Genomic DNA, 288,358 nt, shown 5'->3' with positions numbered 1-288,358 from the left:
ACGACAACATCTTCCAGGGAATGAGACCCAATCAGGTAGTCGTGGGATTCGTAAAATCGACGGGAGTCACTGGTGATTATGAGGAAAACCCCTGGTTCTTCCAGGGCTATGACGTCACGAACATCGCGCTATACGTAGACAGGAATTGCGTGGGTGGTAATCCATTCAAACCGAAATATGGAACGGACACTCAAACCATTTCGGTTCTGAGGAGCATGCTCCAGTCGACAGGAAAGTGGCTAGACGATGGTGGATCCAACATCCAGAGAGACGACATCAATCAGGGCTACGCGCTATACACCTTCGACCTGGAACCTAAGTTCAGAGGAAGTCAATATCTGACGTTGCTAAAGCAGGGTAACGTCAGACTGGAAGTGACTTTCGGTACTGCCTTGACAGACACCGTTTCCTGCCTTTTATATGCGGAATTTCAAAATTGTTTCGAGGTCAACGCTGCGAGGGACATTCTGATACCATGAATACACAGGAGCTGAAGTGTGCAATCGAATGTGATTCAGAAATGAGACGTAAGGTGCGCGGAGTGTTTGCTAGAGATGATATAACGAGACCGACGTACTTTCCGAGTGGATGTATTGTAAACACGGATACTAGCAACCTTCCTGGACAGCATTGGGTGGCATTCTTCTACGAATCTGCAAAACAATCGGAGTTCTTTGATAGTTACGGACATTCTGCCAAGTACTTCGGTTTTCACGCTCATGATCATAACAGGAAACGCTTACAGAGTGCTAGTTCTGACACCTGCGGACAATATTGTCTGTATTATCTATCAAAAAGATGTAGAGGTATGTCAATGGAGTTGATTCTTAAGGATTTCGGGGATAATCTCGAGGAAAACGATATATTTGTACAGAACTATATATAGGTAGTGCTTATCGGTATTGTTTTAACAAAATTAATGGTCAACAAACTTGTTGTGCAGAAACTAATAATCAATAAATATATCTAGAGAGATTCTGTTTGTTTCTTCATTTACGAGTTGATCATGGATTGGTATATACGCGAAAGTCTCGTCAAATTTCAGTCACCCTGTAGGATCATGGTAGCTGGACCATCGGGTAGTGGAAAGACGAGGTTAACTATGAAGATTCTAGAACATGCCAACGGTATGTTCAGCGAATCCGTTAAACGAATAATCGTCTGTTATGACACCTGGCAACCAATGTTTCAGGAGATGCAGAACAAGATAGATATCACGTTTCATAAGGGGTTACCAAACGAGGAACAGTTTGATGAATGGAGCTCTACGGAAGGGCATAAGATTCTAGTTGTTGATAATTGTATGAGTCAGGGTGTGAATTCTTCGGATTTGGAAAAAATGTTTTGTGTAAAATCTCATCACTTGAACTTTACCGTCATCTTCCTAGTACAGAACCTGTATTACAGATCAAAGGCTATGAGGACTTTGAGTCTAAACACGTCTTACTTCGTTCTCTTCAAGAACTATAGAGATCAATTACAATTAGAAACACTAGGAAGACAGATGTTTCCAGGTCAGCTGTCGTATTTCAGAAGTTCGTTCAAAGCAGCAACATCTGAGTCCTTTGGTTATCTAGTAGCAGACGTATCTTCCGTCAGACCTACGGCTAATGTTGAAGGTGCTCTCATTGACCTTCCACCATTACGAACAAAGGTATTGTTTGGTGAGGACACAATTTTGTACTTTCCGAAATGAGACATTTCGTCGATTTCTGGTTATCCGCTTCGAATGAACAAAGGAAAGTTGATACTATCGACTTTAACGAAGGAACAGCTACGGTTTATCACCGAAGTTATATATAACACAATCACCAGAAACATTCCTATTACAGCGGAAGACAAGAAGAAGCTATCAAGGTATAAACGCGGCATATCGACTGTGTTAAGTAAAAAACATTACACGGAGAGAGCGTCGTCGAAGAATAACCAGTGCGATCAGAATATTACCGATCTTTTTCAAGCATTACATAAAATGGCACGAGAAATGATATTGGTTCCGGTGTTAAAATACCAAGAACTCGTAAAGAAAGGGAAAGGTACGAAGGACGAAGAAATTGAAGAAAACGAATTGAGAACATTAGACAAAGGGGCTGATCCGCGTGACGATACAAAAGACGAAACAGGCGGGGCAGAGATAAAGGATCATGTAGTTAAAGACAAGGCGAGTGATGTTGTGATAGATAAACGAACCAATAAGGATCCTGTAGTTAACGACATGATGGGGGAGGTTGTGATAGATGAAGGAACCAATAAGAATCCGTTGAGAAGGAGTAGGGCGTGTTAAGAAGAAGTCACAGAAGGGTGGGAAACTTTTTGTGAAATCGACACCGAACCAATTCATGCGGAAATTACATACCAAACGTGAATGGCATTCGTTCAACGTATAGCTGGTGAAGCGAAAACGTATTTGATTGGTTGAGTGTACGAACAGAGCTGTGTAGATAATATTACAACATCTAAAGCAGTGAAGCGGAAACCTATCTGATAAACATACACAATACCTATGTTATGGATCGTGGTCGTATTTCATCAATGTAAGGAAGCAGACTGTCCTCACAGCTAACTTCTCCTCTCATCATGGCGGACATATCCGATCTCCTAAACAAAATCGCTCAGGGAGACGAACGTGCTAAAGAAACGCTAACAGAACTAAAAAGGAAATTGGATACAGTCGACATATCATCCAGCTCTATCAAAAAGGTGAAGACTGGCATTAGAGATGAAGACGTATCCTATCATTGCGAAGTGTGTGAAAAGAAATTCAATACGTTAAACCAGCTTAAACGTCATACACAGTGTCATTATATACAGAAAAAATGCGACATGTGCGAGAAGGTATTTAACAGTCAAACAAATTTAGTAAAACATGTGACTGACATACATAAAAGGAATATCGAATATAAGTGTGAAACCTGTGGTAAATCATTCAGCAACGGAAGTAATTTAAAAAGACACGTAAAAAAACATGCATGAAGAAAAGGGAACACTTTATACGTGCTGCCTGTGTCAAAAGGCATTCGGTAGAAAAGACAATTTAAAAGTGCACATGAGAAACTGTGTGGATAAATCATCCCTTCATAAGCAACCAAGTGGTGTAACGTCGTCAGCTGTACGGTCTGATCCATCAACAGGGCCTTCTGATGATTTGAGACATACAGATGTGAAACCTTCAGACAGAGAGATAACTGAGACGTTTTCACAACCAGAGAGTGGTGTGCTATCTTCACCACCCAAGTCCTCGATTATTTCAGGAGGATCTCACAGTGACCGGCAACAGCTTAACGACACGACAGTTGATAATCGACAGCATCCTCGCATCGGGAACATCCGACCCTCGGATAGGGGCTGATGTGATACACAGAGAAAACAGTAGGGACGGGTACAAACTTAAACACAAATTCGCAGACGAAAGTAGTCAAAACGGAAGTGCTCGTGTAAGGGAGATTTACCCCAACTTTGAGGATAACCTAGACATATTGACATTTTTCGCCAACACGAAGGAAGAGATAATAGAACATTTAATTGATGTATGCAAACAATTGAATGGAATTAAGTGGTATATGAATGTGCGTGTGATTCTTGAAAAAGAAGATAAAGAAGGTAATGTAAGTCAGACCATGCCTCACTTTTTAAGTAGGGCGTATGTACAAATGGCGAATGAAAGTGACTTAGAACACAATGTAAACGAAGCTTTTCAAAAAATGTACGCCTCTTTCGAAGAATTTATTCGAAAGGGATCAGGTTGGGTTTTGAAAAGGGTAGTAAAATTAGAGGTTCGCTTGGCAAATTATTCGCCTATTGGTGGTTCTTCCTACATTCCAACCCCGTCTACGTTTAGTAATAGTAGAAGCCTAACAAACGTTCAAAACAATGACGAGTTTTGCTTCAAGTGGTCTATACTAGCTTCTCTCCACCCTGTATCCTACTTACCTGAACGTGTATCGAATTACATACAGTACGAAAACGATCTCGACATGACCGGTATGACCTACCCCATTCCCATCTCGCAAGTATCTAAATTCGAGAAACTAAATCCAATCAGCGTTAACGTATTCGGATGCGAAGGCCGAGACATATTTCCCATGCATGTAACGCAGATGCGTGAAACTCGACACCATGTAAATCTTCTATTCTTGCGAGAAGATGAAAAATCACATTACTGTCTCATTCGCGATCTAAACTCCTTCTTGTCCAGAACAAAGAAAGTCAGAAACAAAACATATTTCTGTCAATACTGTCTTCAAGGTTTCACGCGAGAGGATTTGTTAGATAAACACGTAGAAAATTGTGCGCGGCACGATCCTCAATGTATAGAATTTCCGGAAAATGACATGTTAAAATTCGAAGACTTTCGAAAGCAGCTGAAGGCACCCTTCGTTCTGTTTTGCGATTTCGAGGCGTTCGTACAACCCATGGACTCGTGTGAAAATGATCCGAGTATATCGAGCACAACGAAAACTGCTCAATTCGAACCATGTAGTTTTGGATATCAACGCGTATGTATAGACGATAAATATACAAAGCCTCCGGTTATTTACAGAGGTCAGGACGTAACTAGAACGTTTTTAGAATATTTATTGGACGAGGCAGAAGAAATCAAAGAAATATTAGGTATTGTGGAACCGATGATCATGCGTCCAAAAGACGAACGAGATTTCAAAACAAGTTCGCGGTGTCATATACATTGTGTGGAAAGTGTTTCACAAAAGAGTGCAAGAAGGTCCGCGATCACTGTCATATCACAGGATTCTATCAAGGTGCAGCTCATGAATCCTGTAACCTGAATTATAAATACCCATCATACATTCCATGCGTATTTCACAATTTACGCGGGTATGACAGTCACCTGATCTGTCAGAGCGTTGGTCTATTTCAGGATCATGATATCCAATGCATACAGAATAACACAGAAAAATACATTTCGTTTTCTCTTGGCCCCTTACGTTTCATCGATTCATTTCAATTCATGTCACAGAGTCTTGAAACATTAACGAAAAACTTTGCTAAGAATGGTTTTTCTCATTTCAAACACTTTTCTGAAGAATTTTCTGTGTCGGAGACTACACTGTTGCTTCGCAAGGGTGTATACCCATATGAATACTTAGATTGTGCGGAAAAATTTACAGAAACGCAACTCCCGTCTAAAGAGTGCTTTTACAGCAGTCTAACCAAGAGTCACATTTCGGAGGAAAGACTACGTACACGCACAAAAGGTGTGGAAGGAAATGAAAATAAACAACCTCGGCGAATATCAAGACCTTTATCTGAAAACCGACGTATTGCTGCTTGCAGACGTCTTCGAGAATTTCAGAGCAATGTGTTTGGGCTATTACGGTCTAGATGCGGCGCATTTCTTTACCGCTCCCGGTCTCGCTTGGAGTTCAGCGTTACGTATGACGAGAGTTAGTCTTGATCTGATCAAAGATCCGGATATGTACCTTTTCTTTGAAGCAGGAATCCGTGGTGGTGTCTCGATGATATCGAATAAATACGCGGAAGCAAACAACCCTCGTCTGTCAGACACATACAACCCACTTAAACCAACGTCGTACATCATGTACACCGATTGTAATAATCTCTATGGTAAAGCAGTGTCTGAACCTCTACCTGCAGGCGGTTTTAGGTAGGTGGACGACGTCACAAACATCAACGTCATGAAAGTTGAGGATAATGACGCGCATTGGTTTTCTATTAGAGGTGGACTTGGAATACTCCATCCTCATTACACGACTCTCATAGCGATTACCCGCTCGCGCCGATTAAAAAAAACCGTTCGCGCCGATGAATTGTCGCCCGCGAGTCGACGACTTTGGAGAGAACTCCACCCCGATTCTCATGTCGATGGGAAGTTGTGATGGGGTCACCACTGAGAAACTGATACCAACTCTTGAAGACAGGGTGAAATACGTTTGTCATTATCGAAATCTTAAACAATATTTGAAATTGTGGATGAAACTCGTCAAGATTCATAGAATACTGCAATTCGAACAGACTCCGTGGCTCAAGAAATACATAGATTTTAACAGTGAGAAACGGAAACATGCAAAAAACGATTTCGAGAAAGATTTCTTTAAACTGATGAACAATGCCGTATTTGGCAAGACAATGGAAAACGTTAGGAAACGTGTTGACATCAAACTAACCCACAATGAGATCAAATTCAAAAAGTAAGTACGTAGCGCGACCTTCCTTTAAGAGATTCACCATCTTTGATGAAAATCTAACTGCAGTCGAAAATCAGAAGGTCAAACTGACATTGAACAAACCTGTTAACGTTGGACAAGCGATTTTAGACCTGTCTAAAGTTGTCATGTATGATTTCTATTATGGTTACTTGAAAGAGACATATGGCAATGACCTTACTCTCCTGATGACGGATACCGACAGTCTCCTCTACCACGTGGCATGTGATGACGTGTATTCAGACATATATCGAGACAGACACAAATTCGATCTAAGCAATTATCCCTCTGAAAGCCCCTATTTCGATCAAACGTGTAAGAAAGTACCAGGCTTTTTTTAAGGATGAATGTGGTGGAAATGTGCTTTGTCAGTTCGTAGGACTTAAGCCAAAATGTACAGTTACAAATATGCAGTAGATGAAATCGGTGATACTACATTTCGTGAGAAACAGATCGCCAAAGGTATAAAGAAGGCAACGATAAAACGTGACCTACGTCACGAAATGTACAAAGAATGTCTTTTTAAAAACAGTCAAAGCTTTTGTCAGATGGCTACGATTCGTAGTGATAAACATCAGCTTTACGTGTATTGCATCAACAAAGCCGGGCTTTGTGCCTTTGACGACAAAAGATTTGTTCTCGACAATGGTGTCGCAACTTTAGCATTTGGCCATTACAGTATACAGTAGACATTGTTTTGAATGTTAGGGTTTTATCAAGTTAATTGTTATGCGCATGTATTGTATAGCAGAATGTTGTTGATCGATGTACTCTATTTATAACTGTTTTCTAAATTCGCTTGTAGCTATCTTATGTTCATCATTTATGTATGTAACGACTATTTCAAAAATAAATTAATATCTTATGTTTGGATGGTTGTTTTCTTGTTATTGCTGAAATTGCTATCCGCAGCCATATTAACACCAAGATTTATTAAAGGTTACGGTCAAGGGTCATGGAGCAAGTTTGCAAAAAATTTTTTTTTTTTTGGCGATTTACAGGGCGACTTCTAAATCTATCCTATATATTTATACTAAGATCAGCATTACTGACAGGGACGCTGCAATGTGAATGCATGTCTGTCTGTAGATGTAAAGGATCTTCTGTTTCAAACTTGATAGTGTTAACCAACATGGCATTGGGATAATGTTGATTAAAAGTTAAAGGTCACTCGATCATGAAACAAACTCGGCAAACCTTATCTGTCCTTGATAATCTAGGATCAATATCAGGACAACTTCTAACGCTATCCTATATATTTAATCCAAGACGACTTCCAAGATCAGGGTGACTTATACCCGGATCAGGACGACTTTCAGGACGACTTCCAACGTTATCCTATATATTATATTAAGATCCAAGACTTTCAGGACGACTTCCAACGTTATCCAACGTTTATCCTAGACGATAACTTATTTATACCAAGATCAGGACGACTTTCAGGACGACTTCCAACTTTATCCTATATATTTATACCAAGATCAGGACGAGATCAGGACGACTTCTAACACCCTTAATATATAACTACTTCAGAGTTTCTAGAATTAAAATAATTGTGACAAATTCAGAATCTAATCAACAACTATGAATCTACAGTTTAAATGGGTAGAAGTTGGATTTATTTTGATTGTCTGTTTAATTTATTATCAGGCATGTGACCTACATTTTTGCGATCGGTCCTTTGAACAGTGTATGATGCTCACGAGCAGGCCATATGCCCGATACTAAATTTTTGCTCTATTCTATAAGCCAGTGCTTACAGGTTCCTCAATCGGTTGACACAATAAAATGTAATTTCTAATGCCCATTTTTAACGTCTATGGACGATTTCACATATTTCCCAATGCTTTGCAATCGCCAGGTTCTATGTAGCAAATGTATACGTATTATACATTTGACAGGATTAAAACTATTTCGCGCACCTTGCCGTTTAGAAAACTATATTCCATACATACATAGTTAAACGTTTTATGAAGAATTTAATTTGTTTATGTTTATCATGATATCCTTGCTTTTATTATGCCCATCAATATATCCTTTTTAATCAAAATATTTTGCCGATCAAAATATCTCTTGGGCGACGATTTGCTAACACTGAAAATCTTACTCCCTGCAAGGTTCATCACTTTATGCGTTCGAAAAAGAATTTCATCCTTAAACTACATATCACTAGCTAAGAAAAATGTTTTTACTGGGAAAATGCGGACTTGAACTATCCATTGATGAGACATAACCAGTACGTGGTTTACCGTACGCAGTTAATTTGCAACGCAATTAATTTGCTTTTATAACTTCTAATAAACGTCCTTATTTATAAATTAAATTGTATGATAATATATATTGATACATTTTACTTTATGTGTATCTATTCAAATAAACATTACAGTACGAATGATTTCCAGTAATTAACGGCAATTTTATGTTGCAATAAATATTATGTTTCTGATCGCAATAAATATTTCTATCTGTCAAAGTCCATATAGACTTCAGAATAAATACATATTTTCTCATATCTCTGTGGCACATCATCTAGTCTGTCTGTGGTCTGGATGTAGTGGACATTTTACCTGGACACGATGTCCACCTGTAGTGGACACCGTGTTCACACGTAGTGCACTCCATGTCTACCTGTAGTCTAAATCTTGTGCACTCCGTGTCTACCTGTAGTCTAAACCTCGTGCACTCCGTGTCTACCTGTAGTCTAAACCTCGTGCACTCCGTGTCCACTCGTAGTTCACACCGTGTGCACAATGTGTAACCTTTAGTCTACTACCAACTGTATTCCGGGACCGTGAAATGTAATATTGGTCACCTCAGCCCAAGCACAGGGGCACGCAAATTATTCATTATGTAAAATAATTCCTATGTACGTCATGTCCACATGACTGAAAATTATATATTATGTAAATATCGGTTAGCTTGTAATTAATAATAATAATAATATACTTTAATTAATAATCGAAAACACTTTGAGTCAGAGACTCTTCATAATTCGACATAAAAATATACAATATTTACAACATGGAATATATCATAGACAATACATATTACAGCGTTGCATGTATTATTATAATGGATATCACAGTCAGATTATCACAGAAAATAGTAAAAATTAAAAAGGCACTCATAAAGCTCATGGTGCATAAATATATGGAAAAATAATAAAAACACATCTTAATGAATTAGTGTCTAATATACATATATGCCAATATGACAAAAGAATAAATATTGACAGAATATATGCTATTATAGCATTATTAAAATTGATTTTGTTTGATTAAATTAACGATAGTTTATTAAGACGATAAAAGAACAAAGTGCTGGGTTTACTAAAAATAGGTATTATGAAGCAAATGAAACAGTGATTATTGGGATACATGTAGGAAGTGTTTTTTGCATTCGTATTTGAATTTGGAGAGTTTTGTATTTTTAGAAACACTTTCTGGTAGACCATTCCATAGTGATGGTCCACTATACCTAAATGAGCTCTTAATTTTTTTCTGTTTTAAATCTAGGTAATAAGTATTTCCCTGAAGTGGCTGATCTAGTCTTCTTTTCATGAATATAGGATACTAAATTGTTACAATCTAAATAATTAGGACATAATTTGTTAATAACTTTAAACATAAGAATACACTCATTATATTTTACTCTTTTGCTAAAAGGTAGCCATTTTAATTTACAAAGAAGTTCCTCACCTGATACGGTATAATCTTCGTCTAAATTAATACGAAGTATTCTCTTTTGCATTCGTTCAAGTTTGCTTATGTATAGCTGGCTACAATGGCCCCAAACATTTGAACAATAATCAAGGTAAGGTAAAATGAAACAATTAAAAAACGTAATTCTAGATGAAATTGGTAAAAATTTCTTTATACGACATAATTGATGAATTTTAAAATTGACCTTTTTTTATAACATCTTGGGCATGTTTATCCCAAGTAAGGGTATCATCAATGCAAACACCAAGTAATTTTTCATGTTTGACATTTTCTAACTTACTGTTGTTGTCAGATACATCACATAATATATTAATCTCATTTGAAATCCTTTGTTTTTTTTGTTTACTTCCTATTAACATAACTTTTGTTTTTTCAGTGTTAATGACCATTTTGTTAGTTTCACACCAACTTTTAACATTTACGAAGTCAGATTGTAGACAAGACTCAATAACATCAGTTTTTCTTGTCTGCTACTTGCATGGATGTGTCATCAGCATACATAAAAACTTCACATTGTTTTACAATGGAGAGGCATATCGTTTACATATAATAAAAACATCAGGGGACCAATAATCGAACCCTGTGGTACGCCAGTTAAAATTTCACATGGGTCTCTAAGCGATGATTTAAAACATACAGTCTGAAAACGATTGGACAGGTACGAAGTAAAAAACTTTCTAAAATCAATATACATAACACCAATGAGGTTTCCTTTATCAATTTCCTCGTACCATCTATTGGATAATGCTGTAAGAGCAGTTGGACATGAATGTTTACTCCTAAATCCAGAATGGTTTTCAATAATAAGGTTGAATTTAGTTAAAAAATCATAGAAGGTAGAGTGCACATGTTTTTCTAAAAATCTTTGATAATAATGGCAGGATTGAAATAGGTCTATAGTTGGTAACACTACTTTTTTCACCCTTTTTGTAGATAGGATTGACTTTAGCATGTTTAAGTTGATCGGAAAATACATTTTGACTTATACACATGTTTAACAATGAGGTAATAGGTTCAGCAATGACAGTAGCTGATATTTTTAAATATTTGGCGGATATACCATCTAGTCCTGTAGCTTTAGTACAGTCAATACTGGACAGAAACTTGGAAACAAAAGATAATGAGATTTCTGGTATATCGTATACAGTGTCTAAAGGTAGGTGTCTAGATACAAAAGCTTTTATAGTACTTAGACTATCAGGTAAATGTTTTGATTCATTATCAGAGATATACTCTTTGACAATATTGGTAAAAAAAATGTTAAAGTTATCTGCAATTTCTTCATCAATTTGTATGTCATTTGAGGTAATAAAATCAGGTTTAGTTTCCGGTTTATTTGGAACTAATTTTTTAAAATATTTCCAATATTTGTTAGGCTCTTTTTTACAGGCATCTAGGACATTTCTGAAAAAATCACTTTTGGCTTTTTTGGTTAAAGAAGTAACTTTGTTTCTCCATTTACGATACAAATCAAGATTGTTCATGTTCTTATGATTGTCTCTGATTTTCATGGATGTGCTTATGTCCTCATTCCACCATTCTGGAATGGATTTGTATTTTACTCTCTTCTCTTTGAGAGGAGCATGTTTGTCAAGCACTTCAGTAAAAGTCGTAGTCCAGGAATCAAATGCAAGGTTAACATCATCATTTATATCCTGCGGGGAGGCTTGAAAGGCAGACTCTAAGTCGAAACAGAAATTTTTCTTCATTAAAAGTTTTAGTACATCTATACTTAATGGTGTTTATACCTGTTTGTTTCACATTTCCATGATACTTTTTTGACGGCAAATACAGGTTTATGGTCACTTATGTTAACGTTAGAAGTATCACAACAGGTAAAATCCCTGGGAGTATTGGTCCATATATGGTCTATACATGTAGAAGTATTGTTAGTTACTCTCGTAGGTACTGTAACTACATTGTAGAGGCCAACACTTTCCATATCAACACTTAACTTCCGGTTTTCTGGGGATGCGATGAACAAATCAACATTAATAAATAAATAATTTTAAAATAATTTTTTGTTTGTTTGTTTGTTTGATTAATTAACGTCCTATTAACAGCTATGGTCATGTAAGGACGGCCTCCCATGTATGCGGTGTGTTGCGTGTATGTTGTGCGAAGTGCGTGTTTCGGGAGACTGCGGTATATTCATGTTGTGTCTTCTTGTATAGTGGAACTTTTGCCCTTTTTATATAGTGCTATATCACTGGAGCATGCCGCCGAAGACACCAAGCAACACACCCCACCCGGTCACATTATACTGACAACGGGCGAACCAGTCGTCCCACTCCCTGTATGCTGAACGCTAAGCAGGAGCAGAAACTACCACTTTTATAGACTTTGGTGTGTCTCGGCCAGGGGACAGAACCCAGAGCCTTCCTCACAGGGGCGAACGCTTAACTCAAGGCCAAAAGTGAGGCGGTGCCAAGGGAGGCATTAGGAAAGATAAAGTCAGTTAGGAAGAATAGAAAAGATAAGATCCTAAATTTAGTCGCCTTTTACGATCATGCAATAGGACAGCAGGTAGAATTCTAACGCCCTACCTGCAGGGCCACCCCATTAGAATAACATCAACGGATTCGGCTGCAGCCTGTTCTACATTGGCCACCAGAAGTTCATTCCAGTCACTTCTGAAAGTCGGTGGTTTGTAGAATGAACTAACCATCTGCGGTCTGGTGTTGGTTAGACAGATCTCTATCCAACATATTTCAAGGCCGCTATGATTTAGACCAGGTCTTTCTTTGTATTTTATGTCTTCTCTGATGAAGAATCCTACTCCACCACCACTTCTATTAGCCTGATCACGCCGAATCAAATCATATCCTGGAATACTATAGCTACTACTGCAGTGGTTACTATTTAACCAAGTCTCACATAATCCAACAACACTTGGTTTTGACTGTAAAATTTGATATGAAATTTCTTCAAAGTGTTTTGGAAGACTTCTCACATTCCAGGTTATAAACGAAAGTCCCTTTGGTAAATTGCTCGGTAGAAGATTGGATACCTCCTAATATTGAGTACAAGGCTCCCTTGTACAATTATCACAAAACCAGGAGAGCAAGAGTTTTGAGTTGTCGTTCAGTATAGTATGACCAGTATTGGTAAGGCATTGACTGTGCCAAGACTGAAGACATCCAACACAATAGACTTCAATACTTTCAAAATTCACAGGTAAATCACACAATGGACAGTGTGTGGAGTTTATCCATTCAACTGTGGGTCCTGGGTTCAGTTCTATGTCACTGGACAGGAGCAGTAGAAGGACAAATACATACTGATGAGTTCTGCAAGGATTGCAACTAAATTTGGCCAGAAACTTCCTTAGTGGAAGGGGATAAGATTTTGCATAAATGGTGACCCTGACCCCCCTGGGGCAGGAGGGGCGGGCCCAATAGGGGAAATAGAGGTAAATCCTAAAAATCGCTACTTGTTCTAGAGTTCTGCATGGATTGTAACCAAATTTTGGCCAGAAACATCCTTGGATGTGTAACCAGAATTTGGCCAGTATAAATTTTGGCTTTGACCCCCTGGAGCAGAAAAAGTGGGGCCCAATAGGGCAATTAGAGGTAAATATTCAAATTCCTTCAGAAAAGAAACAATGAACTTATATTCAGAACATTACATGGCATTACAAACCAGGTGTGAGCGATACAGGCCCTCTGGGCTCTCTTGTTCAAGATGGCGGCTGTGGCGGCCATCTTGGATTTCAGATCAACCCGAAAAATACCAACACTTTGTCGGGACCATGTCAGGATCATTTCATGCAAGTTTCAGCCAAATTGCATAGGCAGAACTTCAAAATGTTTTTTTCAAGATGGCGGCTGTGGCGGCCATCTTGGATTTTGGATTGACCCGAAAAATAACACTTTGTCGGGACCATGTCAGGATCATTTCATGCATGTTTCAGCTTAATCGCACTTGTAGAAGTTGGGAAGAAGTTCAAAATGTGTTTTCAAGATGGCGGATGTGGCGGCCATCTTGGATTGTGGATCGACCCGAAAAATAACAAACACTTCGTCGGGACCATGTCAGGATCGTTTCATGCAAGTTTCAGCTAAATCGCACCTGTAGAACTTGAGGAGAAGTTCAAAATGTGTTTTCAAGATGGCGGCTGTAGCGGCCATATTGGATTTCCGATCGGCCCGAAAAAATAACAACACTTTGTCGGGACCTTGTCAGGATCATTTCATGCAAGTTTCAGCTAAATCGCATTGGTGGAACTTGAGAAGAAGTTCAAAATGTGTCTTAAAGATGGCGGCTATGGTTGCCATCTTGGATTTCGGATCGACCAAAAAATAACAACACTTGGTTGGGACCATGTCATGATCATTTCATGTAAGTTTCAGCTAAATCGCACTGGTAGTAGCGATGCTCAACCAAAGGGCAGGTAACTCGTTCCGAAACGCTTGAAAACACGTACCCTAAATAATGGGTTTACTATCCGGAAGATTTATGTGTCCTAACTGTTCTTTACAAACGCAAAAGTGACACCAATCTGTTCATTCGGAATCCTTGTGGTTTAACCTCACTTTATATGTTAGAAATGGCAGAGGGGTAAGATACGGCAATTTATTGAAAAATTGAAATACTATTACTTCCTTGAATTCAGCCGAGTCAAATGCCCTTACTGTTCTAGTTGTAATATTTAACCATTTCTGTATTTTTTAGTATATAATAATACATTTGACAATCCCGGGAAACATACGAAAATGTATATTTTTTCGAGATGGGGTCAATGACAGTAGGCCCGCTTAATTCCAAAATGGCGGCCTTTCGAAGTGTCAAGAGCTCGTTCAAACACCAGGCACACATAATTTCTATTTTCTCGACAGTTTTATATGGAAACCGTCCGTTTGAGTTTACAAATACATAAATCTAAGTTATTTCAACACTATTTTAACAAATTTAACGTTTACCATAGCATTTTTTTTAACCAGAGAAACCCCTTTTCGAAGCAGTGCCAGAGCCAGAGCAGGGGTTAATGAAGTACATGTAAATGAAAAAGTGCTGGACGTAAACAAATAGTTATAAAGTAATTTCTTTTCAGAAAATTTGCAACAACAACAACCCTTTTGAAAGAGTGTATATGGGGGAATGTAAAACAAGGGAAGGGGTTATAGTTGTCCATTTAGATTGTTGTTTTGTATATTTTTAGGCCTAATAAAAAAAAAACTGTGTTTCCATTAACTTGCAAAAAAAGAGGGTCGGTAGGAACGTAAAACAACACGAAGGTAAATGATTTTAGAAAGCAGGTGATTAGTTTTCCTGGTTATTTTATCTGTATGGATGTCCCTAAAACCACTATGTTTTATATACATGTACTTTGTGCAATTTATGCTTTTAATACCAACATTGCTTTCCTTTTGATTGATATGAAAGACAGCCAAGTATTACATACATTGTTGTTATAGCATTCAGCAATGAAATATCTTATAAAAAGTCTCCAAATGTATGATTCATGTAAACAGAAATGATTATGGATTATGGTTATATTATGCCTGGTAGGAATCCATTTTCACAAGACCTATTTGAGAGCGACAGTGATGTCACACTCCCACCAAGCCCTTGCCCTGCAACTTCATCGGATGTTATAAACATAAGTTCCTCGCCGGCTGCTTTGGAGTAGAACATTGCAAAAAATGAAAGAATGATCTGCTTTATAGTAGAACATTGCAGTTGGCATATATATATGCAAAAAGTAATAGCAAAATCCTATTTAACTTCCGAGGATGAGCGAGGTACATGTTTTTTTTCAAATTTAACAAAAAAGCAGTTTTGGGGGTTGGATTTTCGTTTTTTCAAAAATGTATAAAAAATTCGTTTTTCATCCAATTTTCAATCTGTTTGCTGTGTTGTGATCAGAAAGACAAGGCAAACAATATTAGATACAGTTTGACTGCATAAAGTCATAAAAAAAATATGGTTGAGCATTGCTACTGGTAGAACTGAGAAGAAGTTCAAAATGTGAAATGTTAACGCACGGCGGACGGCGGGTCAGATGACCTTAAAATCCCATAAGGGGTCATATTCAGGTGACCTTTGTAGATGGCCAATCAAATTGCTACTGGCAAAATATTAACAGTGAATTTCAGGGGACTAAATAGTTTGAAAATCTGTCCAAAATTATTTCCGTGTACGTAGTCATCTCGCCCAAATAGCACAATAAAGCTAATCGTATTTGTATGTTGGGGCGAAATGGCGGTGTCAATTGACAGAGCAACGTGCAGAAAATGCATTTGATCTAAATTACACGCGGTATAAAGGTCATCCGAACATGACCCTTAATCGGATTTTCTCATATCCTCTATTGAACGGAGTGGTTATAAGGATCTGTATTTCAATCAGATTGGTGAAACTCGTCTCAGTCATTCTAGATAATAATATTTTTCCCGGACAGCCAAGACACAAAAGTAGTATATCTGGTTGTGTGTTGAATTAATCTCCTGTATAAGGACACTAGATGTTAAGTAATATATATATATTTTCAGCCCACCATCTGTTGATGGTGGGCTATTCAAATCGCTTTTCGTCCGTCGTCCGTCCGTCCTTCCGTCCGTTAACAATTCGTGTTACCGCTATTTTTCAGAAAGTACTGAAGGGATGTTTCTCAAATTTCATATGTAGGTTTTCCTAGGGCCCTAGTTGTGCATATTGTATTTTGGGACCAATCGGTCAATAAAATGGCCGCAAGGCAGCCATCTTGGATTTAAATAGGTAAAGTTTGTTACCGCTATTTCTCAGAATGTACTGAAGGGATCTTTATCAAATTTCACATGTACGTTCCCCTAGGGGCCTAGTTGTGCATATTGCATTTTGGGACCAATCGGTTAACAAGATGGCCGACAGGCCGCCATCTTGGATTTTGATAGTTTAAAGTTTGTTACCGTTATTTCTCAGACAGTACCAAAATAATTCTTCTCAAATTTCAGATACAGGTTCCCCTAGAGTTCTAGTTGTGCACATTGTATTTTGGGACCAATCGGTCAATAAAATGGCCGCCAGGCAGCCATCTTGGATTTTGATAGGTAAAGTTTGTTACCGCTATTTCTCAGAATGTACTGAAGGGATCTTTCTCAAATTTCACATGTGCGTTCCCCTAGGGGCCTAGTTGTGCATATTGCATTTTGGGACCAATCGGTTAACAAGATGGCCGACAGGCCGCCATCTTGAATTTTGATAGTTTAAAGTTTGTTACCGTTATTTCTCAGACAGTACCGAAAGAATTCTTCTCAAATTTCAGGTACAGGTTCCCCTAGAGCTCTAGTTGTGCATATTGCATTTTGGGACCAGTCGGTCAACAAAATGGCCGCCAGGCAGCCATCTTGGATTTTGATAGTTTAAAGTTTGTTACCGTTATTTCTCAGACAGTACCGAAAGAATTCTTCTCAAATTTCAGGTACAGGTTCCCCTAGAGCTCTAGTTGTGCATATTGCATTTTGGGACCAATCGGTCAACAAAATGGCCGCCAGGCAGCCATCTTGGATTTTGATAGTTAAAGTTTGTTACCGCTATTTCTCAGAATGTACTGAAGGAATCTTTCTCAAATTTCACATGTACGTTCCCCTAGGGGCCTAGTTGTGCATATTGCATTTTGGGACCAATCGGTTAACAAGATGGCCGACAGGCCGCCATCTTGGATTTTGATAGTTTAAAGTTTGTTACCGTTATTTCTCAGACAGTACCGAAAGAATGCTTCTCACATTTCAGGTACTGGTTCTCCTTGGGCTCTAGTTGTGCATATTGCATTTTGGGACCGATCGGTGAACAAGATGGCCGACAGGCCGCCATCTTGGATTTTGACAATTGAAGTTTGTTACAGCTTTGTTTGTTTGTTTGATTGATTAACGTCCTATTAACAGCTATGGTCATGTAAGGACGGCCTCCCATGTATGCTGTGTGTTGCGTGTATGTTGTGAGAGTTGCGTGTTTTGGGAGACTGCGGTATATTCATGTAATGTCTTCTTGTATAGTGGAACTGTTGCCCTTTTTATAGTGCTATATCACTGAAGCATGCCGCCAAAGACACCAAGCAACACACCCCACCCTGTCACATTATACTGACAACGGGCGAACCAGTCGTCCCACTCCAGGTATGCTGAGCGCTAAGCAGGAGCAGAAACTACCACAGCTATTTCTCAGAAAGCACTGAAGGGATCTGTCTCAAATTTGCATGTGCAGGTTCCCCTAGGGGTCTTGTTATGCATACTGCATTTTCGGACCGATCGGTGAACAAGATGGCCGACAGCACGCCATCTTGGATTTTGATAGTTGAAGCTTGTTACCACTATTTCTTAGAAAGTACTGAAGGGATCTGTCTCAAATTTCATGTGCAGGTTCCCCTAGGTTCCTGGTTATGCATATTGCATTTTGGGACCAATCTGTTAACAAGATGGCCGACAGGCCGCCATCTTGGATTTTGATAGTTTAAAGTTTGTTACCGTTATTTCTCAGACAGTACCGAAAGAATTCTTCTCAAATTTCAGGTACAGGTTCCCCTAGAGCTCTAGTTGTGCATATTGCATTTTGGGACCAATCGGTCAACAAAATGGCCGCCAGGCAGCCATCTTGGATTTTGATAGTTAAAGTTTGTTACCGCTATTTCTCAGAATGTACTGAAGGGATCTTTCTCAAATTTCACATGTACGTTCCCCTAGGGGCCTAGTTGTGCATATTGCATGTTGGGACCAATCGGGTAACAAGATGGCCGACAGGCCACCATCTTGGATTTGATAGTTTAAAGTTTGTTACCGTTATTTCTCAGACAGTACCGAAAGAATTCTTGTCAAATTTCAGGTACAGGTTCCCCTAGGGCTCTAGTTGTGCATATTGCATTTTGGGACCGATCGGTGAACAAGATGGCCGACAGGCCGCCATCTTGGATTTTGACAATTGAAGTTTGTTACAGCTATGTCTAAGAATGTACTGAAGGGATCTAGCTGTCTCAAATTGTATGTGCAGGTTCTTCTAGGGATCTAGTTGTGCACATTGCATTTTAGGACCGATAGGTGATCAAGATGGCCGACAGGTAGCCATCTTGGATTTTAATAAATGAAGTTTGTTACTGTTATATATCTCAGAAAGTAGTCAAAGGATCTTTCTCAAATTTCATGTGTAGTAATAATATGTAGTAAAAGCTTGAAAAGCAGAGAAAAGATCCCTCTTTCCTTTGTCAAACAAAGATCGTTCATAGGTGGGCGCCAAGATCCCGCTGGGATCTCTTGTTAGGTCATGCATCGTGTGTTCGTAAACAATTTACATTTTCGACTTCTTCAAAACAACTGATGCAAATTCATTGAAATTTAACACAAATCTTCTAAGGTCATTCAAAATTTGGAATTACATAGCCCCATCCCCCCAGGCGGCTGTGGGAGGGGCCAAAAGGGGTAAAATTAACTAAAAGGACTAGATATGGTAATGGCTTTTTTGGCCCCTGAATCTATCAAATATCAAATTAAGTATTTAGAAATTAAGCTGCTTTTGTTTGTTTGTTTGATTATTTAACGTCCTATTAACAGCTATGGTCATGTAAGAACGGCCTCCCATGCATGCAGTGTGTTGCGTGTATGTTGTGTGAGTTGCGTGTTTTGGGAGACTGTGGTATGTTCGTGTGGTGTCTTGTATACTGGAACTGTTACCCTTTTTAGGTCATCTGACCTATAGTCGTCATGTTTCGTCCGTCGTCGTCCGCCGTGCGTTAACTTTTCACATTTTGAACTTCTTCTCAAGTTCTACCAGTGCAATTTAGCTGAAACTTGCCTGAAATGATCTTGACATGGTCCCGACTAAGTGTTCTTATTTTTCGGGTCGATCCGAAATTCAAGATGGCCGCCACAACCGCCATCTTGAAAACACATTTTGAACTTCTTCTCAAGGTCTACCGGTGCAATTTGGCTGAAACTTGCATGAAATGATCCTAACATGGTCCCGACAAAGTGTTGTTATTTTTCGGGTCGATCCGAAATCCAAGATGGCACCCACAGTCGCCATCTTGAAAACACATTTTGAACTTCTTCTCAAGTTCTACAGGTGCGATTTGGCTGAAACTTGCATGAAATGATCCTGACATGGTCCCGACAAAGTGTTGTTATTTTTCGGGTCAATCCAAAATCAAAGATGGCCGCCACAACCGCCATTTTGAGAACACATTTTGAACTTCTTCTCAAGTTCTACCGGTGCGATTTGGCTGAAACTTGCATGAAATGATCCTAACATGGTCCCAACAAAGTGTTGTTATTTTGCGGGTCGATCCGAAATCCACGATGGCCCCCACAGTCGCCATCTTGAAAACACATTTCGAACTTCTTCTCAATTTCTACATGTGCGATTAGGCTGAAACTTGCATGAAATGATCCTGACATTGTCCCGACAAAGTGTTGTTACATCTCTGGTTGATCCCAAATCGAAGATGGCTACCATGACACTATATCTAATTAATTTCCTATATGATTATTGCCAAGGTAGTCACGTGACCGTTAATGCCCTTGGGCCTCTTGTTATAGTGCTATAACACTGAGGCATACTGCCGAAGACACCAACCGCCTTCTTGGAAACCTTGGAACTAAGGGCACGGCATGACCAGCAGATTGATAATACATGGCCCCTATTACCAGTCGTCTAACCGGAGTCTGAAGCCAAAGTGGTGTGTAGCAGTAAAAAAGGAAGAAAAAAGAGCAGGACCTATTCAACCACCAGGACCTTCTTCCCCCGGGTACGAGATACAACCTACGGCAAACAGGTTGGCTCATGTTGGAGCTACTGTGAATCACTGTACATCACACCCCCAAAAGTGGTGCGCATCCGCAAAAGACCAGTGCACCCAGTCTCGAGACGTGGAGACCTCATAAAATCATTGACCCACTTCCAGGGCCAGTATATTAGTGTTTTGGCCCTGCAGGTAGGGCGTTAGAATTGTACCTGCTGCCCCTATTGCATGATCGTAAAAGGCGACTAAATTTAGGATCTTATCTTTTCTCTTCTTCCTAACTGACTTTATCCTTCCTAATGCCTCCCTTGGCACCGCCTTCTCACTTTTGGCCTTGAGTTGAGCGTTCGCCCCTGTGAGGAAGGCTCTGGGTTCTGTCCCCTGGCCGAGACACACCAAAGTCTATAAAAGTGGTAGTATCTGCTCCTGCTTAGCGCTCAGCGAAAAAGGAGTGGGACGACTGGTTCGCCCGTTGTCAGTATAATGCGACCGGGTGGGGTGTGTTGCTTGGTGTCTTCGGCGGCATGCTCCAGTGATATAGCACTGTAAAAAGGGCAAAAGTTCCACTATACAAGAAGACACAACATGAATATACCGCAGTCTCCCAAAACACGCACCTCGCACAACATACACGCATCACACTGCATACATGGGAGGCCGTCCTTACATGACCATAGCTGTTAATAGGACGTTAATTAATCAAACAAACAAACAAACAAAATATTAGTGTTTATATGTCTTTGTTGCTACGCCGCTTGAGGCGTAGCAGTTAGAATCGGATGCAAATCACGCCATCTTGCAGGATAGCCATGTAGCAAGAACGCTTGAATCAGATGAATGTTCGGTGTGTTACAAGCACTGCATGTTGAAGGCATATTGAAACGAATTAATGAAATAAATTTTAATCTGTCCGGATTCGGACGCCATCTTCCTGATAAAGCATATGGTCACATGTGCACTTGCATCCGTTAATTAGATTTCGGTGTAGAACAAGCATTCGTGGTAAAAGGATTTTCTAGAAATTAATCGGGCATTTTAATTAAATCTGGTTCCATTTACAGATGGAACAAGTATATCTGTAGTAGTATACCATGTTCGAGACATTACTTTTATATTTCTTATTTAATCCTGATCACCATCGTTAACACCAACAATAATAATCAGACATAATATGAATTTAAGGCAAAGCCTCAGAAGAGCGCAGCTACAGTGCCGTGCCAAAAGTATTCGGTCACAATGGCAGCGTGTTAACGTCGTGTCAATAACATCGCTGAAAATGGCCTTGGCATTCATTGTAAACGTCACTGATGATGACGTGCGTTATTTTTAGGTTTGCGTATGACGTCATGTTATGTCACACAATTTTTTGTTGTCGTCTGCTTTCTGTTTTTTCCCGTGGACGTGTATTGCCAAGATGGACTGAAAAGGAAAAGAACTATCAATGGGCGTTAAAAATATGATCGTAGGGATGTGAAAATAGTAGGCTTATTGACCTTTTTGGCCCCGTGTCTAAGGCCCCAGGGAGTCAGCCCTATACTTTGCCATACCGTTTAATTTTAAATCCCCATCCTATAAGGATGTTACTATTGCATTATGAGTGCTCTTCCATGCTGAGTTGAAGAGAAGAAGTCGTTCATATGATAACAGCAAAAATTGCTCCCTTTCAACCCCGCCCCTCAGCCACCGGGGGATCAGTCCCATCATTTGTACAATTTTGAATCCCCACCCTATAAGGATGCTACCATTGCATTATGAATGCTCTCCCATGCTTAGTTGCAGAGAAGAAGTCGTTTAAATGGAAATAGCCAAAATTAATCCCTTTTGACCCCGCCCCTCAGCCCACGGGGGGTAAGTCCTATCATTTGTACAATTTTGAATCCTTGCCCTATAAGGATTTCACCATTGCATTAAGAGCGTAATGCCATGTTTAGTTGCAGAGAAAAAGTTGTTTATATGGATATAGCCAAATTGACCCACCCTTTTGACCCCACTTCTCAGGCCCCCGGGGGATCAGCCCCATCATTTGCACAATTTTGAATCCCCACCTTATAAGGATGCTACCATTGCATTATGAGCCTAATCCCATGTTTAGTTACAGCGAAGAAGTCGTTTATATTGAAATAGCCAAATTGACACCTTTTGACCCCGCCCCTCAGGCCCCTAGGGGGTCAGCCCCATCATTTGTACAATTTTGAATCCCCACCCTATAAGGATGCTACAATTGCATTATGGATGCTCTTCCATGCTTAGTTTCAGAGAAGAAGTCGTTTATATGGAAATAGCCAAATTGACCCCTTTTGACCCACCCCCTCAGGCCCCCAGGGGGTCAGCCCCATCATTTGCACAATTTTGAATTATCACCCTATAAGGATGCTACCATTGCATTTTGGGTGCTATCCCATGCTTAGTTTAAGAGAAGAAGTCGTTTAAATGGAAATAGCCAAATTGACCCCTTTTGGCCCCGCCCCTCAGGCCCCTGGGGGGTCAGCCCCATCATTTGTACAATTTTCAGTTAGTAGTCCATAAGGATGCTACCAGTCAAATTTTGTTGAAATCCGACCAGTGGTTATGGAGAAGAAGTCGATTGTTGATGGACCGACGGACGACAGACGACGGACGACGGACGCCACGGTATGGCATAAGCTCACCTTTGTCCTTCGGACTAGGTGAGCTAACAATAGGAGGGATTCCCTTACTGATGTTACCATTAAATACAATGAGCAAAGTAATGTTCGACTTCTAAAAGAACACTTCAGCGACATCTAAGCCAACATGGGTATACCAGGTGTGTTTCTAGGAAGAAACTTGTCGTGAAGCAGAGTAACCGAACTAAGAGACTTGCTTGGTGTAGAGAAAAGCGGGGATGGACAATATATAATTGGAAGCGAGTTATTTTCTCAGATGAAAGCAAAATAGTTATTGGACAGGACCACAGAGTTTATATATGGAGAAAGCGAGGTGAAGGATGGCGACCGGATCTTGTGCAGCCGCGTAATACCCAAAACAAACTCGAGGCTATGATTTGGGGGTGCATTTGTTGGAACGGTGTGGGGACATTAGCTCGAGTGGAAGGAAATATTAATGCTGCAAAATATCAGGAGGTTTTGGAGGAAAATCTTTGGCCAGTTCTTGCCAGACATTTTCCTACTGGTGGCTATTTTTTCCAAGACGACAATGCCCCAGTTCACCGTGCGAGGTCCACCCAAGACTACATCGCCCAGAACGGAATTAATGGAATGAGTTGGCCCGCTCAATCACCAGATTTAAACATAATTGAAAATCTTTGGTTATTAATAAAAAGAAAACTTCAGTCTCGAGTAGCAGCTGTGAAATCAGCAAATGACTTGTTCTCCGAGATTCAGAGGATTTGGACGGAGATCACATCTTGCTAGATTCAAAGCTTGTACAACACGATCCCTAAACGAATTTTAAACGTAATCAGAATGAAAGGACATCTTACAAAATACTGAAGGTAAGTGTGTAATACCGTTGCAATCAACTGTTTAGTATATAAGTAAAATTAATTTGGAATTCGTTTCGTTTTTACCGTCATGTAAACACGCCGCCATTGTGACCGAATACTTTTGGCATGGTACTGTACATGTGAAAGATTATAACATCATAACTTTATATTGTCCATATTTTTCTACGAGATTAAAGGCCCACTACCTTTCCGAAGCAAAATTTAAAGGTTTCTTAAAAACATTAATAACATAAGAAAATATATATTGATGGCCTAAGATCTGGTAACAACACCAAACATATGCAAGATTTCCTGCGTAATAATGATAAATGTGGAGATTCTTTTCGCTGTTTTGCTATCTGGCGCAGTAATAGCCAAGTACTGCGCGGTATTTAGGACGACGGCGGGAAACATAAGACGACCCGCGTTATGAAAATTAACATTTTATTTATTTTAATCAAAATTTTCCGAAGATGATGATGAGTGTAGTATTAAAGATGAGTTAATAACTTTTGCTACTCTACAAAATTATCGATCTCGTTTTACATTCCCATTTTAAAAGTTAAAAACCGTTCTGGAAAGGTTATGGGCCTTTAACAATAAAATATTTCGCTGACATGCAAATACTATCGATAGATAGAAAGAATTCAAAACAATCCAAATGGAATAGTTTAATATACTTAATCTCGTTTTTATCAGATGTAGAGATAACTTGGCAATATGCCATGCTATCAAAAATACGCGCGAATCTGTGCCGTCATCTTTGGCGTCAGGTTTAGTGACGTCACTGCTGACGGTGCCGTGCGCTTGAGACCATACACAGTATATATTGGACCAGTACATTTATTGCGTTGTTATTGTATACATAATGTATGTGTAAATTAAAACTACTTACAGTAATTTTAAAGCGTATACTGATAACACATTACAGAAATTTCAAATCTCGTCGTGTTGATAACGAGAATTAAAACATGGCTGCCTACATGGAGGCGCGAGACTTTTCCCGCGGGACACAATTTCAAAGTCCAAGGGGTACTGGAGTGTATTGGAATCTATATGCTCACACACGTGTTATGGTTACATGTAGTAGAGCTTAGCTCTATGCGGCCTTCGGCCGCGCAGAGAGCTGCGCTCTTATTATTAACGGGACACGGAACATATTTAAATGCGGAATCACAGTACATACTAAAAGCGGAATGAAAACGGACCATAGAAAAACAGAAACATATTAGATTAAGTTCAATATTTTCTTTGCCTTTTCTCTGAGCTGAGCAATATCTGCATAAAACCCTTTTTAATTTGTTGGAGCAAAAGTATTATTAAAACTGTTCGTCTGTACTAGACCTGGCTACCTTGCACTTACACAAGCTCACAAATTATAAAATGCTTTTCAACAGAACAATTAAAATTGCTAAACAATATCATCATATCATTGTTTAATTTCCATATTCTGTCCAATCAAAGGGTTAAGCTTCCGCGTAGCCCACCTAGCTTTTTTGAGGAGCTAATACTTCTTTCATTATAAACAAACTCAGGACCCTATTGCATGATCGTAAAAGGCGACTAAATTTAGGATCTTATCTTTTCTTTCTAATTGACTTTATCTTTCCTAATGGCTTGAGTTGAGCGTTCTGTCCCCTGGTCGAGACACACCAAAATCTATGAAAGTAGTAAGTTTCTGCTTCTGCTTAGCGCTCAGCATACAGGGAGTGGGACGACTGCCCTTTTTTATAGTGCTATATCACTGAAGCATGCCGCCGAAGACATCAAGTAACACACCCACCCGACATTTACTGGTGTGTCTCGGCGCAAGCAGGAGCAGAAACACCACTTTTATAGACCCTCGGCCAGGTGACATAACCCAGGGCTTCCTCACAGAGGTAAACGCTCAACTCAAGGCCAAAAGATAGACGGTGCCAAGGGAGGCATTAGGAAAGAAAAAGTCAGTTAGGAAGAAGAGAAAGGAAAAGATCCTAAATTTAGCCGCCTTTTACAATCATGCAATAAAGGCAGCAGGTACAATCCTAACGCTCTACCTGCAGGGCTAAGAAGACACAACACGAACATACCGCAGTCTCCCAAAACACGAACCTCGCACTTCCCACACGCGACACACTGCATATATGGGAGGCAGTCCTTACATGACCCTGGCTGTTAATAGGACGTTAAAATAATCAAACAATTAAAGCCTAAAAGAGATTTACAGCAAAAACTATCTAAATATATCTAAACATATTGTTACATCGGCGACCATGGAGAAGACTAAAATACTAATATTTTGTTACAAACAACACAAAAATGGTTGATTGGCGTACATAAAAACTTTTAATACATTAACAATGTCTAAAACAATAGAAAATAATATAACATCTGGGTTTTTTTCTATCATCATATTTTTTCATGGTCGCCATTTGCATCCCTTGGAAACACGCAAATACAACTTTTTTACAACAATTATAGAATTCGGAGTAAAAGGCTATTATTTGTATTTGAAACGTTGAAACTTATTTTTTTGAAAACGTTTTTGTCTTTCGGATACCTTAAAGTTAAAGCAAAGTAAAATATATTGCTAGCTCCGGTTACAGCTTCTGTTGCATAGCTTTGAATCTGTATAGAATAATGTTTCAGGTAAACTTAACGATGACGTTTGTATCAAACAAGAGTACTGTATAAAATGTAAAGTTTATATCATATTAAAACATTATGCTTCCGACAGGCTGTTCAACTTGCGGTATTTTCAGGAAAATTTAACATAATGATATTGTTAGCATTGCAAGGTTTGTACAATCAGGTTCGAAGGTATGATCAGATTTCTGAAAGTGTAATCCAAACAGTTCAAATCTTGTATATACACAGTCCACTGTGACAATCATCATCACCTCTATAGTTACATTGAATATTGCATACACAAAGAGCCGTGCAAGGTAGTGCGGACTTCCTTTTCACCCCTGTAACCCTTCTTGCAGCTACAGTGTTGTTCTTTACAGAATAAATAAGCCTCTGGTTGTGAAATCCAGAATGGTTGGCAGACTCTATTCGAATTACGTCTCCATCCAAAATTTTCAGGTTTGGGTGTAGGTGGTCTCGGTTCAAGAAATTTTGCCCATAGGACATCACACTGGAGAGTTGCACGCTTAGTAAGCTGTATTAGAGCATGTTTTGTCACAGGAATCGACTCTATATTTCTACCTTTAGTTGATCTATTTGGTCATACATGCCAACAACGAACCGTTAAAGCTATGTTGGGAGTGTCCATCATCGCAGTGAATGCTTCCGTCACGTCGACGTCAACCATCCATGTGTTCCAAGCCGTCTACTTCCCATTTTCTCCAAAAGAAGACACATTTTACAGCTGGTAAAAGCATGGAATGCAGGAAGTTGAACCGAGTGGCTAAGCAAGATCATGCACAGGTATATATCAAAAGGTTCTTCCTGTGCCAAAAGCAATCCAAAGGTCGTCTAGTTCGGGTTTTTGGTATCAGATTCTTGTATTTATGGTTCCAGTAAGGATGTGTCAATCAGAGCAGTTTTGTTTTACAGTGGTCACGTATTCCTTTCCATCATCTATGGACAAATCCATGATTTTCCTTTCCGTCATATATGGACAAATCCATAAGTTTGTTCAATAAGAATTCAAATGTTCGGACTTGTTGTCGTCTACTCTCAAAAAGCATGACCAGCTTCTACACTTCGACGAATTACTTCACCACATTTGTTCCTGGTACTTCTTTTCAGACTACCTTCATGGTAGACGTCCCGCACTACATCGACCCTGTTACACTTACCGAGCTGACGTTCTTTATAATGTAGGAACATACACTTCGCGTAGTCATCAAACGTGTTTGCGACACCCGGACGCAACATATTGACAACAAATGCTCTATCTAGTATCACAGTGTCAATACATTCTGGGCACTTGTCAGCTTGTCCATACACGTCGTCAATAAGTTTGACTTCGTTCACTGGAGTATGCCCCAACGATGGTGGGTATCCATTGTTCGTTCTCATGAGCAAAAATCTCACTTCCTCGTGTTTGACATAAGATAGGCAGTCGTGGAAATAATGCACAGTCGCTCTTGACAGACGATATATGGGATTTGTCTTTGAATACTGATTGCTGTCTTGGTGTTCGAAGTAAAGGCAAAGAGTTTAGCTTTACCGTTTCAAAAATTGATACTTTTCGATCGATCAATCTGTCTTTCACAGCAGTGTTGTATTGATCGCCCTCTATTTTCTTGATCGTTTTGATTGTTTCCTTCACCGAGGTAGAAGCTTTATCTTTTATATCTAGAACATCTACATCTTGACTCTAGTCCTGGAAAGGATTCCCAAGATCATCGATTACACTGCTAAGAGACTTCACATCAGACACGAATGATTTCTGAAATCTAGGTTTCTGCATGTGCTGAGAGTCATCCTCACTTTTGTCACCGAGAGATGGGATACCGTTTTCAAAATATTTCATCATTTTCGCCATTTCAGGGTCTGTCACCATCCATCTGCGAAGCGCAACATAGTTCTTCAGTAAACCGACTGCACGTCCTTCAGTTTTGATCAAATCATTATTTTGCTCATGTGCGTGATTGATGGCTTTTCTGGAAAACTTTCTTTTTGTTTTTTTAACAACAAAGTTCCCGGATCTAACGTCTGGGTTAGTGTTCGAAACGGTACTCATATTGCGTACATGATCTTGGAGCCAACGGGCATAGTGGTAATGGTCGAGAGCGAATAACCATGGAATCAATGTTGTCGAGACATCTAGATGTAGTTCCAAATTTCCTTCTCGGATTGATTTCACAAATAGCAACACTGTCACTTCAAGTTGGAATGTTAACAGCCAGTAGTGGAATTGAGGCATTACATCTTCCATTTGTTGACATCAGTCATTAAATGCGATCGATTGTTCTTCATCAACACAACATAATTGTCATCAGCAGAGGTTAAGAAGTGCATGTAAGGCGCAGGCGGTGAATTGGTGAGTTCTCCTTGTTTTTGTCACATGGCAGACCTTCAGGAAGGAATCGGCTGTTCCGGAAGAAGCAATATCCGCATGCCATAGAGCCGAGGTCCACCCAGAACCTTCCAGCCAATCCTCCAGTAGTCTATTGTCATCATGCAACGTCGTCGTCGTGCGCCGTGCGTAAACTTTTCATTCAAACGACTTCTTCTCAATAACCGGAAGGCCCTATTTGGCCTGTATGTTGCTGGGATGGAAGGCTACAAAGTTTGTTTACATAAATGACCTTCACCTTCATTCAAGGTCACAGGGGTCAAATAGGCTAAAATACTTTAAACAACTTCTTCTCAAGAACCAGAAGGCCCAGGGTACTGATATTGATGCATGTGGGATGAAGGGCTACCAAGTTTGTTCAAATGAATGACCTTGACCTTCATTCAAGGTCACAGAGGTCAAATAGGCTAAAATCTTTAAACGACTATGTTGTATTGTACTTATAGTCAGATGACCGTTAAGGCCCATGGGCCTCTTGTTCTTTTTTTGTCCAGTTTTGTTGGAACTAATTGATATTTTTTGAGTAATTGTTCATGAATAATAATGCATTTATATGTTGCAAAGAAAATGTATGTTATTAGTGTGAGCGTAAGACGTGATGACGTGGATAATATAAGCGAAATGCACAAAGATGAATATTTACAGTTTGCACCATTTTTAAAGGGATTTTTTACATGTATGTCCGCCATCTTGGACATAAAAGTATGTCCAAACCAAGTTTCATTCTTTTATCGCAAAATGCAGAATTCTTCTTGAAATATGGGATTTGATCTCCTACTATAAGTAAAAATATTGAAGTAAAAAAGGGAAAAGTTCACCTAGCGGCCATCTTGTTGACCAATCTGTCCCAAAATACGATATGCACAACTATGTCCCTATGTGAGCCTACATATTAAATTTGAAAGATTCATTTAGTACTTTCTGAGAAATAGTGGTAACAACTTTTAAACTACCAAAATAGAAGATGGCGGCCGGTCGACCATCTTGTTGACCGATTGGTCCGAAACTGCATTATGCACAACTAGGTTCACCTAGTTATGAAATTTGAGAATCCCAGCAGTACTTTCTGAGAAATAGTGGTAACAAAATTAAACTATCAAAATCCAAAATGGCTGTCTGGCGGCTATCTTGTTGACCGATCTGTTCCAAAATGCAATATGCACAACTAAGGCCCTAGGGAAACCTATATATCAAATTTGAGAAAGATCCCTTTAGTATTTTCTGAGATATAGCGATAACAATAATTGTTTGCGGAAGTGCGGACGGACGACGGAACACAGACGAAAAGCGATTTGATGAATACACCACAATCTGATGATACATGTAGTGGGCTAAACATAGAAGTCTTAATGTTTGACATATTTTCTAATTGAGACTATAATTTTTTGAAAATCACAAAAACCCTTTGATTAATGTTGAAACGAGACTTCAACGAGACTGAAACCTCATCAGAGCAAATCCTACATTGTAAATTACCTGGACCGCTATTTGGATGTGAAACCAGTCAAACACAACCTAGCCTTGAAACTCCTTTGTTTACACTGTCACATTATACAATTCAATCAATTCAATTCAATTGTTTTATTAAAGTGTCAAACATCTTACAACCTACATGTAAAAACATTTCATAAAAGTAATACTACATCAAATGTAAGACATGTCCAGCCAATGATGGCTTACTTAGACACTATATATATACAAGTAATTACATAAAACGGAATAGTCTAAAATGTTACATACTAAAAGATAACAAGGTAAGGCTGTCCCATGCTATTAAAAATGGTTAGTATATAGCCACGTTATTTTACAGGATATAAAATTTACAAAAAGTTACTTCTCCTCCTCCACATTGCATAAAGTTGATTTGATAGTAGATTTGGAGGAGAATTATCAATAAGGTATTTAAATTGGTTAAGATTGTCCATAATATTAAAATCAACATATTTCTGAGCATCAGCTAAAAGAGGCCATCGTAAATCATTATAAAACTCACATTGTGTTAAAAAATGGATTTCGTCCTCAACCTCGTTTGATAAACAAAGTTTAAAAATCCTATCGTTTACTGGCACTATCGGCCTGGTATGCCGACCCTTTTCGATTTCCAAAGAAAGTGATCCACATCTTAAATTACATAATAGGCCCCTCCTTTCTCTATATCTAACACATTTTACATAGTCACTTGTTGTTGGCTCATATTTAAATGTTCTATAAAGTCGTAGTTTGTTACCATTAACATTTCCTTTGTCGTTCCACAATTGAATTTGCCAACTATCGGCATCCGTGTTATATAATCTTTCTTTAATTTTCCCCATCTTCCACGGAACCGAGTTCTGTGTTGTAAATACATCCATTAAGTTATTCTTCACTATTAAATCATGTACACGTGAATCCCACGAATTACGAAGACATCTGGACCATTTATGGATTTTACTAACCGTTCTATCACTATCCGTATTTGTAATTTTCAAATAAAGTCTTAAAACTTCAACTGACTGTTTAGTAGTAGTGGATGTCCAGCCCATGTCGCCTCTAGTGGCCAAGTTACTGGAGTGTTGTGATGCTCCAAGGAAATATCGACAAGCTTTGTTTTGAAGTACAGTTACTTCTCTGTATGAATTGATGCCCCATAGTCCACTCGCGAAGTAAGTTATTGGTTCCACTATAGAGTTGAAAAGTTTTGAATAAATCGAGTGTGTCATACCTCCCGCGTGACTAAACTTTGCGTAAAGGGCATAAAGGGCCCTACTCGCTGACTTACACAGTTCGCGTACCGCGTGATGTAGATCTAGATGTTCCTGGAACCATAAACCTAAATATTTGTATTTAGAACAAATGTCAATGTTGGCATCACCGCATCTGAATTTGAATTGTGTTAGTGGCGAAGCGGGGTTACGAAAATGAACTACGTTGGTTTTGTCTTTGTTGATATATAATTTCCATTTACTACACCATTCCGACAGTTTGTCGAGCATCTTTTGCATTAAAGTTTCATTCGGAGCTATAATGGCTATGTCGTCTGCATACAGAAGTATTGAAACTATCGTGTCGTCTATATGAACACCACAACTAAGCGAATTTATGTCCTTTGCCAAGTCATTGATGAAGATAGAGAAAAAGTGTCGGAGAGGCTTTACAGCCTTGTTTAAGTCCATTTAAAACCTCGAATGGTTCTGTAAACTTCCTGTTAACCTTCACCCTGCTAACATTATTTACATAAAGGGATTGGATTGCTCGTAGAAATGTTCCGTCTATTCCAAGATGTTTTAGTTTTAACCATAACAGATCTCTATTAATACTATCGAAAGCCTTTTTCATATCCACGAAACAGACGAATGTTGATTGTTTCCGTATTTTACGATTGTTGAGTATGTTATAAAGGGCATATTGGTGATCAAGACAGCTGCGATGTTTCCTAAAACCGTTTTGCTCGTCGACAAGGATATTGTTCACTTCCAGCCAGTCATATAACCGCTGATTTAGTATATCCGCGTATATCTTACATGGAATAGATAGGAGCGAAATTCCTCTGTAACTGAGTGGGTCCATTGGATCTTTCCCGGCTTTTAATATAGGAGTTATAATACTCTCACCCCATATGTCCGGAACTAAACCTGACCGGAACGCATTACATATTATCCTGTGAAGTATGTCGATACAGGCTGGATTTCTTAGTACAGCGCTTTGAATATCGTCCATACCTGCAGCCTTGTTGAGTTTAGCTCTGTATACAGAGTCCTCAACTTCCTTAAAAGTAATAGGGTTGTTTAAAGCTGAAGTGTCTGTATCCAGCACTGGGCCCAGCGACTGACGAAGATAATCCACAGAATATGTTACGTGCGAGTCTGACGATACATTGTACAGATCTTTATACACGTCATGCCATTCTCTAAGAATCTGTTCATCGTCCGTGATGACATTACCGTCGGCGTCTAAAACTTTGTGGGGAACAGATTTTTGACGATCATTGGAGATTCCCAGTTGACCGATTTTTTTCCAGAAATCTTTGGGCGAATTTTTGCTTAGATCTGATAGTTCCTGTTGCTTAAACATCTGAAAGCGACGTTTTTCGCGCCGTAGCGCCCGGTCAAATGTTTTCCTGTCGTTTATATATGTTGCGCGAAGTTGTTTTCTTAGACGATTTGAACACGTTTTATTGTTGAGCCATTCGCGTTCACTATCACACCTTATCTGCCATAGTCTCTTTAAATCACTGTTCCAATATGGTTTTCTTTTGGTTAGCATGTTGTTGCCTTTCCTGTGACGATTTGATTGCACTTTAGGAAGTTTGTTTTCGTTTTGTATACAACACTAGGAGGATCTCCTTTGTCTTGTCGTTTACACAGGGACATGTATATTTATCAATTTAAAAAATCACATTGGTCAAAGGCCGTCCTACGCTTGGCTGTATCTCCATTTGCCCACTTTTTATAATCTGATAATTAGCAGAATGTTGTGACAAGGATTATAGTCTATTCCTGAGAAGTTAACTTGTGTTTTACCTGTGAATTTCACCTGTGTTACGTACTGTACTTATTCCATAAGGGTATATCATTTATGTATAACATGTACATGTATGGGAATAATATTACATGGAAAAATCTTTTAATTAGTTACTCTTTTTGTGATGTCAGTTATGTTCTTGATTTTTTATATTAATGATATACATACAATAATAATATATAATGTATTAATAAATGATTAACACATCAAACGTAAAATCAATATTTGGTCCTAACTTCAAAAAATTTACAATTCCTTTCTCTATTTTTGACAAACATATATATATGTACATATAAACACATAAATGATAACTATAGTTGCTAGTTGTAATTCAATCAAAATATACCTACGTGTACTTGGATAACAAGCTACATGTATTGAGGTACATACACGTATAAACTTTAGTGGCATATACAGTATAACAAAATCCACATTCAATATATTTACAAAAATAGTTTATGGTAATAATGATGTAATCATGCAGTTTATGTTTACCTCTTTTAATTAGAAATCACCTTTGTGACAATTCTACTGAAATATTTATACTACAATGTATCGTCATTTTTAGGAATCCTGTGTGTTGAGCCAATTTGCCGACAAAAATCTTACTTTTACGTTCATAATTTGACATGTTCGAACTATCCGAAATATGATCAATTATAAAAAAAAATCAGTGTTCGAACTATCACCAGCTAAAAGTTATCTCTATAACATTCACATTCTCTCAAACAATTTGCAATCTGCAGTCTATATTCTATAGAAATGCTTAGGTTTTTATAGTGTGATAAGAGGGATGCGCTTTATACATGATAAAATTACTTGTCAAATTATGCAAATTCAAATGCAAATGTAAGTTTTGCGGGTTACACTTTCGCTTTTACAGTGTAACATTTAAAACAAAAGATATCTCAATAAATCCAAAATATAACATATTGACTAAAAAGTATATCTGATTTATTATACTTAGTACTTATATCAGCTATGATATTTAGCGACCATCTGGATTTTTCCAAAAATATCATCCTTGATGAAAAATGGTTTTATTTTCTCAATGACTAACATACAAATATATATATACAGTATGTTTGACTTTCTTGTCACTGCGGAATGGAATTTCGAGACATCTGCACAGTTTGATATATAAGATATATAACTGTATATCATATAGTTAATTAGGTACAAGTACAAATGTATATACATTTGTATCTACATGTACATGTATATTGTTACATGTATCATCCTATAGAATTAAATAATATCTTGTGACATACGCTGTATTCTCTATATCGATCTGTAGCTATATAAGTGCACATGCCAATATTACTAAATATCAATTTTTTAACTACATATGTAATTCTTGAAATTGCAACAGTTTGTAAAAACATTCTGACACTTAATTCTCCTAAAACTTGGATGAAATTTTGTTCTTTAAAGATGCTCCACCGCTGACAGAGCATAAATGATATTCATCACTTTAACAATAATTGGTGTTTAATCATGTATATATGTGTCTAATTAACACAAAAAATAATACAAAATAATTTATTTTGCATTTGGTGCATGCGCAATCCGTACTTCATTCCATATAGAATATAGTGCCACGGAATTTTTTCGGGATGCAATTAATTATTTTTTGTAATTTTAACTTATAGTAAAATTCGAAGCTCAAACTTTCCAGAGGTGGTAATGGTGTAAAGTAAGTAACTTGTGTAACTGAAGAAAAATATTAAATCGTCTGCTGCTGTTTTTTATAGTGAAAAAATACCATTTGTCAGCGGTGGAGCATCTTTAATCCACCTTTCCAATGGTGAAATTTATAAAGATGTAATATAAAATATTATTTATATTTGTCTGTCAAAACGCACAAAATATTATATACATGTAGTACTGCATCCTCGATACTCCAGGGCTTCCGATCACTTACGAGATCGTAAGTGATCGGAACCCCTGGAGTATCGAGGATGGTAGTACTGTATTGTATACATATATATTGATATCTCTCTATCTATTTCCCCACTTTTGACAAACTAGAGGCAGCTCAGGTAAACGAACACAGGTAAGCACAGGTAAAAATTATTATGGAACTGACTATAATTGGTTTTCCATTGTTCTCCTATACCAACACTTTTCTTTGTTCTCTAAAAAGTGGGCAAATGGAGAACACACCCTACGCTTATAACCTTGAACCAGATTTCTGTGTGGGGCGGGTAGAGTTCTTTACGTTTTATAAACTATTAATGGTCTAGGTGTAAGAACGTCAGACAAACCGAAAATTATACAAAATTGATGAACTAGAGTTATACTTGGTATGTCTCATGGGAACACACAAGTTGTTACATTAATTTGCTTTTTTGTAATCGTTTTTCTAGTCGATGTAAATCTTTTATGAACAATGATCGATACACGGTTGTTAAATTCTGTGATGATGGGTATATCTGCATGCTGGAAACACCCACTGGTAGCCCTGTTCTGTTAATTTTCGTTCTTAAACTGTTATTTTAACCATATTCGTGATTTGTTAAATATTTATGTTGGTTATATCTGTTTTACTGTTATTATCAAAATTTTAGTTATCTTTAACTAAAAGCATGTTATTATTTTCTAGCACACGTTATATTTTTGCTGCTGTGTTATCTCTATCTTTGCATGCGTTTGTATTTTTTAAATGATGTTAGATTTAGTGGCTGATGTTATTATTTATTTTGCATTGTTATTCATTTCATTTATAATAAAATGGCTTTAAATGCTTGTTGATATACAAATGTCGGGTTGTTTCTGGTGATGCTGGCGTTGTTACTGTAATTGTCCGGCATGGTGTCTTTGTTGTGGTTCAATGATGATGGAGACCAACATTGTGTCGACGTTTTATTTTCTTGGTGCATTTTACAATATGCAGGCAATATACATTGTACATTATATCAGGAGCCCAAAATGGGGCCACACACAAGGTGTGTGCTCCTCTATGTTTCTCCCTCTCTCTTCTACAATAAGTGGTCAGCTCTATTTATACATAACAACGAGAGCATGGGGATCAGTATTTGGCCATGATATCCAACACCTGAAACATCTGATACATGGATAGCTACTGCATAACATAAGTAACACGCTGAACCAATTAATACTGACCAGTTTCACAATTAGCATTACATATAAGATGTTCAGGCACCACATACCATTACACAACAACGAGAAACGTATACCTATAACCCAGACTATTATGTACAGACCTGGCCAGCTATCGCATGACACACACAGTATATATACGTTTAGACCTGGGACACACACGAATAGCTGTAAGTCTATATCAGTATCTTATGAAATAAAACTTATTATATTATATTACGTCCCCTTGTTAGTAATTATTTAAAATTAGTTATAATTTGAAATAATAATAATAAATTTAAAATAAAACTTATTATATTCCGCTTTGTTTCTGAAATACAATCTAAATTGATACAAGACATAAACATTATCATATGAAGAAATTATATAAAGCTTGATAATTATAGATTATGTACTTAATAATTATAAATGATGTACAATGTAAATCAACTTGAAGAACGTACAAGAACTGATTCTATATTTGTAGCTAGAGTTTGTGTAAGCAAAATACAAAAACAATTACAGGACTTCGACATATTCATGATAATTATGCTGTTATTAAAATAAAGATGAAAATGAAAGCAAATGAATAGCGCTAGGTCAACGTCATATCGTTTCAAAACACTAGCACGATGCCTCGTCTTTAATTAGACTAAGACTGGTAAACAATTAATGTAATGATACAATTCACAGGAAGTTCTTTGTTGTTGTGCAAGTAATAAATGTAGCAAAGTTGTGTAAATAACGCAAGAGGAACATATTTCAACTTATGTGAACCCAGCATAAAACTGCATTGGGCATTCCCCAAATTATTCTAATTTAATGTGTTTGTATATCTTACATTATGTTTAAGTGAATATGAATATCATGTGTATTAATGTCACAATATAAAATGTTAAAAGAATTTCCATATGAAAAATTGTAGTACAACAGCATAACCATGGATAAGTCACAGAGTATATAAAAATTTAACAATAAATTGTTACATTGCTTTAAGAAAATCTGTACTATTAATAAAGTGGAAAAATATTCTCTAATTAATCATTGGTATTTATATTACAGTGTGTAGCTACATTAGAACATAATATGTTTCTTGTTAGTTATCAGTTATAAATGTACATGATGCAATATAATTAATTGAATAATTTGACCTGGGCACAGTGTTTTGTATATCTGCTAAACGTTAGTTGATAAATCAATTATAAAATGACCAATATATAGAAATTACCAAGTGCATGGTTACAAATGTATTGTGAATGATATTTAAGTATTAACCAACCAGTAAAAATGAAAATGCTATAAAAAAGTAATTGTACATTTGCTCAGAGTAACAACATATGTAAAACAGAATTTTGTTGTATTGTATTTCAAATATCTTAGACTAATAGTAATTTTTAAGAATGTTTAAATATCATGATTTTGTAAAATAAAGGATGATAGAGTTCATTAGCATAGAAATTTCATTTAGTTCATAAATCCAAAAAGGATTAAAAAAAAAAAGATTAACCTGAACTAGTACTGTTCAAACTTGTGCTATATAAAAATGGAGTTAATGAAAAGAAAAAAAATGCTTGTGCTGACGTAATGCCGTCTTAACAATCAAGCCGTGAAATCTTGCACTCCAATCAGGCTAAGATCTTATAATCAATAAAATGAAATGAAAATCATCTTACAAAGAAAGTTCCATGTTGTGTATTTGTGTGTGCATGTAAACGTTGAGAGAAACATAAAAAAACTTGTTTGTGCCCGGCATTAAACTGCATCGGGTATTCCTCCCAACGTGAAATAATATACATAAACGTAAATATGTCATTAAAATCGAGAAAATGGGCCTTAATGAGATAGCTCACCACCCTATTGTTCTCAGACATACTGGAAGTTCCAATTACTTTTAAAACTGCATGTTAGACCATGTCAGCAGAACATTTCCAGACGTTTAAATATATGTTTTATATTATGAAATTGTATTTGTGTAAATAAAAAATAGTTTAAAACAAAAAGTATGTTAAGGAACCTTCTCTGAGAATGATGAAAATGAAGAGCACAAGTCATGAACATATCAATATAATTAGTTTAACATAATATAACTTTAGCAAAAATCTAAGTTCAGGAAAAAAATGATATTACAAAAATTATAAATTACAGAATTATTGTAATAACAACTTGGTGAAGTAAAATAAAGGAGTGTATAGTAAACATACAGAATTTAGAATAGTATGTATTACACTACATTATTAGATGAATATTTGCTAAGAACAACTATCATCCTTTTGCGTGTGTGTACAAATAATAAACTTAGTTTTACATTGTTTTTAAAATCTGTAGTAAAAAGTAACGTTAAATTGAGATCTTATAAGAATTAGACGAAGCACAAATTAAGAATTAAGAAAAGATGTAAATATAGATTTAGAAAAAAAAATTAGAAAAAAAATAAACATGATACATTACCGAACACTAAATTCCAATATCTCAAAACACTGATCAGTGTGCAAAATTTTTTTAAGAAATCACAATTATTATACAGAGTTCATTTTCTTTCTTCTTTCTTCGTTCTTCTGTCTTCTTACTGGTTGGTGTATGGTGGTTGTGGTCATTAGCGTTGGTTCCTTGAAGATTCTTATTGTAAGTGTGTTCTGTGTTCTTGTGGCACTGATGATCGTAGAATGGAATGGAATATGGCTGCTGGTCGAAAACTTGTTGTTGATGTGTTGTTTGTAGCTGGTGATCATTTAGTGGAGTAGCTCCGCGAAGTGTCCAATGGTCTGGTATTCATAAAGTGGTGCCCTTCTGCTTAACCCAGGTCCCATCGCACGTCACAGCGCCAGTATAATAAAATGGTTTTTGAATCTTGTTTTGTAAAGTTGTATTATTTAGCTGTTGTATAGGTGGCCATCAGGTATATGTAGTCTTCGTTTGTTGGGTCCGTACAACGTTGAGAATTGTCGTTGAAATGATGATTGACTCTGATGTTTTTGTCGACATTTTATTCTTTAGTACTTCATACGTTACATAGAGTCATTGTTGATATATGTGGCCCAAAATGGGACCACACACAAGGTGTGTGCTCGTCTGTGTTTCTCCCTCTCTCCTCTACAATAAGTGGTCAGCTCTATTTATACATAACAACGAGAGCATGGGGATCAGTATTTGGCCATGATATCCAACACCTGAAACATCTGATACATGGATAGCTACTGCATAACATAAGTAACACGCTGAACCAATTAATACTGACCAGTTTCACAATTAGCATTACATATAAGATGTTCAGGCACCACATACCATTACACAACAACGAGAAACGTATACCTATAACCCAGACTATTATGTACAGACCTGGCCAGCTTAGTTTAGACCTGGGACACACACGAATAGCTGTAAGTCTATATCAGTATCTTATGAAATAAAACTTATTATATTATACATTTCACGTGTTAGTGTCAGCAATGATTGTTAATGATTTTGTTTCCCATGTTATTGCCAGAATGTTACGTGATTTTTATGTGAAACTTTGATAGCATCAACAGAACATGTGATTATTTACGTGACCACGTTACGAGTATCGTTGGAAACGTTATTTTTTTGAAAGCGTTATTTTTTTTCGTGGAAATACCACTGCCTATTGTTCTCATTGACCCCCTACGGCGACAGCGCAGTGAGCCGGCGGGCGAGCTTCGCTAGTGTGTTGACCACTCACCCATAACGAGAGCACGGCTCCCAATATATAGTCGACTGGCGGTATCGCTGTCACTGTATCGCTACCGTATCGCATGTGCTGTGCAACTGAACATGGAATATATATAGTTTTCAGTTACTATATTTACAGTTCTTTTTCTCCAATGTTTGCATTCACTGTATAAATTTATTGAAAATTCCTTACATATTAGGGTTGTGTTGGAATTGGCAAGGACGTTTAAATCCTTGGAATCGGTCATAGTTTAACTACACTGTACAAAGATTTGATGTTTTTTTTTAACATATTGTGTTTTTCAAGTTTATTGATTATTACGTTATAAATATAATATATAGATATGTTTCTGATAACGTACGTAATCTGTTTTGATTAACGAAATTGTGTACATTTCTTGAATGGCTGATTTATATATATCACAACATTATTTGAGGCATATTTTGGAACAAGTGCTATATATTCAAAATGAACATTACAAAATCTACTATACCGATGGTAATTCTATATATGTCGTATCGTACAGGGAAGACACAAATAAATATCAAATGCACGTCCCTTGAATACAGTTACAATACGCATGATGCAAACTGACATGCATTTATTTAATTAAATACACTGTGTTGTATGTTTTGTCTACGTTATGAAAAGTGAAATATATATTCAAGTTCATGCTAAAATCACTGTCAAAACAAACTCCATTGTATCCGACTTGCTACCGCGCAGGGACATGTAACATGCGCAGCGACCCGTGAAAATTGCCCGCGGGTCAAGCAGTCGTGGATCTTTTATTTTCGTCAAGTATTATTATCTACGCTAGAAGGCCGTTACCATTAATTTGTATGTACTGTTTGGAATCGGCTTGTTAACTTAAGCCATTAACTTTTAACTTCAACAAAGATTTTTTGAAAAATGGTACCATGACATATACTTATCTAAATTTAATAGTATGATATATGAACATTTATCGTATAATCCAAAAAGTAACCACATACAGTGTTCAAATGAAAATTGAAATTACTCGTATACAGGCATTAAAAATAGATATGATATCTTGTATCTTTTTAAAAATATACTAAGTGATATTTAAATAAGTATATTTAGTGTGATAATGTTGTAACCCTTCTTGTATGACTATATACATGTACATTAAGATTCGAAACGGTGAAAATACATGCTTAGAATTGTTACTAATACCTTAGAAATTACTGGAGATTGCTATATGCCACGATTCCGTAATTACAGTCTAGACTGGAATAATTTTTAAGTTTAAACCTTTAGTTGAACTAGTTCTTAGAACCTTTTTTGTTTCCGAATAAGTCACCTTCCATTTTTGTTTTACCTGCGTACGACATATATATATGTGTATGTAATATGTATTCCTAGGTATGATCAGGTATATTTTATTTCCATTTGCTTTTACATCTTCATTTTAAAAATGGAGGTGACAATAAAAAAACCTAGAGCATAGATGTACGGGGTTTCCATAATTAAAATCACAATCCAATTAACGGATGTCCTAACCTGATTGACAGTAGGACAATAGCAAATACCCGATATAGTCCACCGAATAGCAAATTGCCCGCGGCCAGGTAATTGTGTACAGGTAAATAACATCCTGGTCAAGGTATTACATAACCAGCAAACCAAAGGCATGGCTAATTATATATCTATAATGTCGGTGTATCTACTCGTATATCGATTTAAAATTGAAAGCGACCGCACGGTCTGAAAAATAGTTTGTTTTGCTTAAAATCTCAATATTTAGATCTTTTATAATATCAAAAGTAAATTCTTTCTACCACATGTTGAAACGTTTTACGGTATTGTAATAAATGTATCTCGATTTATTCGGTTAGCAACACACAACACAATGTTTGTAATGATAAATCATCGGTGTGTACGTATGTCAAGCATCATATCCTTGATGTTTTAATCAAGGATTTCTTCAATTGTTGCGTAAAATTTCATTCTACAGTCACAAACTTTGCAATTCACAATGTATCAAAGATACAGACTACAGGAAAATATTATTTAATTAAAGCGTATTCGTTGCTGAACTCCTCAACAAAAAATAGGAAACTTTTATTTCTGTGTGGATTTTCTTTCATAATTACACAAAGATACCTGCTATTAGAGCATAAATTAGAGTATTTGAAACATCGAATTTCACTCTTTTAGTTATGTATGTTCGGGACAAAGTTGTTGTACGATTAACTTCACTCAAAAGTAATCATAAAAAATCTTTGATCGGCATTTCCTGTGACCGTCGATGTAAGTGTGATAGCACATCAGTTAAAGTACAGCTATAAGCCATGGACTATTGTGACGTCACACGGTTTAGGGCTAGAAAATATGCATAATCGGGCGGTCAGAAAATTTGATCTCGATATCGGCGGTTTACAGGTTATTCCGGTAGCGCGCGGCACGGAGAGGTTTCTACACGGTCTAATAAAGCCATTTCCAGCATAAACTGAAATTATCATTTTTGACTGCACAAATCCTTTAAAGTATTTGAAACATCGAATTTCATTCTTTTAGTTATTTATATTAGAGCCAACGTTATTGTACGATTAACTTCACTCAAAAGTAATCATAAAAAAAATCTTTGATCGGTTTTTCCTGTGACCGTCGATGTAAGTGATAGCACATCAGTTATAGTACAGCTATAAGCCACGGACTATTATGACTTCACACGGTCTAGAGCTAGATATATACTCCACCACCGACAAAACATAAACCATATACTCCACCACTGACAAAACATAAACCATATACTCCACCACCGACAAAACATAAACCATATACTCCACCACCGACAAAAACATAAACCATATACTCCACTACCGACAAAACATAAACCATATACATCATTTCAACAATAGTTGGGCTTTTAACGTGTGTATGTTTGTCTAATTAACACAAAAAATAATATAAAATAGTTTATCTTGTTTTTAGTGCATTCATTCTATATAGGATATAGTACCGTGGATTTTTAGTTGGGATGTAATCAATTTTTTTTTATTTTTAAGTAAAATTAGAAGCTCAAAGTTTTCAATGGTGGTAATGGTGTAAAGTAAGTAAGTTTTGTAACTGAAGAAAAATATTTAATCATTGACCCCCTACGGTGACAGCGCAGTGAGCCGGCGGGCGAGCTTCGCTAGTGTGTTGACCACTCACCCATAACGAGAGCACGACTCCCAATATATAGTCGACTGGCGGTATCGCTGTCACTGTATCGCTACCGTATCGCATGTGCTGTGCAACTGAGCATGGAATATATATAGTTTTCAGCAAGGATTTATAAGTGAGAAGGATTCGTGTCTGTCTCTTTACATTACTAAACACCACGCGAGACGCCTATGAACCGGGAATAAAAACCGTTTTTCTCAACAAATACTTGTCTTATCGAGTCAAACGAAACACCATTGTAGAGTTTATTAAATTTCACGACGTTTATAACTTGCTTTAAAGACGGAATATTTAGGGGATATGTCTTAAATTTTCGTTAAAGAAAATGACAGCCCATGAAATGACAGCACCGCTTCAGAAAGTAAGACGATAACCCTCGCACCCGCAAGCTACATCAAAGGCTGCGCCGGCGGATATCAAAGGAAAATCAGTCGTCGCCCAACGTCACGGTCAGTGCACAAACACAAAAGCGCCTGCCTCGGCCTTCCCCAAAACCCAGTGTGACTTATCCTTCTCATATACGTCCTTGTTTTCAGTTACTATATTTACAGTTCTAGCTAAGTCTCTGCGAAAAAATCCTGTATAAATAGACCCTTAGTACTAGTTACTATATGTTACATCCGTATTCTTAGGTTAGTAAATTTCCTAATTCTTAGGTTAGTAAACGTCCAAATTTGTCAAGCTAACCAGACACTTCTAGTTGTGTTCAAGTACCTAACACAAATGCGGTCACTCCACGAGTTAGCTTTGGACCATATCAAATTGATATGTTGCATCATCAAGGTCACTATGTCATCGCAAAATATCAGCTCTAAAACAGTATGATACTAATCTTCATGGTCGTGTTAGAAGTCCCCCTTCAAAATTATGAAGATAGACGACTAAGCCCACAGAAAAAAAAAACAACCCCCAGGTCATTAAAGGGCCGCTTGTTACTGAAGTCGGGTCGGAATAAAATGAATTGAAAAAAAATGTCAATTCAAGATTCAGCGAGAGAAGTGATGACAAGGGGCTGAGTCAAGTAATACCAATCAAGGTACGCTTCTTATGTGATTGGGTAATAGTATTCATGACATAGCCCATGAGGCACGGTGACATTTTTCATAAAGCATAATGTTCATTTTTCAGACAATGTTAAACATTATAGCCAGTCAGGTTAGAGCCCTAGCGTGTTTATCGGAGGACACCACAGTGTCCGACCAGTTGAAATCTGGCTGTTTTCCGATGTTTCTGGATACCTAGTGACATTTATACGGCATGATATATATTGTATCATATACCAAATTAAAGATAAATTATCTGGCTGTCGATTGAGAGTATTTCTATTATTATATCCTATACGGTTGGATAATAATCATACTTTTTCTAAAATTGGGTAGTGTTATATGGCCGGCCGAGTTATAGACCTTGACCCAGTATTATACTTATACTTATATTAGAAACGAACACCTGTGGATGTACATGCTCAATCAATAGTTTTTCAAATTTTTTCAAAAACTTACATATATTTGTCAGAACAGTAATGTTACATATAGTAAACAGGCCTTTCATTTTGATAACACTATGGTTTCTATAATAGTAACTTGGTATATACATTTCTCGTAAACGTTTCACCATTTCATTACTGCATTGAAACAAGTAATGATATTCGTTTCCAATATCAGTAAAACATAGATTACAAGTTCTATTTACTTCAGGGGTCCCAGTCCATCTTCCAGTTTCTATAGGTAAGTGCATGTTCGAGGTTCTGAATTTTATGATGATTTGTCTATCTATTGGCTTTAGTTTCACAAGATTCTTTTCAAATTCAAAATTACTTTTAAAAATAGAATAAGTACGACCTCTTGATGAATTCTCTATGTCATTAAACCATTTTTGTACAAATTGATCTTGTAATCTTTGTTTTACGATAGATTTTAAATATTCTCTATTATATGTACATACATTCTGGAAGTCCCATATATAATTCAAACCAGTTTCTTCAAAAATATTTTTAACATTATGCATCCATTTGAATTCCATGATATTATTTGTTTGCAAGTTTAACATCAACTTATATATATTACTTGAAAGATTATCAGTAGTAATCAATTTGTGCCAGAACATAATAATTCTGTTTTTAACCTCTATGTAGTGAGGGAATCTCCCTAATTCACCATATACCATGTAATTACACGTACTTTTCCTAACGCCGAGTATACGTTTACAAAACTGTAAATGAAGCTTTTCTATAGCTGTAATATTTTCGTGGCCCCATACTTCTACTGAGTACATCAATATTGGTAAAACAAGGGAATCATATACTTTTAACTGGAGATCAATAGGAAGAGGGATGTTTCTTATTTTCTTGTAACCAGCAAACATAGCCTTTCTTGACTGTTCCAACAGTTTCAATTTCGTTTTCTGAAAACTCCCATTATAATTCATCAATATTCCTAAATAAGAAAACGAATCTACAATTTCAATCTCTTTGTTAAATAATGTGAAATGAGGACGGGTTCGAGACTTCCTCTTTGAAAAAATAACAATTTTTGTCTTATTTGTGTTTACTTCAAGTTTCCAATTTTCACAATAAATTTCAAATTTATTTAAGGCTGACTGTAGATCGTTAGCTGATTCAGCCATTATAACTGTATCATCTGCATAAAGAATTACAAATAGTTTTATATACATTCCAATAGTATTACCTAAATCTTTTATATTCTTCAAACAATTGACACCATGCTCTTCAAAAAAACTTTCAATATCATTAAGAAAAATAGCAAATAAGAAGGGTGACAAATTTTCTCCTTGCTTTACACCGACGTTGCAAGTAAACATATCAGATACATCATTTCCATTTTTGACACAGGATTTTGTATTTTCATATAGATTAATTATTGCTTTAAACATTTTCCCAGTTATATTGCTTCTTTGAACTTTTTGCCATAAACCGAGTCTCCAAACTGAATCAAAAGCTTTTCTAAAATCAACAAACGAACAGAACAGTTTTTTACCAAGTGAGAAATAGATAGAAGTTAGAACATGTAGAATAAAAATATTATCAGTTGTAGAATGGTTTTTCCTGAATCCTGTCTGGGCAGAAGTTATCAAGTTGATTTCATCAGCCATTTTGTTTAGTCTACAATTTGATTTGGATGTAAAAACTTTACCGAGACAAGAAACAAGACTTATTGCTCTATAATTATCTAAATTGTTAGGATCCCCTTTACGTTTTATATACAGGTTTTATAACCCCTACTTTCCATGAGCTTGGAATGAAGCCCGTATCAAATATGATATTAAATATCTTACAATATAATGGCATAAGAATTTCTGCGGTGGATTTTAAGTATTCATTTAGAATTCCATCATGACCTGGAGCCTTATTATTACTTAAACCAGCAATAGAACAAGTTATTTCATCCTCAGTAATTTCATTATTTAATAAATCATCAAATACCCCATCAACAATTTCGCCATCAAAGCTATTATTAGAGTTATCTCCCTTGTTTAAATTTTTGAAATAATCATACAAATCTTCTATGGATTTATCAATAATATTTTGTTTACTAGTTCCGTCAATTTTATTGAGGATATTCCAAAATGTTCTGGGCTCTGATCTGGATACGTTTCGTAATTCCCTTTCCATTTTTTCTTTGTGAATTCTATAAAATTTATTCAGAGTTTTTCTGTATTCTTTACAAGTATTCTTAAGGGTAGTCTTGTTTGTAGAAATTTTATCTTGATTATAACATCTTTTAGCCTGGTGAAATAAAATTCTTTTAAGATGACATTCATTAGTGAACCAAGGTTTATTTCTTTTTTTACATCTAAATGAATGGTGGGATCTTTTCTTTTCGCCAAAAATATGCTTCGCCGAATTTTTGAATAATATACCTAAATCATTTACAACATTGTCCATTTCAGAAGCGGTGACTAGCTCATTCGGCTTAACTACTAACCTGTCCAATTTTCCCATGATATCTTGAAGACTACCAAACGCATCTTCTTCGATATGGTTAACATAAGCCATTAATTTTTCATTATTCCATTTTATATAATTATTTGCTGAAGTGTTCTCTATATCTTCTCTGTTTGTTCTAGCTATATCCATTTTTTTTGAGACGCAAAATTCAAGTCTACAGTGAACATCCGAAAATAAGGGGTCAAAATCAAATACTTCGAAGTTAGATATGTGCTTGAAACAATCAGATGAAAGTAGTAGATAGTCAATCACGCTAGTTTCGTTACATGTAACTTTTCCAATAAATCTGTCTTTCCCAATCCGACCATTAGCAATGAATATATTATTATTTTTACAAAACTCTAGAAGTTTATATCCAAAACTATTAATTCTTCCTTTACACTGACTTGTTCGCCGTAACGAAATACCAGCATCACTTAGATTTTGTAGATCATAAAAGTATTTATAGAGTTCATCATTAGAATTGATATCTAAAACATCAATAAGAGTATCATCAGGCTGTATATAATCATTATTACATTGTGTTTTGGCATTAAAGTCACCAACAAAAGCAAATTTACAATTACCGTCAGCAATATCAATCATTTCGTTTTCAATTTCTTCAAAACAATCGGCTGATGAATATTTCGAGTTTTCAGGAGGAATGTAAACACAACCTAAAAGTATATCAAAATCCTTATTAGTTAATGTTTTAGGCAATCTCATCCACTGTATAAAATCAGATGGAGTTTGGTGGAATTGTAAATGAGTTTTCAGCTCTTCTTTATATATAATAAGAATGCCACCCGATTTTCTTTTCACCTCTTTAGACCTGTTTTTACAGAAATATTCATAGCCATGTGGTAAATCTAATACATCAAAGCAAAAGATGTAATGTCGTCCACGTGTTCTCACAGCATGTCATCACTCAACTACTGTACTAAACGATACTGAGTTAACGGAGCAGTGGTTTTAAAAGTAGTATGCAGTTTTGACAAAAACAATAATGTATTCATGCACTTCATGCAGCAGATTTTGGACCTAGAAGATATGACGAATATGGACTCACACAATTTTTTTTACCGTGTAAGGAATTTTAGCACGCATGAAGATATGTATGGATTGTATCGATTGATCTACAAAAAAAAGTACAGCTAAACGACCCATGTCATCTGTTTTAATTATTCTCATTAATTTGATGTGTTTTGTCGATGTACATGAAACACTAAATGCTTTTGAAACCACTTTTTACCTGATTGTTTATAATCGGCCCGCAGGTTGAATCATTTAGATTGATCAAAGATCGTATTAAACTTGAAATAAAAAAAAATGAACAAATGAACTTTGTATATCAAGGATGTATGAAAAGGACCCCATTCAATCTGAGGACCTCAGTTATGGAACACCAGTGCAAACCCAGTAATAATATATATTATTTTATACTCGGCCGTTATGTCTTTTGGTCAAACTCACTTTACAAATTTCTTTACTATTCATAAAATCCACCGACTTATTGCGTTACGTGTTATATTGTATCGTGTGCATATACATATTTTTAGCGCGAATTGCCTGGTTAATTGTATATATATATATATAATATATAAAAAAATAAAAATCGATTTCTCACAAAAATGTTATTTAGCAAGAGGGATATTTAATCCAATCTATCACTAAAATTTCTCTTTTAACCTCATGTTTACGGACCATGGACAAAGGTTGGCGATTAACCGCCAGCGGCAACCCTCTAAATCACACGCGTGGCCATTCCAACGAACCCATAACAAAAATTGGCGAAGTCGTACCCAGAAAGTTACCTGAGAACTAATACGGTTGCGTGTAAATCGCCGCGGGGTTCTAGCGTGACCAAGACAACGGGGTCATACCTCACGAAAACACGTGGAAAGCCCACCTGTCGTGCTTTTGATTCACAGACTTGCCTAACCAGTGTACGCGTACTCTAATATGTAATTAATCCATGTCACTGCAACACAGAAGATAGTTTCAAATTTAAAAGATTTCATTATAGTCTCCCAGACCAAGGATTTATAAGTGAGAAGGATTCGTGTCTGTCTCTTTACACTACTAAACACCACGCGAGACGCTTATGAACCGGGAATAAAAACCGTTTTTCTCAACAAATACTTGTCTTATCGAGTCAAACGAAACACCAATGTAAAGTAAATTAAATTTCACAACGTTTATAACTTGCTTTAAAGACGGAAGATTTAGAAGAAATGTCTTAAACTATCGTTAAAAAAATACGACCGCTCATGAAATGGCAGCACGCTTCAGAAAGTAAGACGGTAACCCTCGCACCCCCATGCTACATCAAAGGCTGCGGCGGCGGATATCAAAGGAAATCAGTCGTCGCCCAACGTCACGGTCAGTGCACAAACACAAAAGCGCCTGCGCTGTCTTTGCCTAAAACTCAGTGTGACTTATCCTTCTCATATACGTCCTTGCCCAGACACATTAAAATGTGTTACATGGATGATATAAGTTACAATTTTTTTAACTGCACGTGGCAGGATGGACAATATATATTATTACCAATTACTAAAATATGGAAAATTAATTTGGAAATTAATACTTATACCGTACTACTATCATAGCTTTTATTCACATCTACAAAAATACCATCATTTTTCTAATGAATAGAGACACCTTCTTCAATAATTGGATATTACAAATACCTATAAGGCCACCCATCTTTATGAAGACTGGGATTACTATAATAATACTGTGGGATATATTTAATACGTATATTTTTTTATTTCTTCGTGTTTACATACAAAAAGATAGTGAAATTCATCCCCGATATTCTCATTGCATAAATGGCATATCCTTTCACGTTTCTCAACATTACGCCATCTTCCAGTCTCAATTGGAATTTTTAAATTTGATGTACGAAATTTAGTTATGTATACTCTATTCATTTCCAATAATTTTATAAGATAATTTTCAAATCCAAATTCTTTTTTATATATTAGATAAGTTTGCCCTCTTGAGGAATTTTCCACATCTGAGAACCGTTTTTGTATAAACTGATCTTGAAGGCGCTGTTTCATAAAACTTTTATAAAAACTGTTAATCATTTGTATTTCATTGAGGAAGATATTTGACTGACCAGATTCATCAAAAATATTTTTAATGAAAGATATCCATTTAAATGTGTATATTCCTTCGAAATGTAACTTCGAGATTAGTTTATAAAGTATACTACTTAATTTATTTTCATTTTGTATAAGTCTATTCCAAAAACACAGCATTCTCAGTTTGATATTTATTCAGGTGAGTTCGATGAATGGCGCTGTGTACAGGTAAACAACATCCTGGTCCAGGCATTACATTGTTCCATCAAACCAAAGGCATGGCTAATTATATATCTATATCGGAGTATCTACTCGTATATCGATTAAAAATTGAAAGCGACCGCACGGTCTGAAAAAATAGTTTGTTGTGTTTAATATCTCAATATTTAGATATTTTATAATATCAAAAATAAATTTTTTCTATCATATGTTGAAACGTTTTACGGTATTGTAATAAATGTATCACAATTTATTCGGTTAGCAACACACAACACAATGTTTGTAATGATCAATCATCGGTGTGTACGTACGTCTATACTTTAATCAAGGATTTCTTAAATTGTTAGGTAAAATTACATTTTACAGTCACACACTTTGTAATTCACAATGTATCAAAGATACAGACTACAGGAAAATATTATCTAATTAAAGCTTATTCGAATTCGTTGCTGAACTCCTCGACAAAAAATCCGAAACTTCTATTACTGTGTAGATTTTCTTTCATAATTACAAGAAGATACCTGCTATTAGAGCATAAATTAGAGTATTTGAAACACCGAATTTCACTCTTTCAGTTATTTACATTCGGGCCAAAGTTATTGCGCGAAAGTAATCATAAAAAAATCGTTGATCGGCTTTTCCTGTAACCGTCGATATAGAATCTAAGTGATAACACATCAGTTATAGAACGGGTATAAGCCACGGACTATATATATATGACGTCACACGGTTTAGAGCTAGAAAATATGCATAATCGGGCGGTCCTCGATATCGACGGCTTACATATGCAGCTACAGGTTATTCCGGTCGCGCGCGGCACCAAGACGTTTCTACACGTGCTTATAAAGCCATAGACTGAAATTATGATTTTTGACTGCACAAATCCTTAACAAACTTTTGGTTGGACTACAATTTCAAATTGTTTTATTTTCAATAAAATGTAGAATTTAAAAACCAATAGGTTATAATTCCACTATTAAATTACTGGTAATTTTTTTAACTCAGTGAGCCTAAAAATAGATTTAGATATACAGCAAAAATTATCTTAATATCTAAACGTGTTTTCACACCGGCGAGTTAAGTAAAAATATTGAAATCCAACAGGTGAAAGTTCACCTCTTAACAAAGTGTAAGAAATGGACATTTTCAAAATGGCCGCCAAATTGGTCATTTCTTAAAAAAAAATAAACAACATGTTTCAAGCTTACAAGTGTACTAAGTCAGTACGAATTGTCTCCCTTCTTTTGTTGTAATGTCTTCTCCTCGTAAAATAAAAAAAAATGTACTCCTTTATTGATGATAAGTTACAAAAGTATTCGTATATACACGCATTATAGTTTTAATGCAGGACCTATTATATATCTGCGAAGTTTCAAAGAGTGTTCCGAAAACGCATGTTGAGGTATTCCGCTTGATTTTGTAAATCCGTAATTTATACTTACCATGTGCCTGGCAACTCATAATTTACAAATGGCCGATTTCCTGTTCGTGGAGGTTTGTTGTCATTCGTCAGAACACAATCTGACGCTCTGACGCTTCGCCTCGACATGTAGACTGACCAGTGATATTATACGGTCATGGTTATATCATAACGTAAGTGATTTGTGTTCAGTGCCCCTAACCCCGGGGCCCAGAGATAAACGGACACCTGTTGTTTTGAAGTTGAAGTGTTTGCAGTTTGGAGGATTCTGATGCTTTTGTAGACCAACTATATCCAAGCAAAATGTCGACAGTGGCTACGACTCCGACTGTGACATCGGGGACTGGGAAATATGATAGCAAGTCTCCAGAACAATTCAAGTCAAAATCCCCTGACAAACCAGAACGGTAAGAATTTGATATGAGTAAGCTAATAATAGCCAAATATATACATAATGTTGTCCTACATATGTATACATTGTAGGCCTACAACAAGCTGCTTTTATTTGACTGCAGCATTGATTTATTTTTGTATTCAATAATTATATAATGATGATGAATATAAGGCCTATATGTTTATAATCATATACAAAAGTGTAAAATTTCTGATTTGCTTGAATTATCAAATATTATTTTAAGATAAATTGAATCTATTTAATTAATTATTCACATGTAAATATATTGATGGAATTAAAACTACAGCATTTCCAGTAAAGAATCGACGTCACTTGTAACTGTTGGGCCATTTAGGCCCAAACGTCAACCACTGGAAAGTATAATCACAACTACATCGTCCAAAGGGTGAGAGTGTATACTGTATAATGTTACTGGCATAAGTGTGATAATAATGGTGATTGGGGTGGGTGTAGACTGGTTCCCTCCACAATTGTCACCCTTGGGTCAATGGGTGTGACATGCCGTCAGAAAATTTATCGGTTCTGCAAGAAAACCCAAAACCTATGTATGTACTTTGCATTCATACTTTTATAAGCAAACTACACAATCATAAAATGAGTCATACATGCAGTTATAAGTGATTTTGAAAAACAGAAGCTTGATTTCTTTCTGTATATCAATTTTTAAAATCTTTGTCACTACAAACTACCACAAACTTTTGGAGGGACCTAGTATTGGGTAAATGCTCATTGCGGGGGTTGTTGGTTGGTTTCGGGGGAAATGCAAGAATTTTATGATAATATGTGTCAATGTAATTTGTGTACAGACGGATGATTTGAAATGGTTTTCTCACCACTCACTCATTTTCAGATGGACTTTGGTCACATATTTAACCAACCAAACATGTTTCCAATTTACAAAATGACCCATAATTGTTATAACAACAGGCTGACATTGATATTATTACCGTATTCAACCCAATAAGCGCCTAGGGCGCTTGGAAAATTAAAAAAAAAAGAAAAGGTGCTAATAAGACGAAATTATTGCAAATCTTTACAGTTGAGTGTAGTTTTGGTCTTTATTTATGCCTGGACAATTGAAATTGAGGCCTCAAAAAGGGGGATGGGCTCTTATAGGGACATGGGCGCTTATTGAGTCGAATACGGTATATATATCCCATATGATTATTGATAATGTACTATAAAATTAATTCTTGTTTGGCCAATAATTATCAGAAAATAAACAGTATAATGTACTGTATGTAAGCATCAATCCATAAACAAATCACACAGCATATTGTTGATATTGATTAAAAAGTAATGTACAGTGTAATGCTTAATGATTTTCCCTAAATAAAAAGTAATGTACAGTGTAATGCTTAATGATTTTCCCTAAAATTCCATTAGAAATGTCAACTGTAACTGAAAATGTTCTAGCATTAAAACAATTTTGCTTGAGTTCAAATATTTCTATGTTCTTAATCCTGTGTAACACATATATATGCACAGAATCATGACACAAAGGACGTCCTTTCGAACTGACTGCTTATACATATACATATCGTATAGACTGTTCTTTGGAAATTCACGCCAACTCCCTGTGTACTATTATAATATAGGTTGTTGGCTGGAAATTCATGCAAGTCCCTGTTCCTACCTGATATGTTTCTGTAATTCAATAAATGACTTAATCAAGTTGATCCCAGAAACACTTGTTACATAATTAACTGACCTGTTGTACATTATAAAAGTATAAATGAAACATCCATCAGACTTTGATTTGAATGTTAATACCAGGTAGATGTTCAGATACAGTGTGATTTGTTTTATGTGCATTAGATTTGTGAGGGTTGTGTCTGTGCATGGTGATGGTCATAATTGTCCTATATATACAGCTGCAGATTACTAGTGGTTAAAAGGATTTGCTTTGGTGGCAAGATGGAAATGCATGTTCTTGGAGTTTACATACATAGTTAGTGGATTTCAGGTGTAGTAAAACACATCTGCAAACCAAGAATGTATGAATTTGTACAAAGTAAAGCACAATTGTACCTGCATGTTGTGTGTATAGAGAGAGAAACAAAACTTAAGTTGACATTTATTTAACTTTGGGAATATTTAGTTTCATCAATTTGAAAGTTAAAAGGCTATAACTGAATTGCACAAAGAATGACTATCTAGTCGGTTTTTGACGGAATCTCATGGATAAGGAGATTAATTAAGGGACTAAATTAATTCTACTTGCTATTTACTCTAATTAAGGGACTAAATTAATTCTACTTGCTATCTACTCTAACTAACTTGACCACTTTAATGATCGGCAGATGTACCCATGTGAGTACCTATAGGGGTTTTATAATATAATAATTTAACTTTATATTTATGCAAAACGTGTTTAGATAAACTAATAATTATATTTGTAAAATCGATTAGCCAGAGAGAAAAATGCCAATAAACCAGAGGTCCCTCTGCTGTCAGATAAAACCATTAATATGTACAAACTTGAAAGAAAATAATTAGTCAAATCTATTGGTCTTCCCATATTACAAAATTATCTACCCTTACATATCAATATTGATTGCAAAGAAAGTCATGTGTTTGCACATCCTTGATATGCCATGGATTACTATCACTGTTGTTATATGCACCCACGGACTATTCATCATACTAAAACTGAACTCATTTTTGGGAAGAAAAAACTGACCAATCTGAGGTTGATTATCTAGAGAGCAATTAATTCAAAGCCATACAGTCAACAACAGAAGTGTGCCATTATTTGCTTCTTTTGATGTACATTAAAATGAGTTAATGCTTCACCTGTTGTCACACACAGAACTTCAGTTTTGCTAATGACAAGGGATTGGTATAACATCAGTGATTGTAACTCCTGGAGTATCAAGGAAAACAATGCAACTTTCTAATAATGATGGCCAATCAATGTGCAAGGGCAGATAACTCTGTAATGTGTAAAGACAGACTACTGTATAGTATAGAATCATTGTGTTTATATCTTTTTTTGTCAGAAAACAAGTAATGGACAAATTGGAGAACAGATTAACGATGAAAGATCTCAACAAACTACAGCGAGTGTTCATGGTAAGTCTTCCTGATGTATTCCTGAATCATGTAAACTCAAATACAACCTGGGAATGAATTGTAAAATTGCTATGATGGTTAAAGCATGGAATGTTTTTGAGTGTCGTGTCATATTCCCGATATAAATATATAAGACTTCAGAATGTGTCTTGAGATGGAGAAAAAAAGTTAATTTTGATGTAATCGAGTGTGAATGTTATAATATGTAGTATGTATTACTGATTTAAACAAATGACTGTATGTAAGTTTAAAAGAGCCCAACATTTATGTTACGGCACTACAAGAATCGCCTTCCATTCTATATTGTATAGACTGAGGGAGATGGATATGACAATAAGCTATATATTTATATCTTGTCATTTAAAGACTAAGGTAGATGGATATGACAATAAGCTATATATTTATATCTTGTCTGTAGACTGAGTAAGATGGATATGACAAGAAGCTATATATTTATATCTTGTTTATAGACTGAGGGAGATGGATATGACAATAAGCTATATATTTATATCTTGTTTGTAGACTGAGGGAGATGGATATGACAATAAGCTATATATTTATATCTTGTTTATAGACTGAGGGATATGGATATGACAATAAGCTATATATTTATATCTTGTTTGTAGACTGAGGGAGATGGATATGACACTAAGCTATATATTTATATCTTGTTTATAGACTGAGGGAGATGGATATGACAATAAGCTATATATTTATATCTTGTTTATAGACTGAGGGAGATGGATATGACAATAAGCTATATATTTATATCTTGTTTATAGACTGAGGGATATGGATTTGACAATAAGCTTTATATTTATATCTTGTTTATAGACTGAAGGAGGTTGATATGAGTCAATAAGCTATATATTTATATCTTGTTTATAGACTAAGGGAGAGGGATATGACAATAAGCTATATATTTATATCTTGTCATTTATAGACTCAGGTAGATGGTTGTGACAATAAGCTATATATTTATATCTTGTTTGTAGACTAAGGGAGATGGATATGACAAGAAGCTATATATTTATATCTTGTTTATAGACTGAGGGATATGGATATGACAATAAGCTATATATTTATATCTTGTTTATAGACTGAGGGAGATGGATTTGACAATAAGCTTTATATTTATATCTTGTTTATAGACTGAAGGAGGTTGATATGACAATAAGCTATATATTTATATCTTGTTTATAAACTGAGGGATATGGATATGACAATAAGCTATATATTTATATCTTGTTTATAGACTGAGGGAGATGGATATGACAATAGACAATAAGCTATATATTTATATCTTGTTTATAGACTAAGGGAAAGGGATATGACAATAAGCTATATATTTATATCTTGTTTATAGACTGAGGGAGATGGATATGACAATAAGCTATATATTTATATCTTGTTTATAGACTGAGGGAGATGGATATGACAATAAGCTATATATTTATATCTTGTTTGTAGACTGAGGGAGATGGATATGACAATAAGCTATATATTTATATCTTGTTTATAGACTGAGGGAGATGGATATGACAATAAGCTATATATTTATATCTTGTTTGTAGACTGAGGGAGATGGATATGACAATAAGCTATATATTTATATCTTGTTTATAGACTGAGGGAGATGGATTTGACAATAAGCTATATATTTATATCTTGTTTATAGACTGAGGGAGATGGATATGACAATAAGCTATATATTTATATCTTGTTTATAGACTAAGGGAAAGGGATATGGCAATAAGCTATATATTTATATCTTGTTTATAAACTGAGGGATATGGATATGACAATAAGCTATATATTTATATCTTGTTTGTAGACTGAGGGAGATGGATATGACAATAAGCTATATATTTATATCTTGTCATTTATAGACTCAGGTAGATGGATATGACAATAAGCTATATATTTATATCTTGTTTATAGACTGAGGGAGATGGATATGACAATAAGCTATATATTTATATCTTGTTTGTAGACTGAGGGAGATGGATATGACATTAAGCTATATATTGATATCTTGTTTATAGACTGAAGGAGGTTGATATGACAATAAGCTATATATTTATATCTTGTTTGTAGACTGAGGGATATGGATATGACAATAAGCTATATATTGATATCTTGTTTATAGACTGAAGGAGGTTGATATGACAATAAGCTATATATTTATATCTTGTTTTTAGACTGAGGGATATGGATATGACATTAAGCTATATATTTATATCTTGTTTATAGACTGAGGGAGATGGATATGACAATAAGCTATATATTTATATCTTGTTTTTAGACTGAGGGAGATGGATTTGACAATAAGCTATATATTTATATCTTGTTTGTAGACTGAGGGATATGGATATGACAATAAGCTATATATTTATATCTTGTTTTTAGACTGAGGGAGATGGATATGACAATAAGCTATATATTTATATCTTGTTTGTAGACTGAGGGATATGGATATGACAATAAGCTATATATTTATATCTTGTTTTTAGACTGAGGGAGATGGATTTGACAATAAGTTATATATTTATATCTTGTTTGTAGACTGAGGGAGATGGATATGACAATAAGCTATATATTTAAATCTTTTTTGTAGACTGAAGGAGGTTGATATGACAATAAGCTATACATTTATATCTTTTTTATAGACTGAGGGATATGGATATGACAATAAGCTATACATTTATATCTTTTTTATAGACTGAGGGATATGGATCTGACAATAAGCTATATATTTATATCTTTTTTATAGACTAAGGGATATGGATATGACAATAAGCTATATATTTATATCTTGTTTATAGACTAAGGGATATGGATATGACAATAAGCTATATATTTATATCGTGTTTATAGACTGAGGGAGAGGGATATGACAATAAGCTATATATTTATATCTTATCATTTATAGACTCAGGTAGATGGATATGACAATAAGCTATATATTTATATCTTGTTTGTAGACTGAGGGAGATGGATATGACAATAAGCTATATATTGATATCTTGTTTATAGACTGAAGGAGGTTGATATGACAATAAGCTATATATTTATATCTTGTTTGTAGACTGAGGGATATGGATATGACAATACGCTATATATTTATATCTTGTTTATAGACTGAGGGAAATGGATATGACAATAAGCTATATATTTATATCTTGTTTGTAGACTGAGGGAGATGGATATGACAATAAGCTATATATCTATATAGTTTGTCTTGTTTGTAGACTGAGGGATATGGATTTGACAATAAGCTTTATATTTATATCTTGTTTATAGACTGAGGGAAATGGATTTGACAATAAGCTATATATTTATATCTTGTTTATAGACTGAGGGAAATGGATTTGACAATAAGCTATATATTTATGTCTTGTTTTGTTTATAGACTGAGGGAGATGAATATGACAATACGCTTTATATTTATATCTTGTTTATAGACTGAGGGAGATGGATATGACAATAAGCTTGCTCTGTATCGTGACCAGTTCTGTGAAGCTTTGTCTATCTTACTAGAGAAGGGCACCAGGGAGGAGGTAAAACATCATTAGATAAAGTCACTGTACTCTATACGTCATAAGATAAAGTCACTGTATTCTTTACATCATCAGATAAAGTCATTGTATTCTTAACAGAAAAAGTTACTGGCACATAAAAAAAATCTATGTTTTTTTCTTGATTAACTTGAATATGCATTACATTTGTATTTTTATTGATTTGAAATTTAAAAGAAATTGTTAAGAATTTTTCCTTTTTGAATCTGTTGAACAAATGGGATGTCCTTGAACTCTGTTTGACATTTGGTCTTGTTTTTAATAATAATGTCTTTTTAACATTTGGCTTTTACAGTATGGAGAATTATTTGACAAGATTGACGTGGCCCGAGAAGGAAGTGTTGATTGGGATAAGTTTGCATCTCACATGTTGCTAGAGTTTTATGAAAAAGATGATCGTGTCAAATCGACACAGGTTCCACAGTGGAAGGATCTGAAATCATTACCAAGGTATTTACCTCATACTGAACTAAAAGAAATCAGTTTATCTTAAATAATTGTAATTATTAAATCAAATAATCAATTGATGCATATTACAGAGTTACCTTGTTTGCAGTAGGTATCAATTGTGACCTCATCATTTTGGAAGCAAAATTCAAGCTGTTTTCTCTGAAAAGGATGTCACAATCATTAACTACCTGCAAGGGCAGATAACTCTGTAAAAGACAGAATATGCATGGCTAGTGACATGAAAATCAAGTTCCATGATTATCAATATGTTTTTGATTCAATCTGTTTTCAGAGCTACAAATGGTAGTGAATTAAAAAAAAAATTAACATCTAGGCCAAGAAAACCATTTTGGAAAAAATTGAAACTACTTGACCTAATAAATGTAGAATGTTTGAGTAAATGAGATGCATGCAATCATACTTCTGATTTATAAGTAAGGAAAATTACTTCTGACACTTCTAAATATTTGTATAATCTTACAGTCCTCACAAAGATGTTATACAGAAAGTGGTCTTCCTGAAAAACACAAACAAATACGTCGCTGTCAGTAAGGTAGGTTGGTTATAAAGTTTCCTGAAAAACACAAACAAATACGTCGCTGTCAGTAAGGTAGGTTGGTTATAAAGTTTCCTGAAAAACACAAACAAATACGTCGCTGTCAGTAAGGTAGGTTGGTTATAAAGTTTCCTGAAAAACACAAACAAATACGTCGCTGTCAGTAAGGTAGGTTGGTTATAAAGTTTCCTGAAAAACACAAACAAATACGTCGCTGTCAGTAAGGTAGGTTATCATGTTGTAACTATAACAGTAAAAGACCACAGGTAAGTCTATAACCAGATCTTCTACATAATGTTTATATATGTAACAGGGTGTAGCATTTACAATAAATTTAATACCTGCCTCTGCCAGGGATCGAACTCGGGACCTCTGGATTACTAGTCTGACGCTCAACCGATCAAGCTAAAGACAAGTTCTCTCTAGCCGAGCTATATATTGCGGCTAGTATTGACCAGGGTTACATACTCCCCCTCTAGGAATCAACTCGTCCTCGAGTTTCCAGGGGTCACAATTTAACAATTCCTTCGCAGGTATCGTGAAGTATCATTCCCGAGTCCCTACATGGGCGCCAATGTAACAGGGTGCAGGATTTACAATGAATTTTATACCTGCCTCTGCCAGGGATCGAACTCGGGACCTCTGGATTACTAGTCTGACGCTTAACCGATCAAGCTAAAGAGAAGTTCTCTCTAGCTGAGCTATATGTTGCGGCTAGTATTGACCAGGGTTACATATAAAAACTAAGTTCTCCCCTAAGTGTGTACAGGCTGGTCACAAAAATAATTACAAGCTAGGCTCATTGTCTATCTAATGAGTGCAAAAACAAAATGGGGATTTATAGAGACTTCTATGGGAAAAATAAATCACGAATGATATTTACCAAATGTTTCCATAGTCTTCATCAATCAGCAATTTTGAAACCTTCAAAATTGATCGATGTCCTAGCTGCCTTTCAGATTTGCTATTTTTAGAACTGATACATGTATTCAATGTAATTAATGATGTGATAATTATTGTCATACACAGGAAGGTACGATATCTATCTGGCCACAAGACCTAAAGCAGTCAAGGTCATTCAAGACGGGAACGGACACCTGTAAAGGTCGCGACCTCTGGATCACACATTTCTGTGCCTTACAGAACATCAACAAACTGGCCCTGGCTTTTACCAGTAAAGAGATTTGTAAGTACATTCAGGTCTTCAGTCAAGCCACTTCTACATCCAGGTGCTGTAAAATTGTAATTTGTAACTATACACCTGTACTAGTTAAAGAGATATATAAGTACATCTGCAAATAATTGTTAATCTAACTCATTCATCCCTGAAATTTCATAATGGACTAATCTAGCCTTTGATTTAGTAGAGCCTAAATGTGTCTTGGGGGGGTGATATAGTAAAAGAGATTTGTATGCGTATCTCGATCAACTAACTTATAATCACTAACTGCTTATATGGGTAGGGATTGCATATTATGTCATTAGGTCTTGTGTAAAAGTTGTCAAAAAAATATGTCACTCACTCATGTATGTGACATATTGCAATCAATACTGAAGCTATTTCAATCAATACTGAAGCTACCCACAAGTAACGGACTTTGTATGTGACCTATTGCAATCAATACTGAAGCTACCCACAAGTAACGGACTTTGTATGTGACATATTGCAATCAATACTGAAGCTACCCACAAGTAACGGACTTTGTATGTGACATATTTCAATCAATACTGAAGCTACCCACAAGTAACGGACTTTGTATGTGACATATTTCAATCAATACTGAAGCTACCCACAAGTAACGGACTTTGTATGTGACATATTTCAATCAATACTGAAGCTACCCACAAGTAACGGACTTTGTATGTGACATATTTCAATCAATACTGAAGCTACCCACAAGTAACGGACTTTGTATGTGACATATTTCAATCAATACTGAAGCTACCCACAAGTAACGGACTTTGTATGTGACATATTTCAATCAATACTGAAGCTACCCACAAGTAACGGACTTTGTATGTGACATATTTCAATCAATACTGAAGCTACCCACAAGTAACGGACTTTGTATGTGACATATTTCAATCAATACTGAAGCTACCCACAAGTAACGGACTTTGTATGTGACATATTGCAATCAATACTGAAGCTACCCACAAGTAACGGACTTTGTATGTGACATATTTCAATCAATACTGAAGCTACCCACAAGTAACGGACTTTGTATGTGACATATTTCAATCAATACTGAAGCTACCCACAAGTAACGGACTTTGTATGTAACATATTGCAATCAATACTGAAGCTACCCACAAGTAACGGACTTTGTATGTGACATATTTCAATCAATACTGAAGCTACCCACAAGTAACGGACTTTGTATGTGACATATTTCAATCAATACTGAAGCTACCCACAAGTAACGGACTTTGTATGTGACATATTTCAATCAATACTGAAGCTACCCACAAGTAACGGACTTTGTATGTGACATATTTCAATCAATACTGAAGCTACCCACAAGTAACGGACTTTGTATGTGACATATTTTCAATCAATACTGAAGCTACCCACAAGTAACGGACTTTGTATGTGACATATTTCAATCAATACTGAAGCTACCCACAAGTAACGGACTTTGTATGTGACATATTTCAATCAATACTGAAGCTACCCACAAGTAACGGACTTTGTATGTGACATATTTCAATCAATACTGAAGCTACCCACAAGTAACGGACTTTGTATGTGACATATTTCAATCAATACTGAAGCTACCCACAAGTAACGGACTTTGTATGTGACATATTTCAATCAATACTGAAGCTACCCACAAGTAACGGACTTTGTATGTGACATATTTCAATCAATACTGAAGCTACCCACAAGTAACGGACTTTGTATGTGACATATTTCAATCAATACTGAAGCTACCCACAAGTAACGGACTTTGTATGTGACATATTTCAATCAATACTGAAGCTACCCACAAGTAACGGACTTTGTATGTGACATATTTCAATCAATACTGAAGCTACCCACAAGTAACGGACTTTGTATGTGACATATTTCAATCAATACTGAAGCTACCCACAAGTAACGGACTTTGTATGTGACATATTTCAATCAATACTGAAGCTACCCACAAGTAACGGACTTTGTATGTGACATATTTCAATCAATACTGAAGCTACCCACAAGTAACGGACTTTGTATGTGACATATTTCAATCAATACTGAAGCTACCCACAAGTAACGGACTTTGTATGTGACATATTTCAATCAATACTGAAGCTACCCACAAGTAACGGACTTTGTATGTGACATATTTCAATCAATACTGAAGCTACCCACAAGTAACGGACTTTGTATGTGACATATTTCAATCAATACTGAAGCTACCCACAAGTAACGGACTTTGAAGCATATTGCACAATACTGAAGCTACCACAATCCTGAAGTAACGGACTTTGTATGTGACATATTTCAATCAATACTGAAGCTACCCACAAGTAACGGACTTTGTATGTGACATATTTCAATCAATACTGAAGCTACCCACAAGTAACGGACTTTGTATGTGACATATTTCAATCAATACTGAAGCTACCCACAAGTAACGGACTTTGTATGTGACATATTTCAATCAATCACTTGCAATTGAAGCTACCCACTTTGTATCAATCACTACTGAAGCTACCCACAAGTAACGGACTTTGTATGTGACATATTGCAATCAATACTGAAGCTACCCACAAGTAACGGACTAAAGCCAGAATGTTAGACACATCAACCACTGTGTACACACAAGTAACGGACTAAGAATAAAGCCAGAATGTCAGACACATCAACCACTCAGTCACTGTGTAACACACAAGTAACGGACTAAAGCCAGAATGTCAGAGACACATCAACCACTAGTCACTGTAACACACAAGTAACGGACTAAAGCCAGAATGTCAGACACATCAACCACAGTCACAACAATAACGGACTAAAGCCAGAATGTGAAGACACATCAACAAGTAACAGGACTTAAAGCCAGAATGTCAGACACATCAACCACTGAAGTCACTGTACACACAAGTAACGGACTAAAGCCAGAATGTCAGACACATCAACCACTAGTCACTGTAACACACAAGTAACGGACTAAAGCCAGACAATGTCAGACACATCAACCACTAAGTCACTGTGACACACAAGTAACGGGACTAAAGCCAGAATGTCAGACATCAACCATTGAGTCAACACACAAGTAACGGACTAAACTGACACATCAACCACTTGAGTCACTGTGTAAACACAAGTAACGGACTAAAGCTTTGAATGTCAGACACATCAACTCTGAGTCACTGTGACACACAAGTAACGGACAGAAAAGACACATCAACCACTGAGTCATGTCACACACAGTAACGGACTAAGCCAGAAGTAACGAACAACCATTGTGTAACACACATATTTCAATCAATACTGAGTACTACACAAGTAACTAAACTAAAGCCAGAATGTCAGACACATCAACCACTAAAGTCAACACACAAGTTGACTAAAGACACACTGTCACTGCTACACACAAGTAACGGACTAAAGAGTCATCAGACACATCAACAGTCAACTGTGACACACAAGTAACGGACTAAAGCCAGAATGTCAGACACATCAACACTACTCAGTCACTGTGACACACAAGTAACGGACTAAACAGAATGTTAAAGCCAGAATGTGACACATCAACCATTGACATCACTGAGTCACTGTAACACACAAGTAACGGACTAAAGCCAGAATGTCAGACACATCAACCACTGAGTCACTGTAACACACAAGTAACGGACTAAAGCCAGAATGTCAGACACATCAACCACTGAAGTCACTGTGACACACAAGTAACGGACCAGATGTGACAGACACATCAACCATCAGTCACTGTACACACACAAGTAACGGACTAAAGCCAATGTCAGACACATCAACCACTCAGTCAACTACACACAAACGGACTAAGCCAGAATGTCAGACACATCAACCAAAGTCACTGTGACACACAAGTAACGGATATAAAGCCAGAATGTCAGACACATCAACCACTGAGTCACTGTAACACACAAGTAACGGACTAAAGCCAGAATGTCAGACACATCAACCACTGAGTCACTGTAACACACAAGTAACGGACTAAAGCCAGAATGTCAGACACATCAACCACTGAGTCACTGTAACACACAAGTAACGGACTAAAGCCAGAATGTCAGACACATCAACCACTCAGTCAACACACAAGTCAATGTCAGACACACACAAGTACAACGGACTAAGCCAGAATGTCAGACACATCAACCACTGAGTCACTGTAACACACAAGTAACGGACTAAAGCCAGAATGTCAGACACATCAACCACTGAGTCACTGTAACACACAAGTAACGGACTAAAGCCAGAATGTCAGACACATCAACCACTGAGTCACTGTAACACACAAGTAACGGACTAAAGCCAGAATGTCAGACACATCAACCACTGAGTCACTGTACACACACAAGTAACGGACTAACAGAATGTGAGACACACAAATCAACATAAGTCACTGTCAGACACACACCACAAGTAACGGTAACACACTAAAGCCAGCCAATGTCAGACACATCAACCACTGAGTCACTGTGACACACAAGTAACGGACTAAAGCCAGAATGTTAGACACATCAACCACTAAGTCACTGTGACACACAAGTAACGGACTAAAGCCAGAATGTCAGACACATCAACCACTAAGTCACTGTAACACACAAGTAACGGACTTTGAATGTCAGACACATCAACCACTGAGTCACTGTAACACACAAGTAACGGACTAAAGCCAGAATGTCAGACACATCAACCAGAAGTCACTGTAACACACAAGTAACGGACTAAAGCCAGAATGTCAGACACATCAACCAATCAGTCACTGTGACACACACAAGTAACGGACTAAAGCCAGAAACGAGACACATTTGAGTATGTGACACACAATAACGGACTAAAGCCAGAATGTCAGACACATCAACCACTGAGTCACTGTAACACACAAGTAACGGACTAAAGCCAGAATGTCAGACACATCAACCACTGAGTCACTGTAACACACAAGTAACGGACTAAAGCCAGAATGTCAGACACATCAACCATTCAGTCATATGTGTAAACACAAGTAACAATACTCAGACACATCAACTGAGTCACTGTGACACACAAGTAACGGACAGCCAGACAGTCAACGAGACTGTGACACACAAGTGACTAAAGCCAGAATGTCAGACACATCATCACCACTAAGTCACTGTAACACACAAGTAACGGACTAAAGCCAGAATGTCAGACACATCAACCACTGAAGTCACTGTGACACACAAGTAACGGACGGACTAAAGCCAGAATGTTAGACACATCAACCACTGAGTCACTGTAACACACAAGTAACGGACTAAAGCCAGAATGTCAGACACATCAACCACTGAGTCACTGTAACACACAAGTAACGGACTAAAGCCAGAATGTTAGACACATCAACCACTAAGTCACTGTGACACACAAGTAACGGACTAAAGCCAGAATGTCAGACACATCAACCACTGAGTCACTGTAACACACAAGTAACGGACTAAAGCCAGAATGTCAGACACATCAACCACTCAGTCACTGTGACACACAAGTAACGGACTAAAGCCAGAATGTCAGACACATCAACCACTGAGTCACTGTAACACACAAGTAACGGACTAAGCCAGAATGTCAGACACATCAACCATTGAGTCACTGTGACACATGACTAAAGCCAGAACACATCAACCACTCAGTCACTGTAACACACACAAGTAACGGACTAAAGCCAGAATGTCAGACACATCAACCACTGAGTCACTGTAACACACAAGTAACGGACTAAAGCCAGACACAATGTCACTGAACACACACAAGTAACGGACTGAACACAGAATGTCAATCACATCAACTAAGACACACAAGTAACGGACTAAAGCCAGAATGTCAGACATATTGTAACACACAAATCAACAAACTAACACAAAACGGTAAAACCAAAGTAACGGACTACACACAATGTGACAGAATGTGTCAGACACATCAACCACTCAGTCACTGTAACACACAAGTAACGGACTAAAGCCAGAATGTCAGACACATCAACCAAGTCACTGTAACACAAGTAACGGACTAAAGCCAGAATGTGAGACACATCAACCACTGAGTCACTGTAACACACAAGTAACGACTAAAGACAGAATTTCAGACACACATCAACACAGTATGTGACACATGTCAGACAATCAAACTGAGTCACTGTAACACACAAGTAACGGACTAAAGCCAGAATGTCAGACACATCAACCACTGAAGTCACTGTACACACAAGTAACGGACTAAAGCCAGAATGTCAGACACATCAACCATTGATCAGTCACTGTAACACACAAGTAACGGACTAAAGCCAGAATGTCAGACACATCAACCACTTTGTATGACACACTTTGACAAGAACAGAATGACACACAAGAACGGAACTACACATCACTGTAACACAAGTAACGGACTAAAGCCAGAAATGTCAGACACATCAACACTGAGTCACTGTAACACACACAAGTAACGGACTAAAGCCAGAATGTTAGACACATCAACCACTAAGTCACTGTAACACACAAGTAACGGACTAAAGCCAGAATGTCAGACACATCAACCACTGAGTCACTGTAACACACAAGTAACGGACTAAAGCCAGAATGTCAGACACATCAACCACTGAGTCACTGTAACACACAAGTAACGGACTAAAGCCAGAATGTCAGACACATCAACCATTCAATCACTGTAACTACACAAGTAACGGACTTGTATGTCAGACACATCAACCACTCAGTCACTGTAACACACAAGTAACGGACTAAAGCCAGAATGTCAGACACATCAACCACTCAGTCACTGTAACACACAAGTAACGGACTAATGCCAGAATGTTAGACACATCAACTACTCAGTCACTGTAACACACACGTAACGGACTAAAGCCAGAATGTTAGACAGATCAAACATTGAGTCACTCTAACACACAAGTAACGGACTAAAGCCATAATGTCAGACACATCAACCACTGAGTCACTGTAACACACAAGTAACGGACTTTGTAGTAAGAATGTCATCAATGTCAGACACATCAACCACTGAAGTCACTGTAACACAAGTAACGGACTAAAGCCAGAATGTTAGACACATCAGAACATCAACAAGTCACTGAACACACAAGTAACGGACTAAAGCCACGGAAAAGAATGTCAGACACATCAACCACTCAGTCACTGTAACACACAAGTAACGGACTAAAGCCAGAATGTCAGACACATCAACCACTGAGTCACTGTAACACACAAGTAACGGACTAAAGCCAGAATGTCAGACACATCAACCACTGAGTCACTGTAACACACAAGTAACGGACTAAAGCCAGAATGTCAGACACATCAACCACTCAGTCACTGTAACACACAAGTAACGGACTAAAGCCAGAATGTTAGACACATCAACCACTGAGTCACTGTGACACACAAGTAACGGACTAAAGCCAGAATGTCAGACACATCAACCACTCAGTCACTGTGACACACAGTAACGGACTAAAGCCAGAATGTCAGACACACAATAAACTTTGAGCCAGACATGACTAAAGCCAGAATGTCAGACACATCAACCACTGAGTCACTGTAACACACAAGTAACGGACTAAAGCCAGAATGTCAGACACATCAACCACTGAGTCACTGTGACACACAAGTAACGGACTAAAGCCAGAATGTCAGACACATCAACCACTCAGTCACTGTAACACACAAGTAACGGACTAAAGCCAGAATGTCAGACACATCAACCACTGAGTCACTGTAACACACAAGTAACGGACTAAAGCCAGAATGTCAGACACATCAACCACTGAGTCACTGTGACACACAAGTAACTACAAGTAACGGACTAAAGCCAGAATGTCAGACACATCAACCACTGAGTCACTGTAACACACAAGTAACGGACTAAAGCCAGAATGTCAGACACATCAACCACTCAGTCACTGTAACACACAAGTAACGGACTAAAGCCAGAATGTTCAGACACATCAACACTATTGAAGTCACTGTAACAGTAACACAAGTAACGGACTAAAGCCAGAATGTCAGACACATCAACCACTGAAGTCACTGTAAACACACAAGTAACGGACTAAAGCCAGAATGTGACACATCTGTAACACACAATGTAAACTGAAGCTACACACAAGTAATGTTAGACACTTCTAAGTCACTGTAACACACAAGTAACGGACTAAAGCCAGAATGTCAGACACATCAACCACTGAGTCACTGTAACACACAAGTAACGGACTAAAGCCAGAATGTCAGACACATCAACCACTGAGTCACTGTAACACACAAGTAACGGACTAAAGCCAGAATGTCAGACACATCAACCACAAGTCACTGTGCTACACACAAGTAACGGACTTTGCCAGAATGTGACAGACACATCAACCACTGAGTCACTGTAACACACAAGTAACGGACTAAAGCCAGAATGTCAGACACATCAACCACTGAGTCACTGTGACACACAAGTAACGGACTAAAGCCAGAATGTGTCAGACACACATCAACACATAACGGAGTCACTGTAGCACACACAAGTAACGGACAAAAGAGCCAGAATGTGTCAGACACATCAACCATTAAGTCACTGTAACACACAAGTAACGGACTAAAGCCAGAATGTCAGACATATTCAACATCAACACTGAAGTCACTGTAAACACAAGTAACGGACTAAAGCCAGAATGTCAGACACATCAACCACTGAGTCACTGTAACACACAAGTAACGGACTAAAGCCAGAATGTCAGACACATCAACCACTCAGTCACTGTGACACACAAGTAACGGACTAAAGCCAGAATGTCAGACACATCAACCACTCAGTCACTGTGACACACAAGTAACGGACTAAAGCCAGAATGTCAGACACATCAACCACTCAGTCACTGTAACACACAAGTAACGGACTAAAGCCAGAATGTCAGACACATCAACCACTGAGTCACTGTAACACACAAGTAACGGACTAAAGCCAGAATGTCAGACACATCAACCACTGAGTCACTGTAACACACAAGTAACGGACTAAAGCCAGAATGTGACAGACACATCAACCACTGAGTCACTGTAACACAAGTAACGGACTAAAGCCAGAATGTCAGACACATCAACCACTGAGTCACTGTAACACACAAGTAACGGACTAAAGCCAGAATGTCAGACACATCAACCACTCAAGTCACTGTGACACACAAGTAACGGACTAAAGCCAGAATGTCAGACACATCAAACCAACACTGAGTCACTAAACACACAAGTAACGGACTAAAGCCAGAATGTCAGACACATCAACCACTAAGTCACTGTGTAACACACAAGTAACGGACTAAAGCCAGAATGTCAGACACATCAACCATTGAGTCAACACACAAGTAACACTGAAGACACATCAACCACTAGTCACTGTAACACACAAGTAACGGACTAAAGCCAGAATGTATGTGACAACCATCAGTCACTGTAACACACAAGTAACGGACTAAAGCCAGAATGTCAGACACATCAACCACTAAGTCACTGGACTAAGTAACGGACTAAAGCCAGAATGTCAGACACATCAACCACTGAGTCACTGTAACACACAAGTAACGGACTAAAGCCAGAATGTCAGACACATCAACCACTAAGTCACTGTAACACACAAGTAACGGACTAAAGCCAGAATGTCAGACACATCAACCATTCAGTCACTGTAACACACACAAGTAACGGACTAAAGCCAATGTCAGTCACAGACAATCAACCACTGAGTCACTGTAACACACAAGTAACGGACTAAAGCCAGAATGTAGACACATCAACCACTCAGTCACTGTGACACACACAAGTAACGGACTAAAGCCAGAATGTCAGACACATCAACAAACTGAGTCACTGTACACACACAAGTAACGGACTAAAGCCAGAATGTCAGACACATCAACCACTGAGTCACTGTGACACACAAGTAACGGACTAAAGCCAGAATGTTAGACACATCAACCACTGAGTCACTGTAACACACAAGTAACGGACTAAAGCCAGAATGTCAGACACATCAACCACTGAGTCACTGAACACACAAGTAACGGACTAAAGCCAGAATGTCAGACACATCAACCACTGAGTCACTGTAACACACAAGTAACGGACTAAAGCCAGAATGTCAGACACATCAACCACTGAGTCACTGTAACACACAAGTAACGGACTAAAGCCAGAATGTCAGACACATCAACCACAAGTCACTGTAACACACAAGTAACGGACTAAAGCCAGAATGTAGACACATCAACCACTTCAGTCACTGTGACACACACACAAGTAACGGACTAAGCCAGAATGTGAGACACATCAACCACAGTAACTGTAACACACAAGTAACGGACTAAAGCCAGAAGAATGTCAGACACTGTAAATCAAACAGAATGTCAGACACATCAACCTTGTCACTGTAACACAGTAAAGTAACGGACTAAAGCCAGAATGTTAGACACATCAACCACTAAGTCACTGTAACACACAAGTAACGGACTAAAGCCAGAATGTCAGACACATCAACCACTGAGTCACTGTAACACACAAGTAACGGACTAAAGCCAGAATGTCAGACACATCAACCACTGAGTCACTGTAAAACACACAAGTAACGGACTAAGCCAATGTCAGAGACACATCAACTGAGTCACTGTAACACACAAGTAACGGACTAAAGCCAGAATGTCAGACACATCAACCACTAACTCACTGTAATACACAAGTAACGGACTAAAGCCAGAATGTCAGACACATCAACCACTGAGTCACTGTAACACAAGTAACGGACTAAAGCCAGAATGTCAGACACATCAACAAGTAAGTCACTGTGACACACAAGTACTACGGACTAAAGCCAGAATGTCAGACACATCAACCACTGAGTCACTGTAACACACAAGTAACGGACTAAAGCCAGAATGTCAGACACATCAACCACTGAGTCACTGTGACACACAAGTAACGGACTAAAGCCAGAATGTCAGACACATCAACCACTGAGTCACTGTAACACACAAGTAACGGACTAAAGCCAGAATGTCAGACACATCAACCACTGAGTCACTGTAACACACAAGTAACGGACTAAAGCCAGAATGTCAGACACATCAACCACTGAAGTCACTGTAAAACACACAAGTAACGGACTAAAGCCAGAATGTCAGACACATCAAGTCAAACAGAATGTCAGACACTGTCAACTGAGTCACTGTAACACACAAGTAACGGACTAAAGCCAGAATGTCAGACACATCAACCATTGAGTCACTGTAACACACAAGTAACGGACTAAAGCCAGAATGTCAGACACATCAACCACTTAGTCACTGTGACACACAAGTAACGGACTAAAGCAATAATGTTAGACACATCAACCACTCAAGTCACTGAACTACACACAAGAATGTAACGGTAACTAAAGCCAGAATGTCAGACACATCAACCACTCAGTCACTGTAACACACAAGTAACGGACTAAAGCCAGAATGTCAGACACATCAACACACACTCAGTCACTGTAACACACAAGTAACGGACTAAAGCCAGAATGTCAGACACATCAACCACTGAGTCACTGTAACACACAAGTAACGGACTAAAGCCAGAATGTCAGACACATCAACCACTCAAGTCACTGTGAACACACAAGACTAAAGCCAAAGTCAACACATCAACCACTGAGTCACTGTAACACACAAGTAACGGACTAAAGCCAGAATGTCAGACACATCAACCACTCAGTCACTGTAAACACACACAAGTAACGGACTAAAGCCAGAATGTCAGAAGTCAGACACATCAACCACTGAGTCACTGTGACACACAAGTAACGGACTTAAAGCCAGAATGTCAGACACATCAACCACTGAGTCACTGTAACACACAAGTAACGGACTAATGCCAGAATGTTAGACACATCAACCACTGAGTCACTGAAACACAAGTAACGGACTAAAGCCAGAATGTCAGACACATCAACCACTGAGTCACTGTAACACACAAGTAACGGACTAAAGCCAGAATGTAGACACATCAACCATTCAGTCACTGAAACACAAGAAACGGACTAAAGCCGAGAATGGTCAGAGACACATCAAACCACTGAGGTCAAATGTAACCATACAAGTAATGGTCTAAAAGCCAGAATGTTGAGGGACAGACTCAAAAACCATTTAGGGTCAAACTGTTGACAAAACAAACAACAAGTAACGGACTAAAAAGGCCAGAATGTGGTACACACGAACCACAAACCACTTAAGTCACTGTAGCTACAGAAGTAACGGACTAAAGCCAGAATGTCAGACACATCAACCACTCAGTCACTGTGACACACAAGTAACGGACTAAAGCCAGAATGTCAGACACATCAACCACTCAGTCACTGTGACACACAAGTAACGGACTAAAGCCAGAATGTCAGACACATCAACCACTGAGTCACTGTGAACACACAAGTAACACAAGTAACGGACTAAAGCCAGAATGTAACACAGACACATCAACCACTGAGTCACTGTAACACACAAGTAACGGACTAAAGCCAGAATGTCAGACACATCAACCACTGAGTCACTGTAACACAAAGTAACGGACTAAAGCCAGAATGTCAGACACATCAACCACTCAGTCACTGTAACACACAAGTAACGGACTAAAGCCAGAATGTCAGACACATCATTCAACACACAAGTCACTAAAGCCACAATGTAACGGAAGCCTGAAGTGTAAAGCCAATGAGACACATCAACCACTGAGTCACTGTGTACACACAAGTAACGGACTAAAGCCAGAATGTCAGACACATCAACCACTGAGTCACTGTAACACACAAGTAACGTCTTAACCCAGAATGTCAGACACATCAACCATTGAGTCACTGTAACACACAAGTAACGGACTAAAGCCAGAATGTCAGACACATCAACCACTTAGTCACTGTGACACACAAGTAACGGACTAAAGCCAGAATGTCAGACACATCAACCACTAAGTCACTGTGACACACAAGTAACGGATAATGGCAGACACATCAACCACTGAGTCACTGTAACACACAAGTAACGGACTAAAGCCAGAATGTCAGACACATCAACCACTGAGTCACTGTAACACACAAGTAACGGACTAAAGCCAGAATGTCAGACACATCAACCACTTAGTCACTGTGACACACAAGTAACGGACTAAAGCCAGAATGTCAGACACATCAACCACTAAGTCACTGTGACACACAAGTAACGGACTAAAGCCAGAATGTCAGACACATCAACCACTGAGTCACTGTGACACACAAGTAACGGACTAAAGCCAGAATGTCAGACACATCAACCACTGAGTCACTGTAACACACAAGTAACGGACTAAAGCCAGAATGTGACACACACAGACACATCAACCATTAAGTCACTGTGAAGCTACACACAAGTAACACAAGTAACGGACTAAAGCCAGAATGTAGACACATCAACCACTGAAGTCACTGTAACACACAAGTAACGGACTAAAGCCAGAATGTCAGACACATCAACCACTGAGTCACTGTGCTACACACAAGTAACGGACTAAAGCCAGAATGTGACACATCAACCACAAGTCACTGTCACACCACTGTCAGAAGTCACTGAAGTCACTGTACACACAAGTAACGGACTAAAGCCAGAATGTTAGACACATCAACCAACTGAAGTCACTGTGAACACACAAGTAACGGACTAAAGCAGAATATCAGACACATCAACCACTCAGTCACTGAAGTAACACACAAGTAACGGACTAAAGCCAGAATGTCAGACACATCAACCACTCAGTCACTGTAACACACAAGTAACGGACTAAAGCCAGAATGTCAGACACATCAATCAATCACTGAAGCTACACACAAGTAACGGACTAAAGCCAGAATGTCAGACACATCAATCAAGTCACTGTGACACTGAAGACTAACACAAGTAACGGACACTCAACCATGTCACTGACACAAGTAACGGACTTCAATCAGACATGTGAACTACACAAGTAACGGACTAAAGCCAGAATGTCAGACACATTCAGTCACATGTGAACTACCCACAAGTAACGGACTTTGTAAAGCCAGAATGTTCAGACACATCAACCACTGAGAGTCACTGTAACACACAAGTAACGGACTAAAGCCAGAATGTCAGACACATCAACCATAGTCACTGTGACACACAAGTAAGAATGGACTTCAACCCAGTCATGTAACACACAAGTAACACATCAACAGACATCAAGTCACTGAACAAGTACACAAGTAACGGACTTTGAATGTCAGACACATCACGGACCAATACTGAACTGTCAAACACACAAGTAACGGACTTTGTATGTGACTAAAGCCAGAATGTCAGACACATCAACCACTGAGTCACTGTAACACACACAAGTAACGGACTAAAGCCAGAATGTCAGACACATCAACCATTGAGTCACTGTGAACACACACAAGTAACGGACTAAAGCCAGAATGTCAGACACATCAACCACTGAGTCACTGTACACACACAAGTAACGGACTAAAGCCAGAATGTCAGACACAACCACTCAGTCACTGTAACAACAAGTAACGGACTAAAGTCAGAATGTACACACACACAGTCACTGTGACACTAACGGACTAAAGCCAGAATGTCAGACACACATCAACCACTGAGTCACTGTAACACACAAGTAACGGACTAAAGCCAGAATGTCAGACACATCAACCACTGAGTCACTGTAACACACAAGTAACGGACTAAAGCCAGAATGTGAGACACATCAACCACAAGTCACTGTAACACAAGTAACCAGAATGTAGACACACAAGTCACGACACACAAGTAACGGACTAAAGCCAGAATGTCAGACACATCAACCACTGAGTCACTGTACACACAAGTAACGGACTAACAGAATGTTAGACACATCAACTACTGAGTCACTGAAAACACAAGTAACGGACTTGCCAGAATGTGACACATCAACCACTCAGTCACTGTAACACACAAGTAACGGACTAAAGCCAGAATGTCAGACACATCAACCACTGAGTCACTGTGACACACAAGTAACGGACTAAAGCCAGAATGTCAGACACATCAACCACTCAGTCACTGTAACACACAAGTAACGGACTAAAGCCAGAATGTCAGACACATCAACCACTAACTCACTGTAACACACAAGTAACGGACTAAAGCCAGAATGTCAGACACATCAACCACTCAGTCACTGTAACACACAAGTAACGGACTAAAGCCAGAATGTTAGACACATCAACCACTGAGTCACTGTAACACACAAGTAACGGACTAAAGCCAGAATGTTAGACACATCAACCACTGAGTCACTGTAACACACAAGTAACGGACTAAAGCCAGAATGTCAGACACATCAACAAGTCACTGGACACAAAGTAACGTAAACGGACTAAAGCCAGAATGTTCAGACACATCAACCACTGAGTCACTGAAGCTACACACAAGTAACGGACTAAAGCCAGAATGTCAGACACATCAACCATTCAAGTCACTGAACAGAATGTCACAAGTAACGGACTTTGCACAGAATGTGACACAATTTCAATCAATACTGAACTACTGTAACACACAAGTAACGGACTTTGAATGTGACACATCAACCATCAGTCACTGAAACACACAAGTAACGGACTGAAGCCAGAATGTCAGACACATCAACCATTCAGTCACTGTGACACACAAGTAACGGACTAAAGCCAGAATGTCAGACACATCAACCACTCAGTCACTGTAACACACAAGTAACGGACTAATGCCAGAATGTTAGACACATCAACTACTCAGTCACTGTAACACACACGTAACGGACTAAAGCCAGAATGTTAGACACATCAACCACTGAGTCACTGTAACACACAAGTAACGGACTAAAGCCAGAATGTTAGACACATCAACCATTGAGTCACTCTAACACACAAGTAACGGACTAAAGCCATAATGTCAGACACATCAACCACTTAGTCACTGTGACACACAAGTAACGGACTAAAGCCAGAATGTCAGACACATCAACCACTCAGTCACTGTAACACACAAGTAACGGACTAAAGCCAGAATGTCAGACACATCAACCACTGAGTCACTGTAACACACAAGTAACGGACTAAAGCCAGAATGTCAGACATCATCAACATTTGAGTCAACACAAGTAACTGAACTAAGCCACAATGTAGACACATCAACTGAGTCACTGTAACACACAAGTAACGGACTATTTCAATGTCAGACACATCAACTGAGTCACTGTACACACAAGTAACGGACTAAAGCCAGAATGTCAGACACATCAACCAAGTCACTGAACACACACAAGTAACGGACTAAAGCCAGAATGTCAGACACATCAACACTGAGTCACTGTAACACACAAGTAACGGACTGTAAGCAAGAATGTAGACACATCAAGTAACGGACTTTGAATGTGACATACACAATAACGGACTAAAGCCAGAATGTCAGACACATCAACCACTGAGTCACTGTAACATGTGACTAAAGCCAGAATGTTGCACATCAATACTGAGTCACTACCACACAAGTAACGGACTAAAGCCAGACATGTAGACACATCAACCACTGAATGTCACTGTAACACACAGTATCAACTGAAAGCCAGAATGTCAGACACACATCACCCAGTCACTGTAACACACAAGTAACGGACTAAAGCCAGAATGTCAGACACATCAACTGAGTCACTAACACACAAGTAACGGACTAAAGCCAGAATGTCAGACACATCAACCACTGAGTCACTGTGACACACAAGTAAGGACTAAAGCCAGAATGTCAGACACATCAACCACTCAGTCACTGTAACACACAAGTAACGGACTTTGTATGTCAGACATACAATCAATGAGTCACTGAAGCTACACAAGTAACGGACTAAAGCCAGAATGACAGACACATCAACAAGTCACTGTACACAAGTAACGGACTAAGACTCAGACACATCAACCACAAGTCAATGTAACGGACTAAAGCCAGACAGTCACTGTAACACACAAGTAACGGACTAAAGCCAATGTCAGACACATCAACCACTGAAGTCACTGTAACACACAAGTAACGGACTAAAGCCAGAATGTAGACACATCAACAACACTGAGTCACTGTAACACACAAGTAACGGACTAAAGCCAGAATGTACACATCAACCACTCAGTCACTGTACACACAAGTAACGGACTAAAGCCAGAATGTCAGACACATCAACCACTCAGTCACTGTGTAACACACAAGTAACGGACTAAAGCCAGAAGAATGTCAGACACATCAATTGACACATCACTGAATCACTGTAAACACACAAGTAACGGACTAAACCATTGAATGTGACATATTTCAATCAACTGAGTCACCCACACACATCAACAAGTAACGGACTAAAGCCAGAATGTCAGACACATCAACCACTGAGTCACTGTAACACACAAGTGACTAAGCCAGAATGTACACAACCACAAGTCACTGTACACACAAGTAACGGACTAAAGCCAGAATGTCAGACACATCAACCACTGAAGTCACTGTAACACACAAGTAACGGACTAAAGCCAGAATGTCAGACACATCAACCACTGAGTCACTGTGTACACACACAAGTAACGGACTAAAGCCAGAATGTTAGACACATCAACCACTGAGTCACTGTGACACAAGTAGTAACGGACTAAAGACAGAATGTCAGACACATCAACCACTGAGTCACTGTAACACGGACACAAGTAACGGACTAAAGCCAGAATGTGAGACACATCAACCACTGAAGTCACTGTAACACACACAAGTAACGGACTAAAGCCAGAATGTCAGACACATCACCACCATCAGTCACTGTGACACACAAGTAACGGACTAAAGCCAGAATGTCAGACACATCAACTAAGTCACTGTAACACACAAGTAAGTAACGGACTAAAGCCAGAATGTCAGACACATCAACCACTGAGTCACTGTACACACAAGTAACGGACTAAAGCCAGAATGTCACACATCAACCACTGAGTCACTGTAACACACAAGTAACGGACTAAAGCCAGAATGTGACATGTTGAGTCACATCAATACTAAAGCCAGAATGTGACACATCAACACACAAGTAACGGACTAAAGCCAGAATGTCAGACACATCAACCATCAGTCACTGTGAACACACAAGTAACGGACTAAAGCCAGAATGTCAGACACATCACATTTCAGTCACTGTAACACACAAGTAACGGACTAAAGCCAGAATGTCAGACACACATCAACCATTGAGTCACTGTGACACACAAGTAACGGACTTAAGCCAGAATTCAGACACATCAACCACTGAAGCTTTCAATCAATACTGAAGCTACCCACAAGTAACGGACTTTGTATGTGACATATTTCAATCAATACTGAAGCTACCCACAAGTAACGGACTTTGTATGTGATCATATTTCAATCAATACTGAAGCTACCCACAAGTAACGGACTTTGTATGTGACATATTTCAATCAATACTGAAGCTACCCACAAAGTAACGGACTTTGTATGTGACATATTTCAATCAATACAATACTGAAGCTACCCACAAGTACCACAGTAACGACTTTGTATGTGACATATTTCAATCAATACTGAAGCTACCCACAAGTAACGGACTTTGTATGTGACATATTTCAATCAATACTGAGCTACAGAAGCTACCATCAATAAAGTAACGGACTTTGTATGTGACATATTTCAATCAATACTGAAGCTACCCACAAGTAACGGACTTTGTATGTGACATATTTCAATCAATACTGAAGCTACCCACAAGCAACGGACTTTGTATGTGACATATTTCAATCAATACTGAAGCTACCCACAAGCAACGGACTTTGTATGTGACATATTTCAATCAATACTGAAGCTACCCACAAGCAACGGACTTTGTATGTGACATATTTCAATCAATACTGAAGCTACCCACAAGCAACGGACTTTGTATGTGACATATTTCAATCAATACTGAAGCTACCCACAAGTAACGGACTTTGTATGTGACATATTTCAATCAATACTGAAGCTACCCACAAGTAACGGACTTTGTATGTGACATATTTCAATCAATACTGAAGCTACCCACAAGTAACGGACTTTGTATGTGACATATTTCAATCAATACTGAAGCTACCCACAAGTAACGGACTTTGTATGTGACATATTTCAATCAATACTGAAGCTACCCACAAGTAACGGACTTTGTATGTGACATATTTCAATCAATACTGAAGCTACCCACAAGCAACGGACTTTGTATGTGACATATTTCAATCAATACTGAAGCTACCCACAAGTAACGGACTTTGTATGTGACATATTTCAATCAATACTGAAGCTACCCACAAGTAACGGACTTTGTATGTGACATATTTCAATCAATACTGAAGCTACCCACAAGTAACGGACTTTGTATGTGACATATTTCAATCAATACTGAAGCTACCCACAAGTAACGGACTTTGTATGTGACATATTTCAATCAATACTGAAGCTACCCACAAGTAACGGACTTTGTATGTGACATATTTCAATCAATACTGAAGCTACCCACAAGTAACGGACTTTGTATGTGACATATTTCAATCAATACTGAAGCTACCCACAAGTAACGGACTTTGTATGTGACATATTTCAATCAATACTGAAGCTACCCACAAGTAACGGACTTTGTATGTGACATATTTCAATCAATACTGAAGCTACCCACAAGTAACGGACTTTGTATGTGACATATTTCAATCAATACTGAAGCTACCCACAAGTAACGGACTTTGTATGTGACATATTTCAATCAATACTGAAGCTACCCACAAGTAACGGACTTTGTATGTGACATATTGGCAATCAATACTGAAGCTACCCACAAGTAACGGACTTTGTATGTGACATATTTCAATCAATACTGAAGCTACCCACAAGTAACGGACTTTGTATGTGACATATTTCAATCAATACTGAAGCTACCCACAAGTAACGGACTTTGTATGTGACATATTTCAATCAATACTGAAGCTACCCACAAGTAACGGACTTTGTATGTGACATATTTCAATCAATACTGAAGCTACCCACAAGTAACGGACTTTGTATGTGACATATTTCAATCAATACTGAAGCTACCCACAAGTAACGGACTTTGTATGTGACATATTTCAATCAATACTGAAGCTACCCACAAGTAACGGACTTTGTATGTGACATATTTCAATCAATACTGAAGCTACCCACAAGTAACGGACTTTGTATGTGACATATTTCAATCAATACTGAAGCTACCCACAAGTAACGGACTTTGTATGTGACATATTTCAATCAATACTGAAGCTACCCACAAGTAACGGACTTTGTATGTGACATATTTCAATCAATACTGAAGCTACCCACAAGTAACGGACTTTGTAAGTGACATATTCAATCAATACTGAAGCTACCCACAAGTAACGGACTTTGTATGTGACATATTTCAATCAATACTGAAGCTACCCACAAGTAACGGACTTTGTATGTGACATATTTCAATCAATACTGAAGCTACCCACAAGTAACGGACTTTGTATGTGACATATTTCAATCAATACTGAAGCTACCCACAAGTAACGGACTTTGTATGTGACATATTTCAATCAATACTGAAGCTACCCACAAGTAACGGACTTTGTATGTGACATATTTCAATCAATACTGAAGCTACCCACAAGTAACGGACTTTGTATGTGACATATTGCAATCAATACTGAAGCTACCCACAAGTAACGGACTTTGTATGTGACATATTGCAATCAATACTGAAGCTACCCACAAGTAACGGACTTTGTATGTGACATATTTCAATCAATACTGAAGCTACCCACAAGTAACGGACTTTGTATGTGACATATTTCAATCAATACTGAAGCTACCCACAAGTAACGGACTTTGTATGTGACATATTTCAATCAATACTGAAGCTACCCACAAGTAACGGACTTTGTATGTGACATATTTCAATCAATACTGAAGCTACCCACAAGTAACGGACTTTGTATGTGACATATTTCAATCAATACTGAAGCTACCCACAAGTAACGGACTTTGTATGTGACATATTGCAATCAATACTGAAGCTACCCACAAGTAACGGACTTTGTATGTGACATATTGCAATCAATACTGAAGCTACCCACAAGTAACGGACTTTGTATGTGACATATTGCAATCAATACTGAAGCTACCCACAAGTAACGGACTTTGTATGTGACATATTGCAATCAATACTGAAGCTACCCACAAGTAACGGACTTTGTATGTGACATATTTCAATCAATACTGAAGCTACCCACAAGTAACGGACTTTGTATGTGACATATTTCAATCAATACTGAAGCTACCCACAAGTAACGGACTTTGTATGTGACATATTTCAATCAATACTGAAGCTACCCACAAGTAACGGACTTTGTATGTGACATATTTCAATCAATACTGAAGCTACCCACAAGTAACGGACTTTGTATGTGACATATTTCAATCAATACTGAAGCTACCCACAAGTAACGGACTTTGTATGTGACATATTTCAATCAATACTGAAGCTACCCACAAGTAACGGACTTTGTATGTGACATATTTCAATCAATACTGAAGCTACCCACAAGTAACGGACTTTGTATGTGACATATTTCAATCAATACTGAAGCTACCCACAAGTAACGGACTTTGTATGTGACATATTTCAATCAATACTGAAGCTACCCACAAGTAAAGGACTTTGTATGTGACATATTGCAATCAATACTGAAGCTACCCACAAGTAACGGACTTTGTAAAAGTTGATTCAGTCCCTTAAGTGATTTGTTATCAGGCAGTGTTATAAAACAGGTTACATATGATAATATAAATTATAACCATGCAGTGTTCTGACTACAAATACTGTTTATTTTCTTATTTCACTTGTTCTTTTAAAGCCATTTATGATATGAGCACCAAGCTGGACTTCAATTGCCAGTACAAGATTCAAGGATTACCGTATACACCGCTGTCACTTGACTACTGGTACGTACCACATCACAGCCAGTGTACAGAGTGCTCTATAACAATACAGAGAAATCTGTCTCCACTGAGCACTAAAGACCATATCCTGTTTACAGATTCTTTGGTGTTGATGCTTCATTTTTCTGTAAACTTTCTTAAAGTATCATTCATGGACAAAATCTAATTTCAGAATTTGATCTATCGTTGGTAATTGATATTAGATCAGTAGTCATTTTTCTCCATTCTTTCTTTGAATATATTTTTGATATGTGCTCTATAGATATTGATCTTTGATGTTAATTTGGTATATAGGTCCAACCATTGATATTTGCTGTTAATTTGATACACAGGTCCAATCCCAACAATCCTAACGAAGCATTACTAGTCTGGGGTGACGTGGGAGGTTTTGTCAATGTGATATTCTTCAATTCTGCCAACATTGCCTTATTTGAGAGACCGCCAGCTCCAGCAGGAGAAAAGCAAGGTAATACAGAGATTGTGGTTGAGTTATCTCCTCTAGGTATATGTATTCTGTGTCTCTGAAACCCAGAACAATATATTTTCTCTGTGGATTGGTATTGGTAAGTTTTATATCTTTAGATATAAATGTTTTTCCCATTAAATATATTTTTAGGTAACTATATTTTTTTTCCAACAAAATGAGTTATTAGTCTGAAATACAAATATCAAAGCGAAGTGTCAATGTTGTAGAGTATTTAAATGTTAATGTAGAATATATTTGTTTTTTTATTTTTTTGAATTTTGTTTTTTGTATTGAATAATATTGTTAATAATGAAACCAAGTAGCTTTTATCATTGGTAATTTTCATTTCTCGATGTTAATTTTAATTACTTCCATTTGGTGAGAGTATTCTTCCTGTGGGGGCAGTGTAATGGTTAACTCCCTTTGGTGAGAGTATTCCTGTGGGACAGTGTATTGATTGTCTCCCTTTGGGGACTGGTATCACGGATCGCCATACATGTGTGTGCTGAAGTACAGTGCTAATTACTACTACTAATAGAAAATTATTCTGCTCCAGATTTTTTTCCTTTGATTTTATACATAACCTTAACAATCCTTTTAACCTTTGAACTTAATCCCTTAAATTGATCAGGATAGCCTCCCACTAATGACTCTGAATTGACTATAAATCTAGAAGTTTAATGTTCTTTAAATGTTGTGATTTCATTTTTTTTATTCATTTTCTCTTTATGGGTCCTACATGTCAAATGATGCTCTTTCTCCGAATTTTGATTTCTTTTTATATCATCTTAAACATTTCAATAATTTTCTCTATTTTCCATAGATAGATTTAATATATGACCCGGATCATAGTTAAGTTCTATCATATATTCTATAGCAAGAAAAAGAGTTCAAGGGCAAAATGTCAGAGAGTCTGCTAATTAGACAGTAGCTGTGCTAGGTCTTAAAATGCACAAGTTATTATTTTTCATCTTAATTGCAAGACATTTGGCTGAAAAATCCTGCTATATTTATTTTTATCGTGATATTAGTTTTAAGAAGCCCTTGTTTATTTCCCTCACTCAGATCTATATAGTCATGCATTGTATATAGATTTCAACATGAGGCGAAGAGATACAGGGTAGTTCCACCAGTACTGACATACTATGATCAAGCTGCCCCTTTATTTTGCATTCCTTACTACATAAAAATTATATATTAGACAAATAATTCAACTCTCTTTTCTTGCAATAATTTCAGCCAATGGTATAAACAGATGTAGAAAGATGTGTGGTTTTACTCTAGTTCACATGTCTTATTTTCTCACAATTTTTTTTTCTCTCTTCACCTGCTTCAAGAGTTATTCATTTTTTAAATCAAAATTTGGAAGTTTTGTTTTTTCTCTCTTCTTAAATTTATTTCTATGAATGAATTTTGTGTGATATCCCTTATTTATAATGAAATAGATTTGAGCGTGAAATGTATTAGACAGATAGATTTGTGGACCTTTTTAAGTTATTTTCTATTTAATGAAACAAAATGAAATTAATGTCGCTTTCCATAGATTTTTGAAATATTTTTGAAATTTTATGGCTGCAGAAAAAGTCATTACTAGATAACATTTTAAATAAAGATACAAAGGGGGGGAGGGAAATCGGACAATGTCAAGGTCAAAGTTAAAAGTAGAGACAAAAGGTCAAGGTCATTTGAGTAGATTTCTCGGCTGGTGTGTGTTTTGCAGTGTCAGATGAATTGATGTGAAGTAGAATAAGCATTCCCCTTTTTTACCGGTAACCAATTGAATAAGATTTGATATAATATTTATCTTTGATATTTTTTCCCCTACTTTTTCATTATTTTCTTCAAAATAGACAGCATCTGATATTTTTTAGGTCAAATTGTTTCTTTTTGAAGTATTGGAAAATATTTTTTTCTAAATGGAAACATGTTTTTATAAATATATTACAGCTGCATCAGATTTATAGTCATTTGAGCTGTTCTTTTTTCTTTAACCTTTTATTAAGAAAACTGTTAAATCTTAACCACATCAAAGACCAATTCTCTGTCATTTTGTGATTATTCTTATAGCTATTCTAATAAAACTAAGTGTAAAACTTCATAAAACATCATGGAAAGATTTTTTGTCGTAAAATCATGATCAGTTTATCTTGTATTTAACATCATTTGAAATAGGTCTCCTGAGTGAATTTTCTTTCTGTTTCCTCTTATTTCTATTTTCTTTATGCCTCCATTCAACTTTTGCATGATAATGATGAATTAATGAATTTGTTCTTACTTGACATTAAGCTTAGAATCAATAAAAAAATGTATTATAATGAATTCCTCATATATTCATAGTTTGTAATAATTAAGTATTGATATTACAAAATATAGGTTCACATTATCTAGAATATAATTTCATGCTAGAATTTGATTATAATTATGTTTATATATGCACAATTCACATGTATATTTGCACAAAAAGCCACTGCTTTGCTTTTACATGTTAAATTCACATAATATTAGTAATTATTAATCAATACTTGATCATTTTCACTCAATATTCTGTCAAATATTTAATCAATATTAATTAAAGCGTTTGAATTGATCAGAATTTTTCAAATTTTGTCACAAAACATGTTATCTCAATGAGACACTTTCATAAACTAATTAATGAGTGAATCAAGTGAGTTATTTTTAAAAGTTATAAACCTTTTTTATTTCTAAAAAAATAACTTAAGAGTGTGATGTAAATTCGACACAATTTTGTTTATTGCATAACCAAATTTAACAGTGCATTTATTTTTGACATGGAAATCCATCTTGGAAAGAATGGGGGAAATGTAAAGAATTATCACTCTTTATGAGAAATAAATCTTCAGAATTGATGAAAATGATGGGAAGGGGTTGGGGAGTAGAAAGGGGTTGATTTTGGTATTAAAATGGATTTTTACTAAACTTATAGACATGTAGTGAAAAGCTGCATATTATATAGTATGTAATACATATAATAATATATCGTCAATAAAGGTTTAGATTTTTTAGCTTTCTTATTTTGATATTCAATCAACATCTGTTTGACATAGTTGTAATTCAAGTCTTCAAAGTTTACAAAGTAGACAAATTCTAACGGGAGAGCTCAATAGAATCCTCTAATGAAATCAAACCTCATTTTGATCTTTCATACTTCTTTAGTTTAGATATAACAAAATTTACCCTCTAAGTGATCCTGTTACAATGTATTCCATTATATATTAACACCTCCCTTATGATTTCTTGATAATCTGTCTTTGCATATTAAAGAGTTACCTCCCTTGCGTTTGCATATTAAAGAGTTACCTCCCTTGCGGGTAGGTATTAACTGGGATGTTGTAATTTTGTGAGCGAAACTCACATCATTGTCACTGAAAAGTATTATGTTATTTTGTATACACATGAGGTCGCAATCAAAACTTACCCACAAGAGCAGGTAACTCTGTAATATACAGAATAAAATATATAATAACCCTTAGATGGGTTTCCATGTAAAACATTTAATGCACTAAATGCCATTAATATGTCATTAATAATTCAATACATAATATCTGATTGTCCTAACAGATGTCATAATGCTTGTATCATATTATTAATCATGTATATATATCTGCTTTTTTCGTTGCCGTTTTGACCTTTGACCCTAACCTTTGCACTTTCTGCACACATACAGCTTGGCAGGGTGAGTATATATAAACCTATTTTTATGTAGGTATAAATAAAGTTTACATAGACATTAGATTATTGTTACCCCTGTAATATATCTAATTTGCATATTTAAATCCCCAGTATTATAATAGGTTTTATAGAATTAGATTGTTTACTCATTTTTTAATTATCTAAATATTTCAACTATTTTAATAGATTAATTATTTAAATATTTTAATTGTGTAACATAGTGACAGATCTAGAATTCCCAAAATGCTTAAATGAATGTTACATTTTGTATCTCCCTCCCCAGTAGTTAGTGCTTTACTTTCCCCGGTACATATCATATTAGTAAATATAAAAACATGATACTCTATTTAAGAATTGGATGTGATATTTATTTGGTCGATTGATGTATAGACTGAAAATTGAAGAAGTAAGTTCACTGTGCATAAATTGCAAATTTTATGCTTAAACAGAGCGACAAAATTTTTTTTATTTATAAACAAAATGATAACTTTTCCATGGTGCAATGATCTAGACGTTGACCAAAAACTTCCTCCGCAAATTGTCACAAAAAGTTTGCCTTTTTCTATTTTCAGAATTTTTGTTAGTAAAACTTTACCTTCATATACATTTTCAATTTTTCAAGTCATAAAATTAAAAGCTGGATGAAATATGAGTTTTGTGATGTGATAGCAGACAATTACTTTGAAACACAACAAACGATAACATCATATGATTGGTCCTCTTATGACATCATCAAGACATGTGTTTCAACTTTTCAGTCTATAACTTGATAGACAAAAGATTTATCCAATTAAAAATTAAGCATTACAACCCTAAATTATTTATAGGTTTTACAGTTAGTTAGACAATAGCATGATCCTACCTAGATATATTTATCTTACCACTATAAACATAGACATATTTCAGCATGAAACAAACTTAATGCCTATAATTTTAGCTCCTATATATGCATGTGTAAGTTTTAGCAATAACAATCGTAGATAGGGCTTGGTGAAAATTTCAGAGTAATCATGACTGTTATCTTATCTCAAAAAGTTTTGCTGTTTTATGTCTAAAAAAACATAAAACCATTAATGTATATGTATGTTTCACTTATTGTTTTTATCCAACTTCCATTGCTGAATAACAAACACTTTATGCTGAAAAAAATTCAGAATTTTTTTTTTATCTATTATCTTTGTTTTTGATCACAAGGGTATCATTAGATGTAATTAATTCAAAATATGCTTGATTTTCTAATAGAAAAAAAAGTAAAGATTTTTATTCAAAATTGATTTCAAAATTTGCAAAAATGATCTGATAATTAATTCTTTGTTTCTTCCCATTTATACAATATTCTGTAACCTGCTATACACCTTTAAACATATTCTGAAAGAACCTCAATTTGTTATCAAAAGTGATACTCTACTTAAAGGACACCTGTCTATATATGACACCTGTCTATAAAGGACACATATCTACTTAGGACACCTGTCTATAAAGGGCACCTGTCTAATACAACACCTGTCTATAAAGGACACATGTGTATATACGACACCTGTCTGTAAAAGACACCTGTCTATATAAGACACATGGGTATGTAGGACATCTGTCTCTATAGGAAACCTATCTATAAAAGACACTTGTACCTGCCTATAAAGGACACCTGCCTTAAAGGACGCCTGTATATATTTGACACCTGTCTATAAAGGATACCTGTGTATATACGACACCTGTCTATAAAGGACACTAGCCTCATTCCTTGATCATCCTTTACACGTAGGTTTATAACTATACATGTGAACAGTTACAGGGTAAACATAGCAGTCAGTTGAGCCAGTTCACATGGTAAACATAGCAGTCAGTCAGTTGAGCCAGTTCACATTGACATTCACTTATTATTATTAGCAAACCTATTTGCTTTTAGTGCATGGAAGCTAGTTTTTTATTTAGTCAGAAGTTGTTCCCAAATAGTTCCCATCACAAATATCAAATCTAAAGTCTAATAATTTGTTGATCCATTTTACAGATCAAATCCTCTTTCTCCAGAGGACACTTGAGTTTGTCATTTGTGATGGGAATGATAATTAAGTCCTACCAAAGCTAAATCCTTGTACCTTAACTCAAGTTGTTAAATTAATGAACTTCTGACAAAAACCATCTCATAGTTGCAGTTTTAGCTCAACAATGCTTGCGGAAATGAAATAAATACCTTTGTTTGAAAAAAAAAAACAATTAAAAAGAGAACTTGATATGAAATGAGTAGTCATTTCAAATTTGTCCGCATTTTGAACCAATGCTCATTATAATAAAAATTCGAATTTCATTGAGACATCATTGAACATGAACTCAATTTTAACAACTGGGTGAGATAGAGTTGTAGCAGTTATATAGCTAATGTAGATTTCATTCTGTTTTTTAGATCATTTTGATTCATTTTCTCCAAAATTTTAATCTTTTTTTTTTGGTGGATAAATTATATATAAGAATAACATTGTAGTTATACATGATGGTATATAAAAACATTTCTGATCAGTAAAACTGTTAAAGATATTATTTAACACATTATAAATGTAACGTGAATTTGCCATTATGAAAACAAAGTATCAGAAATAATTTCAGAAACATGTAACCAGGCAAGATGTGCATAAAACTTGATGTAATATTTGAACAGAGTTGTCTGCTCCTCTTGTTGATAATTATGTTAATTGTTAATGATAGTAATATAATTATATTGTTACCTTGAATCCTGAGACAGAATATAGGTCTATACAGCATCACATAAAAGTCATAGTGTATAGGTAGTTATATCCTGGGAAGTCTTGACATCCACGAACCCCCATCAACTCTGGTTGCTTAAATTTGAAACCCAATTGGGGCTTTTGCCACTGCAGCTGAACCTGTATCTACCCCTTCTATTTTTAAGTTGGTTGTAAAATCATGTTAAAGCTTACACTGCTCCATGTTTAACCATTTACAGACTGTAAATTAAAAAAAACATGCTTTGACTTGGTACATACATTGTAGGATGACTTTGTGTATTGAAATTGACCAATCACCTTACTCCATAGAAACACCACAAATGTTTAGCATTGTTAATGTTTAGAGATGTGTGTCATTGTTTATTTGTGTCCAGAGCCATGCCTCAGTGTCCAGCTTCAGGATGTGATAGCAGAACACACCTATAAAAATGCCAAATACACAGTCCATGAGGCACACAAGAAGGAGTGGGTCAGACAGGGTAAGTGGACCAATCAAAATTCAGAATAGTTCAAAATTGACCAATCCAAATGCAGAATTGTCAAAATTGACCAATCAAAATTCAGAATAGTGAAAATTGACCAAACAAAATTCAGAATGGTGAAAACTGACCAATCAAAATTCAGAATTGTGAAAATTGACCAATCAAAATTCAGAATAGTGAAAATTGACCAATCAAAATTCAGAATAGTGAAAACTGACAATAAAAGTCAAAATAGTGATAACTGACGAGTCAAAATTCAGATAGAATAGTGAAATCAAAGATAAATCAAAAGTCAAAAGAGTGAAACTTACAATTAAATGTCAGAATAGTGAAAACTGACATTCAAATGTCAAAATAGTGAAAACTGACCAATCAAAATTCAGAATAGTGAAAACTGACAAATCAAAAGTCAGAATAGTGAAAGCCCACCAATCAAAAGTCAGAAAAAATTAAAACTGACCAATCAAAAATCTGAATAGACCAATCAAACATATGTACATGTGTATGTAGTAAACTGGTAAATGAAAATATAAGAATTTTGAAAATTGACCAATCAAAATTCTAAAAAGATTAAAACAACTTGCAAAAGTCAACATGTTGAAAATTGACCAATCAAAAGTTTGAATGGAGAAAATGAACCAATCAAAAGTTTGAACTAATATATTTGGTGATAAGGGGACTAATCAAAAGTCTCTTATAAAGAAAATGCAATATAGATATACATGCATACATATTCTCTATCAATTTGATTTCATGATTCAATTACAACTAATGTAACAACAACCTGTGCCTATGTCTACCATCAATGATACTTTGTATCAGATTGAAAACATATGTCATGTTAGATTTGTATATTAAATAATTCATTATAATGTCTTTATTTGCAGTGACCTACTCTCAGTACCTGGAGTGTTTTATTAGTTGTGCTACCACCAATGTCAACTCAATGGTGATTGGTTGGATGGAGAAACACACATCTGTTACTCCGAGCAAGTAAGTCAACCTTCTTCTATTAGACACTAACATGTATATTACTCCTAGCAAGTAAGCCAATTTTCTTTTTTGGACTCTAACTTGCATGAAAGTCATTTTTGAAGTCAAATTTCTTCCCTTAATTCATTTTGATATTTTACTCAAACAGGTAAATCTGTATCCGTCCCTCTCATGAAATACTAGCTACACGTAAATAAACAACTCTTTTAATGTATCTATTCATTGTTAATTTATTTCTGTTTCAGAAATCAACAAATCAGCAAAGAAATTCTACGAAAGTAAGTCAAATATACTAAAATCTATCGATTGATATAAAAAAAAAATACAAATATTGTCCGATGGCGGATGAGTATTTTAGAATTTGAATACAATGTACATATATTGATTTGTTCTGGTCATAAACACCTATGATGTTATTTAAACAAATCCTGCATAAGTCATTTCATGTAAATTTAAGTTGTCCTAGAGACGCCCATATGTTTTGGTGAAACTGTTAGATGTGCAGAAAATAGAGATAACTAGTAGCATGAGTTTGTTGCAATTGAATGTTAACATTACTGCATTTGTTCAATATGCCATACCAATTTTTTTGCTTTGTGCTATTAATTTTGGAAAACAATTAAAATTTGTAAACATTAATCTCTACAAAATAGAATAAAATAATAGTTTATAGTATATATTTTGGATGTACATGTGTACTGTAATGTATTCTGTATTTGCATATTATAGTTATCTGCCCTTGCAGATAAGTATTGATTGTAACGTCATGTCACATGAGCGTTATTTAACGTCCTGATTTTAAGAGAAAATGACATAAAGTTCACTCACAAAAGAATGACTTCACAATAGATACATTTATTTACCTATGCCCCCAAGGGAGGTAACTCTGTAATATACAAACACAGATTACCAATGCAGCATATAGCTTTCAGTAAGACAATGATATAATTAAGATACAGACAACCATGGTGCAGTTGATTGATATTTGTTCAATGATACCTCCACACACCAGCCACCTGCCCTTCCCCCTACTCCAAGTTACCTGCCCTTCCCCCCTACCCCAACCAGCCACCTCCCCTTCCCCCTACTCCCACCAGCCACCTCCCCTTACCCCCATCCCAACCAGCCACCTCCCCTTACCCCCATCCCAACCAGCCACCTCCCCTCACGTCTACACCCACCAGCCACCTCCCCTTCCCCCACTCCCACCAGCCACCTCCCCTTCCCCCACTCCCACCATCCACCTCCCCTTCCCCCTACTCCCACCAGCTACCTCCCCTTCCCCACCCCCTTACCCCAACCAGCCACCTCCCCTCCCGTCTACCCCCACCAGCCACCTCCCCTCCCCCTTAATCCCACCAGTCACCTCCCCTCCCCCTACCCCACCCCAATCCTACATATGAACAATCCGTCCAAGCTATACTTCTAAACATTTAGACTTCTCTTTTTCAAACAGCAAAAAAATTTTGAAGAGGTATGAATTACACAGAGCGTCCTGTGATTTATTTGCTTTTATAGTCATTTTGATAGTCTCACCATAGACAGTGTATTTTATTTTACCACCCCTATCAAAACAGTAGACCGATCCTTAACAATGGGTTAAGGGTACTATTGTTATTCCTGAGGGGTGACCATGTTTATAGTTTTAGAAATAAGCAGAGTTGTTGTAATTGTTGAATGTGAATTGATGTATATTTGTTTTGTAAATGTCAACCACCTTATGATCGTGAGCATGCTGTTTCTTTAAAAATCACTTTTAAATGCTACATACAACACAATAGCACACCCGTTCATTTTTTAAAATTTATCCTGGCATCAAAACCAATAATTAAAGAAATTTGCATGAGACTTTTACATTTAATTTTTATAATTATTTATTTTCTCTAGAAACTCTATACATGTACATACATATACACTTGAAAGTTTTTTTTTATTTTTTCTTCATCATTTAAGGGAAAAAATGTTTTTTTTTCTGGCGAAAGATTTAAGAAGTTGTGCTTTTAAAAGTCTGATGTTCACATAAGTTTTTCTTAAAAAAAAAATCACAGGATATTAATTCTTATTCTTCACTGCATGTCACAGGCATCATGCTAGATGAATGGTGTTTGAGTGCTATGTATTATATGTATTCACAAATATATTGATGTACATTGGGAACTATCTAAACTCAGGCAGGTGAAAACCTAAATTGTATATCTTAAGAGACTTAGAAACAGAACAGACAAATTGTCTCAGGGAACTTAGAAACAGAACAGACAAATTGTCTTAGGAGACTTAGAAACAGAACAGACACATTGTCTCAGGAGACTTAGAAACAGAACAGACACATTGTATCAGGAGACTTAGAAACATATCTTAAGAGACTTAGAAACAGAACAGACAAATTGTCTCAGGAGACTTAGAAACAGAACAGACACATTGTCTCAGGAGACTTAGAAACAGAACAGACACATTGTCTCAGGAGACTTAGAAACAGAACAGACACATTGTATCAGGAGACTTAGAAACAGAACAGACACATTGTCTCAGGAGACTTAGAAACAGAACAGACACATTGTCTCAGGAGACTTAGAAACAGAACAGACACATTGTCTCAGGAGACTTAGAAACAGAACAGACAAATTGTCTCAGGAGACTTAGAAACAGAACAGAGATTAGAACAGAACGACAATTGTCTCAGGAGACTTAGAAACAGAACAGACACATTGTCTCAGGAGACTTAGAAACAGAACAGACACATTGTCTCAGGAGACTTAGAAACAGAACAGACAATTGTCTCAGGAACTAGAAACAGAACAACACATTGTCTCAGGAGACTTAGAAACAAACCGACAAATTGTCTCAGGAGACTTAGAAACAGAACAGACACATTGTCTCAGGAGACTTAGAAACAGAACAGACACATTGTCTCAGGAGACTTAGAAACAGAACAGACACATTGTCTCAGGAGACTTAGAAACAGAACAGACACATTGTCTCAGGAGACTTAGAAACAGAACAGACACATTGTATCAGGAGACTTAGAAACAGAACAGACACATTGTCTCAGGAGACTTAGAAACAGAACAGACACATTGTCTCAGGAGACTTAGAAACAGAACAGACACATTGTCTCAGGAGACTTAGAAACAGAACAGACACATTGTCTCAGGAGACTTAGAAACAGAACAGACACATTGTCTCAGGAGACTTAGAAACAGAACAGACACATTGTCTCAGGAGACTTAGAAACAGAACAGAAAGATAACATTGTCTCAGGAGACTTAGAAACAGAACAGACACATTGTCTCAGGAGACTTAGAAACAGAACAGACAAATTGTCTTAGGAGACTTAGAAACAGAACAGACACATTGTCTCAGGAGACTTAGAAACAGAACAGACACATTGTCTCAGGAGACTTAGAAACAGAACAGACACATTGTCTCAGGAGACTTAGAAACAGAACAGACACATTGTATCAGGAGACTTAGAAACAGAACAGACACATTGTCTCAGGAGACTTAGAAACAGAACAGACACATTGTCTCAGGAGACTTAGAAACAGAACAGACAAATTGTCTCAGGAGACTTAGAAACAAAACCGACACATTGTCTCAGGAGACTTAGAAACAGAACAGACACATTGTCTCAGGAGACTTAGAAACAGAACAGACACATTGTCTCAGGAGACTTAGAAACAGAACAGACACATTGTTCAGGAGACTTAGAAACAGAACAGACACATTGTCTCAGGAGACTTAGAAACAGAACAGACACATTGTCTCAGAGACTTAGAAACAAACGACAATTGTCTCAGGAGACTTAGAAACAGAACAGACACATTGTCTCAGGAGACTTAGAAACAGAACAGACACGACAATTGCATTGTCTGAGGAGACTTAGAAACAGAACAGACACATTGTCTCAGGAGACTTAGAAACAGAACAGACACATTGTCTCAGGAGACTTAGAAACAGAACAGACACATTGTCTCAGGAGACTTAGAAACAGAACAGACACATTGTCTCAGGAGACTTAGAAACAGAACCGACACATTGTCTCAGGAGACTTAGAAACAGAACAGACAAATCGTCTGGATATTAAAATTCTTATTCTTCACTGCATGTCACAGGCACCATGCTAGATGAATGGTGTTTGAGTGCTATGTATTATATGTATTCACAAATGTATTGATGTACATTGGGAACTATCTAAACTCAGGCAGGTGAAAACCTAAATTGTATATCTTAAGAGACTTAGAAACAGAACAGACACATTGTCTCAGGGAACTTAGAAACAGAACAGACACATTGTATCAGGAGACTTAGAAACAGAACAGACACATTGTCTCAGGAGACTTAGAAACAGAACAGACAAAAATTGTCTTAGGAGACTTAGAAACATAACAGACACATTGTCTCAGGAGACTTAGAAACAGAACCGACAAATTGTCTCAGGAGACTTAGAAACAGAACAGACAAATCGTCTTAGGAGACTTAGAAACATAACAGACACATTGCATTGTCTGAGGAGACTTAGAAACAGAACCAACACATTGTCCCAGGAGACTTAGAAACAGAACAGACAAATCGTCTTAGGAGACTTACAAACAGAACAGACAAATTGTCCCAGGAGACTTAGAAACAGAACAGACACATTGTCTCAGGAGACTTAGAAACAGAACAGACAAATCGTCTTAGGAGACTTAGAAACAGAACAGACAAATCGTCTTAGGAGACTTAGAAACATAACAGACACATTGCCTCAGGAGACTTAGAAACAGAACAGACACATTGTCTCAGGAGACTTAGAAACAGAACCGACATAGATTAGAAACAGACAATGTCTCAGGAGACTTAGAAACAGAACAGACAATTGTCTCAGGAGACTTAGAAACAGAACAGACACATTGTCTCAGGAGACTTAGAAACAGAACAGACACATTGTCTCAGGAGACTTAGAAACAGAACAGACAAATTGTCTCAGGAGACTTAGAAACAGAACAGACACATTGTCTCAGGAGACTTAGAAACAGAACAGACACATTGTCTCAGGAGACTTAGAAACAGAACAGACAAATTGTCTCAGGAGACTTAGAAACAGAACAGACAGGAGACTTAGAAACAGAACAGACACATTGTCTCAGGAGACTTAGAAACAGAACAGACAAATTGTCTCAGGAGACTTAGAAACAGAACAGACAAATTGTCTCAGGAGACTTAGAAACAGAACAGACAAATTGTCTCAGGAGACTTAGAAACAGAACAGACACATTGAAACACATGGTCTGTGGTGGTTTTTAGGTTTTGTTGTTTCTTAGCCAACTTTTATTTCAAAGATAATGTTGATCAATGAACTAGCAGACTGTAATTGATTAAACTGTTAATTAAATTAATCTGTACATAAATTATATTATTAAGTTATCAATGTTTTGTTGTACGTATTTTCTTTTTAATTTGTAATAATCACCAATGAAGAATCAAATGTTTCCTCTTGTTTTCATAAAATCATATCTATTCCATTTCTAAGCAAGCACAGTTCTACAGATCTTCAAACTAAAAAAAAAAAAAAAAAAAAATATGTATGTACAGTGGAACTCGGTTATTACGAACTCGAAGGGTCCGAGATAAAACTTCGAGTTATCCGAGTGTTCAAATTAAGCGAGTTCTAATGTCTACTGACAATCTCTGTACTTTGTATATATAGACTAGTTCCATGTCGTAAAACGATGTGAACAAGAGAGATGTCAAAATCGCTGATAACCGAGATAGATATTTTGGAATGCTGTTCTACGGCAGAAATATGGAAAAGAAATCAGCATTTTCGGCGATCACGTTGTCCTTAAAATCTCATTTCAAGTTATAAGAACATTTATGTACATTTTATCCGAGTTCTTAAAGTTCTCTGAATTCAAGTTATCCAAATTTTCTAAACAAAGATAAAGAGGGAATTTGGCCAGGACCGCAAATTACATCGTATTAAGCCAGGTTGCCGAATTATCCGAGTTCATATCAACCAAGTTCCACTGTATATATGTATGAACAAATCAGTTTAATGTTTGTTTTTCTTTTCCAGATCAGAGTTTCATATCTCACAGGGTATCAATGCATTTGATTATAATCAGACTCTTAACCTCATAGGTAAGTTGGCTGTATGTTTTCTTTTATCACAAAATCCACCATTTAATATAAATTCTAGAAATTTAGCTGGAAAACTAAGTTATATGACATAAACACAAAGACAAGGTCTATCTATAGGCATTCTGATGTTATAGGTAGTTTTTCTCTTTATTTCTTTCATTTAAAAAAAAATTGTAATTGTTTTATTTGTCCAAAATATCATTTGATCACTACTGTACAGTAAATAAGCTTATAATTACATATATATGTACCCATACATAGCTGTACACTTTCACACCAACATTCAAACTTCAATCTTTATTGTAAGTTTTTAGTGTGATAAAGTAGGTAGCATCAGAGATAAAGACTAATTACACATATGTTGGCCCTACTACAAGGATCAATACTACTGCTATGTTAATTATATTGGATATTTTGTGTTTTTCAGCAACAGCGGGTGTAAATCACCATGTGTGTCTATGGAATCCTTATGTTGTCTCAAAGCCAAACGGGGTAAGTACCGGTATTATATATCATAATTGTTTTTTTAATGATCTTTAATCACAGTCACATGTAATAAATCATTTCTTACATTGATAATTATACTGTTACCAAACCTATTTTTGTTTGTGATTTAATTATGGGTATTTCACCTCCGAATAGAATTTCCAAAAATTAATAGTCCTTAAAAACATCCCAGTGGAGCGTTTACCTATAAGTGTAAAATTGAATCATTGTAAAAAGAAATTGGCATTAATTTTTGTATTACCTTTGACCTTTTGACCTACAGGTGTTAAGAGGTCACATGGCCAGTGTTATACAGGTGCATTTCATGAAGAGTCGCGCTCAGCTGATTAGTTTCTCTAAAGATAAAGTTCTCAGGATCTGGGACGTCCAACTACAAGTTTGCATACAGAGATTGGCAGGGATGTTCCCTAAGGGACCAGAAGGTAAGTGGGTAGGGGAAGGGGAAGGGGCCAGAAGGTACGTGGGTAGGGGATGTTCCCTAAGGGGCCAGAGGGAAGGTGGGTAGGGAAAGGGGAAGGGACAAGAAGGTAAGTAGGTAGGGGATTATCATGAAGGGGCAAGAAGGTAAGTGGGTAGGGGATGTTCCCTAAGGGGCCAGAATGTTAGTGGGTAGGGGATGTTATCTGAGGGGCTAGAAGGTAAGTATGTAGGGGATGTTCCCTAAGAGGTCAGAAGGTAAGTGGGAAGGGGATGTTCACGAAGGGGCTAGAAGGTAAGTGAGTAGGGGATGTTCCCGAAGGGGCCAGAAGGTAAGTGGGTAGGGGATGTTCCCGAAGGGGCCAGAAGGTAAGTGGGTAGGGGATGTTCCCGAAGGGGCCAGAAGGTAAGTGGGTAGGGGATGTTCCCGAAGGGGCTAGAAGGTAAGTGGGTAGAGGATGTTCTCGAAGGGGCCAGAAGGTAAGTGGGAAGGGGATAATCCCGAAGGGGCCAGAAGGTAAGTGGGAAGGGGATAATCCCGAAGGGGCCAGAAGGTAAGTGGGAAGGGGATAATCCCGAAGGGGCAAGAAGGTAAGTAGGTAGGGGATGCGTAAACTTTTCATTCAAACAACTTCATCTCAATAACTGAATGACCCAGGGTACTGATATTTGGCCTGTAGCATGCTGGGATGAAGTTTGTTCAAATAAATGACCTTGATTTTCATTGAAGGTCACATGGGTCAAAAAGGCTTAACTCTTTAAACATCTTTTTCTCAAGACCCAAGAGACCCAGGGAACTGATATTGGGCCTGTAGGATGCAGGGATGAAGGGCTACCAAGTTTGTTCAATTGAATGACCTTGACATTCATTTAATGTCACAAGGGTCAAATAGGCTAAAATCTTTACACGACTTCCTGTATTAAGTAAGAGTTCTAGAGACGTGATATTAGACTTGTAGCATGGTGGGGACCAAGGGACCTTCATTCATGGTCTAATTTATCAAATATATCAGAACCTGAACTTCATCTATTCAAACAATTCTCTGTATTCTTTGAGTGTTGTATTGTGCCAATAGTCATATGACTGTTAAGGCCCATGGGCCTCTTGTTATTGTTAAAATAATAATATTTTAAATTAAATGTTTTTCCGTTCCCTGTGAGTGCACATTTTTGATGTTTTTTCTCTCCATCAGTGTACAGCTGCCTGTATTTTCATGTTTTTTTCTCCATTAGTGTACAGCTGCCTGTATTTTGATGTTTTTTCTCTCCATCAATGTATAGCTGTCTGTATTTTCATGTTTTTTCTCTCCATCAGTATACAGCTGCCTGTATTTTCATGTTTTTTCTCTCCATTAGTGTACAGCTGCCTGTATTTTGACGAGCAGAGAGAGAGGAGTGGCTTAGAGAAGAACCGCCTCCTCATTACATTTAATTACCAGTTGACAATGATGGAGATGAAAGCTGAGATTCGTGATCGAATCATGTCCCATGATAAACCAGTAATCGCTGCCATCTATAACAGTACATATAATCAGGTTTGATAATTTAATACACCGTTACAATTTTTTTACATATAAATTTGTGTAAAACAATCTTGTTAAAGATTCTCCATCGCTGACAAATGGTATTTTTTCACTATCAAAAACAGGAGCAGACGATTTGGTATTTTTCTTCAGTTACAAAAGTTACTTACTTTACACCATTGCCACCATTAAAAAGTTTGAGCTTCTAATTTTACTTCGTAGTTAAAAACATAAAAAATAATTAATTGCATCCCGAAAAAATTCCGTGGCACTACATTCTATATAGAATGAAGTACTAATTGCGCATGCAACAAAGGCAAAATTAATTATTTAAAAATATTTTTTGTGTTAATTACACATATATATGCACGATTAAATACCGATTATTGTTCAAATGATGAATATCATTTATGCTCTGTAGGCAGTGGAGCATCTTTAATTATTTTAAATATATTGATCATGCTTATGTTAGTTTGTCTGTGTGCTATTTGATTTATACTTGTTTAATAACTATGCAAAAATGTATCAATCTGGTCCGAGTATATAAGTACCAACCCTCCTCCTCTGGGCTGTAAGTTTTAATCTTAAATACAGGTCAGTGGTCAGTGGTTTTTCTCCATGTATTCCGGCTTTCATCAAATTAGCAAACCTGGCATGTTTTTAAAAGAAACAAAGCCTTCTATCTAATAGATGTAGTCATGTAGATGATAAACCAGTATTAACTACAATAAACGATTGACATAATGAATCAGCAAAATATTACTTCATTACAATCCTAGTTATTTTACATGTATTACAAATAACTTATTGGGACCTTGATGGGAGACTAAAAGTATCTACACTTTTTTACATTCTTTATAACTATGTTTTACTTTAACTAGAAATTAAAAAAAGAAAGACCAGAAAAATGTTAAACCAACTAAAGCACTTGTCTTTGATATTTTAATTCTGTTACCAATGATTTATATAAATCTTAAAACTGTATAAATCACCATGGTCAGTCTTCTACAATCATTAATGTTCTATTTTCTAGCAGAATATGACATGCTACAACTTAAAGATTTGCATAGACCTTTACTTATATATATTCCATGTATTCTATTTATAGGTGGTCAGTGTTTGCCAATCAGGAATCCTAATCATTTGGATGATTGACACAGGTCAAAAGGTCAAACAGTTCACCAGTGCCCATGGTAACGCAGAAGTTACATGTCTATCCCAGGATCCTACAGGCACGAAATTATTTACAGGAAGTACAGACGGAACAGTCAAAGTAAGTGTTGGTAGTGTAAGGGGAGATAATATATACACAATAAGGGGAGATAATATATACACAGTAAAGGGAGATAATATATACACAGTAAGGGGAGATAATATATACACAGTAAGGGGAAATAATATATACACAGTAAGGGGAAATAATATAATTATACTGTACACATTAAGGGGAGATAATATATACACACAAAGGGGAGATAATATATACTGTACACAGTAAGGGGAAATAATATATACACATTAAGGGAGATTATTGTATGCAAAGTAAGGGGAGATGATATATACACAGTAAGGGAAGATAATATATACCCACTAAGGGGAGATAATATATACACACAAAGTAGAGATAATATAAATGCAGTAAGGGGAGATAATATATACACAGTATGGGGAGATAATATATACACACTAAGGGGAGATAATGATTAAATGTTTGGTTAATTTATGATGAAAATTATAGCAAGATAGGGAGAAATATTAGCGCTTCTATTAGATGACATGTTTTAAGTTGAGCATATTAAGGGGAGAAAAAACTGAAAAGTAATAATACATAGGTATTCTGTTACTGTAAATATATATTTATATGTATATTGTATATAAGAAAGATATGAAATAACAAATATGTTTCGACAGATTTGGGACTTCAATGGCCACAACTCTCACGCTCTGGAATGTGCTGGTGGTCAGCCTGCTGATGTGGGACAGGTGTTAAACCTCAAACGGAGTGTGGTCGTGGTAGGCTGGGCCAGGTACGCTAATTAATGATGTTAATTAACATTCTCTTATTATTCAGAGTATCCAGTGTCTGTGTCTTTCACCATTCTTATCTCATTACATGGTATTTAATATTCCTGTAGAGTTTTATGTCCTATATTGCAAGACGTCAATGCTGTGGGAGGAAGCAGTCCTGTTTGAACTTTATTTCTGTAGAATGGAGCAGACATCCATGGCAATTTTATTTACATGTGAAGTAAATAATCAAAGCAAATTCATCATTTTATCATGTCAACATATTTTCATTTATTTTTGTGCCTTATCATGAAATGGAGGGATGTCTATAGTGTGGCTGGTCTACAAGACCACATCACTACGTAGCTCGTCCCACATCTTTGGGAGGCTGTGGTATTTCATTCTGAAATGTCTAGTCTTCTCACTATACATCTAATGAACTTTCATTTAATTAGCTTTGGCAGTTTGATAAATTATTTACATTAGATTCATTTCTATTTCTATACAATTTAGATATGTCAGTAAACTCTGTGATGTTGACAATGGGACTAATTCACGATACCTGAAAACATCTGTGCAAGGTGCTAAAGTCATTTTAGCGAGAAGATTACAAAGAGTTATGTACTTCCCATCACCATTAGTAATACTATTCTACAAATGTTATGGGCTATCACTTGGTACGTGAATTAGTCCCATTCTAGCTAAGAACCACGAACATCATATTAAGGTATACTTATGCAGTCTGATATTCATGTTACCTAAATGTTGACTTTGTTACAGATATGTAACAATATTCCGTGACTCCGCCCTGCGAGACACTGGTGCCCTGTTTTCACAAGTCCAACCCTCAGAATGGAAAGGTGGACAGGTTTGTATTGACGTATTGGACCTTTTCTTTAATATCATAGGGGTCAGATCTGCATTGTGGCAGATTTCTTTATTACTTTGTCATTTTGAAAGATTTCACTCATTAACTCAATCACCCCTGAATACAAATTTAACTCTTCTGATTCAATGGCTGGATCAGTTCATTAGAAGTTTTCAGGGGGGAATGGGTTAACAAGAAATCAGGAAAATATATATATATAGTAAAAGTAGTCTTTTCTCAGGGGTTCCATTATCTTTCAGGAGAGGCGGTACAATTGCAGTTTCAGGGGGTACTTTTCTATACCATCTGTATGCTATCTAATGTAATTAAGCTGAAATCAGGCGGTACCACAGCTAGGTTTAACTGGCAAAAAGTATCAGGTACTGCCTGATATTGAAACCCCTGCTTTTCTTCTTGCAATAAAAATAGATGTCTCCCTTTTACACAAGTAGTTATTATACAGAGATATAAATTTGTATCTCTCCAGGAACATCCTGAGGACATTCTCTGCTGTGCCTTTACTGCCCCCAACACCATGGTAACGGGATCATACGACGGAGAAATTGTCGTGTGGAACACAAACTCAGAGCAAGCGTCACGTCACCTCAGTCAGCGATCCCGCAGGAAGATGCTGAAATCTCGAGCAAAATCCAACGTCTCGTCAATGAATCGTGATGTCAGTATCAGCTATATGTTTGTTTTCTAACATGACTTAACCTCAATATACCAAGAGTGTAAATGATATAGAGCTCTATAAATTTAAGATTCTCCTATTTAAGACCTACATTTCTTTTTATACGTCAAATTTATGTTAACTTGAAGTAACTAATTAAAATAAATCTCATATCTGAAGCAGACTTTTCACTTGATCTGATTTTGTCAATACAAAAGAGTGCATGCAATATGAAACAGTACATTAAAATATTTCGAAATAGTTTTAATACAGTGGAACAAAGTTTGAAATGGGGTTTTCTGTAATGTTAAGTTCTTGTCCTACATGACAACAAAATGTATGTTACAGAACTTTTAGGTTGTTAGAACAGTCCTGCCTGTTAACCTTTTAAAGACAAGGAAACCAATTTCATGCTAAAATGTGAGGATAGCATAAATAAATCTTGAAGATAGCATAAATAAATCTTTGCTACCACGGTTACCATTAGGTTGCTAGGACATCAGAAACAGACGCGGAGTCGCGTCCAAGATCACGTCCAAACTCCCGTCCTAAGTCGACCAGCAATGGAGGCACAAAGGAAGAACAGGTAGAAATGTTTGCTTTATATCTAACTAAGGATGAACAGGTAGAGATTTTGTAGTATTTCTTAAAGGAAGAACCATTTGTTTTTATTGTCGGATACACACGAATCTCACAATTTTTTTCTCGTTGGACATACTGTAGATATTTACAATTTTCATGGACATTTATTTGGGCAATATGGATGGCATTATGCAAAATATTTACAAAAATATTTCATCCATCGCATCAGTTTTGTTGATTTTGAGGAAAACTCTGGAATGAACTAATTTATGTTACTTGTATTATCATGTTTGTAGATGTGATATTTGTATTATTCTCCACACTGATTTTTAACCAGCCATGAGAGTGAAAAGCATGTAACATTTATAACTATTGAATATCTTTCAGTTGGCATTCATAGCAATGTAAATGCCAACTAAACGGTTGCAAATTCCATGAAGCACATTTTGCAGTTCATATACTGATGAATGCCAACTGCACTTGGTAAGATAACAAAAATAGGCAAGCAGTGAAAAATGAAATATATTGGTGTGACTCCATGAGATACTGTTTCATTGCGATATTAGTTCGCTAAGAAAAAGTAGTTAAGGATTAGATCGTAAAATATTGGTTCAGTCATACAGTGTATTCATAAAAGGATGATAAAATAACATATTAAATGTATATTGTATTCTTGTAAATTTATTTCATATTTGTTGATTTTCAGAATGAATTTGGATTTGCTGTTTCACGACTGATATTCCTTGAAAGTAGGAAAACCAATTCAGGTGGAGGTGGAGCTAACCTGATGTCGTGTGGAGGCAGTGGGATAGTACGCTTCTGGAATACATCTACCAGTTCTCTGGTGGCTGAGTTCACAGCCCACGCCAACGGTAAGACTGTTTAGTGGTATACAGTCGCATATACTGACAACTTATAACATGAAAAAGTTCTTATTAGTCTGGTATGTTTGGTTTATAATCTTATGAACAGCCATATTCAAGGACTTGCCAGGTTTACGAGGCAGAGGAAAGTCCAAGTACCCAAAGAAAAATCCCAAACTATGGATAAAAGAAAGTAGAATTTTTTGGCAGATGTTAATGTTGCAATTATTGTTATTTTTATCTAATGCATACTAGTAGAAAAAAATATAACAAAAGAAAGTTTCACATTCAAAATTTTTATATTCAAATTCATTAATGGAAATTAACCTTTGTCTAAATAGTTTTATATTCAAATTCATTAATGGAAATTAACCTTTGTCTAAATAGTTTTATATTCAAATTCATTAATGGAAATTAACCTTTGTCTAAATAGTTTTATATTCAAATTCATTAATGGAAATTAACCTTTGTCTAAATAGTTTTATATTCAAATTCATTAATGGAAATTAACCTTTGTCTAAATAGTTTTATATTCAAATTCATTAATGGAAATTAACCTTTGTCTAAATAGTTTTATATTCAAATTCATTAATGGAAATTAACCTTTGTCTAAATAGTTTTATATTCAAATTCATTAATGGAAATTAACCTTTGTCTAAATAGTTTTATATTCAAATTCATTAATGGAAATTAACCTTTGTCTAAATAGTTTTATATTCAAATTCATTAATGGAAATTAACCTTTGTCTAAATAGTTTTATATTCAAATTCATTAATGGAAATTAACCTTTGTCTAAATAGTTTTATATTCAAATTCATTAATGGAAATTAACCTTTGTCTAAATAGTTTTATATTCAAATTCATTAATGGAAATTAACCTTTGTCTAAATAGTTTTATATTCAAATTCATTAATGGAAATTAACCTTTGTCTAAATAGTTTTATATTCAAATTCATTAATGGAAATTAACCTTTGTCTAAATAGTTTTATATTCAAATTCATTAATGGAAATTAACCTTTGTCTAAATAGTTTTATATTCAAATTCATTAATGGAAATTAACCTTTGTCTAAATAGTTTTATATTCAAATTCATTAATGGAAATTAACCTTTGTCTAAATAGTTTTATATTCAAATTCATTAATGGAAATTAACCTTTGTCTAAATAGTTTTATATTCAAATTCATTAATGGAAATTAACCTTTGTCTAAATAGTTTTATATTCAAATTCATTAATGGAAATTAACCTTTGTCTAAATAGTTTTATATTCAAATTCATTAATGGAAATTAACCTTTGTCTAAATAGTTTTATATTCAAATTCATTAATGGAAATTAACCTTTGTCTAAATAGTTTTATATTCAAATTCATTAATGGAAATTAAACCTTTGTCTAAATAGTTTTATATTCAAATTCATTAATGGAAATTAACCTTTGTCTAAATAGTTTTATATTCAAATTCATTAATGGAAATTAACCTTTGTCTAAATAGTTTTATATTCAAATTCATTAATGGAAATTAACCTTTGTCTAAATAGTTTTATATTCAAATTCATTAATGGAAATTAACCTTTGTCTAAATAGTTTTATATTCAAATTCATCTAATGGAAATTAAACAAAAGTCTAAATCAAGTTTTTATATTCAAATTCATTAATGGAAATTAACCTTTGTCTAAATAGTTTTATATTCAAATTCATTAATGGAAATTAACCTTTGTCTAAATAGTTTTATATTCAAATTCATTAATGGAAATTAACCTTTGTCTAAATAGTTTTATATTCAAATTCATTAATGGAAATTAACCTTTGTCTAAATAGTTTTATATTCAAATTCATTAATGGAAATTAACCTTTGTCTAAATAGTTTTTGTATAGATTTGGGTTTATGTATATTTGATTATATTTATTTACAGCGAGCATCATTATGACAACAGACAAGCTGAACCAGTGGCTAGTGACAGGTGATGCTGACGGTCATATCAAGGTCTGGGAGATCACCGAGTACTGCATGCATAGTCAGACCGATGTTATACTCAAGTCTAGTCCACGTAAGTCATTTTCTCTCATACCTTCACGTGTAATACTGGCTGGTTTAGGGCAATATACTCATGTCGCCTGAGGCTGTATTGCATGGCTACACATGCAATAAAACCTCGTGATGTCACAGCATTAATAAAATTACTATTTCTAGATACAATTTTAACTCTTTTTTTTTCAAAAACTAGGCTAGATTTACTTTATAAGATACAAACAACGGGAATTGAGTTGAAAATATCACGCAATTTGCATATATGGAGAATTGACTTGCAGTTCACATAAGTCATAATCCATACCCAAGTCTTGTTCGCGTAAGTCATAATCCATAAGGTACTCAAGTCTAGTCCTCATAAGTCATAATCCATACTCAAGTCTTGTTCACGTAAGTCATAACCCATACTCAAGTGTAGCTTGCTTATAAGTCTATCAAAATTCACAAATAGTGAAATTAAACCCCTGTGAATATTACAAACTATACAGTAAGTCTCAGAATTTGCCACCTTGATATTTTACTTTTATCCATGTTGTTTCTTCTAAATCTTAATTAATATTTTGGTTCAATATTTCAGCTATGAAATGCCAGTTCCAAGCACATAACGATATGATCAACTCCATCGATATGTGTGAGAGAAATGAACGCAGTCTGATTATCACTGCATCCTCGGACTGTAGTGTGGCGGTTCACGACGTCCGCGGGAACAAGATCGGCATATTTGGCCAGGTAGGTCAACCTCAAACCAGGAATTTGTATCACTAATCTTATTCATAGTTTAAACAATCACTTTTTTGTATTTAATACTTCTGAATAATTATTTATTTATTTATTTTCATCTTATCATTTTGTTATCTTGTATCTTCTTATTTCTATTTGCCATAGTTTTTTTTTTTTAAATTTTTTTGAGATCATCTGAATAGCTACAGAATGTTAATTGTGTGACAGCAATTTTAATCATATGTTTTTGTGATTAGAATCTTACCAATAATGATAATGCTAATTCTATAATTTCTCTTTACCAGTGAAATATTCAATACCCGTACCCTACCAACAATAGTACAATAGAAACAAATAATAGAAATAAAAATCAAACCACCACAGACATGTAGTCCCATATAGGGAGGCGCGGAATATTGACCCTGCTGTACAGTAAAGTGACATGATTTTGTTTGTTTACATCAGGAAGAGCATTGGAAGATAGAGACCTACGACCCAGCTGAGGAGTTAGAGGATGAAGAGGGCAACAGTGTAAGGGAGATAACTCTGTCATACTATAACCATATCTAAGGGAGTTAACTCTTTCATCCTAGTACTATACCTAAGGGGTTTAACTCTGTATCAATATTACCTAAGAGAGTCAACTCGAAATTGCAAAAGTGTAGGGGTTATCTTGAAATATATTTAAGGGAAATAACTCTGTCATATTTGGTTTCATATAGAAGGGAAGTAACTCTGCTGTGTTGATACAGATCAGAGGTAACTCTGTGTAGAATTATTGGCTTAGAATGATTATTTTCCTTAGAGGTTGATACAAAATGAATTAATCTGACATTCAAACATTGTGTTGTGAAAACATCAGACATAATGATAAACATAGTTTAAGAACATGAGTATACTGTTATGTAACGGATTGCTACAGTATAACCTGTCAAAACCGACCCTTGTCTAGTCTGGTCGCCTTGTAGTAACTGTATGGTGTTTCTCCTCTTAATTCATAGTAAATAGATCTGCATAATCCAAAAACTTGGCTTTACCGGCCAAATTAGACAAGTTATATTGTATATAACAAGAACGTTATTGATATAGAAATTCTGTATGTACCAGGAGGAGGAGGCTGAGGAGGAAGGTGAGGAGGAATTAGAACTGGAGGTGGAGAGTGTGTGGGAGCCTGATGAACGAGCTATCACCGAGCCAGATACTCACAGATTTAACACCTGGGATAACACCTGTTTAGGTAGGCTTTTATAATTATCAGGGGAGATAATTCTGGACCTGATGAACGAGCTATCACCGAGCCAGATACTCACAGATTTAACACCTGGGATAACACCTGTTTAGGTAGGCTTTTATAATTATCAGGGGAGATAATTCTGGACCTGATGAATGAATTATCACCAAGCCAGATACTCAAAGATTTAACACCTGGGATAACACCTGTTTAGTTAGGCTTTTATAATTATCTATCAGGGGGAGATAATTCTGGACCTGATGAACGAGCTATCACCAAGCCAGATACTCACAGATTTAACACCTGGGATAACACCTGTTTAGTTAGGCTTTTATAATTATCTATCAGGGGAGGCTTTTAAAATTATCAGGGGAGATAATTCTGAACCTGATGAACGAGCTATCACCGAGCCAGATACTCACAGATTAAACACCTGGGATAACACCTGTTTAGGTAGGCTTTTATAATTATCAGGGGAGATAATTCTGGACCTGATGAACGAGCTATCACCGAGCCAGATACTCACAGATTTAACACCTGGGATAACACCTGTTTAGGTAGGCTTTTATAATTATCAGGGGAGATAATTCTGGACCTGATGAATGAATTATCACCAAGCCAGATACTCAAAGATTTAACACTTGGGATAACACTTGTTTAGTTAGGCTTTTATAATTATCTATCAGGGGGAGATAATTCTGGACCTGATGACCGAACTATCACCAAGCCAGATACTCACAGATTTAACACCTGGGATAACACCTGTTTAGTTAGGCTTTTATAATTATCTATCAGGGGAGGCTTTTAAAATTATCAGGGGAGATAATTCTGAACCTGATGAACGAGCTATCACCGAGCCAGATACTCACAGATTTAACACCTGGGACAACACCTGTTTAGGTAGGCTTTTATAATTATCAGGGGAGATAATTCTGGACCTGATGAACGAGCTATCACCAAGCCAGATACTCACAGATTTAACACTTGGGATAACACTTGTTTAGTTAGGCTTTTATAATTATCAGGGGAGATAATTCTGGACCTGATGAACGAGCTATCACCAAGCCAGATACTCACAGATTTAACACTTGGGATAACACCTGTTTAGTTAGGCTTTTATAATTATCTATCAGGGGGAGATAATTCTGGACCTGATGACCGAACTATCACCAAGCCAGATACTCACAGATTTAACACTTGGGATAACACTTGTTTAGTTAGGCTTTTATAATTATCTATCAGGGGAGATAATTCTGGACCTGATGACCGAACTATCACCAAGCCAGATACTCAAAGATTTAACACCCGAGATAACACCTGTTTAGTTAGGCTTTTATAATTATCTATCAGGGGGAGATAATTCTGGACATAATGAACGAAGTATCACCAAGCCAGATACTCACAGATTTAACACCCGAGATAACACCTGTTTAGTTAGGCTTTTATGATTATCTATCAGGGGGAGATAATTCTGGACCTGATGACCGAACTATCACCAAGCCAGATACTCACAGATTTAATACTTGGGATAACACCTGTTTAGGTAGGCTTTTATAATTATCAGGGGAGATAATTCTGTACGTGATGAACGAAGTATCACCAAGCCAGATACTCAAAGATTTAACACCTGGGATAACACCTGTTTAGGTAGGCTTTTATAATTATCAGGGGAGATAATTCTGGACCTGATGACCGAACTATCACCAAGCCAGATACTCACAGATTTAACACCTGGGATAACACCTGTTTAGGTAGGCTTTTATAATTATCAGGGGAGATAATTCTGGACCTGATGAACGAACTATCACCAAGCCAGATACACCTCACAGATTTAAGGGAGTACTTGGGATAACACCAGGTTTTAGGTAGGCTTTTATAATTATCAGGGGAGATAAATCTGAACCTGATGAACGAAGTATCACCAAGCCAGATACTCACAGATTTAACCTGGAAACACTGTTTAGTAGGCTTTTAGTTAGGCTTTTATAATTATCTATCAGGGGAGATAATTCTGGACCTGATGACGAAGTATCACCAAGCCAGATACTCAAGATTTAACACTTGGGATAACACCTGTTTAGTTAGGCTTTTATAATTATCTATCAGGGAGATAATTCTGGACCTGATGACCGAACTATCACCAAGCCAGATACTCAAAAGATTTAACACCGGATAACACCTGTTTAGTTAGGCTTTTATAATTATCTATCAGGGGAGATAATTCTGGACCTATGAACAGTATCACCAAGCCAGATACTCACAGATTTAACACTTGGGATAACACCTGTTTTAGTTAGGCTTTTATAATTATCAGGGGAGATAATTCTGGACCTGATGAACGAAGTATCACCAAGCCAGATACTCACAGATTTAACACTTAGGATAACACATGTCTAGGTTTAGTAGGCAAAGCTGACAGCATTTGGTTTATACTTGTATACATGTATGTATATAGGGCAGGGACACACAATGGTTCAGTTTTTAGATAAAAATGAAGAGAACAGCATGTTTGGAATAACTGCCATGTGCACGACTTGTAACATAGCATTCACATAAAAATTTAAATTTGAAAAAAAGGTTTGGGGTATGAAAGCAATACTGTATAAGCCAGCTCCTTTCGCAGAGATGATACTTTTGTAATTTTGCGGGTCTTCAATGTAGTCGCAACAGTTTGATTCATTGGGAAATACTTAAGAATTGGTTGGATTATATATGTTTAAAGCCATATTGCAAAATTTTGATTCACTAAAAAAAACTTTATTTTCCTAGATTTTGGGTCAAAATCGCAGGAAATTTAGACCTGCGTAAGTAACTGGCTCTAATACAGTATTACAAATTCATCAATGATTTAAAAGATGAATTCAAATGCTAAAGAATCTGCACAAAGTCTTGTGATATATATAGGAAACAACCAAATCGAATGATTTTGGTCAGAGACAGTCATTCCATATCCTCAAACTTTGCTTATAATCTCAGGCAAGAATTACCAAGAGACGAGAGTCAGAAAACGAGAGAGAAAACAGCCAGGGACGATCCCGAACCTTCCTTACCTGACATGGGAGAAGACAGGACAGGCTCCAGCCGGGCCCTACTCCGTAAGTCTATCCATAAACAATTAGTTATTTATTCATATATTCAAATTGTTTTAACCATTTCAGGATTGAATCCCTATTTGATCATTATTTAAGTTGGGTAATCTGAGGGTTTAGTGGTTTGCCTTTCACCTAGCCTGCCGGGTTTTGATCCCAGGTGGCACAGATGTTAAATGTCAGATGTTACCTACCCAATCACATGGGTTAACGTGTGAAACAGTTGTGTTGTTTGTTTTTAAGGTTTGTTTGAAGTTTATCTTTAGTGAACATAAACTTTTTCTGGGTGATTGAAAGTGCTACAAAAAGTTTTTTGAGAGAGAGAGAGAAATGTATGAAGAAGGAGAAATGAAGAAGAAGGAAGTGAAGAAAAATGTAGAAGTAAGAAGAAGAGAAATGTAAGAAGAAGAGAAATGTAAGAAGAAGAGGCATGTAAGATGATCAGTTTTTACCATGTTTTGTATCAATGGCTGTCTTTCTAGTGATATCCTTAGATATGTATTTCATCAATGGCAAATAAAAACAGGAAAAATCATTTATCATAAATGTTGTTTTGCAGTTTGAGTACGAAGCGTATTGAAAACATGGTGCAGTTCTATAGAACCTACAGGTTAACATGTAAAAAAAATAGTGCTTACAATATATTATTAATGGCAAAGATGTTTAGGTGGTGCAACTTAACCTCATCAAATTTAGAAGATTGTGAAGGCTCAGTACTGCCATTTTATTGTGTCTTTGAGGCAGTTGTTCTTATTGATGGACATGTAGGACACTTATTGGGTCATATACGGCATTGGGAGCTATGAATAGATAGATATGTAATTTGAAGTTCAGATTGACTTGTGTAAACATTTTATCTCATTGATTGTGTACCTTGTCCTGTTGTACTTATCAGACCATTAGTAGCTTAGCAGGTTGACTCAGCTATATATTACAGTACATTGACAATATCAATACTATCAGCTGGTGTGTACTTCTGTTTTAACTGATAACGTGTAACCACTGCCTGGCCACATAAGCATTTTTTCCGTGCATTTTAGCAGGATTATGTTGAAGTACATCTGTTAACGGATTTAAAATCAAGATCAATAGATGGTATAATCTAACAGTCACACGAAGTCAGGGTAATTTCTGCTTCGTTTAAAGCTGAAGTAAAGTTTTATCCTACACATCTTTTTACATCATACAGAAAATGTATACCATGTTTGTAAATTAAATCAGCTGTAATATCATTTTTTTTTTATCAGAGCATCATAATTAGTAAATCAATCATTACGACTGGCTACAGCCATGTTATATGGACGAGCCAGTCTTAATTAAAAGACATATTTCCAAAACAATTAAACACCATTTGGAATCTGAATCCCATATGACATTTATTATGTGCCTTCTGAGACATATAACTTCCATTTGGTTAAAATATTTGCCTCAGAATTACAGGATTTAATTGAGATTCCTGGTACATATACATATATATATATAAGACAGATGGAGGCAAAGGCAAATACAGAAAATAAAAATAACAGAAAGAAACAATTGATTTGATAACATTTTTATTACCTTGAGTGTTTAAAGAGACATTTCTGTGAACTGATTCGTGTCTTGGTGTCATTAGACATTCGTGATGTACGTGTTCATTAGTTTAACAACAACAAAAACAATAATCACCTCTGTTATACAATACTATATATGGATTTCATGTATTTATACATTATTTTGAGCAATCAACACAAACAACTTGAAGATGTGAAATCAATCTTAAACCAAAAATGAAAAATGTACCCTATATTCATCACATACAATCAGTATTCTTTGTAACCTAAATTAAAATATATAATTGATCAATAATTCAAAGTACCTTATTCGATCCAATAAGGGCCTAGAGCGCTGAAACATAGAACCAAATTCAGACTTAGCCTTTCATAAAATTATTGCACAAAAATAAGTCATAAATCAAATTGCAAAATAAATTAGATAAAGAAACGTATGGCAAGCCAAGTTACTTTTTATTCTATTAATTCCAATGCAAGAATTAAAATTTCCGTTATCAGAATTAAGTTTCCGAAATCGGAAATCCTTATTCCGTTATCAGAAATTCTACTTTTGATATGAGCAATTCTATTTCTGCTATCGGGAAATAGAATTCACCATATCGGAATTAGAATTTCTGATATTGGAAATTTGGAATAAAAAATAACTTGGGTAGCCATAGAAACAGACACAATTTCATATATTCAGTCTGCATTTAATTCAAAATACATGAAATAGAGGTTTCAAAACAGGGGAGAGGTGCTTATAAGGATGGGGCACTTATCAGGTTGAATACGGTACATTGCTAAAGTGAATGGTAGTGGGGCACAGAAAACCAGTCTAAATGCGTTCATTTGCTATACATATCAAAATGATGGTCAATTTCTGCTTATGCTTTCCAGTTTAGATCATTCAAATTATAGGAAAGCCCTGTATAAATTTAGCACAGCGCTTAAAATAGATTTGTCTAACTCTTTGAAAGCGAGGCTGCATGAAAATAGCCAGCCAGGAGGACATTTTAGAATTCCTATCATATTTTATTAATTTCACTCCATTTTTACTGACTTTAGCCTTCCTGTGCCCGACATCACTATAATCTTCTAATTTTATCTAATTAAAACAATATATATATAGATGTTGTTCTTACATCAACTGTGTTGTTAGTAATGAAAGAATTCATATGGTAAACTCTGTGCTAAACAGTCTTAACTTAAAACATTTTTAAATTACAAAAGAGTTATCTTTTCTTTAAAGCAGTTACATCAATAATTGAACTAGAAAATCATTGTAAAAATATTTTATTTGAAGCATCGATACAATATTTTTTGCAGATTTCTAAATATACAAAAAATTAACAGATTCTAACAGATTTAGTGCTTCAGTGATTTTCTATAAAAAAGCAAACTGTTTTGTAATTAAAGATACTGAAAAAAATGTGAAAAGCAATAGAATATTTTGTCTTGAATTGCTTCATTCAGCAGTTATCTGCCCCTTAACTTAGTTTAGGTATTGATTGCGGTATCATTTAAAGTAAAACAATTGTGGTAAAAACGTCATTTTCTTTGAGGAGGCTCTTTTTTATTCTTGATAACACTTAACATAACAATTCTACCCACAAAAGCAGATAACCCTGTACAAAAGACAGGGTATGACAGCTACAAAAAAGTTTTAAATGCTCTTAATGTCATCAAAATCATAAAATGTTTAAAATACAATGTAACTTTATACTTTATAAGGAAAATAATGATGTCAAAAAGATTTTCTGTGGAAGCATAGTGTATAGATATTATATATAATTTAGAGAATCTACATTTTATATATCAATGACTATTATTTCTTTAACATAATAAAAAAAAAAGAAAAAAAAAGATAAATATTGAAAACATCATTTTTTTATTTATTTTTTTTTACCAAATGTTATTGATATATTTAAAATGTAGTTTTGTGGCAATTTAAACATACATTATTACATATGAAATTTTCAAAGTTAAAACATTATTTTAATGAATTACCCAACTAATGATGGTTTTGTAAAGGAAACAATTAGTGACGACTTATTTACTACTCATTCTCACCTAAAATTCTATAATGGACTAAACTAGACTTTTATTTAGAAAAGTCTAAATGTGTCTTCAGAGGGGAATGAGTTAATATGGAATATACGCCAAGTTTAGATGAGTGGCATCATCACATTACATAAAACTATGATAAAATTTACCCAGAATCCATCATTCTGTTGATCACATACACAATATCTAAAATAAATTTGTATTTAGATTGTTGCTTTACATTTCAATGTTTACAACACACAATAGAACACAGTTATAACCTACATCTGGAGAACAGCGACATTACAGTAAAACAGTTATAGCCAAACTTCAGGTACCACCAAAGTTATCTTGTTATAAGCATATTTCACTTATACACACATTGCAAACATCGTATCAGAACCTTTTTAATTTACATAAAATGGACAGTAGTATATGTTTTAATCATGAACTTTGTTTGTAAGCATGTCCGTTTTCAACATGAAGATTACTTCAGCTGCTATAGTTGCATGTATACATGTACATTATGTAAGTATAGACTATAGTTGTACAAAATATACACATGTATCTTGTAGTGTTGTTGACATTATCGCCAAAGGAGAACAACAACGACAAAATCATCTTTGTCATCAGAGCTCTACTTCATGTCACATATTGATAAGGCACTTTTGATTTGTAAATTACAATCACAGTATCGACTCTTGGTTATGAATAAACTTAGGCCTACACTCAATAATAGGACCCATGTTCCATCAAATTCAACTCTAGGCTATGAAAAAACTTAGGCCTACATTCAGTAATTATACCCCTCCTTGTAAAATCCTATCAAATTTAACATTGTTTTATGAATAAACTTAAGCCTACACTCAAGGCCTACATTCAATAATAAGACCCTGGCTGTAATTTTACAGTCCCTGGGCATATTGTCGGTAGGATTCAGTATATATTTAAAACAATGTTAGTGTCTTGGACTCCCATAAAATTATAATCGGTAATAAATTGCTTTCAAAAAAGGATATTTACAAACAGTAGAATTCATTTATGATAACCACTTCCACTGAACATGAGGAGAAGTGTGAAATTAAGGATGGATTTTAAAACATTTTAAAACATAAATAAAGCTAAATAATCAAGATTGTGACAAAAGCATTCTAAAAACTAATCTTGGATAAAACTTCTGTGATATTTTATTTCAAATTCCAATCAAATCTTAAGAGATTCATGTTCAAAAAGGTACTGTGTGTGTTTCTTACTCTAACATGCAGTTTTATTATTCAATGGCATTGTATGTTATAGTGATACAAACCAGCCAGAAACCCTCTTACCCCGTGGTCAGACATAACCTCTAACCCCCTGGTCAGCCAGAACCTCTAACCCCCTGGTCAGCAAGAAACCCTCTAACTCACTGGTCGGCCAGAAACCCTCTTACCCCCTGGTCAGACAGAAACCCTCTAACCCCCTGGTCAGCCAGAAACCCTCTTACCCCCTGGTCAGAAAAAAACCTCTAACCCCCTGGTCAGCAAGAAACCCTTTAACCCACTGGTCAGCCAGAAACCCTCTTACCCCCTGGTCAGACAGAACTTCAAACCCACTGGACAGCCAGAAACCCTCTAACCCCCTGGTCAGCCTGAAACCCTCTTACCCCCTGGTCAGCAAGAAACCCTCTAACTCACTGGTCAGCCAGAAACCCTTACCTGGTCAGACAGAAACCCTCTAACCCCCTGGTCAGCCAGAAACCCTCTTACCCCCTGGTCAGACAAAACCTCTAACCCCCTGGTCAGCCAGAAACCCTCTTACCCCTGGTCAGCCAGAAACCCTCTTACCCCCTGGTCAGCCAGAAACCCTCTTACCCCTGGTCAGCCAGAAACCCTCTTACCCCCTGGTCAGCCAGAAACCCTCTAACCACCTGGTAACATAATTTCCCACTAAACTGATTACATATACAGTAATATGTATCACAGATAATCCACTGTAAAAAAAACAAAACCCTAAACTCATATTTAAACTGAAATTTGCAGTTATCAGTTAATAACCATGCAAAAAAAAGTTATTAGAAATCATCCCTAAAATATGAGGCAACTATATATATATAACTGTAAATACGTTGATTTTCACAAAATTTTAGCACAGCTTTTATTTTGAATATGTTTGTGGAATTATGAATATCACAAACGAAGCTATATTTAAGTAATAAATAGAATATTTGTGTAAGCCTACATTAGCACATGATCTAAAGCACAAAAAGCAAATATGATCACTATTGATATATATCCACACTAAGTGAAGGCTGCCTTTGACCACAAACAATTATATTGCAAACAGAGTTTTACACACAAAAACATGTTTAGGGAATATACAAGGGTTTAGCCTGATAATGAAGTTCGTCCATTTTAATGGAACACATTTTGACTCTGTCCCAGTACATTTGTAATAAGTCAGGAGAAATCTGGTGAGACGTCACAACTCGGTACCGATATGTACAATCGTCAAAACTTGGCCGAATGTTGTAGAAGCCGTCAATATACACGGGCTGCACATTGAGTTTCTTGGCACATAATGCTATGAATACATCCTCGAGATGAAAAAATGGAATGCTTTTTGAAACTTGTAGAATTTGAAGCACAAAATCCATACTAATTACATATCCCGTTCCAGAACACATCGGGGGAAATGAGGAATGGGTGTAACTCTTATACGAGACGTACCATTTCGAGCTCTTTTCTCTGTGAGGTAAAGAGCGTCCCCAACAGTGTCCTCCAATAAATTTCTCTTTTGGAGCGTCTTTAAGAATATTTGGTAAAATTAAAGTGTTTAACATACATATCACCATCGGTTTTCATCATATATTTTGCATTTTTGCAATATTCTGACACCCAGCGAAGCTCAGAGAGTGTTTTATAAGTTAAATTCGCATAGGAATCCTTGAATTGTAGCTGAACTATGTCGTTATACCTGTCACTCTCAGCTCGTAACTCCTGTTGCATTTGCTGATCCTCAATGTTTCCGACAAAAAACACACATTTCATTTTTCCGGACTCCATTAATGAGGGAGCTGCCCAGGTTTTTCGTATCACACTGCGCGCTTTGTAGTCAGTTGGTGCTGAAGAAATGGCAATCAACAAATCAAGGTCATTGGAATGTTTACATACAGATTCTGGGTTAATGAGATACTTAAAGTCATTTTTGAAGCAAGATTCACACGATTCAGGTTTTGATGAATTAGCATCTGAAGGAGTTTTAACACTCAATGATTTAGCGTCTGAAGGAATTTCATGGGAATGCTTTGGAATTTCTTCCTTAACTACCTCCTTAGCAACAATCCGGTCTAAAGAGCTTTTGATACTTCCTAAAAGATCTTGATTGGATGCGTTGTCATTTTCCTGACTTGTTTTGTCTCCACTGAGTACAGGAGATATTTTTGGTTTTTGCTCTTCTGACCTTTTACCTATAACATTTGCACCAGTCTTCTTTAATATATCATTATTATTCTTGTCCATTTTGTGTTGGATATCTTTAGTTCCTTTACTGTTACCATCCTGACGATCCTGTTTCTGTTTGATTTCAGACAAAAGAATCTCAATTCGCTGTAGCATATCTCTGTCAACCTCAATCTTTTTCTCTTTTTCCACTGCTTCAGACACTGTTTTTACTTCCTTTCTTGGAAAATCACTTCCTTCTGTTCCATTCGTTTTAACTTTTTCTGCTTCACTTACAAAGAGACGACTTAGTCTTCCAGAACTTGTAATGTTACGCCATGCTTTTTGTTTGTGAAAATTAAGATAGTTTGGTGTATTATTGGCAGGCATTAGAAATATCAAAAGTATAAATACTAATACAGAAATTAGGCCTAAATATAACAAACGCATCTTTAGTCTGGACATGATTACAAATTTCAATATTTCTTTAAATTGTGATTAGAAATAACTCGATCTTCTCATACAAAATATATTTGGATTTCTTTGATAAAATTTAAGCATATAAACAAAACTCTTTGGATCATTACTCAGAAATATCATAAGCATGCATATAAATGGAAGGAATGTTTAAAGGTAATAAGACCACTTTCTTTTGGAATCTCAAATGGGAAACTTCAACAAATCTGACATGTGTTTAAAGACTACTTGTCTATAAAGTCCTGGGGTGGGCTTGTCTTCTATAACTGCTGCACATTTCTACAAGGCCTGAAAGGTATATCACAGAGTTTGCTTCAGGGATGTCCACTTCTCCATTCACTGTTACAAAAAGTTGTCATCCTCCTGGAATGCTGAGATGAAAATTATAAATGTTAATGTACTTAATCCTGTGAAATGATGTCTATTAGCATTTTATTCTGGTGGCTTTTTGTTGATATCTCCTGTCCAATCTTTGTAGTCTGACAAACACATTTTTATCAAAATAGATCCATCTGTTGTCTATATCCTGGGTAGACTAATTCCACTTTTCAGGCTGTTGTTCCATTATCTGAAAAATATGAAACAAATTGAATTAAATTCTCCATGAAGAAGGTAGTCCCATAATCATTTATAGTAGGATAAATCCAGGTGTATTAGAGCCACACATTTACGGAGTATAGAGAACAGATTTTGCAAATTCTGAAACTCATTTCTCTCTTTTAAAATCATATTGATGAATATCTACTTAAAGTACTAGAAAATATTTCCTTATAAGTATCTTGAAGCAACTCCTCACTGCTATATATCATATGATATGTGCACGTACATGTTACATACAGTTGGTATATGGAGGTTGTAAATAAATGATTAGAGGTGCATGCTTTCTCAGAAAGCCCTGCCATATATATACCTCCAGATAAGAATGATCAAATCACTGGCATTAGCTGTCCAACTCCTTTAGCCTCCATGTATATGGTCACTGTGATAAGGGTCAGGTTTACAATAGCCCAGTAAAAGTTTGAAGATTTATCGTTATGATAAGGTACTGATGTGTATAAGTTATTGGATTATCAAGTTGATTTGAGGATTTTATACACTTATATGATGGGTTTGTATTTTCAAACTAGATGCCTCAAAAATTTTATTGGATTTCAATAGAAGCAATTTACAGGTATATTGATTGATTTAATGGAAAGAAGGGGGATAGAGGAAATGATCTAAGATTATAGAATGAAGGATAGAAAGTAAGGAGCAGAGAGTTTAATAGATGGAGATATTAGAAGAGTGAGGGAAAATTGCAGAGAAAGAAAATCAAAAGGTAGATAGACTGAAAGAAAAATATGGTGAAAAGAAGGAATGGTAGCCTTGGTGAAGGAAAGAGTGTATGAGAGATAGAAAAAGAAGAATAGTAAAAAGCATAGGAAACTATTGAATCAGTATTTTAAAAGTAAGGAAGAGAGAAAACATTGTCTGACATGTTTGAATAGTTATAATAGATTAAAAAAATAAATTTCTTCATCAACCTAAATGAGTATGTGCTTTTGATGAATTTCAGCTACAACCAAGCAGTGGCATAAATGTTGTATATTGGACGGTAAATATTTTACCATATTGTCTGTTGCATTGTGGGATATATATGTGATTTGGTATAATAACTAGTGCATTGTGGGTATAATACATGATTAGATAGTGACTTACTGCATTGTGGGATTTACTGTCGGAACAAACTGATATCATTGATATTTAATCACTTGATATTGGTGATGGAATTAATTATGAACATTTGTGAAATTATTTTTGTATTTGTATTTTAACAGTCGTCATGTGGAGTTGTTTCCCTTTGTAGTCATTATTTCAATTTATATTTTTAGATTTATGTGCAATTATATTTTTGTCAGAAAGTGATGGTAAGAAACCACTGTTAGCACATAATACTAGCTTACAAAATGATTGTAACTCTGTAGAAAATGTAAACTGAGAGATGGTTCAGTATTATTGTTAAATGTTTGTATTGCTTTCAGCATCAAAATATAGGTGTTGGGATGCCGTTTGATGTACAGTATATGTACCGGGTAGGTCATGTGAAATATGCTAACTGTGTTTGAATTAATCAGCATTACAAAAACTTAAATCTTATGAAAATGTTTGGTTTTAAATTGATTAACTTTAGGTCTTGGATTGATAATGCTTGAAAAAGAAAATTAATTGACTTGATTTTAAACTAACAGTAATTCAATAAAGGTTGTTTAGAAGGTATAACTTATTGCTATGTGTGGTATTTTATTTACAGGATTTTAATGTGTGAATGATTTCAAATTATTTTGTGAATTTTGTGTGTCTTGATTAAATTAGACTACTTGAATTCTGTGACAGTGTTCTATGAGTTGTTTGAACATAATATACATGTACAAATTGGAGTAGAAGTACCGTTATGTATGACAGCTTTAGGGTTGTGTGTACATCAGTGACCCTATGTGATGTGTGCCCTTTAAAACAGGATGAGTTTACGTCCTGTAATTTCATTTTAAATGATTTCATGTTCCTGTACCTTTGAAATATGTATATTATATAAATTCAGAAGAGCCGTCTGGACACAGTGAAAATGTTAAAAGAATGTGTCAAGTTTTCTTTATTTTACATATTTTTTTGTCTATATAAGGAGAATTTTTTATTTATAATCAAAACATATATACATGTATACCTATAAAAGAGAGAGAGAGAAAGATCAGATTCTTTAATTATCAAAGAAAATTTTCAGATAAAATTTAGAAAATTCAGCAAAACTTTCTTTAGATGGAGCCATTGTTTGGTCCCAATCAATACCAAAATTGAGTGACTGTACAAGAACCTGTTGATGTTCCCTTGATATGGTATGTTATTTAATCAATAACAACAGCATTGTCTACAGTCGACACATTTTATTTTCCACCAGATTTGATATTAAATTTTCATGTTCGATTTTCTGAAATCAGATCAACTTCATCTGTCTAAGGAATTTTATTAAACAATACAATTAAAGTGACCTCTCTCTATAGATTTCTCCTTTTGATCTGTATCATTTCCTCTTTTAAGCTAACAAGGCTTTTTTAAAGGTGCTGAAATCAGTTGAATAATATATTGTCTACAGTAGCAAGCATCTGATCAGGTAAATTAGCCTGAGCATTGTCATCTTTAGAGATTGTTTTTGTTCTCATAAATATCAATAAAAAATGGAGACAATTTCGAAGGAAATGACATAAAAAATGATAAATATGTGAAATGAAATCCTGTGGGGCATTTTTCTGTGTGTACCAGATTTCATTGTTAACCTACAGACCTGTCATGCTGAGATATTGCCATGGTGTTACACAGGTGGTGTGTGGTTGAGTAGATCTCTAACATGCTGTATCACATTACAGTGTACCTGACTAGCCAACAAATTAAAGCTCAATACTTCTCATCACCCTTACCTGGAAAAATGTGTTAAAGTTATATATAGTAGAACCGTTCCTCTCCTACAGGAAATCAGATTTGAATTATTGTATCTCCAGTGTAACCCTCCATCACATGGGTAACACTATATTTTCATATGGTCGATTTCCACTCATGTGATGTTGTGCTAACATATGTCATAGACATTATCCTGCACAGTACAGTTCTACTGCTAAATATCATAACTATGGTCTTCAATTATACTTATAAACACTGTATCAATGTTATCTTAATGGTGCCTTGGTGCATGTAGTGACACATTTGAATGCACCTGGCGGTCATTAAAAAATACAAAAACATTCCACATTGCTCAGTGAATGCAAATCCAATATGCAACAACCAAGAAAAAGCATTGAATTAAGAGTAATTAATTCACGTACCACATGATACCCAATAACATTTGTTCAGGACTACATATTAATTCTATTTGTAGTGGAATGACGTCAAAAGATGATATCCCTCGCTAACGTCATTTCAACGGGAAGATTTCAAATAATTATGTTCCTTCAACATTGGACATACTAGTCCCGTACAACAGATCGGGGATCACATGGTACATGAATATTCCCACTGGAGATACTAGTCCCGTACAACAGATCGGGGATCACATGGTACATGAATATTCCCACTGGAGATACTAGTCCCATACAACAGATCGGGGATCACATGGTACATGAATATTCCCACTGGAGATACTAGTCCCGTACAACAGATCGGGGATCACATGGTACATGAATATTCCCACTGGAGATACTAGTCCCATACAACAGATCGGGGATCACATGGTACATGAATATTCCCACTGGAGATACTAGTCCCATACAACAGATCGGGGATCACATGGTACATGAATATTCCCACTGGAGATACTAGTCCCATACAACAGATCGGGGATCACATGGTACATGAATATTCCCACTGGAGATACTAGTCCCGTACCACAGATCGGGGATCACATTGTACATGAATATTCCCACTGGAGATACTAGTCCTGTACAACAGATCGGGGATCACATGGTACATGAATATTCCCACTGGAGATACTAGTCCCGTACAACAGATCAGGGATCACATGGTACATGAATATTCCCACTGGAGATACTAGTCCCGTACAACAGATCGGGGATCACATTGTACATGAATATTCCCACTGGAGATACTAGTCCTGTACAACAGATCGGGGATCACATGGTACATGAATATTCCCACTGGAGATACTAGTCCCGTACAACAGATCGGGGATCACATGGTACATGAATATTCCCACTGGAGATACTAGTCCCGTACAACAGATCAGGTATCACATGTTATATGAACATTTCCATTTGTATAAGCCCATATAGAAATGATAAGAAGCCGAAACCATGAAGAATTGAATCCCGAGTGGTATTGCTATAAATCTAAATATTTACAAATAAACATTCAATTCACTAAAACTACAAAGACATACAAACATATTAATCCAGTGAATTAGCGTGAACATGTATTATATGTATCTATAGTGTCTACTTAAATCTGTGAATTAGCATGAACATGCATTATATGTATCTATAGTGTCTACTTAAATCGGTGAATTAGCTTGAACATGTATTATATGTATCTATAGTGTCTACTTAAATCTGTGAATTAGCATGAACATGTATTATATGTATCTATAGTGTCTACTTAAATCTGTGAATTAGCATGAACATGTATTATATGTATCTATAGTGTCTACTTAAATCTGTGAATTAGCATGAACATGTATTATATGTATCTATAGTGTCTACTTAAATCTGTGAATTAGCATGAACATGTATTATATGTATCTATAGTGTCTACTTAAATCTGTGAATTAGCATGAACATGTACTATATGTATCTATAGTGTCTACTTAAATCTGTGAATTAGCATGAACATGTATTATATGTATCTATAGTGTCTACTTAAATCTGTGAATTAGCATGAACATGTATTATATGTATCTATAGTGTCTACTTAAATCTGTGAATTAGCATGAACATGTATTATATGTATCTATAGTATCTACTTAAATCTGTGAATTAGCATGAACATGTACTATATGTATCTATAGTGTCTACTTAAATCTGTGAATTAGCGTGAACATGTATTATATGTATCTATAGTGTCTACTTAAATCTGTGAATTAGCGTGAACATGTATTATATGTATCTATAGTGTCTACTTAAATCTGTGAATTAGCATGAACATGTACTATATGTATCTATAGTGTCTACTTAAATCTGTGAATTAGCGTGAACATGTATTATATGTATCTATAGTGTCCACCTTGCTTCCCCATCATTTAGTTCACTGCTTTACTACTGTTATGATTTATGACTCTGATATTTTGGCATTTAACAGAACTGTGAGTTTCTAGTTATAGGATCAAGCTATCCACACATTTTTGCTAAAATATCAAAGAGATTCACATACGTGTCAGGTTTGACATTTCCTGGATGTAAATGACAGTATCATAATGTGATGTTATTATGTATTTATCCTAATTAACATTTATGGTAACTTCCTCCTCCTTTTATGATAACTTCCCCCCTCCTTTTATGGTAACTTCCCCCCTCCTTTTATGGTAACTTCCCCCCACCTTTTATGGTAACTTCCCCCTCCTTTTATGGTAACTTCCCCCACCTTTTATGGTAACTTCCCCCCACCTTTTATGGTAACTTCCCCCACCTTTTATGGTAACTTCCCCCTCCTTCTATGGTAACTTTCCCCACCTTTTATGGTAACTTCCCCCACCTTTTATGGTAACTTCCCCCCCCTTTTATGGTAACTTCCCCCTCCTTTTATGGTAACTTCCCCCTCCTTTATGGTAACTTCTCCTTTTTATGGTAACTTCCCCCTCCTTTTATGGTAACTTCCCCCTCCTTTTATGGTAACTTCCCCCCCTTTTATGGTAACTTCCCCCCTCCTTTTATGGTAACTTCCCCCTCCTTTTATGGTAACTTCCCCCTCCTTTTATGGTAACTTCCCCCACCTTTTATGGTAACTTCCCCCTCCTTTTATGGTAACTTCCCCCACCTTTTATGGTAACTTCCCCCACCTTTTATGGTAACTTCCCCCTCCTTTTATGGTAACTTCCCCCACCTTTTATGGTAACTTCCCCCTCCTTTTATGGTAACTTCCCCCTCCTTTTATGGTAACTTCCCCCTCCTTTTATGGTAACTTTCCCCACCTTTTATGGTAACTTCCCCCACCTTTTATGGTAACTTCCCCCCACCTTTTATGGTAACTTCCCCCCTCCTTTTATGGTAACTTCCCCCACCTTTTATGGTAACTTCCCCCCTCCTTTTATGGTAACTTCCCCCTCCTTTTTTTATGGTAACTTCCCCCCTCCTTTTATGGTAACTTCCCCTTCCTTCCTTTTATGGTAACTTCCCCTTCCTTTTATGGTAACTTCCCCCTTCCTTTTATGGTAACTTCCCCTTCCTTTTATGGTAACTTCCCCCTCCTTTTATGGTAACTTTCCCCTTCCTTTTATGGTAACTTCCCCCTCCTTTTATGGTAACTTCCCCTTCCTTTTCTGGTAACTTCCCCCTCCTTTTTTGGTAACTTCCCCCTTCCTTTTATGGTAACTTCCCCCCCTCCTTTTATGGTAACTTCCCCCTCCTTTTATGGTAACTTCCCCTTCCTTTTATGGTAACTTCCCCTTCCTTTTATGGTAACTTCTCCTTCCTTTTATGGTAACTTCCCCTTCCTTTTATGGTAACTTCCCCCTCCTTTTATGGTAACTTCCCCTTCCTTTTATGATAACTTCCCCCTCCTTTTATGGTAACTTCCCCCTCCTTTTATGGTAACTTCCCCTTCCTTTTATGGTAACTTCCCCCTCCTTTTATGGTAACTTCCCCTTCCTTTTCTGGTAACTTCCCCCTCCTTTTTTGGTAACTTCCCCCTCCTTTTATGATAACTCCCCCCTCCTTTTATGGTAACTTCCCCCCTCCTTTTATGATAACTCCCCCCTCCTTTTTATGGTAACTTTCCCTTCCTTTTATGGTAACTTACCCCACCTTTTATGGTAACTTCCCCCTCCTTTTATGGTAACTTCCCCTCTCCTTTTATGCCTGCAAATAAATGCAAATTTATTTACTTAGCTTTTTTATTTAAATGTCAACAAGTTCTATTGCTAAATAGCAAAAACAAATCTGCTTTGGAACAGTTAATAGATAATCAGTAAACATAACATTATATTGTAGTGCATTACCTAATTCCAGTACAGAACATTTAGACAAATCATTCTAAAATACAGTTTAATGTATAATTATTTCTTCATTACAATCATAACAACCATGTACAATGATAGGGTTCAACTTTAAAGTACAAATACAGAGAACAAAAGGAAATATACATACTTGATTGCTGAGCTATTGCAGTTGCTTGACTATAATGGACAAATAAATAGTGTTCACATGTTTTCCTCAGCTTTATACATGTAACATGTAATTTCAATCCATTTGTGAGGTAAGTAACCATTAAAGTTTTAAGAGAGATGTTGAATCAGATAGCTGATAGCATCCAGTTTTATTGTTTGTTTGATTAATTAACGTCCTATTAACAGCTATGGTCATGTAAGGATGGCCTCCAATGTATGAGGTGTGTAGCGTGTATGTTGTGCGAGGTGCATGTTTTGGGAGACTGTGGTATATTCATGTTGTGTCTTCTTGTATAGTGGAACTGTTGCCCTTTTTATAGTGCTTTATCACTGAAGCATACCGCCGAAGACACCAAGCAACACATCCCACCCGGTCACATTATACTGACAAAGGGCGATATGATGTAACATTAATTGACTATATGATGTAACACTAATTGACTATAAGATGTAACATTAATTGACTATATGATGTAACACTAATTGACTATATGATGTAACACTAATTGACTATATGATGTAACACTAATTGACTATAAGATGTAACACTAATTGACCATATGATGTAACACTAATTGACTATAAGATGTAACACTAATTGACCATATGAACAGGTGACCAACAAGAATATGTCTTATATGTACATGCACTGCCTATCTCTGAACACCCAGCTGATCTTGGTCACCTAACTGGACAGTGTACAGAGGACCTTATGGACAGAGGATTCATAAGTAAACTCAGATACTTATAATCAGAGGAGACAATGTGGTAGTGGCCAGACCTGAGGGTTCATACCTGTCCACCAGACCCTGAGTTGTTAAAAGACTTTTCAGCAGAGTTCATACCTGTCCACCAGACCCTGAGTTGTTAAAAGACTTTTCAGCAGAGTTCTCAATATTCTAATGACTGCAGTCCACTCTGAACACTTATCAGATGCTGTACAGAACTTCCTGCATGGTCAGTGAGGATCAAGCCTGTCCTACTTTTTTAACTCTGCCACGTCAGTGTCATTTTACATCTGTGTCTGACTACATTTATTTACACAATCTGATTGAAATACAGATCCTCACTATGTGTAAAATAAGGAAGATCTGTATTACAATCAGATTGTTTATATTTAACTTTAAATTTGAGAGCTAAAATCTATAATGGAAATTGAAAAGAACTAAAACTGCTTTGTCCTGTGGTTTTATACCATGTTGTATGTGAGTGTTGATAAGGAAGTGAGTGAATGAAACATTCCACATACGTTAGGTAACTTAACACAGTTATCTTAAACACCTACGACAGTCATTTTAAAATAAAAAACGTAGATTAAATCTGTTACTGTATCCCATCATATAAAGACACCTCAATTCAGTCCGTCATTACAATTTACTTAGTCTTATCCACATATCAAATATCATGATATTATCAAGCATTCGACCCTGACTGAATTGTTGAGTGGTAGAGATGTCCCGACATATTGCCACAAGCCTTCAACTTCTGGGTTGCAAATTTGAATCATATGTGGAGTAGTTGCCAGGCAATGGCAACTTGACAATGTTTTTTCTCTGGATACTCCGGCCTCCTTCCACCATCTAGACTTGACATATCTTTAAATAACCCTGGATGTTATATTAGGACGTTCAACTACGGTAATCAAACAAAAACCTAGGTTTCCTCTATGTGAAAAAGTCTTATGTCCTATGTCCAGCTGTCCCACTTACCCAGCTGTCCCACCAAGCTGTCCCATCCCGTCCCACCCCGTCCCACTCCATCTCACTACGAGGTAGACATGGGGATATCATGTCCTCATTTAGACATTTGACACTTATTAATTTAATGTCATGTCCCACTTGTAAGGCAAAAATGTGATATTAAGAGGAAACTGATATTAATCAATATGAATTAAGAGGAAAGTGACATTATAATGAATATGATATTAAGAAAAAGTGACATTAATCAATTGATATTAAGAGGAAAGTGACATTATATCAATATGATATTAAGAGAAAGTGACATTAATCAATATGATATTAAGAGAAAAGTGACATTCAATATGATATTAAGAGAAAGTGACATTAATCAATATGATATTAAGAATATGATATTAAGAGGAAAGTGACATATAATCAATATGATATTAAGAGAAAACATTAATCATATGATATAAGAGAAAAGTGACATTATATCATTAATCAATATGATATTAAGAGAAAAATGACATTAATCAATATGATATTAAGAGGAAAGTGACATTATAATTAATATGATATAAGAGAAAAGTGACATTAATCAATATGATATTAAGAGAAAAATGACATTAATCAATATGATATTAAGAGGAAAGTGACATTATATTAATATGATATTAAGATTAAAGTGACATTAAAATCAATATGATGTTAAGATTAAAGTGACATTATAATCAATATGATATTAAGTGGCTTCCACAGTATAAATAGACAGCAAGGATTGTATCAGTGACTGTGTTTACTACTTGTTTGTATCCAAATGTGAATGATTGTTTTAATTTGATTGTTGTGAAATCTCCTACACCTGTGTATATGTAGCTAACATGGTTGATCTTTGAAGCTGTCTTCATAATGTGTTATTATGAGGATATCTTGATGGAATGTTTAGTGAAACTTTGAGTCCGGGCTTTAGAAATACAGAATTATAACAGTACACAGTCTAGGTATATGTTATATTGTAGAGTTTCTATCAGACAACCTGTCATTTAAGAACTTAAGGTCCAGTAGAGCTTAATTCTGAGGTCTCTCACTTGAGAAGTGCACAAAATTACCTGAACCAAGAGCTATGAAGAGGTCAAGTTATGGGGTCTCACCTACCTGGCAACCACATTTTCCATTAATAATGTATGCATGCTTCCATCCATATCAACAGTAGTGGTGTAAGTACAGTTAGCTTAGGGCCTGCATACACTGTGGATTAGTGAGGGTCAGACTGGAATACTTGGTGTTGTGTAATGTTAACTCTGTCTTATCTCATACAGGTCTGGCTAAGTGATAGGAGCCATGATACTTGTACTATAATAAATTTAATTTATAACAGTCTCCTCTGACCTAGTGGACCTCAGATAAGTATACATGTTCTAGACAAGGTTGAGACCTAATTATAACTGAGCCCAGAGAATGTGTATTGTTATCAAAGACATGTTATGTGCAATGTGTGGCTGTTGTTATTGGTTGTCTAGGTAACCAGCTTCCTTATCATTAACTTACATCTATTATCATCAAGGTTCATGTCTCTCCGTTTATAAACAATATGTCGTCACACATGTGTGTGTAACTGTGACAATGGTGACAAACTTTTAAATGATAAAGACTTACCCCAGCCGAATTCCTCCACAGATGTACAGCGAGTGTTGAAGTGCTCTACTGCAAGTCCAGTAAGTTTGTTATCAGGGTCCCGAGCTGATACCAGTCTGTCCTGTGTGGGGGACTGTAGGAGACCTGTGTGGGGGACTATATACAGGGGACTGTAGGGGCCAGTCTAGGTACACCTCCTGTACAAGGACTGTGTAGTCCTCCACATCCTGTAGTGTGTATGTTATCTCACTGACCCTATACCAACAACAGCACGTACTAGTATCACAGCCTGGGAGACTCTACTACATACAAGTTCCTATCTCCAATCCAGTACAGCTGACGGCTAACAAACAGCTCCAGTTGATGTATGGTTTTTATGTATTTTATACTAAAAAGATTAAATCTGGCCTGACTTTCACCCATACTGATGTTTCCATGAGAAAACTCACCTGATAGGATACCTAACCTTGGTACATAGACAGAGCTAGCCTCACTTAGAAACACTACAGGATTAACCTTGGTACATAGACAGAGCTAACACTACAGGATTAGTATACAGTTGTGTTGGCATAATCTTCATGGTTTGGCCACCCTCATTTACATCCTCAGATGAACCTATCATCATATGACCCTAACTAAATGTTGGTGTCCCCCTAAACACCTGTCCTGATATAACCCTGACAGTTGGTGTCCCCCTAGACACCTTTCCTCATATGACCTTGACAGTTGGTGTCCCCCTATACACTATCCTCATATAACCCTGACAGTTGGTGTCCCCCTAGACACCTGTCCTCATATAACCCTGACAGTTGGTGTCCCCCTAGACACCTGTCCTGATATAACCCTGACATTTGGTGTCCCCCTAGACACCTGTCCTCATATAACCCTGACAGTTGGTGTCCCCCTATACAATATCCTCATTTGACCCTCACTGTTGGTGTCCCCTTATACACCTGTCCTCATATGACCCTGACAGTTGGTGTCCCCCTATACACCTATCATCATATGACCCTAACTGTTGGTGTCCCCCTAGACACCTGTCCTCATATAACCCTGACTGTTGGTGTCCCCCTAGACACCTGTTCTCATATAACCCTGACTGTTGGTGTCCCACTAGACACCTGTTCTCATATCACTGCTTGAATTTCCTAAGACAAGCAAACCTGTATGTATGACCATTTTCATTGTTTGTTTTTTTTTGGTTTGCAATTCTTGACCAGTTATCATTCCTGCATATTGATACCACCCTGATAGTTCTTGTTTAGGTCCACTGTCTCATGCAGTGGTCAAAACTAGAAATTTTTTTGATGACTAAAAACAAGTTTTGGATTTTTAGTTTGATTTTATTTTTTTTCATTTTACATAGTGTGATCACCAAGCATAAGATTTCTGTTGAGAATATGAAAAGTATTAAAAAAAACTGTTAAAATTCAACTGTGCTTGGCATACTATTATACTGTTCACTGTACATATATGTATTGTAATCCTAATATCTCTGTTAATTTACCTGGAAATCACTATTGTCAGACACACAAATAAAAAAAAAACATTCTACATTCAGTACATCATTTTATTGCAGACCACAATTTCTTGTGGGACTCTCAATAACTTAAATCACCAATGCTATTACATACAGCTGTATCTGAATAACACAGGTATGTTAATGTTGTCAATTTTGTTGACAGTCAATGTCAGGATTTTTATTTCTGAAGTGAAAAGAATTACGCAACTTACCTGTAACATTCATGCATTGTTAGATATAAATAAAACCTTAGTAGACCCTATACCTGACTAAGTTTATTTTAATGAGTAATTTTATATATTCTGTTAAAGCTCTAGTAACATACAGCAATTCATATCTATTAAGGAAGTACATCCTCAACTGCACCTTTTAATTACCTGTAAAACCATCCATCGTCTTCGGAGAAACAGCAAAAATATTTAAAAATAACGCTGTGGTACATGATGTATTATAGAACCCAATTTTAGGTAATCGTCCGAAGCTCATTACTGTAAGTCAACAAAACAACAAGCAAAATATTTCAATCTCTGAAATACTTAAAACACGAGCTTGTAATTTTAATTTATTGAATTGTTATCAGCAGGCTATACTTATAGATCTCGTTTATTATTGTGACGCCTGCAAAGCAAGGGCGACGCTAAGGTATCACTATGTTGGCGTCGTCGGCGTATGGAAAATGGTTTCTGATTTCAACCAAATGTGAAACATAGCTTTATATCAATGTGATCTCACATGAGTTTGATAATGGTCAAAATCCATCAATATTTACAAGAGTTACGGGACTTTAAAATTGTCAAAACAGATAAATCTATGGTTTCTGCGCGATAACTTAAATATCTATTGTTCGATTTTAACCAAATTTTGTTTATTGATATTAATGAGATCTCCGAGTGATTTGATACTGTTGAAAATCCATCCATAACTGCAAGAGTTATGGGACTTGATAAGTAAACCTAATTATAAACAATAGTTTCAACTGTAAATAACTATTTTCTGTAATGCTGTGCAGGTGACACATCCACTCCCGTGGAATTCTTGTTTGTTTTTGTTCCTGTATGTTTGTCACATTTTGAAAGCACTTAGAAGGTTCTCTCATTGAGTATTAAGGGAGGTAACTGCTTTATAATATATATTAGGAAAGATATCAATGGAGTTAATTCAAGGGAGATAATTTATTTTCTCTTTTGACAAGCATTATTTGTAGATTATAGTTACAAACATCAGAGAATTTATAACTGCAAAAGTCTAATGTTCTGTTATTGATCAAAATTTATCAATTCTTAAATCTTTCCTCTGAATGTGACATTATCTTTTCTTTTCAGTACTTGATCTTTTGTGATATATGAATATAATTTAAGAGACTTTATAATCCCAGGTTTGATGAGGCATTGCTAATTTCTAGAAAACAAAAAAATAATGCTGTTGAGAAAAGGAAGTATTTAATTATCAAAACCCCACTATTACCTTTGTGAATGCAGTTATAAGTTCATACATTTAATGTTGAGCACACAGGAATTCAGTCATATTTAATTTGGATTCACTAGATATAAGCCAATAACTGCAGGGAAAGCAGTTTAAGGTTAAATAAGAATATCATAATACTGTATTTCACCCAATAATACCCCCTCATTCTAATAACCCCCCTCATTCTAATAAACCACCCTCATTCTAATAAACCGCCTCACTCTAATAAACCCCCTCACTCTAATAAGCCCTCAATTATAGTTTATTTGAGTTTTACAGCCCTTCGACAGCTGAGGTCATTTAGGGGCAAACCACAGGTCATGCATTAGACATACTTTTCCCGAAATGTCATAGACTCCAAATTAAATGAAACTGAAAATATGAAAGTTATTTTTTATTAATGTATCGTATTTGACCCACTAAGTGCCAATGGCGGTTATTGGGCTGAATATGTATGCAATTTAAGAGACGTTAACTCTGAAAGTTTGTCAATAGTTTACATATAAAATTAATTTCATAATGATTAAGTAATAAGTACATCAAAACCTGACTCACTAGAAATTTTGATAAGTACAGGACATCACCTCTCCATGAAGATTATAATTGCCATGTTTCCTGTACTAAAGTGTGTGATTCTTATATTATTCTGATGTTGTTTAGTCACCAGTAAAACTGTTGTTGTAAACAATTCATTGTACTTTCTAAAACTCATTACAATTACTAAATTATTACAGTTTTAACTCATTGACCCCTAACTCATTGACCTCTAACTCATTGACCCCTTACTCATTGACCCCTAACTCACTGACCCCTAACTCATTGACCCCTAACTCACTGACCCCTAACTCACTGACCCCTAACTCATTGACCCCTAACTCACTGACCCCTTACTCATTGACCCCTAACTCATTGACCCCTTACTCATTGACCCCAAACTTATTTACCCCCAAGTCATTTACTCCTAACTCATTGACCCCTAACTCATTGACCCCTTACTCACTGACCCCTAACTCATTGACCCCTAACTCATTGACCCCTAACTCATTGACCCCTAACTCATTGACCCCTAACTCATTGACCCCTAACTCACTGACCCCTAACTCACTGACCCCTAACTCATTGACCCCTAACTCATTGACCCCTAACTCATTGACCCCTAACTCATTGACCCCTAACTCATTGACCCCTAACTCATTGACCCCTTACTCATTGACCCCTAACTCATAGACCTCTAATCTCATTGACCCCTAACTCATTGACTCCTAACTCATTGACCCCTAACTCACTGACCCCTAACTCACTGACCCCTAACTCACTGACCCCTAACTCACTGACCCCTAACTCACTGACCCCTAACTCACTGACCCCTAACTCACTGACCCCTAACTCATTGACCCCTAACTCACTGACCCCTAACTCATTGACCCCTTACTCATTGACCCCTAAAAATTCATAATCAACACTAACAGCCTTTGAGGAGTCCAGGTATTAATTAGAGGGTCACACATGAGTGGCTTTGTAATTGTGTTGATATTTTGTGCTCAGTGTAGTCACTGCCTTTAAGGCAAATAGAGGGTCACACATGAGTGGCTTTGTAATTGTGTTGATATTTTGTGCTCAGTGTAGTCACTGCCTTTAAGGCAAATAGAGGGTCACACATGAGTGGCTTTGTAAATAAAATTCTTCATAGAAAGTTTATCTGATATCGGTATAACTGCCACAGGCTTTAACGATGGATTCAAGATATCAAATGACCAGGAAAAAGTCTAAAGCAAGCATAAATTAATTCTGGAGGGGGGTCAAAATTAGGAACTCCTATTTTCCTATTTAAGTTATCATGAAATAAGTTTGTTTAGAGTTAAAAATTGTTTACAGATATAACCTACAAATTGTTTACAGATATAACCTACAAATTGTTTACAGATAACCTACAAATTGTTTACAGATATAACCTACAAATTGTTTACAGATATAACCTACAAATTGTTTACAGATAACCTACAAATTGTTTACAGATATAACCTACAAATTGTTTACAGATATAACCTACAAATTGTGTACAGATATAACCTACAAATTGTTTACAGGTATAACTTGCAAATCATCTTTTTTTTTGTACAAAATTATTTCAATTGTCTTTGAAACATTTCTTACATATGTTTCTTTCTGTTACAGGCGTTAGAAACACAAATATTACTGGACTTTGATCCACCGTCGAAACCAGACGTCGTGACAATAACGCAGACGGCTAACAACGCTATCAATATTCCTAAACTTCCAGCTCTCGTAGACAGTACGTATTCATGGTTATGTATATTATATATAGCTCACTTCACTCATTATTTAGCCTTTGGTATACTGAGGTTTACATATACCTGAAGAAACTTAATAAAATGTTGTCTGCATTATCATTTCGCTTTGAGGGCAAAGCAAATGCAATGTCTTAAAAACAAATAATTATATCCTCTTGGATGTGAAAAAATGATTTTTATAGGGAGGGGGATATTCTTACCTATGTCCAGTCCTACCCAGAGCCATAAAAAACAAGTGCTCCTCTAAAATGTACTAGTCCGAATGGCATTTTCACTTGCCCTCAAGACAATTAATACTGTATAGCTACTGATTTTTGCAGGGTTTATATTTTGGCGATTTTGCGGCATTGTGTAAGTGTGCTATGTTCGCTAAAATTTGATCCACAAAATTATGAGAAATGGTTGAAAGATATCTACTCTTAAATCAGTATCGCGGAAATTTAAAATCGCTTACATATGATTTTCTCGATTTTAAATAATTTTTAGAATAAATTTTTACTCATCCAATGGACAAGTGTGCTTTCAACATTTACTTGTCCTGCGGCCAAATCCACTGGTCTTGGCAAGCGGACGAGTACATTCACAGGTCTTGGTGAGCGGATGAGTACATTCACAGGTCTTGGCGAGCGGACAAGTACATTCAGCCCTGCTACCCCATCTTGTCCTACATACACTTGTCCTATCCCATGCTAAACTGTACAGTCTTCATTTCATCAAAATAAGGGCCTAGATTTAAAAATCTGACATTCTTTTCTTTTTAAATCTAATTTATGATAGTTTAATGTTACCGTCCATCTGACATTTTTTTTATGAGATTTTGTCATGATTATTGTATAAGGATATAAAATTACTAGGTAACAAATTAAATGAACCAGCTGTATCATCATAGTTTCTAATTTTAGATAGCCAAATGTTTTAGTCACTTTTTAAGAGTCAATATGAAAATTGACAGAAAGCTGCAAGTAAAACTAAGTACAAAACACTGTAAGAAAGCTTTTGTTTACTTATCATCACAGCTGTGATCCTCTAGCCCAGTTTGTGATGTTGTCAATTGTTTGTGGTTAATTTTGTAATCATCGCTATCCTTATGTTTTGTGATGCTTACCTATAAGTTAAAGTATATACGTAGCTTTGAAATGGTATCAGCTTATGATTTGGTACTGACTGACACAGGAACATCTCTGACCAGTTAGCATATGTTATGATGTGTATTATTCGTTCCAGTCTAATTAAAATCCAGATCTGCATTCTCACTTCATTTGATAGGATCAGACAACATGTTCTGATATTTACATTTTCAGTGCAGCCCTTTATGTAACCTTACCTAGCTAGAGCAGGTGGCATTCATCAGACTTTGAATTGTCATGCGCTTATTATGGCGTCATTATCATTGTGACGTACACAATTCTTGTGCCATCAATCACGGAAGATGGCTGTTACAATGGCTGTTCCGTCTTTGGTGATAATGAATTCTTTATTCATTATAGATACCAAACCTCTCAGGATTTCATCATAAATTGTTATCAAATATAGAATAAGGAAAAACAGTGTGCTTCATAGAATTTGCCAACTGAAAGATGTTCAGTACTTTATTTGACTTTTTAGGTCATCTGACCGAAGGTCAGGATGACCTATTGTCATCGTGTTTCGTCCGCCGTCGTGCGCCGTGCGCCGTCAGCCGTGCACCGTGCGTAATGCGTCGTGCGTAAGACTATTTATACAAAAGCCTACTCCTCCTTAACCCTTGGGCGGATTACATCCATATTTGATGTGAAACATCATTGTGGAAGGACAATCATATTTTATATAAATGAGCTTGGTCCGACCCCTAGGGGCTGAGGGGTGGGGCCCCAAAAGGGCAAATTTTCTTATTTTAAGCTTTAAAATCCTACTCCTCCTTCATCCTTGGGTTGATTTCATCCACATTTGGTGTGAAACATCATTATTCATTAGGGAAGGACAGTCATATTTTATATAAAAGAGTCTGGTTCGACCCCTAGGGGCTGAGGGGTGGGGCTCCAAAAGGGCAGATTTTCTTAATTTTAGCTTTAAAATCCTACTCCTCCTTCATCCTTGGATGGATTTCATCCATATTTGGTGTGAAACATCATTGGGGAAGGACAATCATATTTTATATAAATGAGCTTTGTCCGACCCCTTGGGGCTCAGGGGCGGGGCCCCAAAAGGGCAAATTTTCTTATTTTAAGCTTTAAAATCCTACTCCTCCTTCATTCTTGGGTTGATTTCATTCATATTTGGTGTGAAACATCATTGGGGAAGGACAATCATATTTTATATAAATGAGCTTTGTCCGACCCCTATGGGCTGAGAGGTGGGGCCCCAAAAGGGCAAATTTTCTTAATTTTAGCTTTAATATCCTACTCCTCCTTCATCCTTGGATGGTTTTATCCATATTTGGTGTGAAACATCATTGGGGAAGGACAATCATATTTTATATAAATGAGCTTTGTCCGACCCCTTGGGGCTCAGGGGCGGGGCCCCAAAAGGGCAAATTTTCTTAATTTTAGCTTTAATATCCTACTCCTCCTTCATCCTTGGATGGTTTTATCCATATTTGGTGTGAAACATCATTGGGGAAGGACAATCATATTTTATATAAATGAGCTTTGTCCGACCCCTTGGGGCTAAGGGGCGGGGCCCCAAAAGGGCAAATTTTCTTATTTTAAGCTTTAAAATCCTACTCCTCCTTCATCCTTGGGTTGATTTCATTCATATTTGGTGTGAAACATCATTGGGGAAGGACAATCATATTTTATATAAATGAGCTTTGTCCGACCCCTTGGGGCTCAGGGGCGGGGCCCCAAAAGGGCAAATTTTCTTATTTTAAGCTTTAAAATCCTACTCCTCCTTCATCCTTGGGTTGATTTCATTCATATTTGGTGTGAAACATCATTGGGGAAGGACAATCATATTTTATATAAATGAGCTTTGTCTGACCCCTTGGGGCTCAGGGGCGGGGCCCCAAAAGGGCAAATTTTCTTATTTTAAGCTTTAAAATCCTACTCCTCCTTCATCCTTGGGTTGATTTCATTCATATTTGGTGTGAAACATCATTGGGGAAGGACAATCATATTTTATATAAATGAGCCTGGTCCAACCCCTAGGGGAAGAGGAGCGGGGCCTCAAAAGGGGAAATTTTCTTAATTAAAGCTTTAAAATCCTACTCCTCCTTCATCCTTGGATGGATTTCATCCATATTTGGTGTGAAACATCATTGGGGACAGACAATCATATTTTATATAAATGAGCCTGGTCCGTCCCCTAGGGGCTGAGGGGTGGGGCCCCAAAAAGGTTATTTTTAGCTTTAAAATACTACTCCTTCATCCTTGGATGGATTTCATCTATATTTGCTATAAAACATCATTGGGGAAGGACAATCATATTTTATATAAATGAGCCTGGTCCGACCCCTAGGGGCTGAGGGGTGGGGCCCCAAATGGGGTAATTTTCTTAATTTTAGCTTTAAAATCCTACTCCTCCTTCATCCTTGGATGAATTTCATCCATATTTGGTGTGAAACATCATTGGGGATGGACAATAGGGAGCTTTGTTGAAATTTGGCTTTAAAATCTGACTCCTCCTTATATTAATCCTTGAATGGGTTACAACCATATATGGATGAAGGGCTAAGTTTGTTCAACAAATGACATTTACCTATTACAGAAACTTACATATTCAAGTAAGGAGTTCCTTGTATTGTTTATATTAATCGTTAACCAATACTTTATACTGTGACTTTGTTGTTTTGTGCCATGAGTCAGATGACCGTTAAGGCCCATGGGCCTCTTGTTGTCATATGTAAAAACTGAATCATTTTTTGTATGATTATATCTGTTTTTGATGTTGATTTCAATTATTTTGCCATAGGAAGAATTATATTTAAAAGATCTTTATGTAAGGACATATTCTAAATATTATCTGTAATCTTTCTCAGCGTTTCTGTGAGTCTGATATATACAAAATCTTATCTTTAATGTCTTATACTTCTTTCCATTTAATTCTTATACATGTTAACATTTTATTCATTGTTTTTCATTTTTGAAAGGGGGTACATCAAGGAGAGCTCCCTGTATAAAAATGATACAGGAATTTCTTGTTTAACAGCAATACTTAATAGGATTAACTGAATTAGACATCTCTTGTTACGGAGCTACAGCATAAAAATCATGGTGTTCTATCACACTACCATTATATACATGTAATATTTTCATATATATGTACATATAATATTTTCTTAAATGTATGTACATATCATATTTGTGAACTGGAAATTTCTGATATGAAACTTTATAAATTTAAGATACAATTTTACAATATCTTTTCTGGAATATTAAATAGAATTTAGAACCATTTAAATTTAAATTTGCAGTTCAAATACCTAATATGCCAACCTTTATTTCAAAAGTTGATTGCCAAATACTGTTTTATTCAGTATGATATACCTGTAATACAAAAGATTGGTATACAGGATTTAATAATTTTTAAGAATCTTCTTGAGTAATTTAGCCAGTAGATTTCTTTTTGCGCTTTATGTCATATTATCTTGAATTTGTTCAGATAGTTATCTTTTTGTTGTTTAATTGACTTATTTTAGATGTGTAAAATACTGACAAAGTATTGTTCTAATTTTTTTTATGCTTCTGAACTAACTTAAACATATATTGTACAGATAAATATAACTGTTGATTAATCTCTATGTGCCCTGCAAATAAAACCTTTCATTTATGCTTAGATTTCCTCCTGTTTGTAAACAACTAACAAATTTTTATTATAAGTCCAGTATATTTTCTATTGTGCTGTCCTATTTTGTTGATTTGGGTGTCACCAGCAACACCAAAGATATGTTTGATAACACTGTAATACTTAAGAGAATCTGATTTGAATTGTTGCATTGTTTTAATTTCTTGAATAATAGATAATGGTTAAAATACATGACCAGAATTTTAATTTTAATAATAGTCTCACACTAGTCATGTCATGTAATAAAAAAGGCTAAAACCATTAATATGAAGCACAAGTTGTCAGAAGATCAAGAAAGATATGGCTCAGTTTAAGTAACGATTACTCTGTTTGTTTTTCCATTATTATCCACAACAATTCTGTCTCTCACAAAGTTGTATCATCTTACCTGAATAGAAGAAATAAGACCTAAATCATCCATACATGTGGCAGTGCCTTAATTCTGTTAAGATATTTCCATTACATCATTAATTACCATAACAACAGTGACTAGTGTATTACCATAACAACAGTGACTAGTGTATTACCATAACAACAGTGACTACTGTATTACCATAACAACAGTGACTACTGTATTACCATAACAACATTGACTACTGTATTACCATAACAACAGTGACTAGTGTATTACCATAACAACAGTGATTACTGTATTACCATAACAACAGTGACTACTGTATTACCATAACAACAGTGACTAGTGTATTACCATAACAACAGTGATTACTGTATTACCATAACAACATTGACTACTGTATTACCATAACAACATTGACTACTGTATTACCATAACAACATTGACTACTGTATTACCATAACAACATTGACTACTGTATTACCATAACAACATTGACTACTGTATTACCATAACAACAGTGACTACTGTATTACCATAACAACAGTGACTAGTGTATTACCATAACAACAGTGATTACTATATTACCATAACAACATTGACTACTGTATTACCATAACAACAGTGATTACTGTATTACCATAACAACATTGACTACTGTATTACCATAACAACAGTGACTACTGTATTACCATAACAACAGTGACTACTGTATTACCATAACAACAGTGACTAGTGTATTACCATAACAACAGTGATTACTGTATTACCATAACAACAGTGACTACTGTATTACCATAACAACAGTGACTACTGTATTACCATAACAACAGTGACTACTGTATTACCATAACAACAGTGACTACTGTATTACCATAACAACATTGACTACTGTATTACCATAACAACATTGACTACTGTATTACCATAACAACAGTGACTACTGTATTACCATAACAACAGTGACTACTGTATTACCATAACAACATTGACTACTGTATTACCATAACAACAGTGACTACTGTATTACCATAACAACAGTGACTACTGTATTACCATAACAACAGTGACTACTGTATTACCATAACAATAGTGACTACTGTATTACCATAACAACAGTGACTAGTGTATTACCATAACAACAGTGATTACTGTATTACCATAACAACAGTGATTACTGTATTACCATAACAACATTGACTACTGTATTACCATAACAACAGTGACTACTGTATTACCATAACAACAGTGACTACTGTATTACCATAACAACAGTGACTAGTGTATTACCATAACAACAGTGATTACTGTATTACCATAACAACAGTGACTACTGTATTACCATAACAACAGTGACTACTGTATTACCATAACAACAGTGACTACTGTATTACCATAACAACAGTGACTACTGTATTACCATAACAACATTGACTACTGTATTACCATAACAACATTGACTACTGTATTACCATAACAACAGTGACTACTGTATTACCATAACAACAGTGACTACTGTATTACCATAACAACAGTGACTAGTGTATTACCATAACAACAGTGATTACTGTATTACCATAACAACAGTGACTACTGTTTTACCATAACAACAGTGACTACTGTATTACCATAACAACAGTGACTACTGTATTACCATAACAACAGTGACTACTGTATTACCATAACAACAGTGACTAGTGTATTACCATAACAACAGTGACTACTGTATTACCATAACAACAGTGACTAGTGTATTACCATAACAACAGTGACTACTGTACAGTAGTTTTTATGTGTTCTTCAGTTTGGTTTGTTTAAGTCCACGTCTTACTGACAGTCAGGGTCATTTAAGATATACCAGGTATATATGGTGGAAGAAAGCTGGAGTACCTGGATAAAAATAAAATACCACCAGCCAAAAGCCTGTGTACCCAGCAACTAAAAGATTCGAACTCGTGACCCAGAGGTGGAGAACTTGTGGTAATACGTTGGGACATACAAACCACCCAGCCTTTGTGGCCCCTTCACATGTTCACACAGTTATAATCCGTTACCAGACATCATACCTATACTTACATACCTAGACCAGCCCTCGTCTACCACTACCCCGGTAGGATTTATCACTGTATCCTAATGCTGTATAACTTTTATTACAGCACTGAAACAGCCTGTACCAGAGAAAGAGATCTTCCCAAAATACATCCTTGATTTCGAGGCCAAAATGAAGAGCTACCATAAGATGCAGTTAAACCAACAACTGGTAAATAAAAATTCTTTATTCTGCGGTTAATTTGATTATGAGTTTAATAATAATGGTAATATAACGAGGGTATCGGCATTTATAGCTCTAATGGCAAAGCCTTTACGTCTAAGTTCAACCTTCTATACCTTACCTACAGCAGCCATTGCATACATGACAAAAAATCATTATTCTAGGAACGTATAATACATTTAAGTGTAAGCTTCGATTTTTACTGATGATTTAGTATTGGTTTTACATATGTATGTACAGATTAGATGAATGCATGTACTTATCATAATCAAACGTTATAATTATATTTATAGCCAGAAAATAAACAAGCAGATATATTTTAACAGGGAGGAGGTTTGAAGGGTAAACTTGGTGCAGGAGGAGCAGGTCGAACCAGCCTACAGAACATCGGCCTACAGCTCGGTCAACACGCTCTAAAGTCACCGCCGAAAGCTCTCAACAAATCCCTCAAGGTGCCAGGTGGCCGGAAACCCGGGTCTCGGAGGACTTCAGTATCCATCTCCGAAATGTCCTAACCTCAGATATATTCCAATCACCCCTGTAGACACATATAAACTGTTCTAATTCAAAGTCTGGCAGAGTGCATTATGAAAATTCGGGGGTGAACTGAGTTAAGTACAGTTCCAATCCTGGACATATTCTGAGGGCAGTGACTATAATAAACAATCATGAATATCTCAAAGTGCTGTAAAGTTTACCAAACTTACTGATGCTGATCTGAATACAGTACTACTTAACTTATGTACTTTGTGACGATGTCTTGATAATTAATATAAAACCTAAACTGTTTATTTCCAAGAAATGGTGTAAGTATCACAGAGTTATCTCCCTTGTTGGTAGATACTGATGAGCAAAAGTTACATGATTTTCTCAGAAGAAAAACAAGGTTACAATAATAAAACATAACGTAACATACAGCACCTACCACAAGGGCAGATAACTCTGTAATATGTAAATCAAGAATTGAAACAAACATAATTAAGTCAATTAAGATAATAATCATGAACAAGGATTAGCAAATTTACAAACTGTTTTCCAAAATCCAAGGTCTCTTTTTTCAATACAAAAGATTTGATTATCAGTATTTAATGAAAAAGCAATTATAGAGTTGTATCCCTTGATATGTTCAGGGATTAGTAAGAGGAAGCCTTTGTGTGTTAATTAATAGTGATGTTGATCTAGGTTTATTTATTAAATCTTAATTACAGTACGACTTGTTGTGTTAATATGTAAAACACCAGCATTAAGTTACTCTATTTGTATAAAATGGTGTAATATTGAGATAAAGATTGCAATATTTTTATAACATTCCGTCCAATAATGTGTCTATAATATTAATGAACTTCATAAGTTGTTTTTTTTTTTTTTCTTTTTTTTTTGTTATCTCTGGTCTTATGTCTACCGGTAATAGAAAACCAACATTTGTCATACTGGATTCTGCTGTCTTTCCTTGCCATACATAGTACATACTATGAAGCATGGCCTATTTTGTGAAACCTCCATGTTTGACTGGCCACCAGTTTCTATGAAACATATCCCCAAGTTTTTAAACTAGGGGAGGATAATCTAGTATTAGAAAATCTACTTAGGGTCTGGTCACCAGTCTATATTGTACTCATGCAATAATATGGAATTTGTGATCGATTTAAGATATTGAACAAATTTTCCGCAATCACAAATATTGTCATAGAATGACTAACAGGTAATGCAATATTGTACACTATCTTTCAGAGCAAAATGTCTGGCACAGAAAGTGGTAGATTACGATTACTTTCTATTATTTTCAGAACATTTGTAACTGTTTGTAATAGAAAAATTACATATTGAAAATAATAATTCATTGGAAAAATGGGATTGGTAGTCATGACGTGTATAAGCATGCATACTATTTGAAGAATTCAGATTCTTGATTCTTATTTTCACAAAATTCATAATCAAGGTAAGTTCGCGAAAAGTTTTTGTCCACAAATTAATATCTTCAACAATGCTTACACAATTAAATCAAAGGTATTTTCGTTCAAATTTTGAAATGAAAATCTTAATCTCCACCAAATGGTTTTGATTTGAAACATAAATCGCCAAATAGTAGCCACGATAGAACGTTGGTTCATTGTAATGTTAAACAAGGACGGGCCCCAAGTGCCTCTTGGTTCAGTGTGTCTGTGATATTTATAAAGTAACTTTTCCATACTTTGCCATAATTTATGCATATATTTAAATATGATGCTATAAATTGTTTTTGATATGTATAGTTTTGTATATATCCTTCGTCAATGATAATCTATTTTATGAATTGTGTGAAATTCCATATTGTTACTTGTATATTTTGATGAAAGTATTTGAAATCACTGATCTGCTGATATTACAATGTTGTAAAATAATAAAAACGGACACCATGTTTTTGACTTTTAGTTGTTTTCTAAATACGTTTTATCATGATTTGTTTGATTTTATGATATGATGAAGAATTAACAAACATGTCTATATACCCAGAGTCAATGAAGAATTAACAAAAATGTCTATATACCCAGAGTCAATGAGAACTGTCTAAAAAATGAAATTCCGACCAACTTTGAGAAACTGATAAATGTAAGGAATATTTTCATTTGATACCTCAATTTCAATTGTATGTAGTTGTCCCCTCTTTTCATGAAGATTGAGTAACTAAAGGTTAATCCCATCCTTGATACTCCAGGGGTTATTATCACTTACGTTATATCCACATCTGGACTATGTCATAGTAAAACTGGAGACACCTAAAGACACAGGAAATTCTCTGTGTAATCTTCAAAAGAAGTAAACAGGCCTGTGATTGCATGTTTTTTTGTTTCTCCTGAACTGCCTCAAGTTTTAGTATGAAATAGTCCAGGGGTGGATATAACATTTAGTGATAATAACCCCTGCAGTATCTAGGAAGGGTTAATCAATGCTGAGGTCATCTGTTGCTGATAATATCAAAATCAATACAGGTTCATAAATATTTAAATCTTCTTTATTTAAATATTCAATCTTCTTTGTTTAAAGATTTTAACAAAATACATAGTAAAATAGTTTAGAGTTCATTCACTCAACAATACACATATATAGATAATATGTACCTTTCAATTACAAAGTTGTAAACATTGCATAAAATAACAAGTGAATATAGCTCCCTGAGTATTACAGAGTAGGACTAGGATAAAACTGAATGTTTATAATAAATCACCAACATTTGTAAATCACATATTTCAATATAATCATAAAAAAATCATCAATATATGTTATTAACTTGTTGCATTGTATTGTTGTTAAAAAAAATTGGCACGATTTGATTAAAATATATATATATACAACAGTTCACAATTAAATATAGAATGGTAATGGCACCTTGAACTGATTAAGACAAGGGATTCTCTCCCCTTACAAGTAAAAATTCTATTTGTGACCATTGTAAAAACTTAGCAATTGAAATCCTAAATGTGAAGAGGACCAATTTGACACAATTTTAAAAATGTTGTATAACTATATTCACTTAAATATACAACAGCACTGTGAAGTGATACTCCAGATTGTCTCCCCTTACAAGTATAATATACAACAGCACTGTGAAGTGATACTCCAGATTGTCTCCCCTTACAAGTATAATATACAACAGCTCTGTGAAGTGATACTCCAGATTGTCTCCCCTTACAAGTATAATATACAACAGCTCTGTGAAGTGATACTCCAGATTGTCTCCCCTTACAAGTATAATATACAACAGCACTGTTAAGTGATACTCCAGATTGTCTCCCCTTACAAGTATAATATACAACAGCTCTGTGAAGTGATACTCCAGATTGTCTCCCCTTACAAGTATAATATACAACAGCACTGTTAAGTGATACTCCAGATTGTCTCCCCTTACAAGTATAATATACAACAGCACTGTGAAGTGATACTCCAGATTGTCTCCCCTTACAAGTATAATATACAACAGCACTGTTAAGTGATACTCCAGATTGTCTCCTCCCCTTACAAGTATAATATACAACAGCACTGTTAAGTGATACTCCAGATTGTCTCCCCTTACAAGTATAATATACAACAGCACTGTGAAGTGATACTCCAGATTGTCTCCCCTTACAAGTATAATATACAACAGCACTGTGAAGTGATACTCCAGATTGTCTCCCCTTACAAGCAAATTCATTTTCTTGTAAAAAGTAACATTTTGAACAAACCTGTGTAAATGTGTAACATGAAAACATAAGTTAGAACTTATAAGTTGCATGCAAGTGTATCAAAATAAAGTGTTTGTCAAGGAGTTAAAAATAATTCCATATTTACTGACAACTTCATGCTTAACATAAAATACAATACATGTACATGTATACATTCAAGTTATATGGCAAGTAATAGAATGAAGTGAAGTACTTAGAATGTTTAAAGTACACATATTTTCTTATTTTTTTAGCTTTAGTCATTAATCTTCTTAATTCATTTGATAATTTTTTTTTTTTTTTCAATTTTTAGCAAATGTAGCTAAACTTGATATTTTTCGGTGTCAATTCATCCATTCATAAGTTCTGTCTGTGAACAGCAGATGTATCAGTCTCTGGTTTAATCCTCAAATAGCCCAAACATTTGGTCAAGGGCCGATTCCAAAATTAGGTAAGCCTGAAAGAAAGTAATTATGTAAGTTTGGAAAGTTATATATTTCTTCTTAATTTGAGGTGAAGGAATAACGTCAAAAGATGATATCCCACGCTAACATCATTTAGTGGAAATATTACAAAGATTTACGTTCCATCACCACTGGAGACAAAAGTCCCGCGATAAATCAGGTATCAAATGGTACGTGCTCGAATTAATCCCATTTAATGGTTTTCTTGTGATTGGTATCACCAATAAATGCAGCACAAATTATTGACGTCACAACATTGCTTTACCCATATTTTTCTCTCATATTATTATAAGTACCGCTCACTATCTAATTTTCATACCATAAGGCTTGACAGAAACATTCCTCTCCCCTAAATACATTTTAGAGACAAATCAATGAAAGGTTAGAGAAATAATCACTAGATTCCATGTTTTTACCTGGAGGTGGAGGTCCTACCCTAGAGTTGACAGCACACTCCCCATACCCCTATCTATATTTGGTGACAATAATCACTAGATTCCATACTTTACCTGGAGGTGGATGCGTTCCTTGTAATGTCCTACCCTAGAGTTGACAGAACACTCCCCCTCCCCTATCTATATTTGGTGACAATAATTGCTAGATTCCATACTTTACCTGGAGGTGGATGCGTTCCTTGTAATGTCCTACCCTAGAGTTGACAGAACACTCCCCATACCCCTATCTATATTTGGTGACAATAATTGCTAGATTCCATACTTTACCTGGAGGTGGATGCGTTCCTTGTAATGTCCTACCCTAGAGTTGACAGAAACACTCCCCCTCCCCTATCTATATTTGGTGACAATAATTGCTAGATTCCATACTTTACCGGGAGGTGGACGCGTTCCTTGTAATGTCCTACTCTAGAGTTGACAGAACACTCCCCATACCCCTATCTATATTTGGTGACAATAATCACTAGATTCCATACTTTACCTGGAGGTGGATGCGTTCCTTGTAATGTCCTACCCTAGAGTTGACAGAACACTCCCCATACCCCTATCTATATTTGGTGACAATAATTGCTAGATTCCATACTTTACCTGGAGGTGGACGCGTTCCTTGTAATGTCCTACCCTAGAGTTGACAAAACTCCCCATACCCCTATCTATATTTGGTGACAATAATTGCTAGATTCCATACTTTACCTGGAGGTGGACGCGTTCCTTGTAATGTCCTACCCTAGAGTTGACAGCACTCCCCATACCCCTATCTATATTTGGTGACAATAATTGCTAGATTCCATACTTTACCTGGAGTGGTTGGACACGTTCCTTGTACTGTACTACTTTACCTGGAGGTTTGTCTCTACCTAGTGTTGACAGCACTTCCAATACCACTTATCATATAAATTTGTGGTGGTGGTTGCGTTCACCTTGTTAATGTCAGAGTAAGCACTCCCCAACGACCCCTATCTATAGTTTTGGTGACAATACAATTTGCTTGATTCCATACTTTATAGGTGGACGGTTCAGTACCTTCCCTAGAGTTAGGAGTTTCACCATACCCCTATCTATATTTGGTGACTATATATGCTAGATTCTTTACTTTACCGGGAGGTGGATGCGTTCCTTGTAGAGTTGACAGCCTTCCCCTTAACCCTATCTATATTGCTGAACAATTAATTGCTTAGATTCCTACTTTTACATGGAGGTGGTTGCGTTCCTTGTGTAATGTCCTAACCTTTGAGTTGACAGAACACTCTCCACACCCCTATCTACCCCATAACTTTTACATGTGAGGGTGGACACGCGTCCTTGTAATGTCCTTCCTAGATTGACAAGAATACTCCCCATTTCCCCTATCTTATTTGGTGACATTATTGCTAGATTACACATACTTTACCTGGAGGTGGGACGAGTTCATTTTATTGTCCTACCTAGTGTTGACTTGAGGGGAAACAACTCCCTCATACCCATATTCTATATTTGGTGACAATAATTGCTACACTTTTCATGGAGATTCCATGCTCTTCCCAAGAGTTGACGAACTTTACTCTGGAGGTGGGAGGTGTTCACGTTCCTTGTAATGTACTAAGCCCTAGAGATGTGACAGCACACTACCCCATACCCTATCTATATTTGGTGACAATAATTGCTAGATTCCTATACTTTACCTGGAGGTGGATGCGTTTTGCGCCTTGTAATGTCCTACCCTAGAGTTGACAGAAACACTCCCCATACCCCCTATCTATAGTTGTGGTGACAATAATTGCTAAATTCACTATACTTGTACCTGGAGGTGGATTGCACGTTCCTTAATGTCCTAATGTCCTAGCCCTATCTATTTTGAGTTTCCATTTACTTTACTGGACAGCTAGTTACTCGCTACCTAGAGTACCCTCCCCATATCTATATTTGGTGACAATAATTGCTTAGATTCCATATCTTTACCTGGAGGTGGAATGCGTTTCCTTGTAAGTTGTCCTACAGGCCCTAGACAATAATTTGCTTGATTCCATACTTTACCTGGAGGTGGAACACTCCCCATACGCCATTCCCCTATCTATATTTGGTGTCAAAATAATCCACTAGATTCCATTACTTTAACCGGAGGTGGATGCGTTCCTTGTAATGTCATACCCTAGAGTTGACAGCAACTTCACATACCCCCATCTTTATTTGGTGACTTATTAATTGCTAGATTCACATATTTAACATGGAGGTGGTTGCAGTTCCTTGTATTGTCCTAACCTAGAGTTGGACAGCAATACCCTTACACCTAATCTTTATTTAGTGACTATTATTTGATGTATTCCCATTACTTTATCCTGGAGGTGGATTGCGTTTCCTTCGTATTGTCCATACCCACTTAGAGTTGTCAGAACACTCCTCCCTAACCCTATTTATTTATTGGGTGACATATATTCACTTAGATTCCATACTTTACCTGGTGGTGGATTACGGGTTTTTTCCTTGTAAATGTCCTAAACTTGAGTTGACAGAAACACTTCCCCATTACCCCTATCTTTATCTCATATTGGGTGACATTAATTTGCTAGATTCCATACGTTACCTGGAGGTTGGATGCGTTCCTTGTAATGTCCTCCCTCTAGAGTTGGACTGCACTCCCCACACACCTATATATATTTAGTGGACAATAATTGCTAGATTCAATACTTTTCCTTGAGTGTGGACGCGTTAATTGTAATTGTCCTCACCTAGAGGTGACAGAACTCCCCACACCCCCTATCTATAATTTGGAGGACTTTTAATTGCTAGCATTCACACTACTGTACCCTGGAGGTGGTGGCGTTCCTTGTAATGTACCTTACTGAGTTGACAGCACTCCCCATACCCCTATCTACTATTTGGTGACCAATAATTGCTATGATTCCATACTTTACCTGGTGGTGGATGCGTTCCTTGTAATGTCTACCCTAGAGTTGACAGCACTCCCCATACCCCTATCTATATTGGGTGACAATTAATTGCTTAGATTCACCTTTCTTTAACTGGAGGTGGGAAACGGTTTCCTTGTAATGTCATACCCTAGACTTGACAGCATACTCCCCATACCACTATCTATATTAGGTGACAATAATTGCTAGATTCCTTACCTTTTACCTGGAGTTGATTGCGTTCCTGTTTATGTCCTACCATACGAGTTGTCAACACTCCCATTACCCTATTGTATATTGGTGAAAATAATTGCTAGATTCCATCTTGTAACTGGTGGTGGACACGTTCCTTGTAGAGTTGACATGCACTCCACATACCCTTTCTATATTGCTGACAATATTGCTATTTTCCATACTTTACTGGAGGTGGGGGGACGCGTTCCTTGTAATGTCCTAACCCTAGTGTTGGACAGCTACTCCCCATTACCCCTATCTATATTTGGTGACAATGTATCACTAGTTTCCATACTTTACCTGGAGGGTGGGATCGTTCAGTGGGTAATGTCCCTTCCCAAGAGTTGACAGCACTCCCATACCCCTTCATATTTTTGGTGGACAATGAATTGCTAGATTCATACTTTACCTGGAGGTGATGCGTTCCTTGGAAAATCAATACACTAGAGTGGACAGCACTCCCCATACCCTATCTAATTTGGTGAACAATACATTGACTAAGAGTCCATTCATTTACATCGGAGGTGGATCCCGTTTCCTTGTAATGTACCTACCCTTGAGGTTGACAGTAACCCACACCCCTATATATTGGTGACAATACTTGCTAGTTTCCATACTTTACCTGGAGGTGGAGGACGAGTTCCGTGTAATGTATACCCTAGAGTTGACAGCACTCCACATAACCCTATCTATATTTGGTGACAATACATCACTTAGATTCCATTCTTTACCCTGGAGGTGGATGGCGTTCACTTTTTAATGTACTACACTATGAGTTGGACAGAAACACTCCCCCATACCCCTATCTATATTTGGTGGACAAATAATTTGCTAGATTCCATACTTTACCTGGTGGTGGATGCGTTACCTTGTAATGTCTACCACTTATGAGTTGACAGAACACTCCCCACACCCCTATCTTTATTTGGTGGACAAATAATTGACTTGATTCCATTAATTTACTTTGAGGTGGACGCTCGTTCTTTGTAATTTCCTTCCCTAGACGTTGACCAGGGAATACTCCCCACACCCCTATCTATATTTGGTGACTAATTAATTGCTTAGATTTTCCATTACTTTACCTGGAGTGGACGCGTTCCGTGTAAGGTCCTTACCTAGAGTTGATGAGAACACTCCCCACACCCCTATCCTATATTTGGTGCACAATAATACATAGATTCCACATACTTTACAATGGAGATGGATCGTTCCTTGGTAATGTCCTTCCAAGAGTTTACAGCATTCACCATACACCTATGTATATTTGCTGACAATAATTGCTTGGAATTCCTTACTTTACATGGAGGTGGATTGCCGTTCCTTGTTTTGTATGATCCTTCCCTAGAGTTGGACAGCACTTCCCCCTACCCCTATCTATATTTGGTGACATAATTGCTAGATTCATTATTACTTGGTGATGGATCGGCGTCACTTGTAATGTCTCCTCCTACACTAGAGTTGACAGCACTCCCCACCACCCAATCCATATTGGTGACAATAATTGCTAGATTCCAATACTTTACCTAGAGGGTAGACGCGTTCCTTGTAATGTCCTACCCTAGTGTTGACAGCGACTCCCCATACCCTATCTATATTTGGTGACATAATTGCTAGATTTCCATACTTTAACTGGTGGTGGTTGCGTCCATTATAATGTCCTAATCCTAGTGTTGACAACCACTTCCCCTTAACCCCCCTATCGATATTTCGGTGACATAATAAATTGATAGTTTCCATTACTTTACATTGGGGTGGGACACGTCCTTGTAGAAGTTGACAGGCACTCCCCCAATACCCCTATCTATATTTGCTGACATATTGCTAGATTCCATTACTTTACCTGGAGGTGGATGCGTTACTTGTATTGTCCCTAACCTATGATTTTGACGAAGAACACTCCCCACAACACCTATTTATATTTTGGTGACAATTACATTGATTCCTTTACTTTACCTGGAGGTGGACGGTTCCCTTGTAAGTCCTTCTAGAGTTGACAGGAATTACTCCCCATTCCCCTATCTATATTTGGTGTCAATAATTGCTAGATTCCATTACTTTACATGGTGGGTGGACGCGTTCCTTGTAATGCCTACTAGAGTGGACAGCACTTACCCCTTCTCCTCCCTTTCTATATTGGTGGACAATAATTGCTAGATTCCATACTTTAACCTGGAGGATGGACGCGTTCCTTGTAATGTCTTCCACTAGAGGTTTACAGCTATACCACATAACCCGATCTTATATTTGGTGACTATGTAATTGCTAGATTCCATACGTTACTGGGAAAAGGTTGGTATACGTTCATTGTAAATGTCCCTACCCTAGAGTTGACAGCAACTCCCCACACCCTATCTATTATTTAGTGGACAATTTAAATGATAGATTCCATACTTTACCTGGATGGTGGATGCGGTCCTTGTAAATGTCCTTTACCTAGAGTGACAGATAAACTCCATCCCCTATCTATATTTGGGTGACAATAATCAATAGATTCCTCTTTACTGGACGGGGGATGCGTTCCTTGTAATGCTCCTACACTAGAGTTGACCAGAAAAACCACTCACCATACCCCTATCTATATTTAGGTGACAATAATTGCTAGATTCATACTTTTAACTGGAGGGTTGGATGGCCGTTCCTTGTAATGTCCTTCCCTAGAGTTGACTGCCATCCCCATTACACCTATCTATATTTGGTGACAATAATTGCTTAATTCCATACTTTACCTTGAGGTGGAACGCGTTCCTTGTATGTCCTATAACCTATGAGTTGGACAGCCTCCCCATCCCCTCTATCTATATTTGGTGACAATAAATCATAGATTCCATAATTTACCTGGAGGCTGGATTGCGTTCATATGTATATGTCCTTTACCCTAAGCAGTTGGACAGCACTCTCCCCATTAACCCTTTTTATATTTGGTGTACTATAAATTGCTAGATTCCAATCCTTTACCTTGAGCGTGGTTGCGTTACTTTGTAACTGGTACCTACCATAGGAGTTGACAGCCACTCACCCATAACCCCTATCTTTATTTTGCTGACATTAATTGCTAGATTTCCTTTAATTTACCATGGACGGTGGAATAGCGTTCCTTGTAACGGTACTAACATAGAGTTGACAGCACCTCCCCATACCCTATCTATATGTGGTGACAATAATTGCTAGATTCCATACTTTACCTGGAGGTGGATGCGTTCCTTTTAATGTCCTACCCTAGAGTTGACAACACTCCCCATACCCCTATTTATATTTGGTGACAATAATTGCTAGATTCCATACTTTACCTGGAGGTGGACACGTTCCTTGTAGAGTTGACAGCACTCCCCATACCCCTATCTATATTTGCTGACAATAATTGCTAGATTCCATACTTTACCTGGAGGTGGACGCGTTCCTTGTAATGTCCTACCCTAGAGTTGACAGCACTCCCCATACCCCTATCTATATTTGGTGACAATAATTGCTAGATTCCATACTTTACCTGGAGGTGGATGGCTTCCCTTGTAATGTCCTATCCTAGGAGTTGTACAGCACTCCCCATACCCCTTCTTTATTTGGTGTCAATATCTGCAGATTCCATACTTTACTCTCGGAGCGGGATGCGTTCACTTGTATGTCCCTACCTTGATTTGACAGAACACTCCCCAGACCCCTATCTATATTTTGGTGAAAAAAATCACTCAGATTCAATTCTTTATCCTGGAGGTGATGCGTAATGCGTTCCTTGTAATGTCTACCTAGAGTGGAAAGCACTCCCCATACCCACATCTTATCTATATTTGCTGGATGCGTTCTTTAATAATGACAGCACTGCTAATTGATTCCCATTACTTTACCTGGAGGTGGACGCGTTCCATTGTAATGTCCTACCTAGAGTGACAGCACTCCCCATTACACCTAATCTTTATATTTGTTGACCCATTGACTTTCCTGGAGGTGGATACGTTCCATTGTAATGTCCTAATTAGGAGTTGACAGAACAATCCCCATACCCCATCCTAATTGGTGACATTAAATGGATTCCATACTTTACTGAGGGTGGATAGCAATGTCGTACCTGGAGTTGACGCACTCCCCGACCACCCCTATCTATATTTAGTGACAATAATTGCTAGATTCCATACTTTACTGGAGGTGGATGCGTTCCTTGTAATGTCCTACCCTAGAGTATGACAGCACTCCCCATACCCCTATTCTATATTTGGTGACAATAATTGCTAGATTCCATACTTTTACCTGTAGGTGGATGCGTTCCTTGTAATGTTCCTATCCTAGAGTGACAGCACTCCGGGACCGCCCATACACCCCCTATCTATATTTTGGTGACAATAAATTGCCAGATTCCATACTTTACCTGGAGGTGAATTGCGTTCCTTGTAATGTCCTAGCCCTAGGATTTGACAGAACACTCCCCATACCCCTATCTATATTTGGTGACAAATGAATCACTAGCTTCCATACTTTACCTGGAGGTGGATGCGTTCCTCCATGTAATGTCCTACCCTAGAGTTGGAACTGGACACTCCCAAACCCCTATCTATATTTGGTGTACAGATAATTGTGCTGATGATTCCATACTTTAACCCTGGAGGTGACAGATGCGTTCCTTGTGGATGCGTTCCTTGTAATGTCCTACCCTAGAGTTTGACAGCACTCCCCATACCCCTATCTATATTTGTTGACAATAATGCGCTAGATTCCATACTTTACCTGGAGGTGGATGCGTTCCTTGTAATGTCCTAACCCTAGAGTTGACAGCACTCCCCATACCCCTATCTATATTTGGTGACCGCATAATTGCTAGATTCCATACTTGTACCTGGAGGTGGATCGCGTTCCTTGTAATGGTCTACCCTAGAGTTGACAGAACACTCCCCAGTACCCCTATCTATATTTGGTGACATTAATTGCTAGATTCCATACTTTACCTGGAGGTGGATGCGTTCCTTGTAATGTCCTACCCTAGAGTTGACAGCACTCCCCATACCCCTATCTATATTTGAGGTGACAATAATTGCTAGATTCCATACTTTACCTGGAGGTGGATGCGTTCCTTGTAATGTCCTACCCTAGAGTTGACAGGCATCCCCATACCCCTATCTATATTTGGTGACAATATTTGCTAGATTCCATACTTTACCCTGGAGGTGGATGCGTTCCTTGTAATGTCCTACCCTAGAGTTGGACAGCACACTCCCCATACCCCTATCTATATTTGGTGACATTAATTGCTAGATTCCATACTTTACCTGGAGGTGGATGCGTTCCTTGTAATGTTTGACAGTACCCCTATACCCCATAGAGTTGACAGCACTCCCCATACCCCCATAACCCCCTATTTATATTTGGTGACAATAATTGCTAGATTCCATACTTTACCTGGAGGTGGATGCGTTCCTTGTAATGTCTACCCTAGAGTTGACAGCACTCCCCATACCCCTATCTATATTTGGTGACAATAATTGCTAGATTCCATACTTTACCTGGAGGTGGATGCGTTCCTTGTAATGTCCTACCTAGAGTTGACAGCACTCCCCACACCCTATCTATATTTAGTGACAATAATTGCTAGATTCCATACTTTACCTGGAGGTGGATGCGTTCCTTGTAATGTCCTACCCTAGAGTTGACAGCACTCTCCATACCCCTATCTATATTTGGTGACATTAATTGCTAGATTCCATACTTTACACTGGAGGTGGATGCGTTCCTTGTAATGTCCTACCCTAGAGTTGACAGCACTCCCCATACCCCTATCTATATTTGGTGACATTAATTGCTAGATTCCATACTTTACCTGGAGGTGGATGCGTTCCTTGTAATGTCCTACCTAGAGTTGACAGCACTCCCCCCATACCCCTATCTATATTTGGTGACAATTCCAACTTTTACCTTGGACTAGCACTCCCATACCCCTATCCATAATTGCTAGATTCCATACTTTACCTGGAGGTGGATGCGGTTCCTTGTAATGTCCTACCCTAGAGTTGACAGCACTCCCCACCCCTATCTATATTTAGTGACAATAAATTGCTAGATTCCATACTTTACCTGGGAGGTGGATGCGTTCCTTGTAATGTCCTACCCTAGAGTTGACAGCACTCCCCATACCCCTATCTATATTTGGTGACAATAATTGCTAGATTCCATACTTTACCTGGAGGTGGATGCGTTCCTTGTAATGTCCTACCCTAGATGTTGACAGCACTCCCCATACCCCTATCTATATTTGGTGACAATAATTGCTAGATTCCATACTTTACCTGGAGGTGGATGCGTTCCTTGTAATGTCCTACCCTAGAGTTGACAGCACTCCCCATACCCCTATCTATATTTGGTGACAATAATTGCTAGATTCCATACTTTACCTGGAGGTGGACGTCCTTGTAAGTTCCTTCCTTGTAATGTCCTATCTATATTTTGCTGACAATAGAGTTGACAGGAGGTGGACACAGCCACCCCATACCCCTATATATTTGTGACAATAATTGCTAGATTCCATACTTTACCTGGAGGTGGATGCGTTCCTTGTAATGTCCTACCTAGAGTTGACAGACACTCCCACCCCTATCTATATTGGTGACATTAATTGCTAGATTCCATACTTTACCTGGAGGTGGATGCGTTCCTTGTAATGTCCTACCCTAGAGTTGACAGCACTATATTTGGTGCCCCATACCCCTATCCCCATACCCTACTATATTTGGTGACAATAATTGCTAGATTCCATACTTTACCTGGAGGTGGATGCGTTCCTTGTAATGTCCTACCCTAGAGTTGACAGCACTCTCCATACCCCTATCTATATTTGGTGACAATAATTGCTAGATTCCATACTTTACCTGGAGGTGGATGCGTTCCTTGTAATGTCCTACCCTAGAGTTGACAGCACTCCCCATACCCCTATCTATATTGGTGACAATAATTGCTAGATTCCATACTTTACCTGGAGGTGGATGCGTTCCTTGTAATGTCCTACCCTAGAGTTGACAGCACTCCCCATACCCCTATCTATATTTGCTGACAATAATTGCTAGATTTCCATACTTTACCTGGAGGTGGATGCGTTCCTTGTAATGTCCTACCCTAGAGTTGACAGCACTACCCCATACCCCTATCTATATTTGGTGACAATAATTGCTAGATATCCATACTTTACCTGGAGGTGGATGCACGTTCCTTGTAATGTCCTAACCCTAGAGTTGACAGCACTCCCCATACCCCTATCTATATTTGGTGACAATAATTGCTAGATTCCATACTTTACCTGGAGGTGGATGCGTTCCTTGTAATGTCCTACCCTAGAGTTGACAGCACTCCCCATACCCCTATCTATATTTGGTGACAATAATTGCTAGATTCCATACTTTACCTGGAGGTGGATGCGTTCCTTGTAATGTCCTACCCTAGAGTTGACAGCACTCCCCATACCCCTATCTATATTTGGTGACAATAATTGCTAGATTCCATACTTTACCTGGAGGTGGATGCGTTCCTTGTAATGTCCTACCCTAGAGTTGACAGCACTCCCCATACCCCTATCTATATTTGGTGACAATAATTGCTAGATTCCATACTTTACCTGGAGGTGGATGCGTTCCTTGTAATGTCCTACCCTAGAGTTGACAGCACTCCCCATACCCCTATCTATATTTGGTGACAATAATTGCTAGATTCCATACTTTACCTGGAGGTGGATGCGTTCCTTGTAATGTCCTACCCTAGAGTTGACAGCACTCCCCATACCCCTATCTATATTTGGTGACAATAATTGCTAGATTCCATACTTTACCTGGAGGTGGACACGTTCCTTGTAGAGTTGACAGCACTCCCCATACCCCTATCTATATTTGCTGACAATAATTGCTAGATTCCATACTTTACCTGGAGGTGGATGCGTTCCTTGTAATGTCCTACCCTAGAGTTGACAGCACTCCCCATACCCCTATCTATATTTGGTGACAATAATTGCTAGATTCCATACTTTACCTGGAGGTGGATGCGTTCCTTGTAATGTCCTACCCTAGAGTTGACAGCACTCCCCATACCCCTATCTATATTTGGTGACAATAATTGCTAGATTCCATACTTTACCTGGAGGTGGATGCGTTCCTTGTAATGTCCTACCCTAGAGTTGACAGCACTCCCCATACCCCTATCTATATTTGGTGACAATAATCACTAGATTCCATACTTTACCTGGAGGTGGATGCGTTCCTTGTAATGTCCTACCCAAGAGTTGACAGAACACTCCCCATCACCTATCTATATTTGGTGACAATAATTGCTAGATTCCATACTTTACCTGGAGGTGGATGCGTTCCTTGTAATGTCCTACCCTAGAGTTGACAGCACTCCCCATACCCCTATCTATATTTGGTGACAATAATTGCTAGATTCCATACTTTACCTGAGGTGGATGCGTTCCTTGTAATGTCCTACCCTAGAGTTGACAGCACTCCCCCATACCCCTATCTATATTTGGTGACAATAATTGCTAGATTCCATACTTTACCTGGAGGTGGATGCGTTCCTTGTAATGTCCTACCCTAGAGTTGACAGAACACTCCCCATACCCCTATCTATATTTGGTGACAATAATTGCTAGATTCCATACTTTACCTGGAGGTGGATGCGTTCCTTGTAATGTCCTTACAGAACACTCTAGAGTTGACTAGATTCACTTTACCTTGAGGTGGATGCCCCATACCCCTATCCTATATTTGGTGACAATAATTGCTAGATTCCATACTTTACCTGGAGGTGGACTTCCTTGTAATGTCCTACCCTAGAGTTGACAGCACTCCCCATACCCCTATCTATATTTGGTGACAATAATTGCTAGATTCCATACTTTACCTGAGGTGGATGCGTTTCCTTGTAATGTCCTACCCTAGAGTTGACAGAACACTCCCCCCTCATCTATATTTGGTGACCCTATCTTTACCTAGGTGGATGCGTTCCTTGTAATGTCCTACACTTAGAGTTGACAAACAACTCCCCATACCCCTATATATTTGGTGACAATAATTGCTAGATTCCATACTTTACCTGGAGGTGGATGCGTTCCTTGTAATGTCCTACCCTAGAGTTGACAGCACTCCCCATACCCCTATCTATATTTGGTGACAATAATTGCTAGATTCCATACTTTACCTGGAGGTGGATGCGTTCCTTGTAATGTCCTACCCTAGAGTTGACAGAACACTCCCCATACCCCTATCTATATTTGGTGACAATAATTGCTAGATTCCATACTTTACCTGGAGGTGGATCGTTTCTTGTAATGTCCTACCTAGAGTTGACAGCACTCCCCATACCCCTATCTATATTTGGTGACAATAATCACACTAGATTCCATACTTTACCTGGAGGTGGATGCGTTCCTTGTAATGTTCCTACCCCTAGAGTTGACATAACACTCCCCCCATACCCCCCATCCCCTATCTATATTTGGTGACAATAATTGCTAGATTCCATACTTTACCTGGAGATGGATCGTTCCTTGTAATGTCCTACCCTAGAGTTGACAGAACACTCCCCCACTCCTATCTATATTTGATGACAATAATTGCTAGATTCCATACTTTACCTGGAGGTGGATGCGTTCCTTGTAATGTCCTACCCTAGAGTTGACAGAACACTCCCCATACCCCTATCTATATTTGGTGACAATAATTGCTAGATTCCATACTTTACCTGGAGGTGGATGCGTTCCTTGTAATGTCCTACCCTAGAGTTGACAGAACACTCCCCATACCCCTATCTATATTTGGTGACAATAATTGCTAGATTCCATACTTTACCTGGAGGTGGATGCGTTCCTTGTAATGTCCTACCCTAGAGTTGACAGAACACTCCCCATACCCCTATCTATATTTGGTGACAATAATTGCTAGATTCCATACTTTACCTGGAGGTGGACGCCTTCCTTGTAATGTCCTACTCTAGAGTTGACAGAACACTCCCCCTCCCCTATCTATATTTGGTGACAATAATTGCTAGATTCCATACTTTACCTGGAGGTGGACGCGTTCCTTGTAATGTCCTACCCTAGAGTTGACAGAACACTCCCCATACCCCTATCTATATTTGGTGACAATAATTGCTAGATTCCATACTTTACCTGGAGGTGGACGCGTTCCTTGTAATGTCCTACCCTAGAGTTGACAGAACACTCCCCATACCCCTATCTATATTTGGTGACAATAATTGCTAGATTCCATACTTTACCTGGAGGTGGACGCGTTCCTTGTAATGTCCTACCCTAGAGTTGACAGAACACTCCCCATACCCCTATCTATATTTGGTGACAATAATTGCTAGATTCCATACTTTACCTGGAGGTGGACGCGTTCCTTGTAATGTCCTACCCTAGAGTTGACAGCACTCCCCATACCCCTATCTATATTTGGTAACAATAATTGCTAGATTTCATACTTTACCTGGAGTTGGACACGTTCCTTGTACTTGTCTAGGTTAACCTTGGACACTTTAGAAGTCACTACAGGTATAAAACTCTCGGGTGCCTTCTCCCCAGGATCGGGGTTGGATTCAGGACTACAGGTTTTAGGACGTCCTTTCTGGGATGAGGATGACTTCAATCGTTCTTCCTTTGTTTGACCACCACCAGCAGCAGCTTTCTCAATCTGTAAAATACACAACAGTGTCATGATCGTAGATTCAATGATGTCATAGATGTGTGTGATGCGGTCAAGTGATGCCCATGAATCAGCATCTAGCAATCTACACTCGAAACCAACTATATTTACTTTATCATGAGTCAACTCAATGTATTTATTGTGCATTTTATATTTATGCCATTTCATTATTATATATTGTTATCTGTGAGAGCATATATTTGTAATATTTATAACAAAAGCTAGATTAAATGAGACTCTGAGCACAATTATATAATACATAGTATGTATGATTTATATAAAAAAAATTACTAGCAACAATGCAAAAAACAATGCAATTTAAAGTATCATGATTCTGTGTTTTATATACAAGAATATTAATGTACCTGTATTTCTTGAACATATATAGCTATCCCAAATTTCTCATACCAGAATGTATATATACATGTGTATATGAGCTATTAAATTATAAATTGTTATTTGTTAGCAATTTTAACAGCTGGAGACGCCGTTCAGGCACTAATGTCTGCAAGTCTATAGTGTGGTGTACAGTATGAACCTTTTAATACCTTCATCATGAAATGGGAAGTTAGTTGGTCGACTGTTAAAAGTGGCCATTTGAAATCCTTAGGCATTATACAGAGGAGTTTGCAAGGAAGATTTTGTTGTATATTGTCATATCGCATGGCCATGTCCATCACTTTAAATCCCGCCCGTCTTTGATACATGGAGACATTTATGTTACAGATATTACTTAATTGATCATATTTGGTTATAACAAATATATACATAACTAAATCCAGTTTTCTAATGCTGATACTTACATCTTTTTTCTTGGGCTTATTAGACAGACTTTTCTTTGCTGGCGCTTTTCTGGCTGTTGACAGAAGAAATTGATTCAACATGGTGTATGGTCCAAATGACTTAAAACTGCATTTAGTGAAGTCTGAATTTCAAAGTCACAGGGGCTTTTTTGCAAAACAAATGAAAAGATAAACAAATGCAGAACTAATATCCAAGGGTAAATGATAAACAATATACAGTGAAAAAAATCCTTAACACAACCATAAAAGAAGTGAAGCAGTGAGAGTATGACAATGTTTTTTTCTTGACATAGAAACAGTGACTTTGTCTGCATATAAAAAATTATGTTCTTAAATTGTCTGTAGAAAACGACCTGAGTTTCGCTCACAAAAACAATGACATCACAATCAATACCTTCCCACAAGGGAGATAACTCTGTAATTTGAGAATACAAAATTGAAACCAATCCAGAAAGGCAATGTTTGATACTGACCAGCTTTGTCAATAGCATCTTCTTCTTCATCCACTTTGAGAGGAAGTTTCAACATCAGGGCTGTCTTGAATGCCATATCCATAAACTTGTCTACTGCTCCTTGAAGGGTAATCAGTCTGGAAACAAGTGTTAATAATAGCAATTAGGTCAAGTTTACTGGAACTATCTCATATTTATCTCAAAAAAGATGTCTTAGAGGTCATAAAAAGTCATTCACTTTGGCTTTTGGCCCAGTAAGGTTTTCATAGCAAACAAAACCTAACTGGAGTTTGAATTGAACATGGCATTCTTTAGAACACTTTTAAGTTACAAAATTGGTGCTGTGACCAGGATTCAATGTTCCAACAGGCATCTATAGCCTTTTTAAGTTCAAATTGAGGGTGCAGTATGTCTGATTCATATTATACTAAATTGTACACAATATTGTAAAGTTTCAATGTTAGTCCTAAATATCATTACTCACCCGATTTTGTGCCTCTCCCAATGCTGATTGGTGACTGGTTTCGGCCAGGAGAAGAGGAGAGAAGAACACAGCTGATCATAGCTGGTGAGACAGTCATACTTGTGACAGGCTTCCTCCCAGCATTTATCCTCATCTTCTTCATTAGTCGGGTCCAAATTCATCAGTTTACCAAGAGCCTGGTATATAAAAGTCTATATCAAAGTACTGAAACCACTTAATTACTATAACACATGCATATAAGGGATATATTTTCTTGTGTTGATATAAAATTAATGAAAATGTTTTAACTCTTTCATTTTGATCGAGGGCATAATATAATACTTAGAAAATATTATCTTTATCATTATCAAAATACTGAAAGTACTGTAACATTACATTTTCTGCAATTTACGACAGGTACCTTTAATGATACGATAACAAACCACTTACTCAGTGTTTCTTTCAATATATGTTACCATGGTTATTAAGGGCCTTATACATAGGAGATAACATATACATGTAAATATCAAAGTTATGAAAGTATTGCAAAACTCAAAAAAGCTTAACCAAATCAAAGACAAAAAATGAAGGCAGTTTTTCAGAATTTGGAGAAGTCAAAATTATTCAAAGTAGACAAGGGCACATTACTTGATCCAAGATAATAATGTTCTTTCTGCAAACCTAAAATTTTAATCAATACATAACCTACTCACCTGTTTCACTGCTACAGTAGAACAGTCTTGGCGTTGGAACTCTCCTGGTAGGGAGGTTAGAATAGTACTATACAGTGATTCCATCTCCTTAGCTTTGCCAGAATGGTAAATCATCTGAAATAAAAGTAAGATAAAAATATATTGTGTTAAATACACCACTTCCTGAAAACTTCAAAAGTGGTGTTGAAAATAAATTTAAAAAAAATCAAGTTCGTTAAACCATCACCTCACAACTTTATAAAATAATAACACTGTATCACCATTGGAAAAAAAACAGTGAATGAGTATAACAAGAAAAAACAAAAGAAAGGAAATATAATAAATAACTGAAAGGAGTGGCAAGTCGAGGCAGCGATTGAGACTCCTAGTACAGTGGACCCACGATAATCCGGACGCCGATAGTCCGGAAAAAACTCACAATCCGGACGGAAATATCTGGAACTCTTCCGTAACGTTATTTATACTCACTAGTCTGGAAATTCGTATTCTGAATCCGAAAACTCCATTTTGGGAACGGGAATGTAATATTCGTTAATGTTAACAGTCGGGCAAGGATGGCTAAAGTCGGTAAAAATGGTGTGAATGTATCCAGTATAATTTCTTATGAAATGGAAAAATCAAATCTCTCGTCAAAATCTGTCTGCGTACGAAGAAATTAATTTAAAGTATGGAAATTCTAAAACGTCCTCCCGGCTCACTATGTCCGTGGTTACATTTCCACGCAGCCTCGCTTTCAATGCTTTCAACTTTTCTTTACTCTAATGGTCAGAACTGGGAAACTAAGCAGAACTTGACCGTCATATCAATATGTGAGAACTTTTGGAAGGCCAATGAACGCATTTAGACTGGTTTTCTTTGCCCGACTATTCACTTTAATGAATTTCCGCAATAATCCGGACAATTTGTTGTCGCCACATGCCGAGAAAATCCAAGGCCAGCTACAGTCATGTGTATAATACACACTATCACTTGACACTAAGTGTGTTGTCATAACAACAGCTGCCAGGTCATAGCCATGGGCGTTTACCTGAACACCTTTCACACGGGTACATGCATTCATGAAACGGTTCATTGGTTTTCTATAGGAGATCAAACTTCAGTGTTGTAATTGAGATACGCAATATCTTTTTAGCCACATGCTTTTAAACATGAAGTTTGAGCTTGGGTACGGGTACGTATGCTTTAGATACCTTACTTGTTTTGCATGCAGAATATATCGCTATTAGTATCGGATACAATAAAAGTGAGATAATACTAACAAAATTAATAAGAATTTTAAATGTATGTGAATCTATTCAAATTCATCGTCTGTGTCATAAGTTATAATGGCTACGGCACATGCCATTTACACATGTGTGACATTGTGCAGGAAGTTAGACGTGAACGGGTGCGTGGTTGTTACACACGTCTGTAAGTCAGAAAGCAAAGACTTGTGGAAATGGTCATTAAAAACACACATTATACAAAAAAACAAGTATATGAGTTCATAAAATGTTCACAACTATTTGTTAATATAGTTTTTTTTTATGCCAAGAACATAGCTATGATATTGATCCTTGGTTAGGCAATTTGCCGTACGACAGGTCAAGAGTGGAATACGTAGCTATATGCATACATAGTACACAATTAACGATGGCTTTAGGATTCAAATTTTGAAAAAGAAATATGTTTTATTTAATATTCTTAACATAATGATATAAAAATACCTATAAAACATAACGAACGAAGTATTAATGATAATACACGTATATTACATAAAAGCCTATCTTCGATTACATGGTCAAGGGGAGTAACTCGCAAGTGAAAATTTAATTGACTATAAGAACACGGAATTCGGCAGTCTGGAAAATTTGTAATCCAGACGGTTAGGCCGGGAATGAACGTGTCTGGATTATCAAGGGTCCACTGTATTTACTAGGACATACAACCAATAAGACTTAATACCACTAGAAAGCAATAGACATGTACTCTCCAACGGACTTACCCTGGGAAAGTGCTGTTTGAATCCCTCATCAAGAAATAAACACATTATTACACTAGATGTATATACCCCTGTAAACAACTCTCTGTAGATATTGTGAGTATTTGAGATTAGTGATCGAGACTCACCCCTGGAAAGTGGTGCTGGAAGTTCTCCTCTGCAGATACATGTTCCACCAGTGGGGACATCGGAGACATTGGCGTATTTACTACGTGTAGGATGTCCTCTACGATCTCTGTGGCTATAGTCACTGCTGTCTTGTGGTTCAATTGTCTCTGTAACAGTTATTATTGTTTTGTGTGTGTAATGGCCTAATCCATCAAACCTTTTACACAATAACAATACAATTAACCACTTTTCCTGAGTTCCTCAACTCTCTGAAGTTCCTGACGTTACATTCTGATCACATTTATTTTACAAAGTTCAGGTTGATAATGACATTAACGCACCAGCCCCCAACACACAACTTTTATTAAGTAAGAATGTTGGCACCGTGAAAGAGCATTGATTACTCAATATAGAATGTAAGAAATAATGACTTACACAAAGAACTAAGAAAATGATCAGTTAAATTTCCATTCATTTTCAAAATGATGCTTTAATAGCAATTTCATCATAAGTGATCTTACCTCTACTTTCTGTAGTTCCTGACTTGACACTCGGACCACACTGGTCACACTTTTAAGGTTGACTATGATATCAGCGCCACCACACAACAGCGGGCGTGTCTTCAGTTTCCAAGACTCAGAGAAAATTCCACCTATTCTGGCTTTAAATAGGATTGGAATTTTGAGAGTCTCTCCAGGGGCCATAACACCTACCAACAAATTGTTTTTATTGATTACATGTGTGCTAAAATATCAATCTGATTAAAACACAGATCCTTATTATCACTACGTTAGATAAGAGGATCTGAGAAAATCCCATTAGGGGTCATGTCCAGGTGACCTTTGTAAATTATGGCCAATCAAAGTCCTGCTGGCAAAATTTTGACAGTGAATTTCAGGGGACGAAATAGTTTGAAAATCTGTCAGAATTATTTCCGTGTACATAGTCATCTCGCCAAAAGAGCACAACAAAGCTAATCGTACATGTATTTTGGGGCGAACTGGCGTTGTCACGTGACAGAGCAACGTGCAAAAAGTGCATTTGATCTGAATTACACGTGGTATAAAGGTCATCCGAACATGACCCTTAAACGGATTTTCTCAGATCCTCTATTGAACGGAGTGGTTATAAGGATCTGTATTTCAATCAGATTGGCTAAAATACATTACAAAAACCAAAGCAGTTTTTCATTTTTTTTTTATGTTTGATAGTTTTGTACAGTGGCAATAGCTTAAGCATTAAAACTACACTAATATCATCCCTTCCTCAACAATTAAAAACTTTTCAGATCAATGTTAATTCTCATAATGCTGGTCATCTTATGTCGCCCGGTGTTACCTTGATATCACATATTAGTTGACTTTTACTATGCCAAAGGGTAGAACAGTTAAATTAACCTTTATTTATCTTCATTGTTCATTATCAACATTAATCTTGCATTCGTTTGGAGATGTAACTTCTAAGGCCATCAATATAGATGTTCCAACATCATTGCTATTAATATCAAACAAAGTTTTCTTGTTTTGGAAATTTTGGATTTTTTTACACATTTTGAACTGAAAATACAATGCTCTTTAGAGTTTTAAAAAAATATGATTTCAGTAATTTACAACCATACCTCCTTCAGTGAGAAAGTAAAATTTCGTGTCCTGGAAGGAAGGGAGATTTTCTAGACCTTTCTTCTCATTTTTCTGCAAAAACAAATTTAAAAAAAAAAAATGAATTTTTTTCACACTTCTCACGTACTATCTATCATTGAAATGCTTCAGACTTCTTTTACCATAAAATATTTGAGGTTTAATATCTCAATCAATGGTTATAATCCAGTTTAAGAAGCTGCAATTCAAAGAGTGTCCATGGACAAAACAATTGTCATATTTTGAGGCAGCTACTAGTCCAAACTTTTATGATCAAGACACGCAAATCACAACACAGTCACCAAATACCGTATTCGACCCTATAAGTGCCCATGTCCCTATAAGCACCCCTCACCTTTTTGAGTCCTCAATTTCAATTGTACAGGCATAAATAAAGACCAAAACTACACTCAACTGTATAGATTTGCAATAATTTTGTCTTAATAGCACCTATTCATTTTTTTCAATTTTTCAAGAGCCCTGGCCACTTATTGGATCGAATACGGTATTAATATAACACTAGAAACAGACAGATAGAGAACATTATAACAATTTATTATATGACTGGTGCTTTTGCTGTATTTTGATTGGTCAATACGTTTCTCAGAAATATTCATCAACTGCGATATTAACCCCAAAATCGGCAGCAAAAAGCACGTGAGGTTACTGGACTCAGTCCAGATACCTCTCGCGAGTCCAGTAACCTGTGTCAAAAATAAATCGAGGAAAACTCCCTTGAAATGTGACGTCATAATCACTTTTGACGGCAAGTCGTACCCAAATATAGCGTAACAGGAGTTTCCCTCATTCAATGACGTCGGGATAATCTATTGCGACGTCAATATTATAGTCAGCAACATATATGGCGGAAAGCAGCAAGTTTACTGCGATCAACGGTGACAACTTTATGGAAAACGTTCAAGAATGCCAGACGGGCTGCAGTTGATACAGTATTCCAATTCTACCAGTCTAAACCGTTAGCAAGAAGCATTTGGATATTTACCATATACTACATGTAATTGCTTTTGTAAACAGAAAGTTTGCAAATATCATCTTGTTTTTTTGTAGATTTTAAAGTCTTTTTGAAGAGCCGGGTTAATATCATGTAAGTGTCATATAATAAAACAGTTATCGACCTATTTTCAGGTGGATACGGTGAGTTATCAACCCTCGAAAATGATATAACCCTCGGCCTCCGGCCTCGGGATATATCACTTACTCGGGTTGATAACTCACCGTATCCACCTGAAAATAGGTCGATAATTGTATAATAATACATTGTATCTGAAGTACAATGGACTATTCAGGCACTAGTGAAATATGAAGAATAAAATTATTACCAAATTTGACCCAATCAGCGCAAAGGACAGTTTAAAAAAAGATAACTGAAGAGGGCGCTTAATTCAACCGAATTTGGACTAGTGTTTCACACCATCATTGCACAAAGTAGACCATTAATCATCAAAAAAGAAGGAAATCAAACAGAGAAATCTTCGAGATTTTCAGAATTTCAGTGTGTATTTAATAAGTCAGTGTAAGTGACATTCAGGCCTCACAAAGGGGAGGGGGCGCTTATTGGGTCGAATACAGTATATTGTCATGATTGGTTGGAATCAGCGTCCCGTGTTGGTTGCTAACTTACCGTCCATTCATAGTGGATGAGTGTACTCCCAATGTTGACGATCTCCAGATAACTCATGATGTTTTTTCCAACCAAACCCTCAAACAACACGGAGACGATTCCTGCTAGTTGTCCAGCCTGGTCAGGGTTAGGTCCTGCCCAATTGAACACACGATTGTCCATCATGACTGCTGGTCCCTCCAACTTCTGAACCGTCGGAACCTGTATTATACTGAAGCAAAGCGATAATTAATACAATAAACAATACATAAATAAAGATAATTAGTCAAATAAAGTAAATTAATTATTAATATTATATTTACTTCTCCCTGTATAGCAACAAAGAGTTGTCAATTAGGATCTTTAAAAGGCTCTATTTTGTTGTTTTTTATTTAGTTTTATTATCAGGAAATTGTATTTTGTTGTTTTTTTATTTAGTTTTATTATCAGGAAACTGTATTTTGTTGTTTTTTATTTAGTTTTATTATCAGGAAACTGTATTTTGTTGTTTTTTATTTAGTTTTATTATCAGGAAACTGTATTTTGTTTTTTTTTTTATTTTTTTATTATCAGGAAACTGTATTTTGTTGTTTTTTTTATTTAGTTTTATTATCAGGAAACTGTATTTTGTTGTTTTTTATTTAGTTTTATTATCAGGAAACTGTATTTTGTTGTTTTTTATTTAGTTTTATTATCAGGAAACTGTATTTTGTTGTTTTTTATTTAGTTTTATTATCAGGAAACTGTAATTTGTTGTTTTTATTTGGTATTTTGTTGTTTTTATTTGTTGGTTTTTTATTAATAAAATCATGACTAGTTATAATTTTGTCTGGCACTTTGATAGGTTCCATTTTCCTTATAACTGCCTACGTATTAACCAAAAACGAAAAGCACCATGAAAGGAGATCAATTAATTGTATGAATAAACATTTCACATTATTTACACATTTTTTTAAGAGGGTCATTTTGATATTTGTTCTATGAAATACCCTATAAATATCATCACCAAGAGGTTAGAAATATTTACTAATACCTGTTCTTGTTGTTGCCTACTCTCTTCTCTTTATCAGCTGGTCCTCCATGAGTAGTCTCCCCTGAGACGCTTGGTCCATCTCCACCACACAGCCCTGATGGTTCTCTCCCCAGCTTGTTACCAGTGATGCTTAGTTCCTCTATTAACTGTACAAACACACTTGTGAGTTAGTCATGCTATTGACATGAACCGTATGAAACTTTCTTTTGTGAAGAGAAGATAACTGTCTGGATTGTTTATATAATAACAATAATGTGTTTATAAATGAGGTATTTTATACAATTCTTCAATAGTTTTTTTCTTAATTGTATCTTTATCTTGGTTTGATCAATTTAAGTAATGAATATAAATTTCTCATGCTTATATGATGCAATCACTTTCCAGCATTACAAAATTATAAAAACAAAAAAAAAAGTGAAAGAAGATTTTAAAAATTCTATCCTTAAACACAGCAACACTTGTATTTTAGAAAATCAATGATTGATGACATTAAAGTAAATTTTTGAATATAGTCATGAACATACTGGGTGGTGGGGGTTGAGGATGTGTATGACATCAGACACAACAGATTCCTGTTCCTCCAAGTAATGGGTATAGTAGGCAGGGTAGCTTCGTATCTTTCCTCCTTCAAAATAGATAAAGAGACATTAAAGGTTAATATCAAAAAGTAATGAAAATACATTGTATAGAAATCTGCCTTTGAAATAAACAGAAATACACAAAAAAATGTAATAATTATAGCATCAATAAATAACATACATATGTATACAAACCTTTTTCTTTTTTGACAATATCGGGAACATCTACAAATTGCTCAGAGGCCATGAACTTCCCTTCATCTGATTGGTTCAGTGTGGTACTGCAAAAATTCAAAAAGGAAGGTTTAGGTTTTCTTCGTTTATACACTTAATATTGATTGAAAGAAATAGTACTCCTATATTATAAAGATACTTACTGTATCCGTGTCAGATTGCCTCCCCTTGGTATATAGATATTTACTGTATCCCTGTCAGATTGTCTCCTCTTGGTGATACTTCCTGTATCCCTGTCAGATTGTCTCCCCTTGCAGTTGGTATAGATATTTACTGTATCCCTGTAAGATTGTCTCCCCTAAGATTGTCTCCCCTTGGTATATAGATACTTCCTGTATCCCTGGCAGATTGTCTCCCCTTGCAGTTGGTATAGATATTTACTGTATCCCTGTAAGATTGTCTCCCCTTGGTATACAGATATTTACTGTATCCCTGTAGGATTGTCTCCCCTTGGTATACTGATACTTACTGTATCCCTGTAAGATTGTCTCCCCTTGGTATATAGATATTTACTGTATCCCTGTCAGATTGTCTCCCCTTGGTATATAGATATTTACTGTATCCCTGTCAGATTGTCTCCCATTGGTATGTAGATATTTACTGTATCCCTATCAGATTGTCTCCCCTTGGTATACAGATACTTACTGTAAGATATATCCCTGTTAGATTGACTCCCCTTGGTTTACAGATACTTACTGTATCCCTGTCAAATCATCTCCCCTTGGTACTCTCTGCCTCCAGAATCGACTGGCTTGCCTTTCCTCTCCTAGAAAATTGTGTTCAGATGTGATTTTTTAGTAAAAATATATCACAAAAAACCTTGAAAGTTGATGTCATACCAATTAACTACAAATTAAACTATTACATCAGCTCTACCACGAACATTCCTTAAGGAAACCTTATGAACTGAAAATTCTCAGAAGAAAGCATTACAAAAGTTAATTTATTTTTGTAACTCAATATTGCAATGGAGAAGTCATGTTGTAAAAAAATAGGGAAAACTAAAAAGCATGCACTGTTTTGAAGCAATTGCCTAATCAAGTTTTTTCAACTGTAATCAGAAAAACAAATTCTTTTTTATTATTAAGTTATATCTCTTCTTACCAAAACTGGAGTACACAGTTTCTAATGCTGCGTGTACGTGTTGTCTGTTCTGTATTGGCTTTGGGTAAAAATCGGACGTGTTCATCAGGAGGTCCTCCATGGGGCGGGAAACAGCACCTGAAGCCAAGTAAACAGTTCACAACCAGGTTCAAGTGTAAAAAAAAATTACATGGCCAGAATGGAGATCAAAACAACACCCTCAGTGCACTATGTGGATGGTGCCCTACATTGTTGTTGTACACAAGATTAGAATGATGGTACTCTGGAAATAATGTCTCAATAGCTACCCTGTCAATTTTTATCTATTTCTAAGTGTACATGACACATATATAACATCACTGTTTTTAATGTGGTAATAGTCAAGTTACAAGCCAACATATAAAAAGGTATTCAGAAAACAAAAACATTGGACACAAGGTAACAGTTATTGGTGAGAAGAAGCAAAACAGATATAGAGGAGCATTATCCATCCCCCCTCCCCTCTGTCCCCAACAACTTCTCCCTCACCCCCTCCCATACACCCACCAAAAGTACATGAAATAACCACTCACCAGAGAGGTGGTGCTGAAGATGTTTACAGTTAAAGTTCATGTAATGCCACTCACCAGAGAGGTGGTGCTGAAGGTGTTTACAGATAAAGTACATGTAATGACCACTCACCAGAGAGGTGGTGCTGAAGGTGTTTACAGATAAAGTACATGTAATAACCACTTACCAGAGAGGTGGTGCTGACAGTGTTTACAGATAAAGTACATGTAATAACCACTCACCAGAGAGGTGGTGCTGAAGGTGTTTACAGATAAAGTACATGTAATGACCACTTACCAGAGAGGTGGTGCTGAAGGTGTTTACAGATAAAGTACATGTAATAACTACTCACCAGAGAGGTGGTGCTGACAGTGTTTACAGATAAAGTACATGTAATAACCACTCACAAGAGAGGTGGTGCTGAAGGTGTTTACAGGTAAAGTACATGTAATAACCACTCACCAGAGAGGTGGTGCTGAAGATGTTTACAGACAAAGTACATGTAATAACCACTCACCAGAGAGGTGGTGCTGACAGTGTTTACAGATAAAGTACATGTAATGACCACTCACCAGAGAGGTGGTGCTGAAGGCGTTTACAGATAAAGTACATGTAATGACCACACTCACCAGAGAGATGGTGCTGAAGGCGTTTACAGATAAAGTACATGTAATAACCACTCACCAGTGAGGTGGTGCTGGAGGCGTTTACAGATAAAGTACATGTAATAACCACTCACCAGAGAGGTGGTGCTGAAGGCGTTTACAGATAAAGTACATGTAATAACCACTCACCAGAGAGGTGGTGCTGAAGGCGTTTACAGATAAAGTACATGTAATGACCACTTACCAGAGAGGTGGTGCTGACAGTGTTTACAGATAAAGTACATGTAATGACCACTTACCAGAGAGGTGGTGCTGACAGTGTTTACAGATAAAGTACATGTAATAACCACTCACAAGAGAGGTGGTGCTGAAGGTGTTTACAGGTAAAGTACATGTAATAACCACTCACAAGAGAGGTGGTGCTGAAGGTGTTTACAGGTAAAGTACATGTAATAACCACTCACCAGAGAGGTGGTGCTGAAGGTGTTTACAGGTAAAGTACATGTAATAACCACTCACCAGAGAGGTGGTGCTGAAGGTGTTTACAGGTAAAGTACATGTAATAACCACTTACCAGAGAGGTGGTGCTGAAGGTGTTTACAGATAAAGTACATGTAATGACCACTTACCAGAGAGGTGGTGCTGAAGGTGTTTACAGATAAAGTACATGTAATAACCACTCACCAGAGAGGTGGTGCTGAAGGTGTTTTACAGGTAAAGTACATGTAATAACCACTCACCAGAGAGGTGGTGCTGAAGGTGTTTACAGGTAAAGTACATGTAATAACCACTCACCAGAGAGGTGGTGCTGAAGGTGTTTACAGGTAAAGTACATGTAATAACCACTCACCAGAGAGGTGGTGCTGAAGGTGTTTACAGATAAAGTACATGTAATAACCACTCACCAGAGAGGTGGTGCTGAAGGTGTTTACAGGTAAAGTACATGTAATAACCACTCACCAGAGAGGTGGTGCTGAAGGTGTTTACAGATAAAGTACATATAATAACCACTCACCAGAGAGGTGGTGCTGAAGGTGTTTACAGATAAAGTACATGTAATAACCACTCACCAGAGAGGTGGTGCTGAAGGTGTTTACAGACAAAGTACATGTAATAACCACTCACCAGAGAGGTGGTGCTGAAGGTGTTTACAGATAAAGTACATGTAATAACCACTCACCAGAGAGGTGGTGCTGAAGCTGAAGGTGTTTACAGATAAAGTACATATAATAACCACTCACCAGAGAGGTGGTGCTGAAGGTGTTTACAGATAAAGTACATGTAATAACCACTCACCAGAGAGGTGGTGCTGAAGGTGTTTACAGATAAAGTACATGTAATAACCACTCACCAGAGAGGTGGTGCTGAAGGTGTTTACAGATAAAGTACATGTAATAACCACTCACCAGAGAGGTGGTGCTGAAGGTGTTTACAGATAAAGTACATGTAATAACCACTCACCAGAGAGGTGGTGCTGAAGGTGTTTACAGATAAAGTACATGTAATAACCACTCACCAGAGAGGTGGTGCTGAAGGTGTTTACAGATAAAGTACATGTAATAACCACTCACCAGAGAGGTGGTGCTGAAGGTGTTTACAGATAAAGTACATGTAATAACCACTCACCAGAGAGGTGGTGCTGAAGGTGTTTACAGATAAAGTACATGTAATAACCACTCACCAGAGAGGTGGTGCTGAAGGTGTTTACAGATAAAGTACATGTAATAACCACTCACCAGAGAGGTGGTGCTGAAGGTGTTTACAGATAAAGTACATGAAATAACCACTCACCAGAGAGGTGGTGCTGAAGGTGTTTACAGGTAAAGTACATGTAATGAACCACTCACCAGAGAGGTGGTGCTGAAGGGTTTACAGATAAAGTACATGTAATGACCACTCACCAGAGAGGTGGTGCTGAAGTGTGTTTACAGATAAAGTACATGTAATAACCACTCACCAGAGAGGTGGTGCTGAAGGTGTTTACAGATAAAGTACATGTAATAACCACTCACCAGAGAGGTGGTGCTGAAGGTGTTTACAGATAAAGTACATGTAAGATAAAAAGTACATGTAATAACCACTCACCAGAGAGGTGGTGCTGAAGGTGTTTACAGATAAAGTACATGTAATAACCACTCACCAGAGAGGTGGTGCTGAAGGTGTTTACAGATAAAGTACATGTAATAAACCACTCACCAGAGAGGTGGTGCTGAAGGTGTTTACAGATAAAGTACATGTAATAACCACTCACCAGAGAGGTGGTGCTGAAGGTGTTTACAGATAAAGTACATGTAATGACCACTCACCAGAGAGGTGGTGCTGAAGGTGTTTACAGATAAAGTACATGTAATAACCACTCACCAGAGAGGTGGTGCTGAAGGTGTTTACAGATAAAGTACATGTAATAACCACTCACCAGAGAGGTGGTGCTGAAGTGTTTACAGATAAAGTACATGTAATAACCACTCACCAGAGAGGTGGTGCTGAAGGTGTTTACAGATAAAGTACATGTAATAACCACTCACCAGAGAGGTGGTGCTGAAGGTGTTTACAGATAAAGTACATGTAATAACCACTCACCAGAGAGGTGGTGCTGAAGGTGTTTACAGATAAAGTACATGTAATAACCACTCACCAGAGAGGTGGTGCTGAAGGTGTTTACAGATAAAGTACATGTAATAACCACTCACCAGAGAGGTGGTGCTGAAGGTGTTTACAGATAAAGTACATGTAATAACCACTCACCAGAGAGGTGGTGCTGAAGGTGTTTACAGATAAAGTACATGTAATAACCACTCACCAGAGAGGTGGTGCTGAAGGCGTTTACAGATAAAGTACATGTAATAACCACTCACCAGAGAGGTGGTGCTGAAGGCGTTTACAGATAAAGTAATGTACGATAATAACCACTCACCAGAGAGGTGGTGCTGAAGGTGTTTACAGATAAAGTACATGTAATAACCACTCACCAGAGAGGTGGTGCTGAAGGTGTTTACAGATAAAGTACATGTAATAACCACTCACCAGAGAGGTGGTGCTGAAGGTGTTTACAGATAAAGTACATGTAATGACCACTCACCAGAGAGGTGGTGCTGACAGTGTTTACAGATAAAGTACATGTAATAACCACTCACCAGAGAGGTGGTGCTGAAGGTGTTTACAGGTAAAGTACATGTAATAACCACTCACCAGAGAGGTGGTGCTGAAGGTGTTTACAGATAAAGTACATGTAATAACCACTCACCAGAGAGGTGGTGCTGAAGGTGTTTACAGATAAAGTACATGTAATAACCACTCACCAGAGAGGTGGTGCTGAAGGTGTTTACAGATAAAGTACATGTAATGACCACTCACCAGAGAGGTGGTGCTGAAGGTGTTTACAGATAAAGTACATGTAATAACCACTCACCAGAGAGGTGGTGCTGAAGGGTGTTTACAGATAAAGTACATGTAATAACCACTCACCAGAGAGGTGGTGCTGAAGGTGTTTAAAAGATAAAGTACATGTAATAACCACTCACCAGAGAGATGGTGCTGAAGGTGTTTACAGATAAAGTACATGTAATAACCACTCACCAGAGAGGTGGTGCTGACAGTGTTTACAGATAAAGTACATGTAATGACCACTTACCAGAGAGGTGGTGCTGACAGTGTTTACAGATAAAGTACATGTAATAACCACTCACCAGAGAGGTGGTGCTGAAGGTGTTTACAGATAAAGTACATGTAATAACCACTCACCAGAGAGGTGGTGCTGAAGGTGTTTACAGATAAAGTACATGTAATAACCACTCACCAGAGAGGTGGTGCTGAAGGTGTTTACAGATAAAGTACATGTAATAACCACTCACCAGAGAGGTGGTGCTGAAGGTGTTTACAGATAAAGTACATGTAATGACCACTCACCAGAGAGGTGGTGCTGAAGGTGTTTACAGATAAAGTACATGTAATAACCACTCACCAGAGAGGTGGTGCTGAAGGTGTTTACAGATAAAGTACATGTAATAACCACTCACCAGAGAGGTGGTGCTGAAGGTGTTTACAGATAAAGTACATGTAATAACCACTCACCAGAGAGGTGGTGCTGAAGGTGTTTACAGATAAAGTACATGTAATGACCACTCACCTGAGAGGTGGTGCTGAAGGTGTTTACAGATAAAGTACATGTAATGACCACTCACCAGAGAGGTGGTGCTGAAGGTGTTTACAGATAAAGTACATGTAATGACCACTCACCAGAGAGGTGGTGCTGAAGGTGTTTACAGATAAAGTACATGTAATGACCACTCACCAGAGAGGTGGTGCTGAAGGTGTTTACAGATAAAGTACATGTAATGACCACTCACCAGAGAGGTGGTGCTGAAGGTGTTTAAGATAAAGTACATTAATAACCACTCACCAGAGAGGTGGTGCTGAAGGTTTTACAGTAAAACATGTAATAACCACTCACCAGAGAGGTGGTGCTGAAGGTGTTTACAGATAAGGTACATGTAATAACCACTCACCAGAGAGGTGGTGCTGAAGGTGTTTACAGATAAAGTACATGTAATAACCACTCACCAGAGAGGTGGTGCTGAAGGCGTTTCCAGTCCTTTAGATGGTATCTCCATGTCTTTAGTGGGCTACAAAAGTCATCCACAAGGGGCTTTCTCGTCTTTTTCTTGCATTCTTTTTCTGTGAACAAATGCTGGAAACAGCAAACAAGAAGAGGTATAATTATGTGGATCAAAGACAAATAACGGGTAACTATAAATTTTTCAATTCATGATTTTTGTATAAATCATTATTGCATAAATTTCATTATAATCTGCTAATTATTGACAATAATACATAATCATATTTGTTTTAAAAACATGAAATTTATATTCAAGAAATCTTAAAGATTGTTAATGTTATTAGATATGAAAACGACCATAAGTGGAATAAATTATTTAGCAGTAGTTCTAACAACAGATCATAACTCTAACAACAGATCATAGTCCTAACAACAGATCATAGTCCTAACAACAGATCATAGTCCTAACAACAGATCATAGTCCTAACAACAGATCATAGTCCTAACAACAGATCATAGTCCTAACAACAGATCATAGTTCTAACAACAGATCATAGTCCTAACAACAGATCATAGTCCTAACAACAGATCATAGTCCTAACAACAGATCATAGTCCTAACAACAGATCATAGTCCTAACAACAGATCATAAACACTAACAACAGATCATAGTCACCTTACATTGGTTTCCTAACAACAGATCATAGTCCTAACAACAGATCATAGTCCTAACAACAGATATAAACACCTTAATTGGTTTTATTGTTAAATCTTAACCCACCTGAAACTGTCCTTTCTGTAGCACCATAGTTTTGAAATCTTAACCCACCTGAAACTGTCCTTTCTGTAGTACCATAGTTTTGAAATCTTAACCCACCTGAAACTGTCCTTTCTGTAGTACCATAGTTTTGAAATCTTAACCCACCTGAAACTGTCCTTTCTGTAGTACCATAGTTTTGAAATCTTAACCCACCTGAAACTGTCCTTTCTGTATTACCATAGTTTTGAAACTTAACCCACCTGAAACTGTCCTTTCTGTAGTACCATAGTTTTGAAATCTTAACCCACCTGAAACTGTCCTTTCTGTAGAACCATAGTTTTGAAATCTTAACCCACCTGAAACTGTCCTTTCTGTAGTACCATAGTTTTTGAAAGCTTAATCCCACCTGAAACTGTCCTTTCTGTAGTACCATAGTTTTGAAATCTTAACCCACCTGAAACTGTCCTTTCTGTAGTAACCATAGTTTTGAAATCTTAACCCACCTGAAACTGTCCTTTCTGTAGTACCATAGTTTTGAAATCTTAACCCACCTGAAACGCCTTGTCCTTTCTGTAGTAACCCTAGTTGTTTTGAAATCTTAACCCACCTGAAACTGTCCTTTCTGTAGTACCATAGTTTTGAAATCTTAACCCACCTGAAACTGTCCTTTCTGTAGCACCATAGTTTTGAAATCTTAACCCACCTGAAACTGTCCTTTCTGTAGTGCCATAGTTTTGAAATCTTAAGTTACCTGAAACTGTCCTTTCTGTAGTGCCATAGTTTTGAAATCTTCCAGTCCTCCTAGAATACTGTGAGAGATGAACATCCCCTTGTCATCAAACCTTGGGCCAGCATAGCCTGATGGAATTATGTAGTTGATTAACGAAGACTTAATTCTATTGTACAGTTAGGCTCTATCCTCGTCAACTCATTGAACATTTATGCACGGATTATGATTAATTTGTAATTACTAATTAGTAAATATATGATTGGTTTAATATGATGGTCAATTACAGAAGATCACATCAAATCATCAGAGTTTTGTTTTATCAACACATAAATATAAAAAAATATAATACATTGTGTAGATATAATATCATTAATATGTGTACTTACTTATATCCCGACTGTAATGAATTTCAGCAGAAGGAGAGGCAGGTTTGAGAACCATGTATGTTTTCCTGAAACACAAAGTATTGTTGAATCTATGATGAAGGGGAACAACTCTTATAACTCAGTAAGTGATGACTATAAAACACAAAGGAATGTTACAACATACAGTTACAAATAGGTTTTGACCTTTTGGAAGAGACAATACCAAAGAAGATGCAATTATTTCATGAAAGGTTATATGTTTTAATAAGATTGAAATGTTAATTAGTCACATTTAAGGCAATTAAGATTCAAACTTTTTAATTGATGCAATATTTTATCTCCCTTTTTTAGCATTTGTCATTAATTTTTTAAACAAAATCATAAAAAATGTTGATTTGTGAGCATCAATATAACCATTATATATTTGCATATTACAGAGCTATCTGCCCTTTTGAGTAGGTATTGATTGTAATATTATGTGTTTGCGAGCGTAAGTTAACCTCATACTTTTCTCAAAAACAATGTGAATTACACCCACAAAAAAATGAGGTCACAATCGATATACAGTGGAACTTGGTTGATCAATACGAACTCGGATAATTCGACGACCCGGCTTAATAATATGAAGTACTTTGCTGGTCCCAGCCGAATTCCCTCTTTATCTTTGTTTAAAGAACTCGGATAATTCAAATTAGGAAAACTCGAAGAACTCGGATAATAGAAGTAAATTTTGGGTCCGAATTACAAAAATCATACATAAAATGTTCTTATAACTCGAAATGAGATGTTTTGGACAACACGTTCGCCGAAAATGCCCATAAATCTGATGTAGAACAGCATTTCAAAATATATATCTCGTTTTATTGTTATAATTTTGCAACTACAATCGGCGATTTTGACATCTCTCTTGTTCACAACATTTTACAACATGGAACCGGTCTATATATACCAAGAAATGAGATCGTCATTAGATATGAGAACTCGCTTAATTCGAACACCCGGATAACTCGAAGTTTTATCTCGGTCCCTTTGAGTTTTTATTAACCGAGTTCCACTGTACCTACCTGCAAGGGAACTTATACTTGAACTAACTCTGTAATATGCCAAGACGAAATAGTCTTGAGTTATGTTTTACCAAAGTCTGGATAACCAAATCCTGCTGTTAGGTGAATTTCTGTTTATACTTACCCAGGAATTTCCTGTTTTAATTTACGAACTACAATATCTTTCTCTGGGGCATGCGCAAAACAGCTGGCGATGCTTTTCTGTGATGCTTGGAGATTGTGAAGCCTCAGCTTCAGGGGAAGAAAAAGGATTGAGTCATTAAACATGTGAAGTCGTGCAGGCCTACCAACATATGTCATCACAATCCAGACCATCGAAATCGGACCATCAAAATTGGACCATCTCATCGAAATCGAACCATTGAAATCGGAATAAAGATGGGATAAACATTTAACCAATACCCAGGGTGTTTAGAAAATTTAAGCAAATAAGGGATGCATAATAGAAACAAATTTGGACAAGCCTTTCATATAATCATAGAAAATGTATTGTAAGGTGAATGGTGACAGAAACATAAATGTATACATGCTGTACATTAAAATCATGAATATTAATTATGTACCAATTATGCAAGCAAAAAAAAATTTGAGCAGAAAATTACTACAAATTAGCGCCATCCCCTCTTTTTGTTCTAAACCACTGGCGCTGATGCTCATTTGATCAATTGAAACTAATTTGTATTTTCTTCATTTTTACCTGGGCACCCACTGAAAAAGCAGCTTGCAAGACACACTCACCATCAGCAGATTCCGTGGATCAATCACCATCTGCTGAAGTTCTTTATCCCAAATCTTTGGCTGAACTTGCTTTTTCTTCTCTGTTAGTTAATAACATGGGCATTAAATTAAGATACTACATAATATGAGAGTTTCGAGATCCTTTAAGAACATGGGTAAAGTATGATTTACCGTTAATTAGCCCCACCCTCTGATGTCACGAAAATCATGTTAAAAGATGATGTTACAATCACTCGAAGGTGGGACAGTAAATAGTACCAATGTCGTTTTGGATCTCAAATCCGCCATACTAATATACCTTGTCCTAAGTGTGGTGTCAATAAAACAGAGAAAACAGGAATTGAATTTATAAATGGTACAATCAAGGGGTTTCGTCATTGTATCCACACTGAAAGTAACCCCTAGAGTATCGAGTATGGATCTATACTGGCAGCTCTCATACTATGCATATTAGAGAAATGGTTGTTATTTATTTGTAACAGTATATATTAAGCTACCACCTTTTTTTCCCTAGATCATCTTGAAAATGCCTCTTTTGTTCAGTTAAGAAGAAATAAAAACAAAGGATGAGTAGATCTTTTTCCACGCAGGAAGCTAGGTCTTAATTTTATCTATTATGTTTGCAAAAACTATAGTATTTTGATCTTGTGACAGCAAGTTGAGCCTAAAATTAATATTATTGCTATTTGCTATATTGAAGAAATATCAAAATTCTATGATGAGTGCAACTTTCTCGGTGGTGACATCATGCATGTAGATTCTAGTAAAATCTAAATTTTAACATATAATAACAATAATGAGCATACATGTGTAGAAGAACAGGGAAAATACACATTCCTGTCGAGTGCCCAGACCAGGAACCGAACCCGGGTCTCCGGCGTGGAAATCTACGGCTCTACCGACTGAGCCAAAGAAGCATGCTCCGTCAGTTGAGTGACAGAGACCGTATTTAACACTATGTACAAGTCACACCGACCCGCTCCTTTTACACTACTCCCCCTGTTTTTCTTGAGATTTCCTAAATCTCAACCCGAGACTCTTTAACCACCTACCATGGGTTATTTAGTTGGGCGCCAATGTAGAAGAACAGGGAAAATACACATTCCTGTCGAGTGCCCAGACCAGGAACCGAACCCGGGTCTCCGGCGTGGAAATCTACGGCTCTACCGACTGAGCCAAAGAAGCATGCTCCGTCAGTTGAGTGACAGAGACCGTATTTAACACTATGTACAAGTCACACCGACCCGCTCCTTTTACACATGTACATGTACATGTATGCTAAAAGATTTATTGAAGTCTTTAAACTGACGTACACTGTATTTTGAAAAACGATCTAATTCCAAAGAAAGTATATATATAGATCTAATATAGATTTAACGTAACAAATAAAAATACTTTACCTGCGCATGCTGAGTCTTTTGCCTGGCTTGTACTTGAAATCCGCTTTGAAACTTTGCCTGAAGGTTGTGGCATCAGACTTTTCTTGTTCTTAAACGCACCCTTTTTTGTACTTTTGTTTCCAATGCTAGTCTTACTCTCCATTTCGTTTTGTAAATCGATCTTTTAGTTTGAGTTAAATCTCTGTCATCGTGGAGGCAGATGCAGCATCTCCCATAATTCACGTATCCAATAAACACAATGAACACAATCGACGATTGTCATTGTTTGTTGTACACAGAAATTGATGATGTCACAATGAATATTATATCTTTCATTTATTAAAAGAAAAAATGATAATCACGTTTGCCTTAGTGATTTGAAAATCAAACTATTTGAGTATTTCTCACCCTCCAAGATAAGAAGTTTCTTCATTCGTTTAGAACCGAAATTTCGGGAAAATGCGTACCTCCTTACATCGGTTGCTATGGTAATTACCACGCTCCGTTTCGTAACATTTCTTGTATAAACATGTGACATCTTACATAATTATCACTTAGGAGCTAAATAACTTGAAAAAGGACAAGAAATTATTCTCTGTTCAAGAATAATTGAGAAAACGTGGTTTCCTTTTCAAAAATCCCGCTACACAACTAGATTTTAATAGTTTCCGGTCATGCTAGAGTTACTTCCCCTGACACAGAATCAACATCCGTTATGGCAGAAAATCTGTAATGACTTTCATCCGGTTATAAAAATAACTTTATATCGAAAATGATAGCTTTATCTATACTTAGAAAGTAACAAATATTGAAACAGAAAATTGATGTTGGTAAAAAGCAACCATCGTTACTAAAGTAATTAAAAGAAGTCGTCTTTGAACAAGGAAAAACTGATAGACACGTTTATCATTGGCCTTTTTTGCAACTGATTTTCAATGAATGGAATTTTTAGAAATATTTTGATGCGCGAGTTGGTTGTTTAAGCCTATGTTTATTATATTTTGAGTATTTTTTTAACTCTAGAACTTGTATTGATTGCGTTTTCGTGCTGTGTACTAACATTCATTCTTGTGCGAATGGATAAAGTCCGAGGACTTACCGAATGACGGTGCAGACGACACGAAAGCCAACAGGTTGCTGTGATGAAACAATTTTTGTAGACTTATCAAAGGTTTGTATCACCCTACTTTTCCTGCCTTTTTTATAAATCGTTTTAAAATCAGGTTAATTTTTTTTTAAATACTCTGTTTCTTTCTCTTCCTTTTTTTTCAATAATCAGCTCTTATAACATGTAGATCTATTAGTCTACAGTACTTAACATGTCAAAAATGTCAAAATGTACATGTATGTACCTGTATGTATAATATTGATGTAGATTACATGTTAATTTTTTATGTTTGTATAATTTTGGTAATTTTTGTATGTTCTGACAGGTGGTAGTCCATCTCAATAACTTTTGTTTTCTTTTGCTCACTTTTAAGCTAATTACGATACAAGTGAAATAGAATAGCCCGAGACATTCTTTTTCTGGTAGAAGTGAGCAGAAAACCTCTTACATTATTGTATGTCAATGTGTTACCCTGGTGAATACTAGTCTGCTAAACCTGCCTATATTATTAGACTTTTTTATTTTTTTTATTTTTTTTATTTTGCCTAATATACATTAGAATGATATATAGAACTTCTCTTTACTTAGCTCGATCAGTTGAGTGTCAGACTAGTAACCCAGAGGTCCCAAGTTCGAATCCTGGCGGAGGCAGTGATTATGTTTGTATCAAATCATGTGCTCTGTTACATAATGTACATTGGTGCCGATCGATGTAGGGACTCGGGGAAATACTCAGCCATGCCCCACAGGTATCGCTGTTAACCCCTGGAAACTCGAGGACAAGTTCTGTCCTTGAGGGGGGATTATGTAACCCTGGTGAATACTAGCCGCAATCTACTGCTCGGCTAGAGAGAATTAATCTTTAGCTCAATCAGTTGAGCGTCAGACTAGTTACCTAGAAGTCCTGAGTTTGAATCCTGGCAAAGGCAGTGATTATGTTTGTATCAAATTATGTGCTCTGTTACATATGAACCACGAGGTCACACAATGTAGGCTGCATTTATATTGTAGCTGGTTTTAATACCCAATTATGGTTTCAAATTACAGAGGTAAATATAGTTTATAGACAACATTTGTATGTGTCGTAACTGACCAACATCTTACCACTTAGCCATTAGTTTACTAGAGTGATCAAACTTAATCGAAGTTTTAAAATCATTTGATTTTACAACTAAAACAACATTTACCAAAACAGCTGTGATCAGGATTTGCATATATCATAAAGTTATATTTTTGGTAAAAGATAGGGTTGATAGAGGTTTTTAATAATATGGAAAACATTTCTTTTTATAAAGGCTTAGGCTACCTACTGTATATTGATACTGTCACATTCTGGAGTCAGGAATAGAGAATTTTGGGTCTGGAAATTGAAAAAAAAAACAAAAAAAAACAGAACTGCATGATTTATCACTCATCATGCATATGTGAATGATACAGATAATGTAACACTGATCATGACAGTTCATTAGTACTGTAGGTAAGTTCACATGCACTGTTAGAACTACATCATGACATTTACACATGTACCTTACATTGTAGGACACTGATAAGGCTACCAGGTATCGTCATGTACATGTACCTATAACTTGTCAGTGATTTTTTCATATGATCATCTCAGGGGCATGTACCTTTTAAATTGGGAAAATACTACATTTTTCCTTCTTTGAAATGCATATACGTGTATTTAACAGAAGCTTTTCTTTAATTGGTAAAATATTTACATAAAATTGGGAAAATACAGCTAAATTTCTGCAGGGGAAGGGGCTGAATTTCGGCCCCAAATGCACCCCAAAAAAATCACTGCTTGTACAACAGCATATTTAATTCAGTTTCAAAATTGTTGATTTTCTTAAGTTTGTTAGTGGAATAGTTATAATATAATATAGAATACCGTTTTTCAGATCTATGGTTTAATTTTTTTTAAAAATTCAAGGGAAAGAAATAAATAATGACACAAAGACTTGACAGCATATATATGTCATTGTAGTTAAAATTGTACTTGTACTAGAAATCTGTGGGGTTTTTTTTTCAATTTACATACATTTATCCCTAAATAGTTAAAATTGAACTCAGAAATCTGTTTGTATCAATATTCCTAGAATAATGATAAGCATTTATTATTGTCATGACTTGTTAAATTATTCATATGCAGATTTTATGTATTTTAAAATCAATACATAACAACATGTTATTAAAATATTAGAGGTTTACATTGTAGCATCAGTGAGTTGGATCACGATGTATTGTAGTGCTTAGTGTTGTATCACTTTATCTCCCTCAGACCTTGATCACTTGATCTGAGCATGCATCTGTCATGTACATTTGTTTGAAAATTGGTGTGTATAGCAAAGTTGAGATATAGATTTCTACAATGAAAATCATATTTCCATTGTAATTAAGTCTTCTCAAAGAGTGGAAGCAGCATTAACTGTAGATTGACAGAATTCAATGAAATCATTCACTGATATATTAAAATTCACCAATACTTTTCACGGTGTTGAACATTGACGGTTGTGTAGATAATATCAAAGGTCAAAGGTGAAATGTTTGCTGAAGCTCCTTCAGTATTGATAAAAATGTAGGTTACCGGGTACACTATAGAATGAAGATAACTGACCAATGGAAAATTTTACCTAACACCTCTACTGACCAAGATAGCTCATGATGACTGAATTTTTAATACACAGATTTCGCTAGAATATTTGTAGTAACTGATTTTTTTTGCCTTGAAAAAAAGGCTTTAAACTTTATGTGAATTGCTCGTTAGCATTCAAGGATTATAGACAAGTATCCAACGAGGTCTGCAAAACTACAATATTCAAAGGTAAAGTACCAGTAGTTTTATACATGTAATTGTACATTTGTGTAAATAATCCAAATTCCAAAAAGGTGTCCTCCAGAGGCAGACATCGTGAAAGTTGGAAAAAAAGGCCGGACATTTGGACCGGCAAGGACTGTGAGTAAGCCGGATCGAACAAGACTTTGCCGGACCGAACATTAATGTGAATTTTTTAAGTAAACTTAACTTTCTGCTATAAGATTCCAGGCAGCTGTTTTCATGATTATCTAATTTATCTTATGCAGTTTACATATTTGCTAGGTTCAGCACCTGCAAAATACTTCACAGACACCATTTCTACTGACTAATCCAGTACTCAATAATTGCCGGACGGTCGGTCCTGACCAGATTTTAAAATAGGCGGTTCGAGCCAAATTTTGCCGGACATGTCCATCGGGCCGGCAAATTTAGCGATGTCTGCAGAGGGTGCATGTTCACCATGAATTTTAGTATCATTTTACTTAGCTGGCTTTCAAGTCATGTGTGTTAAGGATCTGAAGGATGGTCAAGACACTGAAAATTTGCAAAAGTGGTGAAATTCTTATTGATTGAAAAATGTAAAGCATTTATAACAAATATGTATTTTGTACTAATTATATAATGATAAGTCATCAAAACCAGGTATGAAATCTGCCTAAATACTGTTAATTGTTATGGTAAATGTGTAATGGAAGGGACATACCCAAACCTGAAGTTTTAGTTTTTATAATTCTACTTAGTTGATACCATGGTTAGCTTATTGTGGTGCATTTATTATTTATTTTCACGGAAGCTTCTGGTTGTCTAGCATCATAAAAAATTAGGTTAAAACTTAAAAGGTGGATAATGTGTCACTCAACTCAATGTTGAGAAACGTCTTGAACACAGGACCCGAGCTGGATGTTCTAATGATTGTGCCATACCTTGTTGCATCATCATTACCAGAATCATTGAAAAAGTAGTATCTTTTATTTGGTCCCTTTTGGACCCAAAATCTGTCAACATTTTTTCAAACATGCTCTCAGCAGTAAAATTGTTGCATTTCAAATTCTGTGTAGATATGATTTGTAGGATCAATATTTATGTACATGTACAAGGTAGCTGTTACTATAGTTGTGATAGCAATCATCTTATAATGCCAGATTTATGCTAATTAATATGAAAAATTAAAAATAAACTTCATATTCTGATAAAGATGTGCATGTATCTTAATACTGTATATCATGGATGCGTGTTATAAATATTTCATATACATTGACTTAAACTGTTAACCACAGTTTACACTGAATTTAAATTTTGAATTGACTGTTACAGATGGAGTGGCCTCTACAATATCTCATGGTGGATGATTTGAACTTATGGCTAACCTGTGGGTTTGTTATATTTAACCCACTCTTCTGGAATACTGTGAGTTTTGTTAATATTCTTCTTAAAAAAGAATATTGTAAGCTTGCATTTTGTGTCTAAAAGATTTCTTTAATGCTGTAATTTACAATTTTACTACATTGTAAACCTCAAGTATTGCACCTTTGATATGGTAACATATTCTTTAATTCAGTGTGTTAAGAAATTTCTCCAAAAAAAAAGAAGAATAAAAGTAAAGAATTAGAAATGTAAAAATCTACCAGGTATTCATGACTTAAAGCCACACTATACCTAACTATCAACAAAAAGTCAAGTAAGATTTGACCCCGATATTGTTAGTATTTGTAGATGTAGTTGAAATTAAGTGTAATGAAGAATATTTACAATGATTTCTTAATAACTTTGGTACAGCAGTTGTTAAAAGTTGATACTTGTAAACATGCCTTCATTTTAAACTGGTCATCATAGAAGTTATGATTATTGCCGAACGAAAGTCAGAAAGTCTATGACCCGTTCTCGGAAGAGTTTGGACAGACGTTACGTTGAAACTGTAGTCACATGACGTTCTCGGCAACGACGTTACAATGAATGTCGGCTAACTTCTGCTTGTTTGACTAAATGGGACCCACCTAGGGATGTTCAATATTTATTTGACTTAGATTTAGTCAGGACTGTTTCTGCATTATTTACAACAGGATTTTTTTCAATATTTTTCTAAATCATGAAAAAAATCAGACTGATACAGATATTGGGACTTTAAGTAAAAGCTAAAAACAATGAACTTTAAAAAGAAGACACCATAGAAAAATGAGATTGTTAAAATACATCAACATTGGAAGGTAACTTGAGCAATGAACATCTCATGTTTTCACATTTTCTGTTACTTGTACACTGAAGATTTCATTTTTCACATTTTCTGTAAGATCTCATATTTGCACATTTTCTATAAGATCTCATGTTTAACATTTTCTGTTTTAAGGTTGCTCGATGGCAGTACAGGACACGGAAAATGAGTAAGGCCCTCGGAGGGAAGAAACAAGGAACCATTGTAATGGGTCTGATGATCCTATCCCTGGGTTTATTTAGAGACTGGATGTAAGTCTAAAAAGCTAACAGTTGTCTCCCTATATATTGAGTCTTTGTCTTACTGGAGTGCACATATTTGATACTGGGTACAATACCACCAGGACTTCAAAAATCATTTTTTATAGAATTTGGCTATTTCTTTCAAAAAGCAATCCTGTACAAGGTTAAAGATAAATAAAAATACAATCTAACAGAACCACACAAAAAATATGAACGTGTGGGAGTTGAATTTAATATCTAAAAAAAATACAAAAAAAATACGAAAATTTGAACAAAAATTGTTACACATGGATTGATGTTATCTTCATACCCTTAAACTATTAGTGTTGAAATCAATAAAACCATGTCACTTCACTGTTTTTAAGAGATAGACATGTTGATGTTGAAAACCAATAATGGTTTTTTCTGAAACATAAATATTTATGACCATATAGGCACATTAAAGTATGTTTTGTTCATAACTGGCTGTGTCCACAGGCAGGAAGAATAATATTTTATGTGTTGTCATCTTCTTGTCTTGTTCTTCATTACTTTAATATCCATAAATATAAGGTGTAGTAGTATCAAACATATTAAAACACTTCCCATTAATATTGATAAACAATTGTCTCATATAACCTGTTTTGATTGATCCTGTAAGATACCGTGTCCTATGGTTATGAACAAAAATCATTCACCGAACTGCAACAAATTTGTGGAAAAGCAAGAAATCCCTTCTTTAGTTAGAATACTCAGTTTTGATAAATTGATGACATATACAACCACATTCCCAGCTGGTCCACCTGTGTTCATGACAGTTACTACACTGCCGGTGTCCAGGCGGAGTTAGCGGTGGTTATGAACGAAAATTAGAGGATAAGTTGGCAATATTTGTTTGAAACTATGACAACTGTCAATGATTTCTTAAAATGTGATTTACAAATGAGATATAGTTTAATATAGTTTAATTTGAAGATGAAGATTATCACAACAATTGGACATACATTTTGTAGTAACAGTAAAGCCCATTTTACCAATGAGCTCTGTGCGATGTTTACTGTGTCCCATGTTTATGAACAAAAAAAAAATTGCATACCGTTTTTTATATTTTGCAATTTGCAATTTTCGATGTTTTTGCTAGACATTTAGTTTTATTCATTTGGCAATAAGGTTTAAACACATTTTCATGTCTGTGAACATGTTATTATATACTTTACATGAAATAGTTTCGTTCATAAACTGGACACTTACACACGACCCTGGTTGTTGGGGATGACACAAGTGTCCTAAGTTATGTACAAAAGTTTTACGCATATACATGATTGAAGTGAAATTATTATTTTACCATAACATAAACACAATTAATTATGAGGTTCTTTTATGTATTTAGAATTAAAAAATACAACCAGTTTGTTCGTACACAAATGTACAAATGTAGTTTAATCCTGCTGTCCATATTCATAGAATTATATAAGAGTTGTATACTGCCCTCTGGTTAATGATGTGGAATTCATGTCAGTTGATTGTCATCAAAACAAAGTTCAAATAACATGATGTCATGATTTAATAAGATTTACTTAACCTGAAGTTATTTATGTAAAAATAATTGTTGAATTTTTAAGACATATTAAGTTTTGACAAAGAATTGGTTTACATTTTGCAGCTCTATGATCAACTCCACTCAGCTGGCACGTGCGCAATCTAAGCTGCAGTGATCTGACACTTTCTTCAAATTATATTTTATGATTAAGTTCTTAAACAATTTCATGTTTCAAGACTTAAGTATTTTTCAAAACTGTATTTTTTTTAATCAGACTGTTTTAATCCTTGACATAAATGCATGGATAGTAGCCTACAGAATGAAAATAATGCATAGAAATTGTTCCATTAAAACTATTTTAAACAAATTCCATGAAATTTTACTACATAATGTAAAGCTCCAGTGTTTTTTATCCTCTTGTGATATGGTACATATTAAAAAGGTACTCGTTACACCAGTTAACAATGTAGAAGTTTTGCAAAAATTACACAAAGAATCTCCTGAAGAAATATTTCTGCCGTGGTAATGATCAAAGTGATGTCCTTGTTATGAACAAGAAATCATTATATTTTTCTCTTTGTTCAAGTAATTTGAACATTGATTGTCTTTAAATGCTAGTAATATTACAACCATCTATTCTTAATCATAGCAATGCAAGATTGAATAAGTAGATCTTTTGTTGAACTCTGATACTTGAAGTGTCAATTTCTGTAAATTGAGTCTTGGTCTTACTGGATGTAAATCTATAAACCTAACAGTTGTCTCCCTTTTTATAGTAAGTCTTGGTCTTACTGGATGTAAAGCTATAAACCTAACAGTTGTCTCCCTTTGTAGTGAGTCTTGGTCTTACTGGATGTAAAGCTATAAACCTAACAGTTGTCTCCCTTTATAGTAAGTCTTGGTCTTACTGGATGTAAAGCTATAAACCTAACAGTTGTCTCCCTTTATAGTAAGTCTTGGTCTTACTGGATGTAAATCTATAAACCTAACAGTTGTCTCCCTTTGTAGTGAGTCTTGGTCTTACTGGATGTAAATCTATAAACCTAACAGTTGCCTCCCTTTAAAGTAAGTCTTGGTCTTACTGGTTGTAAATCTATAAACCTAACAGTTGTCTCCCTTAATAGGGTGTCTTGGTCTCACTGGATGTAAATCCATAAAGCCAACAATTGCCTCCATTTATAGTGAGTCCTGGTCTAACTATAAGTAAATGTATAAACCTAACAGTTGTCTCCCTTAATACAGTGTCTTGGTCTCACTGGATGAAAATCTGTAAAGCCAACAATTGCCTCCCTTTATAGTGAGTCTTGGTCTTACTGGATATAAGTCTACAAACCTTACAGTTGTCTCCCTTTATATTGAGTTTTTTTCATACTTGATGTAAGTCTATAAAGCTAATAGTTGTCTCCCTTTATAGTGAGTCTTGGTGTTACAGGATGTAAACCTATACAGATTACAGTTGTCTCCCTTTATAGTGAGTCTCGTTTTACTGGATGTAAGTCTATAAATTAAACATAACAGTTGTCTCCATTTATTGTGAGTCTTGGTCTCACTGGATGTAAGTCTATAAAGCTAACAGTTGTCTCCCTTTAAAGTGAGTCTTGGTCTCACTGGATGTAAATCTATAAAGCTAATAGTTGTCTCCCTTTAAAGTGTCTCCCTGGATGTAAATCTATAAAGCTAACAGTTGTCTTCCTTTATAGTGAGTCTTGGTCTTACTGGATGTAAATCTATAAAGCTAACAGTTGTCTCTCTTTGTAGTGAGTCTTGGTCTTACTGGATGTAAGTCTATATAGCTTACAGTTGTCTCCCTTGTAGTGAGTCTTTGTCTAACTCTTACTGGATGTAAGTCTATATAGCTTACAGTTGTCTCCCATTATAGTAAGCTTTGATCTTATTTGATGTAAGTCTATAAACCTATCAGTTGTCTCCCTTTATAGTAAGTAGTGATTCTTTGTCTTTAATACTGGATGTTAATCTATAAACCTAACAGTTGTCTCCCTTTATCTCTAGTGATAATATAATTGTCTCTATTTCAGGTTTAAGTTGATGCTTGACAGTCAGCCTAAATGGCCTGCTCTGTATGAGAACTGGATTCTCTGGTCGGGATACGCCTCCATTTGGATCGGAGCAACTCTTGTATTCTCTAGTTTTTATAGCCTTGGCTTCTACGGAACATTCCTTGGTATGTTGAGTGCTAATCCTGAATAGGCTTACAGATTTGTAGGGATTAAGGACTTTCCAAAGCACCATGCAAGTGATCTTTTTAAATTTTTTGATGAAAGTCCTTATTAATGCCTTAACGCAATATAAGGCCAATGGAGCCTGTACTTTTTAATTAAGGTTAGTACACTAGACAGATACTGTACCATATTGAGTTATCTTCACTGGACGTTGGCAATCTACATAAATCAGAATAGTTACATTATATAATATTACCTCAGATATTTACTTTAGAGAGCCGAATACAAAAACATCACATGCATAAGCATCATCAATAAATATTTAGATGTAGACTTTTTTTTCAATGTTTCTTGCATGTCTTCTGATCCAGGTGATTATTTTGGGATACTGATGAACGAGAGAGTCACAGGTTTCCCCTTCAACGTGTTAGAAAATCCAATGTATGTGGGATCAACTCTAAATTTTCTAGGGGCAGCTCTGGTGTAAGTATAATCCTAGTCCCTCTTTTTCTTTTTTTATATTTGATATATTTGGTTGTTGGTTTTATTTCATAAATGTTTAAACTGGACAATGCTGTTTTTTCTTGTACTTGATGAGTTTGAGGGCTCATGGTTATATATTTATATTTCCATTGCACTTCCACTATGTAAGCTAATACCAAGCGCAGTTGACAGTCATATAGACTATGAACATCAATTGCTTATCATGACATCATTATCATTGTGCCAGCGATCACGGAAAATGGCTGTTCACATAGCTGTTCCATATCTTTGACAATAACGAATGATTAATTCTTTATAGATGCAAAATCCCATGGTATTTCAACATAGAATTGTTACTATATAGCGCGCTTCATGGAATTTGCCTCTGTCCAGTTGGCTTTCATATTGGCAATGAATGCCAACTGAAAGACGTTTAATGCTTAATATTTACATTTCCGTTTTCACTTTCCTATATAACCTAACTAACCGGGCAATCGTTTACACTTGCGTAAACGCAGAAGGGCTGCTGCACAAAAACACAAACGGAAACACTGACTTCTGCCCTTATGTGAATGCGCATCCGGTTAGGCCAAAATATATGCAATGACAAAGGTTCCATATCAACATCAGTTTGAATGCAATGGAAAGCATTGTGTTAATATTAAAAAATAAAAAAAATGAAAACATATGAAATAAATGGATTAAAAACGATAAGATTATTCTGGAACTATATTTTATTTACTCTCAGAACTTGACACATTTTCCCGCCAAATTGGAGTCAGCTGTTTCGTGGTTCCATCAATTACTCAGCTGTTCCATCAATCGTATTACGTTGAAAAATGAAGGTTTATTTCACCGGAACACTAAATATAAATGAAATGGTCAGTCGAAATGTAAATATAAGGAATGTTTTTAATTTTTTGTTGTTTACTGGTGTGTAAACTGCATTTTTTGTACAGATATTTCAACATGACGCGCTGATGCGCGTCATTTAAAATATCTGTACAAAAAATGCATTTTACACACCAGTAAACAACAAAAATTAAAAATCATTCCTTAAATAGATTACTATGTAGGAACTAATACAACTAAAGCTGTCATTGATATAAATGTTCAGTATTGATATATCGAAACGAGAATATCACAATGTATCAGTATATATTGAAACAATGGTATTGTTGAGAAAAAGTTAAAATCTGGAATGGTCATTTTGTGGTCAAATTGTGTGAAAATGATCAGGAACCTTACAATATATATACTGTTGGTATACTGTAAAAAATAGTACGAAATTTGTCAATACTTGAAATTTGTATTTAAGCATCATATTTACAACCATATTTTAATTGAAATTGTTTTTATTCACAGAAAAGCCAGCCAGACAGGTGTAGTGGTGACGGTGTTAGTAGCCATAGTTTACAAAGTTGCCTTAATGTATGAAGGGTAAGTAACAGGCTAAATTAATTCTCACAGTCGACCCGATAAGTGTTATCCCTCTTTTTGAAGCCTCAATATCACTTACCACAAATAAAATGCAGACTGAATATTTGATTTCTTGTGCGAATTGATTTATTTGTGCATTTCTTGTGCGAATTGATTTATTTGTGCAGCTATGTCATGAAATTAAGTTCTATTAAGTACCCCTTCCTTTTTTTTAATTTTAAGCCTGGTCACTTATTGGGTCTAATACAGAAATGTAAATGATCATGTTAAAGTAATCTGAAGAAAATTCACATGGAAGTTTATCTTCACTAATAAAGATTGACTTTCAGTCTAATTTTGAATCAGTAACAGTCAGCCTTAGCGGGTCAAGACAACTACCTTTTCAAAGTACATAGGGGAGGGTGATTCATTCATTACAGTGTACTTAAAATACAGATCCTTATAACCTCTCCGTTAAATATAGGATCTGATAATATCCCATAGGGGGTCACGTCCAGATAACCTTTATACCAGGTGGTATTCATACCCAATCCATTTTCTACACCTTGCTACATCAATTGAAAACGATATTTTGTCCCAGTGTACATATACAATTAGCTTTGTTGTGCTCCTTGGGCAAGATGACTACGTAAACCAATAATTCTGACAGTTTCTCTAACTATTTCGTCCCCTGAAATTCACTGTCAAAATTTTGCAAGTAGCAATTTGATTGGCTATTTTCAAAGGTCACCTGGACATGACCCCTAATGGGATTTTCTCAGATCCTCTTATCTAACGTAATGCTATTAAGGATCTGTATTTTAATCAGATTGGTGTACAAATTGAGTTAAATAGACAAAATACTTGATGAATTCTCAAGAAGATTGGGAGCCTATAAAACCACCAAAGATTTGGCACTGGTCCACAGACTTGTTCTGAAATGGATATTGTCCAAATTACTTGTAAAAAAAATTATTCTTAGAAATCAAGTTTGTGAGTAACTAATTAAATATTGCAAAGAATTCTTTGTTCAAAGAAAAAAAAATGATGTTAATATTTGATTTTGTTGAATTACAGGCCTTTCACAGCATATATCTACAGTCAAAGAAGAAAGATACCATGATCACTCCTGTCTAGAACTCTTAATTATTAATTCCAATGTGACTTAAAAATCACTTAGTCCCATATTACATTCACTCAGATGTTGTGATATATTTATTTTTTCAAATAAAAATTCATTAGAATTGTCCATTGTCTATTGTCTGTCTGTCCATCTTAGGGTGATGAGGTGGTGTAGTGATTAAAGATGCTCCACTGCTGACAAATGGTATTTTTTTCACTATCAAAAACAGGATCAGACGATTTGGTATTTTTCTTCAGTTACAAAAGTTACTTACTTTACACCATTATCACCATTGGAAAGTTTGAGCTTCTAATTTTACTTCAAGATAAAAATATCAGAAATAATTAATTGCATCCCGAAAAAATTCCGTGGCACTATGTTATATATAGAATGAAGTTCTGATGCTCATGCACCAAAAACAAATATAGTTATTTTTTATTATTTTTTGTGTTTATTAGACATATATACACGATCAAACACCAATTTTGGTTCAAATGATGAGTATCATTTATGGCCTGTCGGCGGTGGAGCATCTTTAAGTCGTTCGGCTCTCACCAAGCTGACCGGGGTTTGATACCCAGCATGGATGTGAAAAGGTTAGGGGTCATCTGCCTGATCATGTGGGTTTTCTCCGGGTAATCTGGTTTCCTCACACTTTAATACCCATCAAATTTGATTTGCATAAGTTGTATTAATTCTTTCGCAGTCGGTGTAAAAAAAAGGTACAAGTTGATACTTTTTTTTTAATTGTTCATTGTCAATTTTTTTCGCTATGTTTAAATTTCTTAAAATCCAAGAAGCACTAAGACCCAGATGATATTGCATCTGAAGCATGCTGGGATAAAAGCTACCATTTCGCGGTCAAAAATGTTCTTGATTTTTCAAGAAAATTCAATTTTAGCAAATCAAAACGATTTGGCTTGAAGTACACATGTATGTATGTATTTCAACTGATTCTTAATATTCCATGGATCAAAATTTGGCGACCAAGGCAATGGCCCAGGAAGTGGAAAAAATAGCCCACATGAACAGTGGCAGATCCAGATGTGCAGGAGGGGCACAATCTGAGAAAAAAATTCTCGATTTGATTTTTTTAACATTTGATACTATTGATAATTATGCTATAATTCTCAGCATAATGTCTTTATACTGCTTGTAAAAAGTGACAAAAAATGTTTGAGAGATATTTATTCATTTTTACAATTTTACATGAACACTGTATATCATATTTTTGAAAAATATAAGATAAAAAATTCCTTCTATCAAAATGAAATCTCAATGGCATTGGCAGTATATAACTTAGTGAAGTAAAGTAGCCAAGGACACACTTAGTGCTTTATTAAACTATATTGACAAGAAACCTCTATCAACATACAAATTAATATCCTGACGTCATGCATGTAAAATCAATTGTTATTTAAAAAACAACAATTATCACAACTTACAAGACTGGAATTGCGAAAGACTTTTAAACTACATATTAATTAATTATATTCTAATTAATTATTTGAGTCCTCCATCTTATAATTAAAAAAAAACAACCCAGTTGTTCATATTAAAAAGTGGCCCAATCAAGGGATATAACGGTCATCTGACTCTTGGCAATAGTCGTATAGGAAATTAATCTTCGATTTGGAATCAACCAGAAACACTTTGTAAAGAAAATGTCAGGATAATTTTTGGACATGTTTCAACCAAATCCCACTTGTGGTACTTAAGAAAAAAGTTCAAAATTTGTTTTTAAGAGTACGGCTGTGGCGGGCATCTTGAATTTCGTATCAACCCGAAAATTAACAACACTTGTTCGGGACTATGCCAGGATTATCTTGAATCGAAGCAGTAGAACTTGAGAAGAAGTTCAAATTTTGTTTTCAAGATGGCGGCAATCATGGATATCGGATAGGCCCGAAAATCAAGCAAGTTACAGCCAAATTAAAATCGCACAAGTAGATCAAAATGTGTTTTGCAGATGGCGGCTGCGGCGGCCATCTTGTATATGCGATCGACTCGAAAAATAACACTTGCTCGGAACAATTTCAGGAATATTTCAGGCATGTTTCAGCCAAACCGCTCTGGTAGAACTGCAGGTAGGGTGTTAGAATTGTACCTGCTGATACATCATCATAAAAGGCGACTACATTTAGGACCTTATCTTTTCTCTTCTACAACCAGGGGGATAGAACCCAGAGCAAACCTCACATCATCCTCGATACTCCAGGGGTTCCGATCACATACGATCTCTACACCCCTGGACTTTCTCATCGTAAAACTGGAGGCAACTGGAAAGAACAGGTAATTTAGTCCTTTGATGTACATCAAAAGAACCGTATAACGGCACACTGTGGTTGACTGTGTGGCTTTGAAGTTGGGCGTCGCTCTCTCTGTAGTCTTCAAAGGAAATCTTTGCAGGCCTGTGATTGGTCAGATATTTTCTTCTGAACTGCCTTCAGTTTTACTATGAGATAGTCCAGGGGTGTAGAGATCGTATGTGATCGGAACCCCTGGAGTATCGAGGATGACCTCACATGGACGAGCGTGATAAATTGCTTGGTGTCTTCGGCGGCATTTGTCAGTGATATAGCACTATAAAAAGGGTAATAGTTCCACTATACAAGATGACACAACACGAACATACCGCAGTCTCCCAAAACACACACCTTTCACTTGCTATACATCGTATACATAAGAGGCCGTCCTTGATAACATGGCCCTAGCTGTTAAATCAAACAAACAAAAACCTTTTGTTGAATGCTCGCCTCAGTGAGGTAGTCTCTAGATCTGGGTTCTGTCCCCTGGCCGATCACACCAAAGTTCATTAAATTGGTAGTTTCTGCTCTTGTTTAGCGTTCAGCATTAAGGGAGACGGACGATTTTATCGCCCGTTGTCAGTATAACGTTGATACGCAAGTGGCGCCCCCCTGATGTGTCTGCCGAAGAGGACTGGAAGGTTGTCAATCAAATAGTTGTTCCACCAAGGTATAGGCAAGATATTATAAAAATTATCTCAGTTACTATGCAGCACATTAATTTCTGTTCAGAATTGTTTTTGTAAGTTTAGATTTTAATCTGAAAATTCTGTATCACATGTTTTGAAAGTGTTCCATTTTTGGAAGCGTTCCAATTCGGGTAGCGTCACGTTAGCACTATAAAAAGGGCAACAGTTCCACTATGCAAGGAGACAACACAAACATACCGCAGTCTCACAAAACACGCATCTCGCAATATATTTGTACTTTACATACACACTACACAACGCATGCATGCGGAGGCCGTCCTTACATAACCATGGCTGTTAATAGGAGTCAAATAAATAAACAATAATCAAAATGCGAAAAGTTTGCGCACTGCGGACGACAACGGACGAAACATGATGAATATATATAGGTCATCTTAAATACTAAACTAACACCACTGCTACTATCCCATTAGGCACTACTGCAGTAAACACACTTTTATACATTAACAATCTACTAAAAATATTAAACCAACACCAACACCATCATCACATTAGCTACTACTGTAGTAAAACATATGACTTAGCGTTATACTTTTATACATTAACAATCTACTAAAATATTGAAACAACACCATCATCACATCATACAGTTGTTTCATGCCTTCTCAGTCAACAATCAAAACTCTTTTCCCGAGGTGTTTGGATCAACCCGATGAACTGTTTCCCAAGGTCAGGGGCAGAGGGAAACAGTTTATAGGATTGGTCCCAACACCAAGGGGAAAGAGTTTTGTCTGTTGACTGAAAAGACATGAAACAAGTGCATACTATTGCAGTAAATCATAGACTTACAGGAATTTACAAATAGTGTACATTACCAACATACTACAGACCATAAGGTTGATGTGAATCTATTATTACATTTAATAACTACTACTTTCATATTATAAAAATAAAACTTAATAACATGATCACATCGTTTATTGTTACTACTCCAGAATGTCTTGAAATTTATAATATGATGTTAAGTGTACAGCACATTATATTAAGTGTCTCTGATGACAGATTTACACTGCGGTATTTATTCCTCAAACAGAACATTTTGAACCTGCATCCTCCTTGGGTGTTTCCTGGCAAATTCTGTCACAATGTCTGCAAACCTTACATTTTGGGTGATCGGGTAGTGTAGTGGTTAAGCCACTCGCCTTTCACCTAGCCGGCCGGGGTTCGATCCCCGGCACGGACGTGAAAAGGTTAGGGGTCACCTGCCCGATCACGTGGGTTTTTTCCGGGCACTCCGGTTTCCTCCCACACTAAGATCCCTCGCGCGCTTACATCCGGGCCATCGAGAGTGATTTACATAAGTTATATAACTTGTTTCGTAATCGATGTAAAATAAATAAAATTTATATTATATAAACCTTACATTCACTGTCCTATAGATAAACAGGCCGCGGTCGTACCGGATGTTAGTTACTAGACTATTACGTACGGTGCATTCGAATGGCGCGCTGTTGTTAATGTAAAAAAAATACTATACCCTACAACACTTAAGGAATAGATGTTTATTTTGTTGAGGTTATGAGGGTATAATGATAATGCAGCACGTGTAAATTATGTAACCCGGCGAAGCCGGGTTACATAAAATTTACACGGGCTCCATTATCATTATACCCTCATAACCTCAACAAAATAAACATCTATTCCTTATATTTACAGTTTTTCAAGTAATGATCATAAAATAAAATTTACACACATGCAAACTTATAGCATATATCAAAAAGGGAATTATTCCACTATACGACATCAGTTAACACCACGTATACAATTTCACCCTCATTGTACCTTTAACCTATTTTAGCTGTTTCTATTCGTTATTGTAAACAAACATTCCTGTAGGTGTGTTATGTATACATCATAAATTACCCGGTACATGTTTTAGCACTTGTTTCGATATAAATTCAAAATCCAGTTGAATACCCAACTATGAACATATTAATTAAATTGACTGATTCCGACTCGGTACTTAATGATAACATACCCTTACAGTCGTTCCGTGCACAGTTGTATATTTTTTACTTTACATACATCCCTGACTTTTGTATCTCTCTATTATGACTTCATCCCTGGTCTGTATTCGTGCCTGATACAACCTAGATAACTTACATCCCTGACTGTACCCGTTACTATAACAACATATATTAACTTACATCTCTGACTGTACACGTTCTATACATAACCATATATAACGTGCTATACCAACAAGTTATCCCTGACTGTACCCGTACTATACAACATATATAACTTACATCCATGACTTTTTCGTGCTACCCGTACTTTACAACATGTATAACTTTACATCCCTGACTGTACCCGTACTATACAAACATATATAACTTACATCCCTGACTGTATTCCGTGCTATACAACCATATTTTATAACTTACATCCCTGACTGTACCCGTACTATACAACAATATATAACTTACATCTCTGACTGTACCCGTACTATACAAACATATATAACTTACATCCCTGACTGTACCCGTACTATACACTATACATCTATGACTGTATCAATACAATTAAATATAACTTACATCCCTGACTGTACCCGTACACTAAATACAAACACTGTACCCGTACTATAAACTTACATCTACTGACTGTACCCGTGCTATACAACAAATATAACTTTACATCCTCTGACTGTACCCGTACTATACAACACTGTATTACTTACATCCCTGACTGTACCCGTACTATACAACACATAAAATTACTTACATCCCTGACTGTACCAGTTATCTATATACAACATATATAAACTTACATCCCTGTTGTACCCGTACTATACAACATATATAACTTACGATCATCCTGACTGTACCCGTACTATACAACATATATAACTTACAACCCTGACTGTACCCGTACTATACAACATATATAACTTACATCCCTGACTGTACCCGTACTATAACATATATAACTTACATCCCAGTACGTGCTACAACATATATAACTTACATCCCTGTACTGTACCCGTGCTATTACATCCCCTGACTGTACCCGTACATATAACTTACATCCCCTGACTGTACCCGTACTATGCCAACATATATAACTTACATCCCTGACTGTACCCGTACTATACAACATATATAACTTACATCCCTGACTGTACCCGTGCTATACAACATATATAACTTACATCCCTGACTGTACCCGTACTATACAACATATATAACTTACATCTCCTGACTGTACCCGTACTATACAACATCTATAACTTACATCCCTGACTGTACCCGTGCTATACAACAAATATAACTTACATCCCTGACTGTACCCGTACTATACAACAAATATAACATACATCCCTGACTGTACCCGTACTATACAACACATATAAACTTACATCCCTGACTGTACCCGTACTATACAACATATATAACTTACATCCCTGACTGTACCCGTACTATACACACATATATAACTTACATCCCTGACTGTACCCGTGCTATACAAAACATATATAACTTACATCCCTGACTGTACCCGTACTATACAACACATATAACTTACATCCCTGACTGTACCGTGCTATACAACAACTATATAACTACATCCCTGACTGTACCCGTGCTATACAACAAATATAACTTACATCCGCTGACTGTACCCGTACTATACAACACATATAACTTACATCCCTGACTGTACCCGTACTATACAACATATATAACTTACATCCCTGACTGTACCCGTACTATACAACATATATAACTTACATCCCTGACTGTACCCGTACTATACAACATATATAACTTACATCCCTGACTGTACCCGTACTATACAACATATATAACTTACATCCCTGACTGTACCCGTACTATACAACATGTATAACTTACATCCCTGACTGTACCCGTACTATACAACATGTATAACAAACACATATACTTACATCCCTGACTGTTACCCGTACTATACAACATATATAACTTACATCCCTGACTGTACCCGTGCTATACAACATATATAACTTACATCCCTGACTGTACCCGTGCTATACAACACATATAACTTACATCCCTGACTGTACCCGTACTATACAACATATATAACTTACATCTCTGACTGTACCCGTACTATACAACATATATAACTTACATCCCTGACTGTACCCCGTACTATACAACACATATAACTTACATTCTCTGACTGTACCCGTACTATACAACACCTATATAACTTACATCCCTGACTGTACCCGTAAATACTATACAACATATATAACTTACATCCCTGACTGTACCCGTGCTATACAACATATATAACTTACATCCCTGACTGTACCCGTACTATACAACATATATAACTTACATCCCTGACTGTACCCGTACTATACAACATATATAACTTACATCCCTGACTGTACCCGTACTATACAACATATATAACTTACATCCCTGACTGTACCCGTACTATACAACATATATAACTTACATCTCTGACTGTACCCGTACTATACAACACATATAACTTACATCCCTGACTGTACCCGTACTATACAACACATATAACTTACATCCCTGACTGTACCCGTACTATACAACATATATAACTTACATCCCTGACTGTACCCGTACTATACAACACATATAACTTACATCCCTGACTGTACCCGTACTATACAACATATATAACTTACATCCCTGACTGTACCCGTACTATACAACACATATAACTTACATTCTGTACTGTATACACCCGTACTCCCCTGACTGTACCCGTACTATACAACACATATAACTTACATCCCTGACTGTACCCGTGCTATACAACATATATAACTTACATCTCTGACTGTACCCGTACTATACAACACATATAACTTACATCCCTGACTGTACCCGTGCTATACAACACATATATAACTTACATCCCTGACTGTACCCGTACTATACTAATAATACACATATACACTTACATCCCTCTCTGTACATCCGTACTATACAACATATATAACTTACATCTCTGACTGTACCCTGTGTCTATTACAACACATATTAATATAACTTACATCCCTGACTGTACCCGTGACTATACAACACATATACTAACTTTACATCTCTGATGTACCCGTACTATACAACTGTATAACATTACATCCCTGACGTACCCGACTGAACTATACAACATAGTATAACTTACATCCCTGACTGTACCCGTACTATACAACAAATATAACTTACATCCCTGACTGTACCCGTACTATACAACATATATAACTTACATCCCTGACTGTACCCGTACTATACAACATATATAACTTACATCCCTGACTGTACCCGTACTATACAACATATATAACTTACATCTCTGACTGTACCCGTACTATCAACAAATATAACTTACATCCCTGACTGTACCCGTGCACTATACAACATATATAAAATTAACATCTCTGACTGTACCCGTACTATAAAACACATATATAACTTACATCCCTGACTGTACCCGTACTATACAACACATATAACTTACATCTCTGACTGTACCCGTGCTATACAACAAATATAACTTACATCCCTGACTGTACCCGTACTATACAACACATATATAACTTACATCCTGTGACTGTACCCGTGCTATACAACAAATATAACTTACATCCCTGACTGTACCCGTACTATACAACACATATAACTTACATCTCTGACTGTACCCGTGCTATACAACAATATAACTTACATCCCTGACTGTACCCGTACTATACAACATATATAACTTACATCTCTGACTGTACCCGTACTATACAACATATATAACTTACATCCCTGACTGTACCCGTGCTATACAACATATATAACTTACATCCCTGACTGTACCCGTACTATACAACATGTATAACTTACATCCCTGACTGTACCCGTACTATACAACACATATAACTTACATCCCTGACTGTACCCGTACTATACAACATATATAACTTACATCCCTGACTGTACCCGTACTATACAACATATATAACTTACATCCCTGACTGTACCCGTACCCGCAACATATAAACTTACAACACTATACATACATATAACTTACATCCCTGACTGTACCCGTACTATACAACACACTGTATACATATAACTTACATCCCTGACTGTACCCGTACTATACAACATATATAACTTACATCCCTGACTGTACCCGTACTATACAACACATATAACTTACATCCCTGACTGTACCCGTACTATACAACATATATAACTTACATCCCTGACTGTACCCGTGCTATACAACATATATAACTTACATCCCTGACTGTACCCGTACTATACAACATATATAACTTACATCTCTGACTGTACCCGTACTATACAACATATATAACTTACATCCCTGACTGTACCCGTACTATACAACATATATAACTTACATCCCTGACTGTACCCGTACTATACAACACATATAACTTACATCTCTGACTGTACCCGTACTATACAACACATATAACTTACATCCCTGACTGTACCCGTACTATACAACATGTATAACTTACATCCCTGACTGTACCCGTACTATACAACATATATAACTTACATCCCTGACTGTACCCGTACTATACAACACATATAACTTACATCCCTGACTGTTACCCGTGCTATACAACATATATAACTTACATCCCTGACTGTACCCGTACTATACAACACATGTATAACTTACATCCCTGACTGTACCCGTACTATACAACACATATAACTTACATCCCTGACTGTACCCGTACTATACAACACATATAACTTACATCCCTGACTGTACCCGTACTATACAACACATATAACTTACATCCCTGACTGTACCCGTACTATACAACACATATAAACTTACATCCCTGACTGTACCCGTACTATACAACACATATATGTACCATTACATCCCTGACTGTACCCGTACTATACAACATATATAACTTACATCTCTGACTGTACCCGTACTATACAACACATATAACTTACATCCCTGACTGTACCCGTACTATACAACATATATAACTTACATCCCTGACTGTACCCGTACTATACAACATAAATTACATACATCCCTGACTGTACCAGTGCTATACAACACATATAAAATTACATCCCTGACTGTACCCATACTATACAACATATATAACTTACATCCCTGACTGTACCCGTACTATACAACATATATAACTTACATCCTGACTGTAACCGTACTATACAACACATATAACTTACATCCCTGACTGTACCCGTATATACAACACATATAACTTACATCCCTGACTGTACCCGTACTATACAACATATATAACTTACATCCCTGACTGTACCCGTACTATACAACATATATAACTTACATCCCTGACTGTACCCGTACTATACAACACATATAACTTACATCCCTGACTGTACCCGTGACTATACAACATATATAACTTACATCCCTGACTGTACCCGTACTATACAACACATATAACTTACATCTCTGACTGTACCCGTACTATACAACATATATAACTTACATCCCTGACTGTACCCGTACTATACAACACATATAACTTACATCTCTGACTGTACCCGTACTATACAACACATATAACTTACATCCCTGACTGTACCCGTACTATACAACATATATAACTTACATCCCTGACTGTACCCGTACTATACAACATATATAACTTACATCCCTGACTGTACCCGTACTATACAACATATATAACTTACATCCCTGACTGTACCCGTACTATACAACATAAATAACTTACATCCCTGACTGTACCCGTACTATACAACACATATAACTTACATCCCTGACTGTACCCGTACTATACAACATATATAACTTACATCCCTGACTGTACCCGTACTATACAACATATATAACTTACATCCCTGACTGTACCCGTGCTATACAACATATATAACTTACATCCCTGACTGTACCCGTACTATACAACATGTATAACTTACATCCCTGACTGTACCCGTACTATACAACATATATAACTTACATCCCTGACTGTACCCGTGTACTATACAACATGATATAACTTACATCCCTGACTGTACCCGTACTATACAACATATATAACTTACATCCCTGACTGTACCCGTACTATACAACACATATAACTTACATCCCTGACTGTACCCGTACTATACAACACATATAACTTACATCCCTGACTGTACCCGTACTATACAACATATATAACTTACATCCCTGACTGTACCCGTACTATACAACATATATAACTTACATCTCTGACTGTACCCGTGCTATACAACATATATAACTTACATCCCTGACTGTACCCGTACTATACAACACATATAACTTACATCCCTGACTGTACCCGTACTATACAACATGTATATAACTTACATCCCTGACTGTACCCGTACTATACAACATATATAACTTACATCCCTGACTGTACCCGTGCTATACAACACATATAACTTACATCCCTGACTGTACCCGTACTATACAACACATATAACTTACATCCCTGACTGTACCCCGTGCTATACAACATATATAACTTACATCCCTGACTGTACCCGTACTATACAACACATATAACTTACATCATCCGACTGAACTGTACCCGCGCCTATATACAACATATATAACTTACATCCCTGACTGTACCCGTACTACTATACAACACATATAACTTACAATCCCTGACTGTACCCGTGCTATACAACATATATAACTTACATCCCTGACTGTACCCGTACTATACAACATGTATAACTTACATCCCTGACTGTACCCGTACTATACAACATATAATAACTTACATCCTGACTGTACCCGTACTATACAACATATATATAACTTACATCCCTGACTGTACCAGTACTATACAACATATATAACTTACATCCCCTGACTGTACCCGTACTATACAACATGTATAACTTACATCCCTGACTGTACCCGTACTATACAACACATATAAACTTACATCCCTGACTGTACCCGTACTATACAACATATATAACTTACATCCCTGACTGTACCCGTGCTATACAACATAATATAACTTACATCCCTGACTGTACCCGTACTATACATCCGACAACATGTATAACTTACATCCCTGACTGTACCCGTACTATACAACATATATAACTTACATCCCTGACTGTACCCGTACTATACAACATATATAACTTACATCCCTGACTGTACCCGTACTATACAACATATATAACTTACATCCCTGACTGTACCCGTACTATACAACATATATAACTTACATCCCTGACTGTACCCGTACTATACAACATATATAACTTACATCCCTGACTGTACCCGTACTATACAACATATATAACTTACATCCCTGACTGTACCCGTACTATACAACATATATAACTTACATCCCTGACTGTACCCGTACTATACAACATATATAACTTACATCCCTGACTGTACCCGTACTTTACAACATATATAACTTACATCCCTGACTGTACCCGTACTATACAACATATATAACTTACATCCCTGACTGTACCCGTACTATACAACACTGTATATAAACTTACATCCCTGACTGTACCCGTACTATACAACATATATAACTTACATCCCTGACTGTACCCGTACTATACAACATATATAACTTACATCCATGACTTTACCCGTACTTTACAACATGTATAACTTACATCCCTGACTGTACCCGTACTATACAACACATATAACTTACATCCCTGACTGTACCCGTACTATACAACACATATAACTTACATCCCTGACTGTACCCGTACTATACAACACATATAACTTACATCCCTGACTGTACCCGTACTATACAACACATATAACTTACATCCCTGACTGTACCCGTACTATACAACACATATAACTACATCCCTGACCTGTACCCGTACTATACAACACATATAAACTTACATCCCTGACTGTACCCGTACTATACAACACATATAACTTACATCCCTGACTGTACCCGTGCTATACAACGTATATAACTTACATGCCTGACTGTACCCGTACTATACAACACATATAACTTACATGCCTGACTGTACCCGTACTATACAACATGTATAACTTACATCCCTGACTGTACCCGTACTATACACCATCGATAACTTACATCCCTGACTGTACCCGTATCATCAAACATTATATAACTTACATCACTGAGTTTCCCCGTCCATAAATATCAGAGACTATAAAAAAATTACAAACAAATATATCTTTCACACAAACAAAGAATTTTTTTCACACACAAATGGTAAACAAAAATCACACATAAATATATTCTTTCAAACACAAACCATTTTTTTTTCACACACAAATATAACCAAAAATCACACACATATATTTTTCACACACACAAATCACACACATATATTTTTCACACACACAAATTAAAAATATTGAACACATATAACGATATACAACATTTTTCTTTGCACAAATGTATTTACTTATTGAATTTTGCAACGTTCGGCACGCCATAGTTGATAAGACTTTCTAAACCAAGTTCTTCACAAGTTTATCTCCCCTTGTTTGAAACTTAGGGTCTATTCAAATCTGTGATTGTGATCTCACCGTTGGTAGCACTGATGAAATATCAAGCTGGGGACATTTCAAAGAAAGGAATCAATGTAATTTATTTACAAGAAATACCTTATTGTGTGGCATTGGCATTATTTTTGCAAGTCATTAGTCGCTCATTGGAGATCACCGATAATTAATGACAGAATTGTCTAATACCGTGCATTGGAAGCTATAGTTCGATAACTGTAGATGAGGCATATTGCATTCAGATATTGTATGTTCAATTTCAGAAAGAACTTTCCGCCTCCTGGATTGGAACCAAACTGGTTTTTGTACAAGTGACGTTTTGTTGTTTTAGTTTAAGTTTTTCGCTTGTCGACACATATGTTACTTTAATTTGATAGATTGATGTATCAATAACCAATTTACGTACACATCGACGGCAGCAAACATCACTAGATCCTTCTGAAGAGATTGTAGCTTGGAGGATTTTTTCAATTAAAACGAAATATTCTGTCATTTCACATTTGTCACTCTTTAACATTTTCAATTTTCTCACCACATAATTCTCCACATAATACACAAGTTGATTGCTTTGTTGATGGCCTTAAAACAATGGACACTCTATCATCTATGAGTAGTGCAGTTAGACTGGTAACAAGATTAGATTACATCCAAGGAACAGTTTATGTATTGTATTATTTAATTATTATTGTAGAGGTCAAAGATATTATTGTGTTTTCATAAAGAATAAAAATGTATTGATAGAGGAAAAAAATAAGGAATCAAAAGTTGGGAATGTGGTTATTTCAACCCCGCAAATATTAAGAAAATTAAATTAAGATGTTTGCTAAGAATGATTTAATTCGGCTTCACGAAAAGCTCATTTGGTGGCAAATATCCACAATTTGGAACTAAATATGGATATATTTACGTATTTTTCAAATTGCCATTATTGTATGGATTTTTGGATCATGTTTTTTTAATTGAGAATTTTCCCTTTTCCCCAATAGAAAGCTATGGGATAATACATAATTTTCAGGAATGTATCTGTGTGTCAAAGTTCAAATTCATTTCTTTAAATATAAATCGTTTATTGTATTATCGTTTAAAATTTTCTTTTAATAGGATAACATATATCCAGAAAATGCATTTTTTGTTGTTCAGATTCATAGACTTTTTCATCACTTATGCAAAATCTGAAATACAGCAGTTTTCAGTACATAATGAATTATTTAAAAATCTGCTTTACCAAAATTTAATACATTTTCAATATGTACTCCACATATAAAAAGAAATTTGTTAGTGGAATTACTTGTTTTACCTAAAATACTTGTTCAAGAATTATGTAAATTATTGATTTGGATATGGGTCAAGGGAGTAATATCAACGGTTGTTTTCCATACAGTACAACACTGACATGACCGACCAACTTTGAAGGTTTCTGTTTATTTGTACCATGTGGATGCATGGTCTAATATGCAATGATACTAGACAAACATGCCATGTTTGAAGAATCTTATCAAAATCTATTTTTGTTACGGTAAACTATTAGTGTTTTCTGTATGTAAAGAGGGCTTAAATGTTAAAATTGCTATGTTCCAGAACAAATTTTAACTTTTTGAATGCTCAATGATTTTCGTTCAATAAATTAATTCTCTCCATTTTAGCTTATATTTACTACAATAAATTTTAACTTCCACATACAATTAAATTAAATAAATTTGTATCCACCAGTATCGCAAATGAGGCAGACTTCAATCTTTAAAAATTTGTCATTTGTGTGCATTTTCCTATTTTCATTTTTTTTTCCTGTTGGTATTTTATTTTGTTGCTCAATGGACTGAACTATGAGACAGATTAGCTTTGACCTACCAGTTTGTGGTCAGTAACTTGAGGGAGTGGGGGGAGAGGTATGGGTGGGGGTGGGCGTTACACCATACCATCAGATAACACTATGGCTAGCCAGTGTTAATGAGGGACCTAAAGCGAGACTAATTCTCCTACTAAGTTTGTGGTTTCACACCCAGCCAAACCTGGTATAACAAATTACAAACCTCATCCGAATTTGACCAGTCTGTAGAATCAGACGTGTAGAAGAGACAAAAACAATCAAGCCAAATTTAAGTGATTTTTTTCTCTCAATATTCTAGAGAGTGGTGGCCAGCTACACAAACATGTATACAGGTCATTTTTACGTTGTACAGCACGTGTACAGTCAGGGATGTATGTTATATACGTTGTATTAGGTGACGGGTAAAGTCATGGTTGTAAGTCATATAGGTTGTATAGCACGGGTACAGTCAGGGATGTAAGTTATCGATGTTGTATAGTACAGGTACCGTCAGGGATGTAAGTTATATATGTTGTATAGCACGGGTACAGTCAGGGTGTAAGTTATATACGTTGTATAATACGGGTACAGTCAGGGATGTAAGTTATATAACGTTGTATAGCACGGGTACAGACAGGGATGTAAGTTATATTTGTTGAATAGTACGGGTACAGTCAGGGATGTAAGTTATTTATAGTTCGGATGTATAGCACGGGTACAGACAGGGATGTAAGTTATATTGTTGATAGTACGGGTACAGTCAGGGATGTAAGTTATATTTGTTGAATAGTACGGGTACAGTCAGGGATGTAAGTTATATATGTTGTATAGCACGGGTACAGTCAGGGATGTAAGTTATATGTGTTGTATAGTACGGGTACAGTCAGGGATGTAAGTTATATATGTTGTATAGTACGGGTACAGTCAGGGATGTAAGTTATATGTGTTGTATAGTACGGGTACAGTCAGGGATGTAAGTTATATATGTTGTATAGCACGGGTACAGTCAGGGATGTAAGTTATATATGTTGTATAGCACGGGTACAGTCAGGGATGTAAGTTATATATGTTGTATAGCACGGGTACAGTCAGGGATGTAAGTTATATATGTTGTATAGTACGGGTACAGTCAGGGATGTAAGTTATATTTGTTGTATAGTACGGGTACAGTCAGGGATGTAAGTTATATATGTTGTATAGTACGGGTACAGTCAGGGATGTAAGTTATATATGTTGTATAGCACGGGTACAGTCAGGGATGTAAGTTATATTTGTTGTATAGTACGGGTACAGTCAGGGATGTAAGTTATATATGTTGTATAGTACGGGTACAGTCAGGGATGTAAGTTATATATGTTGTATAGCACGGGTACAGTCAGGGATGTAAGTTATATATGTTGTATAGTACGGGTACAGTCAGGGATGTAAGTTATATATGTTGTATAGTACGGGTACAGTCAGGGATGTTAGTTATATAGGTTGTATAGCACGGGACTGACAGGATTAAGATATTTGTTGATAATAGTACGGGTACAGTCAGGGATGTAAGTTATATATGTTGTATAGCACGGGTACAGTCAGGGATGTAAGTTATATATGTTGTATAGCACGGGTACAGTCAGGGATGTAAGTTATCGATGTTGTATAGTACGGGTACAGTCAGGGATGTAAGTTATATATGTTGTATAGCACGGGTACAGTCAGGGATGTAAGTTATATATGTTGTATAGTACGGGTACAGTCAGGGATGTAAGTTATATATGTTGTATAGCACGGGTACAGTCAGGGATGTAAGTTATATGTGTTGTATAGTACGGGTACAGTCAGGGATGTAAGTTATATTTGTTGTATAGCACGGGTACAGTCAGGGATGTAAGTTATATGTGTTGTATAGTACGGGTACAGTCAGGGATGTAAGTTATATGTGTTGTATAGTACGGGTACAGTCAGGGATGTAAGTTATATATGTTGTATAGCACGGGTACAGTCAGGGATGTAAGTTATATATGTTGTATAGCACGGGTACAGTCAGGGATGTAAGTTATATATGTTGTTGATAGCACGGGTACAGTCAGGGATGTAAGTATATATGTTGTATAGCACGGGTACAGTCAGGGATGTAAGTTATATATGTTGTACAGCACGGGTACAGTCAGGGATGTAAGTTATATATGTTGTATAGTAACGGGTACAGTCAGGGATGTAAGTTATATATGTTGTATAGTACGGGTACAGTCAGGGATGTAAGTTATATATGTTGTATAGTACGGGTACAGTCAGGGATGTAAGTTATATTACGTTGTATAGCACGGGGGTACAGTCAGGGATGTAAGTTAGTATATTTGTTGAATAGCACGGGTACAGACAGGGATATAAGTTATATTTGTTGAATAGTACGGGTACAGTCAGGGATGTAAGTTATATTTCTTGAATAGTACGGGTACAGTCAGGGATGTTAGTTATATAGGTTGTAGTATAGCACGGGTACAGTCAGGGATGTAAGTTATATATGTTGAATAGTACGGGTACAGTCAGGGATGTAAGTTATATATGTTGTATAGTACGGTACAGTCAGGGATGTAAGTTTATATGTTGTATAGCACGGGTACAGTCAGGGATGTAAGTTATATACGTTGTATAGCACGGGTACAGTCAGGGATGAAAGTTATACATTGTTGTATAGCACGGGTACAGTCAGGGATGAAAGTTATATATGTTGTATAGTACGGGTACAGTTAGGGATGTAAGTTATATATGTTGTATAGCACGGGTACAGTCAGGGATGTAAGTTATATATGTTGTATAGTACGGGTACAGTCAGGGATGTAAGTTATATATGTTGTATAGTACGGGTACAGTCAGGGATGTAAGTTATATATGTTGTATAGTACGGGTACAGTCAGGGATGTAAGTTATATATGTGTTGTATAGCACGGGTACAGTCAGGGATGTAAGTTATATATGTTGTATAGTACGGGTACAGTCAGGGATGTAAGTTATATATGTTGTATAGTACGGGTACAGTCAGGGATGTAAGTTATATATGTTGTATAGCACGGGTACAGTCAGGGATGTAAGTTATATATGTTGTATAGCACGGGTACAGTCAGGGATGTAAGTTATATACATTGTACAGCACGGGTACAGACAGGGATATAAGTTATATATGTTGTATAGTACGGGTACAGTCAGGGATGTAAGTTATATACGTTGGATAGTACGGGTACAGTCAGGGATGTAAGTTATGTATGTTGTATAGTACGGGTACAGTCAGGGATGTAAGTTATATATGTTGTATAGTACGGGTACAGTCAGGGATGTAAGTTATATATGTTGTATAGCACGGGTACAGTCAGGGATGTAAGTTATATGTATATGTTGTACAGTAAGGGATGTAAGTTATATACGGGTACAGTACAGACAGGGATGTAAGTTATATATGTTGTATAGTACGGGTACAGTCAGGGATGTAAGTTATATACGTTGTATAGTACGGGTACAGTCAGGGATGTAAGTTATATACATTGTATAGCACGGGTACAGTCAGGGATGTAAGTTATATATGTTGTATAGTACGGGTACAGTCAGGGATGTAAGTTATATACGTTGTATAGCACGGGTACAGTCAGGGATGTAAGTTTTCGATGTTGTATAGTACGGGCACAGTCAGGGATGTAAGTTATATACGTTGTATAGCACGGGTACAGTCAGGGATGTAAGTTTTCGACGTTGTATAATACGGGTACAGTCAGAGATGTAAGTTATATATGCTGTACATGCTATATGTGACGGGTACAGTCAGGGATATCAGTTGTATTATAATGTTTTATGTGACGGATACAGCCGGCATTTTTTTGTATATTCTATAACATTATTATATGTATGGAGTTTTCCTGCGACTGAGTAGAAGTCTACCAAGTAGAAGAATCTAATCATTTTTGTTATCGTACATGTAGACTAGAACTTTTATGTCAGATTCGCGTGAAACTAGATGAAAAAAATAAGTGTTAGGCATTTTATTACATTCTACAATAGCTATCCCCTTTCTAGAAGCTCTATTTTAAAACAGGATCGACGGTGCAGGCGTATTAGAGACGGATAATAAATCAAATACATTATGTGCGTTGTTATTCCGAGGTTCGAACGGACCGAATCATTTATAAATAACAGGCTATATATACATCCGGTACGATTACAGCCTTCCGGTACGTACGTGGACGGGTACAGTCAGGGATGTAGCTGACAGCCCCTGTTGAAAGAAGTCGCAGATAACTAATGCTTCTCTCACCCTCACAACTTGTGTACCGGAAAGGATGAAGGTTTTTCTGGTTTTTCAATGTTCATCCACAAGATGACCGAGCACTGGAATGCTGATAGATTTCTAATGTTCTGGGGACAATGCTGTACACTGTCTATGTCATCTCTGCAAGACTCATAAGATATGCCTTTACCAATGTTACATTCTTCTGGGCCGTGTACTCCGTGGTTTTAAGTGAGACTAAAATCCATATTTAGAATATTAGACCAAGCTCCGTTTAGTTCTCAATATCCTAACGGTAATTGCAATTTGCTTCTTAAATTCACGATCGTCTACTAGTCACATTACTTTCATGTATTTATGGCGTGGAAGTAAGTTTCTCCCATACTTCACTAGGGGACGGGTATATCTCAAACTGATGAAAGATTTGGTTTGTTGACAACCCGAGACTTGCTGAGGGTTGACCGCCAAAATCTTTCACGAGGGCTGAGATATCCTTGTCCACTTGACACAATCTGATTAAAATACAGATCCTTTTTTATCACTACGTTAGATAAGAGGATCTGAGTAAATCCCATTAGAGGTCATGTCCAGGTGACCTTTGTAAATGGCCAATCAAATTGCTGCTGGCAAAATTTTGACAGTGAATTTCAGGGGACGAAATAGTTTGAAAATCTGTCAGAATTATTTCCGTGTAGGTAGTCATCTCGCCCAAAGAGCACAATAAAGCTAATCGTATTTGTATGTTGGGGCGAAATGGCGTTGTCAATTGACAGAGCAACGTGCAGAAAATGCATTTGATCTGAATTACACGTGGTATATAGGTCATCCGAACATGACCCTTAATCGGATTTTCTCAGATCCTATATTGAACGGAGTGGTTATAAGGATCTGTATTTCAATCAGATTGCATTTGACATATCCAGTTTTTATTCCTTTTCTCTCATCTCAAACTTAATAGAAAAGCTATGAAATTCAATGCTTTCCAGCTTTTCCATTGCGTCATTAACACAGGAACGACCTCATCGACATTGCATGCCGGGATTACGCCGCATGTTGTGATGACGTCACGTAAATATTTAGCGCGCCTGAGCTGTCTTACATCCCCTGTGTAAGGAAGTATTGGAGTAAGATACCATTCCCTCCCTCGGGTCGAGATTTCCGTATCTCACGCTCATAAGGACGAAAGAGTGGAGAAAAGGCAATGCACACGCTCTAGCCAATGGCTTGACATCACCATCACATGAAGCGACCATATTGTCGATGACGGAATTATTTTCGATGCATTATGACGTTCCCTGTGATGACGCTATTAATGGTTTCTAATCACCTGACATGTCACCAGTTACGTACGTGAAAAACAATAAAAAATGGGTATGTCACGTTGACTAAGATACAAAATGTATATCATTCTTTGTGAAAGATTTTGACCGTCAACCCTTGGCAAGCACTGATTGACCAGCCAAAATCATTCCAGAGAGCTGATATATATGCCTGTCCACCTGACGGATTCATGAACGATTCTATAATTCTATCATAAGTCATACCTTTACCGGGTAGGTGACAAGAAAGCTCGCACAAGCAAGATAATGACTTGACATCATCAATACATGCGTCCACCATCGGCGGTGCTTTGCAAGGGATTCTAAACAAGTACTACTTCATCATATTGTATTAAAGTATGGGAGGACATAATCAAGCATGGATGTGTCAACTGGGCAGAGATATCTCAATACTCGTGAAAAGTTGGGGCTGGCCAACACTCATCAATCTTACACTATGGTTCACAGAACCATGTAAGATTGTAGAAGTAAGTGCTGGGTAGTGAAGTGTCGTATGTTTCTACAGTAGGGAGCAATGATGTATAAATTACGATTCAAAAGCAGACGATAATACAAAAACTACTTTCTAAATGTTATTATTACATCTAAAATCGATATTCCTGAAATATCTCCATGTAGAGATATTAGACAATTACAATGTTCATAGCGTTATATTTCCTCATTTGTTCAGGACTGACACTACATAACCTTACTAACCGAAAAGGGAATTTATGAGATCAAAATCGTCCTATAACTCCCGTTGGTCAAGTGATATGTTTAACATGTATATTGTGACGTCGTTTCGACCGACGTTATGACGTAAAGACACAATGCAGAGAAGAGAGTCCACTGATGTGCCGTAATTTACATACAGATACCTTTATTTTTCATTTATTTTCAGAATACAAGACTTACCTTACATAGGTTGAAAAAATGTTTTGGGGGTAAAAGGATATTTCTTAAAATCAAAACGGTCTAATGCATATTTGTATCGTTACAAATTTAGTTGACTTATTTCAAAATATGAAGAATACTCAAATCCTAATCTTTATTTCAATTAATAGCGGTTAGTAAGATAAGTCTCGGTGTAAATTCACATAACAATACATGTACAGAAATTTGACTTCGAATTGAATATAACTTGGACGATAACGTAATGTAAAGATTGTTTTTATGTGAACGTTAAAGGTCATATAAAGATATTTGTATAAAATATCAGTTTTGAAAACAAAAGATTAGAAAGTGTTACAAGAAAGAATAACAGAAATGAAAAACCAGCAGCTAAATTCAAAACACAATTTATTTGTATATACAATATTATACAGAGATGGTTTACAATATCTAAAGTACTTGGTTGTGATACAAGAGTAATACGATAATTTCAAGTGTTACTTATCTGTATGTGAAGATCCTGGTATAATCCTTAATCCTTCCAGGTTCCTAAGTAACAATATTCACAACTCCACGAGGAAAATGAATGTCCACAGATAATATATAAAGTTCCAGGTAATACATTTTTGTATGAATAAATCCACACAATGCGTTGTAATAATCCACAGATAAAGTCACGATAGCTCTCTCAATAGAATCTAATGTGGCGTTGTACAATTCTTGATATGTCTAATAACAGGTCTCATTATAGTTCTGATTAGCCTTAAACAGCTAGATTATATATAGCTAAACCCTAATTCAAGAATATTGGAGAACCTTGTACTTCTAGAAATATCTAACTAAAACAGTAAACAAATAAACACACAGAACTTTCTGGAAATAGACCATTCTAGATCCCTTCTTAAAATCAACATGTTTACAAACATTTATGTTTACACGTGATAATATTCTAGAATGTTCTATAACCTAAATTAATGATATGAACTTTATATGATGTATAGATAATATAGCTATATGAGTTATCTCCCTTATCTTGTAACTACATGTATTTAGTGTCATACATAACAAAAGAAAGTAATAAAAACCTCTCACAAACACACGATTGTATCATAACACAAATAACAATTTTTCTACAATATTCATATTAGATAAGTTATGATCAAGATTTCACGTAATACAATCAATATATAGATTATTTATAGATTATAGATTATATAGATTATATAGAAGTATTTTTGTCAGTATTTAAAGTTGTCCCTAATAAACAATGCTGTTAATCACCTTTTGAAAATCCGAGTCTTGGGTATGTAGTATCCTAACAAATGTTGTGTTATGTTCGTCCTGGTACTGGGGGTACACACTTACAGCATCCCTCAATAGATAAAACTAGAGTCCTGTGTATGAAGTATCCTAAAAAATGTGTTTTATGTTCGTCCTGGTACTGGGGGTACACACTTACAACATCCCTCCATAGAGAAAACCAGAGTCTTGTGTATGCACAGTGTAGTATCCTAATAAATGTAGTGTTATGTTCGTCCTGGTACTGGGGGTACACACTTACAGCATCCCTCCATAGAGAAAACCCGAGTCCTGTGTATGTAGTATCCTAATAAATGTAGTGTTATGTTCGTCCTAGTACTGGGGGTACACACTTACAACACCCCTCCATAGAGAAAACCCGAGTCTTGTGTATGTAGTATCCTAATAAATGTTGTGTTATGTTAGTCCTGGTACTGGGAGTACACACTTACAGCATCCCTCCATAGAGAAAACCAGAGTCTTGTGTATGTAGTATCCTAATAAATGTTGTGTTATGTTCGTCCTGGTACTGGGGGTACACACTTACAACACCCCTCCATAGAGAAAACCCGAGTCTTGTGTATGTAGTATCCTAATAAATGTAGTGTTATGTTCGTCCTGGTACTGGGGGTACACACTTAAAACATCCCTGCATAGAGAAAACCCGAGTCTTGTGTATGCACAGTGTAGTATCCTAATAAATGTAGTGTTATGTTCGTCCTAGTACTGGGGGTACACACTTACAACATCCCCCATAGAGAAAACCCGAGTCCTGTGTATGTAGTATCCTAATAAATGTTGTGTTATGTTCGTCCTGGTACTGGGGGTACACACTTACAACATCCCCCATAGAGAAAACCCGAGTCTTGTGTATGTAGTATCCTAATAAATGTTGTGTTATGTTCGTCCTGGTACTGGGGGTACACACTTAAAACATCCCTGCATAGAGAAAACCCGAGTCTTGTGTATGCACAGTGTAGTATCCTAATAAATGTAGTGTTATGTTCGTCCTAGTACTGGGGGTACACACTTACAACATCCCCCATAGAGAAAACCCGAGTCCTGTGTATGTAGTATCCTAATAAATGTTGTGTTATGTTAGTCCTGGTACTGGGGGTACACACTTACAGCATCTCTCCATAGAGAAAACTAGAGTCCTGTGTATGAAGTATCCTAAAAAATGTTGTGTTATGTTCGTCCTAGTACTGGGGGTACACACCTACAACATCCCTCCATAGATAAAACCCGGGTCCTGTGTATGTAGTATCTTAAAAAAATGTTGTGTTATGTTCGTCATGGTACTGGGGGTACACACTTACAGCATCCCTCCATAGAGAAGTTGCATATGCCATATCTCTCGCCGCATACCCCTGTTCCTTCATCGTACACGGCAGTGCGCATGTCTTTCTCACAGCTACACACGCTGCCATCACATTCGGGTAATGTGCTGTAAGACGAAATTGTCATTTTTAGAATTTATCGAAAAAATGCATTTGTAATACATCCATCCAATGATGTAAATGTAGCCGGCCCACACACTCGATATAAATGTTAGGCAACGACTTGTAATGTAGTAGGCATAAAGACTATACATATATGGTTTGGGCCCTTTTTCACCCCCTAATCCGTCAAATTTTCAAACTGGTTATTTAGTTTTTAACTTGTTGGATTTGACATATTTAGTACATCCCTACTTAAATTGTACTAATAGTTTTCTAATTTTGCAGCTTCGGTTGCTATGGTAGCAACTCGAAAAATGCATCAATTATTAAAATGTGGAAATTTTGACATAGTAGAACAAACTTCATATTTGTCCTAAAGATTTAGTGGACGTGCATACATATTCTCAGTAAATATGAGTTTGTTCAAGGATGATCTCTATAGTGTCATAAACTAAACCTTGACCAAAAGTGTCAAAAATTCCACATTTTTATAATTTATGCATATTTTGAATGGATGCCATGGCAACTACAGCTGCAAAATTAGAAAACAGTCATTATAGATGAATCAGTGATGCACTTAATATTTAAATTATAATCACTAAATAACAGTTTTAATAGAAAGCAGTTAACAGAAAATGTTATGGCTTCCGTTAATCAAAGGTTATAACTCCGCCAAATAGGGTCTGATGAAAGTGCCCATCGAACCTGGTCAAGTTCCTCAGACATTTAACCATGTTATTAATTTTCGAGAAAAACCGGAAATATTTGCGAGAGTTATTAAGCGCAAACAGCCGAAAATGACGTTTTTTGTTAATCAAAGGGCCATAACTCCGCCAAACAGGGTCCTATGAATGTGCCGATCGTACTTGGCCAAGTCCGCGAGAAACTTTACCATGTTGACAAGTTTCGAGAAAACTCGGTAATATTTAGAGATATTTATTTTGTGGAGTCGCAAAAGTTATAAGCTGACCGTCTTATTACCACATTGGGCGACATTGGGCGTCGCTCTCTCTGTAGGAAGTCTTTTTAGGCCTCTATCCGATTAAAATACAGATCCTTGTTATCGCTTCGTTGGGTAAGATGATCTGATACAGATCCTTGTTATCGCTTCGTTGGGTAAGATGATCTGACAACATCCCATTATAGGTCACATTCTGGTGACCTTTGGACATGGCCAATCAAATTGCTGCTGCCAGAATCTTGACTGTGCGATGTTGTCAGATCCTCGATTGAACGGAGTGATTCTAAGGATGTGGATTTTAATCAGATTGTTGAGGCCTGTGATTGGTCAGTTTTTTTTATCATGAGCTGCCTTCAGTACGATATAGTTCAGGATTGGATATAACGTCGTTGATAGTAACTTCTGGAGTATCGAGTATGCCCTTGAAGTTAAGTTATAGGCCTATGTGTAAAAAAATTTGACATTCTATTTTTCTTCAGAAGTGTATTGAAAACATCTGATTTAATGAAATATGCTGTAAATATAATTCAAATGCAAAACAGACAAAACATTAATGATACTTTATAGGCATTTGAAAAACAAAAACAAAAACAAAACAGAATGCATGCACTGTAATAGTTCTAGTTTCTAGCCTTATGCATGTTTATATGAAATCATATAATTATGGAGAAATCGATTTAAAATTATTACCATTACCATCAAAATGTCAAATGTCATAACTTGGCTTCTTGGTTGAACCGTGTGCAATCTTTTTATTACTCTTTAGACGTCAATATCAAGATTGTTGGCAGTACTGCCAAAATTCATTTGAGCCTTTATTTGAAATTGTAAAATTAAAACCAATAAATCGTTAATTTGGTGAAGAAAACATGTATATTTAAAGATCTTCTTGATTCTTGAGTATGAAAACTGAGGCACAAATAACTTAAATATAAAGCTTAGACTTGACGGCGTAGCCATGTCAGAAGACTATAGATAGCAGTTCACAGTTAGACCGAATGGCCATGGTGAGATTTTTTTTATTAAGCAGAAAATCCCTGTTTTATTATATGCGTAAACATTTAAAAATGTATATGTCCTAAAATTGGTGAATTAAATCTAGAGACTTACATGTAGGCTTCATATTTGCAAATTCAACAAAATGGGTTCGAGATTAATGGTTTAGAGGATATCCGATTGTGCGTCTAAGACGGAGAGACTCACTACTATAGCAGCAGAAATTGATAGCCGCGGTACGAGGTAAGATTACTCAAAAGTTTAATTGTATACCTAAGTCGAAATAGGCTCAGTTCCGCTATCACGACAGTGATGCTTGGTTTAAACTGTGTTCAAAAAAACAATTCTCCTAGAGGAGGGTAATTTTGGGTTAAAAATCCCAATGTTTTGCAATTTAAAAAAAATGGTTACCATGGTTTTTACAGACTCCCAAACCAAAAAAAACAGACCTGTCCAAAAATGAACTCTGTATACCAATTGGAAAAGTTGTGTAGATTAAAAATATATATACTTTTATACAGGTGTTATTTAAATGTTAAAAAGCTGTGTGTAGAGCCTGCACTTTATTTTGCTGATTTTTTTCAAATCTACTGTACACTGCTACCATAACACCACCTCAACACTAACTAATACAAAAGTGAACATTTTTTTTATTTTAATGACATTGAAACTTAATAAGTTAGTGTTCTGGAATAGCGACACCAATTTAGCAACATCCCGATTATCAAATATACAGAATCTCCATAGTCATACCGATAGATGTTTCTTATAACTATAAGTTCGTTATGTGTTCTTACCTGCAGGCATCAAACTGAAAATACTGTTGGTAACCTTTGAATTTGGCTAGTGTTCTATTCTTTCCTCCACATAATATTTGTCCAGTAATGATCTTTGTTTTTTTGGAGCTAGAACAGATATCATACAGTAAACTGAATTTACAGTAAGTATGAAGTAGTATCTGTGCTATGAATACCTTTATAATATAGAATTTATAACGTGATTTTACTTTACGATTTACTGTTACTAAACTTACGTTTTACAACAGCCGTGGTTCGTGGCTCGTTCTCGTTTTAACAGACACATTTTTGTATTCCCGGCTTGTATTAGGGATGTACAGTCATCTCGGATATACTCGGCAGTGAAGGGTACAGATCGGACGAGATTATTCTCGTGCCATTCCTGTTGTGCTATGTCACGGAAAAACCCGGGGAATCTCTCTAACAGACTGAAATAGCAGAAACAATCTTCTTAATGTACCGTACAAATTAGCAGGAGAAATTTAACACTAATGAAGAGAAATTCTTTTTGGTGTGAAAACATAAAAATCGCGAAATTAACCACTCACGAAAATATTCATGTTTACAGTAAGCTCTTGTAGAATATTTAACTATTGTCCACTGAGGTGAAAAACATGCAACGTTTCTTGCAACAATAAATATTTTATAAGCACCTTCTAGATAATGGGTTTTGCTGTCGGAGACACGCCATGTACTTTAATAGTTAAATCAATTTCAATTCTAAAAGTAAGGGCTTAAAGTTTTGTCTTTGTAGTATTACATCTTATAGAAACTTAAGACATAATCTAGTGAGTTTGAATACATCAATAACGTTTTGTAACGTTTAAAATTGTTGCAATTACGTTTTATGGTGCCTAATGTGCTTTAAACGTTATCTAATGTGTCGATATCGAAATACCTTAACGACGTGTGTGAAGTACCATTTTACCGTCTCTTAGTTCCACCTTCCGGTGATTGTGACGTCATATTTTGACGTAATAGCACAATAACCCTAATGTGGGACTAATCGACTGTAAAATGAATTCCACGCGCTTCGTTTAGAGATATGGAAACTTTCGTTATAAATCATCCTAAGTCATGATTGACATGTAACCCGATAATTGATGTGCTGTCCCATTGCCATCAGTAGTATTGACATAGATATACAATAAACTGATTGTTCCTTACTCGCATTCCTCTTCAATGTTCATCATTTCGTTCTGCCTGGTATACATCATGGTTACGAGGGATAGAATCGGCACGGATAAGACAAAATGAGTGGCCATCTGCAATAGTTCAGAAAAAAAAACGAAAATTTACACGAATTTCAGATAAGTCCTTTAAAAAGTTTGAATTCATAATTGTAAACGATTCATGGTTTATGTTAATGTAATCATTCTTCTGAACTCTGGATTACTAGTCTGACGCCCAACCTATCGTGCTAAAGAGAAGTGTTATTTAGCCGAGCGGTATATTGCAGCTAGTTTTAACCAAGGTTAGTTACAAATGTACATACTCCCCCTCTAGGAATGAACTAATCCTCAAATTCCCAGGGGTCACAACGATTTATTCGCAGGTACAGTTGAGTATAATTCCCGAGTCCCAACATGGGCGCCAATGTAACAGGGTGTATGATTTGTAATATATTGATCACTGCCTCTAACAGGGGTTGGAGTCTGGACCTCTGGATTATAGCCTGATCTCTCTAGCCGAGCGGTATATAGCTGCTAATATTGACCAGGTTACCTCATTATTTGACACTTAAATTCTGCTAATATTATTTTTGTACATAAAAGCGAAAATTTCTAGAAATAATAATATGTTACTCTTATTGATAACCATGACACAAGCAAATTATTTTTGACAATAGGAGCAAATGTGCTCACATTTTATCCAAACACTTTCATTGATATTCATATGTTACCTTACGTGACCAAGTCTGAACAATAGCGATCCAAAGACTAACGCGTTATTGGGGATTTTACAAACTGTGTAAAGTAAGTAACCTGACAACCCTATCCATCAAATTGTCGACAAATAAATGGCCCTTTCTACTCTACGCATGCCTCCTCATGGTGCAATGAAATGCATTAAAACTTGTCAGATACAAGATGTCGTTTGGAAGGAGTTGTTGGAACAAGAAATCAGACAGAGAGACGGATTCTTGTATATCTGAATAAAAACTTACCATGGCTATAAACCATCTGGTACTAGACGATTTTTGCGATGTTTCTCCCATTTTATCGTCGAATACAGAATCTGTGAAAAATAACAGTAATTGATTACGTTTTATAGAGTCGATGTCACTATTTTCTTATCCATCAGGGTATGACAATGACATAATATATTGTGAGAATCTACTACACGGATTCACAGTTTGCATCTGTTTTCCAAACTAACAATATTGGTAAAATCGAACATTAGCCAACCCGCAATTTCAAAATATAGCTGGAGAGTTGTAGATTAACTAATGTTTTTCGTTTTAATTTATAATACTCATTGTGGTGAGAAATTTTTCAAAAATTCTTTTTTTTAAATTTTAAATCTGACAATTTTGTTCAACAAGAACATTCATGAATAAAATGAATAACCATTTTACTAAAGTGTTTATATAAAAGCATATGTTAGCGTTTTTCGTGCTAGAAAAGCTAGGCTTAAATATGATTTTGTTAATTGTATTAACTTTATGTCGTTTTTATTACCATTTATATAATTGCATTAACCTGCTCAAGGTCGCTTTGGCGCTAAAAATTTGATGGTGTTACATCTACAGTGTGGTAATGATGTACCACCAATACTTATGAAAACGTATGTTTGCATTGATAACAACTTACCTTTGTAACAGCGTACGTCTTTACCTGTGTGTGCGCTTTCTTCCAAACACAGATCTCCGTCTGTAGTCGGTGCAAACCTGCACAATTTAAATACTCTGTGGAACAAAACAAACAAAAAATGGCCTTTACTAGTATTTTAGATTTAAAAAGTTGTTTTGGTACAATAACACGTTTAATGATACGATGAATGCGGATGTCCTGGTAGAAAATATGTTAGACTGCGAGTATCACATTTAGGATGTATACATGGTTCAGTGAACACGCATTATATTACTATTTAAAGCGCTGTACACCTTTACACATAATACCCCGGTAGTATCCCATTGCTATACAACATTGCTATACAAAAAGTCGGTTTGCTTGTAAACGAACTGTTATAGAACCGTAGTTATTTCAATTTAAAACATGATTATCTTATATCAAATACTAATTTTTACCAATAACTAACCCATGAACGTATGTAGTGTACTTTATCAAAAACCAATATCTTTAAAGAAGTCACAACACCTAGAAAAAGTGTAAGCATAAAGCTACGAAGTATGCAAATATAAGTGAGGTTCTGCTTGGTTGATGTTGTGATAACACTTTTGTCTATACGGTACTATAGCACAGAGACATTGCGTGCAGTGCAGTGACCTGTTTAACGTCAGAATCCTTCTCAGTTTAGGTAATGTACCTTTCAAGACCTTGAAGCAGCCGATATGATAAATTCCATAAATTGTTTTTTGTCGTAACGATTCATTTTTACTATTGAATACATAGGCGTTGACGCACGCTTCGAATTTTTTAACTACCACTTATCTTCCGGATTCATCGACCAATCGTAGGGGTTCTTTGACAGAAAAGGACCGTTCACTAATGTATATACCCGGAAGTGATGGCATGGTGCAGTATGTCCCATATATCTGTTATAGCCTAGTGGACAGGGAATGGACTATAGAGCGTCCGCCCAACCAGGCCATAATGGGTTATATCACTCTCACATATGTAAAACACTTGTCTTTTTATTCCTTACATGAGGATATAATATTGATTGAGACCCTGCGTCACGTTAATTTTCCAGCGAAACCTAGAATACCTTCAATGATTGCATCCGTATAATAAACGTAAAATCAAGCTAAAAGGTATATAAACAGAATGATATGAATAATTTGACATTTGATAGAATTCCAGATGATTCAGTTTCAGAAGCATGTTTGTCATATTGATTCAAAGCACGTGTTAGGTAACTTTATAACTACAGTTAATCCATACCCCTAGAATTGTAGTTATTTTATCAGGAGCTGAATTGGCATGAAAAATAAAAATGCTCGCGGACACATATATATATTCGTCAACATTAAAAAATGCTCGGAATTAAGTTGGTATGATTTTTCAACTCACTTCAAGAAGAAAAAGACATTACCAAATGAATTGTTTCTTAGATCAAAAGTTGTCGGTTATTTTCTGTAGTTTTACAACATGTAAACAGTATCCCGAAAGCTCAACAAATAAGGGAGATATTGCGATTTTTTTTCAACACCGACACGAAAATGCGTAGTAGGGAGTTAAGGGGTTATGCAGATAGAACAGGACATATTGCCACAGTGACGACATAATCTGCTTAAGGATGTATTCTGCTGAGGGGTCAACAATTTCTTGTAAATGCATTTTTTTTTCTTATGACTCTTTTTGAAAGAGGGGTTATTGACAAACAAAAAAATGCAATAAAAACATATGTTGGTGTGTTTTTTTCTCTCTGTACCTTCTTGAAAATGCCTACTTATTTAAAAAAAAAAATCATGAATTTTCCATGAAAATTTCAATTATGAACAATAACTATTAAAATAAAAAAAATATAAGTATCAGGTTAATTTTCTTCTTTTTCAAATTGATTCATGACTATGTCATTGACAGAGTTTGAGCAAAAAAAGTTTCATGTTTGTCTTTCTTCTAGTGTTACAAGTGCACTGACTCTATATTTTTCTCCTAATGACGGTTGAAAGAACTCGACCGACATTGTTTACATTTCCGGTCATTGCGCCGATATACGATATGTCGTAAAATGATACTAATTCTTCACTAAAACTAACAATAAACACTTGTGACTTGATGGAAACATCATATTTAGTTTATTCTTTAACAGTTAACACCTGAATAACCAAAAATATTTTGAAAATAGTTTACGTCATAGTGATGTTGCTAAAGAGTTACGTCCCTTTACACGGATCATTTCACGTCAAAATCCTCACCAGAAAACAACCTTAACGTTAATTGTTAAACCTTACCACATAATTAATAGTATATTATCAGTAGCGTGTTCTGGAACCCCGAACTTCAAAATGTCTTTACAAATATCAGCATTTAAGATAATTGTATTTGAAAAAAAACAGTATTTATTCATCAGACTTTCACGGCTGACAAAACAAACTAATATATGACATAAATCAATACTGTTTTCTTAAACATATTTTTATATATTTTCAGATATTGCTACGAATATAAATTACCAAAATGCAAATTCATAATAAACGCTAAATTATTCAAGACGCTATTTGTATATATGCATCTTTATCGACCTTTGCACGCAACCAATAGCAGATATTTATATAGTATACTATCTATGTCTGCCAATAGAAAGTGGTTTACATAGCCCTCTCTTATACTCTGTAGTGGCTTTATTTTGTTGTGGTTTGGTCTCCTTTTCTTACTGAAAATCGTATATGAATGTCTTCTTATTATTCATAATAATGAAACGATATTCAGCAAAATTTGCAGCAAGAAAATTCACCAACAATTTTACTTTGACATGATAATTTGCTTTAAAAAATAACGTGTTTCTCACTAACTCCCGTTCCAACTAATAGAGCATGGTGGATTTTATGGACCTGCAATTAACAAAGGTTTGAAAATGATCGGCCTGAAGCATCTGTCATTATAGAAATTCGGTTTGTTAGGCAGACGACAGCTGTCTGAAGTAATCAGCCCTTGGTATGAATACATGATAGAGTCTTCATATAGTATGCAACGAAACTCTTTGAAGTAGTGTTATCCTAAAGCATAAAACTTACTAACTTTAGAAAACCTAATATATTGTATATTTTATATTTATCCTTACCACGTGTTGGGTAAGGTGTAACTATGTAGTTCAACATGTAATTAAGTAAATCTGAAGCCAATTAATATTCAAAATACAGTGTTCTTGAATCAGACATTTTTGGACAACTTGCGGTTTGTGACTTTGGTGAAGAGCTACTAGGTTGTTCGTATAGATTATCTTTATATTTCTACAGTGGTCAAATATACCAAAATACTGTCATCAAATAATGTCTTTCTAAAACAATTCTCATCAATGAAAATAGTTCCTGAGTCTGTTTCCTATTTTTAAAGATCGGCATTTATGTCATTTAAAATATAGTGCATAGCACAACTAAGAATGAAAGTAGTAGATAGAGAAGTTTTTGTTCAGTTTTACGCTCACCTGGCCCAAAGGGCCGGTGAGCTTATGTCATGGCGCGGCGTCCGTCATCCGTCGTCCGTCCGTCCGTCCGTCAACATTTCTTTAAAGCGCTACTAGTCATAGAGTTCCGCATGGATTCTAACCAAATTTGGCCAGAAACATCCTTGTGGGAAGGAAATCAGTGTTTGTTTAAATTTTGGCTATTATCCCCTGAGGGCAGGAGGGGCAGGGCGGGGCCCAATAGGGGAAATAGAAGTAAATCCTTTTAATCGCTACTACTCATAGAGTTCTGCATGGATTCTAATCAAATTTGGCCATATACATCGTTGGGTGAAGGGGAATAGAGTTTGTGTATATTTTGGCTCTGATCCCCCAGAGGTAGGAGAGGCGGAGCCCTATAGGGGAAACAGGGGTAAATCTTTAAAATGCTACTAGTCATAAAGTTCTGCATGGATTCTAAGGAAATTTGGCCAGAAACACCGTGGGGGGAAGGGGAACAGAGTTTGTATAAATGTTGGCTCTGACCCCCTGGGGCAGGAGGGGCGGTGCCCTATAGGAGAAATAGAGGTAAATCCTTTAAATCGCTACTAGTCATGGAGTTCCGCATGGATTCTAACCAATTTTAGCCAGAAACACCATTGGGGAAAGGGAAATAGAGTTTGTATAAATTTTGCCTCTGTCCCCTGGGGGCAAGAGGGGCGGAGCCCAATATGGGAAATAGAGGTAAATCCTTTAAATCGCTACTAGTCATAGAGTTCTGCATGGATTCTAAGGAAATTTGACCAGAAAGATCGTTGGGGGAAGGGGAACAGAGTTTGTATAAATTTGTCTCTTAGCCCCTGGGTTAGGAGGTGCGAGGCCTATAAGGGAAATAGAGGAAAATCCTTTAAATCACTACTAGTCATAGTGTTCTGCATGGATTCTGAGGAACTTTGGCCAGAAACATCGTTGGGGGAAGAGAAATAGTGTTTGTATAAATTTTGGCTCTCACCCCCTGGAGGAAAAAGAGTATGATCCAACAGGTATTCCGAGGTAAATTTTTAAATTTACTAAGAAATGAAACAATGATGCCGCATTCAGAACATTACAAACCAGATGAGCGATATAGTCCCCCCTCGGCCTCTTGTTCTTAATATTCGTAGATTTATCCTGCAACCAGGATATTAATTATTTATAGATCAAATGATTAACGTCGAATACACCTGATATCAAGACTCGCCACTTTTTTCACCCTTACAAATAAAGATACTGTTTATTTGTTATGATACTGGCAATGTATTTTAATATGTTAACAAGACCATTAACAATGTTCTTTAAAACCTTAACAGGTTTTTGACAACATCATGATTTGTTGCAAAGCTATTACACTATACAAATCTGCCAAAAAGTAAGAAAAAGAGACAAACACAAAAACTTAAGTTACAAATAATGTATGCACCAGGAAGTGTGTGGTGTTTAGTTTTAGCTCTATTTATTTTATTACATTATAAAAAATCTCAAAGTTTTGTAGGATGTTTTTACCTTTGCTAAAGACGCGCAAACGCTCACATATTGATCACAGTCAACAATTCCACGGATGGCTGAATGAAACGTGACAATCTTAGATATGCATCAATGACCATGGTCCTATAACTATCCATAAACACCATTTCCTTGAGATAACATCAAACGTCTTATCATCAGGAGATCAGATATGATTTATGATTATAGCCAGAAGATTTTTCGTCATACTAATTCGTTCTTCTTCGCCGTGAAAGTCATTGATACGTGATGAAACCGTTACGTTCATTCACCAACGTGTTAAGGGAAGGGAGCATAAACAAAATACGTGAAGTGTTGCCCATAACAACGCTACATAAACTGGTTACGTATAGATTATTGTCTGCACTTCGTCAATGATAGTAGCAGGATGACGATATTCCAAATGTAAGCGGTGCAGCTTCAAACACAATTTCGGAAAAGAGTATGAACAACATTACATTCAAAATGATGTCTTCTCTCTGGATGGTAACTCTTCTTTGTCCAGGTATGTAAAGGTCGCACATATAATCTCTTAAAAGCAGATACACTTATTACATGTTTTTCAGTGAAATGTACCTGGTGTGTTCTCCATTTGTCCACTTTTTAGAGAACAAAGAAAAGTGTTTGTATAGGAGAACAATGGAAAACTAATTATAGTCAGTTCCATATTAATTTTTACCTGTGCTTACCTGTGTTCGTTTACCTGAGCTTCCTATAGTGTGTCAAAAGTCTTGGAAATAGAGAGATATCAATATATACAGTACAGAACTATATATATTTTATGCATTTTGACAAACAAATGTGCATTATATTTAATATGTTACATCTTTATGAATTTCACTACTGATAAAAGAATAAAGAACAAAATTGCATCCAAGTTTTAGGAGAAGTGTCACAAGAAGAGCAAACTGTTTTTACACTCTGTTTCAATTTCAAGAATTAGTAAAAAAAAAAAAAAAATACGTAATATTAAGATACTTTTGACACGTTACTGCTTATAATCTGTAAGCTACAAAATATTTCACAAGAGTAATACACACATTCCACTGTCAACAACATTATGCAAGTTGTTATTAGGAGAACCCAATCAAGACAACTATGCTTGTAATTTGTACTTATGTAGCTATATAGAGAATATGTCACAATAAACATGTAAATATACATGTATCTAATTAATTATATCATATACAGTTGTATACCATATACATTGTATATCAAACTTTACTGATGTCCCGACATTCCAATTCTACAGTAACAAGAAAGTCAATCATACATGTACTGTATATATTTGTATGTTAGACATTGAGAAAATCCAGCTATTTGTCATCAAGGATGATATTTTCGCAATGTTTTTGGAAACATCCATGACGGTCGCTGAAATATCCTTCATGAAATAATTAAGTATAAAATATTAATAAATTAAATATACTTTTTATTCAGTATGTAATATTTAGATTAATTGAGATGTCTTTTGTTTACAGTAACCTGCAAAATTGAGTAAATCTGCATAATCTGATATTACATGTATTATATATATATCAATACGCATCACTTTTATCACATAAAAAAACTCAGCATTTCTACATAAAAGAGACTTCTGAAAACTGCAAATTATTTGAGAGAATGGGAATGTTATTGAACATTATGTTATAACTGAAGAACAATGAGAAATTGTTCAAAGTTTTGCTGATTTTGATATTTCGTTAACTTATATATATAATAAACCTCCGGATTGTTCGAACATACAATTTTCGCGGTAATGTTTTAGCTAATGATAGTTCGGACGATGACTTTTTATATATTCTATTTCAGGTAGTTCGCAGAACGTAAAAGTTAGGATTTTTGTTACCATACAAGGAGAAATCTCAATATGAAGTTCAGGATTAGAAAAAATAAGACGTAAACAATAACGAGAATCAAGGAAGATATAAAATGAGACACAACCAGTCAAAAAATACCATTCCTTTCTTGACCTTGAATTGTCAGTTAGAGTTCATGTTATGCATAGGGATTGACATTCTCACAAAATGTATTTCGAAGTTACAGAAGGTTGGAATATAAATACCTTAGCTTCAAACCAGTTGATCTTGGAATGGCTGAACCAGAAACAGTCATCCCCATTGGAGAGCCATTTTTGGGTTGGACAGAATGCTTCAGAACCTGAAACGTAATATAATTGTTACATGTTACTATCCTTATAGACATGTAATGTCAATGTCATACTGTTACGAATTGTAGTGTAGCATGGAGGACTGCATTATATCAACGATAACGAGATACCTTCTCGTTCAAGGCTACAGAGACCAACCGACAACTTAATTTTACATAAAACACATTGTTTTGTGAGACGGCGGTATATTTGTGCTACTTGTTTGTATCGTTGTTTTGTGAGACGGCGGTATATTTGTGTTACATGTTTGTATTGTTGTTTTGTGAGACGGCAGTATATTTGTGTTACTTGTTTGTATCGTTGTTTTGTGTGACTGTGGTATATTTGTGTTACATGTTTGTATCATTGTTTTGTGAGACGGCGGTATATTTGTGTTACATGTTTGTATTGTTGTTTTGTGAGACGGCGGTATATTTGTGTTACTTGTTTGTATCGTTGTTTTGTGTGACTGTGGTATATTTGTGCTACATGTTTGTATCGTTGTTTTGTGAGACAGAGGTATATTTGTGTTACATGTTTGTATCATTGTTTTGTGAGACGGCGGTATATTTGTGTTACATGTTTGTATTGTTGTTTTGTGTGACTGTGGTATATTTGTGTTACATGTTTGTATCTTTGTTTTGTGAGACTGCGGTTTATTTGTGTTACATGTTTGTATCATTGTGTTATGAGACGGCGGTATATTTGTGCTACATGTTTGTATTGCTGTTTTGTGAGACTGCGGTTTATTTGTGTTACATGTTTGTATCATTGTTTTGTGAGACTGCGGTTAATTTGTGTTACATGTTTGTATCATTGTTTTGTGTGACTGCGGTTTATTTGTGTTACATGCTTGTGTCGTTGTTTTGTGAGACGGTGGTATATTTGTGTTACATGTTTGTATCGTTGTTTTGTGAGACGGCGGTATATTTGTGTTACATGTTTGTATCGTTGTTTTGTGAGACGGCGGTATATTTGTGTTACATGTTTGTATCGTTGTTTTGTGAGACGGCGGTATATTTGTGTTACATGTTTGTATTGTTTTTTGTGAGACGGCGGTATATTTGTGTTACATGTTTGTATCATTGTTTTGTGAGACTGCGGTTTATTTGTGTTACATGTTTGTATTGTTGCTTTGTGAGACAGAGGTATATTTGTGTTACATGTTTGTATCGTTGTTTTGTGAGACGGCGGTATATTTGTGTTACATGTTTGTATTGTTGCTTTGTGAGACAGAGGTATATTTGTGTTACATGTTTGTATCGTTGTTTTGTGAGACGACGGTATAATTGTGTTACATGTTTGTATCATTGTGTTGTGAGACGGGGGTATATTTGTGTTACATGTTTGTATTGTTGTTTTGTGAGACTGCGGTTTATTTGTGCTACATGTTTGTATTGTTGTTTTGTGAGACGACGGTATAATTGTGTTACATGTTTGTATCATTGTGTTGTGAGACGGTGGTATATTTGTGTTACATGTTTGTATTGTTGTTTTGTGAGACTGCGGTTTATTTGTGCTATATGTTTGTATTGTTGTTTTGTGAGACAGAGGTATATTTGTGTTACATGTTTGTATCGTTTTTTGTGAGACGGCGGTGTATTTGTGGTACACGTTTGTATCGTTGTTTTATTAGACGGCGGTATATTTGTGTTACACGTTTGTGTCGTTGTGTTGTGAGACTGTGGTTTATTTGTGTTACATGTTTGTTTCATTGTGTTGTGAGACTGTGGCATATCTGTGTTACCTGTTTGTATCGTTGTTTTGTGAGACTGTGGTATATTTGTGTTACCTGTTTGTATCATTGCAATAGTGGTAAATCTTGCACATTGTATTATAATTATTGGTTCTTTGTTTCTTACTTATTCTGGTTTTCTGATTGGACATTTCTTTTTAATACCACTATATTTACATTTTCACTGCAGCCCTACTATGTAACCTTACCAAGCGCTGTTTGCATTCAACATAGAGCTGCCATCCGCTTATTATTACATCATTATCCGAGTGGGGTCAAAATTGTCGCGCCAGTGATCATGGATGATGATAGGTCTTTTTCGATTTATTCATCATAGATGCCAAATATTTCGGGATTCCATCATTAAATTTTTATCAAATGTAAATATCAACATTAAACGTCTTTCAGAGGGCATGCATAGCGAATATTAGCTACCAGGAAATCATCAACAAATCAACCAAAAAATCACCAACCAACCAACCAACAAATTATCAACCAATCATCAAACAAATCATCAACCAATCAAGCAATAAATCATCAACCAATTAATAATCAACCAATCAATAATCAACCAATCAACAAATAAATCATCAACCAACCAACCAACAAATCATCAACCAATCAATTAACATATTTCTGGAAAATTGTACAATGTAGTGCACTGATTTCTTTCATCACTGATTATTATATATTTTTTTAATTCCTGTGGAACAGCAAAACATAAAGTGATAGAGAATTCAACATTAAATATTTTTTAAACGATGGGTTGCAATGATCTTTATCAAATCATTTATAGTTTCCATTGAAATTGTCTTTAATTCAAAGGCTTCATCAGGCCAGATCTAAATGTCTTGTTGCATAATATATAATTAGTTTGAATAAGTTTGTTAGTTATCATTGATTTACTAAATTAAGAGATCCAAGAGAGATCTTGGCGCTCACCAAAGAATGATCTACGTCTGACAATGGAAAGATGATCTTTTTTCTGGCTTTTCAAACTTTTACTACATATTACTTCTATGAAATTATAAAAATCCTTTCAGTACTTTAATATAAAGAAACACACACACACTCACACACGTTTCTTCACACAATCAAAAAAATTTCAGTACTTTCTGAGATATATAACAGTAACAAACGTCAATAATCAAAATCCAAGATGGCTACCTGGTGGCCATCTTTTTGACTGATCAGTCCTTAAAATGCAATATGCACAACTAGGTCCCTAAGGAAACGTAATATTGTTTATATTAAATTTGAGAATGATCCCTTCAGGACTTTCTGAGAAATAGCGATTTACAAACTTTAACTATATAACCAAGACGCCCATGGGCCTTAACGGTCACCTGAGTTCGGAACCAGACTGAAACAAAGACCAAAATAAACACTATATATTGGTCCATCATCTCTTAAGATTATTGGTTTCATCAAATCTGTGAATTCCAAAGAAATTTAAGCCATCTTTTACCCCTTTGGCCCCGCCCCTCTGGTCCCTTGGGGTCAGTTAGGACCAAGATTTTAAAATGCTATCTCAAGCTAATAATTCTAACCCAGTTTTGACCCCAGAATAGAAAACCCAAGTTTGACATTTTCTATGAAAACTAAGCAAATAATGCTCATAAATGTGTTTTCCTATATAAACTAAGTAAAATTTGACCCCTCCCCAGAGGAAAAATTAGAGATCTCAAGGCCATAAAATTCACAATTCTTGTAGGAGGGCATTAAAACCTTTTAAGCTATGAAGAGTATCTGGTTCCATTCAAATCTGTGAATTCAAAAGAAGAATTTTGAAATTTTAGCCATTTTGTGACCACCCTTTTGGACCCACCCCTAAAAACAAGGGCCCTTTGGGGTCAGTCATGGAAAATTTGTTAATAGGATTAAATGGCAATTCACTTAGGGTGATAATTCTGACAACGTTTGCCTATTACAAATGACAAAATAATGCTGAAAAACTGTGTTTTCCATATATAAACTATAGTAAAACTTAATCCCCTCCCCAGGCGAAAACCCCAGAGAGACCCCAGGGTCATATAATTAACAATTTTTGTAGAGGCCTTGAGACCTTTCTATCCATGAAAAGTATTCGATTTTACCACATTCTGTGAGTGGAGAATTTTTTTTGTGTCCTAAATTTTATCCAATTTTTACTACAACTTTGGTCCCTCCCACAGCTCCCTTGGGGATGGGGGTCAATAAATTCACATTTTTGATTGATAGCCTTATGCCTTATAGATCCTTAGATGTCTGCAAAATTTCATTGAAATTGCTTTTAGCGGTTTTGGAGAAGAAGTCGAAAAACATGTAAATTGTTTATCGTCGCACGAGGGAACGGACGACGATGGGACAAAAGGCTATTAGAATAGGTCACCTTGAGACTGTCCCAGGTTGACCTAAAATCCAAGATGACTGACTGGTGGCCATCCTGTTCATCGATCGGTTCCAAAATGTAATATACATAACTAGGGCCCTAGGAGAACCTACGTATGAAATTTGAGAATGATCAATCTTCAGTACTTCTCTGAGAAATTTACGATAACAAACTTTGTATAACAAAATCCAAGATGGCTGACTGCTGGCCAATCTTTGTCTTGTCCACCGATCGGTTCCAAAATGCAATATGCACAACAAGGGCCCTAGGGGAAACGTATCTTATGGAATTTGAGACAGATACCTTACGTTAACTTTCCTGCGATCAATAGCCGGTAACAAACTTAATCTATCAAAATCCAAGATGCTGCCTGGATGCCATCTTGTTCACTGATTTAGTCCCAAAATGCAATTATGCACAACAAGGGCCCTAGGGGAACCTACATATGGGATTTGAGAAAGATAACTTTAGTACTTTCTAATATCTGAAATAGCGATAGCATGAATTGGTAACGGTAACGTCATGAAGGACGATACGGTCACGGGTTACGGACTGTCATGTGGATTGAGAAAATGTCACACGGTAGTGTGTCTATCTGACGTAAGATGGAAATATTCTGTCACGAGGTAAAACTTGTGTAAATCTATCACGAGTAGGGTATCTGTCATTTGGTAAAGGGATTCTGCCACGAGTAGGATTGACCATAGTCTTATGAATGATCTTCCAGGATGTTGTCTAAAAATATACACTAGTGATCTTAATAGAAGATAATAGTTTTAGTCATGAATATAGGTATCTCTAAAGACTGATGATCTGTACTGAAAATGTCCTTTACAGGTGTCGACTTGTCATTTGTAATCACAGGTTAGTGATCCTGTCATGAAAGTCTGTCATGTACCTGATTGTCATAAATCTGTCATGAGGTAGGGATCTGTCACTTTAGTGATCTGACGAGAAGTAATTGGATCTGTATGAAGGATCTGTCATGAAAGCATCATGATTAGTCATGTTTTAGAAATGATAAATGTCACTGACGTAGGGATGCTGTCCGACGCGGATGATCTGTATCATACATGGTGAATAGTCATGAGTTCAGACATGAGTCGGCGCGATCTTGTCCACCCAGCTGAACTATCATAGCACTGTAAATTCACGATAGAGTCTGTCACAAGTAGGGATCTGTCATGAGGTAGGGATTGTCAACATAGTGATCTGTATAAATGAGTATCATCTTCGATGAAGTATCAATATTCACAAAGGTAGTGATCCTGATATATCTGGTACATGATAAATCCAAAAGGTAAGTGATCTGTCAAATTAATGTTGATCTCCATCATTTATAGTGATCCTGTCACAGTGGAATCTGTCATATTGCATAGTGATCTGTCATGAAAGGGATCTACGAGGTAGCCATAAGGCATTTCACTGAAGTAGTCGATCTGTCATGATTAGTGGATCAATAAGGATCTGATTAGACATCAACATCCACACGAGATAGGATCAATCACACGAACTACTGTTAGGGATATCTAGAAGCATGATTCGTCAGTGATCTGTTCATTGACTAACTCCTATCAAGTCTTCCATATCTGTCATATAAAAACTGCACTGAGGTAGAAAGTAAACTGTCATATATCTGTTCAAATAAGGTACAATGCTGTCTAAGAAATTTTAATTGTCATGAGGTAGTGATCTGCTTAAGATTGTCCTGATGGCTAGTATCATATCATGAGGCAAGGATATGTCACGAGGTAGATCTTCAAACACCAACAGGTACCGCATCCTTCATGATATAAATAAAATTCGTAGAATTCAGGGATCTGGTCATAATATCAAGCGTAGACTACATGAGCGTAGGGATTGTCATAAGAAAGCAATTAGAATCTGTCAAGGGTAGTTGATCGCCAATTCACGATGACTGTCAAATGATCTGCCTATGTAGATAGGTAGAATCTATCATGTGTCTCCAGGATCTGTCATTAGTATGATCTGTCATTAGAGTAGTGATTGCTTGATACGGTGGTAGAATATCTGTCATATGGTAATTATGATCTGTCGCATGAGGTAGGGATCTGTCATGAGGTAGGGATCTGTCATGAGGTAGGATCTGTCACGAGGTAGTCTACATCTGTCATGGGTAGTGATCTGTCATAAAGGTAAGTCATGTTCTGTCATGCAGATAGGTAGTGATCTGTCATGAGGTAGTAATCTATCACGAGGAGTACATGGATTATGACTGTCACGATAAGTAGGGATCTGTCACGAGGTAGGGATCTGTCATGAGGTAGGGATCTGTCACGAGGTTGGGATCTGTCATGAAGGTAGTGATCTGTCATGAGGTAGGGATCTGTCTCCATGTGGTATGATCTGTCATGTGGTAGTGATCTGTCACAGGTTGGGATCAGTTCACGAAGGGATCTTAGTAGATCTGTTATCTCACGAGGTAGTGATATCATGTCATGACGGTAGTGATCTGTCACAACATAAGGTAGTAGATCTGTCATGAAGTAAGTGGATCTGTCATGAGGTCTGTCAGGATAAAACATGAATGGATTGGGTAGTGAATCTGTCATGACCATGGTAGTCTGATCTGTCATGTGGTATGATCTGTCATGAAAAGGGAGGAGTCTGTGTCATGAGGTATAAGATCTGTCATGTCATAGGTAGGATCTGTCATGAGTGATCTGTGTCAATGAGGTAGGGGATCTGTCATGAGGTAGTGATCTGTCATGACGGTAGTGATCTGTCATGAGGGTAGTGGATCTGTCATGAGGTAGGGATCTGTCATGTGGTAGTGATCTGTCATGAGGTAGGGATCTGTCATGAGGTAGTGGATATCCTGTCATGGTAAGTGATAGGTATGATCTGTCATGAGGTAGGGATCTGTCATGAGGTAGGATCTGTCATGATAGGATCTGTCATGAGGTAGGATCTGTCACGAGGTAGGGATCTGTTCATGATAGGGATCTGTCATGAGGTAGTGATCTGTCATGAGGTAGGATCTGTCACGAGGTAGGGTATGGGTAGTGATCTGTCATGAGGAGTCTGTCATGAGGTAGGGAATCTGTCACGAGGTAGGAGCTGTCATGAGGTAGAAATTCTGTCACGAGAAAAAGTGATGCTGTAATGTGGTAGTTGATCATGTCGTTGAATGTAGTGATCTGTCATAAGGTAGTGATATCTCACCCAGGTATAATTAGCACGAGGTAGGGATCGTCACGAGGTAGGGATCAGCCATGAGGTAGGATCCTGTCATGAGAAGGGATCTGTCACGAGGTAAGGATCTGTCATAAGGTCTGATCGTCCATGAGGTGGATCTGTCATGTGGTATGTGATCTGTCCGGGGCGAGGTAGTGATCTGTCACGAGGTTGGGATCTGTCACGAGGATGATTATGTCACGAGGTAGGGATCTGTCATGAGTAGGGATATGTCTGGGTAGTGATCTTCTGAGTAGGGGTATGTCTATGAGGTTGGGAATCTGGTCATGTGTAGTGATCTGTCACGAGTTATGGATCTGTCCTGAGGTTGGAATCTGTTCATGAGGTAGGGATCTGTCATGTGGTAGTGATCATGTCATGAGTAGTGAATCTGTCATCGATGAGTAGATATGTCATGTGGGTATGATCTGTCACGAAGGTAGGGACCTGTCAATGAGATTGGGAACTTGTCTTGTGGTCATTGAGCTATCACGAGGTAAGTGATCCTGTCATGATGTTGGGATCTGTCACGAGGTAGGTGATCTGTCACGAGGTAGGAATTTGTCACGAGGTAAGGATCTATTCCCATGGTAGGGGATATGTCTTGAAGTATTGGATCTGTCACGAGTGTAGCATGATCTGACACGACAGGTAGGGATCTGAACACGTGGTAGGGGATCTGACACGAAGTAGGATCCTGTCACGAGTGATATGATCTGTCCACGAGGTAGTGAATCTGTCAGTGTTATGATCCTGTCACGATATAAAGTGCATCCTGTTAAGTGTAAGTGATGCTGTCATTAAAGTAGTGATCTGTCCAGAGGTAGGGATCCTGTCCACATGGTAGGGATCTTTCCACGATGTAGGGATCTGTTATGAAGACGATCAGTCATGAAGGTAAAGGATCTGTCACGAGGTATGGATCTGTCTCAGGTAGGGATCTGTTATTAATAAGGATCTATCATAGGTAGGATCTGTCCATGAGGTAAGGATCTGTCGTGATAAGGATCGTCCATAAGTTAGGATCAGTCAATGATAAGAAACTAATCATGAGGTAGTGATCTGTCATGAGCTAGTGATCTGCAATAGATAAGAATCTATCATGAGTAGTGATCTGTCATTATGGCTAGTGCTCTGCCCTGAGTGTAGTGGATCTGGTTATGTGGAATGAATCAGTCGTGACTAAGGATCTGTCATGTGGGTGTGATCTGATCATGTGGTAGTGAAACTGTCATGTGGTATTGATCTGTCCATGTTGGTAGTGATTCTGTCCAATGAGGTATGTGACCTGTCAGTGAATATCTAGGATCCTGTCATGCGTGAGTGATCTGTCATGAATAAGGATCGTACATGAGGTAGGGATCATCACGAGGTAGGGATCAGTCAGGAATCGAGTAGAGGATCTTCACGAGGTAGGGAATATGTTATGAATAAGGATCTGTCATAGTAGGAATCTGTCACGAGGTACTGAGCTGTCACGTGGTAGTGAGGTAAGGGATCTGTTATAAGGTAAGGATCTGTCATGATGGTAGTGATCTGTCGACGAGGTAGGTGAGCTATAACGTTGTTAGTGATCTGTATCCACGAGGTTAGGGAATCTGTCACGTGTTAGTGATCTTTCCAGTGAGGTAGGGATCTGTCACGGAGGTAGGGATCTGTCATAAGGGTAGTGGATCAGTCACATATAGGTTGTGATCTGTCCATGTTGTAGTGGATCTGTCATAATGGTAGGGACTCTGTCATGAGTGAAGGGATCTGTCACGTTGTAGGGATCTGTCCATGTGGTATGTGATTGTGTCTATGAGAGTTTATGGGTATCTGACCAATGTGGAAGTGATCTGTCATGAGGAGAGTGATCTGTCATGAGGATTAAAGATCTGTCATGGTGGCAAAAGATCAATGTCCATAAAGTAAGGATCCTGGTCATGATATTTATGAATCTATCATAAGATAGGGATCTTTTCATGAATAACATCTATAGTGAGGTAGTGATCTGGTCATTAGGGTAGTGATCCAATGTCATGAGGTTAGTTGATCTTTTATGAGATAGTGGATCTGTCCACGAAGGTAAGTGATTCTGTCACTAGTTTAGTGGGATCTGTCAAGAATTAGGGTGATCTGTCAAGTGATGATGGTAGTGGAACTGTACATACAAAAAAAAGTAGGGATCTTCATGAGGTATGGAAAACGGTGCTGGGTCACGATGTATGGGACCTGTCACCGGGAAAGGTAGTGATCTGTTATGATAAGGATACTGTCATGGGTAAGGATCGTGTCACGGACGTAAGGGGATCGTGGTCACGCGGTAGGGCTCTGTCACGAGGTAGGTATCTTTCATGAAAAATGGATCTGTCATGTGTAGTGATCTGTCAGTGAGGTAGGGATCTTGTCATGAAATAAGGATCTGTCATGTGGTAGTGATCAGTCATGATGTAAGGGATCTGTCATGAGTAAGGGGATCTGTCATGAATAAGGATCTGTCATTGAATAAGGATCTGTCATGAGGTAGGATCTGTCATAGGGATCTGTATGAGGTAAGATCTGTCATGAGGTAAGTGATCTGTCACGAGGTAGGATCTGTCTGATAGGATCTGTCATGAGGGTAGATCTGTCACGAGGTATATGTCACGAGGTAGGGATCTGTCACGAGTAGGGATCTGTCATGAATAAGTGATCTGTCATGGTAGTGATCTGGTAGGGATCTGTCATGAGGTAGGGATCTGTCATGAGGTAGGGATCTGTCATGAGGTAGGGATCTGTCACGAGGTAGGGATCTGTCATGAGGTAGGGATCTGTCATGAGGTAGTGATCTGTCATGAGGTAGTGATCTGTCATGAGGTAGGGATCTGTCATGTGGTAGTGATCTGTCATGAGGTAGTGATCTGTCATCAGGTAGGAGTCATGATCTGTCATGAGGTATGATCTGTCAGAATAAGGATCTGTCATGAGAGGATCTGTCACGAGTGGGATCTGTCATGAGGTAGGGATCTGTAGTGAATCTGTCATGAGGTAGTGATGAATAAGGATCTGTCATGTGGTAGTGATCTGTCATCTGATCTGTAGGTAGTGATCTGTCATGAGGTAGGATCTGTCATGAGGTAGTGATCTGTCATGAGGTAGGGATCTGTCACGAGGTAGGATCTTGTCATGATTGAATAAGTGTGATCTGTCATGAGGTAGTGAATATCTGTCATAATAAGGATATGAGGGAAGGATCTGTCATGAGGTCGTAGGATCTGTCAGTGAGGTAGAGGATCTGTCATGAGGTAGGATCTGTCACGAGGTAGGGATCTGTCATAAGTAGGGATCTGTCATGAATAGGATCTGTCATGAGGTAGTGATCTGATGATGTCATGAGGTAGTGATTTCATGAGGCCTAAGGATCTGTCATGATGTAGGGATATTCACGATGATAGTGGGATCTGTCACAGGTAGGGATCTGTCAACGAGGTAGGGATCTGTCATGAGGTAGGTAGTATGAATATAGGATCTGTCCCGAGGTAGGGATCTGTCACGAGGTAGGGATCTGTCATGTGGATAGGTAGATCTGTCATGAGGTAGGATCTGTCATGAGGTAGGGATCTGGCTGATCTGTCATGAGGTAGGGATCTGTCATGAGGTAGGATCTGTCATGAGGTAGGGATCTGTCACGTAGGATAGGGATCTGTCATGAGGTAGTGATCTGTCATGAATAGGTAGATGATCTGTCATGAGGTAGTCATCTGGTAGTGATCTGAGGAGTAAGATCTGTCATGAGGTAGAGGTCACAGGGTAGTGATCTGTCATGAGGTAGGTGTCCACGATAGGGATCTGTCATGTGACGTAGTGGGATCTGTCACGAGGTAGGGATCTGTCACGAGGTAGGGATCTGTCATGAGGTAGTGATCTGTCAAGAGGTAGGGATCTGTCATAGGTAGGATGTCTGAGGTAGGGGTATCTGTCACGAGTAGGGATAGGGATCTGTCATGAGGTAGGAATCTGTTCACGTGGTAGGGATCTGTCACGAGGTAGGGATCTGTCCAGAGGTGATCTGTCACGAGGTAGGGATCTGTCATGAGGTAGTGGATCTGTCACGAGGTAGGGATCTGTCCAATAAGAGGAGGTAGATCTGTCATGAGGTAAGGATCTGTCATAGGATCTGTCATGAGGTAGGGTCATCTCTGTCACGAGGTAGGGATCTGTCACGAGGTAGGATCTGTCATGAAGTAGAGGTATCTGTCACGATGGTAGGGATCTGTCATGAGGTAGGGATCTGTCACGAGGTAATAAGGATCTGTCACTAGTGATCTGTCATCACGAGGTAGGGATCTGTCACGAGGTAGTGATCTGTCACAGAATAGGGGATCTGTCATGAGGTAGGGATCTGTCACGAGGTAGGATCTGTCATGGAGCTAGGGATCTGTCACGAGGTCAGTAAGATCTGTCATGAGGTAGGGATCTGTCACGTAGGAGTGTCATTCAGTGATCTTTCTGTCATCTGTCATGAGGATCTGTCAGAGGATCTGTCATGAGAATAAGTTAGTGGATCTGTCATGAATATCTGAGGTAGTGATCTGTCATGAGGTAGGATCTGTCATGACAGGAATACGGGATCTCTGTCAGGTAGGGATCTGTCCATAGGTAGGAGGTAGGATCTGATCTGTCATGAGATTAGGGATCTGTCATAGCTATCATGGGTAGTGATCTGTCATATAAGGATCTGTCACGTAGTGGTTTGTCATCTATAGGATCTGTACGAGGTAGGGATCTGTCACGAGGTAGGGATTTTGTCACGAGGTAGGGATCTGTCATGAGGTAGGATCTGTCACGAGGTCTGTGATCTGTCACATGAAGGTAGTGATCTGTCATGAATAGGATCTGTCAATGAGGTAGGGATCTGTCATGAGTGTAGGTATCTGATAAGGATCTGTCACGAGGTAGGGATCATGTCACGAAGTAGGGATCTGTCACGAGGTAGGGATCTGTCATGAGGTAGGGATCTGTCACGAGATAGGGATCTGTCACGAGGTAGGGATCTGTCACGAGGTCTGTCAGGGGGATTGTCATAGGGATCTGTCATGATTGTAGGATTAGAGGGATCTGTCATAGGGATCTGTCATGAGGTAGGGATCTGTCATGAGGTAGGGATCTGTCACGAGGTAGGGATCTGTCACGAGGTAGGGATCTGTCACGAGGTAGGGATCTGTCATGAGCGTAGGGATCTGTCATGAGGTAGGATCTGTCATGAGGTAGGGAACAGTCAGCGGTAGGGATCTGTCATGAATAAGAATTCTATCATGAGGTACATCTGTCATTTGATCTGTCATAGAACTATGGATCTGTTATAAGGAGCTCTGTCATGAATAAGATCTGTCATGAGGTAGTGATCTGTCATGAGGTATAGAGTAGCGAGATCTGTCATGTGGTAGTAGTTGTCATAGGTAGTGATCTGTCATTTCTACAGATAGGATCTGTCACATAGGAATCTGTCACGAGGTAGTGATCTAATGTGGTATCTGTCATGAGGTAGGACCTGTCATAATAAGGATCTGTCATGAGGTAGCGATCTGTCATAGGTATCTGTCACGAGATTTAGGGATCTGTCACGAAGTAGAACTAGCATGAGCTAGGGATCTGTCATGAGGTTCTACAGGATCTGTCACCAGTGATTGTCATGAAGGTAGGAATTAAGCGTCAGTAAGGGATCTTCTATCTATTTCACAGAGGGATTTACCATGTCACGAGGTAAGCGATCTTCACTATTCTATCTGTCACGAGTAGTGATCTGTCAAAGCGAGATCTATCTAGTGATCTGTCATGAGGTAGAGATCTGTCTAAGGATCTGATTGAGGTAGTGATCATATAGTACTCTATAGGGATCTGTCATAGAGGTAGGCGATCTGTCTATCTAGGATTGTCATAGGTAGGGATCTGTCACGATAGAACTGTCACGAGGTAGGGAGCTGTCATCTAGTTAGGGATCTCACGAGATCTGTCATATAGACTAAGCGAGCTCTGTCTATGAGGTAGTGATTTCACCATAAGGAATCTGTCAAGGTAGGGATCTTCATAGGTATTTCTACAAATCTGTCACGAAAGAATCTAAGTCGAGCTTCTATCTATTTCTGTCTACGAGAGGGATTTCACTATAGAACTGTCACGAGGGTAGGATCTGTCACGATTTCTAGGGATCAGAAGTATTGATATGTCAGAACTAAGCGAGCTGTCTATCTAGGGATTGTCATACAGGTAGGATTTGTCACGAGGTAGGGATCTGCCAAGCGAGCTTCTATCTATTGAGGTACAGATCTTCACATAGAAGTGATCTGTAAGCGATCTTCTATCTATTTCTAGTGATTTACCATAGATACTAAGCGAGAGGTTCTGATCTATTTCTACAGATTTTTACCAGGTAGAGCTTAGCGAGCTTCTATCTATCTATTTAGCTACAGATTCTATCTACCAGATTCTATCAGAACTAAGCGAACTTCTATCTATTTCTACAGATTTACCACAGGTAGTGAGGACTCTATTTCTAAGCGGTAGCTTCTATCTATTTCACCACATAGATTATCTACTGCATAAAACTAAGCGAGCTTCTATCTATTTCTACAGATTTACTACCATGAACTAAGGCGAGCTTCTATCTATTTCTACAGATTTACCATAAAACTAAGCGAACTTCTATCTATTTCTACAGATTTACCATAGAGCTTAGCGAACTTCTATCTATTTCTACAGATTTACCATAGAACTAAGCGAGCTTCTATCTATTTCTACAGATTTACTATAGAACTAAGCGAGCTTCTATCTATTTCTACAGATTTACTATAGAACTAAGCGAGCTTCTATCTATTTCTACAGATTTACCATAAAACTAAGCGAACTTCTATCTATTTCTACAAATTAACCAAAGAACTAAGCGAGCTTCTATCTATTTCTACAGATTTACTATAGAACTAAGCGAGCTTCTATCTATTTCTACAGATTTACTATAGAACTAAGCGAGCTTCTATCTATTTCTATTTCTACAGATTTACTATAGAACTAAGCGAGCTTCTATCTATTTCTACAGATTTACCATAGAACTAAGCGAGCTTTTATCTATTTCTACAGATTTACCATAGAACTAAGCGAGCTTCTATCTATTTCTACAGATTAACCAAAGAACTAAGCGAGCTTCTATCCATTTCTACAGATTTACCATAAAACTAAGCGAACTTCTATCTATTTCTACAGATAAACCAAAGAACTAAGCGAGCTTCTATCTATTTCTACAGATTTACTATAAAACTAAGCAAGCTTCTATCTATTTCTACAGATTAACCAAAGAACTAAGCGAGCTTCTATCCATTTCTACAGATTTACCATAAAACTAAGCGAACTTCTATCTATTTCTACAGATTAACCAAAGAACTAAGCGAGCTTCTATCTATTTCTACAGATTTACTATAAAACTAAGCGAGCTTCTATCTATTTCTACAGATTTACTATAGAACTAAGCAAGCTTCTATCTATTTCTACAGATTTACTATAGAACTAAGCGAGCTTCTATCTATTTCTACAGATTTACCACATAGCTTAGCGAGCTTCTATCTATTTCTACAGATTTACCATAAAACTAAGCGAGCTTCTATCTATTTCTACAGATTTACTATAGAACTAAGCGAGCTTCGTTCTATTTCTACAGATTTACTATAGAACTAAGCAAGCTTCTATCTATTTCTACAGATTTACTATAGAACTAAGCGAGCTTCTATCTATTTCTACAGATTTACCACATAGCTTAGCGAGCTTCTATCTATTTCTACAGATTTACCATAGAACTAAGCGAGCTTCTATCTATTTCTACAGATTTACCATAGAACTAAGCGAGCTTCTATCTATTTCTACAGATTTACCATAGAACTAAGCGAGCTTCTATCTATTTCTACAGATTTACTATAGAACTAAGCGAGCTTCTCTACAATGATATCTATTTCTACAGATTTACCATAATACTAAGGCGAGCTTCTATCTATTTTTCTACAGATTTACCAAAGAACTAAGCGAGCTTCTATCTATTTCTACAGATTTACTATAGAATAGAACTAAGCGAGCTTCGTTCTATTTCTACAGATTTACTATAGAACTAAGCGAGCTTCGTTCTATTTCTACAGATTTACTATAGAACTAAGCGAGCTTCTATCTATTTCTACAGATTTACTATAGAACTAAGCGAGCTTCTATCTATTTCTACAGATTTACCATAGAACTAAGCGAGCTTCTATCTATTTCTACAGATTTACCATAGAACTAAGCGAGCTTCTATCTATTTCTACAGATTTACCATATTCAAACTAAGCGAGCTTTCTATCTATTTCTACAGATTTTACCCAAAGAACTAAGCGAGCTTCGTATCTATTTCTACAGATTTACTATAGAACTAAGCAAGCTTCTATCTATTTCTACAGATTTACTATAGAACTAAGCGGGCTTCTATCTATTTCTACAGATTTACTATAGAACTAAGCGAACTTCTATCTATTTCTACAGATTAACCATAGAACTAAGCGAGCTTCTATCTATTTCTACAGATTTACTATAGAACTAAGCGAGCTTCTATCTATTTCTACAGATTTACTATAGAACTAAGCGAGCTTCTATCTATTTCTACAGATTTACTATAGAACTAAGCGAGCTTCTATCTATTTCTACAGATTTACCATAGCTTAGCTGAGCTTCTATAGTTCGATTTCTACAGATTTACTAAGCTAAGCGAGCTTCTATCTATTTCTACAGATTTTACTATAGAAACTAAGCGAGCTTCGTTCTATTTCTACAGATTTACTATAGAACTAAGCAAGCTTCTATCTATTTCTACAGATTTACTATAGAACTAAGCGAGCTTCTATCTATTTCTACAGATTTACCACATAGCTTAGCGAGCTTCTATCTATTTCTACAGATTTACCATAGAACTAAGCGAGCTTCTATCTATTTCTACAGATTTACCATAGAACTAAGCGAGCTTCTATCTATTTCTACAGATTTACTATAGAACTAAGCGAGCTTCTATCTATTTCTACAGATTTACTATAGAACTAAGCGAGCTTCGTTCTATTTCTACAGATTTACTATAGAACTAAGCGAGCTTCTATCTATTTCTACAGATTTAACTATAGAACTAAGCGAGCTTCTATCTATTTTCTACAGATTTTACTATAGAACTTAAGCGAGCTTCTATCTATTTCTACAGATTTACCATAGAACTAAGCGAGCTTCTATCTATTTCTACAGATTTACCATAGAACTAAGCGAGCTTCTATCTATTTCTACAGATTTACTATAGAACTAAGCGAGCTTCTATCTATTTCTACAGATTTACTATAGAACTAAGCAGCTATTTCTACTTCTATCTATTTCTATTTCTAGATTTACTATAGAACTAAGCGAGCTTCTATCTATTTCTACAGAATTTTACTATAGAACTAAGCGAGCTTCTATCTATTTCTACAGATTTACTACCATAGAACTAAGCGAGCTTCTATCTATTTCTATTTCTACAGATTTACTACCATAGAACTAAGCGAGCTTCTATCTATTTCTACAGATTTACTATAGAACTAAGCGAGCTTCTATCTATTTCTACAGATTTACTATAGAACTAAGCGAGCTTCTATCTATTTCTACAGATTTACTATAGAACTAAGCGAGCTTCTATCTATTTCTACAGATTTACTATAGAACTAAGCGAACTTCTATCTATTTCTACAGATTTACTATAGAACTAAGCGAGCTTCTATCTATTTCTACAGATTTACTATAGAACTAAGCGAGCTTCTATCTATTTCTACAGATTTACTATAGAACTAAGCGAGCTTCGTTCTATTTCTACAGATTTACTATAGAACTAAGCGAGCTTCTATCTATTTCTACAGATTTACTATAGAACTAAGCGAGCTTCTATCTATTTCTACAGATTTACTATAGAACTAAGCGAACTTCTATCTATTTCTACAGATTTACTATAGAACTAAGCGAGCTTCTATCTATTTCTACAGATTTACTATAGAACTAAGCGAGCTTCTATCTATTTCTACAGATTTACTAATGAGCTTAGTGAGCTTCTATCTATTTCTACAGATTTACTATAGAACTAAGCGAACTTCTATCTATTTCTACGATTTACTATTAGATCTAAGCGAGCTTCTAACTATTTCTACAGATTTACTATAGAACTAAGTTGACCCGATCTATTTCTCAGATTTTACTACAGATTTACTTCTATCTTTTCGTAAGATTTCTACAAAGGAGCTTCTATTATTTTTACAGATTCCAGGATACCATAAGAACCTAAGCGAATCTATGTTCTATTAAGATTTGTCATAGAATAAGCGAATCTCGTATTTTTTCTACGAGAGAATAACAGTTCATATATATTTCATCAGATTTACATAGAACTAAGCGAGTCTTCAGATTTCTCTGGGGACAATGCTGTACACTGTCTATGTCATCTCTGCAAGACTTATAAGATATGCCTTTACCAATGTTACATTCTTCTGGGCCGTGTACTCCGTGGTTTTAAGTGAGACTAAAATCCGTATTTAGAATATTAGACCAAGCTCCGTTTAGTTCTCAATATCCTAACGGTAATTGCAATTTGCTTCTTAAATTCACGATCGTCTACTAGTCACATTACTTTCATGTATTTATGGCGTGGAAGTAAGTTTCTCCCATACTTCACTAGGGGACGGGTATATCTCAAACTGATGAATAGATTTGGTTTGTTGACAACCCGAGACTTGCTGAGGGTTGACCGCCAAAATCTTTCACGAGGGCTGAGATATCCTTGTCCACTTGACACAATCTGATTAAAATACAGATCCTTTTTATCACTACGTTAGATAAGAGGATCTGAGTAAATCCTATTAGAGGTCATGTCCAGGTGACCTTTGTAAATGGCCAATCAAATTGCTGCTGGCAAAATTTTGACAGTGAATTTCAGGGGACGAAATAGTTTGAAAATCTGTCAGAATTATTTCCGTGTAAGGTAGTCATCTCGCCAAAGAGCACAATAAAGCTAATCGTATTTGTATGTTGGGGCGAAATAGTGTTGTCAATTGACAGAGCAACGTGCAGAAAATGCATTTGATCTGAATTACACGTGGTATATAGGTCATCCGAACATGACCCTTAATCGGATTTTCTCAGATCCTATATTGAACGGAGTGGTTATAAGGATCTGTATTTCAATCAGATTGCATTTGACATATCCAGTTTTTATTCCTTTTCTCTCATCTCAAACTTAATAGAAAAGCTATGAAATTCAATGCTTTCCAGCTTTTCCATGCGTCATTAACACAGGAAAGACGTCATCGACATTGCATTCCGGGATCACGCCGCATGTTTTGATGACGTCACGTACATGTAATTATTTAGCGCGCCTGAGCTGTCTTACATCCCCTGTGTAAGGAAGTATTGGAGTAAGATATTATTCCCTCCCTCGGGTCGAGATTTCCGTATCTCACGCTCATAAGGACGAAAGAGTGGGGAAAAGGCAATGCACACGCTCTAGCCAATGGCTTGACATCACCATCACATGAAGCGACCATATTGTCGATGACGGAATTATTTTCGATGCATTATGACGTTCCCTGTGATGACGCTATTAATGGTTTCTAATCACCTGACATGTCACCAGTTACGTACGTGAAAAACAATAAAAAATGGGTATGTCACGTTGACTAAGATATATCATTCTTTGTGAAAGATTTTGACCGTCAACCCTTGGCAAGCACTGATTGACCAGCCAAAATCATTCCCGAGAGCTGATATATATGCCTGTCCACCTGACGGATTCATGAACGATTCTATAATTCTATCATAAGTCATACCTTTACCGGGTAGGTGACAAGAAAGCTCGCACAAGCAAGATAATGACTTGACATCATCAATACATGCGTCCACCATCGGCGGTGCTTTGCAAGGGATTCTAAACAAGTACTACTTCATCATATTGTATTAAAGTATGGGAGGACATAATCAAGCATGGATGTGTCAACTGGGCAGAGATATCTCAATACTCGTGAAAAGTTGGGGCTGGCCAACACTCATCAATCTTACACTATGGTTCACAGAACCATGTAAGATTGTAGAAGTAAGTGCTGGGTAGTGAAGTGTCGTATGTTTCTACAGTAGGGAGCAATGATGTATAAATTACGATTCAAAAGCAGACGATAATACAAAAACTACTTTCTAAATGTTATTATTACATCTAAAATCGATATTACTGAAATATCTCCATGTAGAGATATTAGACAATTACAATGTTCATAGCGTTATATTTCCTCATTTGTTCAGGACTGACACTACATAACCTTACTAACCGAAAAGGGAATTTATGAGATCAAAATCGTCCTATAACTCCCGTTGGTCAAGTGATATGTTTAACATGTATATTGTGACGTCGTTTCGACCGACGTTATGACGTAAAGACACAATGCAGAGAAGAGAGTCCACTGATGTGCCGTAATTTACATACAGATACCTTTATTTTTCATTTATTTTCAGAATACAAGACTTACCTTACATAGGTTGAAAAAATGTTTTGGGGGTAAAAGGATATTTCTTAAAATCAAAACGGTCTAATGCATATTTGTATCGTTACAAATTTAGTTGACTTATTTCAAAATATGAAGAATACTCAAATCCTAATCTTTATTTCAATTAATAGCGGTTAGTAAGATAAGTCTCGGTGTAAATTCACATAACAATACATGTACAGAAATTTGACTTCGAATTGAATATAACTTGGACGATAACGTAATGTAAAGATTGTTTTTATGTGAACGTTAAAGGTCATATAAAGATACTTGTATAAAATATCAGTTTTGAAAACAAAAGATTAGAAAGTGTTACAAGAAAGAATAACAGAAATGAAAAACCAGCAGCTAAATTCAAAACACAATTTATTTGTATATACAATATTATACAGAGATGGTTTACAATATCTAAAGTACTTGGTGGTGATACAAGAGTAATACGATAATTTCAAGTGTTACTTATCTGTATGTGAAGATCCTGGTATAATCCTTAATCCTTCCAGGTTCCTAAGTAACAATATTCACAACTCCACGAGGAAATTGAATGTCCACAGATGATTTGTAAAGTTCCAGGCAATATGAATAAATCCATACAAAGTGTTGTAATAAACCCACAGATAAAGTCACAATAGCTCTCCCAATAGAATCTAATATGGCACTGTACAATTCTTGATATGTCTTATTACAGGTCTCATTATAGTTCTGATTAGCCTTAAACAGCTAGATTATATATAGCTAAACCCTAATTCAAGAATATTGGAGAACCTTGTACTTCTAGAAATATCTAACTAAAACAGTAAACAAATAAACACACAGAACTTTCTGGAAATAGACCATTCTAGATCCCTACTTAAAATCAACATGTTTACAAACATTTATGTTTACACGTGATAATATTCTAGAATGTTCTATAACCTAAATTAATGATATGAACTTTATATGATGTATAGATAATATAGCTATATGAGTTATCTCCCTTATCTTGTAACTAGAGGAATTTGTGGTGGCAGTGTACAGTAGATTTGAAAAAATCAGCAAAATTAAGTGCAGGCTTTAATTATGTACACACAGCTTTTTAACCTTAAATGACATCTATATCAAAGTATATATATTTGCAATCTACACAACATTTGCAATTGTTATGCAGAGTTCATTTTTGGACAAGTCTGCTTTTTGTGGTGTTGTGAGCCTGTAAAAACCATGGTAACCAAATTTGTTTTTTTTTTTAAAAAATGCAAAAAAATGGGATTTTTCAACCCAAAATTACACCCCCTCTAGGAGAATTTTTTTTCTTGAACACAGTTTAAAACCAAGCATCACTGCCGTGATAGCGGAACTGAGCCTATTTCGACATAGGTATATCATTAAACTTTTGAGCAATCTTACCTAGTACCCCGGCTATCAATTTCTGCTGCTACAGTATTGAGTTTTTCCATCTTGGACGCACATTCGGATATCCTCTAAACCATTAATCTCGAACCCATTTTGGGGAATTTCTTTATGCAAATGTGAAGCCTGCATATAATTCTCTAGATTGAATTCACCAATTTTAGGACATATATATTTTTTAATTTTTATGCATATAATAAAACAGGGGCTTTCTGCTTAATAAAAATCTCACCCATGGCCATTCGGTCTTACTGTACACTGCTGCCATACATAACAAAAGAAAGTAATAAAAACCTCTCACAAACACACGATTGTATCATAACACAAATAACAATTTTTCTACAATATTCATATTAGATAAGTTATGATCAAGATTTCACGTAATACAATCAATATATAGATTATTTATAGATTATAGATTATATAGATTATATAGAAGTATTTTTGTCAGTATTTAAAGTTGTCCCTAATAAACAATGCTGTTAATCACCTTTTGAAAATCCGAGTCTTGGGTATGTAGTATCCTAACAAATGTTGTGTTATGTTCGTCCTGGTACTGGGGGTACACACTTACAACATCCCTCCATAGAGAAAACCCGAGTCTTGTGTATGTAGTATCCTAATAAATGTTGTGCTCATGTTGTGTTATGTTCTTCCTAGTACTGGGGTACGCGTACCGTATATGTTCGTTAGTACTGGGGTACACACTTACAGCATCCCTCCATAGAGAAGTTACATATGCCATATCTCTCGCCGCATACCCCTGTTCCTTCGTCATACACGGCAGTGCGCATGTCTTTCTCACAGCTACACACGCTGCTATCACATCCCTTTAATGCGCTGTAAGATGAAATTGTCATATTTAGAATTCATCGAAAAAATGCATTTGTAATACATCAATCCAATGATGTAAATGTAACCGGCCCACACACTCGATATAAATGTTAGGCAACGACTTGTAATGTAGTAAGCATAAAGACTATACATGTATGGTTTGGGCCCTTTTTCACCCCCAAATCCGTCAAATTTTCAAACTGGTTATTTAGTTTTTAACTTGTTGGATTTGACATATTTAGTACAATCCCCTAATTTAATTGTGATAATATTTTCCCCCCCTAATTTTTCCAGCTTCCATTGCCATATTATTCAACACGAAAAATGCTTCAATTAATTTAACAATAGTTCACAAAAATCCATACTAAGCACCGCCCAACAAAATAATACCAAAAAGGAGTTGTTTTTTGGACGTGGCTAATACATATTCTCAGTAACATAATGAGTTGGAATCAAGAAATGAGCTCTATAGTGTTCAAAAACTTAAACCCTTGACCAAGGAAGTGTACAAAAATTCCGCCTTCCCACAATTTTTTATAAAATTAAGCAAATATTTATAATGGATGTCCATGGCAACGTACAGCTGCAAAATTGAGAAAACATTCATTTATAGATGAAATCATTGATGCACTATAGTAATATTTAAAAATTAATACTGTGGGGGAGGTTTGGGGGTGGGGGGGGGGGGGAATCAGGTTTTTAATCAGAAAGCAGTTAACAGAAAATGTTATGGCTTTCGTTAATCAAAGGTTATAAAACTCCGCCATGATATGGTCCTATATGAAAGTGCCCAATCCGAACCCTGTGTCCAAGTATTCCGTCAGACATATGTCTACCAAGTTATTAATTTTTCAGGATGAAATATTTCGAGAAATATTTAGCGAGAGTTATTAAAGCGCAAAACAAGCCTGAAAATTGACAGTTTTTTGTTAATTCAAAGGGCCATAACTCCGCCAAACACGGGTTCCTATGAATGTGCCGATCGTACTTGCTCAAATGGATCCGCGAGAAACTTTATCGCAGGTTGACAAGGTTAATCGAGCGAAACTCCGGTAATATTTAGCGAGATATTTTATCTATTGGGGGTAGTGGAGTCGCAAAGTTATAACGCTGAACCGAGTGGGGGGTGGTTACGTGGTCAGGACAATTGGTCGTCGCCTCACCCCTCTCTTTAGGAATGTCTTTTTAGGCCTCAATCCCTAGGTTATATAACCTAAGCCGGGTTAACGCATCCGGTTTGGAGTAAGATGAACTGTACAACATCCCATAATACGGTCCACAGTCTGGGGACACACAACATTATGACAAAAGGCCAATCAAATCTGCGAGCTGCCAGAATCGCATGACTGCTTGGCTGCATTTTGTAAATATCCGCGGGAGGGGGGGGGGTGGGTGAGTAGGGTTCGGGATTACTTGTCTAAGGATGTGGATTTTTTAAATCAGATTGGTTTGAGGCCTGTTATTGGTCATATTTTTGTATCATATTCCCTCCTTCAGTACGATATTATGATCAGGATGATATAAAAACTTCGATGAAATTAGTATCCTCCTGGAGTATACGAGTATGCCCTTGAATAGGGAACTTAGAGCCCCCAGGGGATTTTATGGGTTCAGGCTGGGGATTTGTGCCGGGGGGGAGTGCAGAAGTGTAATTGTGAAACCATCAGATTTAATGAAATAATGCTGTAAATATAATTCAAAGGCCAAAACAGATCAAAACAATTAATGACTAGGTATAAAGGCATATGAAAAAACAAAAACAAAAAAAAAACCTAAATGCATGCACAGTAATAGTTCTAGTTTCAAGCCTTAAATCAATAATAAATGAAATCAAATAAATATTGAGAAATCTAATTGTAAGAATTATTACCGATTACCTTACCATTAATGTCAAGGAGTGTGGATAACTTTCTATGCACGGGTTGAACCGTGTGCAATCATTTTATTACTCTTTTTTAGACGTCAATATCAAGATTGTTGGCAGTAACTGCCAAAATTCATTTTGAGCCTTATAATTTGGAAATTGTAAAATTATAAACCAAATAAATCGTTAATTTGGTGAAGAATACATGTATATTGATATAAAGATCTATCTTGATTCAGGGGGAGTATGAAAACCTGAGGCTAACAAATTAACTTAAATATAAAAAGCTTAGACTTTAACGGGCTTAAGCCATGTCTGAAGACTATAGACAGAGCAGTTCTACAAGTAGACACGAATGGCCATGGTGCGTATTTTTTTTTATAAACGCAGAAAATTCACCGTGGTGGGTGGGGTAATGGTAGTTGATGTGGTGTTTTTTTGGTGTTTTTTAGGTTGTGGGTCGTGGGGGGGGAGGGGGGGGGGGGTAAGTATTGGTTTTTGGTTTATGGGGGGTGGGGCCGCGGCTGAAAAATTGTGAATTAAATCAAGAGACTTACATGTAGGCTTTCAAATTTTGCAAATTCAACAAAATTGGTTAGTTTTTTGTAGTAGGTGGTGATGGATATTACCGAGTTCTTCGTCTAAGACACGAAAGACGTCACATACTATAGCAAGCAGAAATTGATACCAGCGGATACGAGGTAAGACTTACTCAAAAGTTGTAATTTTGTATATACCTTAAGTCGCAATTCGGCTAGGGGGGGTTCGCGGTGGGCTTTGAATCGGACAGATGAATGCTGGGGTTGTTTTACTGTGGATTGAGGCAGAAAAAATTCTCCTAGAGGGTGGGGGTAATTTTTGGGTTGAAAAATCCACAATGTTTTGCAATTGATTTGTTTTTTTTTTTTCCAAAAAATAATTGGTTACCATATGTTTTTTAACTTAGACTCGCCAACTTTTGTTTTTTTTTATTAGACCAGGTCTCAATTTTTGAGACTAGAGGTTAATACCAATTGGATAAAGTTTGTGTAGATTCAAAATATACTATATCATTTTATAACATGTGTTATTTAAATTGGGTAAAAAATCATGTGTGTAGAGCCTGCACTTTATTTTGCTGCTTTATTTCAAATCTTCTGTACATCAGCTACATTACACACGAACACTCAACACTAACATAATACAAAAGTGAAGAACATATTTTAATTTTAATTTAATAGACATTGAAACTTTAATTTAAAATTATGTGTTTCTGGAAGTAGCTATTATTCCAAACCCAATTTAAAAAGCATCAATCCCAGATATCAAATATACAGATGATCCGCCAAAAGTCTTACCGATAAGATATATTTCTATATAAACCTATAAGGATTTCGTTATGTGATTCTTAACCAGTTCATGCATCCAAAACTGAAACTACCTGTTGTAACCTTTTGAAATTTGGCTTAGTGACCAATTCTTGTCCTCCCCATAGATGGGAGGTGAGTATTGGCCAGATTTACGTTTGGGGTGTGTCTTTGGTCGCTAGAACAGATATCATACAGTAAACTGAATTTACAGTAAGTATGAAGTAGTATCTGTGCTATGAATACCTTTATAATATAGAATTTATAACGTGATTTTACTTTACGATTTACTGTTACTAAACTTACGTTTTACAACAGCCGTGGTTCGTGGCTAATTCTAGTTTTAACTGACACATTTTTGTATTCCCGGCTTGTATTAGGGATGTACAGTCATCTCGGATATAGTCGTCAGTGAAGGGTACAGATCGGACGAGATTATTCTCGTGCCATTCCTGTTGTGCTATGTCACGGAAAAACCCGGGAAATCTCTCTAACAGACTGAAATAGCAGAAACAATATTCTTAATGTACCGTACAAAATTAGCAGGGTCTAGGGGGGGGTGGTAAACGTAATGGGCTTAAAAAATCGCGAAAATTAAACCACTCACGAAGGGAGTAGGAGCATTTTAGTCTTTGTATAATATTTAACCTAAAGTCCACTGAGGTACAACGTTACTTGCATCACAGATATATTTTATAGGCAACCTTCTAAGAGGGGGGGGGCACCGGCATGGTACTTAATAGTTAAATCATTATTCAATTCTAAAAGTAATAAGGTCTTAAAGTTTTTGTTCTTTGTAGTATTACATCTTATAAAACCTTAAAGACAGACATAATTAAGTGAGTTTTTGAATACATCAGTAACGTTTTTGTAACGTTTAAAATTTGTTGCAATTTACGTTTTATATGTTATGGTCCTACATGTCTTTAAACTTATAGTAGGGCAATATGTCATTTGTGCACCTGTAAATACCGAGCGTATGTGCGAAGTACCATTTACCGTCTCTGTGTCTACAACTTCCTATTTTTGGACGTCAATATTTTTACTGTATTAGCACAAATAAACCCAAATGTGTGTCTAATCGAACGGTTAAAATGAAAATTCCCCGCTAGTCGTTTAGTAGGATTATTGAAACAAAATATTCTTTATAAATCATACCTAAGTCATGATTGACATAGTAAACGAACCCGTGCGTGGTAAATTGAAGTTGCCTGTTTCCGCCAGTAGGCCAACAGTAGTATATTGACAACGCAACATCCCCAACACATGATAAAATAAACCGTAAACAGTACTCGCATTCCTCTTCAATGTTCATCATTTCGTTCTGCCTGGTATACATCATGGTTACGAGGGATAGAATCGGCACGGATAAGACAAAATGAGTGGCCATCTGCAATAGTTCAGAAAAAAAAACGAAAATTTACACGAATTTCAGATAAGTCCTTTAAAAAGTTTGAATTCATAATTGTAAACGATTCATGGTTTATGTTAATGTAATCATTCTTCTGAACTCTGGATTACTAGTCTGACGCCAAACCTATCGTGCTAAAGAGAAGTGTTATTTAGCCGAGCGGTATATTGCAGCTAGTTTTAACCAAGGTTAGTTACAAATGTACATACTCCCCCTCTAGGAATGAACTAATCCTCAAATTCCCAGGGGTCACAACGATTTATTCGCAGGTACAGTTGAGTATAATTCCCGAGTCCCAACATGGGCGCCAATGTAACAGGGTGTATGATTTGTAATATATTGATCACTGCCTCTAACAGGGGTTGGAGTCTGGACCTCTGGATTACTAGCCTGATCTCTCTAGCCGAGCGGTATATAGCTGCTAATATTGACCAGGTTACCTCATTATTTGACACTTAAATTCTGCTGAATATTATTTTTGTACATAAAAGCGAAAATTTCTAGAAATAATAATATGTTACTCTTATTGATAACCATGACACAAGCAAATTATTTTTGACAATAGGAGCAAATGTGCTCACATTTTATCCAAACACTTTCATTGATATTCATATGTTACCTTACGTGACCAAGTCTGAACAATAGCGATCCAAAGACTAACGCGTTATTGGGGATTTTACAAACTGTGTAAAGTAAGTAACCTGACAACCCTATCCATCAAATTGTCGACAAATAAAATGGCCCTTTCTACTCTACGCATGCCTCCTCATGGTGCAATGAAATGCATTAAAACTTGTCAGATACAAGATGTCGTTTGGAAGGAGTTGTTGGAACAAGAAATCAGACAGAGAGACGGATTCTTGTATATCTGAATAAAAACTTACCATGGCGATAAACCATCTGGTACTAGACGATTTTTGCGATGTTTCTCCCATTTTATCGTCGAATACAGAATCTGTGAAAAATAACAGTAATTGATTACGTTTTATAGAGTCGATGTCACTATTTTCTTATCCATCAGGGTATGACAATGACATAATATATTGTGAGAATCTACTACACGGATTCACAGTTTGCATCTGTTTTCCAAACTAACAATATTGGTAAAATCGAACATTAGCCAACCCGCAATTTCAAAATATAGCTGGAGAGTTGTAGATTAACTAATGTTTTTCGTTTTAATTTATAATACTCATTGTGGTGAGAAATTTTTCAAAAATTCTTTTTTTTAAATTTTAAATCTGACAATTTTGTTCAACAAGAACATTCATGAATAAAATGAATAACCATTTTACTAAAGTGTTTATATAAAAGCATATGTTAGCGTTTTTCGTGCTAGAAAAGCTAGGCTAAAATATGATTTTGTTAATTGTATTAACTTTATGTCGTTTTTATTACCATTTATATAATTGCATTAACCTGCTCAAGGTCGCTTTGGCGCTAAAAATTTGATGGTGTTACATCTACAGTGTGGTAATGATGTACCACCAATACTTATGAAAACGTATGTTTGCATTGATAACAACTTACCTTTGTAACAGCGTACGTCTTTACCTGTGTGTGCGCTTTCTTCCAAACACAGATCTCCGTCTGTAGTCGGTGCAAACCTGCACAATTTAAATACTCTGTGGAACAAAACAAACAAAAAATGGCCTTTACTAGTATTTTAGATTTAAAAAGTTGTTTTGGTACAATAACACGTTTTATGATACGATGAATGCGGATGTCCTGGTAGAAATATGTTAGACTGCGAGTATCACATTTAGGATGTGTACATGGTTCAGTGAACACGCATTATATTACTATTTAAAGCGCTGTACACCTTTACACATAATACCCCGGTAGTATCCCATGCTATACAACATTATACAACATTGCTATACAAAAAGTCGGTTTGCTTGTAAACGAACTGTTATAGAACCGTAGTTATTTCAATTTAAAACATGATTATCTTATATCAAATACTAATTTTTACCAATAACTAACCAGGAACGTATGTAGTGTACTTTATCAAAAACCAATATCTTTAAAGAAGTCACAACACCTAGAAAAGTGTAAGCATAAAGCTACGAAGTATGCAAATATAAGTGAGGTTCTGCTTGGTTGATGTTGTGATAACACTTTGTCTATACGGTACTATAGCACAGAGACATTGCGTGCAGTGCAGTGACCTGTTTAACGTCAGAATCCTTCTCAGTTTAGGTATGTACCTTTCAAGACCTTGAAGCAGCCGATATGATAAATTCCATAAATTGTTTTTGTCGTAACGATTCATTTTTACTATTGAATACATAGGCGTTGACGCACGCTTCGAATTTCTTAACTACCACTTATCTTCCGGATTCATCGACCAATCGTAGGGGTTCTTTGACAGAAAAGGACCGTTCACTAATGTATATACCCGGAAGTGATGGCATGGTGCAGTATGTCCCATATATCTGTTATAGCCTAGTGGACAGGGAATGGACTATAGAGCGTCCGCCCAACCAGGCCATAATGGGTTATATCACTCTCACATATGTAAAACACTTGTCTTTTTATTCCTTACATGAGGATATAATATTGATTGAGACCCTACGTCACGTTAATTTTCCAGCGAAACCTAGAATACCTTCAATGATTGCATCCGTATAATAAACGTAAAATCAAGCTAAAAGGTATATAACAGAATGATATGAATAATTTGACATTTGATAGAATTCCAGATGATTCAGTTTCAGAAGCATGTTTGTCATATTGATTCAAAGCACGTGTTAGGTAACTTTATAACTACAGTTAATCCATACCCCTAGAATTGTAGTTATTTTATCAGGAGCTGAATTGGCATGAAAAATAAAAATGCTCGCGGACACATATATATATTCGTCAACATTAAAAAATGCTCGGAATTAAGTTGGTATGATTTTTCAACTCACTTCAAGAAGAAAAAGACATTACCAAATGAATTGTTTCTTAGATCAAAAGTTGTCGGTTATTTTCTGTAGTTTTACAACATGTAAACAGTATCCCGAAAGCTCAACAAATAAGGGAGATATTGCGATTTTTTTCAACACCGACACGAAAATGCGTAGTAGGGAGTTAAGGGGTTATGCAGATAGAACAGGACATATTGCCACAGTGACGACATAATCTGCTTAAGGATGTATTCTGCTGAGGGGTCAACAATTTCTTGTAAATGCATTTTTTTTTCTTATGACTCTTTTTGAAAGAGGGGTTATTGACAAACAAAAAAATGCAATAAAAACATATGTTGGTGTGTTTTTTTCTCTCTGTACCTTCTTGAAAATGCCTACTTATTTAAAAAAAAATTCATGAATTTTCCATGAAAATTTCAATTATGAACAATAACTATTAAAATAAAAAAAAATATAAGTATCAGGTTAATTTTCTTCTTTTTCAAATTGATTCATGACTATGTCATTGACAGAGTTTGAGCAAAAAAAGTTTCATGTTTGTCTTTCTTCTAGTGTTACAAGTGCACTGACTCTATATTTTTCTCCTAATGACGGTTGAAAGAACTCGACCGACATTGTTTACATTTCCGGTCATTGCGCCGATATACGATATGTCGTAAAATGATACTATTCTTCACTAAAACTAACAATAAACACTTGTGACTTGATGGAAACATCATATTTAGTTTATTCTTTAACAGTTAACACCTGAATAACCAAAAATATTTTGAAAACAGTTTACGTCATAGTGATGTTGCTAAAGAGTTACGTCCCTTTACACGGATCATTTCACGTCAAAATCCTCACCAGAAAACAACCTTAACGTTAATTGTTAAACCTTACCACATAATTAATAGTATATTATCAGTAGCGTGTTCTGGAACCCCGAACTTCAAAATGTCTTTACAAATATCAGCATTTAAGATAATTGTATTTGAAAAAAAACAGTATTTATTCATCAGACTTTCACGGCTGACAAAACAAACTAATATATGACATAAATCAATACTGTTTTCTTAAACATATTTTTATATATTTTCAGATATTGCTACGAATATAAATTACCAAAATGCAAATTCATAATAAACGCTAAATTATTCAAGACGCTATTTGTATATATGCATCTTTATCGACCTTTGCACGCAACCAATAGCAGATATTTATATAGTATACTATCTATGTCTGCCAATAGAAAGTGGTTTACATAGCCCTCTCTTATACTCTGTAGTGGCTTTATTTTGTTGTGGTTTGGTCTCCTTTTCTTACTGAAAATCGTATATGAATGTCTTCTTATTATTCATAATAATGAAACGATATTCAGCAAAATTTGCAGCAAGAAAATCACCAACAATTTTACTTTGACATGATAATTTGCTTTAAAAAATAACGTGTTTCTCACTAACTCCCGTTCCAACTAATAGAGCATGGTGGATTTTATGGACCTGCAATTAACAAAGGTTTGAAAATGATCGGCCTGAAGCATCTGTCATTATAGAAATTCGGTTTGTTAGGCAGACGACAGCTGTCTGAAGTAATCAGCCCTTGGTATGAATACATGATAGAGTCTTCATATAGTATGCAACGAAACTCTTTGAAGTAGTGTTATCCTAAAGCATAAAACTTACTAACTTTAGAAAACCTAATATATTGTATATTTTATATTTATCCTTACCACGTTTTGGGTAAGGTGAACTATGTAGTTCAACATGTAATTAAGTAAATCTGAAGCCAATTAATATTCAAAATACAGTGTTCTTGAATCAGACATTTTTGGACAACTTGCGGTTTGTGACTTTAGTGAAGAGCTACTAGGTTGTTCGTATAGATTATCTTTATATTTCTACAGTGGTCAAATATACCAAAATACTGTCATCAAATAATGTCTTTCTAAAACAATTCTCATCAATGAAAATAGTTCCTGAGTCTGTTTCCTATTTTTAAAGATCGGCATTTATGTCATTTAAAATATAGTGCATAGCACAACTAAGAATGAAAGTAGTAGATAGAGAAGTTTTTGTTCAGTTTTACGCTCACCTGGCCCAAAGGGCCGGTGAGCTTATGTCATGGCGCGGCGTCCGTCATCCGTCGTCCGTCCGTCCGTCCGTCAACATTTCCTTTAAAGCGCTACTAGTCATAGAGTTCCGCATGGATTCTAACCAAATTTGGCCAGAAACATCCTTGTGGGAAGGAAATCAGTGTTTGTTTAAATTTTGGCTATTATCCCCTGAGGGCAGGAGGGGCAGGGCGGGGCCCAATAGGGGAAATAGAAGTAAATCCTTTTAATCGCTACTACTCATAGAGTTCTGCATGGATTCTAATCAAATTTGGCCATATACATCGTTGGGTGAAGGGGAATAGAGTTTGTGTATATTTTGGCTCTGATCCCCCAGAGGTAGGAGAGGCGGAGCCCTATAGGGGAAACAGGGGTAAATCTTTAAAATGCTACTAGTCATAAAGTTCTGCATGGATTCTAAGGAAATTTGGCCAGAAACACCGTGGGGGGAAGGGGAACAGAGTTTGTATAAATGTTGGCTCTGACCCCCTGGGGCAGGAGGGGCGGTGCCCTATAGGAGAAATAGAGGTAAATCCTTTAAATCGCTACTAGTCATGGAGTTCCGCATGGATTCTAACCAATTTTAGCCAGAAACACCATTGGGGAAAGGGAAATAGAGTTTGTATAAATTTTGCCTCTGTCCCCTGGGGGCAAGAGGGGCGGAGCCCAATATGGGAAATAGAGGTAAATCCTTTAAATCGCTACTAGTCATAGAGTTCTGCATGGATTCTAAGGAAATTTGACCAGAAAGATCGTTGGGGGAAGGGGAACAGAGTTTGTATAAATTTTGTCTCTTAGCCCCTGGGTTAGGAGGTGCGAGGCCTATAAGGGAAATAGAGGAAAATTCCTTTAAATCACTACTAGTCATAGTGTTCTGCATGGATTCTGAGGAACTTTGGCCAGAAACATCGTTGGGGGAAGAGAAATAGTGTTTGTATAAATTTTGGCTCTCACCCCCTGGAGGAAAAAGAGTATGATCCAACAGGGTATTCCGAGGTAAATTTTTAAATTTACTAAGAAATGAAACAATGATGCCGCATTCAGAACATTACAAACCAGATGAGCGATATAGTCCCCCTCGGCCTCTTGTTCTTAATATTGTGATTTATCCTGCAACCAGGATATTAATATATATAGATCAAATGATTAACGTCGAATACACCTATATCAAGACTCGCCACTTTTTTCACCCTTACAAATAAAGATACTGTTTATTTGTTATGATACTGGCCATGTATTTTCTATTTTAACAAGACCATTAACAATGTTCTTAAAACCTTAACAGGTTTTTGACAACATTATGATTTGTTGCAAAGCTATTACACTATACAATCTGCCAAAAAGTAAGAAAAAGAGACAAACACAAAACTTAAGTTACAAATAATGTATGCACCAGGAAGTGTGTGTGTTTAGTTTTAGCTAATTATTTTATTACTTATAACTAAGTTTTGTAGGATGTTTACCTTTACTAAACCAAACCTCACATATTGATCACAGTCAACAATTCCACGGATGGCTGAATGAAACGTGACAATCTTAGATATGCATCAATGACCATGGTCCTATAACTATCCATAAACACCATTTCCTTGAGATAACATCAAACGTCTTATCATCAGGAGATCAGATATGATTTATGATTATAGCCAGAAGATTTTCGTCATACTAATTCGTTCTTCTTCGCCGTGAAGTCATTGATACGTGATGAAACCGTTACGTTCAATTCCAACGTGTTAAGGGAAGGGAGCATAAACAAAATACGTGAAGTGTTGCCATAACAACGCTACATAAACTGGTTACGTATAGATATTGTCTGCACTTCGTCAATGATAGTAGCAGGATGACGATATTCCAAATGTAAGCGGTGCAGCTTCAAACACAATTTCGGAAAAGAGTATGAACAACATTACATTCAAAATGATGTCTTCTCTCTGGATGGTAACTCTTCTTTGTCCAGGTATGTAAAGGTCGCACATATAATCTCTTAAAAGCAGATACACTTATTACATGTTTTTCAGTGAAATGTACCTGGTGTGTTCTCCATTTGTCCACTTTTTAGAGAACAAAGAAAAGTGTTTGTATAGGAGAACAATGGAAAACTAATTATAGTCAGTTCCATATTAATTTTTACCTGTGCTTACCTGTGTTCGTTTACCTGAGCTTCCTATAGTGTGTCAAAAGTCTTGGAAATAGAGAGATATCAATATATATACAGTACAGAACTATATATATTTTATGCATTTTGACAAACAAATGTGCATTATATTTAATATGTTACATCTTTATGAATTTCACTACTGATAAAAGAATAAAGAACAAAATTGCATCCAAGTTTTAGGAGAAGTGTCACAAGAAGAGCAAACTGTTTTTACACTCTGTTTCAATTTCAAGAATTAGTAAAAAAAAAAAAAAAAAAAACGTAATATTAAGATACTTTTGACACGTTACTGCTTATAATCTGTAAGCTACAAAATATTTCACAAGAGTAATACACACATTCCACTGTCAACAACATTATGCAAGTTGTTATTAGGAGAACCCAATCAAGACAACTATGCTTGTAATTTGTACTTATGTAGCTATATAGAGAATATGTCACAATAAACATGTAAATATACATGTATCTAATTAATTATATCATATACAGTTGTATACCATATACATTGTATATCAAACTTTACTGATGTCCCGACATTCCAATTCTACAGTAACAAGAAAGTCAATCATACATGTACTGTATATATTTGTATGTTAGACATTGAGAAAATCCAGCTATTTGTCATCAAGGATGATATTTTCGCAATGTTTTTGGAAACATCCATGACGGTCGCTGAAATATCCTTCATGAAATAATTAAGTATAAAATATTAATAAATTAAATATACTTTTTATTCAGTATGTAATATTTAGATTAATTGAGATGTCTTTTGTTTACAGTAACCTGCAAAATTGAGTAAATCTGCATAATCTGATATTACATGTATTATATATATATCAATACGCATCACTTTTATCACATAAAAAAACTCAGCATTTCTACATAAAAGAGACTTCTGAAAACTGCAAATTATTTGAGAGAATGGGAATGTTATTGAACATTATGTTATAACTGAAGAACAATGAGAAATTGTTCAAAGTTTTGCTGATTTTGATATTTCGTTAACTTATATATATAATAAACCTCCGGATTGTTCGAACATACAATTTTCGCGGTAATGTTTTAGCTAATGATAGTTCGGACGATGACTTTTTATATATTCTATTTCAGGTAGTTCGCAGAACGTAAAAGTTAGATTTTTGTTGTCAAATCGGCACAATGGGGTCCAAAAAATGACGATATATTGCAGTATATTTTAGTAAAATTGTCAAAATGGCGATTTGTAATTAAAAGAGGCATATATATACATATTCTGAGATAAAAAAAAGAGAGTATCAAATTAATACATTATATTTACTCACGGAATTACGTGGTGAAATAGGTGCAATATGTTCTTTTCTAATACCTTTATACATGTATGATATATCTTAAAGAGAAAAGTACAATATATTTTATGTAAGTAAGTTTGAAATTGACCTTTTTTAGGAGTAGTCTATCATAACTCTTTTTAGAGTGGTTTTTTAAGATTTGTACCTTTTAATGTTTTAATATGATTGTAAATCTTTGAAGGTGAGACGTTAAAGATATTCCACCGCTGACAAATGGTGTTTTTTCACTATCAAAAACAGGAGCAGACGATTTGGTATTTTTCTTCAGTTACAAAAGTTACTTACTTCACACCATTACCACCATTGAAAAGTTTGAGCTTCTAATTTTACTTAAAGTTTAAAATATAAAAAATAATTAATTGCATCCCGAAAAAAATCCCTGGCACTATATCCTATATGGAATGAATTTCTGATTGCGCATGCACCAAAAGCAAAACAAATTATTTTATATTATGTTTTGTGTTAATTAGACATATATATACATGATTAAACACCAATTATTGTTCAAATGATGAGTATCATTTATGCTCTATTGGCGGTGGAGCATCTTTAATAAATTATCTTATCTTATCAAATTAATATATGTTTCCATGTAATATAATTTCCATACATGCACATGGCCATGGTATGCATAAATGGTACCCATATGAAATAAGTACAGTAGCACAGGTGAAATTCACAGGTAAGGTACAGGTAAATCCAGTTAACTTCCCAGAAATAGACTATAATCCTTATCATAACATTCCGCGAATTATCAGATTATAAAAAGTAGGCAAATGGAGATACAGCCGTTTTAAGGTATATAAAACCGATATAATTCACTTTTGGCCAATCGGAATGCAGAATTGACCGTGAAAATATCATTTTCATTGTTACGTCATTAGTTTATGCGCGAAAATGACATCATATTTTTTTGTAGAAATATGACGTTATGCTCACAGGAATACGACGTAATTATCACAAGGGAAAATGACTGTAAAATACAATGGCGGAATAACGTTTGGTGGACCTAGTACAATGTACTGATGATATTTCGTTAATATACTCAAGGAACATACTGTATGTATTTGAAGTGATTATCCGAGGGGGATGAATCATCAAATGAAATAATAAAAAACAGAGAGTAATAAAAATATGTAGTTAATATTATCATTAATGAAAAATGGTTAAAGCTGAAAATGTTTATAATTTTTAATGAGATAATACAAATAAAAAAAACAATTTCAGTGGTATGGAAAAATAAAAAAGTGAAAACAAGTTATAACCTAACGTTAAACAATATATATTATATAATATTATGAAATAGACAGTTCAAACGTATGCATTATGGGAAATAAGCTTCAATATCGATATAGATCAATATAGATAAATATAGATGAAATGATTAACGAATAACATATATAATATTTAAATGGCAGTTATATTATAATAATCATAGAGACACAGTTTGTTTGAGTAAATGGGACCCACCTAGCGATGTTCAATATTTAGTTGATTTTTTTATCGAAAGTTTCCAAATAATCATCTTGACTTCGATTAAGTCCTGTCTCTGCATGATGTACAACATGTTTTTTCCCAAAATTCTTCTAAAGCATGACAGATACGGATATTGGTACTTTAATGTAAAAAAGTGTTCAAATGTTATAAAATGAAGTGACAAAAATAATTTTCCACATTAATGCTTATTTTTTTTAATTTCCTTAAAATCCCTGCATACTAAATTACACAACAAATAGTATAATTTCTCACAAAATTTGTAGATGGCAACTTGCTTCATATTTTGATAAATTTTACTTGAAAATCTCAAATGTTTTGATTTCGGTCAAAACGAGACTTTAAGGAGACTGAAAGGTGCGGATTATTAAGATTAAGGTTCGATATTTAGATGTATTTGGTATCAATCTGATTAAAATACAGATCCTTATAACCACTCCGTTAAATTCAAGCGTAGTGATAATAAGGATCTGTATTTTAATCAGATTGTATCTGTCATAAATTACAGGCACGGTACCTAGTCAAATTGGAAGCACCTCCTGGCACCATTGACCAGGCTACTAGACAACCGTAAAGGGAATATTGAATAAAAAACCATACAAATAAAATGCATTTATTATTGAAAAGAAAAACATAATAACAAAAATCAAATAAAAACAGACCAGCAAAACATTTAAAATATTTCAAACATGAGAGAACAAAGAAATGTTTTAGTAGAATAATTTATATGTGAAAATACATGAGAGAACAAAGAAATGAGCCCAGCTTTTCCTATATTTTTTTTTTTTTTTTTGCAATAAGTTTCCCATAACAAAAGTTGGAATTGTTGTTTTTGTAAAAGTGATTATGTGTATATGCAGGTGTCCAGGTATGAATTGGTGTATGTTTTCAGAGTGAATGGTTTTAGTTTAAACGTATTTATTGTCTAAAACATATGACAAGCGATTGGGTACAAGTTATTACAACTTAACAAAGACCATTTCCAAAAATACAACAAAGGTTATACATACATTTATACGTGTGGCTTAAAGTGAGTAATAAATGAAACAATGTTTCTCAAAATGCACTGCGCTTACCGCTATTTATAATAACAACACAACTTATAAATAAATTGCAAGGGCTCGACCACGCCGAAGCTGAATGGCTTGACCAAGCCGAAGCCGATTAAATAAACTAAAAACTCAATCACCTTCCATAATACACAAATCCTTACCATCCTTTAAACATTTCTTTCTTATAAGATAAAATACACATGAATAATTACCAAAAACTTAGAAAAAAATAGAATAATAATAAAACAAAATTCCTGTAATCTAGCGTGTTAACCGGTCAACGTGGTCTCGCTGAATTACAAAAGCACGTGCCTCGCACCGATCACATACACGTGTATCTACACGCCACTCGGTAAAACTCTCTATTGGAGAAAACAATTTCAGTCTAATTCATAATATTCAAACGAACGAATTTATATTTTTCTTAACACCACATGTAATTTTGTACATGAACAAATAAATTTTCATTTATCTTTTATCAGACAAGTTTTCACTTCCATTTAGCACTAATTATATAAATTTATATCAATTGGAACATTCAAGTTTATCAAGAAGCCAGATAATTTGTTAATCTGCCTGATATAAAGTTGACATTCGAAAAAGTAGTGGAAAGTATTTTCACATAGATATCCACATCGGCAAGTTGGTTCTCCCACTAGTCCTACCTGAACAAAACCTTACTGTAACAACAGTGTGAATGGTTCGAGGTAAGTGGGAATGGTTAGGTGACTATGCTAGCGATAGTCAGAATCCATGTACATATTATTGCTGTGTTTACTGAATACCATGAGTTAATAGTGTAGGAGATCTGAAAGGGAAGGTAAGAAGTATGTAAACAAAAAGAATGGCTTTAAAATGACATACAAAAACAAGTTAAACGTTTTAACTTACGATTGTTATCATTTAATATGATATAATAATATCAATATAATCCATACTCCGCCTGATGCTTAATGACTGTCAGTACAATAGTATGATATAACCTGGAGCGATTCTCATTAAGGATTTACAAAAAAAAAATGTATATTAATATTTTTTAATTTCATCGGAGTATGAAATATTTTTTATTTGCAAACTGTCTGAACCAGCGTAGCGAATTCTCACAAATGTCTGCAAACAAAATCGATACTTTTTATATTTTTTTCAGACTATTTGATAGAATAACATACGTTTACACGTACGATTTCATTGATTTTCTATGAGATTATTTTACCAATTAATACGCAACGTTAACGTTTCTATTGGGACGTCAGGATAACGTCGGGTTTTCGCGTCATTCCATTTTTTTCATAGAGGTATGAGCTAAATTAATTGGCGAATTAGAAAGCCAGATTTAGTATGACAACAAAGAAAAATTAATTATTTAACTGTGCGAGGTATGAAATCCATTGTGACGTCGTGGGAGAAACAATTAAGTGACTTCACAATTCAAAGATGGCGGGACAAAATGACAGCTGGTTTCAATGATGCATATTTCGATGGTGAAATGTTTCATGGTATAGCTTGTTCTAATAATGTAGTAGAAATTAAATATGTGTTTATTACACATTTTTTACATTAAGGCTCGTCAAAATGAAAATTTCTATTACTCATTCAATAAAATCTCATATGATATAGACACAAATACATTATTCCCATATATACCTAGTTTGTATAAATAATACAATTGTGCGCAGTGTGTATCAATGTTGGTGAAAGTGTTAGATTTGGCTATCTTACTTTTTATACGGTTTACTAATAGATTTTTTTTACTATATTGGGGCTGAGATATGGCACCATCCTTGTATTCTTTATAAGATAATATACAGTGTATGCGTATTGGTTTCTAACGTTTTCTATTTTGTATCCAGAATTCATTTCGTTCTTTATGATTTTCTGCACTGTCGTTGGATTCAATGAACATAATATCTCAGAATGTCGGTTCCTAAAAATCATGGATTTTTTCAGCATATATTATATGAACCCAATCTGGCTAATATACAAGATCCTTTAAACCTCTCCGTTGAGCAGAGGATCTAACAACATCCCATAAGGGGTCATGTTCTGATGACCTTTATACCACGTATACTTCAGATAAAATGCATTTTACACCTTGCTACATCAATTGAAAACGCCATTTCGTCCCAATATACATATGCATTTAGGTTTGATGTGCCCTTTGGGCGAGATGACTATGTACACTTCTTGTACACGATAATAATTCTGACAGTTCCTGGAGTAATAATGATTTAATCAGCTTGATATGATGTATTTGTATAGATCGAAACTTTAGTTTTGTATTTTACATGATTGAATTTGTGTCCCCAAGAGTCCTTTTTTCGATTCTTTCAGGCTCCGTGTCTACCTTCGGGGTATACTGCCCCCTGGGATGGGGTACCGTTCTTTCGTACTGTCTCTATAAACATGATACAGTGTTAGACTGGGACTCCGCCAAAGTAAGTATTTATTATTATTATACACACGACTAATTGTCTCTCGCGAATGATAAGATCTAGGTTAGCGGGTCAATGAAAGTTTCCAATATTCCCATGTTTTATTCAAGGGTATATCACTACCTTATACCTTGAAATCCCATTAAAACATAGATAGTTCCAGTAAGGAAAGAATATCAATGGTTATTTAGTAATCCGTGAAAAATACACGTATGAATTGCCTTTGTTTGTTTGGTTAAATTAACATATTATTAACAGCCAGGGTTATTTAAGGACGGTCTCTATTGTATGTGGTGTGTTACGTGTATAAAGTACATGGTGCGTGTTTTGGGAGACTGCGGTATATTGGGGCTATGTCTTCCTGTGTAGTGGAACTTTTGCCCTTTTGATAGTGCTATATCTCTGAAGCATACTGCCGAAGACACCCCACCTGGTTACAATACACTGCCAAACCAGTCGTCCCACTCCCTGTATGCGGGGTGCTAAACAGGAGTAGAAACTTTTTATAGTTATACCTCACTGATGAGTACTATCAAAGACACCAAACAATCACACTCTACCCGGTTACAAAGCATTATACTAAGAACTAGCAAACCAGTCCAGTTCCGATAAAAAATAACACAAATTGGCCGTCCATGTTGTTCGGAGGTATCAATGTCGTTAAGTCGGCCAAAGTAATATCCACCGAACCTAGTATACCTAGAATCGCTAGGGAGATGGTATACTAGATACATAAGGAATTGTATAAGTGACTTTGCATCAAAATACCCCATTCAGTATCAGGTAATTTCACGGTATGGTATATTATAGAGCAAAGATGTTTCTCCTTTACTAACTGCAACACTGATTTCTTTGTTGTACTATAATGAGTCAGTGATCTGTGGCTATTATCGCGTAGGAGGTGTTTATATATCATCTATTATATATTTAATGAAGTCATGTAAGAAATGTCGTTTGACAGACAAGCCCGGCACAGATAACAAATGTACGCACAGTAAAAAGTATCTCAGTTAAATATGTCCATGCTTTGGATTGTTTTATTTGTATTAAACATGCAGTAAAATGGACGAAAGTATTGTAGATTTTCGAAAACATTTAAATGTATACATATTGTTAAATACATTTTTGTGTTTTTCCTTACATCGAGTTAAAAAAAGCGCGAGCATACTGTTTAAAATGTTTGAATGATATATGATTATCTCTAGGCATCGTTTTGCTTTCCTTTCAGAGCGTGTGTGTCAATCATGGAGCAACATTGATCAATATCGACAAATTCGACATTGTAGGGGTCATATTGGCGAAAATGGTTGAAGAAGGAAAGTAGTCTATGTCTGATAGATTGATGATAAGAAAATAAAGTTTGTGTTCATAACTTTCCCTCGATATTCCAGAGGTTAACAACACTGTTATATCCATTTCTGGACTAAGGCATAGCATAAATGAAGGCTCTGAATGCGACAAAAGATGCAAAAGGTAGTTTCGTCTTTTCATGCTCCTCGAAAGAATCGAATAACAGTATACCTGTGTACAGTCTCTGTATGGCTGTGATTGGTCAGGTTTTTTTTCTCCTGAAATCCCTTCAGTAGTCTAGGGGTGGATATTACGACAGTGATAGTAGCCCATGGAATATCGAAGATGACTATGCAAGGCCGATCTTTTAATGATCAAAATACCTTGCAGCTGTTGATGAAAAACGGCATGGCATTAAGTCGGTTTACACAATTTCAAAATTTAAAAATGACTAATCGAACTTGAAATTGTTAGACCCCCTATTGAACGGTGTGGGTATAAAGATAATATAGTGTAATGAGTTTGGATTTTTTTTATTTCCAGATGTGACTAGCGTGTGGATTTCCAGTCCATGTACCCAAATAACACAGGCCGGATATGTGACAAAAGTCGACTGTGGCACATCAAACGAGGTGTTATGTCAGGTCTGTATTACTATTACCAGTTCAGTATTATATTTATAAGTCTTTATCCCATCAATATTTATCTAGTGATCTTCTCAGTGTTTTCCAGCCTGTTCTTAACGATGCTCCACCACCGACAGAGCATAAATGATACTCGTCATTTGGACAATAATTGGTGTTTAATCGTGTATATGACACAACAAATAATATAACATAGTGTCTTTTGCTTTTGTTGCATGCGCAATCATTACTTGGTTCCAAATAGGATATAGTGCCACGGAATTTTTTCGGGGTGCAATTAATTTTCTCTTATATTTTCGACTTGAAGTAAAATTAGAAGCTCAAACCTTTCAATGGTGGTAATGGTGTAAAGTAAGTAGCTTTTGTAAGTGAAGAAAAATACTAAATCGTCTGCTCCTGTTTTTGATAGTGAAAAAATACCATTTGTCAGCGTTGGGACATCTTTCAAGGAATTTGCTGGTGTGATTGATGTAATATCCCCATATCCATATCTTCAGTTTTTTGGGGAAAAAGGCTCCAGGTTTTGGGAATAGTTGTTGCTTCCTTGTCGTAAAAAAATACTCGTTAATAAAAACACCGGACTTGCAGAGACAATTTTGTTGACCAGTCGACTTATAAAGCAACATGATCATAATGTTCAATCGACGTATATTATCGCGACTGGATTTCCAGGATATACGTCAACTTTGCAAGATGAAAGTCGATACATCGACATAAGTATCTCTAAAAGCCATGCTATAATTTGACTGGTCGAAACAATTATCTCTGCAAAGTCAAGTTACTGCAACGCGCCTCTCACCATCATGATCGCAGTTTTAAAACTGTGAGCTATGTTTGTATAGATGTAGGATAAGATAACATAGATAATGTCACTACGGTTGTTTCGTATATGATGAACCTTACAGTGTGATATGTGCACTGTTTGTGTATTGTGGCTATGATGAACCTTACAGTGTGATATGTGGACTGTTTGTGTGATTTGGCTATGATGAACCTTACAGTGTGATATGTGCACTGTTTGTGTATTGTGGTTATGATGAACCTAACAGTGTGATATGTGCACTGTTTGTGTATTGTGGCTATGATGAACCTTACAGTGTGATATGTGCACTGTTTGTGTATTGTGGCTATGATGAACCTGATTGTGGCTATGATGAACCTTACAGTGTGATATGTGCACTGTTTGTGTATTGTGGCTATGATGAACCTAACAGTGTGATATGTGCACTGTTTGTGTGATGTGGCTATGATGAACCTTACAGTGTGATATGTGCACTGTTTGTGTATTGTGGCTATGATGAACCTATGTGATTGTGCACTGTGTGTGTTTGTGGCTATGATTGTGATGAACCTAACAGTGTGATATGTGCACTGTTTGTGTATGTGTGGCTATGTGCTATGATGAACCTTACAGTGTGATATGTGCACTGTTTGTGTGATTGTGGCTATGATGAACCTACAGTGTGATATGTGCACTGTTTGTGTATTGTGGCTATGATGAACCTTACAGTGTGATATGTGCACTGTTTTGTATTGTGGCTATGATGAACCTACAGTGTGATATGGCACTGTTGTGATATGTGCTGTATGTCATTTGTATGTGGCTATGATGAACCTTACAGTGTGATATGTGCACTGTTTGTGTATTGTGGCTATGATGAACCTTACAGTGTGATATGTGCACTGTTTGTATTGTGTGATTGTGCTATGATGAACCTTACAGTGTGATATGTGCACTGTTTGTGTATTGTGGCTATGATGAACCTTACAGTGTGATATGTGCACTGTTTGTGTGATTGTGGCTATGATGAACCTTACAGTGTGATATGTGCACTGTTTGTGTGTTGATTGTGGCTATGATGAACCTTACAGTGTGATATGTGCACTGTTTGTGTATTGTGGCTATGATGAACCTTACAGTGTGATATGTGCACTGTTTGTGTGATTGTGGCTATGATGAACCTTACAGTGTGATATGTGCACTGTTTGTGTATTGTGGCTATGATGAACCTTACAGTGTGATATGTGCACTGTTTGTGTATTGTGGCTATGATGAACCTGTGTGATATGTGCACTGTTTGTGTGCTATGTATGATGGGCTATGATGAACCTTACAGTGTGATATGTGCACTGTTTGTGTATTGATATGTGTGTGATATGTGCACTGTTTGTGTATGTGGCTATGATGAACCTTACAGTGTGATATGTGCACTGTTTGTGTATTGTGGCTATGATGAACCTTACAGTGTGATATGTGCACTGTTTGTGTGATGTGGCTATGATGAACCTTACAGTGTGATATGTGCACTGTTTGTGTATTGTGGCTATGATGAACCTTACAGTGTGATATGTGCACTGTTTGTGTATTGTGGCTATGATGAACCTTACAGTGTGATATGTGCACTGTTTGTGTGATTGTGGCTATGATGAACCTTACAGTGTGATATGTGCACTGTTTGTGTATTGTGGCTATGATGAACCTTACAGTGTGATATGTGCACTGTTTGTGTATTGTGATATGGCTATGATGAACCTTACAGTGTGATATGTGCACTGTTTGTGTATTGTGGCTATGATGAACCTTACAGTGTGATATGTGCACTGTTTGTGTATTGTGGCTATGATGAACCTTACAGTGTGATATGTGCACTGTTTGTGTATTGTGGCTATGATGAACCTTACAGTGTGATATGTGCACTGTTTGTGTATTGTGGCTATGATGAACCTTACAGTGTGATATGTGCACTGTTTGTGTATTGTGGCTATGATGAACCTTACAGTGTGATATGTGCACTGTTTGTGTATTGTGGCTATGATGAACCTTACAGTGTGATATGTGCACTGTTTGTGTATTGTGGCTATGATGAACCTTACAGTGTGATATGTGCACTGTTTGTGTATTGTGGCTATGATGAACCTAACAGTGTGATATGTGCACTGTTTGTGTATTGTGGCTATGATGAACCTTACAGTGTGATATGTGCACTGTTTGTGTATTGTGGCTATGATGAACCTTACAGTGTGATATGTGCACTGTTTGTGTATTGTGGCTATGATGAACCTACAGTGTGTGATATGTGCACTGTTTGTGTATTGTGGCTATGATGAACCTTACAGTGTGATATGTGCACTGTTTGTGTATTGTGGCTATGATGAACCTTACAGTGTGATATGTGCACTGTTTGTGTATTGTGGCTATGATGAACCTTACAGTGTGATATGTGCACTGTTTGTGTGATTGTGGCTATGATGAACCTTACAGTGTGATATGTGCACTGTTTGTGTATTGTGGCTATGATGAACCTACAGTGTGATATGTGCACTGTTTGTGTGATTGTGGCTATGATGAACCTTACAGTGTGATATGTGCACTGTTTGTGTATTGTGGCTATGATGAACCTTACAGTGTGATATGTGCACTGTTGTGTGTATTGTGGCTATGATGAACCTTACAGTGTGATATGTGCACTGTTTGTGTATTGTGGCTATGATGAACCTTACAGTGTGATATGTGCACTGTTTGTGTATTGTGGCTATGATGAACCTTACAGTGTGATATGTGCACTGTTTGTGTATTGTGGCTATGATGAACCTTACAGTGTGATATGTGCACTGTTTGTGTATTGTGGCTATGATGAACCTTACAGTGTGATATGTGCACTGTTTTTTGTATTGTGGCTATGATGAACCTTACAGTGTGATATGTGCACTGTTTGTGTATTGTGGCTATGATGAACCTTACAGTGTGATATGTGCACTGTTTGTGTATTGTGGCTATGATGAACCTTACAGTGTGATATGTGCCTTGTTTGTGTGATGTGGCTGTTTTCGTTTTAGTTTTAATACAGATTAATCTGATGCTAAAATGTTTCTCTGTAATGTAACTGCTCTCATTGCTAAATATCGCACATAACTACTAAGTATTATTTTTACAGGTAATGATATATTTCTAATGCCCATGTCTATTATTCTTGAACAGCGACCCGCAGGTACAGTACTAGCTGCAGGTAAGTGTCGTGTTAAATCGATTCTTCATTTTACTGAATTACCACAAATGTAGGTTTGATTTGCTATTGTTGTAACCAATAAGACTTTCTCTCAGGAATCATTGCCTGACATTACGGCATTAGACCCAGTTTAAACTTGTGGTATTTTGTATGCCTATATACCTCTTCTCAGGTGTACATGAACATGAATAAGTTGATAAATAATGTGTATACATCGGGGTTAACCTTGGGTATTGACTCGTATATTGGGATTGTTGTACAGTTTGGCAAAATACGCAAAAATGGTAAATTTCAGTTAAACAAGTCCGCAGTATTCGGTAATTGTGTCTTTCACCAACTAATCATGTCATTAGGCTCAATTTTCTCTATTGTCGGTACAGACGGGAAGTTCTGGTGTGCACGAGGAGTTCTTGTGTGACCGGATTTGACTAAAAACATACATCGAGTCACTTTTAACATTGTCGTGCAAATGGCGGTTGTATGCAAATATGACATTTATGGAGGCGAGGCATCTCAATTGATACCTATGTACATGTTCCATGTTTTTATGTCATCCGAACAAAGCGTCAATAGTAATTGTACGAAAAATGATAAATTTAGGAGTTGAAGTGCATATCCACAAATATGCAGGTTTTGTTCCAAATATCGTGGTATAATATTTTTGAAGATTTAAATGCTGCCTTGCTATATGTCTTATTTGCATTGTATAATTTACAACAACCATTTGCATATCAAGGTAAAAAAAGACTCTATTTGTGTGCTTTTTTGAAGTCGAATCCGATTCGAGTAAACCACGGCGCTCCCTGTACCTGTTACAGGTCATTTGGTAACAGAAATATGTAACGAACGCTGAAGACTTGGTTTTCTTGAAATGTCTTTGTTTTGCATATTTTGTCGAAATTAAAAGCAACACATTGATACCTAAAGTTACACTTGATGCATAGGCACTTTTTATCAATGTTATATGAAAGTATACCTGCCATGAAATGATATTTAGATTTACAAAATATCACTAGTTTAACGAGGGGCCTAATACCTAAACTATCTTCATTGTAAAAATATGGTTACATGAATACATGTGCCTTCATTATGATTCATTAGGACATAAACATTGAAAATACATAACACAGAAAAATGATGGTTTGTGTTCAGATAGTTTAAGTATATTTTGTTTAATATAACCAGTCAATGGTACCTAAAATGTTTAAATATATGTAACAGTATTGACACCATCGTAAAACTGATCATATTCTATTCTATTAAACTTTTAATTTTTTTCAGCACCGGATGACGAGGATTATTCTGATGACGTCCATGACACTACCGTTTCTAATGATGGTAAGCATATAATCCAATGACTTTTGTGACGTCACCAACAAACGCATACACATCGAGTCCTTTGTGACCGTGTCATACAAATGGCGGTTGTAGATTATATCACACACACGTGGCATGAATGGGGGCGTTCCAACACATATATTCATTGCTATAATCACATACAAAATGTTTCTAAGAAATTGTAAAATTTAGGATTTTAAGTGCCTTTCCACATTTTTTTGCCCGAAATACAGTGGGTTTTTCTCTCAAAAGTAGTCTTCAATTCATGTTCAGTGTTCCCAAAAATATATAATACGATTTTTCTTAAATACCTCTTATAAGCCATATTTTTCTGATATAATGCATAATCACTATATGCATGACAAGGCCAAAAAGGACTCAATTTCTTTTCTCAAAACTAGTCTTCCTCCAATGTTCAGTGTGTCAAAAAATATATAAAAAATTTTCTTTTTATTTTTTAAAATGCCTTCCTATATGCCATATTTTCCTGATATAATATATAATCACTATTTGCATGAAAAGGCCAAAAAGGACTCGATATGTATGCTTTTGTAAAATCGTTGTAAAAATATGATAACATGAATACATGTACCTTCACTATGATAAGACATTTACATTGAAAACAGAGAACACATAACAATGTTTGTGTTAACATAACTCATGTGTATTTTGTTTGATATAGTTCCTAAAATTGTCAAATACCTAAAACGCATTTAACTGCTTTCTTGGGGGATTTAAGATGGTCCTGTAATCCTTTCAGGATTGAAGACAAATTGATAACACGCTGGATAATTGTCTGCAATCATGGAAGAATTATAGTGTCAGAAACCCCCTGAAAAGACAGTTTAATGTTTATATTTCTATTTTTTATTATTTATTTTAAATTTGTAATCCAATTAATCAGTATGGTCTATCTATACGACATTCATCATTCTAAAATCATAGCTACATATAACTTTGCGAAAACATGAACAAATTGGGGGTTTTCATTCCGATAGCACACAAGTACGCCCCAAAATTCACTACACCAACGGAAGCTATGGGAGAATTATGATTTCATACAGTGTAAATTCATTTTTTGTTTAATAAGGTTATATAGTGTCAGTCAATAAAAAACATATATATACCAATATCGACACCACCGTAAACCTGATCATATCCTGTCCTATTTAACTTTTAATTTTTGTTTTTTAGCATCGGGTGACAAGGACTATATTACACAATCAGGTTCTGGAGACGTCCCAAGCACTACCGTTTCTAATGATAGTAAGCATATTTCAGGATCCAATGACTTTTTTGACGTCAACAACAAACGCATACACATCGAATCCTTTTTGACCGCGTCATGCAAAAGGCGGTTGTAGATCATAACACACACACGCGGCATATCTGGAGGCGTTCCAACACATATTTTCATTGCTATAATCACGTACAAAATGTTTCTAAGAAAATGTAAAAGTTAGGAGTTCAAGTGCATTTCCACAAATATACAGGTTTTGCCCGAAGAACAGTGTTTTTTTCCCTCAAAACTAGTCTTCCTTTCATGATCAGGGTTCCCAAAAATATATAATAAAATATTCTTTATATGCGATATTTCCTTATATGATTTATATGCATGACAAAGCCAAAAAGGACTCGATGTGTATGCTTTTGTAAAGTCATTGTAAAACTATGATAATATGAATACATGTACATTTACCTTAAAAAACAGAGAACACGTATCAATGTTTGTGTTAAAATACTCATGTATATTTTGTTTAATATAACCAGTCTCTAAAATTTTCGAATATCATTAAACTGCTTTCATGGGGGATTTGCTATGATCCTATAATTCTCCCTGGATTGAAGACGAATTGAATAACACGCTGAAAAATTGTCTCCAATCCTAGAAGAATTATTGGACCATACATTCCCAAAGAAGACAGTTTAATGTTTATATTTCCATTTTTTGTTATTTCGTTAAGCCAACCTGTAATTGAATCAGTATGTTCCATCTATAGGACATTCATAAAATCATAACTGTATATATTGTTAACATAGAAAAGTTGGGATTTTTCATTCTCGTAGGACACACGTACGCACAAGAATGAGCATTGCGTTATAACATCATGACATCATTCAGAACAGTGTTCTACACATCACTACACCTATTATTGCTATAATCGAATATAAAATGTTTCTAAGAAAATGTAAAATTTAGGAGATTAAGTGCATTCCCACAAATCTACAGGTTTTCCCCGAATTATAGTGGGTATTTTTTCTCAAAACTAGTCTTCCGTTCATGTTCAGAGTTTCCAACAATATATAATAAAAATATTTTTCATATTTCCTGATATCATTTATAATCACTATTTGCATGACAAGGCCAAAAACTATGTGTATGCTTTTGTAAAGTCATTGTGAAAATATGTTAACATGAATACATGTACCTTCATTATGATAAGACATTAACATTGAAAACAGAGAACACGTAACAATGTTTGTGTTAACATAACTCATGTGTATTTTGATAAATAACCAGCTAGTCGTCACTAAAATTTTCAAATACCTTAAAAAGCATTAAATTCAAGATTTAATATTGTCCTATAATTCTCCCAGGATTGAAGACAAATTGAATAACACGCTGAATAATTATCTGCAATCCTGTAAGAATTATGAGGCCATACATCTCGAAAGAGACAGTTTAATGTTTATATTTCCTTTTTATTGTTATTTTTTCAATCCAACCTGTAATTTAATCAGTATGTTCCATCTTTATGACACTCATCATTCAAAAATCATAACTACATATAATATTGCGAAAACATAAAAATTGGTGTTTTTCATTCCGGTAGCACACGATTACGCACAAAAACACGCACTATTTCATTACGTCATGATGTCAGTCAGAACAGTGTTCTATATATCACTACACAAACGGAAGCCATGCGAGAATTATGATTTCATACAGTGTAAATTCATTTTTTGTTTAGTAAGGTTATACAGTGTCAGTCCCGAGCAAATGAAAAAAACATACATGTACCAATATCGACACCACCGTAAACCTGATCACATCCTGTTCTATATAACTTTTGATTTTTTTATTGTCTTTTTAGCATCGGGTGACAAGGACTATATTACGCCATCAGGTTCAGGTGACGTCGAAAGCACAACTGACTCTGATGACTTACATTTCACTACCATATCCGATGACATAAAACACACAACTGACTCTGATGACGTACAATACACTACCATATCCGATGACGTAAAACGCACAACTGACTCTGATAACGTACAATATTCAACCAAATCCGATGACGTAAAACACACAATTGACTCTGATGACGTACAATACACAGCCATATCCGATGGCATAAAACACACAATTAACTCAGATGATGGCAAACATACTACAAGGTCCAATGACGTGGACTACCCTACGAAATCCGTTGAAGTACAATACACTACGCGACCTTATGGCATAAAGCAAAGCACAATATTCTATACCGTTCTACATACCACGATATTTGATGATATGAAACATACCACGGGATCCGATGACATTCTATACACAAGATCGGAAGACGTGCAACACACCACAAGATCCGAAGAAATGACACCTGTCACAAGGTCTGATGATGTGAAGCAGACAACAGTGTTTGGCGACAAGCAACATGTAACAAGTTCCGAATCCATACAGCATACTAAAAAATCCGATGACACAACAATGACAACGACATCTAGTACCGTTAGGTCTGATGATGTCACACACACCACTTCACGAGACAACATTGAGCACCCAGCTACTCGAAATAATAAAAAATGTTGTTGTAGAAACTATACCACACAACTTACCAATAGTCGGAAAGAACAGATCATCGTCGAGTTAAAGGAAGAACTCTCAGTGTCGAAAGCCAACACGTCTGCCAGTCGACGTAAACTAATCAGTGTGTACGACTCCAGACCCAGCAGTGTGGCTATGGGAGGACTCGGCTGTGTTCTACTCGCTGTCGTCATCGGACTCATTGTGGTTCCTGATATGATACAACTTGGACATTTCCTCTTCAAGTTAGCTGACCGATAACACTTAGTACGTTGACAATGCATTGTGAGCACGACTTTGATGTTATTTCCTGTATTCAGCGAAAAAATATTGGTCGTCGATCAATGATTTATAGGTGAGAAGGATTCGTCACTGCCTCTTTACACTACTAAACACCGCGCGAGACGCCTATGAACCGGGAATAAAAACTATTTTTCTCAACAAATACTTTTCTTATCGAGTCAAACGAAACTCCCATGTAAAGTTAATTGAATTTCACAACGTTAAGTACTTGCTTTCAGGACGAAAGATTTCGAATAAATGTCTTAAATTTTCGTTAGAAAAATACGTAAGCTCATGAAATCACAGCACGCTTTAGAAAGTAAGACGGTAACCCTCGCACCCTCAAGCTACATCAAAGGCTGCGCCAGTGGATAACAAAGGAAAATCAGTAGTCGCCCAAAGTCACGGTCAGTGCACAAACACAAAAGCTCCTGCGCCGTAATTGCCCAAAACCAAGTATTACTTATCCTTCTCATATACGCCCTTGTCGCTGATGAATGTTAATTGTCGCCAATGATAATAGCGAGTATGTACATGTACCTGTTCCCAAGATTGCATGACCATTCAATGGACTTAATTTAACATGTTATCTTTTCTCTTCTTTTGAACTGATTGAGTTCTCCTATACCACTCATACTGACACCACCTCATGTTTTTTTACCGAAGTTGTGCGCTCGCCACTGTGTGGAAGGCTTTGGCATATATGGGAAACCGTATTTAAATGATCCTGGTTGCCAAACAACCGACCAATTCATATATATGTTTTCATTTGATCTGAAGACCTGGGTCTTCATAAATTTTCTCAAAAGATATGTATAGATGGTCATCGCATGACGGTTGATATTTCTTACAATCCATTTACTTACTGGCAAATAAACAACGTTGCCGGCAGACATTCATCTTCAGTTAAACAAAATTAAGCTTTCAGTCAATATGTTGTAAATTCACTAATACCTCTTTGTTACACTATTTTTAGATGTATTAACTGTAATGATTAGACAAGATATGGTCGATGATGGTTATTTATTACAAAGGCCTTATCGGTATGAGTGACAGACATTGCGCATTTTGCACAATATTTTCCAGAAATGCTTTGGGTTCAAGATTATTTAGTCAGAGCTGGTTCGATGTGGTCTTCCGCCTAGTTTTCATTCCATGCTTTGGGATGCAAGGATAGTTCGGCGCTATAACAATTTGACTCGTAAACAGACGGTTATTCTCTTGTATTTCATATCAATTTACAACCTCAATTGTTTTGGCGAATAGAAGCAAATATTCTTAATATCAAGTGTATTTAAAATCATGTCACAATAATTTCCGGCGACGCATTGAACATAAAAATAAAATGAAGATTGATAGAGGTTCATTAGATATGATTTATTCATGAGGGAGATATCTCCCACAATCTTCATAAACCCTACTATGTATATATACTTCATGTTTGTTTAGTTTGTACGTACCACCAATATCAGAAGACTAACATATGCTATGTCTGATGTCTAATCCTATTGACATTTTAATATCTTTTTGTCAAATAACATATTTTGAAATTGAAAATCATTATTCAATTTCTTTTCAACAAATTTTATATTTCAAACAAGAGGCCCGAAGGTGCCTTTAAATATAGGAACTTAATTATACATAGTGTCATGGTTGTCATCTTCGATTTGGGATCAACCAGAGATGTAACAATACTTTGTCTGGACCATGTCAGGATCATTTCATGCAAGTTTCAGCCAAATCCCTTCGGTAGAACTTGAGAATAATGTTCAAAATGTGTTTTCAAGATGGCGGCTGTGACGGCCATCTTGGATTTCGGATTGACCCGAAAAATTAACAACACTTTGTCTGGACCATGTCAGGATCATCTCATGCAAGTTTCAGCGAAATTGCACCGGGTAGAACTTGAGAAGAAGTTCAAAATGTGTTTTCAAGATGGAGACTGTGGCGGCCATCTTGGATTTCAGATCGACCCGAAAAATAACAACACTTTGTCGGGACCATGTCAGAATCATTTCATGCAAGTTTCAGCCAAATCGCACTGGTAGAACTTGAGAAGAAGTTCAAAATGTGTTTTCAAGATGGCGGCTGTGGCGGCCATCTTGGATTTCGGATCGACCCGAAAAATAACAAGACTTTGTCGGGACCATG

General features: G+C 36.3%; 7 protein-coding genes across 19 annotated transcripts in view; 3 read left to right on the top strand and 4 right to left on the bottom strand.

The window, feature by feature from the left end:
* Positions 1 to 479, top strand: part of LOC138305602 (uncharacterized protein F54H12.2-like) — a 1,143-nt gene extending 664 nt beyond the window's left edge. The window contains exon 1 of the mRNA XM_069245905.1: positions 1 to 479. This exon is cut by the window's left edge and continues 664 nt beyond it. Coding sequence (XP_069102006.1) covers positions 1 to 479 — 479 coding nt within the window.
* A 51,803-nt stretch (positions 480 to 52,282) lies between these two features.
* Positions 52,283 to 146,354, top strand: LOC138305563 (cilia- and flagella-associated protein 337-like). 9 transcript variants are annotated; one of them, XM_069245860.1, is made up of 33 exons: positions 52,283 to 52,652; positions 52,947 to 53,045; positions 55,663 to 55,735; positions 59,200 to 59,295; positions 59,609 to 59,763; positions 60,247 to 60,316; positions 61,349 to 61,505; positions 83,541 to 83,628; positions 83,958 to 84,091; positions 90,897 to 91,001; positions 91,892 to 91,997; positions 92,243 to 92,275; positions 98,053 to 98,117; positions 98,545 to 98,609; positions 98,887 to 99,046; positions 100,398 to 100,576; positions 101,673 to 101,837; positions 102,476 to 102,591; positions 103,352 to 103,439; positions 103,927 to 104,115; positions 104,600 to 104,698; positions 105,401 to 105,566; positions 107,472 to 107,606; positions 108,165 to 108,316; positions 108,773 to 108,838; positions 109,415 to 109,544; positions 112,515 to 112,633; positions 121,654 to 121,692; positions 122,120 to 122,170; positions 136,432 to 136,549; positions 140,457 to 140,483; positions 143,841 to 143,944; positions 144,283 to 146,354. In XM_069245860.1, the coding sequence occupies exons 1-33, from the start codon at positions 52,549 to 52,551 to the stop codon at positions 144,469 to 144,471; spliced, it is 3,642 nt and encodes a 1,213-aa protein (XP_069101961.1). In that variant the 5' UTR covers positions 52,283 to 52,548; the 3' UTR covers positions 144,472 to 146,354. The 9 variants fall into 9 exon arrangements, with proteins under 9 accessions (XP_069101961.1, XP_069101969.1, XP_069101963.1 ...); XM_069245868.1 differs by lacking the exon at positions 52,947 to 53,045; XM_069245862.1 differs by lacking the exon at positions 121,654 to 121,692.
* Positions 114,164 to 131,715, bottom strand: LOC138305564 (beta-1,3-galactosyltransferase 5-like). The gene is given in 5 exon segments (XM_069245871.1): positions 114,164 to 117,850; positions 117,900 to 119,017; positions 119,019 to 120,666; positions 127,590 to 127,648; positions 131,292 to 131,715. Coding segments are annotated over 2 exon segments (1,536 nt in total). The 5' UTR covers positions 120,087 to 120,666; positions 127,590 to 127,648; positions 131,292 to 131,715; the 3' UTR covers positions 114,164 to 117,850; positions 117,900 to 118,549.
* Positions 146,355 to 146,932: 578 nt separating the features above from the next.
* On the bottom strand, positions 146,933 to 184,888 carry LOC138305937 (MYCBP-associated protein-like). Its single transcript, XM_069246236.1, has 21 exons — positions 184,312 to 184,888; positions 182,912 to 182,991; positions 182,298 to 182,404; positions 181,131 to 181,195; positions 180,766 to 180,872; positions 179,260 to 179,386; positions 173,567 to 173,683; positions 173,159 to 173,228; positions 172,424 to 172,509; positions 172,175 to 172,275; positions 171,651 to 171,796; positions 170,639 to 170,849; positions 168,978 to 169,050; positions 167,881 to 168,068; positions 167,380 to 167,526; positions 165,271 to 165,384; positions 164,579 to 164,754; positions 164,116 to 164,231; positions 163,643 to 163,695; positions 162,624 to 162,827; positions 146,933 to 148,594 (listed from the first exon to the last, which is right to left on the bottom strand). The coding sequence occupies exons 1-21, from the start codon at positions 184,451 to 184,453 to the stop codon at positions 148,538 to 148,540; spliced, it is 2,487 nt and encodes an 828-aa protein (XP_069102337.1). The 5' UTR covers positions 184,454 to 184,888; the 3' UTR covers positions 146,933 to 148,537.
* Positions 184,889 to 184,938: 50 nt separating this feature from the next.
* On the top strand, positions 184,939 to 197,517 carry LOC138305938 (phosphatidylethanolamine N-methyltransferase-like). Of its 5 annotated transcripts, none has more exons than XM_069246240.1 (8): positions 184,939 to 185,019; positions 185,314 to 185,461; positions 189,531 to 189,623; positions 190,561 to 190,676; positions 194,223 to 194,368; positions 194,738 to 194,849; positions 196,215 to 196,289; positions 197,346 to 197,517. In XM_069246240.1, the coding sequence occupies exons 2-8, from the start codon at positions 185,393 to 185,395 to the stop codon at positions 197,389 to 197,391; spliced, it is 657 nt and encodes a 218-aa protein (XP_069102341.1). In that variant the 5' UTR covers positions 184,939 to 185,019; positions 185,314 to 185,392; the 3' UTR covers positions 197,392 to 197,517. The 5 variants fall into 5 exon arrangements, with proteins under 5 accessions (XP_069102341.1, XP_069102338.1, XP_069102339.1 ...); XM_069246238.1 differs by having other exon boundaries at positions 184,997 to 185,145; XM_069246237.1 differs by having other exon boundaries at positions 184,987 to 185,461.
* Positions 197,518 to 220,633: 23,116 nt separating this feature from the next.
* On the bottom strand, positions 220,634 to 228,265 carry LOC138305457 (uncharacterized). The gene is made up of 7 exons (XM_069245692.1): positions 228,227 to 228,265; positions 227,551 to 227,645; positions 226,905 to 226,975; positions 225,905 to 226,002; positions 224,974 to 225,165; positions 224,738 to 224,845; positions 220,634 to 221,988 (listed from the first exon to the last, which is right to left on the bottom strand). Exons 3-7 carry the CDS (start codon positions 226,953 to 226,955, stop codon positions 221,835 to 221,837), a joined length of 603 nt encoding a protein of 200 aa, XP_069101793.1. The 5' UTR covers positions 226,956 to 226,975; positions 227,551 to 227,645; positions 228,227 to 228,265; the 3' UTR covers positions 220,634 to 221,834.
* A 31,981-nt stretch (positions 228,266 to 260,246) lies between these two features.
* Positions 260,247 to 263,660, bottom strand: LOC138305456 (uncharacterized). The gene is made up of 5 exons (XM_069245691.1): positions 263,581 to 263,660; positions 262,901 to 262,995; positions 262,255 to 262,325; positions 261,252 to 261,349; positions 260,247 to 260,457 (listed from the first exon to the last, which is right to left on the bottom strand). Exons 1-5 carry the CDS (start codon positions 263,643 to 263,645, stop codon positions 260,262 to 260,264), a joined length of 525 nt encoding a protein of 174 aa, XP_069101792.1. The 5' UTR covers positions 263,646 to 263,660; the 3' UTR covers positions 260,247 to 260,261.
* Between the last annotated feature and the right edge of the window lie 24,698 nt (positions 263,661 to 288,358).

Source organism: Argopecten irradians, chromosome 13 (assembly GCF_041381155.1).
Source record: "Argopecten irradians isolate NY chromosome 13, Ai_NY, whole genome shotgun sequence".
In the NCBI taxonomy this organism is placed as follows: Eukaryota; Metazoa; Mollusca; class Bivalvia; order Pectinida; family Pectinidae; genus Argopecten; species Argopecten irradians.
This window is presented reverse-complemented; position numbering and strand designations above follow the sequence as displayed.

What these genes read in the sequence shown, in the direction of transcription:
- LOC138305563 (XM_069245860.1), top strand. Translation starts at nt 52,549, where the DNA reads ATGTCGACAGTGGCTACGACTCCGACTGTGACATCGGGGACTGGGAAA. An exon ending in AGAAGGGCACCAGGGAGGAG is followed by an intron (nt 59,296 to 59,608) that starts GTAAAACATCAT and finishes TGGCTTTTACAG; the next exon opens with TATGGAGAATTATTTGACAA. An exon ending in AATACGTCGCTGTCAGTAAG is followed by an intron (nt 60,317 to 61,348) that starts GTAGGTTGGTTA and finishes TGTCATACACAG; the next exon opens with GAAGGTACGATATCTATCTG.
- LOC138305937 (XM_069246236.1), bottom strand. Translation starts at nt 184,453, where the DNA reads ATGGAGAGTAAGACTAGCATTGGAAACAAAAGTACAAAAAAGGGTGCG. An exon ending in ATCCACGGAATCTGCTGATG is followed by an intron (nt 182,405 to 182,911) that starts GTGAGTGTGTCT and finishes CTTCCCCTGAAG; the next exon opens with CTGAGGCTTCACAATCTCCA. An exon ending in TCATTACAGTCGGGATATAA is followed by an intron (nt 180,873 to 181,130) that starts GTAAGTACACAT and finishes TAATTCCATCAG; the next exon opens with GCTATGCTGGCCCAAGGTTT.
- LOC138305938 (XM_069246240.1), top strand. Translation starts at nt 185,393, where the DNA reads ATGACGGTGCAGACGACACGAAAGCCAACAGGTTGCTGTGATGAAACA. An exon ending in TTTCTAGGGGCAGCTCTGGT is followed by an intron (nt 194,850 to 196,214) that starts GTAAGTATAATC and finishes TTTTATTCACAG; the next exon opens with AAAAGCCAGCCAGACAGGTG. An exon ending in GTTGCCTTAATGTATGAAGG is followed by an intron (nt 196,290 to 197,345) that starts GTAAGTAACAGG and finishes GTTGAATTACAG; the next exon opens with GCCTTTCACAGCATATATCT.
- LOC138305457 (XM_069245692.1), bottom strand. Translation starts at nt 226,955, where the DNA reads ATGGGAGAAACATCGCAAAAATCGTCTAGTACCAGATGGTTTATAGCC. An exon ending in AACCACGGCTGTTGTAAAAC is followed by an intron (nt 224,846 to 224,973) that starts GTAAGTTTAGTA and finishes TATCTGTTCTAG; the next exon opens with CTCCAAAAAAACAAAGATCA. An exon ending in TTTCAGTTTGATGCCTGCAG is followed by an intron (nt 221,989 to 224,737) that starts GTAAGAACACAT and finishes TTCGTCTTACAG; the next exon opens with CACATTACCCGAATGTGATG.
- LOC138305456 (XM_069245691.1), bottom strand. Translation starts at nt 263,645, where the DNA reads ATGAATCGTTACGACAAAAACAATTTATGGAATTTATCATATCGGCTG. An exon ending in CTGCTTCAAGGTCTTGAAAG is followed by an intron (nt 262,996 to 263,580) that starts GTACATACCTAA and finishes TTTGTTCCACAG; the next exon opens with AGTATTTAAATTGTGCAGGT. An exon ending in AGACGTACGCTGTTACAAAG is followed by an intron (nt 262,326 to 262,900) that starts GTAAGTTGTTAT and finishes TATTTTTCACAG; the next exon opens with ATTCTGTATTCGACGATAAA.